The 288,358-nt window shown below is 36.6% G+C and overlaps 7 protein-coding genes across 29 annotated transcripts; 2 read left to right on the top strand and 5 right to left on the bottom strand.

Annotated features, from left to right (window-relative positions):
• Positions 1-48,129: 48,129 nt before the first annotated feature.
• On the bottom strand, positions 48,130-86,818 carry LOC106071477 (transcription factor GATA-4-like). 9 transcript variants are annotated; one of them, XM_056015807.1, is made up of 10 exons: positions 86,515-86,649; positions 85,965-86,114; positions 70,545-70,646; positions 66,910-67,794; positions 54,640-54,821; positions 53,771-53,899; positions 53,377-53,485; positions 52,794-52,991; positions 50,231-50,565; positions 48,130-48,971 (listed from the first exon to the last, which is right to left on the bottom strand). In XM_056015807.1, the coding sequence occupies exons 4-10, from the start codon at positions 67,436-67,438 to the stop codon at positions 48,840-48,842; spliced, it is 1,614 nt and encodes a 537-aa protein (XP_055871782.1). In that variant the 5' UTR covers positions 67,439-67,794; positions 70,545-70,646; positions 85,965-86,114; positions 86,515-86,649; the 3' UTR covers positions 48,130-48,839. The 9 variants fall into 9 exon arrangements, with proteins under 9 accessions (XP_055871782.1, XP_055871781.1, XP_055871783.1 ...); XM_056015806.1 differs by having other exon boundaries at positions 85,965-86,166; positions 86,515-86,638; XM_056015808.1 differs by having other exon boundaries at positions 86,436-86,626.
• Positions 86,819-116,810: 29,992 nt separating this feature from the next.
• On the bottom strand, positions 116,811-137,921 carry LOC106071476 (replication factor C subunit 1-like). 3 transcript variants are annotated; one of them, XM_056015795.1, is made up of 24 exons: positions 137,830-137,921; positions 137,048-137,110; positions 136,115-136,774; positions 135,664-135,802; positions 135,423-135,509; positions 134,492-134,703; positions 134,271-134,375; positions 133,379-133,430; positions 133,063-133,142; positions 132,316-132,567; positions 131,628-131,717; positions 129,934-130,113; positions 129,702-129,815; positions 129,138-129,507; positions 127,837-127,937; positions 127,299-127,511; positions 126,016-126,249; positions 122,895-122,993; positions 122,451-122,605; positions 121,637-121,754; positions 120,798-120,943; positions 120,304-120,517; positions 118,806-119,012; positions 116,811-118,436 (listed from the first exon to the last, which is right to left on the bottom strand). In XM_056015795.1, exons 1-24 carry the CDS (start codon positions 137,830-137,832, stop codon positions 118,311-118,313), a joined length of 4,020 nt encoding a protein of 1,339 aa, XP_055871770.1. In that variant the 5' UTR covers positions 137,833-137,921; the 3' UTR covers positions 116,811-118,310. The 3 variants fall into 3 exon arrangements, with proteins under 3 accessions (XP_055871770.1, XP_055871771.1, XP_055871772.1); XM_056015796.1 differs by having other exon boundaries at positions 135,664-135,799; XM_056015797.1 differs by lacking the exon at positions 137,830-137,921 and adding an exon at positions 137,568-137,586.
• Positions 137,922-139,223: 1,302 nt separating this feature from the next.
• On the top strand, positions 139,224-142,956 carry LOC106071467 (involucrin-like). The gene is made up of 3 exons (XM_056016254.1): positions 139,224-139,238; positions 140,522-140,701; positions 142,360-142,956. The coding sequence occupies exons 1-3, from the start codon at positions 139,224-139,226 to the stop codon at positions 142,954-142,956; spliced, it is 792 nt and encodes a 263-aa protein (XP_055872229.1).
• Positions 142,957-144,554: 1,598 nt separating this feature from the next.
• Positions 144,555-203,897, bottom strand: LOC106071475 (atrial natriuretic peptide-converting enzyme-like). 6 transcript variants are annotated; one of them, XM_013231588.2, is made up of 17 exons: positions 203,773-203,897; positions 195,571-195,612; positions 172,405-172,693; positions 170,881-171,114; positions 168,631-168,741; positions 166,789-166,899; positions 165,669-165,779; positions 164,049-164,156; positions 163,417-163,536; positions 160,226-160,339; positions 159,477-159,594; positions 159,135-159,245; positions 157,759-157,808; positions 151,264-151,438; positions 150,634-150,944; positions 148,883-149,031; positions 144,555-148,261 (listed from the first exon to the last, which is right to left on the bottom strand). In XM_013231588.2, exons 3-17 carry the CDS (start codon positions 172,679-172,681, stop codon positions 148,082-148,084), a joined length of 2,280 nt encoding a protein of 759 aa, XP_013087042.2. In that variant the 5' UTR covers positions 172,682-172,693; positions 195,571-195,612; positions 203,773-203,897; the 3' UTR covers positions 144,555-148,081. The 6 variants fall into 6 exon arrangements, with proteins under 6 accessions (XP_013087042.2, XP_013087046.2, XP_013087043.2 ...); XM_013231592.2 differs by having other exon boundaries at positions 172,432-172,693; XM_013231589.2 differs by lacking the exon at positions 203,773-203,897 and adding an exon at positions 199,795-199,915.
• A 1-nt stretch (position 203,898) lies between these two features.
• On the top strand, positions 203,899-216,395 carry LOC106071466 (zinc finger protein 184-like). 2 transcript variants are annotated; one of them, XM_056015106.1, is made up of 6 exons: positions 203,899-204,030; positions 205,235-205,442; positions 206,289-206,600; positions 207,458-207,619; positions 208,375-208,462; positions 209,836-216,395. In XM_056015106.1, the coding sequence occupies exons 2-6, from the start codon at positions 205,272-205,274 to the stop codon at positions 211,791-211,793; spliced, it is 2,691 nt and encodes an 896-aa protein (XP_055871081.1). In that variant the 5' UTR covers positions 203,899-204,030; positions 205,235-205,271; the 3' UTR covers positions 211,794-216,395. The 2 variants fall into 2 exon arrangements, with proteins under 2 accessions (XP_055871081.1, XP_055871080.1); XM_056015105.1 differs by having other exon boundaries at positions 203,911-204,438.
• An 83-nt stretch (positions 216,396-216,478) lies between these two features.
• LOC129923762 (uncharacterized) lies at positions 216,479-262,264 on the bottom strand. 7 transcript variants are annotated; one of them, XM_056016294.1, is made up of 15 exons: positions 262,190-262,264; positions 261,325-261,422; positions 249,932-250,146; positions 248,209-248,283; positions 246,873-247,023; positions 246,518-246,653; positions 245,723-245,792; positions 244,030-244,107; positions 241,267-241,406; positions 236,142-236,270; positions 232,224-232,382; positions 225,828-225,969; positions 220,877-220,990; positions 218,627-219,441; positions 216,479-216,846 (listed from the first exon to the last, which is right to left on the bottom strand). In XM_056016294.1, coding segments are annotated over exons 1-15 (2,352 nt in total). In that variant the 5' UTR covers positions 262,192-262,264; the 3' UTR covers positions 216,479-216,818. The 7 variants fall into 7 exon arrangements, with proteins under 7 accessions (XP_055872269.1, XP_055872272.1, XP_055872273.1 ...); XM_056016297.1 differs by having other exon boundaries at positions 261,325-261,479; positions 262,196-262,236; XM_056016298.1 differs by having other exon boundaries at positions 262,196-262,236.
• Positions 262,265-273,886: 11,622 nt separating this feature from the next.
• Positions 273,887-284,322, bottom strand: LOC106071474 (adhesion G-protein coupled receptor G6-like). Its single transcript, XM_013231586.2, has 6 exons — positions 284,185-284,322; positions 280,345-280,511; positions 280,085-280,193; positions 278,528-278,661; positions 277,464-277,619; positions 273,887-277,197 (listed from the first exon to the last, which is right to left on the bottom strand). Exons 2-6 carry the CDS (start codon positions 280,406-280,408, stop codon positions 276,812-276,814), a joined length of 849 nt encoding a protein of 282 aa, XP_013087040.2. The 5' UTR covers positions 280,409-280,511; positions 284,185-284,322; the 3' UTR covers positions 273,887-276,811.
• Positions 284,323-288,358: the final 4,036 nt, after the last annotated feature.

Below are 288,358 nucleotides of genomic sequence, written 5' to 3'. Positions count from 1 at the left end.
ATATCATTGAACTCCTTGTCTTGCAAGAGAAGTCAGATACCTGTTAGAGTAGGCTGGACACTGGAATATCATTGAACTCCTTGTCTTGCAAGAGAAGTCAGATACCTGTTAGAGTAGGCTGGACACTGGAATATCATTGAACTCCTTGTCTTGCAAGAGAAGTCAGATACCTGTTAGAGTAGGCTGGACACTGGAATATCATTGAACTCCTTGTCTTGCAAGAGAAGTCAGATACCTGTTAGAGTAGGCTGGACACTGGAATATCATTGAACTCCTTGTCTTGCAAGAGAAGTCAGATACCTGTTAGAGTAGGCTGGACACTGGAATATCATTGAACTACTTGTCTTGCAAGAGAAGTCAGATACCTGTTAGAGTAGGCTGGACACTGGAATATCATTGAACTCCAAGTCAAATATTAGAATTCTCAAGCTACTATCTCCTCCGCCAAAACCTCTACAGCCAAGATTCGAGCCCGGAAAATCTTTTCAACAGTTTTATTCTAGACCCTGCTATTCCAAATTAAAAACGAAATAGAAGGATGCGGACATTACGCCAGTAGCGACATTTATTTCAAGTTGTACATTTTTTATGACCAGAATTGTTTGTTCAGTTAAAACTGTTTCGCAATTTGGTCAGCCTCTATGTTGGCACCCCCCCCCCTTTTTTTACACACACACATCACACGCACGCAAACACTACTGGTCTAAGCCAGCACTAATGGGTTAATGAGAAAGCAAAATGGTTGGGGGGAGGGGGAGGGGGAGGACTTGGCCTGTGTTTACGCGCGTTCATGAAAACAAGAAGTTTATCTCGGCCCGGCCCATGATAAGTCTTAGCTTGGTCCACAAGGCTGAAATGATAAAGAGATTTGCTAAGCCGTAACATATTTGTTACACAAAAAAATGTGTTGAGTACCTAGGGGGAGGGGGGATGCATGTGGTCATGTGAATACTGGAGGTTAAGGCAGGAGGGGGGAGTGATATACATATATATCTATATGTCGCGGCGCAAAGTAACGGACAGGCTGTGACTAGATGTGTGACATTGACCCTGTATAAAAACATACTGTAAAATAACATCTCTAAGTTAATGAAGATTTACGATTTACACAAATTTAGATCTCCATTAAAAAAAAATTGGCTTATGGATATTGCACATTTAGTGTTTGCGTAATTCAGTGGCGTAGCTAGGATGGGGGAATTAGAAAATTCCTCCCGGGCCCCCACTTGAGGGTCCCCCAAATGAGTGTCCGAAATTTGTTTTTACATTAAATATCACGCCATTATCTCATGTCATGCTGTCGAATGTCAAAATGCAGGGGCCACTAAGAGGTCAAGCTCCGCCCCCCCCCACCACACTCTTTAGCTACGCCACTGGCGTCATTGACTAAAAATGATGGCAAAAAAAAAAAGGCTTCGCCAAAACGGCTTAGGCGGAACGTCCTGCTTCGATGAAGTCAACGCAAGGTGTGTAACGGACTATTTCAGCACTGAATTCCTGTTCGAAGCATAAACAATGGGAGTTGGGATACAGGAAAGTCAATAATAATATTAATGTAAGTGTTTTAATATTTCATTTAGATTGTAGGTCCTGCAAACAGTTTCTTGAGTCTAGTGCCTGTAAAGGTCGAGACAAAACTTTTTTAAAAAAATTAAAATACATCAAAAGTCAGAGCCAAGTTAAAAATTAAATGAAATTTTAAAAAAATCTAAATACATTGTTTTCTTTAATGTAAACAATATTATAATAAGAAGTTGTTTAATGAAATGTGGAAAAAAATATGTATACAAAATTTTCATAACAAAAAGTGACCCATACACAATTTAATAAAATAACAAAAACTATATTTAAAAACATTTGATTTTTAATATATAATTAAAACTTTTAACATTTAATAGTAATGCACCTGCATATGAAATTTATGTATGTCAAGAATTATCTTCACCCACACTAAACATACACTATAGATCGCTGTTAACGAATTTTCTTATCCTATTACTTCATTTGGTTTAACAGAAAACATCAGATAAACAGTAGTCATATTTCAGAAGTCAACCAATAAAATGTACTCAACCAAAAATGTTTCACAAAAATAAACCGTATAGAGTAGTATAGACCATAAATCATGGCGTAGGATTGATAAATACCATAATACCACAGGAGAGAACTTCTATGTTTCTAGTATAATCTAGAAGCTCAATCGGTCGAACGTGCATTCTAAGACAACTGCATGATGGATTCATCCCCAGCCTAATTTTTAACAATTAATTCATTACACAAGTTGAAAAAAATAGACTAATTATTTCGACCAAATACAAGACTTATACGTAGCCTAGTGGGATTAAAAGTATCTAGAATACAGGACGTGTGCATAGTCCAGTGGGCGTTAAAATATCTACAATACAGGTCATGCGTATGGTCCAGTAAACTTAAAAGTATCTGTAATGCAGGACTTTTGTATGTTCTAGTGGACTTGATATTATCTACAAATGGCAACTGGCAAGTTATTTAACCTTACCATTTTTTGCTCAAGCATTTTTTCATTTGACCTAGCGCCATGTTCTCTTACATAGCTAATTCACAAAATACGGTGATGAAGGGTTAACCTTATTTGTAAAACACGTTTTGTTCTACAATAGAGATAAATTTAGGTATTTTTAAAAAAAATTATTCTTGAGACCTTCTTGATGAGGGAGAGACACTTAACACACACAGCGGTATCCGCCGATTTAAGGAACATTTTAGCAAATTTTTATCAAGATTGGACAAATGGTTTGGATTTCTATTCGGGACATTTCTATATACATACATACATACATACTCCCTACATAGATAGATAGATGGAGAGAGAGAGACAGAGAGAGAGAGAGAGATTAGGGTTAGGGTTAGGACTAAATACACATATATTATAGACAGGTACACAGGTGTTATGCAATATTAACCTTTACCAACACTCTCTTCCTACCTGAAAAAAAGTTTTAAAAAAAGTACTGAGAATTTCATGAATAAATATTGCGAACTATGATAGGTCACGAGAGAGAGAGAAAGAAAGAAAAAGAGAGAGAGAGAAAGAAAGAGAGAGAGAGAGAGAGAGAGACAGCCATATAAAAAAAATATCCGAAAAAAAAGAAAAAAAATAGATTTAGAATAAACAAGAAATGGATCAGCTCTCTACCAAAGTTCAAGACAAACGATGCCGGACATATCAGAATGAAGCAACACATCCTCTGGAAGATATAAATAGGTACTAGTGAGGTTTGTTCTTGTAGACCATCACCGGACCATGTCTCTCACAGCTGCTTACTCGGCCCGAACCAGGCACGGGCCCCAAATCTCTCTATAGAACAAAAAACTAAATGGAGAGAGCTGCCAGATCTGGAAATCCAGGAAACCATTGTGCTGTTCAGCTCAGATATAAGACTACTTGTTTGAACCATCCAACATAAAAATGAGAACAAAGAAGAAGAACAACATATTTTTACAATTCCTCTATTCAAGTCACTCCTTCATGGAGGGTGGGTGGACAGCTGATTTTCCAAGAAATTTAACAGTTGATGTATATTGCTGAAAAAAGAATTAATAGCTCGTTGGCCACACGGTGAAAACTCTCTAATTTGACCGATATCTTTTTTCAAGTAAAAAATGAAATAAATTTAAATTTGGCTGGAGAGCTAGATGTAGGTCTACATGCAACATCAGTTTCGAAAGGGCTATCACTTTCAATTTCTAAATGTAAGGCTTTATTGATTTAATAAATTAATGTTCGGGAAACATTTTACGCACTGTCTGCTAAGTCTAAATCAAAATGCTTAACGTTGGAATACTAATAGGTGTACTACATATGTACATTCGCTTAGTCAGGATTCTTTCTCGTGGGGAATCTTACGCTCATTAAATATTCTAAAGAGAAAAACAATCACTCAACGAGTTATATGAAGGAGGTATTTTAGTAAGGAGCGCTCGCGAAAAGACACTGAGAGAAAGAGAGGGAGAGAGAGAAAGAGAGAGTTAAGAGAGACAGAGAAAGGAGAGAGTGAGCGTGAGTGAGAGAGAGAGAGAGAGAGAGAGAGAGAGAGAAATTATATTTGTAGATCAGTTAGAGAAAATCATAAAAGAAAAACAAAACATCTTCCAGTTCCTCTACACCCCTTCCATACCGCTTTAAATAAAAATAAAAGACATGCTTAACCCTAACCCTAACCCTAACTAGACAATGTCAGACAACAGTTGCTCAACATGTTACTTCTTAGCGCCACCACCAACAGACACCATCCCAAGCTGACTTCAACATGTACGGCCACCAAAGATTTCTTCGTTTTTGGTCGCCATCTCTGGAGATCTGAGTGTCAGGTCTTTTAATCTGAGCCTGTCTGACACACATGCGACACACGAAGATGGCGGTCATCGCGCGCAGGTAGGCGCTTAGTGCGGAGATAAGTAATTTTTACAAATGGCCTGATCTCATCATTTTAATCGCAGGATGGATGCTTGTCACATGTGATGAAGAACTGGAGGGCTTAGAGTTTTGAGTCGGGGGGGGGGGGAGGAAATGATGAAGAAACAGAGGATTTCCACTCTGACACTCAGTGTGAACACGTGAATGAATAAATAATGACGTGCCCCTGAGGCTTTTATGTATGTGTTTAGTCATTGGTTAGTAGTATAGTCTTTCATTTCTGGTCCAAGATGAGTATTTTTACAGCCATCATTACTGTTTTGATACTATATTATTGTGTGTGAGTGTGTGTGTGTGTGTATACAACATATAAGTATAAGGTTCCCCTTTCAGACCTTGCGATCTATAGGGCAGATGATGTAAAGGTCATCTGTTTCTGTGGCCCACGGTTAACGAGGGTGTCATGTGGGCAGCACTACAGCCTTTACTTTCCCCAACTAATGTCAGGATTCAGAGGCACCTAAAGCTACAGAGATTAAAATCACAGTCTTTACCAGGATTCGAACCCGAAACCTCGGTTCGAAAGCCAAGCACCTTACCGTTCAGCCAACGATCCTCCTATACGATATATACACATTGTATAGTAAATATCCTTTGTCTAAATGAAAATATGGATGGCTTAAGAAAAGTGCATGTCAACATTACGTAAAGAGCTATGCTAACCTTCTCTGTACTAATCCAGTCTGAGCATTGGTGATGCCATTATAAGGGATTACAAAGGAAACATTTGCCATATAAGAATTAGACAAAAATTTCGTATCTTTAGAAGAGCTGTAAAGATTTTTCAGCTAAAACCAATAAATAAATAAACTGTGTTACGTCTTTATTCAGCCTCCATGTTTAAATATCTAGGAATTGCTGCTTTGGTGTTTATATTAGATTCAACCATAAAACAACTGTAAGTTGAATAGTTCACTATAGACTACTATAGAGTATAGACCCTTTGCAGTGCTGAATTTACCCATAGAGAACACAGACTTTAGCTTTGGGCTCTCCACTATTTTCACCCATCATTTTTTCAACGAAAAGGCAAAAGAAATTACTTGATGGTGTTATCGACATGTGCGTATCCAGTACGGGGGCTGGATTTATAAGAGGCGCCGTATCTCAAATAGCTAAGTCCAGTCCTTGTTCTTTATGTTGATAAGACGTTTTGTTATTGTTATCATTGTTGTTTAAATTCTTCACTTGTCTTCAATAAAACCTCTTTGTGTATGCGCTTATTGTAGGTTTATCTTTCAAAGGTTTTATTAGACAGTGCACGCTGTTTATTTATGCTTATCTCTCCACCTCTTGTTTATTAATCCGATTTGATTCAATATAAAAAATATAAGCTTGTCAAGATTAATTTTTCGTTTAATCAAAAGTTGAACGAAGAAGACAAATGGCAACACAAAGAACAGAAGTTTGCACCCTCTGTGTATGACCGTGGCACTTGTTGGACCTCAAAGAAAACATCTTTAAACACAAAGTGCAGAGAAGACAACAGCAGATGATACTGTCTCACTAGGTGCTCATTGAGGCCCCACACAAAATGGGCCCCCGTTCACATCTCACCGGAATAGGATGGTGCATTGAAGTCTATCTCTATCTCTCTCTTTGTGTCGCAGCGATGTTCCCGAGATGTGACTTGCGCAAGAGGCTAGCCCCTAACAGTGCCTCCATTGAGGCACAAACAAGAAAAACAAGATCACTGGCAGTGGCGAGCTCTTCCTGGTGAGAGGTTAGTTTTGGCACTGAGCAAGACGTAAGACATATATAAACATCTCGACATGAGATAGCCGGTTTACAAATGAAGACAATTGGTGCGCATGGTGCCACAGAGCAGACATTGATGCCTTGACGCTAGGTGCTAGAGTTCACGTCCGTGCATCTTGATAATCTGTTCGAGGGATCAACAAGATGGCGCTGGCTTCAGCGCGAGAGCAAGATGGCGGTATCGTTCTAAGTGATGATTGGCTGGCTGACGAATAATGGAAGGCAGTGCTAAGACCAGAAGGTTTTAAAGCATTTGTCCGTGTGTGTGTGTATGAGTGCATTTTTGTGTTTGATTGAGATTGTATAAATAATCTAAATATTACATAGATAGATAGATAGATAGATAGATAGATAGATAGATAGATAGATAGATAGATAGATAGATAGATAGATAGATAGATAGATAGATAGATAGATAGATAGGCAGGTAGGTAGTTAAAAATAGGAATAAACCAATAACTTTTGCAGTGTCTGTAATTTTTTGTATGAAAATTTTTTTAACTCTCTCTCTCAAGAACATAGGTGATCTCAAAAAATCTTTCAATAAAGGCTTAACTTGGTTCGCTCAGCGTTTATTTTGGTCCATAATACAAATCTGAAACATTCCAGGCATCACGTACAAGGGAGGCATTACAAACGTGGACATTTGAAAGAGGATCACAATGGCGATTTGGCATCATGATGGCATTCTAACCGCTGTCAAAATAAATACAAATTAAGATTGTGCGACCATAAAATGAGTTCCTCATGGCTTACAAAGACCGTTCTTAAGGGAGCAGTACCAGTGTAACCAGGGGCAGGGAGACAAAGAAGTGATGGAAGGACAGCGTCAAGGAATGGACAGGCCTCGCCAGAGCCGGCCCTAACAATTGGCTCTGCTCTATGCGAAACGGATTGCGCGGGGCCCAGTCTGGTTAGGGATTAGCATTATGTCAAAATGTATTAGAAAATACGTTCGTCTTTGCAATAAATTTTTATTAAATGAAACTGGCAATGCCGTTATCTATCGCGCTTCGGATTTTCACCCCAAATTGACAATAATTTTGTTGAGTTTTAAAGACATTTTAATAATTTTAGGAGATTTCCAGGAATTGTTTCGTATATTTTGTAATTACAGGAGTTATCCTGGAGGCTCTGGAAAATCAGGAGACCTCGGAAACCCTGTTTATTATATAAAAGTTATGATGGTTTAATTTAATAGTTTACACCTAGAATTAGCGATGAGCCTATGAAAGTACAGGGTCCACTGCGACCGCATAGGTTACAGTAGCCTATGGCCGGCCCTGAGCCTGGCTATGGAAGAGACTTTAATCCTGGAAAAAGACACATTGATGGAAGGTCGACGGTGTGCAGTGTCCCCCCAACTGTCTAATAGACCTTGGGCTTTGAGGAGTGGTGACCTGGCAGGTGAAATGCTCACGTGACGTTTTTTTCTTTACATTTCAGTATAAATAGACACGTTGAATTTCAACATAATTTGCCAACACTCTGAAGGAAGAAGTACTCAGTAGTATTTGCTGCATTTAAAAACAAAACGAATGTTTGACATGTTTCGGATTTCCCTTCAAAGTTGAGGATAATCTACTTCCTAGTCCAAATCTCCAGCTTGACGACAGGGGATGGCGGCGAACAGGGTATGAACCAGGGACCATCGAGAAGTCCGAACGTTAGTCCAGCGCGCATACCGTAAAACCAGGCAGAATGGATTCGTGTCCTGTCTAAACACAAAATGAAGCCTGACTGGCGGTACGCGTGACTAAAATTTATACTCGTCTGCTATAAAAATATATATCCAAGATCCTGGAGTTATCTCCCTTTGCAAGCGAGACCTGCTTAAACCAAATTGAATTATACATTTATTTCAACGTATCAGTATACACACAAACACGCGCTCTTTTCTCCTTCTTTCCCCCCTTTTTAACAATATATTAGCCCTCACTTAATGCCAGAAAGTGGTTTATTTTTAACTCTGATTGTAGTGTCAGATACCAGAATAGGAAAGACCCAAAAGAAATGGGGGGGGGGGGGGAGGGGAGACCACTCAGTTAAAAAAAAAGCGATAAACAGTTATCGTAGTGATCTGTATTAAGTTCAAATAAGAGTCGTCTGCCCTTGGAACATCCCTGCTGCCAACGCCCCCATCGCCATCTTTATTTCACAGAGTGCTTGTATTTCTATGTATTTTTTCTTTTGGTCTAGCTATTGTTATTAAGATCAGTATGTTTATTGTGGAGAGTGAAAGAGGAGTAGAGCGAGAGATAGATCGAGAGAGAGGGGGGGGATAGAGAGAAGGAGATAAAGAGGGAGGAAGAGGGCGAACAAGGAAGAGCGAAGGAAAGAGAGGGAAGGAGAAGGAGAAAGAGATAGAGAGAGGTCGAAAGTGAGGGATAAAGAGAAGGAAAGAGAATGCGAAAGAGAGGGAGAGAGAGATATATAGAGCGGGTGAGATAAAGAGAGAGAGAGAGAGAAGAAGAGAGACCAAAAAAAAAGAAAAAAGACATACATAGGAATGAGACAAGAAATGGCCGTGGAACTCAGAGCTAATGTAAACAAGAAAGATACTCGCCCTAAATGTACACTTAGCGTACGTGTGCTGGCGTGAGTACCAACTGGCGTAGAAACAGTTTACATGTGAGCGATTAGAGAGATAGGTTTCACGAGAAGTCTTTGGAACGGGGGGGGGGCAGACAAGAAGGAAGAGAAAAAAACAAAACAACAAAAGATAAGCCTCACATCACTTTAAAACCAAACACGCATGCTTTCTAAGAATACACACATGTACACACACATAGACACATAAAAATTATCACACACACGTTTACACTAAACGTACACACACACACACACACACGCACACACACACACACACACGCACATACGATTCCAAGCGAAACCTCACTTTGGAAAGAAAACGGGTACACCCTCAAACTAAAGACCAAACGAACATAAAGAAACGACTTTCGACTTTCGCTATTCCGTTAGAGATCTAGAGATTCGGAGTTTTGTTTAAAGATAAGTCTAGATGTCAGACGTCGTTGGGACGTTACTGGCACTCAGGTTCGCGTAGATGACATGTCCTTGGTAGATGCGCATCGCGTCATTGTCATGTTTGTTTATAATCCAACCATCGTAATGTCACGTCATGTCATCCATGTCAAAATATCTTCTACTTTAGTTTTTTTGTCCCCTTTTGTGTCCAAATAAAGACATTATTAGAACCATACGATTGCTATATAAACTGCTGTAAAGTTGATGTAAATTTAATGTAAAGTTGATGTGAATATGATGTAAAATTAGCTGTTAAAGTTATATAAATTTATTGTAAAAGTTGATGCAAATTTGTTATAAAGTTGATGCAGTTTGCTTTACAGTTGATTCCAAGTCGGCGTAAAGTTGAAATAAAAGGTTGATGGAAAGCTCGTGTAAAGTTGATATGTTTATTAGCTTTTGTAACTGTTGATGTAAATTTATTGTAAATTGATGTACAGCGATGCAAAATTGATATAAAGTCCATGTAAAGATTATATTCCAATGTCTGAGTTGGGTTTTGCTTGTATTAGCTCCGAGTCTTCCTTAAGTTTCGATGGGGGTTTTACTTTTGAACCTCAAACTCTAGAGGCTACCAGTGTTTCCAAAACTTTGTACTTAACGGAGCACTTCGCACATTCTGAGTATTTAACGGAACACTAGGGCAGTGATTCTCACTCTATACAGTTTTGTTTTTCTATAAGGGTGTTTTGGGGCTTGTTTATTGTTTATGGGTATACGGCTTTAGAGGACATTATCCGCAATCTCTGTTGACACTCCACAAGGATATGTTTCGATAGTCCCAATAGTCAGCTTCCGAAGCATGCGGCTGTCTCTGTCTGCTGTTCTGTTTGGAGAAATAAAACGTACCGGGTAGTCATTGATCCTATCGGAACGGCTTGTAACATAGTCCCAATTGTCAGCTTCCGAAGCATGCGGCTGTCTCTGTCTGATGTTCTGTTTGGAGAAATAAAACGTACCGGGTAGTCATTGATCCTATCGGAACGGCTTGTAACATAGTCCCAATTGTCAGCTTCCGAAGCATGCGGCTGTCTCTGTCTGCTGTTCTGTTTGGAGAAATAAAACGTACCGGGTAGTCATTGATCCTATCGGAACGGCTTGTAACATAGTCCCAATTGTCAGCTTCCGAAGCATGCGGCTGTCTCTGTCTGCTGTTCTGTTTGGAGAAATAAAACGTACCGGGTAGTCATTGATCCTATCGGAACGGCTTGTAACATAGTCCCAATTGTCAGCTTCCGAAGCATGCGGCTGTCTCTGTCTGATGTTCTGTTTGGAGAAATAAAACGTACCGGGTAGTCATTGATCCTATCGGAACGGCTTGTAACATAGTCCCAATTGTCAGCTTCCGAAGCATGCGGCTGTCTCTGTCTGCTGTTCTGTTTGGAGAAATAAAACGTACCGGGTAGTCATTGATCCTATCGGAACGGCTTGTAACATAGTCCCAATTGTCAGCTTCCGAAGCATGCGGCTGTCTCTGTCTGATGTTCTGTTTGGAGAAATAAAACGTACCGGGTAGTCATTGATCCTATCGGAACGGCTTGTAACATAGTCCCAATTGTCAGCTTCCGAAGCATGCGGCTGTCTCTGTCTGCTGTTCTGTTTGGAGAAATAAAACGTACCGGGTAGTCATTGATCCTATCGGAACGGCTTGTAACATAGTCCCAATTGTCAGCTTCCGAAGCATGCGGCTGTCTCTGTCTGATGTTCTGTTTGGAGAAATAAAACGTACCGGGTAGTCATTGATCCTATCGGAACGGCTTCTAACATAGTCCCAATTGTCAGCTTCCGAAGCATGCGGCTGTCTCTGTCTGCTGTTCTGTTTGGAGAAATAAAACGTACCGGGTAGTCATTGATCCTATCGGAACGGCTTGTAACATAGTCCCAATTGTCAGCTTCCGAAGCATGCGGCTGTCTCTGTCTGATGTTCTGTTTGGAGAAATATAACGTACCGGGTAGTCATTGATCCTATCGGAACGGCTTGTAACATAGTCCCAATTGTCAGCTTCCGAAGCATGCGGCTGTCTCTGTCTGCTGTTCTGTTTGGAGAAATAAAACGTACCGGGTAGTCATTGATCCTATCGGAACGGCTTGTAACATGCGAGCACACTTTAGATTTTGTTGTTTCTGTAGCGTTACTTGCAGTATATGACTACTATGTACTGGTCACAGAAACACAAAGAGATGAAACTAATTGATCCGCAAAGTTTTTATAAATATTTTTTTATTATCATAGAAATTTAGAGATGGTGTCTTCCACGTAAGGCTTTCTTTAATCATGTCTTTAAAAAAAAAGGATGTTGTGTTAGACACCTTATTTATATAGGTTAGTTATTTAGCGACGCACCATAGATGACGCATATTGAACGGGACTAGTGACGTTTGGGATATGTTGGGTTAGAGACTGAAAAATCAGTTAGCGATAGAACACTCCAGGGTAACGACGTGTTTAGTGACAGAGACTTCTACTGTGGCCTTTTATCAGAATAAATCCATGTACAATTGTTCATCAGAGTCGACTACATCTCTTCACTAGTTAAAACAGGTGTTGTTTTATTTTGTCTGACTTGTTGGTCAACTGCACGTAATACACCCGAACAATTACACCCAAACGATTGCAGAGTAATTGGTTGACTTCAAGACAGCCTGAATAAGCAACATCACAGTTGCTAGATCATCTTGGCATTTCTGAGCATAGCGCCATTAATTAATGTGTGTTGGAATAAATGTTTATTAATTTAGCATTATTTATAAACTATTCTGGTCATTACAAAATAACTGTATTGGTTTCTTTATAATAAACTAAACGCTAGTATGTTAGCTTAAAAAAACAAAACCTTTAAAACAAATCAGGTATGGGTCAATAATTCACACTCACAAACAACACACACACACAGACCAAAGCTCATAACTGCAGGGTCTAGTTATCGCAACTGTAAACGCTCCTTAATGAGTAAAACTGATTCCCTTGCAATGGCCAGACTGGGGTCGGTGCCACTTTCCAGACCTGGCCATTCTGGTCAGGTGAGAACACGCCGGACAGTATTGACAAACAGCAGACACCTCATTGTCCGTCCCCAGGGAACAGGTGGCGATCTCCTATTCATTGACCAACGGTTTGCTGAGTCTCGGTGTGCTGTGCTAGGTGCGAGACATGTCCGTGTTTTATTTCCCCCACGCTCTGTCATCACTCGGAGGTCTCAGGATATTAATTGAACTGCAGACGCAATTACTTTAGCTCAGCGTGTGTGAGTGGTTGCGGGAGGATGTGTGTGTGTGTGTGTGTGTGTGCGATGTGTGAGAGTATGTTTAAGTGTAGTGTTATCTGAGTTGAAGACACTGACATATATTTTAAGCAAAAAATTATAATAAATTGTTTTAAAACAAAAGACTTTGTAGTGTTAAGTGAACCAAGACCAATCGCTATCGACGGCCTGAACACGGACCTTCAACGTCACAACCTGTGGGCAGTTTAGACCAATAGCTCGTTGCCATGTCGTAAGGACATGTAGAGAATTTGTATTGTTGTAGTGAAATCAATGCCCCTTCTTTTGCATTCTCTTTCGAATAATAAACTTTGACAAAACAAACTAAAACGCATGATTTTTTTAAATTAATTAAATTAATTAATTTGTATTATTATAATTTTTATTATGCCTTAGTTTTGCAAACCAATGAACTGTAAAACATTTCAATAAAGACCACACACACACACACACACACACACTAATCCTAGCACACCAAGAAGTTTGCAAATTTTGATCAAAGCTTAGGGCCTTAGGCTCGTTACCAGTAATGGGAGATTTTCAAACATGGCGGGAAAAAAATACTATTAATAGCTAGCAGACTGGTGTATCCGGTGTACAAGATAAAGAAAGCGCTGATAGGCTCGTTTTTAAAAAAGAAATATGACATTTAGTGTGCACTTTGTAGCAGACTCCAAACACTGTCTATGGATTTTATTCTTATTTATAAACAGAGTAGCATCATCAGCTTCTCTAGTTTAGATAAAATTGGTACAATACATATTTTTTTTTTAAATTCAAACATATTGATTGATAATACTGATAGCAAAGAATACAACGAGGAGGTATTATTAATAACGTCTTTTGCAAGTCACAAGTCGGTTTTACGAAAAAAAACAAAAAAAACACAATATACCAATGACTCCAGGCAGCATCTGGCGTCAACGCCAACTGCACGAACCATGTCATCACCGGATCATTCCTGACGAATCTTTCTAGATCAAGCACATTGGACATAGTCCGTCATCAGCTTGCTATTAGCTGTTAGCCCCGTCAACGAGACTGACTTTCCGGAAATTCCCAACGGTGAGTCCTGGGATCTGTTCCATTCTGTCAGACCATTTTCCTCAGTTCTGTTAATTAGACAGCAGACGTAAAGAGATGTCGATGAATTCACGTAGATGCGAGTAGATGTAAACAGAATAATTTATAAGAACAGATTTTCAGAAATTCTAAATTCGGAAAAATTATTTAGAAATAAAATACTTTGAACAAAAAATCTATATCTTGTCTCTTAATACCCCTTTCAGACCTTGCGATACATAAGGCAAAAGAGGTAAAGGTCATCTGTATGGTCGACGGTTAACTAGGGTGTCATGTGGCCAGCACAACGACCAACCAACGCCTTTACTTTCCCCAACTAATGTCAGGTACCCACTAGGTACCCAACAGAGTTTGGTGGAATCAGGGGAGACCTAAAGATCCCGAAAATTAAAATTCCAGTTTTCACTGAGATTCAAACCGAGGATCCCAGTTCGGAAGCCAGACGCTTTACCAATTAAATCAAAAAATAAAAAATATAAGAGAGGTTAGTGACCTAGCCCTTGTGGAGCATCATTAGAGAATGCCGATCATGTCCTTTAAAGCTGATTACTCTATTGAGAGTCTCAAACAAGACACTGTCACCACAACTCCCTCATAGAACAAAAACTTAATAGAGAGCTGCGTGATCTGGAAATCACTGCGCGTTTCATTTCAGATATAGGACTACCTGTCTGAACCATCCAACATAGAAATGAGAACTAAGAAGAATATTTAAGTTACTTAAACCTGCGTTGCCCATCGGCCTGGGACCGTAGGTCAATTAACTTAAAGCTTATATTATTATCATTTGTATTAAGAATTATTGTTATGTTAGAAATGAACGAGTAGTCATTCTCTGGCGCTGCCAGGGTCGAGTTTCGCTAAAGAGAAACAAAATTCATCGTAGTCCCTTTAACAGTTTCCACTGAGGAATTTTCTGGTGATGTGGCAGGTCTGCAGCAGTACCGCCTTCTGACAGGCAACGAAGATGTTCCTAGGAATGTTAAGGGCCTTGAAGGTGTCTGTGAGGTCAGTTGTTATTATCCCCTCGGTTGATATAACAATGGGGTATATTGTTATTTTGGACAATTTCCATAGACGCTTAATCTCCAAGCCTAGGTTCCCATATTTTCTTTGTTTTTCTATCTCAGTTTTTCTTAAATTATGAGACAGTGGTACGGCGATATCGATAATGGTAGCGGTTTTTTCTTTTTTATTGTTATTATTATGTTAGAAAGAAACTTATATTCATTTTCTGGTACTGCCAGGGTCGAGCGTCCTTAGACAAACTAAATTCAATTTAGTTCCTTTATCAGTGTCCACTGAGAAATTTGTCTGGTGATGTGTGGTCTTCAGCAGTACAACCCTCTGACAGGCAACGAGAATCTTCTAAGGGATGTTAAAGGCCTTAAAGGTATCTGCGAGGTCAGTTGTCATTATCCCCTAAGTTAATATAACAACAGAATGTATTGTTATTTAGACAACTTCCATAACCGCGTTATCTCCAAGCTTAGGTTCCCATATTTTCTTTGTTTTTCATTTCGGTTTTATTATGAGACAGTGGTACGGCGATGTCAATGATTGTAGTGTTGTTGTTGTTTTTTTGTTTTTTCAATAAACAGCAGATCAGAGCGATTAAAATCTACCGTTTTCTCAGTCAAAATAGGCCTATCCCAAAATAAAAAGTGATCAGTTGACTCGAGAATTTCTCGTGGCGAGTATTTGTAAAAAAGGAAAAGTATCATTACTATCATCATCATCATCATCATCATCATCATCATCATCATCATCATCATTATTATTATTATTGTTGTTGTTGTTGTTCAATGTTGTTATTATCAGCATTTAGGAATAGGCACAACACCCACGATGATCCATGTAAACCTGAAACCACTCTATGCTCCCCCCCCCCCCCATTAAAATAATGTTTGTTTGGTTCTTTGAGTTTGATGGATGCTTTGACAAGATATTATACTTACTGTTAACAAAAACCATGATAAGATTTTGTTTGTCAGAAATAAAAGGCTAGTGGGAGAGAAGGAAAACATAGTTGCTGGTCAAGCTTCAAAGAAACATTTATCTGATGAAATCATTTCACCACGGAATTATTCCAACTAACAAAAGGAAACACGATTCTAAGAGGCAATTCCCCAGAGCTCTGGCTGCTACTTCTGCTGACCAATGGGCGGTCCCGATGACCATGTCCACCGCCGACGGCGTTCAAAGGGACTCCCGAAACACAATCCGCTGACCCGCGGTTGCTGACTCTCAGGCTGCTTTTTTCAATTCTCTTGGGGAGATGGTGGTCGTGAGCTTGAGGTGTATCGCAGAGTGATGTCCCTCAGCATGAGTTCATTATGGTAGCTAAGAGTGTTGTCATGGAAACAAAAGGGAAGTGATGAGAGAGTACATCACTGCAAGAAAAGGGGCCATAATTTGATGTGTTTGTTCACCCCCTTCTTTAATGACAAACAAAAAAAAACAATCTTCTTTTCCAGTCCGCCAGTCACGAGCTTCAACTTTACGTTGATCTTTACTTCTGCTTAGCTCTGATCTCTGGATAGCTGCAACACCTAAACAGCAGCGAGATTAAAACATTGACCAGTGGGTTAGACGCCACTTGTCCGCAGACTTCTTCCGGACCGTAAATTATTATGTCCAGCCCCTTGTCATTGAGACATTTCAATTAAATAATATTAAAGGAGAAGTAATAAACTAATTCGAATATAACTGTACTTTTTGTAACATTTTTCCTACATCTAAGAATTGACGCCATGTTTAACTAGTTACGGCCGGTTTTAGGCAAAATGACGCCCTCTGCATTTTTTTTCGGCTCGAAACAGTTAATGGTTGCAAAAAGTGCGGTAAAGTGTGTACACTGTGTACGACCAGGGAAATTATCTTATCCTTTGTTATTTTTATATAATCTTATCTTATCTTATTCCATATATATTTTTTTTTTTATGTTTCTGTATTTTATTGATAGACTGGACATAAACTAAAAAGAAAACTAAACAATGTGGAGGTTACTGTTAAAATCTACTGTGGAAATCTCAAAATCATTTTTGACCATGAAACTACCGCATATATTTATTTAATGGATCGCTTCTTTAGTGTTCCTAGTCGTCTGATGCACATGTTGATGACGCCCAGTCCTCCTCGCCAGTGTTCCTAGTCGTCTGATGCACATGTTGATGACGCCCAGTCCTCCTCGCCAGTGTTCCTAGTCGTCTGATGCACATGTTGATGACGCCCAGTCCTCCTCGCCAGTGTTCCTAGTCGTCTGATGCACATGTTGATGACGCCCAGTCCTCCTCGCCAGTGTTCCTAGTCGTCTGATGCACATGTTGATGACGCCCAGTCCTCCTCGCCAGTGTTCCTAGTCGTCTGATGCACATGTTGATGACGCCCAGTCCTCCTCGCCAGTGTTCCTAGTCGTCTGATGCACATGTTGATGACGCCCAGTCCTCCTCGCCAGTGTTCCTAGTCGTCTGATGCACATGTTGATGACGCCTCGTCCTCCTCGCCAGTGTTCGTACTCAATACGACAACGATACACTCTGTGTGGGTGCCATACATTTTGTAGTTGGCACTAAATCTGTGACCGCCTGGCAATTAATGTTTAGGAATGAACGTGCGAGCAGGGGGCGGGGGGGGGGACTTGGTTTAACAAAGTGAGGGGAGGGGGGGAGGTTGCAGAAGGCGATGGGGAGGGACACAACGAGCTAGACAATTAATGCCCAACACAGGGGGGGGGGATAACACTAGGGCTACATTCGTGAGCGCCAAAAAATACAACAACACAAGGTACAGACCACCGGGGCTGAGGCCATCAAACCCATGTGGAGCAGGGGAGGTTTTATGTCAGAAGGAATTTACAGGACAGAGAGTTCTTAGAGTTGTTCCCCGTGTTCTTCATGTGTCATTTAAAAAAAAACAACAACATAAAAAAAAACACAATCTTTTACATTTTTTTTTGTAAATATATGTTTACGTTTTTTTTGTGTGTTTTTTTTTATTTGTTCATTAGTTTGAAATTTAATAGCAATGCAGTTAGAAGAGTGTTACAGTTTCGAGTTTCCTATTTTAATTTTTTAAGTTTAACTAAAATAAGTATTATTTTATGATTATCAATATTATAAGAATCGTTATTAAAATTTGGAAAGTGTTGTCCAAGTTGACTGGACACATAGAAAGACCACAGGACCAATTTGTCGGACGGAATAATGAGAGACTTCCGTGGTCACAACTCCAGCACTTTTAAAATCAAAGATACAGATGAAAGGTTTGCACTCAGATATAGACTCATTACTTTGATCTAGTGCTAGATTTAGCTGATATCCCTGCTTCAATACGTTTAGCATTCTTCAACAAACTATATTTACCCCCCCCCCCCCCAAACCAATAAAAACAATTAACTTTTTTTTTTCTTTTGCATTTTCTAATGGGACGGCCAGAATTATAACGCACATCCTTCTATGATAATACAGGTGCTGTGGATTCTAGTACCCCTAAAGGATCAAGCACGAATTTTAACCGGAAGGGGGGGGGGGAGATTAAATTTGAAGATGCAAAAAAAAAAAAAAAAGGTTGGAAGGGTCATTGAGTTATAACATCTGAGAAATTGAAAAATGCACACACACACACAAAATGTTCTGGAAAAATTAGTCATCATAGCGAGATAATGTGGTGGCTGAGGGATAAAGCATTCCAAACCGAAAGGTCTCTGGTTCCAATCTCGGTCAAGACTGGTATTTTGAAATTTCGTGATTTTAGGACGCCCCACAGCCCACCCAACTCTAATGGTACTAGACATTAGTTGTGCTGGACACATGACACCGTCGTTAACTGTTGGCCATAAAAACAAATGACCGTTACACCATCCGCCAGACGTATCGCAATTAGAATTTTAAAGCCTTTTACAAAAGTAACTATGCATGTTTTTTTGTTTAAATTTAGTTGGCAACTTTGAACTTCAAACTAGCGTCCTTGACATTGTTTAGTTTATCGTCCTTGACATTGTTTAGTTTATCGTCCTTGACATTGTTTAGTTTAGCGTCCTTGACATTGTTTAATTTATCGTCCTTGACATTGTTTAGTTTATCATCTTTGAGAATTATTTAGTTTAGCGTCCTTGACATTGTTTAGTTTATCGTCCTTGAGAATTATTTAGTTTAACGTCCTTGACATTGTTTGGTTTATCGTCCTTGACATTGTTTAGTTTATCGTCCTTGAGAATTATTTAGTTTAACGTCCTTGACATTGTTTGGTTAATCGTCCTTGACATTATTTAGTTTATCGTCCTTGACATTGTTTAATTTATCATCCTTGACATTGTTTAGTTTATCGTCCTTGAGAATTATTTAGTTTAGCGTCCTTGACATTGTTTAGTTTATCGTCCTTGACATTGTTTAATTTATCGTCCTTGACATTGTTTAGTTTATCATCTTTGAGAATTATTTAGTTTAGCGTCCTTGACATTGTTTAGTTTATCGTCCTTGAGAATTATTTAGTTTAGCGTCCTTGACATTGTTTAGTTTATCGTCCTTGAGAATTATTTAGTTTAACGTCCTTGACATTGTTTGGTTTATCGTCCTTGACATTGTTTAGTTTATCGTCCTTGACATTGTTTAATTTATCGTCTTTGACATTGTTTAGTTTATCGTCCTTGAGAATTATTTAGTTTAGCGTCCTTGACATTGTTTAGTTTATCGTCCTTGACATTGTTTAGTTTATCGTCCTTGACATTGTTTAGTTTATCGTCCTTGACATTGTTTAGTTTATCGTCCTTGACATTGCTTAGTTTATCGTCCTTGACATTGTTTAGTTTAGCGTCCTTGACATTGTTTAATTTATCGTAGTTGACATTGTTTAGTTTATCGTCCTTGAGAATTATTTAGTTTAGCGTCCTTGACATTGTTTAGTTTATCGTCCTTGACATTGTTTAGTTTATCGTCCTTGACATTGTTTAATTTATCGTCTTTGACATTGTTTAATTTATCGTCCTTGACATTGTTTAGTTTATCGTCCTTGAGAATTATTTAGTTTAGCGTCCTTGACATTGTTTAGTTTATCGTGAGAATCTGCAATAGAAGGTTCTAAAAAATCCATTTCCTTTCATAATATTAAGTGTTTTTTTTTTCAACCATGTCTTGAAATGAAGAGGAAGTAAATGAGAACCAGATTTGACCTATTTATAAAAAAGGGGTCAAATTAAAAATTAGGATTTAAAAAGTTGACCCTTTGTGGTAGTTACTTTTATAATATGTTTGGTAATTGTAAGTTAATTGTAAGAATTAAATTAATCTTATTTCACATTTTAGAGTTCCTCTAAGTAGGAGAATTAATAATTGGTGAGTGATTGTTACATAAGTATATGTAAAAAATAAAACATTTCTGAATGCAAATTTTAATTCATTTTTCATGCACTACAGCTTAAATTGTATTTTAAGAGACATAATGCACTATAAACATAGGAAAAGATATTATTTTTTTTAAATAAATCATTTTAAGTTTTAAACATCATTTAATGATTATTTTTTTTATATTTACAAAATAAATAAATAATAATAATAATAATAAAAACTATTTAGCTATTACTTTTGAAGGTACGCTAAAATAAGTTACCTTATGTCAAAGAATGCTGAAATATTTTTTTTTTTTTTTTTTTTTTTTTTTTTTTTTTTTTTTTTTTTTTTTCAGAATTCTTTGGAATTTTTCACAATATCGAATTATAAATAATGGATTTATTACACAGTTCTGTCATTTAGGGCTGTTTCTTTTTAAATCAGTATTTATCTTTTACAATACAGACGTTATTTTAAAATAGTAGATGATAACGTCCTAAGTGTGAACCTAAGTCAATTCATGCCTGTGAAATTCGGTAACCTGTGCTAGATTCGGATTGTTGTTGAAGGTCGATCGTATGTCGTATGGAGTTCATTGTGTATTGTTGTGCTAGGATTACACATGCTAGTATATTTTTTTTATCTTTCTTTGTATGACATAATGGATTATAACAACAAAAGCAGATCTGTATTTGTGTATTTAAAAAAAAAGGATGGTAGCAACACATTCTGTATTATTCGTGGTCTATAGGGCAGATGATGTAAAGGTCATCTGTTTCTGTGGCCTACGGTTAACGAGCAAGGTGTCATGTGGCCAGCACAACGACCAACCGCCAACTAATGTCATGTACCCATTAGAGCTGGGTGGACACAGAAGCGACCAAAGATCCCGAAATTGAAAATCCCAGTCTTCACCAGGATTCGAACCCAGGACCCCGTTCGGAAGCCAAGCGCTTTGCCGCTCATCCACAGCACCTCTTGTATTATTCGTAGAGAAATGTAAAGATTTGTCCTCAATGTCCATTGAGCTAGTTCGTTCGTTTGTTAGTAAGTAAGGTTTTCTGATGATATACTTTGGAAAATTAACATTTAAAAGTTTCACAAATTTGAAAAAAAAAAATTGTATGACCATGATGACTATTTTCTAAATTTGTCAATTTCCATGGACATGACTTAATTTCGTTTAATTCAAAGACCAGAAGAACTTTTGACAATTTTTTTTTTTTGAATATTGGCTGATTTAAAAAGAAAAAAAAAGATCACAGCTTCCCCCCCCCCTTATTTTTACACTTACTTCCTTCTCTGTCGGGCTCTTCAACAGGAAAAAAAAAAGTCTTTTGAAATGTTGATGAACATGTCTGGTTACTTATGTGAACAAAATCATGAGTGAAACACTGCACTGGGCCATAAGTTTAGGACTTGAAGACAATGCATTATTATATGTGTGATCGTAGGTTGTTTTTATGACTATTTGCTCTGTTTTTATTACTATTAGCTACAGCTGTTGCAAAAAAAAAAACAAAAAACTTTTATACAAAAGTGAATGATACATTTAGACGTTTATAACTGTATATCTTATCTTTTAAGATTCAGACGTTACTTCAAAAAAAAAAAAAAAAGAAAGAAAAAAAAAAGAAGATGATTACGTCCTACGCGTGTTACTAGGTCAATCAAGTCATGCATGTTAATTAATGACTTAAATTCTGCCAAGTTATTGTTTTTACTGGTTGACTCAGTCAACCCATTCCCTGCTTTAATAGCACTAGGATCGTTTGTACAACTTTGTCCTAGCAAATGGAACGAGGAATGTGCCTTATCTTTGTGTCCTTCTGAGTATTTTATTAGGTTTTGTTTTTGTATTTGAAGATTTGGTTCAGTGTTTTATATATAAATGCTACTTTACTTGCAAGTCTTCTATCACAAAGGGTTTCTAAATTTAGGGATTTTACTAAAAGTGTTACTCTAATCAAATGTTAATAGTCAGTGACGTAACTAGGGTTGGCCTGAATTCGAGAGTCCCCTAGGAACCCCACTTGATGGGGGCAACCAAACGAGAGTCCGAATTTTTTTCTGTGAGGTGTACGCGACATATTAAATATTACGCCACTGCCATGTCATCTTGCTCTTCATGTTGTTATATAAGTTAGTGACCCTTTGCATATATTCCACACAGATTGACTATTTCCGGCCGGGTTACTCTAAGGAAGTAAACTGAATTATATATTATTAAGTTATATATTTATTACGTGCATTATCTTACATTGTGTTGTCTAATGTCAATATAGAGGTCAAGCCCCAGGGCCCCAAAATCCCAAGCTACGCCACTGTGAATATTCGTTTCTTATGAATCTCACTGCTCTATTTTGTGTCTGTTCCAGTTTCTAAATGACTACTTGAATTAAAGAGTCCCAAACAGAGGATGCATATTTCTATTATTTGCCAAACCAACGTTAAATAACATTTCAGTTTTATATTCTTATTTGAATTGTAGACATTACTTTTGATGCATAGTTATGCTATATATGGTATGTAAGGATATTGCACACGTTATTTTTCGTTTACAAAAGTATGTTTTTACAAATAGAAAGTACATAGGTAATTAAAAGAGGGGTGCGAGATGGGCAGGGGGCTCTCTGGTTCCTCACGGCTCTGCTCCATCCCACACCCTGCCCACCCGCCCTTCGTATCCTGCCTGACATGAAACGACCTCTGGCTGGTCTTTGGCCTTGCGCGACTTATCAGCTAAGTGTCAGCACTGTAGGGACGCCCTTAAATTACGCCCCACTGTGTTTGCTGACCGGCGCCCCGAGCAGCACTCACTTCCATCAACATGAGAGCTCGGTCTCCAAGAACTGGACATTGTACGGGGAGAAGATGTAAACAGTGGAAGGGTTTCTACGTTTAAGTTTTTTTCCCTTAGAATCTAGTAGAATGTCAGGACTGTATGTCCTCTCAGCAAGAGCTCAACAAAGAACAGGTAACCTTTTTGTTCTGGTAACTGGGGAGTTTCATACATGGCGAAAAGAAAAATACAAACAGCTCGTTTTTTTTTGGTATATCCGGTATATAAAAAAAAAAAAAGGAAATAAGCTTTGTGTAGTTGTTTTGTTGTGTACATAAGCTTTGTGGAGTTTGTTTTTTTTTTTTTTTTAGAATTTTATTTTATTTATTTATCGTAATTTTTAAGCACTGCTGAAGCAGCAGCCAGAGAATATACAAGCAGACTTCAGCTATCAAATTCACAGTGTGAGGCAGATGGGGTGGTGGGAGGGTGTAAAGTGAGATTCGACCCCCGCACCCACCTTCCAGATCGATCTGCTTCTCTACCAGTGGCTGGGCTCCATAAATAAAGTAAATTTACGAGAATTCAACCAACTGCCTGATCAAAATTAAAGCAAACTATAGTCACCCAATTCCATAAACAGGCCAGCTTTAAGGTTCAACCTTCCCAAAATAAAATATGTTGTACATTGATCTGTTTTTATACCAGTCGTGAACGACCCCCCCCCTTTCCATTAAGTGCCGTTAAAAGCAGATTTGATCTGACCTGCAATTTACAAAGCTAATATCAAGTCACTCTGATTGCCAGGTAAAATGTTTGAACACCTTAATTCTCTCACACCCAAACTCGGACCAAGCTGATATTTCGCACAATTATAACTTTTCCCTGACAAAACAAGAATCAATAAAAAAAAATCAACCAATTAATTAATTAATTTGTGGTAATTAATTAAATTTGTATTATGTTAAAATCTTGCAGTATTGTATTATATATATATATATATATATATATATATATATATATATATATATATATATATATATATATATATATATATATATATATATAGCGGTAAATGTGCGGTTCTATTCCTTATATAAGCTTTTCAAATAAATTTTTTTGTTTGTGGAGTGCTCAAAGTTAATACGGAAACCTCCCAGATACACCCTGCTCCACATAGTCACACACAAAACAAAAGATTGGTCCAGGAGCCTGTAAGATGCGTTATAAATAGTAACACAATGTTAATAATAATGACATTATTCAAGTAATTTGTTTTTCGTACAGTACACTGAATAATGATTGAATCAACAAACATCTTCTGGACTTTTTGAAATATAGAAATGTGAAGCAATGTCTTTCTTTGTGTGTACAAGAGTGAAACTCTTGATTCAAGTATTCAAATGTCGCTTTTGCCTTTCCTAATGAGCAGTTAGCTGAAGACATAGACCACTTCTAATAATTGGTGCTAAGATAAAAGGCTTTCAAAAATGTCAGCAGTTCGTTTATTTTCAATTAACTATTTTGACTTTGCTACACTTTTGGCTAAATTTACAGGCCGACAATCCTTTTGAAGAACTCCGAGATTTAGCATTGAGTTCACTCCCCTTGAGTCATCTATTTCTCACAGTTCCGCCCGGCGAGATAGAGAACTCCTTAGGAGGCCACGGGGACATGAATTCCAAGCGCGCGTAACATTCCTCCCTCGTTAGGGTGTTCGCGCCCCTTCTTTATTTTCCTCCGCTTCCAGCATTCTTGGAGTATTATAAATGCATGTGTTATCCGCGGTCATCAGGAGTGATCTCAATCTAAGATAACTTGCTGGGAGGGGGAGAGAAGAATACGCTCTCTCGCTACAATGCTCGTTCAGGGCCACCACTTAAAGCATGGGATACCCTAGGGAGTGGAAATAATTTTTTTTTTCAGGAGATTAATTTCGCCAGTTGTGAAGCCGCGTCTGACATGGTCAATTCTGGAGCGATGGCCACTCGCTGCAGACACCAAGTTTGAAATTGGGACGTATAATCTCGGCTCGTCTGCTTTGATGCTGGCTGGGAACATCATGTTAAATTAGGCTCTTGCAAAATGGAGAACAACAGACGTGTAGCGTTGTTGTATTTTGAAATAGTCGTATTCCAGCAGACGACGGCGGGTCCAGAAGCAGGCGATGGCGCGCTGAGGGTCAGACGAAAGCGAAGTGTAGCAGACGATGCCTGAGGATAGCGTATCTTTGAGTCAATTGACGCCAAGTCTTTTTTCCAACAGTGCTAACAAGAATGACAACAACTGGTGGAAAATTTAAGAAAAAAAGTTTTACAATGATACAAACTATTACTCCGAGTCTAAGTGTATCACTTAAATCAAGTTATCAAATCTCCCTACGAGGGAGCCGAACCCGTGAATGTCACGAGGGTGGTATCGCGTTGTGACTTGGGACGTTATCTTTACCAACATGACAGCTGACTTGTGTCATTTACACCGCTAGATGACATGTGTCATTGATGGCGACACGATGAACTCATGTTTAAAAAAAACAGAACTGGAAATAGAAACGAAAGCTTAACATGCAGAAAGCAAACCGTTTTAGTGAATAGTGACTCTTGTCACATTGATCTCCGCCAACAACTTTGACTAACAGAGTGAATAGTGACTCTTGTCACATTGTTCTCCGCCAAAAACTTTGACTAACAGAGTGAATAGTGACTCTTGTCACATTGTTCTCCGCCAACAACTTTGACTAACAGAGTGAATAGTGACTCTTTTCACATTGTTCTCCGCCAACAACTTTGACTAACAGAGTGAATAGTGACTCTTGTCACATTGTTCTCCGCCAACAACTTTGACTAACAGAGTGAATAGTGACTCTTGTCACATTGTTCTCCGCCAACAACTTTGACTAACAGAGTGAATAGTGACTCTTGTCACATTGTTCTCCGCCAAAAACTTTGACTAACAGAGTGAATAGTGACTCTTGTCACATTGTTCTCCGCCAACAACTTTGACTAACAGAGTGAATAGTGACTCTTTTCACATTGTTCTCCGCCAACAACTTTGACTAACAGAGTGAATAGTGACTCTTTTCACATTGTTCTCCGCCAACAACTTTGACTAACAGAGTGAATAGTGACTCTTTTCACATTGTTCTCCGCCAACAACTTTGACTAACAGAGTGAATAGTGACTCTTGTCACATTGTTCTCCGCCAACAACTTTGACTAACAGAGTGAATAGTGACTCTTTTCACATTGTTCTCCGCCAACAACTTTGACTAACAGAGTGAATAGTGACTCTTTTCACATTGTTCTCCGCCAACAACTTTGACTAACAGAGTGAATAGTGACTCTTGTCACATTGTTCTCCGCCAACAACTTTGACTAACAGAGTGAATAGTGACTCTTTTCACATTGTTCTCCGCCAACAACTTTGACTAACAGAGTGAATAGTGACTCTTGTCACATTGTTCTCCGCCGAGAACTTTGACTAACAGAGTGAATAGTGACTCTTTTCACATTGTTCCCCGCCAACAACTTTGACTAACAGAGTGAATAGTGACTCTTGTCACATTGTTCTCCGCCGACAACTTTGACTAACAGAGTGAATAGTGACTCTTTTCACATTGTTCTCCGCCAACAACTTTGACTAACAGAGTGAATAGTGACTCTTGTCACATTGTTCCCCGCCAAAAACTTTGACTAACAGAGTGAATAGTGACTCTTGTCACATTGTTCCCCGCCAAAAACTTTGACTAACAGAGTGAATAGTGACTCTTTTCACATTGTTCTCCGCCAACAACTTTGACTAACAGAGTGAATAGTGACTCTTATCACATTGTTCCCCGCCAACAACTTTGACTAACAGAGTGAATAGTGACTCTTGTCACATTGTTCCCCGCCAACAACATTAACTTATTGCTATCAATGGGCACCAGGTTCTCCTTAGACAATAAAATAACATTTAAAAAAATTGCATATTTTATGTAGCGCTACTTTCAGGCTTATAGCATGCTCTTAGCGCTACGTTCCAATCTCATTTGTGGACCAGTGGGGGGAGGGGATATCTGGGAGAAGGTTTTCCGTGCTGCCTTTAAGCGCTCAGTAAACACAACTCTGCTGGAGTCGGCTGTCGAACCTCAAGCCCCTTTATAGGTAGCCAAGCCAAGTTCACGCTTCCCACGATGACCAATTCACAGAGATAGAAATATATGGATCGGCCAATGAGTCGATTTTTATTCGCTCATTTGATTATGTTATCTAGATGAATGAGGTCAATAGGTAAGAACACAATATTCGTTGTGAATTCTGGGAATTTGATCTTTAACGAAAAACAAAAGTGTACTCTTTCACTTTTAAGAATCTAAACACATTTCCCATTTTCCCAAATTCGCATATCAAAAAGAATGGGCTGTAACTTATTTGCAATCATTCTATGTTTGTTGTTAATTTCCCGGAAAGTCATAAAACAATATGGCTGACACATGGCTTCTAATGGCTTGATGTAGATTTTATTTGAAATATTATAGAAAGATCATCGGCTTTCTCGTGGAGAGAGTCAAACACATAAAAGATCAAGGTCTTTCAAGGAATACCTTATTTATGTTATTTTAGCGGCCCCCGAAAGGGGAAAAGACGCTATTAGTTTTGTGTGGTTTGTCTGTCCGTCCGTCCGTCCCGTTTAGATCTAAGAAACTAGAAGAGAAAATAAAAAACGGATATCATGATAATTTAGATCATTCAAAGTTCTGATGCAATGGCTACTTTTTTCTTTTCCGAAAGTGAACCATTTTAAAATTATTTATGCAAATAGACTAAATGAGAAATATAGCGAGCGCGTCATCCATGTTCCTTTAACATGCCTAATGCGCTCTGGGTCAACCTATTTAGTGGACATGGAGGTAAAGGAACAGTGGGGGAGAAGGTTTCCGTGCTGCCATTTGGTGCTTACCGAACTCAAATCAATTCTCGAATATTCCATGCTAAGGCGGAATAGGAACTAAATCTCCCTCTGCTAGTTAGCAAAGCGTTGTTGTTGTTTTTTTCAGCACCCAGTCATACATCCTAGAATTAAGCAGAATGAGCCAAGCGAAAGTTGTAGACAGTCTGAAGATTCTCACGACTACGAGGCTGTATTCCCACTTACAGTAATTACCTTTGACCTTAAAATTAATCCTGACCTCTTCTCCCCTCTCACACCCCCTTCCCCCATCAACACCCCTGTAAAATTAGAATTAAAAAAATGTATTTATATCTTATCTAGGACCTTCGCTTTGATTTCCCCTTTAGACTCAGTGCGTCTCCTCCTCAAACGTCGTCGACTTCATTCGTGCTTGTTAAAAAAAGCTGTACATTCGTCAAGTGTACAGACTGTACATAACTATAGTGTGACCCCCCCCACACACACACACCCCTTTTCACTAGCGTCACAACTCACTGTCTCTCTCACCCTTGTGACCTCATGTACTCACTCCAGTAAAGCGTTGCCTCAGATCCGATTTCGTCTGAAGTGTCCGACAATTTCATCCTTGTTGCTTCCCCTCCCTCCCCTTTCTTTTCACCCTCCCCCCCCCCCATTTCACACACCTTTCTCCTTCTCGGCACCAACCAAAACCGCTCCTTCTCACCCAACCCTAAGCCCCTTCCAACCCACCAACAACCTGTTCTCTTCTTAGTCCCGTCAGGCTCTTGAAGACAATTACTGTCGCGGTGTGTTGATGTGACGCGCATGAGTGTCTCTGTGTTGGAGTGTGTGTGTGTGTGTGTTCGTAAAGACACGTTTAGGGTGGAATACGGCCCTGCGGGACGATCATCCCGGGACGGCACTCACGATCCAAAGCATGCACCCCCTGCGGGGCGCAGCCACTTTCACACCCCTCATTAAAAAGTGCACGGCAGTAAGGCGACAGGTGTTTTCAGGGAAGCGCGAATCCCGGGGCGCTGGGGAGGGGAGGTGGAGGGGTGGGAGAAGTAAGGGAGCGATCAAAAACATCGTGGGAGAGACGTAACGACATCGCAGAAACGACATCTCTTCCCCCCCCCCCCACCATCACCAATATTCCCTTACACCACCATTTTCTTTCCCTACTTCGACAGTTTCCCAAACTTATTATATCATGTACGGCAGTGTTTCCCAAACTGTGTTCCTTGGAGCCCTACTGTTCCGCCAGGCCTGAATAGGTGTTCCACGAACTACTGGAATAATCAACTACGTGAATTAATCTCTTTAGAAAAAAATAAGCAAAGTGTTCCGCTAAATACTCCGAATGTTCGAAGTGTTCCCACAAGGAACCAGTTTGGGAAACACTGACGTAAGGGAATCAACTTAGCGAGGAAGACAAAGAAAGATCATCATTGTAAGAGCTCAGTTATCTTTGTTGACCTCTCGAAGCTGCTAATTGCGTTAGATGGCGACGTGAAACTCAGTGAATCTAGATCTACCAACGTCGCGTACTAACTTGTCACTTTGTGAGGGGAAAAATGAACTAATTATCTTATCTTATCTTATATAATACAGACGTTACTTCAAAAAAGAAGATGATTACGTCCTACGCGTCATGCATTTAGTCATGCATATTAACCAATGACTTAAATTCTGCCAAGTCACTGGTTTTCCTGGCTAGCTCAGGCAACCCATTCCATGCTCTAATAGCACTAGGGAAGAAGGAGTATTTGTACAAATTTGTCCTAGCATATGGGATGAGGAATGTGCCTTTATCTTTGTGTCTTTCAGAGTATTTTATTAAATTTTGTTTTTGTATTTGAAGATTATGGTTCAGTGTTTTATGTATGATTGCTACTTTACTTTTGAGCTTTGAATTAGAATATGCTTGATTGGTCGTGAGTACTGGATAGTCACTTGACTATATTCAACTATGTATGTAAACTATGTAAACCATATTTGGAACAAAAATGTATTTATATATATATAACAGCTCACTCATCGTTTCGGCACTCTCCACAGGCTGATTGATCTTGAATCAACAAAATGTATTAAATATGTTTGAAAAGTTACATCATAAAATGGTTGGATGTCAAAATTCAAATTATTTCTCCGTCTAATGAAAAACCAGAAGTAGTATACCATACTGTACTAGACAGCCAATACAAAAGTCACAAAGTGTTGGTCTGCGTAGATTGTAGACTGCGCCTACGGGAAATACTTGGGTGAGCTTCACGTGACCCTTTGATGGTCAAGGCAAAGTGACGCCATGGAGTGAAAAACCTTTATTTCTGGACAACTCAATGCCAGAAGGTTTGAATTGAGAGACAAAGGTGGACATTGTATAGTTGTTGTTTTTTTCTGACGAGCTCGCTGAATTCATACTGAATTCTGCGGTCGACGATGTTGATATGAATGTAGCCAGCGCTCATTGCTTTTATTAAAAACGAACTGTCTAGCGTTATTGTGAGGCGTATACTGAAGGTATACTGAAGTGCACGAGAAGACTTAAACATGTCCCACTTCTGTTAAAAGTAAAAAAAAACAACAACAACAAAAAGCAGATATTGTGGAACATTTAATTATGACGACTGTGCCCTCAGAAGTCCTTAACACTTTATTTTGTTGTCCTTTGACTGTATTCGGTAACTGTTATGTCCTAGAAGAGCACTATGATTCAAGATCTGTCAGGTCCACTTTGGGTTTTCGTCTGCTAGCTTTCAACCAGATAATAAGGACCCACCCCTTGTCTAATATGTCCACAAAAAAGCTTGACCAAAGCGCACAGTGAATACTATTGGAATATGAAAGACGAGCTATAATAATATATTTTTAAAAATATCTAAATGAAATCTCTCTCACTTTCTCTCTCTTTCTCTTTCTCTTTCTCTCTTTCTCTCTTTCTCTTTCTCTCTCTTTCTGTCTCTCTTTCTCTCTCTTTCTCTCTCTTTCTCTCTCTTTCTCTTTCTCTTTCTCTCTCTTTCTCTCTCTCTCACTTTTCGTTTGTTTATTTATCTATCAATATATATATTTACATTAATTGCCATACGGAACAGATTCTGTTTATGACAAGGTCAATAAAGAAAGCTCACTTTGTTAGCTTCTAGTTCCATTTCTATGCTATCTTCTGATAAAAGATATACGATAGCTTCTAATTCTTTGTTTATGCTTCCACTTCAATTTCTATGATAGCTTCCAATTCAAATTCTTTGCTTGGTTCTAATTCAAGTTCTATTCTGGCTCCTGATTCACGAGCTGTGAACTAGTGTGAAGTGACATCTTCTTTAATTCCCAGATACAGTTCTCAAAGAGTCAAAGTAACTCAAGTTTTTAACGAATGGTAAATTTTGTTGTCAGATATACACATTGCAGTCATGTTTCAAATATTCCGTAATTTACATGAAGAAATGTCCAGGTTACAGTACGTTCACCCCAGCGATGAAATATTCGCATAGCTTTATCTTCATTTCTTTTCATTACATAAGATTCTAACTTATGACTACTTTCCAATTTCCTAGATTGCACTTGAACGCTAAAACTGGCAAATTAAATACGGATTCTGACTTAAAGAAACAGAAAAAATAAAGATTCTAGATCAAAATAGAGATGTCACACACACAGAGAAGTGACACAATTTATTTCGTCGACAAAAAAAAAAAAAGGTACGTTAAAGCATTTCATAAATTAACAGGCCAATAAATAATATAGCTATTTCGAGCGTGGGATAGTGGATAGAGGGTTAGCCACGGAGACGGCCTAGTGGAGACCCCTGGGTTATCGTTCCGGGTGATAACACTTGATATAAGTATTTATCATCTTCTTGTGTGCTGGCACCGCTGCAGACTGAGAAGGGAGGAGGGGGGGGAGTATAAAATAAGGAGGGAGGGGACGTTTTCATCGTCGACAAACAAACTGAGGACTAGCCTTTTCTATTGTTTCTCAACTAGAAAGGGAGATAAGCTAACAAAGTGTGGACATTGCCGGAGTACTGAGTGCACCTCGGACAGTCTGGGAAGAAAGATGCTTAAGAATTATGGAAGTGTTCGCAAAGTTTTACTTCCTGTATTAATCACGTGGGGGAAGGTTTATCAAATGAAATGTTTCTTTGTTTCAACTATTTTTTTTTTACTTTGAAAGGAAATACTTTCAAAACGTATTTCGACATGTGTGTGTGTGTGTGTGTGTGTGTGTGTGTGTGTGTGTCGCGTTCTTAAAGGCATTCAATGTATATACAAAAAGTTACTACTCATTATAACCTTCATTAAGGTTTTGTTGTATTTTACAGGGGTTTTTTTTTTTAGAGAGAGAGAAAAAGAGAGAGGAGGAGAGAGACACAGAGAGTGATAGAGAAGAGTGAGAGAGAAAAGAGAAAAGAGAAAAAAGAAAGAGAGAGAAGAGAGAAAAAAAGAGAAGAGATAGAGAGAGAGAAGAGAGAAAAAAGAGAAGAGAGAGAGAGAAAGAAATTGAAACAAAAAGCGAGAAGGAAAAAAAAAAGAAAAAAAAAGATTAAAAAGTGAAAGACAGTGAAAAGAAAACGAGAAAAAAACAAGGTTACAAAGACAGTTTGTGTGGAAACACAAACTCAAAACTGGCCCCCGAAGTGGTCCACCCAGGCAGGTAAAAAAGCGAGATTCAATATTTTCAGAAGAATATCATAATTAAATTCTATCAGAAGTGGTTCACCCAGGCAGGTAAAAAGGCAGGTTTCAATATTTTCAGAAAGAATATCAGAATGAAATTCTATCAAAGGAAAATGAAGAAGAGGCAGACAGAGAAAGCGATGGGAGGACAATAAAAAAAATGGACTGCCATTAAAAGAGGTTCTAACTAAGGCAAAAGACAGAAGAATGGAGAAAGAAGGTTGACAGATCCTGTGTGGTGCCCCAGACCAAGGGATAGGTGAAAGTGAATGTGAAGTTAGATGTGAACCTGGCCTAACTGATTTCTTATAATGAGTATCCAATTGATATAATTGTTTTGTAAGTGGTCAATCTCTTATTCAAGGCCTCACCAATGATATCCTGCCAAAAATATTTCCTATGTGAAAAACTACTTATTTATTAATTGTTACATTAAATTATGTTGCACTTAAATGCATAGTAAATAGATTTTTTCTCTTTAAAAAAAAGTAAGCATTTTTTTTTGTAAATATAGTAGTTAGTACGACAGAACTTACATAACTTAGAAATACAATTGTAAAAAAAATAATAATTTTTGACCAAAAATCTAATACTATTTGCATAAATGTGTTAAAAAATGGCATATACATTTCTCCCTTACTTAAAACGCCTCCCGTGTTTGTTACTATTAATAGTGAATAGTTGTAAAAAATGGTATAATTTTATGAAAATACTGCTTGCATAATTGATTTTAAAAATTAGTTTTTTTGCTTTCAGAAAAGATTAAAATTAGCCGTTGCATCCGATGTTAGATTTTCACTGCCTTTTCTAGTTTACAAGATCTAAATGGGACGGTCGGACGGACAGACATTCCACAAAAACTAATAGCGTCTTTTCCCCTTTCGGGGGCCGCTAAAAAGAGAGAAAGTGAAAAAGAGGATAGAGCAAGAAAGATAGTGAGAATAATTAATAAAAAGAAAATGAAGCAGAAGAAACTACAAAACGAAACGAGTTTTAAACGTACGTGCAAGAGTTAAACAAAATAAGATAAGATAAGACAAGCTTCAACTTGTTGATTGATTCTTATGTTGCGTTAGAGCTTGTAATGGTGGGAAATAAACGATGCCCAAAAATAGATTATGTAGACTCGATGTAAAGTGAATAAATAATATTCACTAGTATTATGTCACTGGTGGTTCACACAACGAACTATGACTTGAATATTGTGAACAGGTTGAAGCAAGGCAGACACGAACGTTTTAAATGATGAAAAAATTTGAAGTTATCTGAGCTAATCTCTGCCAATCTCAATTTTTAAACTTTGCCGTTCTTGATAATCACTAAACACGAGAAAAAAAAATGTGTTAGTTTTTTTTTTTTGGTGAATTCAAACAGTTGTTGCCATGAATTAAATCTTATTAGTATGCTATCACTATAGTAAAATGTTTTGTTTGTAAAATGTTTTACATGTTTCGGATGTTCCTTCAGAGTTGAAGATAATTACTTCCTAGTCCAAACCTCCCGCAGGACGACGGGGGATGGGAGCGGGCAGGGTTTGAACCCGGGACCATCGATAAATCTGAACGACAGTCCAGCGCACAAACCGCACGACCAGGCAACTATCCATTGTCACGTGTTGTACGCGTCAAGGTCCCAAAAAAAAGTATAAACAGGAGGCCTATTTGTACATGGGGTGCCTAGAAGTTTCGAGTTTCTACGTAAAAGATTAAATATGTAAGATTTGTTGTGGAACCTTCGATTTCTAAACTGATAAACTATAAATAGGCGAGACGAGCATTACGTTTTAAGCTTCATGTTAAGTCTACATACATTTAATGTGTATTAACAAAATAATTTGAACCAAATGGAATAGATAGCCATAGACCCTCCCCTCCCCCAACTGCACGTTTTATAGCGAGTTACAGGGAAAAAAACCAACAATAGTTCGATGATAAAGAAATCTTGGACAAAGTATTATGTCAAAAACGCAGTGAACAAAAAAAAAAATGAGTGTGAGGCTACGAAAGAGTTGAGGCTGGCACTGCTGGAACATTTTATTTTTTCTTACCGTGGGAGAAATCTGTACTTTAATGTGTTGAAGCCGGTAATGCGAGACCGTTATCTCCCTTGTAGATAGTGTCTGTAATAAGTGTCTTTTTGTAGTCATTTAACACTAGTTATGGTCCTTGCTCATTTAACGCTAGTTATGGTCCTTGCTCATTTTTTTTTACCCACGCTCTTTCTTGTATGAACGAATTCAATAGCACAGTCCCGTAAGAGTTGTGGTTCTTGTCAAATCTGTAGGAGTCGAAGTATGTTATGTTATGTTTGTTATATTATGTTATGTAAGTATGTATGTTGGTATGAATGTATGTATGTATGTATAGGTGTATGTATGTATGTATGTAGTTATTTATGTATTTATGTTATGTATTTATGTGCGTGTGTGTATGTACGTAGGCCTATTTATGTATGTATATGTGTGTGTGTCTATAAAATGGTAATAGAATAAATGTGTATATGTGTACTTACTGTTTAAAGGCTGCAGGACACGCATTAGAGGACCCAAGAAAAGCACTTGCCGAATAAGGCTCAGAAGATGAAAAAAAAAACTAAATAGGTCCTCGAAGGACAACGACTTTATCTACATTAGACGTGGCAAATTATGCCGGTCGCAATTGGGTTTGCGTAGTCATGTGAATCACTGTACTCTTGAATCTTTAGCATCGAAGACATTGCCATTTATTGTATACATATGTGTTTGTATGTAGGAAACACAGTACCGATACTATACTTGGTATGCTATATATGTGTAAATTTAAAACACACACACACACACACAAAGATGTGCTTAGATGACCTTTTAGTAGTGTGTGTGTGTGTGTGTGAATGTGGATAAAGAGAGGGGAAACTTTGAGTACATTGAAAACGTATGATTTCTCTCCACCTTTCAAAATATAGTCAGTTGTTTTTATATATATATTTTTTTTTGCGGCCTTCAAAAAGCAGCTATTAGTTTCTCATGTGTCTGTCTGTCAGTCCGTCACGTTGGGATATCTAGAAAAAGAGATTGAACATCTCATTACATTTTATTTTGTAGCTTGCTATGTTTAGGTTACTTGCTAACATTTCTGCATACAGATTCGTTATTTGCTAAAATAAAATTCTAAATATAAGTTATGTATGCTGCTTTATTTGTTAGTTTGTTTTTATTTCAGATGTACAATTATTAATAATTTAACGATTACGTTTCTTTTATTTTTTTAAAAAAAAGCATATAGTTGCACATTATGTCCTGCAGGTGCCCGGATAATTTATACGACCGCCAAAGTCTAGGAATGAAGTATTTTCACCAGGGCCGGATTTACTTATAAGCAACATATGTTGTAGCTTAGGGCCACCAAGTAGTAGGCTATTTAGCACTGACACATAATATATGCCTTTTTAAATGGTTTAGGGCCTTTTCAAGCTTAAATACGGCACTTATTTTCGCTTTTGAAGGTTTATACACAATGCTAGGGCTCTTTATTTAACATTTTTTATTTGATTTTTTAAGGCTTTAAAAAGTGCCAGCCAAAAATATTATATGATTTTTTAAAATGCATAGTTCCATATTTTGTACGCTAAATACACCAAAAAAGCTTATAGATTTGCCTCCAGTTTTCTGAAAATTGTCCAATAATTTTGGATTAATATACATTTAAAATTTGATATTAGCCTTTTTATCATTCCTCTATTCAGCTTGCAAATTCTTCATTGATCATTGGAAGAGGAAACAAAAACCTTGGTGGACGGAATAACGATTTCCTTAGAAATTTGTAAGTTTATGTATATTTTTGGGAAGAGAGTCACAAGTTGATTGGCCACAGAGCACAAGGAAACATTTGGTTTGACGTTATAATCATTTCGAAGCAGAATAATCTAATAACTAAATTTGCTCTGGATGTCTCGACAATCTTTTATCTTAAACACACATAATAAGACTTGTCTTCGAGTCCGAAGATCAGTGAGGAATGAAGTATTTCCGGTGGCTGCGCAGCCCCAACTGTGACCTATATATTTTGCTACAAACATACGTCAACATGTATTCCCGCAGGTTTTCCTTTTAGAGGGGAATAAATAAATAGACGTCCAGAAACGTCATTGGACTTTCGTTGGGGGCGCTGGAGGGGGGGAATAGGGACGGGGTAAATATTGCATTTTTTTTTTTTTTGGTTTTATTTAAATCTCCCATTCATTACTAGGATTAGTTACTAAGAGCCATTCAATACCTGTTACAAAAGTTGGTCAGCTGTATAAAGGAAGAAATGTCTTTAAAAAAACAGCCATGTTACTTGTTATTTGCGACTCTCCTTTATCTCATCTTATACATTTTAACGTAATGTGATCTGTAAAGTCTTTAATGTAGCTTTTGTAGCAAGGATGTAAGTGTATGTGAGTCTGTGTGTAATGTGATCTGTAAAGTCTTTAATGTAGCTTTTGTAGCAAGGATGTAAGTGTATGTGAGTCTGTGTGTAATGTAATCTGTAAAGTCTTTAACGTAGCTTTTGTAGCAAGGATGTAAGTGTATGTGAGTCTGTGTGTAATGTAATCTGTATAGTCTTTAATGTAGCTTTTGTAGCAAGGATGTAAGTGTATGTGAGTCTGTGTGTAATGTAATCTGTATAGTCTTTAATGTAGCTTTTGTAGCAAGGATGTAAGTGTATGTGAGTCTGTGTGTAATGTGATCTGTAAAGTCTTTAATGTAGCTTTTGTAGCAAGGATGTAAGTGTATGTGAGTCTGTGTGTAATGTGATCTGTAAAGTCTTTAATGTAGCTTTTGTAGCAAGGATGTAAGTGTATGTGAGTCTGTGTGTAATGTGATCTGTAAAGTCTTTAATGTAGCTTTTGTAGCAAGGATGTAAGTGTATGTGAGTCTGTGTGTAATGTGATCTGTAAAGTCTTTAATGTAGCTTTTGTAGCAAGGATGTAAGTGTATGTGAGTCTGTGTGTAATGTGATCTGTAAAGTCTTTAATGTAGCTTTTGTAGCAAGGATGTAAGTGTATGTGAGTCTGTGTGTAATGTGATCTGTAAAGTCTTTAATGTAGCTTTTGTAGCAAGGATGTAAGTGTATGTGAGTCTGTGTGTAATGTGATCTGTGTAGCACTTATATAATCTCTGTAGCAGGGGCGGACTGGGTATCAAAATCGGCCCGGGCATTACCAGATAAACCGGCCCACAAATGGCATGTCATTTATTTTCTGTGTGTGGGGAGGATTTTTACCCCACTCCGCAATATATATATATATATATATATATATATATATATATATATATATATATATATATATATATATATATATAAATATATATATATATATTAGTGTGTGTATATGTAATTAATCTTCATTACATTCTGATCTTTCATTCTTTCAAACGTTTTTTCTAGCCTAGAATACTCTCTTCCTATAATTAGTGGAAAGACAGTACACACCGCCAAAGTGCACATAGGAAGTCCGGGGGAGCGCTGCGAGATCCCCCCAGTGGGGTCGGGGAACCAAGCATTATTTCCGTTATTTTAAGCTTTAAAAAATGCATATTCTAAGATATCCACAGTGCAATTAGGCTGCTACTCTTCCGCTAAAAAAGTTCTAAAACCAAATCTGCTATGGAGTCCAGCGACTGGTAGAAAATGGTAAAATGCTTTAGTTTTTGTATTGGAGGGGAAGGAAAACCACAAAACCTCTCTTGGCTACACTCATGAAATTTGTTGACTGTCGTTTGCTTAAGTTGGCTGCACTGGGGCAGTAAGTAAAGTTTCCCTTTCAGACAATGAGGCAAGTGATGGTTTGAAGACCCTTCCCTCCCGGCTACGCCCATGTGTTATATTATAGGTGTAATCCTAATTCTCTACAAAATATATAAAGTTTGATAACGCATCGAAAACTGGATGTACGCATTCGTAGGATTACATAATGTATTCTATTTATACATGTATGTAGTCTGAAAAATAAACAATACAATAGCAGCCTAATGAGTTTGAAGCTTTTTGGTATTACTTATAGATTACAGACGTTTCTTCAAAAAATGAGATTGTTGCGTCTTACGCATTTCATGTGTCAATCTAGTCATGCATGTTTATCTATGACTTAAAATATGCTAAATCAGGGGTGGGCAAATTACGACCCGCGGGTCACATGCGGCCCGCCGGAGTGTTTTATGCGGCCCTCGAACACCTACAGAAATCAGGAGTGCTCACAGATATTACTTTTTTAAAAAAAATAAATAATTTAAAAAATCTATTGAAACTTCTGACTCTTCCACTTATGATGAAGAAGCTAAAGAAACATTGTCTATGCATGCAATTCTAAAAAGTTTAAAGTAAGCGAAGAATATTCTTATTTGCAATATTTCGAAACATTCAGTCAAAAACACAAACTCAGGCCAGTAGTTATTCTATACTAAGATGAACTGTGTTGAATGTGTTGGGTTCGCTTGAAACAAGACCGTATTAGATCAGCGATCCAATGTATCAGACCTAGGAGTCTTAACCACAGGCAGTTCCAAGAAGTACATTGGGTAACAAAGCATACCGATATTCGGTAACACAGTAGTGTCCGCTGGCTTAGCATGGGCAAGGTATTGAGAAGAATATGGGATCTTAATGAAGAAATTATGTTTATTGAAGGACAGTATAACCTTGTTACTAATATTTTTTAATGAAGAGTGAAAGACTTCATGTTTTTTTATCGACAGTAATTGCAATTGGTTGTTTGCATTTGAATGTATGCGCATAATAACTCTCTTCAAAGTTACCCCATTACTCTAGCAAGCAAGTGAAAACAGGTTTTGTCATTTTCCTTTGCTGAAAGATGAAACTATTTCTAGTGAAATGGTTGAAAAGTACAAGACTTATTTGGATTACTAGATTGTAGACTTTGAAGGCAACTTTTAAGACGTCAGTTTTAATACCCTCAGCTCACCATTAATGCATTAGTGCAGAAGCTAATTCAGCTCCAGAGGACACAACTTGTCGTTCCGGGGATCTTTATGGGTGCCAAAAGCTCTATTTCCACACTTAAAAAAAAAATTAGCTGCTAAACTTTCACATTATTTGGGTTTAAATACATCTGTGCATAAGTAGTCTATGTATTTTATTGAAAATAAACAAGTGTAAGAACAGGTCGATGCTGACTGACTGTAATTTGACAGCTGACACAAGGATAAGTATTAGTATGCTATTTCAACAGTTCCGGGACATTATGAACGAGTGTATATAGTTAAATACTCCACATTAAGAACAACTGTACACTTGCTGTGAAATGGTGTGATGTGAAGTCGTGATGACAAAAAAAAAAAAAAAAAACCAATAAAACCAATAGTAAAATTGTTATTCCTCAAGTGTTAATGTAAAAAAAAATGAAATGTAAATGTATAACACTGTATAAATGTGAATGAAAACATTATACACAGTTTCCCATATATATATATATGCCGCCCCCCATCCGCTAATTTGTTTTAATGCGGCCCACGATATAAAAGGTTGCCCACCCCTGTGCTAAATCATTGGTTTTCCTGGCTGACTCAGGCAACCCATTCCATTAAAAAATAAGAGAAAGCAGAACGGTTAGAGACACTTACTTAATGTGAAAAGCTCTTGCTTCCTCCATGTACATTCTCAAAAACGCGATTTGTATATGAATATACCATGACCCATTATTTTAAATATAAATCTCCTTTCATTAAATATCGGATGTGACAACGCTATATAAATTATTTTAATTATTGTAATAATTTTCATCATTAATGACTTCATACTAAGCATAAGTGTACCATTAATTATAATAGTATAAAAATTGATTTAGATCTAGATTTATTTTTTAATTAAATTTTTTTTTTGTAAGCCTTAAGTGTAGTATTTTTAGATATATGTTATTAAAAATAAACAAAAAGAAATATACTTTTTCTTTTCAAATCGCAGAAAATAGAGCTTTATACCAATATTGAGCTGTGAATAAGTTGGGTGGTTTGCAAGCGGCTGTGTGTATGTGTTAAAGTTAATTTCTATTAAGCATTGTTAAAGAGCTAATTGTCGCGCCTATTTTTAAATTATTTTTTTTGCTGCGTTATAACAATGTTTTCTAACTTAACCTCTCTCATCCCTCTTTTTGGTTAAATTTCATTGGAACCATTAAAAGACGGGGGAGTGAAGGAGCAAAAATAAAATGAGAGTGCCATCAAAGGCCCATGCCGACCAGCAAAATGATTAGGCCAAACACAATCTCGAAGACATCATAGCAGTCCATGCCGCTCGTGTGGCACTTCAGTACGGTCAAACGTTTTGCAAATGATAATACGTACAGTGTATTGTGTATTTTTTTTTTATATATATTCTTGTTGAATTTCAAACAAAATTAATTGTAATAAGGATTAAAAAAAAAAACAAAAAAAAAAAAACCTGTTCGGGCCTTTGTGTCTTGCTGCTGTCACTTTTCTTTTTAAGTTGTCTGCATTTAATTTTTTTTTCTTTGGTCGCGACCAGACCGGCCCATTTGGTACCGGCCCACCGGGCATTTGCCCGTTTGCCCATATAGCCAGTCCGCCCCTGCTCTGTAGTGTTTTCGGTGTAGCATTAATTTTATGTGGATCTGTGTAGCACTGATGTAATGTGGATCTGTGTAGCACTGATGTAATGTGGATCTGTATAGCACTGATGCAATGTGGATCTGTGTAACAATGATGTAAAGTGGATTTGTGTAACACTGATGTAATGTGGTTCTGTGTAGCTTTGATGTAATGTTGATCTGTTTAGCACTGATTAGTGTGGATCTTTGTAGCATGGATGTAATGTTTGTAGTGTTTTCTGTGTAGCACTGATGTAATGTGTGTAGTGTTTTATATGTAGCACTGATGTAATGTGGATCTGTGTAGCACTGATGTAATGTTGATCTGTGTAGCACTGATGTAGTGTGGATCTGTGTAGCATGGATGTAATGTTTGTAGTGTTTTCTGTGTAGCCCTGAGGTAATGTGTGTAGTGTTTTCTGTGTAGCCCTGAGGTAATGTGTGTAGTGTTTTCTGTGTAGCACTGAGGTAATGTTTACTGTGGCAATGACACTATGAAGAAAAAAAATACTGTGTATCAAATAATAGAATCTCCACTGGGCATAAATCTAACACCGGGTGGTAGATTGCGCATGCGTACCCATATGGCACGCGCACTGATTCGTAGACATTCAAAGGCTGATAAGCGACGAGATATGCGCGAGATAGACATTGAGCAGAAACCAAAATGGCGTCTCTCACTCCACGAAATAAGCTATAAGAAAATTGGAAGGAAAAAAAAACAATAGCTATCCATTGATAAATACCAATGCCTCACCCTCTCAACTGTCATTAAATATTTAGACAAAGAAAAAACTTACTCTATGCTGGTGTTAGCAAGCGGAAATACAAGCATTTATTTTTAGAAATACTAATATCACTATGAGTGTACTGACAGTTCCTCACAGCACAGTAAAATTAATTTTTTCATTGTGCGGTATGGAGTGTGGTAGATATATACTTATATAGCTTGCGTTTTTCAACTTTTATTTAAAAATGTTTTAAAAATGTTTTACATGTTTCGGATGTTCCTTCAGAGTTGAAGATAATTACTTCCTGGTCCAAACCTCCCGCAGGACGACGGGGGATGGGAGCGGGCAGGGTTTGAACCCGGGACCATCGATAAATCTGAACGACAGTCCAGCGCGCAAATCGCATTACCAGGTACAGTAAGTTCTCATACTATTGATAGACAAACACAAATCCACTTGCACCTCCTGGATTCTGAGTATCCAAATTCTAGCCATTTTTTTTTCACCATCAGATCAAATAAAACCTAAGTAGCAATAATAATAATAATAATTTTAAAAAAATAAAGCAGTGTTAACAAACAAAATGTAGGCTCAAGGTGCTGTAATAACATTACAAACACAAACACGAGAGACAACATGACAAACTTTAAAAAAAAGTTTTCAACAGGTAGGTCTTAATGTTCTTCTGGAAAGTTGAGTAGCATGTTGTCTGTGTGAGATCAACGGGGAGTGAGTTCCAAACCTTTGGTCCGTAAACTGAAAAAGCCCGCAGACCGTAGCTTTTGAGGGAGAAACTGAACAAGTAGTGCTTGTTGTAATAGAAAAGCCTAGGCTTATAAGGAATTGATGGCTGACCATGAAGGTGCACCACTCTGAATTATGAGTAGACAAATTTTATTTACACCTTCAAGTCAATTAACTTCTGCCAGGAAGCAACGGAACGTGTAGTGTTTCCACTGAAATAAAGTTATCAAGGATAAGCTATTATTGTAATAAACTAGAATAGGCTCATCTGTACTTCATGTCCGACCATGTGCACTTTAATATAGGCTTGAAACAGTGAACTTAATAGGGAGCACCAGTTCTTTTCTTTAATATTCTTTGTAATAAAAAAAGTTGAAGCTACGACTTTGAGCCATAGGTGGCAACTTGCACCCTCCTGCAAAAAAAAATCTGCAGGCGCCCATGGTGATGGATTGCCTAACTTTTAACTACTAATTAATTAGTAAAAAGAAAAGTAATACTTTTTTCCCCACATTGAAAAAGGTGCCGGTACGCCGTACCGGTGCGTACCGTCACAAAAAAGCACTAGATAGATAGATAGATAGATAGATAGATAGATATAGATATAGATATAAATATTAATATAGATATATAGATATAGTTATAGATATAGTTATAGATATAGATATAGATATAGATATAAATATAGATATGGATATAGATATAGATATAGAGATATATAGAGTTCGTCCATCGTGGTTCGATGATGACCACTTTATCATCCAGGGGGCTGAGGGCTTTGCACTGGGGTTTTATGCCTCCTCATGTGGCTGGTGAGACCTATGTGAGCCCGGAATGTTCGGCCACACACTGGGCAGGTTATTCCAGCTGGAGCTAGTGTCGTTTGCTTTGCTTTTCTTCTCTGGCGTTTTTCTTCTGCCAGCATTGTTCTTTTTTCCTCAGCAACCTGTGCGCCAGTTTTCACAGCGCGACGCCATGAGGCTCTGTCATGTGCCTCTGTCTCCCAGGTGCCTGGGTCTATGCTGAACGCCTTAAGAGAAGCTTTGAGGGTGTCCCTGAAGCACTTTGTTTGACCACCTTGCGAGCGCTTTCCTTCGCTTAGTTGGCCATACAAGAGTCGTTTAGGGATGCGGTGGTCTTCAATTCTGCAGACGTGACCTGCCCATCGCAGGTGGGACTGTATCAGGATTGTGTGGATGCTTTGCAGACACGGTCTTCGAAGGACTTCAGTATCTGGTATTTGGTCTTGCCATTTGACATTCAGTATTTTTCTCAGACATGTCATGTGGGAGTGGTTTAGTTTCTTTGCATGTTTTATGTACACTGTCCATGTTTCTGAGGCATAGAGCAATGTGAGGAGGATGACGGCTCTATAGACCCCTAGCTTTCAAGGCTTTAGGGCGAGAGAGTAAGGTCGACGTGTTGCGCGAATCCTCCGCACTTTAATCCAAATTCCAGCGCAAGTCACTTGTCATCCCCCCCCCAAAAAAAAAAACACAACCAAAGTCCTGTGGCGACAGGCAAGCAGGGAAGCGGTAGGTGGGGGACACTGGAAGCCGTAGTTGCAACCCTGCACACAGGCGGCTCAGGCCATATGGTCGTTCACCACTGACACAGAGCAGCAGTGGAGTCCGGCAGTGGAGTGGCTGAGCAGCCCTATTTAGGAGTGCAATGCTCACATCCATAGCATGAGGACAGGGCTAGAAAAGGTGCCCCAAAAATTGCCTGCTCAAAACTACCCTAGCCAGCCTACCGCAGTTGGCGGGAACCCTACACAAGCGGTCGAAATTCAAAGAAAAAGACGAGGATAGTTCCTCTTACCATAGGTGCATGGAATGTGCGCACACTACTTGACAACGACACATCTGATAGACCTCAAAGACGAACTGCACTAGTAGCCAGGGAGCTCCACAGATACAACATAGACAGAGCAGATATATAGATATAGATATAAATCACGTAGACCTGTCTTGTGAGTTCAAGGCATGGTTTTATGTTTGCATTTAAACATTTAAATATTCCGTTTTAAGCTTTATGCGAACGTCGTACTAGACATATGAACAACAATCTTTCTGAATTATGAACATTCTGTAGTAACGTCATTTTGGATATCCAACATGAACCCTATATTTTTTAATGTTATTTTTTCAGCAATGCTCTAAAACCGCCGGTCTTTAAACTTGACATTTCAGTGGAACTTCTAGGCATCGCTGTAGGATACGTCTCGTCCGGCTGTGAAATCTAGGCTATAGATGTCATAAATTGTAATGAATTATGTTCTAGAAAGATTTAGATTGAGCAGTTAAGATAAACTTAAGCATTTACGAGTTGGCAGTTTCAGGAGCAGACGTAAAGTTTGCAAAGCCTGGAATGGCAATGAGAGTATTTAGGAATGATCTAAAAATAGAACAGGATTACTCACAAAGTCAAGAACTCTGATAATTTTTTTTTCATATGTGATTTTTAGTTTTTAATATTCTTTTTTTTAAATACTTCTTAATTTTTTATAGAACGTCTGTAGAACGCCATACGCCATTTATTTTGGTTTATAAGTACCTATTTTTTTTAATAGCGCGTCTTTCATGTTCTAACTGCCTTTAGTAGCTCAGCAAACACAGCCCTTGATTAATGCCTCTCAGCCAGCCCAAAGATTCATAAATCAAGTATTGATATTTCTTAATTCAATGTTTTTAAGACTTTGTCTTTTATAACAAGTGTACAACAGTACAAAATATATATTTATATATATATATATATATATATATATATATATATATATATATATATATATATATATATATAAATATATATATATATATATATATATATGTAAGTGAATATTCAAATGTGAATACATTAGCATAATGTAATGGTCAGGTGTATACCTTCCCCATTTCCTTCTACATTGTACTTGTAATGAGAAAGTTTCGCCTTTTAAGACCTCATGTATGTTGTTATTGTTATTGTTATTGTTGGGATCGATTAATAAAATTAACATTTTATGTATATTCTATTGACCTATTTATAAACATACATTATTTTGATTTAATCCATTGAACTACTGTTTGTCTGCAGGTAATATAGACGAAACAGCAAACATATTTCATCTCATAGGTTTCATTTTTATGAATGATGACGCTGGTTAATGTGTATTTGAATTCAAAGTAAATCTTAACATTAATATACGATGACTTTTATTTATTTGTATCACAGGTCGGGACAGTGTACGCGCGCAGCCTCATCTTAAGCCTTGTTACAATAAATATTGCAGGCTAGAATGATGTAATTCTAAAGAGCTTTCTAAAATTGTCGAGAAGGGGAAAAAATAGCTTTCAATGTCATGTATTTACGCATCCTTTCCATAACCAATGGGGCGCGGGGGCCGAGTGGCCAAGCACTTGGCTTCAGAACCCTGGGCCTGGGTTTGTATCTTCGTGGAGACCGAAATTATGGATTTCGGGATTTTTAAGGGCGCCCCTGAGTCCACCCAACCACCATGGCTTTAGGTGATTGGTTGTACTAGCTGCATGACACCCTGGCAAAGAAAGAGATGACTCTAGAGATCGCAAGGTCTGAAAGGGAACCATCACTGACAAGTACAGTTTCAATTAGAAACTGTAGCTCGTCACAATGCTCTCTTTAGACATCCAGGACATTTGAGGAACGCGACTCACTCGATTCGATTAATTAACTCTTTCTCTCCGTAATTATTTACCACATTCTGATGGAATAAACGTTGGTATCGTCAGTTAGGAGAGAAAGAGGTAATATTACGAGTTTGTGTGATCGCAAATGTTGTGAGAGAGAATTAAACGTAGTGAGAGAGAGAGAGAGAGAGATTGGAGTTGGGGGGGGGAGTTAGAAGAGAGGGAGAGAGAAATAATAAAGATCACATTTTCATTTTATTTCCATTTTTAATTCATTTCTTCACTCATTGAATTTATTCTTTGTTGTGCTCGACTAAAACCAAACATTCAGACATTTCAGTTCCCGTTACATTTACATAGCACACAGAAATCATTTTATAAAAATACATACAGCAGTCAAGAAAACGGACAATAAAATATGAAAGTATTACAGTAATGAAATGCATTAGTCTTGCAGATATGTACAATGTCGAGTCCAATCTACTCAATGCTAAGTCACGGGTATAAATACCGACCTTGCCTCATGTAAAGGTCTATGTGGCAGAACATATATATCTACGTTATATAATTTTACAGACACACACACACACGCACGCACGCAACAACAGTTCAGACTTTTAGCTTGCATTTTTTTTTATAGTTGTAATTTAAAATAAAAAAAAATTGATGCAAAAAAAATTAAAATAATTTTGAAAATGATCTACAAGACAATGCTTTCACTTACACTCTTAACATTTAAAGCACATACACTCACACACTTAGACACTGATACACACGATTCGATTCTAGGGTGTACCGATATTGTAACAATGATAATTACACAATGATTTGCATATATTTTTTTTTAACAGTAAAACTTCCTTAAAAACTAACTATTCTATGGAGATCAAGATGAGTTTTTTTTCCTCGGATAAGCGTATTGTGTCTAAAGCTTCGTAACGAGGAAGTGGAACCAATCCCTTATGAGATCATATAGACAATAAGTCCCCGATAATCCAGGCCATAAGAATAGGTCTTGTATATATTTTTTAAAAAACCACTTTAATGAATGCTATGCTGTATATTGGAGAGTACTCCATCATTCTCAACGCGTGATCAAAGTAGTATAGTGTTTGTTCGTTTTGCTTTTGGTTTTGAGAGTAGGAATAAAAAGGAATATCCTATATTTAGTAAGGAAAACGCACATTTTCTTTAAGTTTCGTTTCTTTCCCAATTTCCGCTTCTAGTCCGTGACTGACTCTTTCATTTACACCTTGTAATCAGTGGCGTAGCTAGGAAATTGGGGGCTGGAGGGCTTGACGTCTTATAGGGGCCCCTGCATTTTTGACATTCTACATCATGACATGAAATAATAGCTTAATATTTAATGTAAAAAAACTAATTTGGGGCACTCATTTGGGGGACCTCTCAAGTGAGTGCCCGGAGTGATTTTCAAATTTGGACCCCCCCCACCTCCCCAACCCTAGTTGCGCCACTGCATGTTACATTCAGTTTCTCGCAAGTAAAACGTTCCTGTTAAAAAGTTAAGGCGAAGATGGATACTCATCCAGGAGCCCAGGCTATTCACTGGCAGCTTTTAACCCTTACGCTCCCACAGGCCGTATAATGAGTTTAGATGTAGATGTTTCATTGAAATGCTACGTAATTTAAGGGTCAAGATGTGTTATGTACATTAAGATGCCAACAAAAGATGGCGACATCTATGCTTATAGATAGAGTTTAAAGAGTTTAATAGCCTACTATTAAAATAAGATAACATGTTATTCCCCTTCTCTTATCTTAAATGTTTTCAGGCTAATGTTTTTGTTTTGCCAGGTCGTGAATGAAATAAGAAATAATTATTAGTTAAAACAAATATATTCTTATAAGGTACTACAAAATCTGCCCTCAATAATAGACACACTATTGTTTGTTTGTTCGTAGGAGACATACAGGGATAGAGTGTTTTTGTTGGACACAGACAGACACCAATGTTTTCATCAATGTGTCAGTCTCAGACATAGATAGACACCAAAAAGACAAGTTATATTTTCATCACAAGCTCGGCACACACAGAGACACAGTTCACTTTCCCCAAAAGAACTTGTTTCTCTATTGCAGTGTTTCCCAAACACGAAACACAGTTTATGAAACACTGCTCTATTGTGTCAGACACAAGGGCAAGCCCCACAAAGACACACTGTTCATTTTCACCTAAAGAACTTGTTTCTCTCTTGTATCAGACACAAGGGCAAGCCCCACAAAGACACACAGTTCATTTTCCCCAAAAGAACTTGTGTTTCTCTATTGTATCAGAGACGTGTATCATATCATGTGTGTCGCTCCTGTACAGTATTTAAGTTCTCATACTGTGTCCGACATCTTTACATCTTAGACGTTCTCCAGTACTTCCAGAGAACATATTCAGCTTAGTGTCTATCATTTCCGCCAACTTTGTATTAAACACTTATCCGCAATCCGCTAGCTCGCCACACTTATCAAGTGACACTTATCCAGTGACTTATCCATTGACACTTATCCAGGGCACTTATCCAGGGAAACGCGTTTCCTTATTTCTTGCATTATCACAGGCTCATAACAAACGTCGACCTGCTTATGTAAACTTCAGGGTAGACAATACCTATTCTGAATCTCCAATTTATTGCATTCGATTCACACAGTTTTCATTTGTAAACAATAAAAAGAACAAAGTATGTGACAATAAATAAATAACACCGCCTGAATCTACTCCAGAAAAAATAAAGCTGACAATGTGAACACTTCACCCATTGGTGGATCTACCTACTATGAAGACACTGAAGGCACGCCGCAAAGGAAGAAAGATAACTCTAGTCACGTGAAGATATTTCAGCTATGATTTCTGGAGTCCGAAGAGCTTATCCTCTGGAGCTGACCCATCTCGTCTAGCATTGGTTTGGTGTCCATCTCCAGGTGTTCCTGGGACTGACTCATCAGACTGTGGTTAGTAGACGAATGCTGCTGCGATGAAGCAAAAAAAAAAGGGAAAAATTATTTAGCCTGAAAAATTTTAAAATACATTGAGTGTTAATAACTACTGGAAAATTGGAACTATCGACATGAAAAGGTACAATTGTCTGACAGACATGGGTAGGACCAGTCACCCTGCCAGAAATATTTGGGCCCCAGACCACAAAGTACGTGGTAGGAGACTCCGACATCCCCCAAGAGCCTTCCAACACAAAAATAAGATGATCGAAATGTCACGTTTTGGCGCCCCGGAGTTCTGTTGGTGTCTCCCTGGGGGGCGAGTCTGGTAGGAGGATTCAATTGTTTCCCATTATTTCACCTTTTGTTCCGACTGACTTTCTGCTTTTCGCAAGCATACAAATTAGTATGTTGTTGTTCTTCTAAGGCCTGTACAGGTCAGTGCGAGTGAGTATACCTAGAATGTGCTGTAAAAAACAATAGACTCAAAGCTTTTTTTCTTATTTTTTGGGGACTTCCTAAAAATGTGTTAATGTATTATGTATCTGTTAGAGCCAGTTCAATGATATATCCAGTATTGGCTTGGATAGACTTAATTATTTCTTGACCGGTAATGTAGCCAATAGCAACTCTTTATAAGATTCTTGACCATAATACTGGCCAGAAAAATACAAGTATTCATACCAGTAAGAAAAAAAAAAAAATACAAAAACATTAGAAACATTACATTTTTTAACATATGGTATTTTCACCATGAATTTAAACTCAGCTCTCTCTTCTTGATTTACATTTGAACTTTTAGGATCCGGTTTACAATCTAATGACATTCTCTTTAAGCAAATGAAAGTAAGAGATTGAAAAAAAAAATAAGAAGAGAAAGGGATATTAAGAAATGTCGGGGAGATAACAAAAAAAAAAACTGAAAGAAAAACATGAAAATTGAAACGGAAGGGAAAAAATGAGATTTTGAACTGAATAAACAAAATGTCAAGGTCACTAGATTGTAAAAATAAGCTAAATTCAATATTGTTTATTCAATAATTTACATTACTTTTTGCTACAAGTGGAATAGCTTAGGAATGTGATTCTCCAATGCTAAGATGAACACACACATTATTATATGTAATTTAAAACATAGCTATTCAATACCGCCTACTGGATACACCAGAAAGCCAACTATGTAAAGATTCGCCTCCATTTGTGACAATACTCCAATTTGAATCATACACCCTTGATCGACCCCTTTTTTTTCCTTCTGCTTATGAAATAAAATAAAAAAAGAGAATATTTACCTGTTGAGGACCAGGGGAGTGTGTCGATGGTAGTTGTCCATACAGGTGAGAGGGCGCCATCAGCCCCAAGTTGGATGCCCTACTTCCAGGCCCCAGCGACATCCCAGAGTACGGGTCGTTCAGGCTGGAGATGTGGTTGCTGGTGAGGAAGTTGTGTTGATGCTGCGGAAGCTGGTGCTGCTGATGTTGCTGTTGCAGGTGGTGGTGATGGTGGCTGAGCAGGACGCTGTCCGCGAGTCCAGAGTTATGCCCGCTGTTGGTGCTGCCATGGTTGATGCTGTTGCCGCTGTGGTGCTGATGCGGCGAATGAGACTGGTTCAGAGGTTTACGATCTTCTGGGATAAAAAGAAACAAAAAAAACAATAATGCTTCCGTGATATTGAGCATTCTATATTTTCATTTTCTTTTCATTCAATGTCAGGATGTTTAATTATTATTTAGATGGAAAAAATGGAGAATTAGACAAAGAAACTTTGGGATAGTTGAAGCTAGACATTTTAAAAGTATGTCGATCATTCAAATGGCTATGAGAGAATACACCAATACATTAACGGTAGAGAGACGTACTAGGAGACTTTGAAGTGAACTAAAATCAAAAGCATTAAAAGAAATTAAAACCCCTTATCAGAATAGAGCATCACATCACGCTTTTCAGCAGATTGTCTGCTTTACCTCCCCGCGACACATTGTCAACAAAAGTAATAAGTGTAAAAGTAAGTAAAAAAAAAAAAAAAAAAAAGGAAAAACAAAATTCTGTAAATGTCTGAATATATCTATGACCAAATGTATTGAGAAATATGAGTTTTTGAATTCTTACTATTAGCTTCTATTCACTTCATTGGTGGAAGAATGAGATAGGAAGAAAAAGGAGGAATGCACTGGCAATTCTCAATACCAACACTTTTTGTAAGCCTAAAAACATTGGGCCGCCAATCTATATTTTAAAAATTCTAATTATATTAGACAATAATAGTATTTAAAATTACCATTTATTGCACATTTAATAGGAGAACTTGGTTATGCAAACCTTATCAGAAAGACTCATGGCAATCATTGAAGCAGTACAAGATATGAAATGGATGGACTCAACAGCGGCCTAAAAATCCCGATTTTCAAAATCCCAGTCATCATCAAGATTCGAACCCAAGAATCCTCGATTCGGAAGCCAAGTACTTTACCACTCAGCCACCAGGCCCCATACCAGAAATGAATACACTAAGAAATCAGATACACAATATGCTTTATAACATAGGAATCGATTATAAAAAAAAAACAACTTGTTTATACTAAGCAGATTTTCCCCTTATTGCTTTAATTTATTAAAAGAAGTAAACTAATTTATTATTTCCTAAGACCAGAGAGCGAACTAAGGAATTCGGTTTTGCTCAGTGAATCTGGTAGATAGAGTTAATAGAATGTTTGTTACGGTATCACATTTAATGAGCGCATCACAAACGAAGAGTTTAGAGAAAGGGTTACTGCAGCCATTGGACCCCATGAAGACTTGCTAACTATTGTAAAATAACAGAAAAATAAAACTCTATGGTCTTCAGGGCTCACAAAGACATTCCTTCAGGGAACAGTACCAGAAAAAAAGAAGATGAGGCAGACAGAGAAAGCGATGGAAAGACAACATAGAAGAATGGACGGGGCTGTCTTTGAAAGAGGTACTATCCAAGGCAAAAGACAGGAATGGAGAAAGACGGTTGACAAACCTTGTGTGATGCCCCAACGGTCCAACAGACTAAAGGTGAAGTCAGGTGAGGTAAGTGTGTCTTTTCAAGGTACCAAAGAGGAAAGGAAGCGTTTGTATTTGGTGGTGTAGGCTGATGAAACCAAAGGCTGGTCTGTCATAATGGATGTTAATAGAAGTCATGTGTGTGTGTGAGAGAGAGAGAGAGAGAGAGAGAGTTGAAGGGGAGACCACGCAGAGAAGGGACGTGTGTTTGTACTGAGTTATATTTCTTGTTTCTACACCCATCTACTTTCAAGTTGTACATTTGTTTAAAAGAAGTGACACTAAGTTTTATTTAATCAACAAGTTTGTTCAAGTTTTACATCAAGAATTTTATACGCCAACATCAGTTTAGTTTTACTAGCTGTTTTGGAGCTACAAACCAACAACCGACCAACATAAATTTTGTTGTTTGTTTTTTAAGCCAAGCGTACATAACCCAAGATACCAACTGAAACATACAGTGCAACATTATTTAAACCCATATAAATAAAAAATGAAGTAAAAAGAGATCAGGCGACAGACAGGCGACAGACAAGCGAGACATTTAATAAATAATAGTCTTTAGAACGAAAACGAGTAAAGAGAATATCAAGTGAAAAGATCAAGAACTAAATGCTTGGCGTAATGTGTTTTGTCATTATCTAGCCACACCTCTGTAGATTATTTTAATGGAATGGAGCCTTACTTAGAACTACCACATTAGGATTGAAACACTATGGCATCACCGCCCCTGAAGAAATCATGGTGGGGAAAAAAGAACAAGCCCCCCCCCAAGATAAGCTATCTCTGCTAGACAATGAGTGAGTGGGAAATAAAGTCACTTACCGGTGAGAAAATTGTGAGACATGGGCGGAGGCGGCGCCGATTGCATTTGCATCTGGTGCAAATGGTGATGGCTCAATGGGGTCTCCCCCAGACCGCCACCCCCGCCGCCGCCCACCAGTCCGCCTCCGCCGACGACGCTCAGGCGTGATATTTCTGGCGAATGTGGCGTTAGAATTGGCTTCCGGTCTTCATTTGTCCCTACAAAAAAACAAAACAAATTCTATAAAATGGCGGTATTTTTATTATGAATCCTAATCAAAATTGGTATACAAAAAAAAAAAAGTTTCCTTTCAGACCTTGTGGTTAACGAGGATTTCATGTGGCCAGCACAATGACTGACCGCCTTTACTTGTTCCAAGTAATATCGTGTACCCACGAGTTGGATAGACTCGAGTACGTCCAAGTGGATCCCGAAGTTCAAGACCCCTGTCTTCATCGGGATTCAAACTAGTGATTCCTCTGGTCCAAAGTCAGGCGTTTCACCACTCAGCCATCGCCACCCTCTATATCGGGGCACCGTCTGATTCTGGGCGATACTATGACAAGCTGACATGGTATTAAGGACTGGCTAACTCTGACTTACCTGAAGTGTCAAATGATTTGCTGGAACTTTTCTTCCCGCTAGATGACCCTTTGGGTTTTCTTTTCCTGGTTTGAATTCCATCTTTTCTCATCGACAACGGTCTGTTGACCTACACAAGTAAAATAGTAGTTAATTGTTGGCCTATATAAATCCTGCAGTTATTGATTTGTATATAACTCATGTGAATGTTGGTTGAATATACAAAAAAAAATAATGAAAATTAAATTTAAATTTGTATTGTGTCACCAATTTTGATGAGATGTTGGTCTGAATCGTTGTGGAATATGGTTTAACTACGTTTTTACATCAGCATTGTATTGGCTTTTGTAATAAAATAAGCACGGGCAACGCCGGGTATTTCTGCTAGTATGAACATATATTAGCTTACACTCACCCCGTGCAGTTTATAGTACAACCCGCAGGCGTTGCACACGGGTTCCCCCTCACTGTTCCGCCTCCACAGCGTTGTGGTTGATGTCCTGCAGTTGGCGCACACCATCCCGACCCTTCGGGATGAAGAAACCTGGCAAGAAAAGAGAAGATGATGTTGAGGCTAATTAGTTGACCCTCAGCGACGTCTGTAAACTGCTATGTGGCTAAGGACATATATGACAAAGCTAGGTTCGAATCTCTTTTTGAGTTCCCTACAAGGAAATGTAAAATATTGATACGTTAATGAAACCAATTCTTAAAATATTAACAACAATTCACTCATATTGTCAATATGCCAGAATGGCCGAAAGCCCGCCCTGTTCTATGGAATAGTGGTGGAAACACAATGACCAAGAGTATTCCCTGATGTTAATGTCATGATTGAAGCTCTTAGATCGAGAACTACTTTAAACAGGGATCTTATTAAAGGGACTAATGTTCAAACCCGAATCCTTCTATTCGCTTCAGAGAGATCTAACGCATAGCAACCGTATACCTTTTGCCTAGTTTGTGATTAGTTTTCTAGGAAATAAATCAATACACTTTTTAACTTAGTCGCCGTAAATGTCATTTCAGACTTGGAAAAAAGGAGAGTTAGAAACTTAGATAACTAATCATTTACATATACACACACCACACACCTCCACACACATATGAACATACACACAATAGCAACTGCAAGTGATAACACACACATGCAGCTGTTTATAGCAGTCGCGTAACGTTTATGAAAAGAAAAAAAATTCGCCTCCACCCCCAAAACACCACTTTCAATAATATTCCTTAACCACAATCACCCACGTGACCCACCCCACCGCCTCCCTTACGTACCCCTATCATCCCTCGCCTATGGGGCTTTACCAGTGGTCTGTTTAGTCCGTTCATCTTGTGGTACAGTCCGCAGGCGTTGCAAAGGTAGTGACCAGTGCCGTCCCTGCGCCATAGGGGGGTGGCCACCGCCCCGCAGTTAACACACTCTCGACCTTCAGGGTCCACCCAACATTCTTGGCCGTCTGTGAACAAAAGATGAAAAAACTGCTTCAGTTTATAGTGAATATATAACATGTTTCTATTCAATACCCTTAGACAAGATGCCAACAACAGAGATAGACAGGCCCTCAGCAGGCCCTAGATTGGAACCCCAAGGACACAGGACGCATAGGAAGAAGACCAGAAGAAAAATAAACAACAAGGCGACGCAGAGTAGCCTAAGAGATGAAGACAGTAAAAGAGTTGGCAAGCAATTAAAGTCTTGCCAAAGATCAAGAAGAGCGTCGTGTTTTTTACTGAGGCCCTCCATTCCATGGGGAACACAAATGTTGACGAGGCCCTCCATTCCATGGGGAACACAAATGTTGACGAGGCCCTCCATTCCATGGGGAACACAAATGTTGACGAGGCCTTCCATTCCATGGGGAACACAACTGAGAAATGAATTATCATGGTGATCATTTACATTCAATACTTTGTGTGTGTGTATATTTTACAGCTAATCACTCTATACAAGTGAAACAAAAGCTGAACAAAAGATCATATGTAAAGATGGTAACAGACGCTAACAGTCTTACAGCCGTTACTTAGTTGTTACAGCATTATATTGTATAGAGAGTAATATGTAGTATATGCAGTGCTTTTTCTTTCGACAGTACGCACCGGTACGGCGCACTGGCACCTTTTTCAATGTGGGGAAATATTTTTACTTTTCTTGTATTTTAACGTTTATTATTAATTTATCAGTAGTTAAAAGTTAGGCGATACATCAATATTTTTTTACAAAAAAAAAAAAAAAAAGCACTGAGTATATGTATCTAGTCTTATAAAATAGGTTAGTCCAATAAAAAAATAAACAACTTTGAGATCAGTGACACAAAAAGGTTTAGTTCAAAACTAAATCGAAACAAAAAATGAAATGTTAATTCAGTTTATTTTGTTATTATAAGTAATAACAATTGTTATTGGTTTGTGCTATCGTTTTGAAATTACAGAGCAAGAAGAGTCATCTACTTATATGAAATAATGTCTGTCTTAGTAACAACTAACTTCATACGATACTAGCACAAATACCCGGCGTTTTCTGTGTTTGATTCTAAAAGTAATATTGTATTGTAATTGTATTATCTTCTTTAATTGCAATATCATCTTTAATTGTAGTACCATCTTTCATTGTAGTATCATCTTTAATTGGAGTATCATGTTTAATTGTAGTATTATCTGACACAATATTTATTTTGAATATATAACAAACAAAACAATATGTTCGACATTCATCATTCCTACAATATTATCAGTGACAATACATCACAACTTATGATCATACAGTAGTTATAGTCCTCTCTCGCACACTCTCACGCACACACATACTTGCACGCACACAAACACTAGATACAATGTTTCACTTATTCGAGCGATAAACATTTTGATCAGCAAACTATTTTAAGAAACAACGAATCTTGGCCACGTGTGGTCAGGGTAAATCGCATACGCTAAATAAAATAAACATATTGCTCAAGACACAGCACACGGCGCCCTTGTGGGGCGGCCAATGTCTCATCCTCTGTTTGACTTGCAGACAGAAATTCTGCACGTGAAATTTGGCATTCCATAAAGGAAGCAGGGAACGACGTCAAGTGTCGCGTGATCTAATTAGATAAACTGTTGCATCAAAACCCTTGGGTAGGTCTCACTTGAGGGCAAGACGTGGGGACCGCTGAGAGCAAGAGAAGATAACCGATGAATGCAAGGGAAGATAAGAACCAAAAAAATGTTATATTTATTATTACTTTTTTTTTTACGCTGTCTTTATCTTCAACTTAAGGAAGTGATTTTTTTTAGCGAAGCTTCAAGTAGTGCCCCCTTTAGATGACGTCACACAGATGGCAATAGAAAAATTTTAATGATTTTAAAAAATTGACACCACATCAATTTCTTATATAGGCGACAAGAAAAAAAAAAATGAATAGTTTCAAAGGCCTACAGTTAGGTCCAGATCTGTATACCCCTACAATGTACCCCCGTAAAGTATGAAAGACCTACAGTTAGGTCCAGATCTGTATACCCCTACAATGTACCCCCGTAAAGTATGAAAACCTCTTCTGAAGAGTGGGAACTAAATGTAGTCATTTTCTATAACATGACTTTTTAACGTTGAATGTAATATATGAAGGATGTCATGAAAACAAAAAACCAACCCATAATAACAAATTTCTAAAAATGAGAAAAAACTTTATTGGTGATTAAATATCAAAATCTATGAAATAAGTATTTGTACTAAATTACCAAAAACAAAATTTGTCAATAATCAACTATTTGTAGTAAGGAAATATTAATTCGAAATTCATTTTAAAACAATGATAAAATTATTAGGTAGATCTCGCATTTTCTGAAGTCTGATCATACCCGTTACATATTATCATAGGACTGTCTGACATATAACTATGGAGTTATCTCGGATAGGAACTGCCTAAACATTTAATAAATATGCATGCTCTATACTTATCTCGAATATGTAGATCCATATCTATATCTTTATATCTATATCTATATCTATATATATATAATAAATATATATTGGCGGATGCCAAGTCGAGAGTACATGGCTCAGGTCCTTGAGGAGAGACATTTTTCATGGGACAGAAGGTCTGGACTTAAGTCTCTAAGTTGAGCGGATGCTTTACTTTGTTGTCATGGTCACACAAATCTCTTATTGACATGGTGAATTTAATGTTACCTCTGATATAAGGAAAAGAACTGCACATTTACAGACATATCTCTCAATTACCACTATTTCATTAACTAATTGGTAAACTTACGGAGTGAGTTGATATAAGCAAGTTATGTGAGAATATGAACTACACATATATTATTCGTATATATATATATATATATATATATATATATATATATATATATTACCCTCGAGAACATGGGCGTAGCCGGGGGGGGGGGGGTGTTCCCGAAAAAAATCCTGGCTACGCCCATGCCAAGACCATAGCCCTGTATCTATTTAGATCCATCATTCCAATATATGCATTATGCACATTCTTAGTTCAAGCTTAGATATTGAGATTAAAGTACAAAAGGGGCGTAACTCACACAAAACAATAACAGTAAACATTCAGCACATTAACATCAACACTGTGTGAATAGTGGGAGTTATCATTCTTATAAACACTCACACACACACACACACACACACAAAAAGTGACATCCATTAATGCCTGAGCTTACAGGCGATGCCTTATCAAGCCCAGACGCTATACTATTACTTGACATGATCGGACAGAAATTGACAGACGTAATCATAAGCGACGCCCTGAGGCGCACTTCCATTGATTTTAGTTTTCCTTTGTTTTAAGTTTACAACAAAACGTATCCCCCCTTTCCCACACCACCCCTACCCTATTCTTTGAAATTTATCCTCTCCCGGGGCCCTTCGCCAGGCTCGGCTCTTAAGATAACTTATTGCGACCATGGCAGGCTAAAGCGAGACCTCATTATTGTTATCAACTAAAAGGGAGATAAGAAATGAACCGTTTAAGGGTATATTGTGTACATATGTACACATCACGCATTATTTCCCCTTGTTTCTTGTTTGGTTCAGGAGGTCTACCATTGGATGCTCTATTGGCAGTGTTCGCGTGTCAGCCATGGTGTCTTATTTTAAATACTTGAATATTTATTTATTGGAACTTTGGAACAGTGCCGGACTTAAGCACATGGAAGCCCTAAGAAGGGTTATTGTGGAAGCCTCTTTCTGTTGAAGACTTCAATAATAAGGCTTACTCAATGCTAGCAATGCTGACGTCTTAAGCGAACTAGGCAGCAACCTAAGCTAGGGTCTCCAATCGGTGGGAGCCTCGTACAGGACTATAAAAAATGTAGAGAAAAAATTGTGAAACTTGGATGAAGTCTCAAACATGACTCCATGTTTGCGTATCTAACTCTGTCTCGACTACGAAAATTACAATACATTTCAGCAGCTTGTCAATTTCGATATAGTCACTGGCAGGTTTTTTAATAAATTGCCCAATTTTATTTTTTTCGCTGTTTCTTTTTAATTTTTTAGTTCATTTAGGACCACCAAATTTCACTTCGCCTAGGGCCTCCAATTATCTAAGGCCGGCCCTAGTTTCATATTTCTTATTTTTATTTTTTTCTTATTTAGAGGTATATTTTTCTTTTAGTTTGTGTAGGAACCCTTTTGAGTATGAGGCCCTTAGCGACTTCACTGTCTGTGGTATATTAAAATTATCTGTATTTGAACAAAATTAACGTCATTAGCTTAAAGACATTTGTAGACATTGGAATCAACAAGACTAAATTTATGTATTAGCGACGGATCGATATTCTAGACGTGTCGCTATTCAGGCGGAAGTATTTTGGTGTAGATAGCCTAAAGAAAAGCTTATTAGCTCTAACTTATTCATGTCCTTTAGGCTTATAGGAGTTACAGCTACTATCTATGACTAATTTTTTAAAATTTCTCTGCTCTGTGGAGGTACTATAAAATACAATTACGAGATTCAGACTTTTGGCTGCCTTTCCGTGTAGCAGGGCCGGAGTTACGACAGTACACGTTTTTGTCTCACTACTTTCAAAATTATAAAGTTTTTAACAAAATATGTATGATAAATATTTAAAAAAACTGGATTTAATTAATAAGAACTCTTCCTCTTTATATGAGACATTCTTTTAGATATATTACGAATAAGTGTATTGATATTGTAACTTGCAATGGCTAGGAGCCTCCATATAAATCTTGTTCTGAACCTTCACTTACAAAACTCAGGCACTACCTGACTACCATATGGTATGGGCTTTGGACAGTTGTCACAATGGTTCTGAATTCGAAACACTCGCCCCCTCCCCTGTCGTCCCCTGACGTCTTACATGACGTTTTGGGTAGGACGTATTAATCTTCATGTCTTAAAAAAAACGTCCGAAATTTGCAAGAAAAAGTTTTTCAAGCAGCCAAAATTTTTTTTAAAAGTGTATTTTTTTTTTTAATATTGTTATTTTTGCAAAGCCATACAAGTTTTATGTTGGCACTAGGCAATATGCCACACAGACACTAGGCAATGTGCCGTGTGCCGCCCAGTGCTCGTCACGGTAAATAACGTTAATTAATGACTGACGTTGAGGTGGTCGTAGGACGCTGAGATTAAAAACGTGTTGATCAGGCTGAGAAATCAATTAGTAAACACGATGGCATTCCCTGGCTGTCACAAGCGTACACATAAAGCCTTATACTAACACACACAAACATAAACACAGGCTCAAAACACACATACACACAAGCGCACAGACACACGCACACGTATACTCAGAAGTTAGAAACCAATGGATCGTGTGGGTACAAGAGAGTAAAAAAAAATAAAAACTAAGATCAGTAAGTCCTAAAATAAACATAAAACATTTAAACGAAGAGTAATAGGTAAAATAAAAACAATCAAAATGTAATAATTAATAAATACTACCGTTACACACCGGCTACGTCCGTTGATTTGTTCCCAGGCTATATATTGTTTATTTTATCATAGACGGCTCCTAATTTTTTTCTAACTTATAACAAACAATATAATGATGTAAAGTTAAACGTTTCCCTTTACATTTGTCTGGCCAGCGAATTAGAGTAGCTAGTACTTTGAATAGGATAGGCTGTAAATTCAATGGTCACTTGTATCGCCCAACAGCAATCTCTCCACCTTAACAAACAGTCTTATTGACACTAACTTATACCTCTGCTTTTCAGCTCTAATTCGAAATATTTAAAAAGCTTTAAAGAAAAAAAAATGCTCTTGTTTCAACAACTCCCCTGTATTCTGGTATATGTTATGTGCAATTGGATTGTCCCACTTTAAAACGCCCTCCCAAACACAATCTATTCCGGCCTGTGAAGTCTACAGCAATTTCTCTCCCTCACCTAAATTAGATCATTAGTAATATTAAACAGAAATTTATCAATCGAAAGATGTGCTTCACAAGGCACTTGAGGACCACCATTTAATTTAGCATTAGTCAAAATGTGACCGAGGCTCGTTTATGCTCTGAGTATATTGACACAAAATTAAATTTTTCCTTAATGGGTCCCATAGAATGAGGGGAGTGGTAATCTTTGTGCTGCCTATAGGTAAATCCTGTCCAGACAATCTTCCAAAAGGAACAGAAGGACAGATGAGGATGATATTTATTTGCTTATATTTTTAACGGACAGACACTCAAAGTTACGTTTACTAGACCTCCTCCCCCCCCCCTTTTTTTTTCTCTACTCTTGTTAAAGTTTAAGGACCAAGACACAGCGAATATTTGTAACTGTTCGATCTCCAATAATGTCCATCGATCTTGAACCTAAACGATATCTCTATAGATCGAACAGAATTAAGATAATTGCATTAGACCCTAAATGCATTTATCAGGACTAAGGCATTGATAACTTATCTGTAGGCCTAGCAGAACTGATACAATAGTTCTGAAGGACCGGCGTGCTAATATTTATTTCTTTTGGTTGCTGTTTAATTAAGTTATACTAGTTTGTAAATAATGGGAAGCAACATGTATTAATTGTTGAATGATTATCTACCTTTAGAAGCGATGGACTTTCATGGTGTATAAACTATTACTGAATTACTTGATCACAAGAGTATACATTTATGAGATTGAGAGTAGAATATTTGTTACATATATACACATAGACAAATTAATTTAAATTTAAATCGAAATTGTTAGAGAATAACATAACAAAATTGTTATTTCAAATTCGAAGGAAAAAATGTTTCTTTAGGAACATCAGCAAAGTTAATTATTTTAAATCCAATTAAATCCAAACTAACAGTAATAGAAAAAATATTATTACAAAATTAACCTTTCTGCTATTCAGTAGATTAGAGTTACGTTGAAAAAAAACAAATTAGTTGAAAAAACAACAACTCGAAAACGGAATAAAGTTACCCATAATGAGGAAGATGTGCTGTGGGAATGTTGGTAGAACTTGCTGAGAAAGTCTGGAAACTCGGAACTCTTGGTAACCCTCTGCAAGATTTCGTGGAGGAAAGTTTTTTGCAATCTTCAGGTCATGGTTGAATGCTGAATTTGTCCTTTCAATCTTGTCCAGTTCGGCACGCAACAATAAGTTGGGAGCAATGGCTTTCTTTTCGGGCGTATTCAAATGTAGTCTTTGGGAAGTTTGCAAACCTTTTCTGCCATCTTTTGAGATGGGTGTTGAGTGAGCTAGAGGCGCCCAGTTGGTTATGGCAGAAGAGGAGACTTTTATATCATTGTCAGAGTCATTGCTAGACAGGGTTGACTTTTTCTGGACATACTCAGAGTCATCTTTAGACTGTGTTGATTTTCTCTGGACATAATCAGAGTTATCGTTAGACAGTGTTGACTTTCTCTGGACATAGTCGCTCAAAGAGTCTTTCTTCAAGTTCACAGATCCAATGGAACTATTCTGGCTGTGCACTTTTAGGTTTAGTCCAGAATCTCTGTAATTGGTGGATTGGGGACTGAAGAGCCTTGTATGTGTCAAGTCTGGCGTGCAGCACATTGAACGCGATAGATTCGTAAATCCTGAATCTGGTATATCAAATAATTAGAGAGAGAGAGTGCTAAAAGTTTCTAGGAAATCAATCGATTGAAAAATATTGTAGATGAGATATATTGTACAATAAATGCAATATAAAAAAAAAGTAAACAAAACCCATTCTTGGAGCAGGAAGTTCACTATCATTTTTGCAGACTTATGTTTGAACATTCCTGATATATCTCACGAAAACTAGATAGCTTTGTGATGGGATCACTTGATTAGTTGGATAATATAGCTAAATACTATTTCCCTTCCAAGTGAACAGATTTTTCGACAGTACCCTGGATAGAAGATTTACACTTTACAGAACTCATCGATTTTGGAATCTCCGGACGTCTACATTCTAAATTATAAAACTATAAAAGTTTCAATGTCTTCATTGCTACACACACACACAACAATTAAAAAACAAGCCAATATGAAAAATACTTTTTTAAACAACAAAAAAAAGAACAAGAAACTCACTATTACTGACATCTCTCGATACTGCACGATTTATCTCCCTTTTTCTATATAAAACAAAATTAATTAATTACAACTAATTAATTAATTTACTGCTGAATGTTTCGATTTGGTCATGTATTGTGTTCGACAATGAATAATTGTGCAAAGTTTCAACTTAATCCGTGGACGGGAAATGGGAGAACTAAAGTGTACAGGATCATCAAGATGTGTACCCCGACAGACAGAAATAGTGAGATGATGTAAGCTTTGGAACAAATGAGAGTTGGATACATGAGAGCGTAGGTGTTTTTATTACAAGTCCTGAATTGAAAATTCAAAACAACTTTTTCTAAACCTACAGACTAGAGAGCGAACAGTGCTTCAGAATACTTTTAGTTTCTGGCTTCAGCTTTTAAGTTTCAACTTTTCCAACTGAGTGCTGGTGCTGCCTTAATGTATCCGAGATGAAAACAAAGTTTCTTTTTAGCGACAGCTGTTAAAGGTTTGCTTTATATGTAATACTTTGGTGATTAGTGAGATCTAGGAACTACTTAGAATATGGGTGTGGCTACTGACATACAAGTAGACCTACTGCTGTCTCTAGCATAGAATAAAATTAGTCTATATCAATAAGATTCTCTATTTTTAAAGCTGGCTGTGTATGTAATGTGCATATATAGATTTTTTCCTACTTTGATGACTAGGATATGTAGGCATGGTGGCCGAGCGGTAAAGCGATTGTCATCCCGAACAGAGGGATAAAGAGTTCAAATCCCGTTGAAGACTGTGATTTTGAACTTCGAGATTCTTAGGACGCTCTGAGGTCCACCCAACTCTACTGGTTCACTGGCATACTTAGGGGAAGTAAAGGTGGTGGGTCATTGTACTGGACACATGACACCCTCGTTAACCGTCGACCATAGAAACAGATATTGATATCATCCTCTCCCGTAGATCATAAGTTCTGAAAGGTGTAACATTCAACATAGTCGATTATCTACGCGGCACCTAATAGCATGTCCTTTGAACACAACACAAGATAAAAATATACTTTTACAATATTGTTACTGGTTTACTTTTCTTATTCGGATTATGTTATGCTCAGATTTTCCCACCAGAGTCTCTGTTGAATTGTGTTCACATTTTAAAAAGTCATTAGAGGATGGGCGGGGAAAGGAGTACCATGAAGCTTCCCTTTTCCAGCTCTATTTAGGTTTGGATCTCATTTCCCCCTAGTTTGCCAGCACGGCGTTGTCGAATGCGTGGTGACTTCTCCGAGATGTTTGAATATAAATGTTGAGATATTAATGACGATTAAATCCTCTTCTAACTGTCAAGGGGTTGGGAAAGGAAACAGATGATCACAACCAACATCCCGGGACTCACACACACACAAAAATAGACTATCAATTTCCCCTTGACAACCAGACGGAACACGCCCTGGAACTTTATACCATTGCGGAGTTAGACGAGTAATGGTAATTAGTTGTATGGCGCCGGGACACGCGGTGCAGGCGGACTGATACAGGAGATCCCTGCTATCTCCTACATGGCGGAATGCGAGAAAGAAGCCATTTGGCAAATGTCGAATGGAACCAAGGAGTAAAAGGTGTTGCCTCCCCTGAACTTTAAGGAATTAAACCTTTAGCCCTTTAAACGTGGGCATAGAGCGGGCGACGTGCCGATGAAATGAGTAAGGAACTTTGATAATTGTATTAAACAGGATGGCGTAGGGATACACGATCCAAATTGCGTTTTGGTTTTTTATTTTCACCTTTACGGTCATCTAGGGATTGGCATAACGGCATAACGTATTGTTTTGTTTTACTTATTTGTTTGTTATTGTTTCTTGGGCATGCAATATTAAAACGAGGAAAGTTAGAATATATAAGAAATGAGACAAAAGAAGAAAACAGGAAATTCCAATGTCTGAATGTGACCTACTTTGGGTAATAGCGCGATCACAGTGATGGCTAAAGTAGGCCTACGTCCAGCGAATCATTTCCGGCCAGACCCTTTGCTACCTGCTCTTTCTAAACTTCTGCTCAGGGTGCAAATTGATGCTGCAGAGAGCCAGTTCCATTGGACTCGACGCCATTGTTAACGTTGGTGTGTCACGTGACAAGCTTGTCGTAAATGTATATTACTAGTAATACTACATGGAGTCCAAGTCGGAAAAAAAAGGTTCGGCATCAGTGTATTAGCAGAGAAAGTTATTGCTGGCTTGGGACTTGATGAACGAAAGACGAGGTAGACCTGGACGAGAGTAGAGCGAGGGGGAGGACGGGGGTGGGGCGGTGTTTGACCTGTGTGTTACACTGACTTTTTTTTTATCGGACCTTGATAACTATCGTGGTCAGAGGTAAGGGGGTCATCTGCCTGGACCTCAACAAAAACAAACGCATAGGGCAACTCGAAAGGTTGCAGCCTTAATGTTATCAGGAGACATCGAGAGTTATTTGTGGGATGCCCTGCTCGGCTATTGTTTCTAATTGGCAGAGAAGTTTGTTTTCTTTCTGAACTATTTTTGCGTTTCTCGTCTCTAGACATGGCCATCCATTGCATGCCATAGACGTCACCAATGTTCAAACTTGTCAGTGATATAGGGAACGGCATCGCTTTATGTGTGGCAGTAGAGGACAAGAGGGAGTCTAGAGTACGGCACAGTACGTAAAATAATAACGGAGGAAGTTTTTTTACATCCTTCAATTTGTAACTTTGTGGAAGCTGAAAAAAACCTGGATAGGTTGTCACTAGCGATTTTTCTAGAAATTTAACAGTTGATGTATATCGCCGAGAAAAGAATTACTAGCTCGTTGGCCACATTGGGGAAACTCTAGTTTGACCGTTATAATTTTTTTAAAGTAAAAACAGAAATAAATTTAAATTTGGCTAGAGAACGAGAACATATTTATCTTGAACGGACTTGATGTCTTCGGGTATTTCCGCATTCCGTGAAGAGTTTAATAAGTTAATGCTCAGTAACATTGTGCGCATCGTCTTCTAAGTCTAGACCACAATATAATATATATATATAGGTCTGTGATCTAAGCCTAAAGGCCTATCATTGGAAAGTGTTGTAGATCAATACATTTACTTAACCAGGATTCTTTCTCGAGGGTGTGTGTGTGTGTGGGTGTGTCTGGGTGAAAGGATGTTTCATTGTTTTTTAATCTAACCTTCATTTGTTATTAAGAGAAAAACAATTACTCTACAAGTTGTATAACAGAGATATTGTCTTTTTTTTTTAAAGTATGTCAAATATTTTTCTTCTTTCTTATTTGTTTATGACTAGAACCTGTGTAGAAAATATTTCATTCATTAAATTAATTGTAATCGGTCACATTTAAAAAAAAATTGCCATTGTTTAACTGTGAGCATAAAGGGATTTTAATGTATTTTTAGTGTGTAGTGAAATATTTTAAAGTTTTTTGACGTGTGAACCAATATTCTTGTTCTAGAGCACAGAAGTGATGCAAGAGACACAGGACAATGAAAGGCTTTAATTTTATGATGTAGTATCATAGCTTCATTGGTATTATCAAATGTAATAGTACTACACACGGAAGTACTTTATTACTTTCTTAAGAAGCTAAAACAGTAATAATAATAATAATAAATTAACCATCTGGCTACAGGGCAAGTCAATCTGGGCTTTTGAATGCTTAAAATTTATGTATATCTTACGAGGTATATTTTCAGGGCCGGACTCCACAAAAGAGTTTTTAAAAGTCACCCATGATCTTACCCTGCACAAACTCATAAGTACGACAAATATACAATTATTATTTTTTTACGAAAATTGAATATGAAATATTTGTAACTTTTTTAAAGTAGCAAAATGAGATTAAATGAACAAGTACTCTCTTTTTTTCTTCTAAAATATGGCTTGTTATCATTATGTTTATTAATAAGTGTTAAAAAGTGGATTTTTGTAATAATGATTTCAAAAAAAGCCTCCTCATACTTAAAACCTGTAAATTGTGTGCCACGTTTCAAGGGTATGCCATTGTCCGGTGTAATGGAAGGGGCAGATGTTGGAATCTACAAAGACTATGGGGGGTCCTACTTACCGTGATCAACTGTTTGTTTAAAGCCTTGCAGAGCCATATTGCTGAAGCTGCTCCAGGCGTTGAAGTCGGCTCTCATGTAAGGGGAGTAAGGGTTCAAGGCCGTGGGCGTCCTTGGAAGCGACGTCCCTGCATAAGCTGCTGCTGCCACTGCAGAGCTGTCGGAGCTCATGATCTGCCCGGACTGAGGCGGGGAGAATCCGAAACGCGTAGGCGTGGTCTGCGCAGAGTAGGCCATGCCCAAGTTGTCAGTCTGCCACATGGAGGATCCGGTGGGCGTGCCTGAAAGAGAAGATGGGTTCTGTTGGGTACCGCCGTTGCCCACGCCGTAAGCTGACATGTGGGAGGAGTGTAACGATGGGCGGTTCGTTGGCACGTAGACGGGGGTGGATCCGCTGTGCATAAACGACGAGGCCAGGCTCTCGTGAGAGTAGGGGGAGGTGCTAGTTGAAGTGGGCGGAACCATGTTCAACGTGCTGTGCGCTGACGTCAATGAACTTAAGGACGGGTGACCGCTGCCATTCTGGTACATTCTCTCAAATGCCAAAAAAATGAGACAGTCCGAAAATAAAACTCCAGGAAGATCCTCCTTATTCAAGCCGCCTCAAACACATGAACTCAGTAAACTCAGGTGAAATTCCTAATCCAGTAACGAATAGAACAACTGTTATGACTTGTCTGTCTTCACTTCCTGTTTCGTGACTCCGCCCAGTCTGTCAATCTTTCATGGAGGCTGGAAAGGTCATGCCAAGAAATACACTCCACTTAATGGTTGATTCTCTGAAGTCCTGCCAAACGATGCAGACGGTGTCACAGAAGAATGTGAAACACTTTGGCAGTACACAATGATGCAGTTATCAGGCTTGTCAGAACATAGCTCTCAAAAACCTGCAAAACAAATTAAAGCAAAGAAATAATTGTGTGTGCTATTCAGACCAAATCAATTATTTGGAACTGTACAAAAGCCAAGAAAACCAATGGCAGAATTTAAGTCATTTGTTAACATACATGACTAGATGCATGACACGTAGGACGTAATCATCTTCTTCTTTTTTTTTATTTTTTTTTTAAGTAACGTCTGTATGTTATAAGATAATTAAGATGTTGGAAGCTGTTAAAAACAAAGAGATCTATGAGAGAAAAATATTATTTGATAAAAATACAGATTTTCTATCATATTCTTTTTATTATGATTGATTTCTTTTTAATTTGATTTTGAACTAACTTATATAACTTAGCAATACAAATGTAAAAAAAAAAAAATAATGTTTTTGACAAAAAATGTAAAACCATTTGCATAAGTGTGTTTAAATATGGTAAATAGTATCCTCCGCTACTGAAGAGCCTCCCGTGTTTGTTGCATAAGTGATTTAGAAATTAGTTTTTTTCGCTTTCAGATAAGAAAAAGTAGCCGTTGCATCAAAGCTTTGAATGGTCTAAAATATTATGATGTCGGATTTTTCACTATCTTTTCTAGTTTGAGACATTCCACATAAATCTAATAGCGTCTTTTCGCCTTTCGGGGGCCACTAAAAAAGATAATGATTTAGAACAAAAAAAAAAGGTAAAGAGCGGTTTAGGGCTTTCCGCGCTTGTTCCTTAGATGGTCAACCAACGTAGCAAACCGTGTGTTCGTTACACGCGAGGATGTTCAGTATAGAAAGGAAAATGCATAAAAACGGAAATAGAACCATGTACTTTTCAATAAGTCGGCTTTAAAAAAAACATGAAGTGGTCGAAACTGCGAATAAAAAAAAATGTTTTTTGGCAAATTTTACCGCTGTCGTTTCGATCATGGAAATATCTTAGATGTCGTAGACCAAAGGGAAGTGATAGCAGGTTAAAGTTTCGTCAACGGCTCAACCTAATTTGACCTGCGGGCCATTTTAATTTCCGACACTCGTGTCGCAAGCCATATCAATGAAAAGCTACAAAAAAAACGAAATGAAATTGATTTGAAAATATTTGTATTACAAACCCGTGGATCTAGTACTTACAATCTTACATTAATGAATGGGATATTTAAGGTTAATCTCTTTCTTCTTTTGCGTCTTGGAGAATGGCTTCCTTTCTCTACTTAAATATGTGGAACCACAAACTCATTTTCTTGTCTTTTTCTTGTAAATATTCTCAAAAATCCTCCAATCGTCTAGGCGCAGTTTAACGATCTTTATTCGAGGCTCAAATTAAGAATGCCGCCATATTTGTTTTATAATGCCTTTTATATTTTGCCTTTTTTTTTAACAGCCACACTTTCTTAACAAATCAAATATGTTGGCTTATTATTATCATATTCCACAGAAAAGTAAAGATCCGTTCTTTTCTTCCATTTCATAAGCGCACAAATGTTAAAGGTCATTGTACCAATCCATCAGAGAAAAAGTGAGGGCCCTAACGTAGATAAAGATAGATTTTTCAACATTTTTTTGAAGGGGTATTTACCATACTTTGTACCAACTTTTCGGGGGGCGGATGGAACTACGCTGAGGACCGGATTTTGGGCATCACTGGTCTGTGGCAAGTGGTGGAATAAGTGATAAGTGACAATTTTTAAAAATATATAAAGATATATTTACTTTTAAATACAAAACATAGTCACCTTTTCTATAACCTAAATCTGTTTATTAAATATTAGAATAACATATCATCTTTATCTCGCGGACAAAATTACAATCAACCATTAATAAAATTACTAAATAAGAAAATAAAAGCAAAACAAAAAAAATTGTTATATTGTAGTAATTATAATGATTCTTTAAATACAATATGTGGAGGAGTTTCCTACATTTTGATTATAACTGAAACGACACGAAGGGATATGGAAATATTCAATAGATAAAATGTTGTGCAATGTGTAGATTTATGCCCATAATGGACCTTATTCACCAATCGTAAACAAACAACATTTAGTCACGTGATCTTATTGATAAAACAACGGAAAAAAATGTCACGTGACAACCAACATGAATTAAACATGAGATCGTAAATTATATAGAAGAGATAGAGCACCACGTGGCTAAATGTTGTTTGTTTACGATTGGTGAATGAGGTCCATTAAGGGAGAGATGGTATTGAGAAAAAAAAAGGGTTGGAATTAAAAATTGTGAAAACGATTAGAGTTACTGTGCAGAAACCAACAACCTCAACAATCCCTCCTTTTAAAGAAATTTTATTTAATTAAGAGGGCAGACAATAGCAACTGTGTGTGTTTCTAGGAGTCAGCGCCTTTCAAAGAGTGTCGCCACAAAATATTATTATGAAGTAAAAAGTAAGTAAAGTTCGCCTTTCAGGGCAGATGAAGTAAAGGTCATCTTATTCTGTGGCCTACGGTTAACGAGGTTGTCATGTGGCCAGCACAACGACCAACCGCCTTTACTTTTCCCCACCTAATCTCAGGTACCCATTAGAGCTGTGTGGACTCAGAGGCGCCCCAAATACCAAAATTCAGTCTTCACCAGGATTTCAGCCCGGGACCCCCGGTTTGGAAGCCAAACGCCTTGCCGCTCAGCCACCGCGCCCCCATTTTTATTAAGCCATGCTGTGTTAACGACATGACATGCTGGAGTTTTTTAGGGTAAGTACTGAACACAAGTTTGCTCAGAGGCTAACTAGATTACGAAGACATTCTTTAGGCTTACCTTGTTCCTAGCGTTGAACGGGAAGTCAGGTCACGGGAGTAAAGAAGAGTTCCACTATACAGAGAGAACTCCAAACTCCCTTAGTTTGGTCTTGAGGAGATACTGAAATAGAGTGAAAGAAGAAGAAAAAAAAACTTAACAGTAGTTAGTGATAGAACAATAAGTACTTTTCACATTCATTGCAGTTCATAAAAATGGTCCAAATCAGAGGCGTCGCAATTGGTTGGTGTCACCCGATGCTATTTGCTTATGGTACCCCACCCCCATAAATCAACCCTTTTCAAAATAAACTTTCCCAATCAAATTGTGGTAGAGTTATTAATTAATTTTTATTTTAATTGAAACATAAAAGAACATCAAATAATTACTTACACTTTATTGATTTGTTCATAATTAATGTAAAGTAAACTTCGTATGTAAAATTGTACGCACCCTTAGCACCACCCTAGTTACGCCACTGATCCAGATACACAAGGGATTGTGGACGACATTTAAATTTTGATGCCGCTCTTTGTTATATATAAGACGAATATTTTGGCGGATATCGTATTTTCGTATTGTATCAGGAATTCTTATATTGAACATGTTTTAAATTTGTGGTCCGTTCCTTGTAATTAAAATTTTTCTTTATTTGCATAAAAATGGGTCACATGTGTAATTGAGAAGTCGATTTCTTTAGGGAACCAATTCTTGACATTTTATAATTTTTCAAATCTCATTTTTTTTAATGAGAAATTTTATATATTTATATGATCCCCTTAATGTCCTGGTAGCCGAACAAATGTCTTTACGGACTTACTGGAGACTTTTATCTATGGCGAAAATTAAAACAAAATTAATAAATAGCTTTTTGGTGTTTCCGGTGTATAGAATCAAGGAAACCAAATGTTTCCCCAAAATGTTTCCGGTGTATAGAATCAAGGAAACCAAATGTTTCCCCAAAATGTTTCCGGTGTATAGAATCAAGGAAACCAAATGTTTCCCCAAAATGTTTCCGGTGTATAGAATCAAGGAAACCAAATGTTTCCCCAAAATGTTTCCGGTGTATAGAATCAAGGAAACCAAATGTTTCCCCAAAATGTTTCCGGTGTATAGAATCAAGGAAACCAAATGTTTCCCCAAAATGTTTCCGGTGTATAGAATCAAGGAAACCAAATGTTTCCCCAAAATGTTTCCGGTGTATAGAATCAAGGAAACCAAATGTTTCCCCAAAATGTTTCCGGTGTATAGAATCAAGGAAACCAAATGTTTCTCCAAAATGTTTCCGGTGTATAGAATCAAGGAAACCAAATGTTTCCCCAAAATGTTTCCGGTGTATAGAATCAAGGAAACCAAATGTTTCCCCAAAATGTTTCCGGTGTATAGAATCAAGGAAACCAAATGTTTCCCCAAAATGTTTCCGGTGTATAGAATCAAGGAAACCAAATGTTTCCCCAAAATGTTTCCGGTGTATAGAATCAAGGAAACCAAATGTTTCCCCAAAATGTTTCCGGTGTATAGAATCAAGGAAACCAAATGTTTCCCCAAAATGTTTCCGGTGTATAGAATCAAGGAAACCAAATGTTTCCCCAAAATGTTTCCGGTGTATAGAATCAAGGAAACCAAATGTTTCCCCAAAATGTTTCCGGTGTATAGAATCAAGGAAACCAAATGTTTCCCCAAAATGTTTCCGGTGTATAGAATCAAGGAAACCAAATGTTTCCCCAAAATGTTTCCGGTGTATAGAATCAAGGAAACCAAATGTTTCCCCAAAATGTTTCCGGTGTATAGAATCAAGGAAACCAAATGTTTCCCCAAAATGTTTCCGGTGTATAGAATCAAGGAAACCAAATGTTTCCCCAAAATGTTTCCGGTGTATAGAATCAAGGAAACCAAATGTTTCCCCAAAATGTTTCCGGTGTATAGAATCAAGGAAACCAAATGTTTCCCCAAAATGTTTCCGGTGTATAGAATCAAGGAAACCAAATGTTTCCCCAAAATGTTTCCGGTGTATAGAATCAAGGAAACCAAATGTTTCCCCAAAATGTTTCCGGTGTAGAGAATCAAGGAAACCAAATGTTTCCCCAAAATGTTTCCGGTGTAGAGAATCAAGGAAACCAAATGTTTCCCCAAAATACAAGTATTGGGACCTAAAACTTCATTAAAAACTCTTAAATTTTTTAATTCTGTTCAGTTTTGAAACATTTTGTTTATAAATTTCTACGCATAAATTATGCAAATTAGCTTAGCTAATTGTAATAACTGTTTAGTAGGATTTTGTGTGACTCTAATGGCTCATCAATTTCTCCGAAATGGTATATATATAATTTTGTGTTTGTAAAGTTATTAGTTTATTTGTTATGATTTTTTTTTGTAACAGAAGTGTTGAGTTTGTAAAAAGTGTCGTTCCATTTTCTAGGCACCAGATGTGCCAAAAGTCACCGTCTCAAAAGAGTTAAAAACAAAAACAAGCAAGGTATAAAAATACTTCGAAAACAAAAAGCAAAGCTTAAACTGAGTGAAGGGATAGCACCGTCCATATATCTCAACATGCAATGTTTATCTCCTCTCTTTCCATAAAAATAACTATTAATTACCACTAATAGATTAAGGAATTATTTAATTTTTAAATTGTATTATGTGTTGTCATCGGACATCGAATGATTGTGCAAAATTTCCACTTGATCTGAGAATGGGAAGTGGGAGAAAGAACAAGTGTGAAAGAATCCACCGAGATGGACAGACGGAGTGAGTTAAAATAAGCTTTTTGTCAAAACGTTGGCAATGCCATATAATAAATACGAAAGTACTTTATAACTAAAGGGGACTTCATAGTAGAGACTTCCATATCTTCATCAATGGACACACCTCGTTTCAACGACATAGAATTGGTGTGCTTTATATTGCATAGTATTATTAATGCAACTATTATAAACAGAATTTTTACAATTTCAGTGACTTCTTCTATAGGAAATCCAAACTCTACTAAGACTCAGGGAAATGACAATCAGCAAACAAATGTCATATTGTATTGGGATATCTACTTCAAATTTCTACCACCTCCACCCCCTCTCGCACAGTTGTTATTTAGTGGGAGGGTTTTTCTTAATGTGTAATGTGTAAAAAATTATTAAATAATATTTACAAAAAAAAATGGTTTAAAATAAACGAAAGTACTGCATCAATGCAACTACAGGCTTGACACAAATTTGTCTTTAATCCAAGTAAAATTATATTACATTTGATTTCAGCATGAAAAAAAAATTACTTAGAATTTACCACGGACTATTAAACAGTTTAGTGATCGCGGTGGATGAGTGGTTAAGCGCTTGGATTCCAAACCTGGGGTCGAGGGTTCGAAATATCGGTGAAGACTGGGATTTTGAATTTCGGAATTTTAGGGCACCCCTGAGTTCAGCCAGCTCTAATGGTGTACCTGACTTAAGTTGGGGAAAGTAAAGGTGGTTGGTCGTTGTGTTGGCCACATGACACCCTGCTCTAATGGTGTACCTGACTTAAGTTGGGGAAAGTAAAGGTGGTTGGTCGTTGTGTTGGCCACATGACACCCTGCTCTAATGGTGTACCTGACTTAAGTTGGGGAAAGTAAAGGCGGTTGGTCGTTGTGTTGGCCACATGACACCCTGCTCTAATGGTGTACCTGACTTAAGTTGGGGAAAGTAAAGGTGGTTGGTCGTTGTGCTGGCCACATGACACCCTGCTCGTTAACCGTTAGCCAAAGAAACAGAACACCTTACCATCATCTGCCCTATAGATCACAAGGTCTGAAAGAGGAAATTTTACTTTCTTTACTCTATACAATAGTCTATGGAATTTACGAACTATTTGTTTGCAAGATCCATCACTTACAGACTTCAAAGACAATAGCAACAAATTTTTTTAAGAAATAAAATTTTAAGATATTCAATAGGACTAGTAAAAATCTAAACAGACATATCGATAATTAGATCAGTACTAAAAAGTGCTAGTAAATCTATTATCGTAAAGTTTATTGACTGTTGACTATTCTATAGGCTGGCGTAAACAAAGCGATTAAAGAAGAAACCGACGAAACACTTACATGTTATGGTCTACACGTCCAGAGGAAGATATGGCAGACATGTAACACCACTGATTGGTTATCAATCTATCGATATCTAGTCTGATAAAAGCTACACACACTATCGGCAGTAAATTTATGCACATATACGTAGAAAGTGACGATGATGCTAGGAAGATGTGTCCGTAATCCAAATTTTTTTTTTTTGAGAAAATTTTCCTCACTTTTCGTTGTTTTTTTTTTTATCCCACAAAGACCTAGATCTAGGTAGAAACAAAATCGAGTAATTCACTTGGTTGTAGATCTAGATTCTGTCAATTAACTTGTTGTGGTCCATGCTGAGGGGATAGAAAGAGAGGGGGGGGGGGGCGGGGACTTTGTTGACAAATAAACGTCACGCATTGGTGACCTCATGAAAGTGACGTCATAAGCCACCCTGCTGAAGATCGCAGCTCCCCCCCCCCGTGCCCTCCACCTCCCATACCGCTCATCAAGCACCTGAAACTGACCAGCGGTCTTGTTGACATTAGATATCAAAGTTTGCACCTCAAATGGCCTGGGAGGGGATTTGGTCTTTGCCCCCTCTTTCCGAAAATCTCAGCCCAAACCATTGAATCCCTTCCAGTCATTACCTAGCTACTGTGTGCAGGTCATGTGACAATGGACAGCTGACTAGCTATAACTTTCTTCATTAAAGAGTTGTCTGGAAAACTGAATAAAACAATTATCATGTGTTGATACTGTTGCCTTATATGTAATTGTATTGAATGGCACAGTGCCCTTCTTTCTGTGAGTCGATTGTTTAATAACAATATTGAAAAAAAAAATTGATGTTTAATAAACATAATGAGGAAAAAAAGTTGACGAAGATCTTTAGATCAATGTATCTCTAGATTCTAGATCAATGTATCTCTAGACTCTAGATCAATGTATCTCTAGATTCTAGATCAATGTATCTCTAGATCAATGTATTCTGGCTTCGGTCGCAAAGTGTCCTAAAATTCTCTAAGAATCTTTTAAGTATGTCGGGGTAATGAATGAATACAGCAGATGTATAGATTTTGTTATGTCAACTATACATATCCATTATGTATGAAAGTACATCTCGTACATCTTTAATTATGTATAGTGCAAATGTATAAGAACAATTCTTCAATTTGAATAAATAAATACAGATAGATAGATAGATAGATAGATAGATAGATAGATAGATAGATAGATAGATAGATAGATAGATAGATAGATAGATAGATAGATAGATAGATAGATAGATAGATAGATAGATAGATAGATAGATAGATAGATAGATAGATAGATAGATTCAGATACTAAGCCAACTGCCAATCACGTTTTCATCTCTCCACATGTGGCTGGCCACTGTAAGTGTTTTCCCTCTTTCTCAACCTATCAGTTCGGACCACTGTAATGTTTGACCACAACCAAGAGATAAAACGAAGTGCGAAAAGTGACCACAAGTAGCGTCCCCCTTCCCTCCCCGCCGCGCTCCATCTAGAGCCCCATTGTGTAAACATCGCGGCTCTAACGGATAATCTCATTAATCCACAATGTGACTACCTAGTGTCTCCCCCCCCCGCTCCACCTACCACTGCCACCCGGACCGTGAGTTCTTTATCTGCAAGCACCCCCCTCTCCCCCCTCCTGGTCAACATGAAACAGTAAACTAGCTCCATTTTCGTGGGCTACAAATATCACCCAGGACATCGCACAGTTTGGGCCAGCGGAGACAAGGTTGTTGTGTTCTACGAAAGTAGTTCTACTTAATGCTAGTTACCGTTGCTACTCTTTGTTCCATCCTAACAACAAGTAATATAAAAAGTTGTTTTTAAAAACAATTCCTACTTTATGAAACTGTTCATAAGGATCTATTTCCCCTTTGTGACTTTGAATTTTAAGGATCTTTTGGTCCACTCAACCCTAATAGGTACCTGACTTAAGTTGGATGCCGTTGGTGGTTGTGCTGACCACATGACACCCTGCTCGTTAAACGTTGGCCAAAGAAACAGAATATGTCAAAATCATCTTTCCTATAGATCACAAGGTCGGAAAGAGAAACTACTTTTTAAAAAATTCCTTGCAATGCTTCAATATTACCGGACATCTTCAGATCGAGTGAGCTGTGTTATGGAGTGTGTATTTTGTTTGCTCACTAAAGGAAGTTATTTGAATCTAGTAGCAGTATGGTGCTATAAGTCAACGACCGGTAATAACAAGCAAATATCAAAACTAAAACACAAAAATAATAATAATGATAATAATAATAACTACCCAAATAAAAAGACGGGATAAGAAAAGTCTTTATGATGTTCAAAAAAATTAATTTTAAAATTTTGAGTGGAAAATTCTTTCTTCCTTATATATTCTTTGCATTTTGAAAATCTATTTTAAAATTGAAAACTCGACATTAAGCTGTACATCCCGATGTAACTGACTGAGAAAAAAAGTGTGTGCAAAAATACGAAAAGTTTGGGATCAAAATCGATTCATGTCATAATTCAGGCAGACTTGAAACACGGCAGATGGAAACAGTACATTAGCAGTAATTAATCTATCAGGTATTTCACCCCAGATGTATGTATTTTTGTTTAGGCTATGAACTTGCAGTAGTTTATGTATCCGATTTTACCGGGACATAGTTGCATTAATAAAGGTAGGATTATAAATAAGTAAAATTAACCCTTTGAATCTAGTTTAATGAAAAAATTTACAATTATAATATCCTATTTAAAACAAAACAATCATGAAATTTCAGAGGTCTACAACTAGATCAGTATTTTGATAGTCCACACAGACTAGGCAAACCCGCTAGCGGAATAGTGGGCACTTTTAAAAAATGAGTTTTATTTCAGATAAAAACTTGATTCTTTCTCAATTATTTTTCTGCTTTCAGCGATTTACCGCCCGGTTCTGGTTTAATCACAAACCTATAAAAATATATATATATGCTGTCTCTATCGCTAGAGCTAGACTAGTGGAGTTGAAATCTTTGAAATATATTTTCTCTGAGTTCTTCAATGAATACAAATATAAAAATAATGAATTTGGGTTTATTGGCTTCAAAAAGAATACAGTTTTAATGACAGTCTGTGACAGAATTAAATTTACTTCAGTCTCTTCGCGGATATTGATAAACTCATACATAGAAATACGTATATTGCAGATTTTCCTACATGGCGAAAAACCTATAAAAACCGAGCTTTCTGCAGCATCCGGTGTACCCATTAAACGTAAGAAACTTACTTAAGGAAGTGTCGATAAGCTTTTTTTTTCTAAAAGAAATAGAGTTACGCATTGTCAGCTGTACACATTGAAAATTTTTTTTTTGGAATATGTGTGTTTCCTGTTTGTAATTTTTTTTTTTTTTTTAAGTGGCAATTTTAAAGTTTAATTCTGGGTATAGGTATGTGTGCATAATTTTCTTTCGTAACTTTTATTTTAGAAATTAAATTGAAATTGCGACTATGACATTTATATTTTTTTAATCCAGCCACAATATGCTTACATCTATGCACATATGCTTACGTCTATGCACATATGCTTACACCTATACACCAATCTTATACAAACTCAAAGAGTTTTAGCTCTAGTTCTAAATGTCTACCGAATCTCGTACTACTCCCTCTTAAGCTCTAATGCTTAAAAAAAAAGCATTAAAATTGTAGTGCAACAATGGTGGGGGGAGGGGGGGGGGGCTCATCCAACGTTAGCATCTCTCCAACAGCCTATCAGTCGTGTACCATCGAACAATGAACTCGCAAGCTCTGCCTTGAATCAAACTACATCCTTTGTGGCTGTTGGAGTATTACATTTTATAGGACTTAACATTTTATAACTTCTTCAACACACTATAATTTCCGCGAGAGAAGCGGCAACTCGAACAGTGATATCCTAGAATCTAGAACACAGTTTTTCGTTCGACTCAACAAAGCTCGAATTTATAAATAGACACGAGACGCAGTTTACTTACTAATTTAATATTTGACTACAGTAATAGTTGTATCTTTTTTTGACTATATTAATAATTGTATCTTATTCGACTACAGTAGTAGGTGTATCTTATTCGACAGTAGTAATAATTGTATTTTATTCGACTACAGTAATAACAGTTGTATGTTTCTACTACACTAAACGTCAGTAATAGATGATCTTATTCGACCTCAGTAATGTTTGTAATTTATTAGAGTTTAAATGGTAAAGGTATCCCTTTTGGACCTTACGATCTATGGTAGAGGGGATAGGCAAAGGATGTAAAACTCATCTGTTTCTATGGCCGACGGTTAACATGGGTGTCATGTGGCCAGCACAACGACCAACCGCATTTACTTCCCAACATGTGTTAGGTACCCATATAAGCTGGGTAAGCTCAGGGGCGGCCCCTTAAAAAATCTTCAACAGTACTTGAACTCGGATCCCTCTTATTACATACCACTGTAAAATGTGTTTTATTAAATTGAAGTAATATTTGTATCTTATCTTATTTGACTAAAGTATATTTTTAGCTTATTTGACTATAGTAACATTTTATCATATTACATTTATCCATTTTATCACAATGTTATATATAAAATTCACGTCATTCACATTTTTTTATTGAAAAAAACAAAAAAAAAACAAAACAAAACATTCACATTAAACTTTTCATGTAGGTCGAGCCGAAATCTGAAAGAGGTCCTGATAGTTACAGAAAAGTTTAATTTGTTTCCACGCTTACCATATCTCGAGGTGACGACCACCCTCCCCCCCCCCCCCATTTTAGTGCTCCCCTTTGGTGCACTCTGCTGATAAGGTTAGCCCACCCACCCACACCACCACGGCAGGCTCTCCTTGACACAGATTCGAGTGATAACTGCAGGTGTGGACAGTGGTCGGATTGATTAGCCCGAGTGGTGGACTGTACACCACATTCCTCCCACTGACCACGATCACCCGGGAGAGGTTGCCTTGAATGAATAGAGTTCTTAACGTGTTTGTTTAGTTATTACATATTATTAAAGCAACTATAGTAGCTTAGGGAAAAAAAAAACGCCTTTTTTAAACTTCATTTAGCTTAAAGAGGTGTCATGTGGCCAGCACAACGCCCAACCGCTTTTACTTTTTCCAAACTAATGTCAGATACCCATTAAAGCTGTGTGGGCTCCGAGGCTCCACAAAGATCCCAAAATACAAAAATATCAGTCTTCGCCTGGATTCGAACCCATCGGTTTCGGAAACCCAGCGCTCTATCACCGCGTCTCTTTAGTGTCTAACATTTGTAAAAACATTTTTTTTTTTAGAAGAATGAAAAAAAAAGTTATGGGATGAAAAAAATAATAAAAAGCTAAGTCTATGTACACTACATTCAATCTCTCTCAAACATTCCTTAGATTCCTTTCAACTCCCCATCATTTCTCATCGAAAGTCGACTTTCTTAGTTTCTTTTGTTGACAAGAGAAAAGAAAGAAGCTCTCGAATTTATGAGTTCTATACATAACATAACACACACTCGTATTGAAATCATAGTCTTCATTAACACTGCGTTGTGATATACTGCAATTACGGTAAATAACCCTAACTACCTTTGAAAATCTTTTTAAAAAGGTTTATACTTTTTAGCATACAAAATGATTATTTTTTATTTAAATCGAAAGACAATAAGTAAAAGATGTACATGACATTTATACATGTTTAATATGTTAAAAGATGAAAGCAATACAAGAACAATCACTTATTTATTAATTGTGTACATTTAATTACGTCACCTTATTTAAACTACATTTTTTTATCCTCGTTTTAAATATGGTGTTAGTAATGCGCATAAAATAGGCATGATTCGTTTAATAAAAATAAATATGTAAATACCATTTTAAATTCTTTGAGACACAATGAACGTAATTGGACTACTACATAAAGCAACGTACACGTATGTATGTATTTTTTGTTTAGAAGAGATCGTAAAGTAAGTCAAGTTTCAATTTCAGACATTGCGATCAATAAGCCAGACGATGTAAAGGAAAGGTCATCTGTGAAGACACCCAAGGAAAGTTAAATTGTTTGTGCATATTTGCATGTAATACGCATAATTATTTTTATACCTAGAGACATAAGCTTTAAAACGATCAAAATCAGCCACTGCGCCTTAGATAGATAGATAGATAGATAGATAGATAGATAGATAGATAGATAGATAGATAGATAGATAGATAGATAGATAGATAGATAGATAGACATCTAGGTCAACCCCCCTTTGTTGCAAACATCTCTGACGTGACTCGTTACCACACACGTCAATATAAACGGCCACTACCGGTCGGGTCAGTAATTGCCCGGTAATGATCGACTTACAGCGCCGACTAATGGCTAATTGCAGGTACCAAAACAAATTTAGGGGGGCTACGGACTTTGCTCCAAACACGGCTAGGCTACACGGTCTTAGGAATAAGGAGATTACGTCTACAGACTAAGCAAACAAAGCACAGATAACTCGCTCTACGTGCCTCGTATTTGAAGACGGAAGCGTTCAAAAGTTGTCTGCGCTTAAGACGCCAGAGTCATATAAAAATAAATTAGCTCTTTTAGTGGACCGTAATTTGGGTCTTAGAGTTCCGACATCTCTGTGGAGAGGTCTAGGCGTGATCTTGAACAGAAATAAATAATTGACTTTTTAATTGTTTATCTCCCGAGACACAAGAGTGAGAATTTAAAAAAAAAATGGCGTGACCGTGGAACAGCAAGGATGTATGAGACTTGCACAAGGACGACAAATTTTTTTTTTTTTTATTTATGAAAGAAAATGTATTGGTAATGTGGCAAAGACAATAATGTGGTTAAATGTGGTACCTACCAAGAACAAAACACATCGATTTAGATCTACGTTTTCTCATTTGAGACCTTGCTATCTATACAGCAGACGATATACCGCTCATTTTTCTTTGGCCGATGGTTAACGAGTATATCGTATGACCAGCACAACGGCCAACCGACTTAAGACTTGAGAAAGAGTTCAATGGACTCAGCGGAGTCCTAAAAATTACATTTAAAATCTCGGTCTTCACTAGGAATTGGACTCAACTCGAAACCTTGATGAGTGGTTAAGCGTTTTACTACTCTGCCACCATACCCAACAGATCTACGTTTCAATAGAATAAAAAAAAAAGGTTCATTGTCATGTTTTGTATTGCAAATACAGGTGGGGCTCGTGCCACCAAGCCAAACTTTCATTCACCCCCCAAGGATTCGAACCCGAAAACCAACTCGGTACCCAAATATTACAACATACGACCGCCAAAAAGTGTGGCTAGCAATATTACTGCCACTTTCTTATATTCACAGTGCAGCAACATCCTAAAGTACATTTAATAGTTAGTGCTAATTAATGAACTTCTCGATCGAACTAAATAAAATTATTTTACACACAAATTCTATGTGCATGCTTATAATACATACAGTATCAACTATCCAGCCTCGGGTTCTGTGATGGGTATCCATTATAACAGAATTTTGCACTCTTTAAAAACTTGTTTTATGTACAAACTAAAACACACAAATAACAGCGCTTGCATTTAAATAAAACCGTTAGCGTCGCCATGTTAAAATGACCGGAAGTGGAAAACAACAACAAACATGTACACACTAACTGGACACAGTCCAACTGAGCATTTCTCTACGTACTACGTCAGCTATATGAAATGAGACGTTCCAGGGCTGTGTTGATGTGTTCATGATGTGTTGATGTGTTTATGATGTGTTGATGTGTTTATGATGTGTAGAAGTTGAATGGAGGGGTAGTGTGAATCTGTTTTTTATACGATGTCCGCAATAATTATTTTTTTAAAATGTATACTTTGTTTTCTTTATGGTATGTTTTCTTTATGCTTGTTTTCTATATATTTTGTTTTCCATATACTTTGCTTTCGATTTCCTTTGTTTTCCATTTATTTTTCTATATTCTTTGTTCTCTATATCTTGTGTTATTTATATACTTTGTTATCTATATACTTTGTTTTTATACACTTTGTTTTCTATATACTTTGTTCTCTATAAACTTTTTTTCTATATGCTTTTTTCTCTATATACTTTGTTTTCCATATACTTTGTTCTCTATATACTTTGTTTTTTATATAATTCGTGTGTTCTCTATATACTTTGGTTGTTTTTTTTTTATATGCTTTTTTCTCTATATATTTTTTTTCCTTCAATCCAACCTCAACTATAAAAATAAAAGTATAAAGACATGCGTATTAAACCTAGTCAAATGTATTTCTAATAAGCCTCATGAATAGCTGCCCTAACTTACATACACAGGACTCTCTATAAGCATTCTACACCTTAAGCCTTGCTTAGGTATTAGCTTCTGAGAGTAATTCTCTATCACTCAAGCCACGCTTCAAAAAACATAAAACAAATTAATAGATCTATATAAATAAATGGACCCTCTAGATGTTTCGCCCTACATTTATTTTCCCAACACCCGCTTTAAAAAAAAAAAAGAATTTCCCGCCTATCTCCGGCCTGGCCGCTACATCAAGATCTGCCAAAGACAAAGTGCCAGAAGTGACAGGAGACGACAACTCTGGGAGGAGTATCTGCCAAAAGAGCATGAGAAATAATGGAGGTCGCCGAGGACACGATTGTCTAACTTTTTTTTTTTTGCTTTTGTAAAGCCGCTTTTTTAAAAATGTACCTTTCTTTTAAGCTCTTCAGGAACTTTTTTACACCCACATTCTGGAACTTTCATGACTTTATGTATTGACTAACATACACTAAATAATGTACAGCTCAAATGAACTATCTAGCCTCTATCACTAGGCTGCAGGTGTCACAGTAAACACCCGGGACCGTGGTGTCACATTGCAATAATCCTTAAGAATATTAATATATGAAAAAATAAGAAAAATGGACATTGCACGAAAAATTATTTAAGCCTTAAATATTTTATTAAGTACATATAAATAATTTAGAACCTATATGTTGAAATGTATAGCAGCACTGAACAAAAATTTACAAATACTAAAAAAAAAACAACATTGCCTGTTAAAATGTTCAGAAAAATAGAGAAATGAAGGTACTTTCTTTATTGTAAACACTAGGATGCATTCTCATAAATGATACTTTCTCTCCTTTGTGACATTTGAGGTTGGAATGGGTTAATAGTCAGGATGTATATCCAATGACTAGGTTAACACATGGGTAAGTTAATAAAGTCTTTTTTATGAAATTAAGACAGTCGCGAAATGGAGTCACAATAGCTACATCGTCTGAAAAATGTCTGTAGTCCCTGAACACCTGGAGTGTTGATTGTGAATTGAAAATATTATTTTTGTTCTAAAAAAAAATTGGTTCATCTCTGAATTAAACTGCATTGCCGTTCTTGACTTTTTATTTCATATGGTAAATAGAGCTCAACAAATTTCAGTGATCCCCCTTGCTAAAAAAAATCAGTTAATAAAACCTACCACCCAAACCTACATGATAGTGACATGGGATAAAAGTAGGTTAGAGGATTCAAAGAACCGTGTCATTATGTCGACACATAAAGTGCAAACACAATTCACAAGCCAGATGTATGCATGCTAAGATGTTTTTATTTCTCGATCAAGTTTGTAATAAATCAGACATAGTACTGAATCCTCTGAATCATTAGAAGACAATACCGGATGTTACACGCCTCTAGGGCCGGAATTACATCCATGCTTCAAGTGCAGCCGCCTAGGGTTTCAAAGTCAAAAGAGACGCAAACTACTACATTGAAAGACCTTTGCTTAGAATTAATAAGAAATTCATATGAGATCAAATGTACAAGTACTGCAGTTGGTCATTACTTAGTACTTAGTACTACTAAAATGTATTTGCATTCATAACATCAGAAGAGAATAGGAACCTCCATAAAAATCCTGACCCACATATCCGAACCCAGCTCTAACACGCACACACATACATCATTTAAAAAAAAAAAGTCCTTACATTTTCAATGCCGAATTCAGGGTAGTTAAAACCTAAGAATAAATATCTCGCTCTGGCTTTCATTTGCGATCATCAGAGTTGGTGGAGAGACAAAAACAATTCTCTTTCAACAAAATGTAGTCACAAAGCTTAGAACAAGTAAAACCTGTGAGATGAACTCATTGTGGTACAGTTATCATACTTTCTATCTTTCTGCATCTTGTAGTAACGTGTCAAAAAATTAATAAACTTGTGTGTGTGTGCGTGTCTGTATGTGTGAGTGTGTGTGTATGCGTGTCTGTATGTGTGTGTGTGTGCGCGCGCGCAGATTTACCACTTTTTTAATTCACTGTTTCTTTGTTAATAGTAATTAATGTGAAAGTTACTCCTTACAAATCCAGCACAAGACTCGTTAATATCCCGCCCCTCTAAACTTCTATCAGTATTGCATTACGAGGCAGCCAAAGTTTGGTTCCACTGGACAAGAGTCAATATACCATTTTTGTGTTTAAAGTTATAGAGCTCACGACACGCGTTTGGGAACTAGGATGTGAGCTCCGGCACGATTTCAATTGGACATCACTGGGTAGATAAGTAAAACCAAAATAATAGTAAAGTGTTCAGACCTTGTGATCTATAGGGCGTGGATGTTAGGGTCATCTGTTGTTGTTTGTTGTTGTTGTTGTTTTTTTGCCATTGGCAGTCCAATAGTGTTCGTAGCCAGCACGACGACCAACCGTCTCTAATTTCCCCAACTAATTTCAGGTACCCCTTAGAGTTGGATGGACTTTAAAAATCGCAATTTAAAAAATCTATTTATTTTTTAACGGGTAGGAATTCATGGTTAATGATAATAATAACAATGAATTTTGTTTCTCTTTAACGAAACTCGACCCTAGCAGCACCAGAGAATGAATACTCTTTAATTTCTAACATAATAATAATAGTAATTATGGGCCCCAATCATAGGCTAATAATAGTTTTACGGTGAACATTCCTAAGGGAGACTATAGTGAATTTTATTTCATTTTAAATAATCTCGATTCTGAACCAGAGAACTGAAAACACGTTTTATAATAATAATAATAATAATAGTAATAATAATAATAATAATAATAATAATAAAATTTTGTAATTAGAAAGTCGAAGGGGATACCATGAATTTTGTTTCTCTCTAACTAAACTTGACACTGGCAGTACCAGAGAATGAACATTACTCCATTTTCCACATAATAATAATATTAAATTGGTATCATTGTCGCAATTATAAAGTTCCATATCCTTCTTCTTCTTCTTCTTCTTCTTGTTATTATTATTATTATTATTATTATTATTAAACAACGTTAATGAGGCCATAATATCTGTCTACACTTTACTATTTTATTCATACCCGGATAGCACGGATTGAGACACTGATGTCACTTTTGCTAGGAAACTCAATCACTTACCTTGGAATAAAACATCCATTGGTTTAGAAAGTTTTGCCATCAATCTTCCTTTATAGATTGTTTTAAAATCAATACAATTAGGAAATCCAAATTTATGCTGATTGATCTAGGCTATTTCTCAATATATCCAAGCACGAAAACTTAAAACACCTTAAAAGATAAAAGAGACTTAAAACTTTGGTCTTTCCTTATTGTTTTAACCCTAAATCGTTGAAAAAAAATATTTATATGCCCTAATTAACTCTAATTATTTGCTAAGAATAATTAGCAGTGGTTGAAATAATCTGACAATTAATATTTATCTTTTAAATGGTAAAGTGTTTTTTTTTTAAATATTAATGACACATTTTAAAATTAAATTTTTCATTTATCATGAGTAGGTCAATTGTTTTGATGCGAAATGAAATTTAAAAGTTTGAAAAGTATAATAGGTTCATAATAAAAATAAATTAAAGTCAACTATCGCATTACTAGAAACTGAGGATAGTATGATACACTCTACGTTTATCAAAGGTCAAAGGTCAGTGATGAAATAAAGAATGAACCTAACTCTGAAATGTCTCAATAGTCCCAAACGGAATCAAAAACAATCAACAATCAACAAAAGTAAAAAATCAAGTGAAATTAAAAACGTATGAAAGGTTTAAGAGAAAACAAAAAGTGTATAATCAAGAATTTGTGTGGACCATCAACTTACGAAGTGGTTAGAAAGACGGCGTTAGATTCTTATAGTCTTGTGTATTGGCTAGTATCTCGTTCTCCTTGCTGTTTGCCTTGCTTTATCACACGCAAGATTTGATAAGGCCCTCTATATGGAAAATGAAATAACCCGAGGCCCACTCCGAGACGCCCCGAGCAGTTTTTTTTTCTTCCTTCGGCGCTCTTCAAGCGAGGAGGTTAAAAGCCGAACGGTCCGCCATGGCGGATAACAGCAGCGCCACCACCCTCTTTTTTAAAACCTTACCCTGTTCCCCTCCCCCCCCCCCCCAAAAAAAAACACACACACGACACTACTTGCGATTTTGTGCATATTACTAGGCACAGTCTCACGAATCTTAATCAAGCCATGGGCGGATACGGAGGATAACTAAATGGGGGTAATGATATCGTTGATAAACTGACAGAGCTGATGTGATTTTATTTTGTCTTTAAGTAGATTGTGACCTAATCTTTCACTACATTAAATTTTGTCTGGAACTTAACACTTGCAACGATGATAATAATGAATTAATATTTTCTAGTTAGTTGTATTTGTCTGTCCATTAAACCAGATAAAGGGGGTCACAGCTTTGCGAAACGAGCTATTTGTCTGTTGGGGGCGTGATGATCGAGGGGTTAAACGTTGGACTTCCGAACTGGTCGTTCACGCGTTCAAATTACGTTGACGACTGATATTTTTTTTTAATCTCGTGATTTTTGGGACATAATAGTTTTGGTTAGAGAAAGGAAAGTCGGTCGTTGTGCTAATCATATGACTCCATTGTTAATAGTGTGCCAAAGAAACATGAACTCTACATTAAATTGCTAGTGGATAGCAAAGGGTACTATCCACCTACGGGTACTACCAATACAGGAGACATGCTATATTTGTCATTTGTTTGCAAGATTTTTGTTTTATTATGGGTGTGCATATTTGTAATATTTGTTTGGCATGTTTTGGACGTCCCTTCAGAACAGAATATTAGTACATCATGGTCCAAACTTTTTACAGGGCGTCGGACAGGTTCTGGCTCTTACCCAACGAGAGCGCTTATTACACGACCAGCCATCACGGGGTTATATACACACTTATATTAAACAAGACGTAACATTTGAAATCTCCCCACTCCGTTTCATCAGCGTAACCCAGGCTTGTGTTTCAAAACGAGGTTGAGATGAAATTTCAACGCATTGTTTAGCACTCAGGTGTGCGCCCCTCGCTTATATGCAGTTCAAAAGTAATAAGTAAATAACATTGGAAAGATTTTTGTTGACACTCGTTAGTTAACATTGTAGCACTAGCTGAAGTAAAAGTAAAGGGTGACCCTTTCATACCTTGCAAACTGTGAAGGCAGTCGATGTAAAGGTAATCTCTCTCGATGACCGACGATGGTGTCGTGTGGCCAGCACAACGACCAGCCCCTTAACTTACACCAGGCACCCGAACTTCCAAATCCTAATTATCAACGGCATTCGAACTAGAGAACTCGAGGTTTCGGAAGTCACGAACTTTACCACTCAGCCACCATGCAAAAATTGAGACTGATCTAATTTATCCAAGAAAAAATATTAACGCACTCCTCAATCTGGAATATTCGGGAAAAGTAGGCTGAAATCAAAGAGGTTCGAAAATGTATATAATACGAGAGAGACAGACAGACACATTGAGACAGAGAAAGACAAGCAGACAGGAAGACTGGCAATCACAGAGAGAAAAAGAGAGATAGACAAAGAGAGAGAGAGAGAGACAGTCGGGTCAAAGAGAAGAAAGAGAGAGATTTTGAGAGTGATGGAGAGAAAGATGGTCAGGTCGAGATGAGAAATGTAGTGACAGAAAGAGAGAGAGAGACAGACAAACAGACAGACAGAGAGAATACAATGCAGTTTTAAGTACTTCCATTACCTCTCCCAGTTTTTCAACCTTTTTCACGACATTAAGTGAAGTATACGAGGGAGTCATGTGGCCAGCACAACGACCAACCGCCTTTACTTTTCCCTAAATAATGTCAGGTACCTATTTGAGCTGGGTGAACTCAGAGCCACCCTAAAGATTCCGAAATACATAATCTAAGCCATCATCAGGATTCGAACCCAGGACCCTCCGGTTCGGAAACCAAGCGCTTTACCACTCAGCCACCGCCTCTCTTTTCGCGCCACTATCACCATTTTACTAATATTTCCTCACATTACATCGGCGTCTCCGCCTATGCCGCCTGTCCCTCTTAGAACCCTCTCGAGTCACTGATTTCACCAGTTATCTTTTTTTTTTTAAGATAACATTTCAAATAACACCAACCCCTTCCCTCTTTTACCCGCCTCGCCTTTTAAATCCCCGAATGCACGTCTACCCTTCTAGAGCTCTAACACATTCATCCACTTTTTAAAGAGTCCCCCCACAACTCCCCTCTTCCAGCGCCCCCTTGAGCACCACCAAAGACCCCTATCATGCAACATCACAAGAGATAGACACCGAGGTGATCTGTTTGAATATAAGGAGAATGTAACTCCATACATTTCTGAAAGCAAAACGATGCAGAAAAAAAAAGAAAAAGTTACACGAGATTGTCGACCATGTAGAAATTTACCGTATCAGCCTCTTGTCTTATAGTTTTCGAGTTTTTTTTTTGTTTTTTTTTTTTAAAGTTACGTTTTTTTTTAAATTCTTTATTCCTTAGCTCAGAACGTTATAAAGAAAAAAGCGAATAAAAGGCTCCATTCATTTTGGCTTAAAATAACATATGTAGGTTGTTCATAGCAGGGGATTGTTTACATGACAGACTGTTAGGCTAAGGTTGCTTCCCTTAAAGTCTAAGGAGTTTCATCTTCACTATAGATGGCGCTAGTAAGGAGTTGCCTTTTTTTTTTTCAGCAATTAGTATAGCCTATATGCAATTACCTCATTTCATTTGATAATTGTTGATAATTTATTGCGCGTGTATGTGATAATGATACGAGTTGTACTCCAATTATTGGATGATGTTAATGAATTACGGTTGTTGTTGTTGTTGTTGTTGTTTTTATCTAGGAGGATAAGTACTTGTATGTACTTGTTCTAGCAACGTAAAAACTGAATTTCTTTGCAAAGTTGAAGTGATCACTTTAATGCGTGCCATAGTCACCAATCCCTTATTGTAACAAACTGTCTGGAGTGTGGACAGGATTCTTATTCAGAACAAGGCTTGCCAATACCTTTCTGTTGCCTTGCCCTCACTTCTTTTGCCTGTCTCTGTTTCTGTCTGATCTGTGCCCTGTAAGATGATCCGTGTCGATTCTGACGGCGTAGTTTAAAGCATTTGTATAGATGCGCTACATTTGATTTAGATTGACTATCGCGTTCGGGAATTTCCGAATGTGTGGCCCTATTGATTCAAGAGTTTAATAAATTAATGTTCAGGAAAACTTTGCGCATGTCTTCTAAGTGTAGATCTAAATGCGTATCATCGGAATACTAAAAGGTGTACTAAATATGTACATTCGATTAACCAAGATTTTTGTCTTGGAAGAAGTGGGATGGGGCGGTTTAAAACAAGAGAAAAACAGTCGCTCAATAAGTTATTAATAATTTACCGATTACGTTACTTTTTCTTTAACAAAAGAAAGAATGCACTTTGTAATTTTGTATACATATTAACATAGTATATATTAAGATTATATTATTGAACGTATTTAGTGTTTAGTGTTATAACCACCATTTGTCTGCGCTGGATGTGTAGGTCGCAGCTGGGGGCTGCGTATCCGAGTCAAATGCTGCACTCCTCATTAATCTTCGGACTTGAATACACGCCTTATATATGCTAGATTCAGGAACTTTGAACATTTTAAACACTATACAAAAAGAAGGACTTCTTCCTAAGGCCATGAATGATAAATTGGGCAATCACCAACCCTCTCGTAGCTAGGGTGGGGGGGGGGAGGAGGGGGAGAATTTGAAAATCCCCCGGCCCCCACTTGAGGGGGGCCCCCAAATGAGTGTTTTCTACATTAAATATTAAATATTACGCAAAACGAAAAAAATGCCCCCGCCCCCAAAGAGGTCAAGCCCCCAGGGCCCCCAAATGATGCAAACTTCCTAGTTACGCCCCTGCTGGTTAAACAGTACAATCACATCGGTAACATTTTCAATCTGCACACAATTTGTATAGAGCGAGGGAGGATAAGGGTTATTAACAATTTGTAGTTCAGGGTGCTGAAAATATTGAAACTGGCCTTTTTACCTACACTAGTCAACCGGCGGCGTAGCATACGCCGCTATTTTGCAGGGCCGGCCTAAGACCACTCAACCTATGCGACCGCAGTGGGCACCGCACTTTCATAGGATCTGCACTTTCATTGGACCCGCGCTAATTCAAGGTGTATAAATTATTAAATTAAATCATTGTATAACTTATAACAGATTTCCCGCGACCTACTGTCGATTTACTAGGAGCTCCTGGAAATCTCCTGAAATTATTAAAATCTTTTGAAAACTCATACAAATCTCCTGAAATATATAGACAAAAATTGTCATTTTGGGGTGTCATTCAATATAGATATCGCCAATCCTACGTGCGAAAAACAAACAAAAAAACGGAATTATTTAATACCAATAATTGTGGAATCTAGTGAAAGAAGCTTCTCGCACCTTAGACTAATGAAGAATTACTTGAAGTCAACAATTCTCGTAGACAGATTGAAACATTTGGTAATTCTTGCTATTGAGCGTGATCTATGTAGGAAACAGAATTATTATGATATACTGTATGACTGAACGTAGTAAAGAATGAATAAAATGCATACACGAATTTATTTTCTAATACAAACTCTTAATTTTCAATTATTATCTGTATCCCTACCCAAATTGGGCCCCGCGAAATCCGTTTCGCATTGGACCCCACAATGGCTAAGTCCGGCCCTGCTATTTAGTGACAGGTGAATACTACTTGTTCTCCCCCCCCCCTCTTTTTTTTTCGCCTCTAAAATTACGTGGGCTAACTCTAGTCCAATTGCAATTGCGGGGCCCTATGCGAAACGGATTGGGTGGGGGCCTAGTCTGGGTAGGGATAAGCATAATGTCAAAATTAAGATTATTTTAGTTAGAAAATACTTTCGTCTTTGCAATAAATTTTTATTAATTGAAAGCTCACAATGCTGTTTTTATTTATTGGCACCCCAAAAATGACAATATTGTCCATTTTTCATGAGATTTTAATAATTTCAGGAGATTTTTAGGAATTTGTTCGTACATTTTGCCATTTTAGGATATTTCCTTAAAACAGGAGGCCGTGGAAACCCTGTTATTATATATAAGTTATAATGGTTTAATTTAATAATTTACACTTACAATTAGCGCGGGGCCTATGAAGGCGCGGGGCCCACTGCGACCGCATAGGTTGCAGTGGCTAAAGACCGGCCCTGCTCTAGTCCGTCCGACTTCCAGAAATTAAAGAGTGATCTTTCCATTACTTGGTGTCCAAACTCTTTAGCCATGAAGAGAATTATATATAGAGATAGATTGCTTAAAGAACAGTTGGGTGGACCCTTCGGGGCCACATCTAAAGTTGTTGGTTTTTTTTTTACACAAACTCCTTTTGTAATCTTCTTATGCTTAAAAACATTTAGCTTAAATTATCAACTTCCACTAGTTTGGTGGTTCTCAACCTTTTTATTTTTGCGACCCCCTTTTACAATTGGCTCTCTAAGCGGAGACCCCCCGACCGTAAAGTCATTTGTTTTTTGCTAATAAAAGTATAATATTCAATAACTTGATGGCGTAATAATAATTATAAGCAGATGCAGGAACGGTCTTAGGCCACTGCAACCTATGTGGTTGCATTGGGCCTTGCGCTTTCATAGGCCCCGTGCTAATTCTAGGTGTAATTATTAAATTGCAAAATATATACGAAAAATTCCTGGAAATCTGAATTTATTTAAATCTCCTGAAAAATAGACAAAATAGTCATTTGTGGGTGTCATTTATTACGGAAAACGCCAATCGTACGCGCGATAAAAGAAAAAAGGCTCTGTCAGCTTTTATGCAACAAAATGAAATAATTTTTCACCTTAATTAGAAGTTCCAATGCTTTATTTACTTTTATAGTCACTGGCATATAAATATACCATAGGTTGCAAGGTTAGTAAAGTAAAGTTAATTTTGTACTTAGTAAAGAATGAATAAAATTCAAAAAAGATTTTTTTTTTCTAATACAAAATCTTAATTTTGAATTAATATCCTTATTCTCACCCAAACTAGGCCCCGCGCAATCGGTTTCGCACAGGGTCTCGCAATTGTTAGGACCGGCCCTGAGCTGATGTTTTTTTTAATGACGTGGGTAAATCTTCACCATAGAAACAATATCTATGATTCTGCAATTACCTGCAGTAACCTTGCAATTCGCCACGCCTTTTGATGGACAGTAATTTAAACTGTTACAAATATTTATGCTGCGACTATTATAATGTTTGAAATGATACTGATTCAGCTGCTTATAATATTTATTCTCGAATGATAATTTTGGTTTTTAAAAAAAGTAACTACCAATGGAAAATAATTTTACAGTGTCAATTGTTTTTTTAGATGAAACATATTTTTTTATCTTGGGAAAGGGGTCGCGACCCATAAATTATGAGTTCTGACACTAGTCACAAATGACCGCTTTACTTTGACCCAGATTTGGATTTATTTTATTCATATTGAATTCCTGTTATATCTTTGCATTTTCTTATTGAATGTTTGATTAAACATTTAAACAAGAAAATCGTTACGGTTGTAGCTTTTAAAGACAATACCTCCTTTCTACAATTTGTACAGCGTTTGTTGTTCTCTTAATAACTAATGAATGTTAGATTAAAAAACAATGGAACATTTTTTTTGCTTTTTTAGCCCCCCCCCCCCCCCCCCCCTAGATTTCAAGAAAGAATCTTAGTTAAGCGAATTATAGACTTTATATTATTCCAATGATAGGCCTTTAGATCTAGACTTAAAAGATTATTCACAAAATTTTCCTGAACATCAACTCATTAAACTCTTGAATCAATGAATCGGAAGTTCCCGAAAGCGACAGTCCCTTCAAGGACGCGACAGCCCTTTCAAAAAAAAAATGTTAGATCTAGATCTAGATCAAGTTCTCTTGCCAAATTACATTAATTTTTTTTTTACTTTGAAAAATGATAACGTCAAACTAGAGTTTTCCCCATGTGGCCAACGAGATAGTAATTGTTTCCTCAGCTATATGCATCAACTGTTAAATTTATAGGAGAATCGTTAGAGCCGTTTTTGAGATCAGCGTCCACACTCCACCTTCCATGAAGTTCTGACCTGGATAGAGGTATTGAAAAAAAAAGATACTCAGAGAGAGAGAGAGAGAGAGAGAGAGAGAGAAATTGTGTTTAGGAGGTATATAGGCGAAGAGAAATTAACATGCTTTGTATTCAGACTTCAAAGTTTCTTTCGTAAGAAATCATGAAATCGAAGTTTTGAAAAGAAAAACAAAAACGAGCAGAAAGGAAACAGAAGAAAACAGGCACAGAACACAACTGGGGGCTGTTATCTGGTCAAAGAGATAGGACTCTGTTGTTACTCTATCTTGGCTTTAAGAACACTTCTTTCACTTAATTGGACCACTGATAACATCAAGAGGGAAGAGAGATGGAACGGTCCTGGTGGTGTTTAGGATCAGGAGGAGGGGGTTGGATGGAGGCAACGCAAGCGAGTTGATACACAAATGTTCAATCCCGAAGTTGTTTAAGTTGTTTCTCTTAGGGTTTTTTTTTGTTTTTTGTCTTTTTTTTTTAAACAATTTACTCCATAGGAAGTTTTTTTTTTTTTTTGCCTTTGGTTTTTCAGTGATATTGAGGGTAGGAGCGAGATGGAGAGATTTTATCTTTGGAGATATGTCGAGATGGTTTTCCTACAATATTTGGGTGTATAGCACATTGATACTGCCCTAGTTAAGATTGTAACGAGCTGTAACGATTTAAAACAAGCATCGTGTTGTAGAGCATTGTTAAACATTGTTAAACAGTGTTCTGTGTTTTTTTTTTCTTGGTTTAAGTTTGGTTAAAGAGACATCAAAGCAATGAATAATGAGATTTTTTGTTTGTTTTAAGACTTGTATATTTACAGACACATAGATATATGGATGGATAGATAGGTAGATAGATAGATAAATAGATAGATAGATAGATAGATAGATAGATAGATAGATAGATAGATAGATAGATAGATAGATAGATAGATAGATAGATAGATAGATAGATAGATAGGTATGTAGGTAGGTAGGTAGGTAGGTAGGTAGGTAGGTAGGTAGGTAGGTAGGTAGGTAGGTAGGTAGGTAGGTAGACAGAGAGACAGACAGATAGACAGACAGACAGACAGACAGACAGATAGACAGACAGACAGACAGATAGATAGATAGATAGATAGATAGATAGAGAGAGAGAGAGAGAGAGAGAGAGAGAGAGAGAGAGAGAGAGTGAATGAATTTTGAACAGGGTTATTTTTAGGACACCCCTGAGTCCACCCAGAAAGAGAGATAGATAGAGATCTGGAGTATTTATTTGATAAATGGGTTTGATTTAATATTTTAATTTTGAAAAATTATATATCATATCAAACACGCAACTGTTTGAGATGGCTGGAAAGAGAAACATAGAGGTGCAGATCTTAGAGAGAAAGTGGAGATGGATTGAATCACACCCTTAGAAAAGATACCAACAACAGAGCGAGGCAGGCCTTAGAGTGAAACTTACTGTGAAACCCCCAGGCCACAAGACGCAGAGGAAGACCAAAAAAGAACGTGGCGACGCAGGAGAGCTGGAATCCAGGAGCAAGACACCGAATGACGCCATCCGAATGTTTCCATAATGTCGCAGAAACTGTAAGCACTGTCAAAGGGAAAAAACCCATTTCAATGTTTCTTTCTCTCCAGAAAATGAAGACACATGCCATTTTAAATATATTGCAATTAAACAATGAATAAAGTCTGCTTAGGATTAGCTTTGACTTCAAAGTGAAAGAGATTCCTTTAGAAATGAAGACATCATATAAACTGGAAATGACAGCCGGTAGGTTTGGGGCGCTAGACCACACGGACCGGAGGCTATCAATCTATGGTCCATAGAAAAGTAACACCAAGTTAGTATCAAGTTTTATTAGACCACGTGATGTAGCGATTTTTATAAACCATGTTTGAGAAAAAGTTGATATAGATAAAAGTGTTTCACTCTATCATACACTTTGAGTTGACACTAGTAAAGCGTGCATGGCAGTGACCTATCTAGTAAAGCGTGCATGGCAGTGACCTATGTCTAACTCGCGATGTTTGTTTGTTGTCTTTTTTACTCACTCGGGTGGCTTTTGAAGCGGGGAGCGGAGAGCCTCGGTTTCGCGTTCGTCAGACAAGGAGAGCCTCGGTTTCGCGTTCGTCAGACTCAGAGCACTCCCACATGCTAAGGGCTCAATGATAATGACAATGATTCCTTTTTTTATCCATTTTATCCAGACATTTTATAGTAAATATGACCAGCTTTAGATCGAAGGATTTAGCTAGTGTACATTTTTCTTTAAATTCGATCTAATCGAATATCCGAGTCTATCGAAGTATTAGAAATTATCAATTGCTCGATTAAACCAGGTTTTCATGCAGAGGCGGACTGGTTAGATGGGCATTCGGGCCAATGCCCGGTGGGCCGGTACCCAAAATGGGCCGGTAGGACCACAGTTATCATCGTCTTTTTTAAAAATCAAGTCTGTATTTTATAAGATAAGGGCCGCATGGATGTCACTTAGGCACGTATTAAATTGTTAAAGGTTTTCTAGTATTCTCTTACAAAAGAGGCCCTCTGGGCGACGTGTTTATAGTCACTGTATGCATGTGTATAGCTATCGATACATTATCAAACTGAACAGAATGACTTTGAGAATTAGATGTTCCTCATATAATATACAATGAAATAGAAATGCCCGGGCCGATTTTGACACCCAGTCCGCTCCTGTTTTCATGCATTAATGAGGGATAACTATAAATAGCTAGCTTGTTGGTGTATCCGGTGTGCAGAAGAAAGTGTTGATAACTTGTGTATTTGTATTTCAAAAAGTATAAAGATAATTTTTTCTGCACTTCTTAGCACAGTAAAATCTCGTAAACAGTTTTTCTTGTAGCACAAAGTAATTACAAAGCTTATATCAATTCTCTCTGTCTGTCTGGCTGTCTGGTAAAAAGTTTCTACACATTAGTTCTCCCACACCTAATATCGAACTAAGCTGAAATTTTACAAAATTATTTCTTTTACCTGACAACACAAGAATAAAAAAAAAACAAAAAAAAAACAATTAGTTAATTAACTATTGGTAATTAGTTATTTTTGTTTGGTATATTGAACAAGGGAAAGAAATCGTACATGAGAGATGTGGTGATATGAGTTGAATTAGTCCCCTTGAGGACTTAATAATCGAAAAACTAAACAAAGTTTAGTTTAACATTTATAGTGAAAAACCCACTATAAGAAATATTCCGTTGCTTAAATAAACCTAGGTTAGCTGAACAAAAGTAAAATGTTTGTTCATAATAAAGAAACTGTCGAAGCTAAGCGGAACTTTATTAATTATTTAGTTCAAACAACATTTGGATTTCTTTTGGTCTTTCTAAAAACAACACACACACACAAAAAACAACCTAATTTTGTAGCACTTTTATCCCCAGATAGCACAAACTGTCTAAACAGAATTTGTGGCACTTTCAGTCAAACATGTGCGGGGCCGTCCACTTGACATTCCGTATGCTCCCTTTTTTTTCTATTTGTGTCTTTATTTTTTAACACATACTTTTTAAAAATTTGGTTGGCATTGAAGTTGATGGAAGATGGTAAGGGGGTAAAAAAAAAAAGGTAAAAATAAAAAAAAGGCAAATAACATTAAGAACCAATACCACTCTATGGCGCTTATTAAATGTCATCTTTGCTTTTTTGGCTGTACCCGCTTCCCCGAAGACCCTCCTGCAGGGTGGCCATAGATAACGGCTCGAAAATAAAACGATTTGGAACCACGCGTTTTAATGTACACTCATGGTCGCAATGACTCGGGGAGCGTCCTTATCAACGGAAGTGACGTCGTGCGCGCAGCACGTGGAGTACCTGATAAGATAACCAATGAGAAGGCTGCGTTATTAGAGCTCTCCTCTTGGGGGGAGAAAGATGATGATCGCTCTTAGATGGGCAGGGAAGATTAAATGTTGTTTTTTTCCTCTCCCCCCAAAAAGATATCATGCTTGGGCAGAAAATAAAATTTTTGTTTAAAAGAGGGCGTAAACAGTCTAATCGCCATCTTTCTTATCTTAAAAGATGGGATGCCAAGTTTATATATGTTTGCAGTTGCTAGGTCCGCTGGGGGGAGTTTATAGGTTTGTGTGAATTTAGGGAGGGGGAACAACTCCAAGGAAACTGGCAGACGGATACTTACTTAGAGGTACAGACACTGTGCCCATGCAAGGTACAAGTGTTGAAGTAGCTTCACATGGATGTAATGAATCTCAGAGAACCATAGCGATAACACTTCTGGGCATCCACTGAATGGGTTCTAAGCACGAAGATATTTAGCAGTTGAGGTCCAATGAAGGCAGCAATACAGAAATTAAAGTCATATCTTGGCATATAGAATCTCACAGCAAAGAGAGGTGTCTTGAGCTTAACTAAACTCTTTTTTTTTTTTTTGTGTGTTGAATTAAAGGAATTTATAGGTAACATACAAATATTTTATTATTATTATGAAATCAATTCCTGCTATTTATTTATTTTTTTTGTACTGCTTCGTTATAACAAGGATTCTTTCCAGGGAGATTTGCATAATTAGGTTCTAATTAACAATCAAGATAATGATTTCTACGGGCGTTGTGGCTGAGTGGTAGAGCGCTTGGCTTCCAAAACGGGAGGTCCCGGGGTTCGAATCTCGGTTAAGACTGTTATTTTGAATTTCGGGATTTTTGTTTTAGTCCACCCTGACTTAAGCTGGGGAGAGTAAAGACGTTAGGTCGTTGTCCTGGCCACATGACATACTCGTTAACCGACGTCCATAGAAACCTTTACATCAACTGCCCTGTAAATCGCAAGGTTTGAAAAAGGTACATAACTTTTTACTTTTAATAATTTCTACATAAGGCGGTGCGCAAATTGTTCATGTATGTCTATTTATTCATTGAACTCTTTACTGAATACAAAGAAACCTTTGAGTTGAGACTGGGAATTCCCGCTGAAAACGTCATTGAAAGTGTTCAAGATAATAAGCCGTAAGACAAATTCAATTCAATTTTAATAATATTACATTTTGAATAGTTGTTTTGTTTGTTTGTTTTTTTAGAAAGATATACAAAAACTGTCAAATTTCTCAGAAAATTGTTAGAGAAGTCTTGAAATACCCATACAGTGATGCCTAAGAAGAGCTTGCAAACTGATAGGAGGAATTGTAAAATAATATTTTTTATGTAAACAAACACCTACCTAATTGAAAGTATGACTATATTTAGTTCTAATGTGAAACGGCATTATAAAACCAACGAATCTTTTTTTTTATTTCTTTGTGCATTCTTTATTAGTTCATTAGGATTTGGGAATCTGGTTCATCCTTAGTTTCCTTGAGAATTAGAAGATAGACTTGTTGTTTATCTAAGGTATCCTAGAGAAAACAAAAAGAGTTAAAGATACTGTTCAATGATAGTCTCTACTTCATTACAAACAGAAGTCTCCCATTATTTACGAAATTCTATTTCTATTCTATATTTATATATAGGAAAAGATTTTAGTATAAATAATGAATTTTTTACTCTAAGCCATTTAGTTACGATTTCCTAAGTTACTAGCTAGTTTCCACTTTAATCAGAATGAATTTATAACATACATACATATGCATAACCACAGGAACCAATCACCTAGATTATAAATAACATAATTAATCAGCATTTCCTATAGTCTCTATTCAGTACTACGGATTCATCGAAAATCTAGAAATTTATTTGTATTCACCATCGATGAAAATCTCTATTTGACAGATGTGCATGTTTTACAAGGACTTTTGTTTTACAAACCTCTATTTCAGTCACACCTTCGTGGAACCTGGATCTAGGAACCTGGACAACTAATCTCAAAAAAACGACTCAAACAATTTCCCAAGAAATTGAACAGTTGACGTATAGCGCTGAGAACAGAATGACTAGCTCGTTGGCCCCACGGGGAAAACTCTGGTTTGACCGTTATCATTTTTCAAGTAAAAAAATCAAGTTAAAAAAAAATAATTTGGCTAGAGAGCTGTATCTAGGATTCTAGGTCTAGATCCAACATCGGTTTTGAAAGGATTATCACGTTCTTTAAAGGACTATCGCGTTCGGGAATTTCCGAATGTAAGGCTTTATTGATTCAAGAGTTTAATAAATGAATGATCAGGAAAAGTTTGAGTCCAGACTACTCTTAGAGCTAAATACTTATCATTGGAATATTATAAAGTGTACTAGATCTATACATTCACTTAACCAGGACTCTTTCTCGGCGAGAAGTGGGAAGAGGGGGGGGTACGAAAATATTCCATTGTTGTTGTTTTTTTTAAATCTAACATTCATTAATTTTAATGAGAAAAAAAAAAACAATATCTCAATGAGTTGCATTAAGGAGGTATTGTCTTTTTAAAAAGGTATTCAAAAAATTTTCTTGTTGTGTGCAGTGTTTGCGAGCCATTGTGTCAGAATGTTTGAATACACTTGAGCAAAGTTTCTGTACTTCTGTGCTAGCTCCCAACTGGGCTGGTTGAATGGAAGTGTCGCACTGCCGCAAGGGAATGCACCCAAGACGGCGGTTTTAAGGCAGAAATAAAAATGTCCGGCCTGGTGTTTCCTTAACTGCTTGAACCAGGTGTACGTGCAGCACGCCCCCTCGCACCCCAGCCCCCACACCCTACTACTCCCGCGCAGAGAGCGCCATCACAGCTCCGACTCCCCAAGACAAAACACATTTATATCCCCTAGTTTTATAGCACGGCTGCTGATACCAAGATTCCTATTTGATAACACCTTTAAAAAAAAAAAAAAACTCTTTTGCGCTCAATTTACTTCAGAGTTACCGCCCGTGTTGACCTTTAAAGGCATGTAACTTCTCCCCCCTTTCCCTCAAAAGAGTATAGCCAAAGCATTGCAGTTCAAACGTTTTGGAGTAATTCCTATACTACAAACAAATCACTTATTAAAGAGAGAAACAGGAGAGATAAGAAGCTTCTCATGTTTAGGGTTTCATGAAACTGAGATGTGCACTATGTTAAAAACAACAAACAACATAAAAACAAATCATTGAAGTTTTATCATTCGTAAACTACAAGTTCAGCATTCCAAATGTTTGTTTTTCTCTTGTTTGTGTTTGTTGTTTTCCCTTGAGAGTTTGTTTGTTTGTTTGTTTTTGGTTATTATGTTGCATCTCTCGTGAAAATGAAGAAATCAGCAATTGTATTTAGATCTACATATCTTCAAGTAACTCCGCTATATGCCGGTCCCAAGCCCGGGTGAGAAAGGAGGAGGGTTTGGCGTGGGGCTAGCGACCCCACCCTGTAAAACCACTATTGCTACAGAAACGGCAAACTCGACACATAATGAAAACTATACATGCGGCGAGGGCGGCCAAACCCTGATGACGGTGTTGGATCAAAGCCAACTGGAAGTCCAATACCCGATACATGGCAAGCCTTTCAACGCAAGGAAACCGACTCTTATAGGCACGTGGAATGTAAGAACCCTGAATCAATGCGGTAAACTGGCCCAACTTTTAAGAGAGTTTGACTCATATCGGCTGGACATCCTTGGGATCTGCGAGATGCGGTGGACGTCAAGTGGAAAAATAATCAATGATGGCAAGACAATAATATATTCAGGACATGACAAGGAGCACATTGGTGGTGTAGGAATCATCATGTCTAAAATAGCAGCTTCAGCGCTAATTGCTTGGAAGCCGATCAGTGACCGCATCATTACAGCTCGACTCCAAACAAAGCAAATTAAAGTCACTACCATCCAAGCTTATGCCCCTACAGAGGATGCAGAAGATACCATCAAAGATCAGTTCTATAATCAACTACAAACCACTCTTGATGAAACACCTACTCACGACCTAATTCTACTGATGGGAGATTTTAACGCCAAAATCAATCCCAACCGAACTGGCTTTGAATATGTAATGGGACCATATGGCTCTGCAGAAAACATCAGTGATAATGGCGAGCGTTTGATTTCTCTCTGCGCATCCAACAGCCTTTCAATTGGAAACACATATTTTAAGCACAAACAAATACACAAAAAAACATGGCGATCACCAAATGGAGAAACCTTCAACGAGATAGATTACATTTGCATCTCCAAACGATGGAGGTCATCTCTGTTAGACGTGCGGACCCGCAGAGGAGCTGATATCGGCTCAGACCACTACCTTGTCAGTGGCAAATGTAAGCTCCGATTGAAACGCCAACCAAAACGAGCCACACGACCCCGCCCATTTAATGTAGAGAACCTTAAAGACGGCAATACTGCAGCACAGTTCCAATTGAAACTAACGAACCGCTTTGAGGCTCTTGCAGATATATTGACCCTTGAAGAAGAGTGGGCCAACTTCAAATATACCACTATTGGGTGCGCAGAAGAAGTTATCGGAAGGAGGCGAGGTTCATACAAGGAACGGTGGATACAAGACAGAACATGGAAATTGATAGATGAGAGGAAAGAGGCCAAACGTAGACGAGATCAGAAAAATGAAACACAGGATCGCAGCCTAGCGGAAGAAGCCTATAGGGAAGCAGATCTGAAAGTAAAGAGAAGCTGTCGGCAAGATAAACGGGACTGGATTGAGCAGAAGGGACAAGAGGCACAAGCAGCTGCAAGCAGAAATGACACAAAAACCCTCCATCGTATTGTCCGAGATCTCACTGGAGCAAAGAGTGGACATGGGGCACCAATAAAAGACAAGCAAGGCAAAACTTTGTTAACGAAAGAAGAACAGGATGCAAGATGGGTAGAGCACTTTAAAGAGACCCTTAACCAACTGTCGCCAGACCTAACTTACATATTCAAGGACCCCTCTCCAGACAATGATCTCAAGGTCAAGACAGACCCAATAACTGCTGAGGAGGTTACCATGGCCATTGCAGTGCTAAAGAATAACAAAGCACCAGGACTAGACATGATATCAGCAGAAATGCTAAAATATGGGGGACAGTGCATTGTTAACAGAATGACTGATCTCTTAAATCTCTGTTGGCGAACTTCAAAAGTCCCAGAGGACTGGCAAAAGGGAGTGATTGTAAAGCTTCCAAAAAAGGGCAACTTGGCAGACTGTAACAACTGGAGGGGCATTACTCTCCTCTCTGTCCCAGGCAAAGTTTTCAGCACTGTTTTGTTGAGACGGCTTCAACAGTCTGTAGATGAAAGGCTCAGAGAAGAACAAGCAGGTTTCCGAAGAGGCAGATCATGTACAGAGCAGATTTTCGTTTTACGAAATATCATAGAACAAAGTCTTGAGTACCAACAACGGCTAACGATCAGTTTCGTGGACTTCAAAAAAGCGTTTGATAGTGTCCACCGAGAATCACTATGGAAAATAGTTAGAGAATACGGTATACCAGAAAAATTCGTCCAGATCCTACGACACCTTTACAGTCAGTCTAGTTGCTGCATTAAAACAGAAGAGGGAACAACAGAGTTTTTTACAATCGAGACAGGTGTGAGACAGGGGTGCATCTTATCTCCCTTCCTTTTCCTCCTAGCCATCTACTACATAATGAGGAGAGCAATGAACCAGACTGCCTTTGGTATTCCATGGCATGAACAACTCCAATTGACGGACTTGGACTTTGCTGATGATGTTGCACTACTCGGGGCTACAAATAAATGCATTCAAGAAATGACGGAGAGCCTAGACAGAGAGGCACCCAAAATTGGCCTCCGCATAAACTTGGATAAGACTAAAATTATGCGAGTGGGATATAAGGCAAAGGGTGTCCCCGTCAGACTTGGCGAGTCAAAGCTTGAAGAGCTGGACAAGTTCACGTACCTTGGCAGCATCATAACAAATGATGGAGATGCTTACCATGATGTAGCGTGCCGAATAGGAAAGGCAGGGAGCATTTTCCAAAGGCTGCAGCCTATTTGGACTAGCCAAGCCATTGGATTCGAGACAAAAATACACCTTCTCAACACAATCGTCATTCCAACTGCTACATATGCATGTGAGACATGGAAGTCATCTGTCAAAATTGAGAAAAGACTAAATCTGGCTCAACAGAGATGGCTGAGACGGAATTTGGGAGTCAGTTACACAGACCGGATCTCAAACAAGGAAATCCTTTGCCGAACTGAGAGTCGAACACTTAGTGAGGTTGTGACTGAGCGTCGCATGAGGTTTGCGGGACATGTTCTACGTCAAAATGAATTACGCACACCAAGAGTTGCGATAACATGGAAGCCAAAACAAGGAAAGCGCAAACAGGGACGTCCTCGTATTACCTGGCGACACACCTTCATGGAGGACCTCAGAACAGTGGACACCAGATGGGAAGAGGCTTCAGACATTGCCAGTGACAGATCATTATGGAGACAGCTTGCCCCCCAATGCGCCGAACGGCGCGGGAGGACCTAAGTACTAAGTAATCTTCAAGTAGTGTTGCCAGACGTCCGGCAAAAGTAGGACACGCCCTCCTATACCTGGTCTTCTCCTCCGTCCGGCGGGCATGGGACTACAAATGGAAATAACCGTCCTTCAAATCTAGGACAAGTCAATCAAAATTTGAGTTGCATTCTTGGGGGAATGATATACATTGAAAGGAAATTTAAAATCTATTTTCTATTTGACTTTTTTTTATCTTTGTAACTGTCCTGAGAGTTGAATCTTGACCCTGAATTGGAGACACATCCGAATATTTATTCTGTCTTGAGAGGGATTCAAGCAGTTGGTAATCCCTATTACTTAGGGTTTGTACCCAAGTCGCTCGGTTAAGAGGCGAGGCCGAAAGCCTAGTCTTTTTTTTTTTGGTGAGCTTAAAGGTGGTCAACGTAACAGAGGTGCCCCACGGAAACGCTTAAGAGATCAGCTTAGACGCCAACTTGCCTTAGCTGACCTAGAAGAGAGCACCTGGTTGCATGCGGCCTCAGAATGAGACAGCTGGAGGTCACTCACAAAAGCCGCGGATGTGGCAAAATATGTAGGTCACAACTTGAGCTGCGTAGCCACGGGAAATACTGCATTCCTCATTAATCTTCGGACTCGAAGCAAGTCTTCTTCTTATTTTTATACAATACCAGTCGTGCGAGTGTCAGACATTACACTACATCTTGAGGAACGGCGTGTTTTTTAGGCTCTTTTCCATCCCCGCCACTGCAATGGAATCGATCCCCAACGGGGTATCTGTTTTGCTTCCCTATTGGCCTAATCGTCTTCTCTAACGACCGTCTCCACCCGGGCGCCATGTTGAGGTTGAGAAGCATGGCCAGGATTTGTTACTTGACATGATTGTCAGGCAGCCAAATAGAAATAAAAGTTCAAGGAATAGAACTGTTTTTAATTTGCTTTCGGTCTTCCCCAAAACACTGAGTCTTTCTTAATTAAGACCATACACGTCAATGTACTTCATTAGAAAAAAAAAACGTAGATCTAGCAGCATTCACGTCTGTACAAGTCACATGTTTAGGTCAAGGGTCACCTATGAAAGCTTTGTTTCTGCCTTAACGAGAATTAGCGATACGCCGCGTGTTTTACGATCTTTGTTTTGACGCATACATGTGTATGGTTTGTATCACAACCAAGATACAAATATGGGGAGTTTGGTGGCAAAGGGGAGCACAGATGGGCGTACTTGGAAGCTGGTGGGTCAAACATGAGACTGATTTTCTTAAATTAACAAATAGAGCTTAAGGTTTTATATAAAATGATTTTTTTAATGATACTATATCAATTTTTTTAGCGTCCCCCGAAAGGGGAAAAGATGCTATTAGTATTGTGTGAAATGTCTGTCCGTCCGTCCGTCAGTCAGTCAGTCCGTCCATCCATGCCGTTTAAATCTCGTAAACTAGAAAAGATAGTGAAAATCCGACATCATAATATTTTAGACCATTCAAATTTCCGAAGCAACGGCTACTTTTTTCTTTTCTGAAAGCGAAAAATCTATTTTTAAATCACTTTTGCAAACAGTTTTTTCATAAAAATACACCATTTATACACCTATTCACTATCAATAGTAACAAACACCGGAGGCTCTAGTAGGGGAGATAGAAATGTACCATATTTTTAACACATTTATGCAAATGGTTTTATATTTTTTGTCAAAAAAATATTTTTTTTTACATTTGTATTGCTAAGTTAAGTTCTGTGTTCTGTCATACTAACTACACATTTACACAAAAAAAATTTACTTATCTATATAAAATCTACATTTTATGCATATAAGTTAGACATAATTTAAAACAACAATTAATAAGAAATATTTTTATATTATCGCATGAACTGCAGCGTCGCACTGTTTTCATAGGAAGGCAAAATAATTTTTTTTTACGGAAATGTTTTTTTCTTGAGGGTTGGAAAAAGAGATTGGTTGACCCTTTACAAAACAATTAGATCAATTAGATATTCATTATAAGACATCAGTTAGGCCAGGTTGACATTTAACTTCACATTCACTTTTACCTAACTCTTGGTCTCCTGGACCGCTGGGGCACCACACAAGATCTGTCAATCTTTCTCCATTCTTCACTGTCATTTGTCTTTGATAGAATTTCATTCTGACTGTCTTTGTAACCTTCTTAAATAATAAGAATATGAAATAACCTTATACTTTTGTTTTATAGGGGTTTAATTTTTTCTAATAAGGGTAATACGTAAGTAAGTAAGTTCAGATGACTAGTAAAATATTTGAGATGAACTGCGCAGTGGTTTCCATATAAGGCATCTGGCCATACAGTTTTGCTTATATGGCGGTGTTTTGGGGCCAGTGTTTTGTTCATTCTTCGCGACAGAGTATGCAGCTTCGGAGGACATAGTTGACATTCTCTGGTGACACGCCTCAATGGCAAGTTTCACTCATCCTAAATTTAAGCTTCCTTAGCGAATGACCATGAAAAGGTGTTCTGCTATATTTATAGTGGGTTGTTTGTTTCATATAATGAATAGGGGGTCTACGTTGAGTGGGAGTATACTTAGTAACACTAACACATCACGTAGGATTAATCCTTTTGACTGTTCTGGGCGATTCCCCATGAGTAGGGTCCATGTCAATCCTGTAATACTTGCTTCTTGGTCTACTGATCTCTTCCATGTTTTAGTTGGTCTTCCAGCCTTTCTCTTTCCCGTGGGTTCCGGTTTAGAGCCTGTCTTGCAATGTTGTCTGCTGTTCCTCGCACTGTTTTTCCAACCATCCCCATTGGCGTAATTTATTTTCTTGCGCTACTGTTTCCCACAGGCTGTAGTTTGGGATTTGGTTAAGGTACACAAGATGATGAAGCAGCGTTGAGGGTTAAGTAAGAATTTTTTAAAGGATAAGTCGTCTTCTGTCAGTAGATTGATGTTACCAGATTTGAAGTCTTTTGGCCATTTTCTTGTAACAAAATAATGCCAAAATAAGTCTGGAATGTTATTGAAAAACAATGGGCCAATCATTTCAGTTGGTTTAGCTGTTTATAGAATTACCAAAAAAAAAACAAAACAACAAAAAAACAAAAAACAAAACAGTTAATTAAAAAAAAAAAACTTTCATGCTAAAATTATTTTGATTCTTGGTCCAAAGTTCTTCACTGAATCCTACTGTGGACTTGAATGTCTGTAAATAAATCTTGCGACCGTGAAGTCCACTTGAGGTCCCCTTCTCGCCATGCTGTTATCTTGGTATGTTCAGTTATAGTCTAGATAAGCCAATGTTGAATAGACCAACATAGAAAACTGACTGAAATGAAGAGTCCTCTACTTGAGAAGTTTTTAATTATTTCATAGGTCAGAGTGTTTTCTTTATCAGCATTGCCTACCTTGATAAAAACAGTTTTCGAATCCAATGAGTTTTGTTCAAATATAAAACCTAGATTTTTTTAATTCACTAGGCTTGAAGTAGATCTTTCTGATATCATGAGAAGTCGATCTTTCTGATTTTTTATTTCAAGTACATTTTTCGTATTTTATTTCATGCCTAATTAGATGCATCTGATTACGTTTCAAGTAGACCTAGATCCTGATTTCAGTATAAAATGGATCCAATTTCATTTTAAAGTAGATCTTTCTGATTTCATTTTAAAGTAGATATTTCTGATTTCATTTTGCAGTAGATCATTTGGTTTTCTTTTGATGTAGATCTTTTAAATTTGCAATTGACTGTTCTTTTTTCGTTTTGAAGTAAATCTTTCTGATTTCATTTTTGAAGTAAATCTTTCTGATTTCTGTCTGAAATGGATCCAGTTCATTTTGAAGTACATCTTTCTCATTTCGGAGGGGGGGGGGAGTCGATCTTTCTAGTTTCATTTTGAAGTAGATCTTTTTCATCTTATTTAGAGGTAGATCGTTCTCATGTCCTTTTGGAGTAGATCTATTTGTTTCAATTTTAAAGTATCATAGTTTATCCACAAAAAAAAAAGGTTTTACGGTACTAAAATTTAAACCTAGACTTATGTTGTTGTTTTTAAATAAGGATATCTGCTTTGAAAAGTGTGCATGTCATATTTATAATTTGTATCTTCAGTTTCACTGTTACAGTCTGAGTTGTAATGATGAATGGGCCAACAAGAGAAGACTACCTCGTCTAAAAAATGTGATTCGTATGGGCGTTGGGTTTCGGTTTTCTGATTTTTTCTCTATCTTGAGGGTGGCAGCTTGATAAGATAAGATAAGATAAGATAAGTTATATTCCCCTGAAAGAACATCTAACTTTCTCTTTAAAGTGATTTATACGTAAGAAAATGTGACTCTCTCATGGTCAGCAGTTGTCAGTCAGTCATGACCATGTGACTGGGAAGTCCAAGAAGGTAACGTAGCCAGAATGCTCTCACTGCAAACACCCGTCTGTCAACACTGTGATTGCGCCAGTGACTTTGTTCAGTCCTAGGTCAACACTAAAGGCAGATAGCGGGCATAGTTTAGCGACATTGAATTATTTATGGTGAAAAGGGCAGTAACTGTATAATTAAGTATAATAAAGTAATCAAAGGGAGACAAAACAAGAATTAGCGGTGAAACTTTTACAACATTGTTAGTTGCCTAACATTTCTGCCAGCCTCTACCATCTATGATATATATATACAGGGATTTTTTTGTGACGGTACGCACCGGTACGGCGTACCAGCACCTTTTTCAGTGTGGGGAAAAAAATATTCCTTTTCTTGTATTTTAACGTTTATTATTAATATGTTAGTAGTTAAAAGTTAGGCAATTCATCACTGAGTACCGGCACTTATTTTTTTACAAAAAAAAAAAAAAAGGTACCGTATACATATATTATATAAAGAGAGAAGTATTCAGTTTCTTTTTTTTTTTTTTTTTTTTTTTTTTTTTAAAGGTGCAGGTACGCGTTACCGGTGCGTACCGTCACAAAAAAGCACTATATATATATAAATTATGTAAGGGATTTTTTAAAGTATGTAAATGACACTAATCTTCTCTTTGTTCACAAATAGTATCTAGTGAAATTCCATGGCGATACAATAGTAGACCTGCATGTGTCTAGAGCATAAAGAGAGGGAGATTGAGAGAGATTTGCATTCAAGTCATAAACAATAAAAAGAGAAATGCAGTATTAAGATATATCAAGGGGACCAAATGATAAACAGAGTTTCATACACTACCAGCTGAAGATTTTAGAAATTAGAATCTATATACTCAAAATGGCAAAGGGCCTACTATTGAAGTAGAAAGGCACTGAACTAGATAGTTAATACAAACTTCTATAAGGCACTGAACTAGATAGTTAATACAAACTTCTATAAGGCACTGAACTAAATAGTCAATATAGACTTCTATAAGGCACTGAACTAGATAGTCAATATGGACTTCTATAAGGCACTGAACTAGATAGTCAATACAAACTTCTATAAGGCACTGAACTAGATAGTCAATATAGACTTCTATAAGGCACTGAACTAGATAGTTAATACAAACTTCTATAAGGCACTGAACTAGATAGTCAATATGGACTTCTATAAGGCACTGAACTAGATAGTCAATATGGACTTCTATAAGGCACTGAACTAGATAGTCAATATGGACTTCTATAAGCACTGAACTAGATAGTCAATATAGACTTCTATAAGGCACTGAACTAGATAGATAATACAAACTTCTATAAGGCACTGAACTAGATAGTCAATATAGACTTCTATAAGCACTGAACTAGATAGTCAATATGGACTTCTATAAGGTACTGAACTAGATAGTCAATATGGACTTCTATAAGGCACTGAACTAGATAGTCAATACAAACTTCTATAAGGCACTGAACTAGATAGTCAATATAGACTTCTATAAGGCACTGAACTAGATAGTCAATATAGACTTCTATAAGGCACTGAACTAGATAGTTAATACAAACTTCTATAAGGCACTGAACTAGATAGTCAATATGGACTTCTATAAGCACTGAACTAGATAGTCAATATAGACTTCTATAAGGCACTGAACTAGATAGTTAATACAAACTTCTATAAGGCACTGAACTAGATAGTCAATATAGACTTCTATAAGCACTGAACTAGATAGTCAATATGGACTTCTATAAGGTACTGAACTAGATAGTCAATATGGACTTCTATAAGGCACTGAACTAGATAGTTAATACAAACTTCTATAAGGCACTGAACTAGATAGTCAATATAGACTTCTATAAGGCACTGAACTAGATAGTCAATATAGACTTCTATAAGCACTGAACTAGATAGTCAATATAGACTTCTATAAGGCACTGAACTAGATAGTTAATACAAACTTCTATAAGGCACTGAACTAGAAAGTCAATATAAAATTCTATAAGCACTGAACTAGATAGTCAATATAGACTTGTATAGCAGCTAATCCAGCCCGGCGTGAATTCGCAAAGATCAAACGAGGGCGGGTGTAATTAGCGGGCCCAATGAACACAGCAAGCCAGCGAGATAAGCGGTAGACAACATTGGTTCACCCGCAATTAGTTTCTTCCATCGGGTCAGTAGGATGCTGTTTAAGGCGAACTAAACATCACACGAGATTGTATCTATCTTACGTATTCATTAAATCGAGTCTGAGATAAAACCAGCAAGAGAAAAAAAACCTTCACGCAAGAGATAAATAAAAAATGAGTTCCCGTTTGATAGTTTGTGAGCAGAGAGTACGAGGGAAGAGAGAAATGTGAGAGGGAGATGAAGAGAGGGAACTGGAAGAGGAAAGAAAACGAGAGAAAAGGGGGTGAAAGAGGAGAAAGAGAGAGAAAGGAGACAAAAAAATAGAACTGGGAGAAGAGAAATATAAAGAGGAATGGAAATGTATAAGAGAAAGGGCGGAATAGAGAAAGAGAATGGTAAGCGAGAGAGACGGAGAGAGGTAAGTGAGAGAGACGGAGAGAGGTAAGCGAGAGAGACAGAGAGAGGTAAGTGAGAGAGACGGAGAGAGGTAAGTGAGAGAGACGGAGAGAGGTAAGTGAGAGAGACGGAGAGAGGTAAGTGAGAGAGACGGAGAGAGGTAAGTGAGAGAGATGGAGAGGTAAGTGAGAGAGACGGAGAGAGGTAAGTGAGAGAGATGGAGAGAGGTAAGTGAGAGAGACGGAGAGAGGTAAGTGAGAGAGATGGAGAGAGGTAAGTGAGAGAGACAGAGAGAGGTTAGTGAGATTGACGGAGAGAGGTAAGTGAGAGAGACGGAGAGAGGTAAGTGAGAGAGACGCAGAGAGGTAAGCGAGAGAGACGGAGAGAGGTAAGTGAGAGAGATGGAGAGAGGTAAGTGAGAGAGATGGAGAGAGGTAAGCGAGAGAGACGGAGAGAGGTAAGTGAGAGAGATGGAGAGAGGTAAGCGAGAGAGACGGAGAAAGGTAAGTGAGAGAGACGGAGAGAGGTAAGCGAGAGAGACAGAGAGAGATAAGAGAGAGATGGAGATATGTAAGCGAGAGAGACAGAGAGAGATGGAGAGAGGTAAGTGAGAGAGACGCAGAGAGGTAAGCGAGAGAGACTGAGAGAGGTAAGTGAGAGAGATGGAGAGAGGTAAGTGAAAGAGACGGAGAGAGGTAAGCGAGAGAGACGGAGAGAGGTAAGCGAGAGAGAGACAGAGAGAAGTAAGTGAGAGAGACAGAGAGAGATAAGAGAGAGATGGAGAGAGGTAAGCGAGAGAGACAGAGAGAGATGGAGAGAGGTAAGCGAGAGAGATGGAGAGAGGTAAGTGAGAGAGACGGAGAGAGGTAAGTGAGAGAGACGCAGAGAGGTAAGCGAGAGAGACGGAGAGAGGTAAGTGAGAGAGATGGAGAGAGGTAAGTGAGAGAGACGGAGAGAGGTAAGTGAGAGAGACGGAGAGAGATGGAGAGAGGTAAGTGAGAGAGACGCAGAGAGGTGAGCGAGATAGATGGAGAGAGGTAAGTGAGAGAGACGGAGAGAGGTAAGTGAGAGAGACGCAGAGAGGTAAGCGAGAGAGACGGAGAGAGGTAAGTGAGAGAGATGGAGAGAGGTAAGTGAGAGAGACGGAGAGAGGTAAGCGAGAGAGACGGAGAGAGGTAAATGAGAGAGACGCAGAGAGGTAAGCGAGAGAGACGGAGAGAGGTAAGTGAGAGAGATGGAGAGAGGTAAGTGAGAGAGACGGAGAGAGGTAAGTGAGAGAGACGCAGAGAGGTAAGCGAGAGAGACGGAGAGAGGTAAGCGAGAGAGAGAAAGAGAGAAGTAAGTGAGAGAGACAGAGAGAGATAAGAGAGAGATGGAGAGAGGTAAGCGAGAGAGACAGAGAGAGATGGAGAGAGGTAAGCGAGAGAGACAGAGAGAGATGGAGAGAGGTAAGTGAGAGAGATGGAGAGAGGTAAGTGAGAGAGACGGAGAGAGGTAAGTGAGAGAGACGCAGAGAGGTAAGTGAGAGAGACGGAGAGAGGTAAGTGAGAGAGACGGAGAGAGGTAAGTGAGAGAGATGGAGAGAGGTAAGTGAGAGAGATGGAGAGAGGTAAGTGAGAGAGACGGAGAGAGGTAAGTGAGAGAGATGGAGAGAGGTAAGTGGGAGAGACGGAGAGAGGTAAGTGAGAGAGACGGAGAGAGGTAAGCGAGAGAGAGACGGAGAGAGGTAAGCGAGAGAGACGGAGAGAGGTTAGTGAGAGAGACGGAGAGAGGTAAGTGAGAGAGACGGAGAGAGGTAAGTGAGAGAGACGGAGAGAGGTAAGTGAGAGAGACAGAGAGAGGTAAGCGAGAGAGAGAGAGACAGAGAGCGGTAAGAAGAGACAGGATACATGATGGGAATACATAAAAAGTCAGAGTAAGAAACTTTTCTAGGGAAAAATAATTTCTTTTAATTCTGTGAAAATTAATTACGAGTTGATCTATCAATTTAATGTTACACACATACACACAAATTCTCACTTTCATTCACACAGTCTTACTCTCCCTTTCTGTCTCTCTCTATCTCTCTCTCTCCTTCTCTTCCCCCCTTTCTCATCCTAACCTACCATTTCTCTCCATAAGTCTCTCTCTCCCCCCACCTTCTCTTTCACTTTCGTTCTCTCATTTTCCCACTCTCTGTTTTTCTCACTCAAACACACACATACACATTCACGTTTCTCTCAAAATTAAAACAGGTGTAAAGTACGAACATTTACTCCCCTAAAATCCTCCCTTACCCTAATTGCTCCCTTTACGCCATTGGCGCCCTGCTCTCTCTCATGATACCTTTAATATTCTCAGAACTTTAATTGTTTTTTTTTTCTTATTCCATCACGAGCCTTTTTTTTAATATAAGTTTTGCTTATCTTCGGCCTCGGACGTATCTACTCTCTATCTCTCTCTCTCTCTCTTTCTCTCTCTCTCTTGCTTTCTCTCTCTTTCTCTCTCTGTCTAGAACTTCTTGACCTTATTTTATAGCTCGACCTGGACCAATAGGAGGACTGGTATAGAGAAGCTGTGACTTTACTTGAAAATTAATGAGATTTTATATTATTCATTACTTTCTCCTCCCCCCTCCCCCCCCCCCTCCCTTCTTTTTCCTGCTTTCACTCATTTTTTTTTTAAACTGGTAACTTTGTCATTGCAGTTCAAAGCTCATCGGGAAATTAACTAAACTTAGACTGGCCTAGTAAAGTTAGTAGTGTAAATGGTTAAAGCTAGGGTCTAGAGGGTTAATATTAAATGATTATTAACCATCTCCGATATCAGCACTAATTACAACAAAATAAGGTTCTATGACATTTTCTAAGTAGACCCTACACAACAATTTACTGATTTCTACATCTGCAGCGGCTTGTTGCACATTTCGAGGTACAAAAGCACTAGATTGGCAGCCTCTTTATGTGGACAAATGTAGAAGTTTATAGCGATAGTTTGTAATACAAAGCATATATATCAACTCACTCTGTCTCGTACACATCTTGTACACGTTATTTCTCCCACTTCCCATTCTCGGATCAAGTTGAAACTTATCAAAATAATTCATTGTTGATGACAACACACGGATCAATCAAAAAATTATTATCCAATTAGTTGTTTTTTTTTTCATATAGTAAAGGAAGATAAATCTTGCAATATTGAAAATATAGTAGTAACATTTCGGTTCTTTGTTGTTGTTTTTTGAAGTATTTTTGAAATATTTTGCTTGTACATAGATGCAAGTTGCAACGCATTTCTAGTTCATAATGAAAAATATAAATTGGAAAACTTCACGCCTGCAACAGGTGTGTTCCGAATACCAGACACTCTTATATTAGCAATATTGGGACTCCAATGGACCTTTAGACAAACCAAACATTATAAATGATGTTTCCGTTCGAGAAGATGACTTTTTCCGGCTTTCGCGGAACAATATTTTTTTTAACATCAAGAACAATAATGTAGGCTACGTGGAGTCTGATATTTACAATGGAAGTAGAATGAGTCTATTTCTTCTTGCTTTGCAATAGCTCTGTAATTCTGTATCTTGTTATCTGGCTATTGATTATATCCAGTAACATATATCTCCCTGCCGAGAGGATCGTAATAGTTCTGCAGGCAATAAAAGGACGATATCACAACCTACGGAGTGCCCTCCATTTCATAGCGTCTCATTGAATAGATTTTTCTGGAAATAGACATTTGGACAAACAGGGCCGGATTCACGACATTGCAAGAGTCTGCAGCCTTCGTGGACGTCACTTGGCATTTCAAATTTATATATAGGCCTACATTCATAATTTTAAGAAATAGGGAGATATATTTAAATATTCACGAAGATTCATTCTTCACAAATAGGACATGATTTTTAGATCTATCCATATTAGTATTGTGCATTTATATTGCACAATAGAAGAGGGCCTCCACTTACTAAAATCCGGCACTACAAGATGTCCATCTGAAGTTGAGACATTGGCGTAACTTGTAATGAATATTAGATAAGGTTCACTTAGTCAACTTAAAAGATGCAAATGGGGCTTGGATTGGACAAAGAATGCAAAGAAGGGCAGAATTATTGGCAAAGATTTGGGCTGGATCTCACGAGGGAAGAGAGAGAGGCCGGGGGATCAAACAAACATGGAGGATATCAGTAGAACAAGAAGCGAAGATGACAGGATGGACATAGACCCAGCTGAGGGGAATATCCCAGAACAGAGTCCGATGGTGAAGTAGGCCTACTGTTGCAGCCCTCTGCTCCACTCGAAGACAAGGGCATTATGTCAACCAGTAAACTTAATAATCAGTGTTAACATGTTTACTTGACAGAGCGCCAAACGATACTGAAATATGTGGCAACAATCGTCATGAGATTTAAGTTTTAGATATCATTGGTTATACCCAGTTTATACCCAGGTCGGACTACCTTAATGAAGATAAAACTACTATCCTATCTATTGGTAGGATTCAGGAACAATTAGTTGATGGTTATCAAACATTACTTTTGCACAGATTTTTTTTATTGGTCAAGAAAAAAAAGCCATGTGAAGGGAAATGGAAGGCTTCATGGCTCTCTGATATCAGGTCGAGATAATGGCGCCAAAGAAAAAAAAATCTCCGTTATTTTCTTTTTTTCTTTTTGTTGTTTCTGGGAGATGATAATGCCAAATCGGCAGAGTACTTCGGCATCAGCCCGCACCGCCCCCAAAACTAAGGGAGGTTAATGCTTTAGGAAGGTCTATTTAGTGTAGCGCTGTATGGAAGAGTTATCTTAAGCGCTGTGGAGTGATGACAGCTAGCCCCCGTGTGACACTGACAGAAATAGTAAGCCGTTAGACCAAGTGAAAAATTGACACACCTTGTACCCACGACTCTCTTATGTCTGAAATTAAAAACACATTTGTCAAATTAAACCCAACCCCCAACCCACTCCACCAGGGTTTCTACCAGCAAAATGAAGCGCTACCTTTTTTTTTTTTTTTCGGAACATTTAATACACTTTCGAGAAACATGGCAAGGAGTGCATGATCTTGGGAGTTGTGGATAATCGAGATCAGGGGTGTTAGAATTGTCTGAACAGCAGATCCTTTTGAATGGATCGCACTTGCCCACGGACACCTAAATAGATTTACTATATAAATTAGGAACATGTTTTTGTTTAGGTTCCTTGTTTATGCATATTTTATTAAGTATAGATATATTTGTGATTGGGACTAAGTTTGTCCACGCACAAAGGGGTTCAAGGTCCAGTTGAGAATATCCACGTGAAGAATTTTTTTCAAATCTTTGGTTTAGGCCGTCATAGAATACTACGTAACAGACCAATGAAACAGAAGTGCACGACCAGCTGATTATTACTCAATCTATCCTATCGGATAAACTGGCTTTTAGCCAAGTCATTTTAATAGTATTCAACTTTCATCTTTCTGCGGACCCCTTCGGTCGTCTCGCGGACTGTTCTGAATCCTAGTAAGTTATTGAAGAGCAATGTGACGATGGTATTTGCAGAATTATAACCCGAATTCCAACTCCTTGCCGATGATATGCCTACTTATTTATGTGCAGAAATAACGGAAATAAGTTTAATGAACAAGTTGAAACATTGAAAAGATAGAAAAAACCGCTATGAACACACAATAAAACTTTATTTCAATAGGAGATTCACAATTATAGACTTGATACATAGGATGAAACTATTTTGACCGACCGATCGACCCCGCTTTTTATACTCCCCTTGTATATACATCTTGACTCAAATTAGCTTCTCCAATAAATAAAAAAAATATTTTAAAAATATTTATAACTTTCCTGGCTACTTTTAGTACTATGGGCAATGTATCTTCTCGAGACAAACGTGCAAGTAAACATATTGTTTACACATCTCGTGAGACTTTGGCGCCGTATGACAAGCACAAACAGCAGTTTTAATTTTGTTTGAAGAATGATTTCTCAATTTCTAGACACACAATGCACAGACCCATACACACCAAACGTTAAATGCCAAACTGTTTCAGAAAACAAAAAAAAAACAACAAAAAAAAAAACAACAAAAAAAAAACAAGCAAAATATAAAAATACTTATTAGAAAAAAAAAAGAGCTTATCTGATGGGAAGAACTCCACCACATTTACAACTATATCTTTTTCGATATCAATCAAAATAATTACTTGACAACTGTGTTGTATCGCATGAATGGACCTCATTCACCAATCGTAAACAAACATTTAGCCACATGATTCTCTATCTTTTCTATACAAATCACGATCTAATTTTTTATTTTCACAATGGCTATCACGTGACAGTTCTTTCGTTGTTTTATCAATATTATCACGTGACAAAATGTTGTTTGTTTACAATTGGTGAATGAATTCCATTCTGTTGAGTACAATAAATAATTGTGTTAAGTTTCAACTTGATCCAAGAATGGGGGGGGGGGGGGGGAGAGAGAGAGAGAGAGAGAGAGAGAGAGAGAAAGAAAGAAGGTGCACAACTGAGGGGACATAACTCCACACATTTAGCCATAGTTCTTAACACTGAAGAATTCATTTCCCTTTTGGTATCAAACAAAACAATTAATTACCAATAATAATTGTCTAATTTGTACATTCTTTTTATTGATTCATGTTTTGTTAGGTAAATTTGCGAGTGCTGGGCTGCCCACACCTCAACACTTGCCATTCTGGCCAGATCCAAAGTGAAGGAACACAATCACATTCAGAAGTCGCTGGAGGATAGCTACAATACAAATATTCTACATTCTCACCATTGTATTCTCTAGACTGCTCTGCCAAGAACTCAAATCAACAATAATTGTGGTTTGGTGTTAAAACATTTTTAGGACATAAAAGAATAAATTTCAATGATTTGTTTTCAATTACTCCTGTACATCTACAAATCAGTCAAAAACAAAAGTTGTTATAAAAGTTTAATGGATAACAAATGTTACATTCAGTAGGTCAGTTAATATATTCAACAAATTCCTTCAGCAAAGAAAAATGCTTAATGTCTCTGGAACACTTCCCATAATCCATTAGAACAATACAGGGGATGTTTAAATGATTTGTTAGCCAGAGACTAACCACACACTGCAAGTCTTTCATGAACACAATGGAATAATGGAACTTCCTTATTTGTTTTTTTTCCCAGCCTTGCCTTTATTCCCACCTTTTCCGGCTGATGCTCCTTTTTTAGGCTGACCAGAACTAGAGGTGGATGACTTTTTAGCAGATCTAGAGGTGGATGGCTTTTTAGCCTGGGGGAAAAAGAGAAAATTATAACTTATAAGGAAACACAATTGAAATGTCTAAGTTCACTTTACAAGTTTTATCAATTACGTAATATATTTAATTTATATTTCATAAAAAGACCAAAGTAGAATAAAAATATTAATAACTATCAAGTTTTTTACTAGATCATTATAACTAAATAGGCTTAAAGACTTAAAAATAATAAAACAATGTGAAACACTGTACACATAATTCTGGCTGTTTTGTTTGATGGCGCAATATACCAAAATTATTTGCGTTGTGTAAAAAAAAATAATTATGAATAACTATTGTAGAGCAAATCTGAACGAGTTATTGATTAGATCCTTATTTCTTTAGATCCTTAAACAGCTTACTTTAATCATAGTATCAGCTTCCAGACTTTCTTCTTCATTCTCCTCCTCGCTGTCCACTCCGCCAACCTCTCCCTCCCCCTCTTCCTCAAGCTCAAACTCCTCCTCAACATTGGTTCCACGCCCTCCCTTCTTCTTGCTGATTGTACCAGTGGCATAGGGAGTGAGAGGAGCCTCCTTGTTATACTGTCTGGTAAAAGCTGATTTGGTCTAGAAATGAAATCAAAAAAATGGAGTTGTTAATAAATCCCTGATTTGGATATAAAAAGCAAATGGCCGGAGTTTTTCTTATTTACAAGCGTCTCTCACAAGAGTTTGTACAATGAGGGTTTTAAAATGTCTAAAAACACTTCATAACTTAAATCTAAAAATGTCAGAAAAAGGATTAATGAAAACTGGGACAAAGTCATAGACTGATGTACATAACAATGCAATTAGACTCTTTCTGTGCAACGTCACACTCAGGAAATAACTTGGCATATAATATTTATTTCACTAACTTTCTAATGTTAAACTTTTTATTTCACTCTTTTTTAATTTTATTTTCTGGATGTGACAGTTTTTTTGTTTGGTTGTACATTGTTTGCAAAACCAACACGTTTCTAAAAAAAAAAAAGACATTAAGCTAGTAGTTTCTCATTTTTAGTAAATAATAGAATTTCTTAGTGCATTTGTTCTTTTTTTATGAAATTTATAAGTGATAAAATGTGTTTAGTTTTTTTACTTTTCAGTATTTATGGATTAAATGTATAAAAGTTAAATCTTTCAGAATATTAATTTTTAATAAAAAAAATATGTTTTTTGAATAACATATTTTATTACAATTTTGTAGCCAATTCATTTTCCTTTAAAATAAAATCAAATCTGTTAGTTTATATAATAAAATGAAAAAGTGACATCAGTTTAGTAACTCTACTACACCCCTGCAGATTTTTGTTTGCCCCAGAAAACTCCATTATTTCTATTAAAATAATAACACACTAAAGGAATTAAAAATCAGGAACCAGGGAGGTAATAAAACTGGAGCATGTTCAAGAAGTACAGGACATAACATATTAGGTCAAGAGTAATTCAAGAGTCATCAAATATTTCAGGCTTATTTTGTTTTTTAAGAAAACTTTAAGACAAGCCAAAAAAAAATAAATTAGTGAAAGATTGTATACTCTGTTCTAATTTCTCTGTCATGAACTCAACTCATTTGGAAATTTCATGGGATAGCAAGATGACTATTTAAAATTATGGAACTGCATGGACAGTATTACAAACAGAAAAATTAAAAGGTAAAATTATAATAAGATTAAAATCAAAATGGCAGGATATGTAGTAACAAACACAAACAGATGCTGCAAAGCCAATAACAATGGCCTGTCAAAGTGTCGAAAATTAAATTCAGTTTTAAGACATTATATGTTTCAACAAAATCAATCTTTTTGAAGATTAAAACTCACACAACATGCAAATCATTCATCATTTGCTGATCTATTGAAAATTTAAGTCTTACCTTAGAATCTATCTTGGACATAACATCTAAACTGTTGGGCCACTTGGTGACTTCTAATATGTTGTCAAAATCATCTTTAATAATGTCATAATCATTCATCAGCTTGATGACCTCCTCCACTCCGTCAGATCCCTTCTGTACCAAAGGAGATGTCAGACATGCCCTGAGAGCAGGGAGGTAATCCAAGTTGAGGCTTCGTTTGTCACAGGATGTTCTGTAAATATCAATAAGTATGCATTTATTCACTTATTTGGGAAAAAAAAAAAGCAATATTATGAGTAAATAGAAAGAAACATTTTGAAGACTTAAGTTCTCCTTTTGCTTTGTTCAATATAAATAATACATGATGTGCGTATTGCTAGAATCAGTTAAATTGGAAAAATTCTAAATTCTAATGGAATGTGTCAAACAGTAGCTGTATCAAAATTAGATTATAACAGTCTAAACACAATGCCACTCTCATAGCCCACATTGAGAGATACACATATACTCACACTAATCTCATGTGTGATGCCAACTCTTGTAATATCCTATTGGTTTTGTTGGTGCTGGAAAATTTACCCAGCCACTGAGGGAAGGCAGGCATCTGAGGAAAACTACCTCTCATTACCTCCCCTGGAATGACACTGGAAAACACAGCCTGGAAAATAATATTTACATGGATTGCTTGATGACTGAGAAATATAGAAACAAAAGAAAAACATTCATTCAATTCTTTATTTTTCTTATTTACAAATGGTTTACTTTTTTTGTATATCCATTAATCAATCAGACAAGATTGCTAAAGGCAACAGATTGTGGAACAGCTGAATAAACTGTTTAATTAATTTATAGAAAACTAGAAGGAGCAAAGGGGGCATGGTGGTTGAGTGGTGAAGCGCTTGGCTTCCGAACTAGGGGTCACAGGTTTGAATACTGGTAAAGACTGGGATTTTTAATGTTGGGATCTTTGGAAGCCTGAGTCCACCCAGCTCTAATGGATACTTGACATTAGATGGGGAAAAGTATAAGAATTAGCGCATGCACCGCAATTCAATAAATGTAACTTCCTGTCTTTGTTTAAATTGGACTTATTATTAAATTTTAGTTGTTCAAAAACCAAAAAATCTAAAAATAACAAAATTTAGTCCAATATCCGCAATCAGTCGGATTGGCATTTACCGCCAACTTATTTTTTTTAGATGTAATTTTGCCTACATGCCATTTATAGCCAGCAATCTTGCATCCATCATAATGTAAATACATTTAAAAGTTTACCCAGCACCAAGGAAAAGAAAAAACAGTCGGTTATCAGACCTCAACCTGCGAAATGATATAGAACAGGGTATCTCACCTGTGTGGGTAATAAGTTCCAATTAGAATCCTTCCTGACCAACTTGTCCACCAAATCACCATCACATATACTGTCTATAGTTTTAGAAAGACAAGACAAATGCTTGCCATTGTGATTTCTAATATAAACCAAAAAAAAAAATCATTTTAATGAAGCTCTACCCTGGCAGTGCCAGAAAGTGAAAATTAATTCATAATATTAAAACAGTAATAATAAAGGTAAACTTAGGAGTTTTAAAGTTTCTGCATAGTGGTAAAGTACAAATGTTTATCCTGGATGTCCTGTTCAAATGATATAAACTGAGAGAAAACAAGTCTAAGACAAGGACAGATGTCCCTAAGCTCTAGCCTCTTATCAAAGTATTTGCACCTATTCTAAGAATGTCCATCCAGAGGAGTAATGTTGAGATGACTACACAAATGGCCGCACTAGTTAATTATATCAGAAAATGAATAATTTTACTCCATGTGCCTATAGGGACAGACATATAAGGAAAAACAAAACATGCTCACATCTGGCCAGGCTTTCAATTATAAAGCCAAACATTTCTAGCTTGATCAAAGTGAATGGGAGGATTTCTGATTCTGATAGAAGGTACTCTCCTTTGAAACTGTATTCACAGGTTATTGCACAGGTTATTGCACGTTGAGGAGGTTTCCATTGGAAGAATGTACCAAAGTAAAGAAAGAAATTCTAGTTTCTAGATTCTAGCACATCAACAGAAAACATTTTTTTCAGCTTATATACATTTTAAGAAAAAAAAAAAAACAACTTTTGCTCATGACTTTTACACATTCAATTTATAGGTATTTACCCTGCAGACATTGGAATGATATTTGGATAGTTTTCATGGACAAAAAGTGGCCCAAAGCTGTAATCATGAAAGAACAAATCAGATTTGTCATTGAAGGTCATTTTTCTTGTTTCCTCATCACTAACAAACACCTTGCGGCAGACATCAAATGGACCCTGAAAAAAAAAACAGTAATAATAATTCCAATGTTTTATTCTAAGAGTCTTGGATGGTAAACTCAATAACTTACACTATTAGCTGTTATAGTTCACTTTTTCAAACAGGAGAAAATCTATTACAAGTTCTTTTTTTTTTCATTGTACTATTTATCTATCTTGTAAGCAGCTGTAGGAGTATTTTTAGCTTTAATAATGGTAAACAACAATTTACATATTAATAATTGATCAATGCATTCAATGAATGTAATGAAATTTATTTAAACAAAGCTCTTATAATATTACTTACAAGTCGGACATCCTTGTGTGCTTTGGCTGCATCCAATTTGACTTGCTCATAGCTCAATGTCTTATCACTGGCACTCCACATTGACATGTTGTGAATAATCTAAATAGAAAGGGGGGTGACTAAGTTATAATGTTTGGAATTGGGCAGTGAACAAAAACTAGATCAGTGTGTTGCCAAGACAAAGACTTTCACATAATCAAAGTTTTTTACTTTAAAACAAGGAAAGAAATTTGGTGATATATTACTTCAACTGAAAGCCCAGCCCAGTGGTTAAGCCCGTGGCTTCAAAACCAAAGGATCTAAGATTCAATTCTGGTTCAAGACTGAGATTTTTAATTTGGGACTTTTAGGGCGCCCATCAAACTTGAATGTGTACCTAACATTTGTTGGGGATAAGCAAAGGTGGTTGGTTGATATGCTGGCCACATAACATCCCCATTAACTGTGGGCCAAAGAAACAGATCTTTTACATCTGTGACAGGTGGGGAAATGTGACGTGTGTTTGGCGCGTTTAATGTCTAGGGGATGATTATTTTTAAAGCTATCACACCCCCACTTATCAGCATATGAATCGGGAGCAGACACGCAACGAGACAAAGCAATGAAAGATAGATACAAAAGTTAAAATAAAGGATATTTATTTACATAAATATACATATAATAATAAAAAGGGGGAGGGTTTGCATCTATCTCTAGTATGTTCTATGTTTAATCATCACTCTTGCACATAATAAGAGAGTATGTCACTTTGTCCTCTGACTTAGCTGGTTGTCCTGTTGATGTCGCAGCTGGCTGGGTCCTGGCTTGAGGTTCTGCAGCTGGAGGTGGCGCTCTAGCGGATAGAGGGACGCCGGCGATATAGCTCTTGTGGAGTCTCAGTCCCAAGTTCTAGTATCTGTAGTGGGCACAGTATGGCGGGTGGCCGGATACCGTGGGCACAAGGTTACTGCGGGCAGAGCTGATCTGCCGTGGGCAGTGTGAGTAACAGGATATGTCCAGTGAGTTGCAGAGGGTTGGCGTAGCTATGACGTCTCGCACAGATCTGACTCTATAGGGACGTCGCGCCTAATAGCTTGACAGGTGGGCTGTCGAATAGGCGGGCAATGCCGATAGCGCCAAGTAGTAGAGTTGGGTAGATCTCAGTAGGCAAATGCAGCGCTGAATAGCACTAAGCACAACTGCAGGTAAATGGATCGTTGATCCAGTAACTAGGCAATAGGTGATTCTTGAAAGCAACTAGGCAAGTGCAGCGCTGATTAGCACTAAGCACATAGATAGGCCAGTAGGCAAATAGGTGATTCTTGATAGCAACTAGGCAAGTGCAGCGCTGATTAGCACTAAGCACATAGATAGGCCAGTAGGCAAATAGGCAGACACCTGAGGGAGGCTGCGGATAAATAAAGACAAGTTAGGACATGTCTCTCATACATCTTATCGATGCCCTCGACTGAGGTGCATTCGTCAGATTGGTGAAATTGCTTTAGAGCACAATGAGGAGATGATGACAAATGGGATTTGGAAAATAGATGGCAGATAGTAGCATTATATAAATGTACATAAAAGGGGAAATACTAATATAAAAATGTACATAGAAGGGGAAATAATAATCTCAAATAAACAACACAGGTGGATAGAGAAAGAAAAGGGGGGGGGTTGAATTGGGCGGTGGTCAGCGACCCAGATGATTGTTTACATATGACCGTGGGTCGAGAACAATGGAGCGCGCTTGAATGGTGTGTCCGTTCAAGCGGCGCAACTCTCATTAGGGTAAAATGAGTAAAGGGGAGATAATTCAATACGGGGGAGATAACTCATATCTCCTTTCTAAGCGCAGTATTAGTGCGATAGTAAAATCATCAAGGCGATCAACCGAGATAAAGGAAATAAAATAAGGTGTACAAATATATACACGGTTGCATCAACGATCAATTGAGCAACGTAGCATTAATAGATTAATGCAATACTAAAATATATACATAGCACATGTTTATGTTTTCTACTTACGCCAGTGAGAAATACACAATGCACTAATTAAATATAAATGAACTAAGCAAAATACACATGATGATATCCAATGGAAATAGCACAAAAGTAATTAAGATGGAACTTGTGATTAAGTTCGGCTTACCACCAGGTATTCCTCTAGGAGGGAGAATAAATGATATAGTCCAGACTCGATGGCTCAGCTCGAATGAGAAGGAGAGGGTCCGACTTGATTTAATTTACCTTATATACAAAGGCCTGGAAAATGTGGGCGGACACAGGAAATGTCCTAGGCTTAGAATTATCTTACACGTGGGTGAATTAGACTTAAGATGGGAGCGTCGAGAGGCACTTTGACTCGAGTAATCTCCTAGATCAAAGAGAGACGTAGGAGAAAGGGGGGGGGAGGAGTGACTTGCATTCCACACAAGGTGGTGTCCACTGCGGCTGTCAGACATCCTGCCGATGAGATCAAAGAGTCTGTACGTATCTTTGCCCCGGTCAAGGGAAGATAAATCGAAAGACGCGCCTTAATATCTCCAAGGTGGTCAACTAAGTCTAGCCTGGAGGGGAAAAGGTGGCGCAGGTGGAGAATTTAGGGGTAGGATGGGGAATTAATTAAAATAAAATAAATAAATAATGAAAAATAATAATTAATGCTGTGATAAATTTGAGTGACTCTGACAGCGAGTTTTTGACTTGTGACAACATCATCTGCAAGGTCTGAAAGGTAAAAGGTCATCTGTTTCTGTGGCCAAAGGTTAATGAGGGTGTCATGTGGCCAGTATAATGACCAACCATCTTTACTTTTCCCCAACTAATGTAAGATACCCATTAAAGCTGGGTGGACTCAGAGGTGCCCCAAAATAAAAAATCCGTCTTTACCAGAATTCAAACACTGGACCCTCAAGTTCAGAAGTCAAGCGCTTTACTACTCAGCCACCATGCCTCTATTTGACTGTTACAGCAGTCAAAAATTTCTTTAATATATTTAAACATAAAAATACACTTAAAAAATACCAGATGAAATATTTTTTTTTTAAATAAAATTTTAAAAAGAAAATTCTACTCAAATGGCACTACATATTATCCAACCTTTCAAAATAATGACAGAAACCAAGAAATCAAATGCAGTTACCTGTCTGATATCATGATTTGAGGCTGCTATAATCTCATTAAGTGCAGCCGGCGGAATCTTCAGGCCCTCTTTATAAGCCAGGGTCATCATAGCCCCTTTGATCTGCTCTACTCTAGGCCTCTGGAACCTCAAATCTAGGCAGTAATTGGACAGAGTCCTCATTTTCATAGAGTTGCGGTCATTGCAGATGCAGATGATGGGAATCTTGGTGTTCTTGATGAGCTGTACGAGTTCCTAGATTACAGATAGAAGAAACAGCTACATTATAACATTTGTAGGAAGAAAATACAGATATATTTTAAACAGCAGATAGAAGAAACAGCTGCATTATAACATTAGTAGAAATAAAATACAGATATATTTTAAACAGCAGATAGAAGACAGCTACATTATATCATTAGTAGAAAGAAGAAACATAAATTAAAACAGCAGATAGAAGAAACAGCTACATTATAACATTTATAGAAAGAAGAAACAGCTACATTACTAACAACTGTTTTAAAATGCATCATATAAGAACTTTAAAGTGATTTTAAACAGTTTTTGTCTCTTTACCCTAATTGACCTGTATAAAGATTTTGAACTAAGGACTTGTAAGACTACAGCCCTGAGAGTAAGGTGACTGTCAAAGAACTTAAGTAGAACAAATAACTTTAAAAAAAAATCTAATTGCTTTGTGACATCATGAGAAACAAAATACTTAACTCAGGTAGATCCATTAAGACAGCTATAGTAAATCCTTACAACTGGAATATAATCAATTAAAATGGCCAACTTCAACGCTCTGATTCAACTCTACAACTTGACACTGACATATTCTTCTAATGCCAATGTCATCAATTCCATACTGAGGATGAGTGCAGTGTTTCATATGAGTCCAGTAGTAATTATATTTTTCCCCATCGGATGCAAACAAAGCTGTTGTCTACTGGTCCTTACATCTTCTGCATCTGTCTTTTACAAGGACTTTTCTTAGGGCTTTCAATATGGTCTTTGTGAGAACTCTCCAGCTGTCTGTTTCAGAGGCCATCTGCTGCCAGCTACTTTACTCTATGCCAGTAAGGGCAAAATGGCACCTAAGTTGATCATATTCTTCAAATACAATGGGTGTTGACAAAGTGGTTGGCTGACAACCTAAGTCTCAGGATTGTATCCTTGATACATAATGGCTAAGTTGTGACTGCCAGTGTTAATATATATATATATATATGAAATATTCACTATCGTCTTATATTCCATTGTTTTCATTATAGTCCGACAGAAAATATAGAAACACTTCTTACCTGGAGTCCTCCCCTGTCTTCATTGCCAGCCATACCATCTACCTCATCCATGATGATGCAGTGTGATTGCCCAGAGGGCAGGGTTGATCCTTTGCGATCCCCCATGTAGTCCACAAGGGTCTGGTTGTTCAGAGACTCCGCCACAACTTCCTTCAAGTTTCTTTTGCTGCGGCAATCTGAAGCATTGAGCTCAACATATGAAAATTTAGCTTCCTGTGAAATAACACACAAAAAAAAATATTTTTTTTTCACATTTTCTTTTAAGTTATGTTATGTTGCTTTTAAAACATTGAAGAATTAAGTTTTAAACAATTTATTTCAATTAATACACAGTTAGACATTCTGTTTTTTCCATATCTGTTGCAGAGTACTTATATGGTGCTGGCTTGACTCAGAGCAGTTTAGCCATCAGCAAAGGAGTAGAATTTCCTAATTTACCTTTATGATTTTAACTATTTTTAATATTTGACTAGCCTTTCTTTTAAAAATTCAGTTGAGCTTTGGGCTTCAAACTTCTAAGGGAGATAATCAAAATTACCTGACAAACAAGAGTTGCTGTGGTTGTCTTTCCAATGCCAGGTGGGCCCGATAACAAAGCTGCCCTATTCCCAGCACCATCTCCTTTGTTGAAAAAACTTCCTGTGTAGAAAATAGCAGACTATCAAACTTTTGCCACTTTAAAGATAAAAAGGCAGGTGAGTTAACAAACATTAGGGCTGGTGAGTTTCCCCAGTAGGGGCAGGCAAGTTGAAAATTCTTCATTTAATAAGTCCCTGGAAAAAAAAAGCAAGTGGCTCTGAAAATCAAAATGAGAATTGTGCACATTATGAAATTCACTGGATCATTTTTTAATTGGGATTAAAATCATTTTAACAAACAGCCAGAACAGATCAGTGTATCAATAGGCATTGTTTTTGGTTCAATGAAAAAAGTACTTCATGAAGCTAAGCAAACCAAGCAGTGACATACATATTTGGTGTGTAATGTTATCAGGATTTTTGTTTGTTTTGTTTTTAAGTTAAGGAACTACTTGACAACTATCATGTAAATAAAATGCATCAAAATCATTAAGACAATAACAAATTGTTGTAAAAACTATGCAGTAATGATCAAGTTTTATTTCTGGAATCTACTTGAAGACAGAGGGTATAAATAGGAAACTGAGAATTCTGGATCCATCAGTTATTTGGCTTCACATTTATTCTACTTCTGTGATTTTTTTTTTCCAGAGTAATTTATATCGTTTGGAATATAGTGTACGGTTTATTATAGCATGACTCCAATTTCTGACATTAAACGTATTCAAATTCATACAATGGATTTCTGTTCATATACAACTCAAGATGCTTGTTATTGCATCACTTTATGTCTGGAAACCCAGATGTGTATTATCCCCCATACCAACATAACGAGAACTATCTTTTAAGAATTAAATGTTAAAAAAAAATGACTTAAATAATATTTTATTATTCTTAAATATTTGTAAAAATCCATTTCTTGTAAAAATCAATTTCTAAATAAGTTTAAGAACAAAACTGCCTCAGAAAAAGAGTGTTTTCTATTGACTGGAAAATTGAGATTATTACTCATTACTGTAGAATATGGCTGCCTGGTATCTCGTAATGTGGTATGCATTCTGAACAGTTGCCTTCATAGTCACGGGTTCAAACCATGTTTGCCCCCATCCCTCGACATCCTGCTGCGGGTTTGGGTTCAGACGTAATAATCTAATATTCTGAAGGAACATCCCAGACAAATAAAACAAACAAAAAAAATTTTTTTAATCAAATATAATTGTTAAAAAGTCAAGAGGTTATACCAGAAGACAATATAGCTTACCTGATGACTTGATACCTTTTACGATGATGTTCTCATGCCAGTGCTTCAACCAGTGTAAAAGTTTTTTGGCATTGCTTTTCTCCCCTTGCTGACCAATAATGTTCTTCAAAGTGGTCGGCTTGTGCTTGTCTACCCATAACAAAACTTCCGACTGGGTGGCTGGGGCAGGGGAGGAAGGAGAAGGCTGGGACTGACTTAGTAACTTCGATGAAGCAGGAGACCCAGAGCCCACAGAGCTGACTCCCACTGCATTTTTTATTTGGGTAAATGAGGATGGCTCTACTGAGCTTTTTTGTTTTTCAACTTTAGGAGATCTGAAAGATTCCAGTTTTTTAGAATTTTTGTTCTGCAAATCTTTGATAGCAGCTTCCTGTATTTAAAATTAAAATATAAAAAAGTAAAATTACAAACAAAAAAGTGTATGACATTTATCACAGGCATGAAAGCACATCAGCAGTTAGTTGTAATGTCCTTCACTATAATTTAACTTGAAGCCTAACAGCTTAATTGATAAAACATGCGGAAAACAAATGAGCAGATAGAGTGAGACATAGCTCTAATTACTTTTTTCAGCTGCTCTTTGGCCTGAAGTTCATATTTGGAAACTCTTCCTGGCAATGTTCTGATAAGATCCAATAGTCCATCTTCATCTATTTGTTTCACTTTGAGCTTGGAGGCCTGGTGTAGGATGAAATAGCATTAATATTATACTTCATAGGATTTCTTTGAAGACATACCCTAAATCATTTCTCAAACTAGACAACAAAAGTTGAACATTTAAAGATGTGTCCTTTACCTTGGAAATTTTACTTTCACCTGGCTCACGCCCTACTACCAGGTAACTTGTTTTACCGCTCACGCTGGCTGTGACTTTACCTCCATACTTCTCCACCACAGACTTTGCATCATCTCTCTCGATAGAATCCAAAACTCCAGTGATAACAAATGTCAGACCTTCCAGACAATTGTCAGCACCCTGCAAATTCAAAGAAATATAACTATAATAATAATAATGTGGCTTAATGAACACAATAACCTTTGTGTAAGGTCAATGTAAAAATATGCACCCTCAATTTGGGACCCCTCAACTCAAGAAAACATAAAGAAACTAGAACAGACACAAAATAGAGCCTAGAGATGTTTAACCGACATATTAATTTGATTAGAGTAACACCATTAATAAAATAACTAAATTTAGAGACCCTTCAAGACAGAAGACAAGCAATAATACTTAAAATAAAGAACTATAATTTACAAGTTCAAAAACTTAACCTAATAAAATACTCAGAAAGACACAAAGATAAAGGCACATTTCTTTTAATATGCAAGGAAAAACTTGTACAAGTGCTCCTTCTTCCCTAGTCTTAATAGAGCCCTGAAATGGGTTGCCAGAATCACCATGGAAAACAAACTGACAGCAGATTTTAAGTCACTGATTAGCATGCATGACTAGATCGAATTAGGGATAAGCGTAGGATGTAATTATCTTCTCTTCGTTAGTAACTTCTGTAATTTAATAAGATAAATCCTTTATGCAGTCATTAAATTAAAGAAGATTTATACCCAAAATAATGTTTAATATTTCATTTATATGACTAGGTGGTGCCTTTGGATGATTGGTTGGGATTTTTAGAATGACCCCCAAGTCCACCCCCACTCTAATGTGTACCTGACAATAGTTTAGGAAAGTAAAGGTGGTTGTGCTGGCCACATCACACCCTGTTTAACATCAGCCATAAAAAAAAACAAATGATATTTACAACATTTATAGATCATAAGTTATTAAAGGGGTACTTCACTTTTTTTTTTTAAATATAAAAACAAAAAACTTAATTTAAATTTAAAAAATTATTAGCCTCTTAAGATAATGTTGAAAAAAAAAAAAGACCTTTCAAGTTCTTTATGCATAGTCTATACTGATTAAAATGCTTGTAAGCTGTGAAGTTTTTCATTTCAATCATGAAAGAATATTAATTAAGATAGTAACATTAGCAATTACATTACATTCTAAATCGGGTAAACTTTTTGATATAATTGACAGTATGTTGAGAATGGCTGTTCTAAGTAACCTCTTGTCAATAATGACCATCTTCAACAAGTTGATTCATACGAATTTGTTTTAAAACACCTTTATGCTTCAAATGTTCTGTATAATGAGGGATGTGGGGCTGAGAGGGTGCTTGGCCACCAAGGGGGGCTCAGGTTCGAATCCTGTCTCTGCTAAGCACCTAAAAGTAGCACAAAAACTTTCTCCCGATACATACCCCCTCACTGGTCCACAAAAGAGACTAGAGCGCACACTGAGCATCAATAAGCATGAAAGATGTGCTATATACAAGCAATACTAAAAAAAAAAAATAATAATGTAGAAATGTGTATAGCATAACTTAAGTACTTTGAACTAATCATGTCTTCAATACAAGCCAACTTGAGGTTTGGTTTTGGGGAAACAGGTTCTATTTTTCTTTTGGTTTACGGAAGTTTATTTACCTCAGGAATTTCTTTGGAACCTAGATGTTGTGGTCCAGTTCTTTGTTTATAAGCCTGGAATCCAGCCAACTTCCTAGCACTTGACCCATCCTGTGAAAGATAGTTGCTACTGTATTATAGGAGCTGTTGTATGTATTTTACAAACTACACAAAAAGAAAAGTTACTAAATGACTTTACCAATAAAATAAATTTGTAATTTAGAGACAGATTTGCATTGTACTTTTACCCAGAATAACTAGTTTCATATAAATGGAGAAAACAGACATTTAAAAAAAAATGTTTACTTTTAATTTGTTGCAATACTGTTGGCAAAACCAGATGGGATCATGGAAAAAAATAGGATGCAAGTTGGTGACAGACCAAGTTAATGTGATTTTATGGTTAACAAATAATTATGGAATTAAATAAGTCACCGAACAGGCTAAGCATAGCTTGTCAGCATCAAGAAAGCTACCCACAAGGAACCAAGCCACATTTCAGAATGAACATTTTACAGCCTATTGGTTCTCAAATTGATCAATTCTACCTTCTGACAAACACTTTCCCCACTAAAAGCAAAATAATCAAGCAAAAGTAGCTAATGAATGCAGTGAAAGTTTTAGAAATGATATATATCTGAACAGGACACTTTTTTTTTAGTAAAATGCAGATAAAATAAACAAGAAAGACATTAGAAAATGAACAAACATTGTCTGAAGGTGTTCGCTTGTTGGCAGAGATGGGAGTTCTGGTTGTCTGTTTGAAAGGAGACATTTTCTGAGGTGTCTGTTTCAGGGGAGATGTTTTCAATGGTGACTGCTTCTGAGGTGATGTGTTCTGGACTGTCTGTTTCAGGGGTGATTGCTTCAAGGGCGAGGTTTTCTGTGGTATCTGCTTCAGGGGTGTTTCCAGTTTCACATTCTTGTGTGTTTCCTTCAGTTCAAGTAGTTCACAGGTTACCTGAAATTAACAAGGATAAACTGTCCATTCAAGAAATTAACAAGGGTAAAATGTCCATTCAAGAAATTAACAAGGGTAAACTGTCCATTCAAGAATTTTTGCCCTATGTTCAAAAAAAAAATAATTTTAAATCATTTAAAAAAAAAACAACTATGCAAAGGTTATATGGATTCTGTTATAACAAGGCTGGACTGAAGTAGTTGAAGGACAGAGGAAGGCAGTGGTGAATAATGCTTAAAATTAGAAAAAAAAGTACATGTGTGTGTATACACAGGTGAAAGTCTGTCTCAGCCAAATAAATGTGTGGGATGTAAAGAAAAAAAAGTTTACATAAGGGTCATAGGATTAAAACAATTAGAAAATGCTGAATTAGATTACACTATTTCAAAATCAACTAGTTAAAATGTGGTCACTTGAAATATTATGTGCAGATATTCCATAGGATGATCTCACAGGAATGCTTTCAAGAAATGTAGCAACTTAAATAACACACACCTCATGTTCATCGCCTGAATTTCTCTCAGCTTTCAAGTTTTCTTGCTTGACTTTAGCACTCAATTTACTAGCCAGACTGACTGAAATACAAAGTGGTGCAAGAATTAGCAATAGAAATATAGCTTTAAAATTGTACACAAATATTAGTAACAGAGGTTTTACCTATAAAATAGTACACAGAGCAATGAAACAATAACCTATATTAAAATGATGCAGTTTTAATGAAGCTTTAAAAGAAAATCATGTAAGGCCTGCATAGAGACAGTTGAACTTGTATAAAGAAAATAAGAATATGTAGGAGAAGTGAAACTTTTACCAGGTTTAACCTCTTTAGTGGTTTCCCTGACCTCAGCTTCACACTGTTTAACCTGAAAAAGATTTTCTGATAATTAGCTATCTATGGCAAATGTTTTTAAAAAAGTGCTTGCTTCAACAATGAGTAAGAATAACAATAGCTAAAATTCAAGTTATGGTTGCTTGGGGAAAGGGGAGTAAAAAAAACAAACAATTATCCTGAATTTGAATTCAGGTTAAAATCCAGCTTTTTACACAACAAATTCGTCAGATTCAAGGGTATTATGCAATTTTATCAGATAACAGTTAAGTGTGTTAATATATTTGGTCATTGTACTAGCCACATAATACTACAGTTTACATATCACACTGAGTACGAAAAAAGAAGTGCAAAAATAGAGATTAAATAAAACAACAATGAACTATTAAAACTGTTATACTTTGCAAACTTGTTTATGGCATAGGATCTGAGGCAAAATCACAAATATAAAAAAATTTCTGTATCATGTCTGCATTTATTGTAACACTGTAGGACCTTGCCTGGAATAAAATATAGCTACAACTCTATGCGGGTAAAACAATATAACTAACTCAAGAACTTAAAAACTTTAATGGGTAAGAAATAAATAATCAAACACTAACAATTCGCATGACGAAATGTCTGACTGAAATCGCTGTGCTAAACTTGTACTGGAATCTCTGTCTTGTCTTGAACTGACTGTACTCCTGTATCAGACTGACTTGACTCTGACACACTCCTTTTCTATTCCATTTCATGGGTGATTTACACAGGAAGTCTCTACATGAGTCTGTTCACAGTACATTAGCATGTATAACCTGTGTCAGCTGATCACACACATGGCTACCAGAGTCACTTGTTCATTTATAACAATATAGTATTTAAAAGCACTAACTTTTTTAACATTAGGTCCATCAAGCTGGTCAAGGGTCTTCATAAAGTCCTCATCATCATGCAGCTCTTCGTCAAACACTATGTCAACATCAACCACCTCGCAAGACTGTCAAAAAAGTTATTACTGTAAACTTGTTATAGAAAGTAGCCAATAAATACAGCAAGAAAATCAACAATAGTTGATAGGTAAATAGAATAATATATTGTACATTTTTTTTTTACCTTTTCCATTTCTTCATGTTTTCTTTTGGTCACTGCCATTGACCGATTACTTCTAGTGACCGCTGCAGTACCAAAGAAATCTGCCGCATTCACATTCACAAGTTTCAACTGAGACTTTTCTTTCTCTGTTTTAGTTTCTTGCCCAAGTCCAGAGTCTGTTTTAGTTTTGTGAATAACAAACTTGTCTAGAGCTGTCACTTTCTTTTCATTATCTGCAGAAAGAGATTTACACACTATAATTTCTTATTAACTTATGAACAAGCTTATCGCTTCAGAATGAATAAGATTGAAAAAAATGTGTGCTCGCCCCGATATATTGTTATAATCCTGCCTTGCACACTGCCAATCAGGTAATGCAGAAGGTGCGCTCTAGCTTGTGCACTACTAGAAGCTAGACTTTGAAGGCATGTTGACATTAGAGAGACAACAGAGTTCAGCCCAAGTCTAGGGGTTGAAAGAAGAAGCTATGCCGAAGGCAGATCTTTTTATGTGTTTCTGATGTCCTGTGAATAAATATCTGTCCCCGTTGAGTTGACTTCTTTAGATTATTACAATATGACACATAAAAATCTTATTGCTATGAGAAAGTCTATATAATTACTAGCTATGATGATGATGATTTTAACCTAGCTTTTGCTGTTGTTATTTTTTTTGGTTATACATAAAAAGCATCTATGCCACTTTAATAATTAATTTTAAAAATCTACAAAATGCTTGCAAATCAAATCAAATTTTGTTTCTAACTAAATAATGTTTACTTCAACATTCTCCAAGTTGGGTTTAAATGTAAAAATAACCGCCATGTCTTATTGTGTATTTTGCATTATATGCCACATCACCCCTACTATCTAAAAGCAGAATCACAGAACCATCTTATTTTCTCTAAATGACAAATAAAGTCAAGTAGAAACCAGCCCACTAAAAATCTCACCTGAATCATCTACATACACTTTGGATTCTTTCTTTTTTCTTTTGGCTTTAGGCTTCTCCTCCATTACTGGATTCTCATCATCTGAATCTACAGGGAAAGAATCAGGGAAAGAATCAATTTTAATCTAAAACCTAACAGCCACTGACTAATTTAAAACAGCTTAAAAAACAAACATTATAACAAAAACAAAACAAAAATTATAAAAGAAAACATGGTGGAGTTATTCAAATTGTTTGCAGACCTGAGTCAAGGATTCTCGAAGACTTTATTACAGTTTTACTTCTTGATCTGGACTTTTGCCTACCCCTTAGTGGCTCATCTTCGTCGTCAGAGGAATCATTTTTGACAATTAGAATCTCTTCTTCATCACTAGAAATCTGCTAATACAATAAATTTGTATCCTGCATTGAACAATCTTACAGAAACTCAGCCAGTAAATAAAAAAATAGAGTTTTCTAGTTTCTGAGCTAAAAATTATTCTGTGGTCTACCCAATGGCAAGTAGCATATTCTTACAATGTAAATTCTGTTTTAGAACTAGCCATAAGGGGAACCTATAAATATATAGTGATTCCCATTTCTGATCTTAACCAGAAGTCCATTCAAGGCAAACAAAAAAATATTTTTTGTAAAGACTTATTACATTAATGATAAATATTACACATCAGTTTAAAAAATATACTATACTGTTACCTGTTTTCTTTTCTTTGCCCTCTTACTATCTGTTGTGGAAGGTGACTTTCTAGGACTCTGCCTGGTTGTCTTTTCTTCTTTCTGAATTTCTTTAACCAGTGGTTCACTTGACTTGCCTTTCTTAGTTTTATCATTTGTCTTATTCGATTTTGACCTTGTAGCAGTTTTGGAACTACTAGAACCTGATGAATGGACACTTTCAATGTCCACAATTTCTTCTGACTTTTTAGCATTAGCTGAACTTTTAGTGTCATTTTGCTTTTTAGTTTTACTAGTAAGTGTTTCTTTTTTTCCTGACCCTTTGTTTTTACTGGCAGTGTTTGTATAAAAACCATTTACTTTCTTGTAAGTATCACTTAAATCCTGGGAATCATTGACAACATCATTGTCAGAATCATCATCAATTAAAACTGGCTCTTCTATGTCCACACTGAGGCTAGCTTTCTTTCTGGGGGAAGATCTTGTTGGAACAGATGGCTCACTTTTTTTTGGTGACTTGCCAATACTTTTGGGTTTTATCTGGGTCTTACTAGGTGGGCTTTTAAGTTTTTCACCTTTTGCCCTAACCATACTTTTTTTATTGACAGTAATACTTGTTTCCTTTCCAGGTACTGTATTATTTTTATTTGCTGCTGATGACCCAAAATATTTTCTGATGTCCTATACAAAAAGGAATAAATATATACGAAAAAAAAACATAATAGACTGAGATGAAAGCATGCTAAATATAATATATAAGAACATATTATTGATAATTATTTGGATAAATTATACCACTGATCTCAAACTCATAGAATAATGATACATGACCCAATAAAAAGCCCCATTATTTTCTTAATGAATTTGCTCTTGACAAAGGTAATTAACTATAAATGATAAATGTTGCTATTCATCGCCAACTATTTAAATTTAGTTTAATTTAATATATGGTACCTTGTTAGGAGGTGTAGTTGAGCTTTTGGATGCTGAACTTGGATTGAAAAAGTTCCTGATATCCTACAGGCCAAATTAAAACAATTTGAATTAGTCTCAGAGATTGTAAACTCTAGATTTCTAGTAACAGTAGTCTCCTTTACTAAAAAATAAAGTAACTAGATCTAATAATTGTAATAGTAATATTACCCTGACCATAATCTTTAAATCCACAGTATAATACTCTTAATTTAGATCTAGAACATGATATCATATGTTACGTAGTACACACACATACTCCCATACTAGTCTAGCTAGATACTAACTAAATCTAGTGACAATCTAGTCACCAAGTCCTCTGCTCTAGAGTCTAAAGTAGTCGAGTCAAAACATAGACTTTTAAACAAAAATCAAAACTAATCAAAGTCATTGCATTCACTTTCTTAGTTCTAAGTGTAAAAGTAACAAAGTGACAGTCCTTTCAAAAGTAAAATTAAATAGATCTATAATAAATTAACTGTTAGCTACAATTGTCACTCACTAGATCATACTAGAGTAGATGTAGATCTAGTAGTATAGTAGATGATCATGATGATGTCATTGGTAATAATTTTATTTATTTTTATGATTTATGACATTTATTTGATTTATTATTATTATTTATTATTTTTATGATGATAGAAAATCTAAATGATATAGATCTAGATCTTGTTGATGTCTAATCAATTTTTAAATAAGATTTTAAGTAACACTTTAATTGGCATAAATCTAAATTTCTGTAGCTCTAGATTAGATCTATTTACCATTGTCCAAAAGCAGCTCTAAATTTAGGCATTAAAGTAATATTTATAGACAACGATAACTACGCGCCATATTGTGTATTCTTATAAAGTTCATTTCCGGTTAAAATAACTTTCGAAATACCATTTTTTCATTACTTTTCAATAATAATTCAAAGTTTTTAATTAACAAGGAGACAGTTTGTGTGGAAAACTCAAAATCGGCCCCCGAAGTGGTCCACCCAGGCGGGTAAAAAGGCAGGTTTCAATATTTTCAGAAAGATTATCAGAATGAAATTTCATCAAAGGCAAATGACAGAGAAAAATGGAGAAAGAAGGTAGACAGATCTTGTGTGGTGCCGCAACTGTTCAGCAGACCAAGGGATATATAAGATAAGATAATTTTTATTGATCCAATCAAATGGAAATTCAGTTTGACTACAATTGACAACCTAGGCGTAACTATTGTAGGCCTACAATAACAATACCGGTATAGATGAAAATACGAACATTCACACACGAAACACATACACACTCACAACCAGCGCTTTATGAATTAGAATTCTATGTATTTCTCGATGACGACAGATGATCTTGTAACACTCTGACCGAAAGTGGGATGAAGGAGTTTTTAAATCTTTCTGTTTTAGTCCTAATGGAAAGGAGACGACCACTTCGTTCAGTTCTTATGTAACAGTGGTTTAATGGGTGCATATTGTCTTTAAGAATCGTGATCAAGTGTTTTGGAAAGGCATCTTTCATGAAAAAGCTTTTCAAGAGATGGTAGCTGTGTTCGAGTGATATAGGCCTACGATGCTTTTTTAATTAGTCTATTTAGTCTAAGTCGTTGTGCTAGTGAAGTATTACCATACCAGCAGGTGATTGCAAAGTTAATTAGGAGACAGTTTGTGTGGAAAACTCAAAATCGGCCCCTGAAGTGGTCCATTCAGGCGCTAAAAAGCATGTTTCAATATTTAAAAAAAAATTATCAGAATGAAATTCTATTAAAGGCAAATGACAGAAGAATGCAGAGTTGGATATGAACATGACCTAGCTGATGTATTATAATGATTATCTAATTGTTTTGTAAAGGGCCAATCTATTATTCAAAGCCTCAAGAAAAAAACAATTCGTAAAAAAAATAATTTTAAAAAATCCTTTAGTTACGTGTGTCATAACTGTAGTAGGCTCATAGCGTTGCAGTTCACGCGATAATATGAAAAACTACTAATTAATTGTTGTTTTAAATTATGTTCCACTTATATGCATACTAAATAGATTTTTTTTCTCTTTACAAAAAAAAAATAAACATTTCTTTCTTGTAAATGTAGTAGTTAGTATGACAGAACTTACTTAATTTAGCAATAAAATTGTAAAAAAAAATGTTTTGGACAAAAAATCTAAAAACGTTTGCATAAATGTGCTTGGATATGGTAAATAGTGGTAGTCTCCATTGTTTATTTCTATTAATAGTGAATAGTTGTAAATATGGTGTATTTTTATGAAGAAAAAAAAATGCTTACATAATTGATTTTAAAAATTAGATATTTCGCTTTCAGAAAAGAAAAAAGTAGCCATTGCAACTGAACTTTGAATGGTCTAAAATATTATGATATCGTATTTTCAATATCTTTTCTTAATTGCGAGATCTAAACGGGATGGATGGACAAACGGACGGACGGACAGTCAGACCACACAAAACTAATATCGTCTTTCCCCTTTTGGGGGCCGCTAATAATAATAATAATTCATAGAATCAACTCAAGAAAAAAAAACTATTGAGAGTATGTATGGACAATTGAAGGATAAGCCTTAATGGGGATAAATTTAGGTTCTGTCCAGATAAGAAGGGTGACTATCTCCGCTCTGGTTTGCCTAGCAATTAACCAACTATCTAAATTACTCCATAGCACTACAGACGGTTTTAGGGTTGACTCTAAATGTACAAATAGTGTGTCTCGCCTATTATACATGGATGATTTAAAGCTATATACAGAAACCGAGCAAAAATTACAAACCTAAACTAAAACAATAAAACGCTTCCGTGACGATGTCTTTTGGCTTGGATAAGTAGGCCCTGCCCTATGGCATCATAAGCATTAAAAAGTGCAAGTCAGCCAATACTAAAATTGCATTTGATGGCTTCGAGGAATTGAACTCTGCTACTCTTCAAAATATTTTGGAATTAAACCAGAATGTCACGATAAACCATAAACAAAAATAAAAGAAGACTTTTTTTTGTAAATATAAGCAACGAGTAAATTATAAAAATCCTCAACACTAAAGAGACTGGCAGTAACCTCAGCACTGCAATAAATAGCTAGGCCGTTCCAATGCTCCTTTACATAACAGTTTGTCACTCCATTTTATGGCACCGATCTAAATGATATTGACAGACTCATGAGAAAACTACTAACCGAATTTCGATGTTTACATACCAAGTCCTCCCATAAAGGCAGGAAGTCATGTATTGAAGAACATCTACACATTGTGTAAGATGCAAGTTTAAAAAAAATACGATCAAAACTGCAGGCCTCCAACAATGAACTAGTTTTCTTCCTAACCAAATAGGACTCCAAAGCAACCCCTCTCAGCCTAATCAATGCTGCTGTTTAATGTTGGTTGGGACGACGCAGGGCATGAGCTTCACCAATGAGAAAGAAAAACACTGCACGGAAAATTAACGGCCCTATTACATGGTGACAACATTGACTAGGCTGCTTCCTTAACATGGCTCAAAGCTGGTCATCTCTATCCTGAAACAGAAGGCTTTGTTACAGCAATACAGGGCAGAGCAATAAGAACAACAAATGACGAGAAGCATGTCCTAAAAATCAATGTTGTTGACAAATGCCGACAATGTGGAAATGTGGGTGAGTCAAATGAACACATTATGGTAGGATGTTCAGCCTTATCAGGATCTGCCTACCTGGGTCGCCATAACCCAGCTGCAAAATTAATACACCAACACTTGGCTTTGACACACAATTTGATCAATAAGGATACTCCTCCCTATTACAAATAGTCACCACAAGAAGTTCTCAAGTCTACTGATCACTTAGGCCTATTTTACTGGGATAGGCCTATTTTGACTGACAAAGCGTAGATTTTAATCGCCTTGATCAGCTGTTTATTGTTTAAAAAAAAAAAGCTACCACTATTGACATCGCCGTACCTTTGTTAGGCACTGTCTCATAATATAAGAAAAACTGAAATAGAAAAAACAAAGAAAATATGGGAACCTAGGCTGGAGATTAAGCGTTTATGGAAGTTATGTAAAAATAATAATATACCCCATTGTTATATCAAACGAGGGTATAATGACAACTGACCTCAGAGATACCTTCAAGGCCCTTAACATTCCTAAGAAGGTTCTCATTGCCTGTCAGGGGGTGGAACTGCTACAGGCCTGTCACATCACCAGAAAATTCCCCAGTGGGCACCGATAAAGGGATTACAATGAATTTTGTTTCTCTTTAACGAAACTCGACCCTGGCAGTGCCAGGGGATGAATAGGCCTACTCGTTAGTTTCTAACATATTAATAAATAATAATCTTAAGTTTTATTTTTCCCCTTTTTGCAGGGCCGGATTTAGACTTCACAATTTGAGATCGTGTGGGCCCTTTGTGTCATAGAGGCTATCAGTACTAAATATGAATTTCGGATAATAGGAGGGTTTCACAATTACGAAGTATATAGATTGTGAAATGATTCACCTTTACAAGAAATGGTTTATTTTTAAAAGAATTCTTTAAAAAGTGTACTGGAGTCAATCGCTGCACTACCACCAAGATTTAGAGGATGACCAGCACAAGGAATTTACTGTATCTAGTATCTTTCTTAATCTTCATTATTATTTCCTAGCTGACTTGGTGACCTCTGCAGCATACGTTTTGTAAATCAATGCCGAAAAAACAACACACACACATTATTACCAACAGCAAATATTGTTTTAAAGTAGACATTAGTATAGGACACGAAAAACTGGTAGGCTCCTATCAGAAGTTTTAAATATCTCGAAGCTATTGTTTCAGGCAGAGGATTGTCACAGTCTCGGTTGACATTGCCTGTTATATGTTCACCTTAGGTCATGACACGTGAAACTCCTGACATAGAAACAGGAAGTAAGAATGACCAAACTGAAATTTATGCAGTAGTATCCTTTTGGTCAGCAGTTAGGTAGTATCTTTTGGTCCGGTCTGGACGGTAGCAACTTTGAGAGTCGGGTAGTAACTTTGAGTTGAATAGAGTCGAGGCCAGTGGTCACTTGAGACAGGACATATATTTCTAGTAGTTAGTTTTCTGTACTAAGGAGTCGTTATTGTTACCCGCTGTGATGCGGACGTGATTTAATAAGTAAAGTTATATGTGCATCTATTCCTGAGGAAGTCTGTTGGAGATGTTAGATACCGCTGTGATGCGGACGTGATTTAATAAGTAAAGTTATATGTATATCTATTCCTGAGGAAGTCTGTTGGAGATGTTAGATACCGCTGTGATGCGGATGTTCGTTTTGTCTCCAACGTTTCTTACCCTGTCATCCACTTGAACAGAAGGAAGAGCCAAGCCAAGGAATACTGTATGCTGGAATTGAACAGAAGGAAGAGCCAAGTGAAGGAATACTGTATGCTGGAATTGAACAGAAGGAAGAGCCAAGTGAAGGAATACTGTATGCTGGAATTGAACAGAAGGAAGAGCCAAGCCAAAGAATACTATATGCTGGAATTGAACAGAAGGAAGAGCCAAGCCAAAGATTACTGTATGCTGGAATTGAACAGAAGGAAGAGCCAAGCCAAAGATTACTGTATGCTGGAATTGAACAGAAGGAAGAGCCAAGCCAAAGAATACTGTATGCTGGAATTGAACAGAAGCAAGAGCCAAGCCAAAGAATACTGTATGCTGGAATTGAACAGAAGGAAGAGCCAAGCCAAAGAATACTGTATGCTGGAATTGAACAGAAGGAAGAGCCAAGCCAAAGATTACTGTATGCTGGAATTGAACAGAAGGAAGAGCCAAGCCAAAGAATACTGTATGCTGGAATTGAACAGAAGGAAGAGCCAAGCCAAGGAATACTGTATGCTGGAATTGAACAGAAGGAAGAGCCAAGTGAAGGAATACTGTATGCTGGAATTGATTCACAGAATCAGTGAGAAACATGCGGAACGACAACACGCCACAAGTCGCCAGAAAACGCGCTGACCTCAGTTTTTGAGTAGTACGCAGGATGCCACAAAGTAAAAGCATTACTCATGGCTCTAACACAGGAGCTTGCTAAGCAGCGAACATGAAATAAGGATCAAGAAAAAAAAAACGCCATAAGGCGGTACTTTTAAGTTATTAGTTAAAAGATTACAAAAGATTGTAAAATAAAAGACGTGACATTGATCGACTTAAAATAAAAGCGAGACACTGGCCGTCCCGCCCGACTTTTTAAGAAAAGCGTGACAGGCGGTTCATAGAGGGACTGTCAAGTAAAGCTGGGACGTTTGGTCACTTTACTATAATCCTCGACACAAAAAAAAAATCAGACAGCTGCGGTCAATGGTCATGGTCTAGCCATTGTAAAAAAAAATACAAGCTAAGTAGCATGGCCAAATTACGAGATTCTCGGGGAAAACAAAAACTTGGTCTGCTGGGAACAGTACCAAAGAAAATAGAGTTCGACAAAAGAATCGATGGGAAGACAACTTCAGGAAATGGATAGGTCAAATTATGACAAATACTCTAATCCTTAAAAAAAAAAAAAAAAAAAGACAGAGGAATGGACAGACAGAGACGGTCCACATCATGTGTGGTTCTGTGAACGGTTCAACAGGCAGAGAGACAATTGGAATTACGAAGTAATACTAGATGAGAATTTAATATGCTATTTTATATTTAATCACAGTATTAGACCAGCGGTTCCTTCACAAGACCAAGTAGAGTCTAAATATATCATGGCTCTTCTTGTAGAATAGAGGAATTATATAAGGTACCTTCGGTCTCGCATGACAAAGGTTGCGCTCCACTGGTTTTAGTTTCTTCTTGAACCGGGGCAGAATGTTGTGACTAATCAAGCCGATTCTGGAGCAGCAAAGTTTGCCACAGTTCTAGCATGTGTATGTATTTGTCTTAGGGCTAGCTCATAGGGCACCTTTCTTTCTCATTCTCTTGTCTAAGGCTGCTTCGTTTCTTTTGCTCTCGGCGAGCTTATACCAGCATTCACAGTCTTGTCTCTATGTTGCTATTTCATCCCAAACCACTATAATAGATAACTGAAATTTTCATGTCTCGCTTACAGACATCTCTGTAGGTTAGTTTTGGGTGGCCCTTAGGTCTGATTCCCTCCTTCCATCTGGAATGCAGGTGACATGTCCTAGACAACGCAGTCTTCTAAGTGTCAAAGTAGCATAGTTACTGTGCCTATTGGCCAATTTCAAAACGTCCTGATTGGAGACACAATCCCCTAAGGAGATGCACATCATGTGTTTCATACACCGCAAAGTGAAAACTATTTAATCTATCTAAGCTCTTGATGTTGTCCAAGAGAAGAGTTTTATAATGACACAGCTCTTCTTGTGGAGTAGAGGAATTAAGACATCCTCATAATGTGAACTTTTTGCCTGGTCAGTTAGATGATTACCAGTTTTTATTTTCCCATTTGTGGTAAGTCATTTCTGATTTCCCCAAGGGAGTTAAGTTTACTATGGGACTAAAGATTTTAATGTTTGTGTTTTGTCAATAAAGCAAAGCACATAATACAGAAGAATAAAGTTTTGACAACATATTTTTTTATTGACATCATAATGTCAATTTTAAGAGGGAAAAAAAGCATCAATAATTAAAAGAATACAGACAACATTTTTTAATTTCTCCAGCAATTAAATTATTAATAAAAAAATTGTTACCTTCTGTGTAAAGAATTTTGAAAGTTTTGATTTTGAATGTACATTTTATTTATATGTATTTGTCTATTGAAAAAGTCATTCTATTTTATGAGTATTGTTGAATCCTTATGGAAAACATAACAATCTTATTATTAGTAGTAGTTTTAAACATTTAGTGTTTAATACATTCAAGTCATGTCCAAAAATAACTGATTATGTAAGAGTGTATCATATCGGTTATAAGTCTATTGTTGACAATTCTTCTCTGTTGCACACTGAATTGAATGGCCAAAGAATATCATTCAGCACACAGAGACAAAAATACTATGAAGTAATTCCTTTTTATTTTCCTTTTTTTTAAATCACTGTCTATTTCTTTTCTTTCCTTGGTGGATAAAGCTGATCTACTTAGTTTATCAAATTGAGAACTACGAGTAAAAAAGGTTTCACTTTATCAAGGCATTAAAGACTTCACTTGTACATTTGTGACTTTCCTTCACGTAAATGAAGATTATTTTGCGCAAACCTCCTGTGGGATGGCTGCGGACAGAGTTCAAACCTGGGACTATCTATATTGACAGTCTGGAGCACATTCCATATGACAAGGCAGCCATCCTTTGACCTTTTGATTTCTCACATAAAAGTTAATAGTTATTAACAGCCAATTAGATAAGTACATTATGGAATGATGCAATGTTAGCTGTATCATTCTTTACAACCATTTCAAAGACCCATTGCTACCAATATCTATGTTGAACTTTAAAAAAAAAACAATTAAACCTCACAGGACAGAGCTAAATATAAAACATCTTCAATGATAGTATGTGACTATTAAAAGATAGATCTAGTAGTTCTGAAATTTGAAAGCTGAAACAATATTGCATTGAAAAAAAAAAAGTTAACACAATAAAAGGTATATCTATGTACACAAAAATGTACATTTGTATCTACCAAAAGTAAATGTAAATTCTATAACAGTATAACAAGATATGTTAAAAAAAATGTAAGTACTATTGATATGGTTAAAAATACACTGTAATGCTTAATATATAATACTCATAAATATAAATCATGATATATTCACAACCATTGAATTAAGAATGAACACATTAGTAAAACTCTGTTAAAACAGGAAAGAGCCTCAATCAGCAGTTGTACAGAAAATGAACAAAAGTTTACATTTAATAAAAATTTGGTTAAAAAAAATACAAGAAAAGGGAGAGAAAAATATATTACTAGGGTAATTATAAACATATACCAGATTTGATTTATATACAAATATTTTGAAATGATTGTATTTAAAAAAAATAAAGGTAAGAAACCTAATTACTATAATTGGCATTTTCAGGGAGCAAATAGATCAGATGTATAGAAAGAGGGAAAGGAAATATTCCATTGTTAAAAATGCCAGCTTTAATGTTCTTGTAGTAGCAGACATTCTGCAATTACTGGTTAAAGAAACACAAAAAGAAGGTGTATTGACATTGAAAGGGTATGATATTTTTTCACTAATGCAAGTTATACACTCAGAAACAAAGAAAATTCTTTATCTTAGTAATATATAGAATACATATAAAGTACAATTGTAAAAGTTACCCCTTTAAGACCTCTCGATCTATGGGGGCAGATGATATTTGACAGTCAACGAGGGTGTCATGTGGCCAGCTTTAACATCCCCAACATGTCAGGTACCCATTAGAGTTGAGTACCTGAAATTCTTCAATGAGATTCAATCTCAAAACTCCTCAAAGAGGAACCCAAGCACTTTTCCACTCGGCCATCATGCTCAGCAATATACATTTAGTCTGTGCTTAAATTTTACACACAAAAAAAGTAAAACTATTGACTATAAGAATAAAATGTAAAAATATGATTACAAAAAATAAATTATATCTTAAAGCAGCACAATAAATTAAAGATAATTCTGTCAAATTTTTTTGCCTTGTGAAAACTCATGCAAAGTACAGAACAAAAGCCATAAAGCAATCTATAACAAATAAAAGCTGTATTAGCCACCAAACACAAATGAAGTGTACATAGAGTCATACATTCTCAAAAATACTTTTTTTAAAATACATATTTTGCTATAACTGCTGATAAAAACACAGAGAAAGACTTTGGTCTAAGAGTCAATAAAATGTAGACTTCTGAAACAACATAAGGCAAGTTCAGCATTCAATTTGATATGTAAGTAAATATTGAAAAAAGAAAATAGATATAAATTTGTAAAATAAAAACAATTTTTTTTTTTGGATACAAAAGGGCAAATGAAAACTGACGATTAAACTTGGAACACAAAATCGAATTGATGAACAACCATGTGACTTTTTGAGAACTTTCACAAACACAGAAAAATACCAAAGAAATTGGTTCAAATTTACAAAGAGTTTTAATTAAGACCCAGTGCTACAAGACAGAGTTTAAAAAAGCATTTACTATAATCATATCTTTATTTTATGTTTATGCAAAGAAGGCCATGCACTTCAATCTTTGCCTTTAAAAGATAGTTACATTTTGCACTGAATAAGTTGTGGGCCTGATTCAACTTGGATGCAATCATTTTGATTTTTTTATTTAGCTTGTCTTTTTAGCTCAATGATGCCACAAACTTGTTAATAAGCTGGTTATGAAGCTCTAGATCTCAGCTATGAAAATTAGCCTTAATAAATGATTTTAACTTGAAGCATAAATTTGAAAATTGTAAATATTTTCAAAGTGAGAATCTTATAAACAAATATTTTAGCAGGCACATTGAATATAAAATAAATTACTGAGATTCAGAAAAAAATTTCATTGAATACAAAAAAAAGCACTAAATTTTCACAATCATTAAACATGTAATAAACATTTGTTAATTTTTAAAAATCCACTTTTTGAATAGCAAAAATGTTACAAAGATTATACATTAAAAAAAATGAATTTTTGATTTAGATTTTCTTTGAAAGCAAACGAACAATAAAAAATGTTTTGACTAAAATAAGTAAAAATGGAACATTTTTTAGTAGGCCTTGACTCTGTTATATAATACAGACGTTACTTCAAAAAAGATAATTACTCTCAAAAGATAGGACTGAGTGTAATTGCAATTATAAAAGAAACTCCAAATGATGTAAACATAAAAAGGAGCTTGTATATATATATATAAACACATATTTAATTGACAACAATGTACTTTAATAAATTAAATTGTTTGATAAAAAAATTTGATGTGTAAAAGTTTTTTGTCTATATATCTTTTGTATCAAAGAAATTGCCATTATTATTACAATAAGGGCGTAAAGAAGATAAATGGCTTTTGATTTTTGGTTGCATTGAAAAGCAACATTATTAGAATCTATATAAATACAATTTTCTCATTTATTTCATAAAAAGATGCTATTGACACATATTTTCATTCTCTATAATGTTGTCATGGTGATCTTTTTCCCATTATGTTCTTTATCCACTGAACCGATGTTGAAACACGAGCAAACCTGTTGCTTAATGACCTCCCTTGACCACAAACAGAAGCACCTCTACTCATTATTCCGGCCAATGTATAAAGTCCAGAAGCTGGATCCAAGCACATCAATGGTCCTCCACTGTCTCCCTGCAAAGAAGATCCTTAAGTTAAAACATTAAATATAGACCACAATGCTGTTTGTGATCATTTACTGAATTAAAGAATACTTAAAAAAAACTTGAAAATATTACATTGCTTATCTATTTATATTTAAAACATTTTATTTATTCGAATGCTACAGTTTTAAAATTTCATTTCTGAATGTTGGAATTTTTAATATTATTTCTACATATTAGATTTTTAGAAATTTCATTTTTGAAATTTTGGATTTTCATTTCTTAAAGTTTTGAGTTTTTAATTAATTTCTTGATGTGTCGATTTTCTTACTCTTTTTTCTTGAGTTTTTTGATTTGCTTTACAAATATGTAAAATGTACTTTTTTTGGTATTCATTATTTTCCTGAGCAGGTATAAAAAAATTATCAAAATACACAAGACCAATTTAATTTGTTCCAGATGTATATACTTGGTATAACTTTTTAGTATAAGCTTCATTTATTTATACAACAGAATAAAATGAAGGCTTTAGAAAGACTTAAAATTAGCTGAGGCTGTATAACAAATGCGTTTAGTTAATGAAGCACTGAGAGTCTTTTTGAAATAAATAAGTAAAGACATAGGTAATAAACTGATGTACGTAGTGACTTACAGTGCATCCGCTGGGCACACCACTTCTGTAGCCAGTACATATTGTGGAGTTAATATTAACAATGGTCTCTCCTAGAACTTTGTTCTTGCTGCACCTGTTTTCAGTCCATACTTGTAGCCTGGCATCTCTCAGTGTCTGAGGTCTCATGTCTGCAATAATAATAGTGTCAAGGCTTTGTAACACTGGTACTCAATAGAAGTAAGAGATTATACATGAGAATGTTCTTATAAATGTGACCTCTGTCCGAGTAGTTCTAGTCTCTCAACATTGTAATCCTAATTTGAATATAAAGCTGACAATGTCACTCCAAAAATGGTTAAAGTCTAATAGAATTCTACAGTCCTACTATGTTTTATAGTTACAACATTCAAGAGAGAATCGGACACTGTGGAGAACATAATAATAACTAGTAATTGTTGTGCTATAAAGGATTGTGTACAATATAATCAAACAAAAGTTAACCAGTATCATAACATGAATTATGTTTACAAAGTAAGCTTTGTTATTTCCTTGTAAATAAGGCAACTACGATGGTTAACTCTTTCTCTCCGTAATTATTTTTCAAGTTCTGATGGAATTTTTCATTTTGATCATTGTGTGTGTTTTAACTTCAATAACATTTTTGTACATAATCAGGCAATGCTATATAAGGTATATAATTATAGAAGCATGCATGCTCTTTATATATAACACAAATTAAACTTTATAAAACCAAAATTTATTTAATGGGGTAGAATCAATGTTGGTATCGTCAGTTAGGAGAGAAAGAGTTAAATTGAACAAGATTGTTTTGGCTTACTGTTCTTATTGCCATTAGACAGTCTCTTATGTATTTGTTTTTATTAAAAAAATATAATTTAAGAAACTTGTAATTAATTAATTGTTTTTAAAGCAGTTGTGCATAAACATCAGGAGCAGATGACCCTTAAGCAGTTTGCAGCAGAGAGTGCTACACCCTGGCAGATGTTAGCTTTGCAACTGAAGAAGACCATAGTATAGTAGGTCTAACTAAGAATAAAATGATTTGACAAAAGTCAAGTCATTAACAGTTGTCAGCCATTTACCTAGCATGGGAAAAGTCAAGAAAGTCTCATGCTTTATATTATATTTTTAATGGATTCAACCTCTGATACATCTTCTTGTGGCGTATCCCTATTTAGTAAAGGAAAGATAGACTCTAAAAAAAAAATTGAGCATTTGGAAGCCTAGAATGATTTCAAATTTTCTCTCCCCTTATTGTTTCACTTTTTCTGAAAATTAACGTAGCAGGTAGTGTAAGCGCTCTTCAATGTATTACTTTAATGTGTCAAGTATTGTATGGGTAGCATGAATCAGCCATGACAACTAATGACTTAGCAGCAGAGTTAAAGTCTCTTTTAAAATGCATGACTAGATTTACACATGGATACCCATAGGATGTAATTATCTTCTCTTTTGAAGTAATGTTGTAATTTATAAGATAATATAAGTATTGAGCCGCACTAATTATTACATTAATTTCGTATGAAATCACAACCTTCTATTTATAATGTTTAAAAAAATATGACTTAGAAAAAAAAAAAAATTTTTTCATTTTTTATGTTCTAATTTTACACAGAGATATTAGTTTTACTTTAAATTACCTTTTTGTGTATATGTCTTAAGAAAAGATTTATCCATGAGCTCAATAGATAATGATCAAATACTTCCTCAAATTATAAACAAAATCATAAATACTAAATATATACATTCTGTCAAATTTGTGCACTTACACTGTTTGGAATTGAAATGACCCCATCCAGCTAAATAGCAGTAAGCCCTGGGCAAGAAAACATAGTCCTCAGGAGGGAGACACAATGGTTGAACTGCTTCAGTATAGGTCACCTCCTTCTCTAGTTTCAGTAATGCCAGATCCCATTCATATGGATGGTTGATTATCTCTGCAACACGAACAGTCTGCCTATATAAGTCATTGGCAGAGAGTTTAGTCTTGGGATCATTAATTTTCAGTATGCTTCCAGCAGTGATTGTGAAGTAGAAGGGTGTCTTCGTAAAGTCTAAGTCAATCCTGTCTGGAACTGGCCTGATTTAAATGGAGAAAAAAAAAAGAGAACTAAAGGGGAGTAATAACTAATCAAAAAGTAATGAATAATGAATAACAGTGAGTGTAGGAAGGACTAAAAGATGAACAAAGAGAAGGAAAAGATAATTAAAGAATATTCTTGTAATGGCTACATATTATTTTATGTGTAAGGTTTATGTTGAATATAATTTTAAGTAAAAACACATAATTTAAGAAAATTTAAAAACTAACACTTCTAAGGCATGCAACTACTGCACATTCGTCTGAAAAAACATAGTTCCCTTAGTAACACCTTCATTAAAATGATACCTGTACTCACATGGAAAGACAGTGTGCAGCAGTCAAGACCCAACGTCTTGCAATTAAAGCTCCTCCGCATATTAAAGTGTCAAGGAATGAAAGGGACACCACCCAAGGCCACTTGCCAAGTGGAGGCAGCCCTCCACCGGCCACATAGCTCTCCAGAAACTCTACTTTTCTAAGCCCACACAGACCTGCAACAGGGAAATCAGTCAAAGTGTTAAAAATGTAATGATTAATTCCGAAACCAATAGGGTTTGGCTAGGATGTAATAATCTTACAAATCTGTAAGATCATCCAAAAACATGTCAGACAAACAATTCATAAAGTGAGGCAGTGGGGGGAGGAAGTTTAGACCTACAGGTATTCAGTCTAGGAGGGAGGATACATCTTTTATTCTTATTTTATACATTACAGACATTACTTCAAAAAAGAAGATAATTACGTCTTATGCATTTCATGTGTCAATCTAGTCAAGCTAAGTCGTTGGTTTTCCTGGTTGATTCAGGCAACCCATTCCATTCTCTAATGGCACTAGGGAAGAAGTAGCACTTGTAAGAATTTGTTCTAGAGTATGGAATTAGAAATGAGCCTCTATCCTTGTGCCTTTCTGAGTATTTTATTAGGTTTTGTTTTTCTATTTGTAAGTTATGGTTTTGTGTTTTATGTATTATAGCTACTTTACTTTTTATTCTTCTGTCCAGAAGTGTCTCTAAGTTTAGGGATTTTACTATTTTGTATTTGTTCTAGTTTCTAACTAAAGTAAAATTACATTTAAATTTAATGTTTTGCTTGATTTTTAAAATAATTTTATCACTATGGGGATTCCATAACTTTTCATTTCTTATTACACCTAGATATTTTGAGTTGTTAGTCTGTGTGACTGGTTTACCATGAATAAAGTAAGTATTTTTTATTTACTTTAGTTTTTTTCGTTAATAAATGGCTTTTTCTGAACCTGAATGGCAATTGTTTTCTTTTCATTAACAGTCATTTCAATGTGTTGGAATCCTTATTGTCCATGTTAGAAGACATTCATATGTCATTGAAGCATCAGAGAAAACAGATATGTGAAAAGCAATGCATTCAATGATGACCTTTTCTTGAAGGGAAGGTGTGGGGACATAAAGTAAATGCTAATGATGGAAAAGTTGAACTATGTTTCAGGGGTGACAGCATATGGGGACATAAAGTAAATGCTAATGATGGAAAAGTTGAACTATGTTTCAGGGGTGACAGCATATGGGGACATAAAGTAAATGCTAATGATGGAAAAGTTGAACTATGTTTCAGGGGTGACAGCATATGGGGACATAAAGTAAATGCTAATGATGGAAAAGTTGAACTATGTTTCAGGGGTGACAGCATATGGGGACATAAAGTAAATGCTAATGATGGAAAAGTTGAACTATGTTTCAGGGGTGACAGCATATGGGGACATAAAGTAAATGCTAATGATGGAAAAGTTGAACTATGTTTCAGGGGTGACAGCATATGGGGACATAAAGTAAATGCTAATGATGGAAAAGTTGAACTATGTTTCAGGGGTGACAGCATATGGGGACATAAAGTAAATGCTAATGATGGAAAAGTTGAACTATGTTTCAGGGGTGACAGCATATGGGGACATAAAGTAAATGCTAATGATGGAAAAGTTGAACTATGTTTCAGGGGTGACAGCATATGGGGACATAAAGTAAATGCTAATGATGGAAAAGTTGAACTATGTTTCAGGGGTGACAGCATATGGGGACATAAAGTAAATGCTAATGATGGAAAAGTTGAACTATGTTTCAGGGGTGACAGCATATGGGGACATAAAGTAAATGCTAATGATGGAAAAGTTGAACTATGTTTCAGGGGTGACAGCATATGGGGACATAAAGTAAATGCTAATGATGGAAAAGTTGAACTATGTTTCAGGGGTGACAGCATATGGGGACATAAAGTAAATGCTAATGATGGAAAAGTTGAACTATGTTTCAGGGGTGACAGCATATGGGGACATAAAGTAAATGCTAATGATGGAAAAGTTGAACTATGTTTCAGGGGTGACAGCATATGGGGACATAAAGTAAATGCTAATGATGGAAAAGTTGAACTATGTTTCAGGGGTGACAGCATATGGGGACATAAAGTAAATGCTAATGATGGAAAAGTTGAACTATGTTTCAGGGGTGACAGCATATGGGGACATAAAGTAAATGCTAATGATGGAAAAGTTGAACTATGTTTCAGGGGTGACAGCATATGGGGACATAAAGTAAATGCTAATGATGGAAAAGTTGAACTATGTTTCAGGGGTGACAGCATATGGGGACATAAAGTAAATGCTAATGATGGAAAAGTTGAACTATGTTTCAGGGGTGACAGCATATGGGGACATAAAGTAAATGCTAATGATGGAAAAGTTGAACTATGTTTCAGGGGTGACAGCATATGGGGACATAAAGTAAATGCTAATGATGGAAAAGTTGAACTATGTTTCAGGGGTGACAGCATATGGGGACATAAAGTAAATGCTAATGATGGAAAAGTTGAACTATGTTTCAGGGGTGACAGCATATGGGGACATAAAGTAAATGCTAATGATGGAAAAGTTGAACTATGTTTCAGGGGTGACAGCATATGGGGACATAAAGTAAATGCTAATGATGGAAAAGTTGAACTATGTTTCAGGGGTGACAGCATATGGGGACATAAAGTAAATGCTAATGATGGAAAAGTTGAACTATGTTTCAGGGGTGACAGCATATGGGGACATAAAGTAAATGCTAATGATGGAAAAGTTGAACTATGTTTCAGGGGTGACAGCATATGGGGACATAAAGTAAATGCTAATGATGGAAAAGTTGAACTATGTTTCAGGGGTGACAGCATATGGGGACATAAAGTAAATGCTAATGATGGAAAAGTTGAACTATGTTTCAGGGGTGACAGCATATGGGGACATAAAGTAAATGCTAATGATGGAAAAGTTGAACTATGTTTCAGGGGTGACAGCATATGGGGACATAAAGTAAATGCTAATGATGGAAAAGTTGAACTATGTTTCAGGGGTGACAGCATATGGGGACATAAAGTAAATGCTAATGATGGAAAAGTTGAACTATGTTTCAGGGGTGACAGCATGTGGGGACATAAAGTAAATGCTAATGATGGAAAAGTTGAACTATGTTTCAGGGGTGATGTGACGAAACGCGTCCCTTCTCAATACAGAACTGACCAGTGCGGAGCTACCCCCCCCCCCTCTTAACCACTAGTTTGCATTGTATAGCCCCTTTTACACTAAACTGACCAGGGTAGAACACGAACAATCTATTACACCAAGGTTAGATCTAACCCCCAAATTATAGGCCATAAACACACATCCCAAGTTACACCCAGACGTCGAAACAAACGTACGCAGCCGTTCAGTTCAAAACATTAAAATTGAAAGTTACGCCCCAAACGCCGAAACAAAAGCACGCAACCGTAGAGTCCAGGGACATTAAATTTTGGTGTCCACGTACATCCCTTTGAGTCGACACTCCTAACGCCCAGGGCTATTCAAATCGTTTCCGTCCGCTGTACCATCGAGCGATGGTGCAGCCTGATAATTATGGTATGGTTCCGCTTTCATCCTCCTTTGCCCCCCCCCCCCCCCCCGGGTCGCGGGTTAAAGAAGTCAGGTGAATGAGCCCCAAATGAAAAGATTGGTCCAATTTAACAATTCTAAACTCAAAAGACTCGCTGGCCATTGGATCATCACTACTCTTAACATACCGTTCGGGAACCTATAAAAGCCAGAGACGAAAGTTTCAGGTTAATGCCATTCTAGATCAGAATCACTGAGAAGTCAGAAGACTCTCAAGTCAACGATTCGTTTGGGAACTTGTGTAAGGCAAAGCGGGTGAGTTGGAAAAACTTTATCATTATTATTTAGTGTGTCTTCGCCTGTAACATTTACGTTCATGTATCATTACCATGTTAATACTTGTTTGCTTCCAAATATTACATTTGTAAATATCTTTGAATATGTGTTCCTCGTTTACTCGTCAATGTTGACTGTAGTCCCAACGGTGGACATCCACCTTGCGATTCAGTTAACCCTAATGTCTATTTATGCATTTGTTATTCATTCATATCCATATCCATCTGGACCTATTCGCGTCTAGATCATTTTCTTACCTGTGCATATGTACCTGTATATGTGCACATATATATATACATTATGATTGTGCTTGTTTTGGTTATGCACATACTGTGCTGTTACCATGCAACCTTAGGCCCGGGAATCAGTCTCGCATGTCTACCCCACTATTTTCAGCTTGTCGACCTGCATAGTTATGTGCCCTTTTGCACCCCCCCCCTCCCTTCTTCTTGTCACGGTCCTCTGGTCACGAGTGACCGCGGACTTGTTTACCTGTGGGTCAATGAGGTCACAGGGGCTACAACCCTGTAATATGGTCCCCCTGTTTCCCTCCTCATTTATGCCCCTGCCTTGTACATTTATATTTGTATTTGTATTATTATTATTGTATTATTTGTACAGCAATTATTACTAGACCTAGTAAAATGTTGTTGACAAGTATCTTAGTTAGCCTGAGGGAGACGCTCCTATCAAGGATGCGCCCCTCGCCAACCAGCCCGTATGGTTTAATAATTCAGGCTCCTCTCATGTCTCATTTCATAGCCTCCTACACCAGGGCTGGCGTGTTTTGTTGCCTGAAGGCAGACCTCAGCAGCTCTCCACACATTCCCGTTGAGGGTGAGTCACTCATCACCCTCGAACCGAACCGAAGGCATTCCAGGCTGACGTCCCAGGACCGGTCTGCAACTACTGCAGGAGTAAGCCCACCGCGTGGCATCCTCATATTCATCGCACTAGCGCCTGCCTACCTGCAGGGCACCAACAATTGGCTACAGCACAACAGAGCTTCAACTTACCCCACCCCGAAGGAGAACCTTGCATAACAGATAAGTGAGAGACAGCCGAATAAGCAAACCATACACGAATCTTTATGAGCAACATCCCAGTGATGATATTATCTTAAACGTTATCATAAAATCCTAAATCTTCCTGTACATCCTTCCCCTCACTCACTGACTGTATTTCTTCTCAATTTATCTTTATTAAATACTTGTTCTTCCACAAACCCAATAAGCTTTGCGTTTTGCTTGTGCCTGTCTATGTGCCTATATAACATCAACCCAATATTTACCACGTTGTGGCTCTAAGACTTTACCCCTAGGAGTCGCAGGCCATCGTCCCCCCACCACAGGTGACAGCATATGGGGACATAAAGTTAATGCTAATGATGGAAAAGTTGAACTATGTTTCAGGGGTGACAGCTTATGGGGACATAAAGTAAATGCTAATGATGGAAAAGTTGAACTATGTTTCAGGGGTGACAGCATATGGGGACATAAAGTAAATGCTAATGATGGAAAAGTTGAACTATGTTTCAGGGGTGACAGCATGTGGGGACATAAAGTAAATGCTAATGATGGAAAAGTTGAACTATGTTTCAGGGGTGACAATTTTAGTGCAAGAAGGAAGTAGAAATGTCAAAATACAAAAAAAAATGGTTGTGAAGAAAAGTCTAAATTATTGTGGAAGCTTCTGGGAATGTAAACATTGCTATTTATCAACTAATTGGGGGGGGGGGGGGGGGGGGGGGGTTCCCCAATTTAGAATACTTATGAAGGTTGTGATTTTTAATTTCTGGATTTTTAGGATGTCTCTAAGTCCCCTTGTAATAGGTACCTGACATCATAGTAATGAAAAATAAAGGCTGCAGGTCACTGTGCTGTCCACATGTCACCCTCGTAACCGTTAGCCCAAATTGACAGAAGTCCCCAACTTAGAGATGATCTGACATAGTTACTGTGAAGAGGATGCATATTGTCTTCTAAAAACGTTTTTCCGATTTTACATCAATAATAGAATTATTTTTTTTTGCATTTTACTGAGACATCAATAATAAAGGCAGTCGACCCAAAGGCAGACCCAGAATGCGATGGATGGATGATGTGAAAGCAGATCTGCAACAGCTTGGGGTTAGGGCCTGGAGACGATAGGCCCAGGAGAGATCTGAATGGAAGGATGTGTTGAAGCAGGCCAGAGCCCTCCATGTGCTGTAACACCACTGGGATGGATGGATGGATGAATAATAAGCCCTATAGAAACATTGATGAATTTTCTTTTTTTTGTTTCTTTGTGTGTGCATTTAACCAATTTATTCTATGATCACATTTTTTTTCATAAACTTTATCATTAAATGTGGGTCTACAGAAACTTTAAGATTTTTTGAACCATTTTGAACTAATCAATCAGACATATTGTATGAGTCATAAAAAAAAGCCATAATGCTTTCAGTATATGCTTCCCTAAGTTTGTATCAATGCCTATGGGAAAATAATTAAGAATGTAAAAAAAAAGTCAACAATATGCTGATTACAATAATTTTTCATTCATTCCATCCTAAAAATTATACTGTTCTATTTTTTGGGTGATATGAGCAGCACTGACCTTGATCTTGACATTTTATGTTTACAATTTCTCCAGACGGACATGCTTCACTGGATCAGACAAATGTGTGCAGAAGACAGCCAAGTTGGAAATGGAGTCATACAAGTTATGGAGCAGGAAGAAAATAGCAAGACTAATAATATTTGTGGCAGTGATGAAAGCTGCTTGCAGTGATTTAATAATAAACAAATATTTATATAGGCAAGAAAGAAAAATATAAGCGAAATTAATGGTAGGAAGAAGAACATTATAGTTTTTTTTTTTTTTTTCAATGTTAACATTTGCTTTTTTTTTTTTACAACTAATAATAAATAAATATTGAGAAACATAAATGTAGATAGTTATGAAAGAATTGAAATGTTTAATTAACATTTAGATTTTATCAACCAAAAATTTTAAAGGTAGTTTTTTCCCAAGCAAAATGAAAAAAAAAAAAAAAATAATCAGAGCATGGCAAAATGTGATGAAGTATTTCAATGGATGAAACATTTTTAAAGTGATAGCTTAAAAAACACTTAAGATAGAATATTGCACTAATTTACTATAGTTTGGATAAAATTATGTATTTGTGTAGAGTTTGTATAAATCTATACCAAGAAATATGTAACCCGCTTTAAAAACAAATTATAAAAATGAATTGCATTTATTTATTTCTATGACTTAAAAACACAAAAACAGAAAACATTAAAAAGTATATTCAGTAAAATAAATGAGAAAATTAATGACACTTATCACTCAGGACCAGAAACAAATACAACTCAAAAATGTCACAGCAAATTGAAAAAAGGAAAAAAAAATTTAATTAAAGATGGCAAAACAAAGAGGAAGTGATAAAAAAAATTCTGTTAAAAAGGTTTGTAGATAACAAGCAAAAAAAAAAAAACAAACAAAAAAGAAGAGAGAAATCATTTCAAACATTATATGCTCTTGGAAATGGTTAGACAAAGGGGAGCCAGGTGTAAGCTCTGATCATTTTAGAGGGATTAAATTTAAACTACAATAAGAATTAAAATACAAATCTCCAATATGCATCCTGGTTATGAACCATATCAATGCAGATGCAACTACACAGATGAAACAGGTCAAGTTGTTCACTATAGAACTTTGAGATAGCAGAAATAAAATGTTCACTGGTTATGATTGACAGCTTTAACAGCCCCATAAGAAGACAAGACAAGAGTTTAATAAATTTTGATGGCATGCACAACCAAATGGAAGAAATAAGAAAGCTAACCATTTCTCACATTCCACATGCATCTTCCTAAACACTAATTGCAGCAGTTGACATGTTGTTAGCCAGGTTGTTGCTCCTGCTAGTTGTGAAGGAGAGAGAAATTCCTACTCTCCAGATACCACCTAAAAAGAGATAGAATTACCTGAAGGAGAAGGTCTGATTGGTTGGATCAGCAATATTCCAAGATTGGTTCTTGAGAACAGCAAACCTTGAGGCAGGTGACAACTTTTTTGTAGGCCAACTTGAGACTAGCCTGTTGAGAATTATTAGACTATATTCATGCTAGCATTGATTGTCCCAGATTTTTCTATAACTACTGCTGGTTGATGGCACAGCAAATTTAAATTATAATGGAAGAGTTTTATTATAAAATGTTAAGAAGTAAGAAGAAATAATAATTTTTATATACAATACAAAATTATAATTAAATACAAAATTCTTCAACTTTTAATGAATATTATCTATAACTTGAAATTTAAAAAACCTTCTTTGTTGACTAGAGCAGACATAGGCGCTGTGGTCATTGGACCAAAAGTCCCAGCATACTGGCAACATTACTCCTCCAAAAGTTATAGTTAGCTCATTGTCTGTGTCTACCTTAACTGGAAAAAAATGTAGGCAAAAATGTTTTAGATTTTCCTTAGTCAACAGATATTACATTATATATTCTGAAACCAAAATCAATTTAGTTAAAGCTTTATTCCAAAAAGAAATAACTTAATTCCAAAAAAAAACTTTATCATTTTAAGATTATTCAAAACAATTTTTTTTTAATTTGTGAACATGATTATATCAAAAAGTTTGAATGTTTATCTTTTATTGGCTTTTAATTTAAAAAAAAAAAGATTATATTTTATTATTAGGGAGAGAAAATGTAAAAAAAAAATGTTATAAAACTAAAATAGAAAAACAGTTTATAAAATAATATTTAATCAAAAAATATTTATAGTCAAAAAGATAAATTTAAAAAGAACATGTAAATAAAAATTAGAATTAAAAGAATATCATTGGTAATTAAACAGACTTGAAAAAACATATTTTAATCCACACAGAGTAAATGTTTTGAAAAATATATGAACTATACATACAGAAATTCAAAATGAAATAATTAATTGCACATAAAAAATCTTGTCTAATAAAGAGAAAATGTATTCTATAGGTTTCTTTTAAAACAAAAAAAAATTTGAGTAATTTTTTTGTTTAAAGTTGGCATCGCAAAGAGTTTGTACCTACCACAATTGTCTTCATCCCCTCCTACAGTTGCACAATCAACTTTCCCATCACAATGCATGCTATGGGGTATACAGGAGTAGTCTTTGCATTGAAACTGATCTGCAGAACAATTGGCTGTAGAGATAAAGAACTTTTTCAGTGATAACAACCAAGAGAGAAGTAAATCGAATTATTTGTAGATATATATTTAACTCTTTCTCTCCGTAATTATTTTTCTCGTTCCAATAGTAGGCTATTATTCATTTCAATCATTTGTATTTCACTATAATGTTATGATTAAACTTCAATAACTATTTTGTTAGTTATCAGAAAATGTTATATTTGGTATTCAATTATAGGAGAATGCATGCTCTTTTTACACAAAAAAAATTAAAGTTTATAAGCCCAAAACAATTTATGGGAGTCAAATCAACGTTGGCATCGTCAATTAGGAGAGAAAGAGTTAAAGGGAAAAAACAACTTCATAATGAATTTTTTAAAAGTATTAAAACAAAAAGTAACTTTGAAACACAAAGAATTTTTTTAAAAGCGCAAATAAATATTTTGATGGCAGATCTTCTTATCTTATATAATACAGACGTTACTTCAAAAAAGAAGATGATTACGTCCTACGCGTCATGCATTTAGTCATGCATATTAACCAATGACTTAAATTCTGCCAAGTCACTGGTTTTCCTGGCTAGCTCAGGCAACCCATTCCATGCTCTAATAGCACTAGGGAAGAAGGAGTATTTGTACAAATTTGTCCTAGCATATGGGACGAGGAATGTGCCTTTATCTTTGTGTCTTTCAGAGTATTTTATTAAATTTTGTTTTTGTATTTGAAGATTATGGTTCAGTGTTTTATGTATTATTGCTACTTTACTTTTGAGCCTTCTGTCCTGAAGGCTTTCTAAATTTAGTGATTTTACTAAAGGTGTTACTCTAGTCAAATGTGAATATTCGTTTGTTATGAATCGCACTGCTCTATTTTGTGACTGTTCTAGTTTCTTAATGTTTTCTTGAGTTGAGGGGTCCCAAACAGAGGATGCATATTCTATTATTGGCCTAACCAAGGTTAAATAACATTTTAGTTTTATGTTCTTATTTGATTTATAGAAATTTCTTTTAATAAATCCTAATGCTTTGTTTGATTTTTTTGTAGTTTCATCAATATGTGGATTCCATGACAGTTTTTCATTTATTATAACACCTAGGTATTTTGCGTTTTTAGTCTGTGTTACTGGTTTGCCATGAATAAGATAAGTGGAATTAATTTGTTTTAGTTTTTTTGTTACTCTTAACAACTGACATTTTTCTGGGTGGAAAGACATGCTCCAATTTGATTCCCATTTCTGTAATTCATCTAATTCTCTTTGTAAAATATCTGTGTCTTGTGTTGTTTTTATTGTTCTATATATTATGCAATCGTCTGCAAATAATCTGACTTTTGTTCCTGAAGTAATGCAATTTGGTAAATCATTTATGTAAATTAAAAATAGTAGTGGACCCAAGACTGTTCCTTGAGGTACACCTGAGTTTACTGTTATCGGTGTTGATTTAGAGCCATTTATTATTACAGTTTGTTCTCTCCCTATCAGAAAGTCTTTAATCCACTGATGCAGTGGACCATTAATGCCGAAATATTTTAATTTTTTAAGCAAACTATGGTGGTGAACTTTGTCAAAAGCCTTAGAAAAATCTAGTAAGATAGCATCTATTTGTTCACTATTATCTAAACCTTTTGAAAAATCATCAATTAGTCCTATTAGTTGTGTTTCACATGATCTATATTTCCTAAAGCCATGTTGGTATGGTGTGAGGACATTATGTTTGTCTAAGTGGTTTTTGATGTTGCTACATATTATGTGTTCTAGGATTTTACATGTGATGCTGGTAAGTGATACTGGTCTGTAGTTTCCTGGGTCAGATTTTTCTCCTTTTTTAAATAGGGGGGTGACATTAGCTTCTTTCCAGTCCTTTGGTACTCTGCCCTGGTTAAGTGAAGCCTGAAAGAGTATTTTGAACACTGGGGCTAGCTCATTACTTAGTTCTTTGAGTAATCTAGCTGGAATACCATCAGGTCCAGAAGCTTTATTTGGTTTGGTGTTGGCTAATAGTTTTTGAATTCCATTTTCTTGTACTACTATATCTTCTATGTTGTCTACTTGGTTCAAATTCAGTAATATGTCTTTGTTTCCTGGGGCTGAGAATGCTGATGCAAAGTATTTGTTTAGAATGTTTGCTTTAGTTTCATTATCATTATGTATTATGTTATGTTCATCTTTTAATGGTGCTACGCCTGTTGTTTCCATTTTCTTAGACTTAATGTATGACTATAGGTTTTTGTTGTTGTCTTTAGATATTACATTGTTTATATATTCACTCTGCAGCTGTCTGCTTACTTTTTGGGTTAAGTGTTTAATTTTTATATACTTTTTGTAAACTCTTTCTGCATTAGTTTCTTTAAATTTTCTATATAGGTTTTCCTTCTGTTTACAAAGCTTCTTTAGTCTATTATTAAACCAGCATTTATTTATTTTGTTTGATGTGTAATTAGTTGGTATTTGATTTTCTATAATGCTTTTAAGATGGTTTTTAATGAAATTCCAGAGGTCATCGACTGGTTGGTTAATGTCTTTTTCTAATTGGATGATACAGACATCAATAAAGCTGATTGATTTTCAGCTATGACAAATTATGACAAAGAAAGCACTGTAACGTTATTTATATTTAGTATTTCATAGAGTTATATCATGCCTATTGTTTGATACAAAAATCTTGTACATTTCCCAAGACCTGTTGGAAGTTGCTTTGATATATTTTTAATGATTCACAGCATGTTAATTTTTTATTGCAAAGATTTTTGAAGAGATGCAGAATTTAAAGTACAATTAAATTAAGACACTCAGTGTTTCATGATCTGTCGAACCAAGTGTAGGCCTAATGCTTTTTGCTTAACAATCCAAATTATTAATTATCCAGATTTTGTATGGAATTACTATATCAAGAGGCCCGAACAAGACTGTGGCCCCAAAACCCTCCTTAGAACAAAAACGATACTGCCTGATCTGGAAACCACTGTACGGTTCATCTCAGATATAGGATTACTGATCTGAACCTTCTGACATGTAAAATGAGAAAGAAGAAGAAGTATGGAATGTCCTAAAAGACTTAAAAAAAAAATTAAATTGAACTGAACAATGACTCACTACATGAACTTTCATCAGCCCCAGTCTCACAGTCAGAGATGCCATCACATACCCATTGTCTGGGGATACACTGCCCTTGTGGTTTTGAGGTGCAAGCAAATTTCTGAAGCTTTTCACACACTGGGGAATGCAATAAAGTTGAGTTGATCCATTTCAAATTTATTTTAAGTTAGTGACTAGTTTCTTATAGTAATGCTAATTAGTGAAAAAGTTAACTTTTTTTTACATATGATAATAAATATAACTACATGAGAATGTAAGACTAAGTAGCAGATCTGACAGGCAATTTTAACTTAATACTAGATAACGAATAAGCCTCATGGGACATCATATCAGAACATGGTCAGCCGATGGTACAGAAGGCTAAATGGGAATAAAGTTACTAAGCAAAGAAAGGTACTTGGGTATTAAGCTGGTGAAAGTGACAATAAAACTTAAATAGCAAGAAATTAGGCAAGGTATTTATCTGTTGTATTTAACAATAATTTATGTTAAAAACAGATTACTAAAAAATTTAAAAACAAAAATTAAGAGGGAAAGACTAAAAGACATCTGCTGCTTTCCTTTTTCTATGTGATGTCACAAGTTGGACAGTATTAACATAAGTAGAAAATAAAAATAAGGTCAATTACCACAGTTCTCTTCATCAGTATTGTCCCCACAGTCATCAACTCCATCACACCAAAGCAAACTCCTGACCTCAACACCATTCTTACATCGGCTGTGACCGTATCCTAGATCTATATCACAAACAAGCAACAAGACATTTATTTAGTTGAAAAAAATGTCAGAACAAAATGTAGAAAACAAATCATTAGTTACTAGGGCCAGACCTAGGAAAGTACAAATATAGAAGAACCATTATTTACCAGGGTCAGACATAGGTGAGTACAAACATATAAGAGCCAACAATCTGGTACTCAAAACTTGACACTAGTGAGAATAAATGTAAAAGCAATTCTCTAACTTAAATATCTAGACTTTTATGAAATTAGCCTTGCTACTCTACTGCATCTTGACTGTTTGTATACTTTTGGTTCTAGAAGGCAAAGTTCTTTTCTAAAAGAATAATTGTCATTATTTAGATTTTTTTTTTATTTTCATAACAATTGTAGTTCACTCTTAATAGTTAGAAAGATACAGGACCAGGTGTTAGGGGGAGGGGTGTTGGATTACAAAAAATGTTAGATTATCAAAAGTTAGGTGTACTTCAAAGAATTTAAAAGTTTAACTGTGTATGTCAAGGACATTCTGATTATGGCGTAATAAGATATTCTCAGATATTTCAATGCTAAAATATGAACAATTTACAAGAAAGAAAGAGCTTTCTCAAATTGCTCAACAAAAAATTCCCTTTCAGATCTTGCAACATGCAGGGCAGATGATGTAAAGGTCATTTGTTAATGAGGGTGTCATGTGACCAACATAGCAACCAACCTTTGCATTAACTCAAGTCAGGTATTTTGCTCCAGTTAGAATTTTTCTCTTGGTGTTGTCTTCAATCTATTTTCCTAAAATTTCTTTTTTCTCCAATTTTATAATATCATAAAAAGAAGTACACCCAATGCCATTAAGTGAAGAAATAGCAGTGGGTTTAACATGCTGATTACTGAGTGCATCCTATTAAAAAGACCAATTGTTACAGAGCTATTGGTTTAAACTGCCCACAGGTTGTGACATTGCAGGTCAGTGTTGAGGCCTTCTATAATGAATGGTCTCGCCACAACACACATACGTCTTGATTTTTTTCTCACATCCCTCAGTCAACAAGCAGCACTACTACAGTAGTAGTAAAGTTCCCCTTTCAGACCTTGCAATCTTTTGGTCATCTGTTTCTATGGCCCACAGTTAGCAAGGGTGTCATGTGGCCAACACAATGACCCATGGCCTTTACCTTTATCCAACTTATGTCAGGTACCCATAAGAGCTGGGTGGACTCAGAGGATCCTGGAATTAAAAATCCCAGTCTTCAACAGGATTCAAACCCGGGACCCCAGGTTTGATAAGCTAAGTGCTTTACCACTCAACCACCGTGTCTCCATCATCTGACAGAGTAAGGTATTCTATATTATTGGACAGAAGTCACCCACTTAGAGACAATGTGGCATATTTGTGGTGGACTGGGTGGCAGTTGTCTTTACGGAATCTGAAGATCTCTGTACAAGACCGTCTATTCATCCATTTACTTCTTTAAATTTTGTGTCAGTTTAATAATGGAATGGTATACAAAAGCTTTGCTTTGTTTGACTTACTGCAATTGATTTCATCACTGAAATCATCACAATCATAGACAGCATCACAACGTTTTTCATTGCTATCCCACAAACACACATTGTTAGACTTACATCTGAAACCAGCACAATCTGGAGAAAAAGAAAAAGTATTTATTTCCAAATGTAAGTAAAAAAAAAAAAGTAAAGTACTCTTCTCAGACCATACAATCTGTGGGGCAGATGGTGTAAAGGTCATCTGTTTCTGTGGTCCTTGGTTAACAAGGGTGTCATGTGGCCAGCTAAATGACTTTTTTCCAAATGTAGATGAAATATTATTACTTTAAAATATTTACTTAGATAATTACACTTGATAAAATTTAAAAAGTAAACTAACTATTACATAAGGAAATGCAAATTTATAAGGTCCTATTTTGACTTAAATTCTATTTCTGGGGACTTCAGCATTTTTTATTTATAAATTGGTTGGTTATGTACCAGTACACTATGTATGCTTGTCCCAAAGTTTCAAGCATGATATTAAATTTATTAGAAATTGAATTATATTGGGTATTGAAACTTTGAATTTTCTGTGTGCTCATTAAATCTATTAATTCAATTCTTTCAGAACATTTCTGTTGGTTTTTCTCCAATTCATTTTTGGATTGTGACCTTCATTGCAAATGTTTTCTACAGCATTGCTCATATCTATTACTGAAGTCAAGGCAATGAGGAAGCCTGTGATGTATTGCAAAAAAATAACCTCCACTAAAGTATAATAATATTAAAAGTATATTTTTAGGAAAAAAATTGCATGCATATTTAATTTACAAACAAAACAGTTCACTTTCAGAAGATAAAAGTAACCATAGCACCAGAACTTTTTAAGATCTTAAATATCATGATATTGGATTTTTTATATCTTTTCTAGATTTTCCAATCTAAGTAGGACGGAACAGACCACAGAAAATTAATAAATGTATTTCCCCTTTCAAAGGTTTTTATTAAATAAATAAATCTGAAAAAAAAAACAACACAACAACTAAAGATAAGATATAGATATATAGCAATTTTGACCTAGGCAAGATAACATGGCAGAGCAGAGCTAGTACAGAGTGACAAAAAAAATCAGGCAACAAAAATTTAGGCCTGCAAAACATACCTGGACAGTTGGCTTCGTCCTCATAAGTCAAACAATCAAAATATTTGTCACAAACAGAGGATTTTGGGATACACTGTCCATTGGAACACCTGAACTGCTCAGCAGTGCAATCTGAAAGTGTGAAATTAAAAAAGGGATAAAATGATTCCTCAGTTGGTGCTAAAATACTAAAACAGGGGAAACTAATTTTTGTATAATTAAGATTGTGCATAATCATATCAATTTAAAAAAAAAAAAGCCTTTCCATTGAACTTAGGATTAGTTGGGTTTTTTTTATTTCAATGTTTCTTAGAAAAATTGAAATGTTATAGAAACAAAACAACTCAATTTTAAAGTAATTTCTAGGATTTTTTTTTAGACATAAAAATAATATTATAATTTGTATTTCATTAAGAACAAAAAAGCCACTAACCACACTACTACTTTGAAAGATCACTTTTGTTATTTTTTTTTTTAGATTATTTATATTAAATTAAGGCACATATTTAGAGATTTTTTTGTAGGCAATAAAAAGGACAGACTCTAATTTAAATGGGATGCTTTAAATTCCTAATCACATTTCAAATTAAATAAAAAAAAAACAAAACAAAAGTGTAAAATCAACCACCTAATTTTTTTATATAGTATTTCAAAGAACTAGAACACATTGAGGAATACTGTAAAGATAATTTTTTATTATTAAATGTAAAAAAAACCAAAGAAATGATAATCGATTTTCGTAGGGACAAGAAGGGAAATGATATTGCTTCTGTAGCTGGAGAGACTATTGAAATTGTGCAAACCTTTAAATACCTTGGTACTATCCTAGACAATAAACTAAATTTTACTGCAAATACTGATTATATCAGCAAAAAAGGGCAGCAAAGATTACGACTACTAAGAAAACTGTCCTCGTTTAATGTTAGCGAAAAGGCCTTGGCTATGTTTTATCACGCTCACATCTGCAATATTTTAAGTTTCAATATCACTGCCTGGTATGGCAATCTGAGCATTAAAAATAAAAATAAACTTAATAGAATCCTAAATGCTGCTGGCAAAATCATTGGCAAAAAACAAACCCCATTTGGGCTGTTGTTTGAGACAAACATCTATAAAAAAGCTAACAAGATCCTCGAAATAAAGAATCACCCTTTGTGTCAGGACTTTGTGATTTTACCATCACAAAAGAGATACAAGACACCGATAGCAAAGATAAACAGACACAAACACTCTTTTGTTCCCCTGGCAATCAAATCATTAAATAAGAACAATCTGGTATAAACTTTGTCACATGTAAATTATGAGTGAGTCTGGTGTGAATGTACACTTTGGTTTCTTATAGTTATAATGTTTTTTGTTTGGTGTAATGCACAAATTGTAAGACAAATTTCCTTACGGATAATAAAGATTATTATTATTATTTACCGCCTATTCCTAGTATTTTAACATTTTGTCACAACATATGTTGAATTCAATCATTTCTTTTTATAATTCTATCATCTTATTTATAAAATTTATATTTTATTTCATTAATAGTAAAATACTTTATAAAAAAAACGAAACAAGATCAATATCAAAAATACTTATATAAGGAAACAAAAAACTTCACAATTACTTCCATATCTCTCAAAATTGCAAGATGTATCTTCTTTTTCTATTTAAAAACAATATTAGCACTAATTAATTTATTATTTGGTTAATTTTTTTATTAATTCACAAATTGTCTTTGACAATAAATAATTGAGCAAAGTTTCAACTTGATAATAGGAAGTGGTAGAAATAATGTGTACAAGATTTGCACCAGACAAACAGACAGAGTGAGCTGATATAAGCTTTGTAAAAAAAATAAGGGATGTGGCTTACTACAAAATAAACTTTCATCTGTTCCATCCTCACAATCTGGGTAGCCGTCACATAGTTTGGAATGATCAACACACTGGTAGTTGGCACATTGATATTCTCCAGACTTACAAGCTGAAATAACAGTGGTAACACAGTGTGTGTTTCAGTATGTTTCCCAGTGGATTTACATCCAGGCAAAACTAAATTGTTAACTATCATTTATATTATCTTACATATTACAGACGTTACTTCAAAAAAGAAGATAATTACATTCTACGCATTTCATGTGTCAATCTAGTCGAGCATGTTAATCAATGACTTAAGCTCTGCAAAGTCCTTGGTTTTCCTGGCTGATTTAGGCAACTCATTCCATTCTCTAATGGCACTAGGAAAGAAGGTGTACTTGTACAACTAAGAAATGTGCCTCTATCTTTGTGTCTTTCTAAGTATTTCATTAGGTTTTGTTTTGTTTTGGTTTAGTGTTTTATGTATTATAGCTACTTTACTTTTTATTCTTCTGTCCTGAAGTGTCTCTAAGTTTAGTGATTTTACTAATGGTGTTACTCTAATCAAATTGGAATATTCATTTGTTAGGAATCTCACTGCTCTATTTGGTATTTGTTCTAGTTGCATATACCATTATTGGCCAAACTAAAGCATTTTAGTTTTACATTCTTGTTTAATTTGTTAAAAATTCTTTTAATAAACCCTAAAGTTTTGCTTGATTTTTTAAAGAATTTCAACAATATGGGGATTCCATATTAACTTTAATTTATTATTACACCTAGATATTTTGAGTTTTTTTGTCTGTATGAATGGTTTACCATGAATAAAGTAAGTAGTTTTTATTTGTTTTAGTTTTTCTGTTACTCTTAATAACTGGCATTTTTCTGGGTGATAAGACATACTCCAATTTGATTCTCATTTCTGTAATTCTTCTAATTCTTTTTGTAAAATTTCTTATCTTATATATTTTTTTATTGTTCTATATAATGCAATCATCTGCAAATAATTTGACTTTTGTTCCTGAACTAATGCAATTTGGTAGATCATTTATGTCAATAGATCTAGGTCCTGGGTTTAACTCTACATCTCCTGCTATTAATATTAAGAGTGATAAGTATTTATTTTGACTGTCTTAATTGCAAACTCCCCTTTGTGATGGGTAATCTTCTTTAATGTTATGGACAAGCATGTACAATTATTTTTAAGGTTGTATAGATCTATAGTGTGATGATTGGTAATGACTGTTTCATTTTTAGGTTTAGAGTTGACTGAGATAGATCTGTGTTCATTTAGTGTAGCATTACATAAATAAAGGTTCAATAGACAATTATGTTATTTGTCTTTTTTTATTTTTTACAAGCTCAAGAGAAGGGCTTTTTGTGACAACTTAACTTGACCCAAAGGAAAACTTGTATATATTTTCCTTTATTCTAATAAACAAAACAATAGTCAGTTTTTCAGCTTTGAGATAAGATTGTGAATGGCACTAAAGCAAAACTCATCAGGGGTTTAGCTTTCAATAGCTCCAAGTGGAAGCACTATTATCAGGTCTCTTAAAACATCTATAATTTATACCACTATAATGTCACCCTTCTAGAGATTGGTGGATTAAGACATACAGCCAATCATGATTTTTATTAGGGAACTAACCTGGGATTCTAAGCAAGCTATTACTAAGTGGAATTAGTCTACAATATATCCTTATAAAATTAGTATTGCTCTGCCTAAATAAAAAAAAAAAAGAAAAGTTCCCGTTTCAGACCTTGTGATCTATAGGGAAGATGATGTTAAGTTCACCTGTTTCTTTGTTAACAAGCAGGGTGTCATATGGCCAGCACAATAATCAACTGCTTTTATTTTCTCCAACTAAAGTCAGGTACCCATTAGAGTTGGGGGGACTCAGGGGTGCCCTACAAATTTAGAAATTCAAAATCCCAGTCCTTACAGAGATTCGAATCTAGAACCCCAGGTTTGGAAGCCAAGGGCTTAACCACTCAGCCACCAGGCATCCTCTGCCCAAATATATTCCCCATTATTTCCACCTTTCAACAGCCATTAAGTAATGCTGCCATTGTTCAGAATTTCTTGTCTGCTTGCTCCATAATAGATTGCAAGTTTATATCTTTCTTAAAGTTCAAGAAACAGATGACCTTAACATCACCTGCCCTACAGATCGCAAGGTCAGAAAGGGGAACAAAGAAAGTTAAAGGAGGAGTTTAATCCCAATTTGTGTTGCAATACCAAAATCTAGCTACATCTACTTACGAGGACGATAAGATGTTGTAGTGGTGGTGGTGGTGGTTGCTGTGGAAGATGATGTTGTGCTTGTTGTTGAAGTTGTTACTGTAGTTGTGGTCAACTTTGTTGATGCTGTAGTTCTGGATGTTGTCGAGGAGGATGAGGAGGACAAAATGAAAGGAGTAGTAGTAGAAGATAAAGGAGACTCTGTTCTCTCCGAAGCGTTGACAAATGATGGTTCACTGGCTTCTGATGTCATGTCTAAATGCAATGATAAGAACTTGTGACATTTACATAGAGATAAAATTTTAGTCAAACTCTTGAGTGGATAAATATTTATATTTAGGAAATTTTATATAGTTCTTTCTGCCAACAATTTAATGAAATTTCTGAGTTAATATATATCAGACCTACATGTACTTGAAATGTAAACTACTGTCAACATTTCAATGGTGCCATAATGACATCTTTACACTAAGATAAACTGATGTATATAATGTAAGTACAATATAAAGCTCTTCAAGACTGACAACAATAACTGTAATAAAAAATGTCTCAAATACTTAGTAAAATCACAAAAAGACTTCAAACAAAAGATTTAAACCAGAGATCTATGACTCTGCAGTCAAGCACTGTGCTCTACAGAAATCTCTAATTTTGTTTCTTTTCTTACACTGAATCGGAAGTAATATAAATAAGGCAACATGTGTGTATTATCACTGTTTGTTTGTATCTTTTTTTGGTGCAATGAACATTGCATAGCTTAAACAGAAGTCCAGGTAAGAATTTTAAATGAAAGCACCAGGTCTAAAGGTGTGTGGGACCATGCTTTAGAACTCACCAGCCAATTACATGGACATGTGATGTGGCCATTACAAAGACCAATCACCTTTAGTCTTTTGTATGTCTGGTACTATTTAGATAGCTGGGTGGACATTGATATTTGAGAAAAACCTCCACAGACTCAATCTGGAGACTTATTGACCTAGTCTAGTTAAAAAGTGATCCAACCTGATCTAGGAATCTAATAACATACACTAAACTTGTATCCCTTTGTAAGGTAAGGTGACCCAAAAGACATCTCTACTCTTTCCTGTCCCTATATTGTCCTCTTTCCTGTCCCTATATTGTCTGCTTTTTCACATTTGCATTATGCTAGACCCTATTTCATCATCCTCACTGAATAGCCACCAACCAATCACTAACTTCTTACCGTCACCTTGGAAACACACACACACACTCCATAACAGATCAGTAGGCCTACATTCGGAAAAAAGAACCAGATTTTAAAATAAGTGATCTGTAATCAATAATGAAGAATGGACTGGCCTTCAAAAGAAAGAGAACTAGACAGAAATAGCTGACAGAAAATATGTCCAACAGACCAAGAGACAGAACAGAGACATTTTCTTAATGTCAAAACAAATTAAAATTAGAAATATATTGCACAAAAATGTCTCAGTTCAGCAACAAAGTCTTTTATCCCTTTGCCAGATAATTCTCCTTATATTGTAAATAAAGTTATTTTTAGTTTGTACACTATACACACACCTGGCACAGGAAACATCGTGTACTCACTAGTTATAATTAGTACAGCTGCCAGGATGGCCACGGCGATGATGATGAGCGAGATGAAGATGATGATCAGGAAGGTTTTCAGGGTGATGTAGGGGCTGATCAGCTTGGTGGCGGTCACCATGTCCTTGGCGGCGCTACTCAGCCCGGCACCGCCCCTGGGGCTGTTAGTCCCCATCTCGGACATGGGCAGGGGGGTGAACTTCCCATGATGCGCTGTGTCATGCCTTTGATGCCGTGAGGTGGAGAACATGATCGTCCATCACTGTTGTGAAAAAAAATGTTAAAAGTTTCCGTGTGTGCTTTCCAAAGCGTCAACAACTCGAGAAAACACAAGCAAAATATAATAATACTTTGAAAAACAAACAAACAAACCTTATCTAAGGGGAAGAACCCCACATATACAACCATGTCTCTAAATAATGTAGAAGCTATTTTTTAATATAAATGTTATATTATTAATAATTAATTGACTAATTGGTTAATTTTTAAATCGATTAATGTTTTTTTTTAGATAAAATCAATAATTTTTTAAAGTTTCAACTTGATCAGAGAATGGGTGTGGGAGAAATAACGTGTACACTTATCTAATGGGACAAAACCCTACATATTTAATCATATCTATAAATGCTGAAAAATTAATTTCCCTTGTTTGTATCAAATAATAATTAATTAGCAGTAATTACGCGTTCAAAATATTTACCAGATAGACAGTGATATAAACTTTGTTATAAAGAAACTAGAACAGACACAAAATAGAGCAATGAAACTTAAAACAAACGAATATTCCCTTTAACGAGAGTAGCACCATCCGTAAAATCACTAAATAGAGAGACAATTCAGGAAAGCTAATAAGTAAAGTACCGGTAGCAATAATACATTTTAAAAACCGGAACCTTAAAATATGACTACAAAAACCTAACCGAATAAAATGATCAGAAAGACAAATTTGTACAAGTGTCGGGAACACGATAAATTGTTCACAGACAGATAAGTCACGTTACTATCTAGTGAACGATTTGTCGGTGAAAAGATTGAACACAGACTATTAAATAATAATACATACACTTTATAGTTCTAATTCAATAATAAATTCACAAAAGTGACTTAACATAAAGCTTCAAACATAGAGTTTTTCAAACCGAAAGTACCAGTGGCGGAACTACTTTTTGTTTTATGTCTATTTCCTTTACATTATTTACTCTTCTGTGTCTAAACTCGAAGCTACTAGAAGCTAATGTGTAACAGCACATTTCTGATGCGTACACCACGAGACAGTTACCCTACAAGTTATACAATTTGTTGACTATGGTCATATACGATTGTTTAAAAGTCTCAAACTGTAAAATGCACATATGTCAAACTCTGGTCTTCATACGTTGTTAATATCCATATTGATCTGTAAATAGATCTAGTAGTATTCTACATAGCTAACAAATACATGGTATTATAGTAAAGTCGGTATCTGGTCAATTGTTCGCTTGGTCACTTCATCCCCGGTCATTTCATCCCCAGTCACTTCATCCCCGGTCATTTCATCCCCTGTCACTTCATTCCCGGTCACTTCATCCCCAGGTCATTTCATTCCCGGTCACTTCATCCCCGGTCACTTCATCCCCGGTCATTTCATCCCCTGTCACTTCATTCCCGGTCATTTCATCCCCTGTCACTTCATCCCCGGTCATTTCATCCCCTGGTCATTTCATCCCCTGTCAGTTCATCCCCGGTCATTTCATCCCCTGTCACTTCATTCCCGGTCATTTCATCCCCCGGTCACTTCATCCCCAATTAAATATTTTATATATAAATATGATTATGTAGAATGATCAAAGGCCAAAAGTTGTTCCAGGTCTTTTTTTATCAATTATATACCATTCATTTCTGTTATGCTCAGAGTGTTAATCCTGCAGCTGTGTATTGTTTATTGATAAACTTGACAGTTGATACATATGCAAAGATGTTGTGACAGCTGGCTCTTCTCATTCCAACAGCTGCACCTAGAACCATTTTAGTTGACGTTGAAAGAGCAGCGATGAACGCATTTCAGTTGGCATATCCAAATGCGGAAGTATCAGGTTGTTATTTTCATGTGTGCCAGAGTGTTCAACGAAAAGTTAATGATGTTAGACTAAAGGTAATGTATGAAAGTAACAGTGTCGAATGCCTTTGTTAAGTCGACATATATTGAGAACAGGTCAGCATTTTGTTCTTGGCATTTTTTCTGGAGCTGCCTTGCTGCGAAGATCATGTCAATGGTTCCACGCTCTTTTCTGAAGCCGCACTGGCTTTCTGGTAGTAGACCATGTTCTATGTGTTGCATGAGACGATTTAGTAGGATGCGTGCAAGGATTTTCCCAGCAATAGAGAGAAGAGATATTCCTCTGTGGTTGTCGCAGATTTGGCGGTTTCCTTTTCGCTTGTATGAATGAACAATTGTAGCATCTTTAAAGTTGACTCTTTTTCCCACATAACCTGCCCAGTGTGCGGCCGAACATTCCGGGCTCACATAGGTCTCACCAGCCACACGAGGAGGCATAAAACCCCAGTGCAAAGCCCTCCCCCCCCCCGATGACAAAGTGGTCATCATCGAACTACGATGGACGAACTATATATATATATATATATATATATATATATATATATATATATATATATATATATATATATATATGTGAAAGTAATGATGAGATCAGAACCTTTATACGTTGCTTGTCAGCACTGGCCTATGTGCCACCTGAACATGTGATTGAAGCATTTGATATACCGGCAGAGAGTAAACCAGAAACACATGATGAAACAAGTTCAAACATAGATGAGTTATTGACCTATTTTGAACACACGTAAGTTAGAGGTAGGCGTGTAAGAGGCCGCGCTGATCATTATGCCCCACCGTTATTTGCTATTGAAATATGGACTAAACCTGCAGCCGGTAGTAGTGGTATAGCTCGAATTACAAACATTATAGAAGGATTTCGTTATAGATTACAGTCTCTCTTTCAATGCCGTCATCCTAACATTTGGATTTTTAGGAAAGTCTGATATCCAGAAGCAGAAAGCAAAGTTCCTGTTAGGCGTTACAGGTAGCACGGATCCAATCAACCGTCGCTATCAACGCTTGAATGAACGTGTCCGACAAGCCGTAGAAGGATTTGGACGTGCTGAAAAGCTTGGTAGACTTGCGTGAGTTGGCTCATCTGTCATAGTCGTAGCAAGGATAGACAATTATTGTGAGGAGTGTTTACTTTACTGTTATGATTGATATTCATTCTGATGTTAATTAAAATATTGGCCTATATATAGTATCTTACATTGTGATTTTATGTTTATGTTTATGTTTAAGTTTGTTTATTATTCTGAATTAGTGATCTTTCATTGATTTAAAGTATGAGGCAATTGGCAAACGAACAATTAGCACGCGAACAATTGACGCGCGAACTATTGACGCGCGAACAATTGACGCGCGAACCATTGACATGGAACCAGTAAAGTCACCATTGTGTCTAATTTGGCCTTTTTGTCCAAAACATGAAGCTGCTTGAGAATGGATAGGAACCTTGGAGAGCATCCGAGATAAGACATAATCCTCTATAAACCATCGCTACTCATTGAGTCAAATACTTTGGTGAGATCGATGAAGGCAGCGTAGGTCGAGGCTCTGTTTCCTGCATTCCTCCAGCATTGGACGTAAGATGAATATCACGTCAGATGTACTTCTACCAGCCAGTAAACCACACTATCAGAGAGCACATAGCCTACTATGGCGTATAGCCGGGCTGTTTGCTGTCTTCATTGGCGCACTGCTGAATCAGTTGAGATAGAGACTGCACGAAGTCATCTACGTCAGGTTTCGCTCAGACCGCAATGAGTCACACAGTTTCTCTATGCTAATGATTGCGTCTTACTTGCTCACACTGAACACGAGTTCGCGAATTCGCAACTTCTTTAGGTTTAAAAATAAACATTGGAAAATTAGAAGCCATGTTTCACAAGTCAGCCAATACTCAGCCCCAAGGACCACCGTAAATGAACAAACCCTCAACGTGGTAGACCATTTTACATATCTGGGAAGCACAGTATCCAATGGCGCATCGGTTCCAAGAGAAATTGATAACCATAAGGCAAGTAGTGAATTAGGACGCCTCATTATTATAGTAAAGTAAAGCACCCCTTTCAGAGCTTGCGATCTATAGGGTAGATGATATAAGGACCCTTCGGTTCGGATACTTTCAGGAGTCTATGTAGCCTACCTTTATGATGGAAGGATATCAAATGTTGACAATATAAATCTATCTCTATTTCCGATATATTAAAGATGCGAACAAGAAACCTTATATTCAACAATCATAAGCAACAGAACTATAGTTTGAAAAGTTGTTATTAATCACCAAAATAATTTGCATTTTATGTTATTTAATTTCAATTAGTAAATATTCCAATACACATTTCGTTTTATATATTTTCCTCAAAAGTCAGAATCAGAATACGCAAAATTGTATTGTATTTTTTTTATTGTAGCAAGTTACTTACATAGTTATATTTTCTATTCTGTATTGTAGCTTTATTAATAATGATATTCATGTTCATATATCTCACAGAGTTGTGTAACGTTGTTAAAGTCTGCAGGAACACTTTTTAAAAAATACCTTTTTTAAACCAACAAAATTTTGTTATATTAATGTATAATTACTGCAAAGTTGAGACATTCACACTTATGTACAGATATGTATTAAAGAACAAAACAGTTAGATTTACTTCCCTTTCTATTACTTCCCTTGATCACAATATAGTGTTATATGTAAGACAAGACCCAAATGTTGACTTTGCAACTACTTTGATGACTTCCCCTTTGTATTTCGCCCTCTTCATCACAATATAGTTTTATAACCATGAAAGACAAGACCTAAAGTTGTTTCATTGCAACTATTTAAAGCGCCATACATCATGCTATGGCAAAATCGGATTTTGAATAGTGCTTTAAGCTTTTGAGGTCTAAACGAGACAGACATACGGACGAACAGACGGACAGCATAAAAGCAATGGCCGCTGTCAGGTTCGAAGCGCAGCATGGTGTGAAAGAAAGCGGTGCGAATGCATGTATTGAGTGCGCATGATGGCCGAGAGAGAATAGGATATTCTTGGAATAAATATGAACATAAATTGTTAATATTGTAGTAACATGTTTTTATAACAAGATTAAGTGTTTATAAAATAGAATCTCACAGTGTTGAGAGTATCTTGTCATAATAGCTGCTATTGATAATGGTCGCTATCGCCACTGTAACTTAAATTACAAAATAGAAATCCTTAGCCTCTTACTCTTGATTGGGCAGGCAGTAAACATTATTTCAGAACCACTACCCAGAGTTATTGCCCTTCAAATTTATGACTTCCCCCCCAGTCGCTCTGTGGGGAGTTTGATTATTAATAGGAAATAAAATGTCTGACTTTTGGGTGAATGTTAAAGCATAAACTGTTATGTTTTGTAAAGAATGTACAGTGTTCTACCCCCCCCCCCAATAATGATCGATTTAGTCACATTATTCATTTCATAGTCATTTCATTTGTACCCTATTCAGCTTGTAAATTCATGGGCAAATACATTAATGCAAACCTCGAAAACGGCTCTAACAGAAATGGCAGTTGATGTATATCTTTGGGAAAAGAATTACTGGCTAATAGGCCACACTGAGAAAACTCTAGTTTGAACGTTACCATTTTTTTCAAAGTCTAATACAAAAATGCTTTAAATTTGGCTAGAGGTCTGGACAGTCTTTTTCTTGAACAAAAACGTCTTCTGGTATTTCCGCATGTAGGCTCCATTCATTAAAGAGTTTACTAAATTCATAGAAGTTCGCCGGGATTCGAACCCGAGACTTCTGATTCGGAAGCCTCCACTAACACACTACCCGGTACGTTTACTAAAAACTCGCAGGCGGTCCTTGTTGGTCCGTCGTTACGTTACACAAAGAGGATTTGGTAGCATATTATATATAATAAATTATAAGTTCTATAAAAACAATGTTAATTATAAATAACCTTTAGAAAGCCCCCCTCCACCTTTTCCCCAAACCTATCACAACAATGTAATCGCCAATATATCAATTTTTAAGACACTTCATTAAAAAACATTTTTAAACTCTGTATAACTTGGATACCTGTAACCAGAATCTAGATATAGATTTACACAATTCTTACATTGTCTACGACAAAAATATCCACCAGAGAATGAGACATTGGACTTGCACAGCGGCAGATAACCACCAAAATAAAAAAATCATTTACCCTCGAGTTCTGCTGCTTTATTATAGCCTTTGCCGCCGATAGAGCGACTATTTTTGGACGAGACATAATGTTCCAGACGGCGCGAGGAAGAGGCGGGAAGGAGGGGGGGTGAGAGGATGCTAGGCTGGGGGTGACATGCTGTGATGGTGGGTGAGGTGAGGTCACAGAAAGGTGAGGTCACAAAAAAGGTGAGGAGTGGATTTATTGGAGATATTGGACTCATGACACATACCGCCAGCCCATTTCTGGAATTAATCTAATAGTTCTTATTGGTTTACTAAAGGGAGGAGCGACCAGCACGAATAGAATATAGATCTTTTATAATTTTTTTGTTAAACTTTAAAACTATTGAGTCAACAAGTAATGTAATACACATAAATGTTGACAGGAGATAATTGGTACCTAATAACTTAGTGAATTGAATAGAAATAAACTAAAATATATATTTCAAAAGTTGTTGTTTTTTAAAGACAATATCTCCTTTATGAAGCTGACGACCTTTTGTAAGAGCGATTACTTTGCTCTTAATATGGTGATTTTTATAAACAGATACTAGTGTGGTGATAGGCCTATAAATCCAGATATGATCTAGAGTATTCTAGACTTAGGAAACGGTGCGCAAATGTTCCAAAACGTCTATTCATTTCACTCTTTAAATGACGACATGCGGGAATACCCGCCGACATAGGTGTGTTCAAGATAACCATTGTCTAGACCTCCATGCAACATTTAATTATTAGACTGTTATGCTTCAAAAAATTATAACGGTCAAAGTTTGAAAATCGTAACAGACGTTCTCGAAAACTAGACTAGGAATGTGCAAGCTGAGAAGAGGAATTGGTTTCATCAGGTTTCATAGCTAGCGACATATGTAGTTTTCCATACACATGAATGACACGATGAGACTAGTCTCTTAAAATTTTTACACTACGCTAACATAACTATTGTAAAAAAAAAAAAAAAAAACGCAAATTAAAACTCTATGGCCAAATTATAAGGTCTTCGGGGCTTGCAAAGACCTTCCTTCGGGGAACAGTACCAGGAAAAAGAAGAAGAGACAGACAGAGAAAGCCGATGGGAGGAGAACATAAAAGAATGAACGGGCCTGCCATTGAATGAGGTTCTATCCAGGGCAAACGACGGAGAGAAGATAGGTCGACAAATCGTGTAAAAGTAAGTGAAGTTCCCCTTTCAGACCTTGTGATTTATGGGGCACAAGATGTAAAGGTCAACTGTTTCCGTGGCCCACGGTTAACGAGGGTGTCATGTGGCCAGCACAAAGACCAACCGCCTTTACTTTTCCCTTAATATTGTGGAGTATCCATTAGAGCTGGGTGGACTCAGAGGCGTCATAAAGATCCCGAAAGTGAAAATCCCAGTCTACACGAGGATTCGAACCCGGGACTCTTTACCAGTCAGGCACTGAGCCTCTACAAACCTGGTCCAACAGACTAAGGGATAAGTGAAATATTGAGACATATTGCGGTAAATGTACGGTTCTTTCCATTATATAAGCTTTTGGTGTTTTGATTTTTTAAAGTTTTTTTTTAATAGTTTTTTTTTGTTTGGTTCCTTTCTTCCTTTATTTATCGCATTTCTTTCTTTCAATTCTACTATATTTCATTTGATTTACCCATTGCTGCTCCCAGCCCCACCCCTTCTCCTAAATCCAGTCTAGTCAACATTTTATGGGTACGCGATTACTACATGTATATCCGTCAAACAAAATGCCCCCCCCCCCCAACACACACAAAAAGATGATCTTTACTAAGTTCAAACTAAGACTTAGCGCCATCAAGTGCTCACCCCAAAGTTCCCACCCACCTTTCTCCCTTCATACCCTCACCCAGTTGTCAGCGATGGGCCAGGTAGGTAGGGTGGGAAACAAACAAACAATTACATCCATCATGACAGCAGAAGGTAGATCCGCCGATGAGTTGTTCCCCCCCCCCCTTTCCACCCTGCTACACCGGCACCTTCGACACGGCTACTCCCCCCCCCCAAAGCTGAAATTATGATTAATCACATCCTCCTTCTTTTCCACTCCCCCCGATTAGCAACAGGGGAGCTAACCCGTGGCCACCGCGAATCACATTAGCCTAAAGACTAATGACGCGTAGATAATTTTTGATCTACCCGAGAAACGACTTATCTACACTATTACCCGAATTACTTTGTAGCTCAAACCTTAGAGAGAAATCATATGGCTAGAGACAAGTGATTCATCGCTGGCTGATGGCGTGATTCAGTCGTGAACATAGACACCTTATACAGGAGGTATTTCCTTCCTAACTAAGACGTCATCTACTAAACATGCTGAGAATGTATGCCAATGACAACTTTAGACATATATTAGCATGCTACAAGAGCACAAACAGGAGGTAAAGAGACGTCTGGAATCTAGGTCTAAATTGAATTTATAGGTTATATTTTTAGGACTCGGACACTCTGACGTGTCACAAGACGGCCGAGACGAAATGGCACCCAAATTATAAAACAAAAAGCTTATCCAAGGAGAAGAACCGCAAAAATCATTGGTATATATCTCAATACTGCGTGAATAAGCTCCCTTTTGTTATATAAAACAAAATTAATTAATTACCACTAATTGATTAACTAGTTGGCTAATTTTTTGATTGATTCGTGTATTGATTTACTAGTTGGCATTTTTTTCGATTGATTCGTGTATTGTCATCGACGATAAATAATTATTCCAAACTTTGATCCGTGAATGCGAAAAATTTAGAAAAAACGTGTACAAAACGTAATAAGGGGAATTACATCTCTCAAAAAGTATCATTTATTTCCCTTGTTCGATACCAAACAAAATTATGAATTACCAATTATCAAATAACTAATAGATAATTTTTTTGGATTGATGCAATGTTTTGTTCGATGCTACAAATAATTGTGTAGAGTTTCAACTTGATCCGAGAATGGGTGTGACAGAAATAACGGGCAATGATATCTAACAGATTCAAAGAATTCTATCGTCTCGGGAATTCCCGTCCAGTAAGCATTGCGGAATGAGATTCCTACGGTACTTCAAAAAGATATACAAGTATTTCTCAGTTAGGTCTTCTCTTTCCAATGCTGGATTTAGACTTCATAAGGCCCTAAGCTATTAGAGATATGCCCCCCCCCCCCTTTTTGAAAGGCAATTTTTCCCTTTGCTCTTTCTTCAAAACGATTGAAAATATCCCTGAAAAACCATTTTTGGTGTGTGTGTGTGGGGGGGGAAGCAGGAAAAAAAAAGGGGGGGGGGGACCTAAGCTATAACTTATGTTGCCTACAGGTAAATCCCGCAATGGCTCTTTCTCTCCACTACTACGGTTTATAAGCCAAACTAAAGTGTTGCAAAACAGCAGTTTTCTCGAGTTATCTTAGAAAAGTGATGCTCAACCCTTTCCGGCAAGTGGGCCATACAACTTTTTGACACTTACTTCATGGGCCGCACTACCGCCAAAAATGTGTTCGCCAGCTTACGAGCTGTGAAAGGCCAGAGTTAGGCCCTGGGGGGAAGAGTTGCATGCACGTGGAACAGTTTACGTCACGTGTTGGTCACGTGCCATGTAGAGAAATACAAATAAAGGAACACGGAACGAACTATTGGCGTAGAAAAAAAAAAAAAGAAGAAAAAAAAATAATTTTTAAAAAAGCTTATCTAAAGGGGAAGAAATCCGCCCTTAAAACTATATATATATCAATAATGTACATGTTATTTCCCTTATTCGATATCAATTAAATTAATTGATTACCAATAATTAATTGACTAATTGTTTTTTGTTTTTTTTAAATTGATGTTAATTTTGATGAGTGCAATAAATACGTGTTTGAAGCATCCACTTGATCGGAGAACTGCGTGAGGGAGAAATAGCGCTAACAATTATTTACGGGGACTAAGCCCAACAAATTTAGCCATATCTGTGAATACTGTAGTATTAGTTTCCCTTGTTGATATAAAAAATAATTAATTGTAATTAATTGACTAATTGATTACTTTATTTTTATTGATTCGTGTCTTGTCTATGGCAATGAATAATTGTAGGAAGTTTCAACCTGATACACAAATGGGTGTGAGGGAAATATCGTGTAACCACTTTTTACCAGACAGACAGACAGAGAGAGTTGATACAAGCTTTGTAAAAACATAACACACTGGCAACACTAAACAAATGTTTAGTAGCAATATGTTCTGTACAGCTTTCTGGGCGCTTGCTTGGCTTTAAAAACAACGACAACGAAGACTGAAGTTGAAGATCGTTGTGGCTTAAATCCTAGTCTGATTTTGTTGGGTTTATTTACCCTAGTATTTACAGGAAAAAATTTAAAAATACTTTAAAAAGAAACTTAGACAAAGTGTAATTGTATCAACCAGTTTGGATCAGTCATGTAATTAAGCTTATAATAGATCTAGCTAGACCAACATAAATAAATCTGTGTGACCTATTGCCTCAAATTATTCGTTGACAGCACGAATGTATCACACGTGAAACCCATCTGATCCATGTTTTCTATGGACTGCCGGGAATGGGACTACCTTGTTTGTCAGCAGACCTCGAAAAGAAACAACTGTGGCTGCTAAACAGAACTAGAAGATGAATCTGGCACTGTCAAACATAACGGAGGGATCAATCTTTTAAGGTGGCTCAGTCTGATGAATGACTTTCAGCGTCGGCAACCTCACCCCCCCCCCCCAAAAAAAAAAAAAGAATTTTTGTCAAGTCAGTAGAAAATAAAAGTTGGAGAGATGGAGAGAGAGAAAAAGACAGAGAAAGAGAGACAGGGAAAGAGAGAGTGGGAAAAAAGGGGGGGGGATATGAGCTCAGTAGTCTTAAAATTATACATTAAAATTTATTTTAAAAAAATGGAGTAGGAACAACCACAGACATAAGTTTTGTGAGCCACATAGACACAAGGTTTTGCGAGACACATAGACACAAGATTTGTGACACACATAGACATAAGTTTTGTGAGCCACATAGACACAAGGTTTTGTGAGACACATAGACATAAGTTTTGTGACACACATAGACACAAGATTTGTGAGACACATAGACACAATATTTGTGAGACACATAGACACAAGATTTGTGAGACACATAGACACAAGATTTGTGAGACACATAGACACAAGTTTTGTGAGACACATAGACACAAGTTTTGTGAGACACATAGACACAAGATTTATGAGACACATAGACACAAGATTTGTGAGACACATAGACACAAGTTTTGTAAGACACATAGACACATGTTTTGTGAGACACATAGATAGACACAAGTTTTTTGAGACACATAGACATATGTTTTGTGAGCCACATAGACACATGTTTTGTGAGACACATAGACACATGTTTTGTGAGACACATAGACACAAGTATTGTGAGCCACATAGACACAAGTTTTGTGAGCCACATAGACACATGTTTTGTAAAACACACAGACACATGTTTTGTGAGACACATAGACACAAATTTTGTGAGACACATAGACACATGTTTTGTGAGACACATAGATAGACACAAGTTTTGTGAGACACATAGACACATGTTTTGTGAGACACATAGACACATGTTTTGTGAGACACATAGACACATGTTTTGTGAGACACATATACACATGTTTTGTGAGACACATAGACACAAGTTTTGTGAGATACATAGACACATGTTTTGTGAGACACATAGACACATGTTTTGTGAGACACATAGACACATGTTTTGTGAGACACATAGACACATGTTTTGTTAGACACATAGATAGACACATGTTTTGTGAGACACATAGATAGACACATGTTTTGTGAGACACATAGATAGACACATGTTTTGTGAGACACATAGATAGACACATGTTTTGTGAGACACATAGATAGACACATGTTTTGTGAGACACATAGACACACGTTTTGTAAAATATATAAAACTACAAGCTTCACGTGACACATGGACAGACGCTATGCAAGACACACTAGGGCACATGCTGTACGAGATATGGCCAAGTGTTGTGAGACACAATGAAATGTTGGCTTGCTTCTCGCTAGTAGTTCATTACAGTAATCCACTCTAATTGTTCACAATTTGATTTTTAAGACCCCACTTACATTCCTTAAGCAATACAAGTCATGAAGGGAGATAAAAAGAGGACAGCACTAGCAGTCTAGAAAGCAGAATGCCCATTTTCGGACTCTTGGTGGCATTGTGAAGCTTCTGCTGTATGCCTACCAAAGTCAAGACTTGTAGGGCGATATACTCATTTATTTCCTTCTTGGACACTAACCCTAACTTCAACAGATCACAGCATTCACCCTACAAATAACCCTAACTTCAACAAATCACAGCATTCACCCTACAAATAACCCTAACTTCAACAGATCACAGCATTCACCCAACAAATAACTCTATTCTCAGCTACAAAGTCGATGCCATTGGGATGCTGATGTTGCTCCAACACTTTTCCAAGAATGTGTTCATACTGAAGGATGCAAGACTGAGACAAGTTTGCAACCTTTGTTATGTTCGACTTTAAATGCCGAAATGTGTCGACTACCATTAAATAAACAATCGATTTTAGATTTTTACAAAACTTATTTTAACTCACTCCTTCCGTCTGTCTGGTATAAATTTTGTACACCTTTTTTTCTACCAGTTTTCATATTCAGATCAAGTTGAAATTTTGCAAAATCATTCATAGTGAATGACAATTCATGAAAGAATAAAAAAAACAACAATTAACCAATCAGTTAATTAATTAGTAGTAATTAATTAATTTTGTTTTATATAGAAAAATGGGAGATAAATCCTGGAGTACTGAGATATATGGCAATGATTTTGCGGTTCTTCATCTTAGATAAGCTTTCTTATAAAATAGTATTTTTTATATTTTGCTTATTTACTGGTGAAAGAAAAATGATTCAGTAATTGAAGGATTTACCCCTCCCCCCCCCGGGGTAAACATACTCACCAATAAACCAGTTGCACCTAAATGACTTCCTCCACGTCCACCTAAAGAGAATACCTCTTTGCTCCCACTCCTCTCTCACCACACATCCCAGGCTTACAATGAGTACACATTAGATATCAACCGACACATGTACACCAGTAACGCACTATTCTTTCAACTAGTGTAAAATAGTGTGCTAGTGAAATCTATAAAAAAAAACATGATAGAGAGTCTCATTGTGCCGTGGGTGCATTGAGATGGATCCTAGCCATTATGAAATGTTAAACCGTCTCTAGCAAGACTATTAAACTAAAGCATTTTTTTACAAGTCGCGGTATAATGGTCATCTTTTTATTGCAACAATTTGAAAAAAAAAAACTTAAAATAAACAACAAAAGCTTATATAGTAGAATAACCGCAAATTACTGCACAGATCATAATATTGTAGATTTAACTCCCTTTTCTAAAAATCTAATAAAATTAATTACCACTAATTAATGAATCAATGGGTTATTTTTTTAATTGATTCGTGTGTTATCGACAAGAAAAATTCTGCAAAGTTTCAACTTGATCCGAGAATGAAAAGTGGGAGAAATAACGTGCACTAGATTTGTACCAGACAGACAGACAACCAGACAGACAGACAAACAGACAGGCAGACAAACAGACAGAGTGAGTTGATATAAGCTTTGTTAAAAAGGAAATAGACCACGTGTGGGTAAATGTGTTGTAACCAAACCCAACGATAGTAGGGCGTCACATATGGAGGATCCGAGGATCTCACCACTGCGCAGCATGGGGGCGTCGTGGAAGGTCCGTATCCTCAAGTGATACTTAGGACATAGGACACATATGTACCATTATATGTCTTAACTCGTTTACACCAAAAGTGACCCCGGTATCTAGAGTAAGTGTGTGCATATGTGTTTGTGTGTGTGCTAACAGATACGGTGCTTGTCTCCCCCCTCCCCATTGTGACGTATACAGACCAAGTTTGTAACATTCAAGCCCTCGGAGGACTTATCTCAACAAGTATGAAAGATAACTCTTTTTTTTTGGTTGACTCCCTTGTCATTGTCCCAGGCTATAGATACTAGTATACAGCAGGAAAAAAAAAGTATTTTCTTTTTAATTTATTGGATTGTCTACGGTTAAAAATTTTAAAATGTAAATCTAAAGACATTTTTTTTTCATTTAGATCTAAAGGGTTATATTATTCGTAAATTAAACAAAGTTTATGTTTAGATGATGATTAAAAAATGTAGAGTGACATAATCAACACTTGCATATACATATTTTTCAAACATATAATCTTCTAACAAACAAAAAGTTCTAACATTTGAGACTAGTATATGTGAAATAATTCGCACCAAATTATAGCCATATTAACCCTATATTAAAATCACTTGTGATGTTCAAACTTCACAAAATTGAAGATATTCTAATTTTTAACAAAAATGCGACATTAACTTATGATTGAATTAAAATAAAACATAGAAACTACAGTCGTATCCCCCCTTCCCCACCACCATGATTGAATAAATATCTCATATACTTTTGCAAGGGTTATATTTCTGTTATAATAAGCATCGTATTTTTTAAAACAAGAACTAACAGATCTAGTTTTTGTCAGTCAGGGTCGAAATTTCGTCCAAAGAAAACAAAATGCTTTGATATCGTCTTTTTACGATAATTATTAAGGCTTCTTTTAATCGCATATTGCTATCCCCACACTACGGAACCAAATATAATTCTGATAGTTCTGAATTAACCTTTAACCATATATTGCTATCCCCACACTACGGATCCAAATATAATTCTGATACTTCTGAATTAACCTTCAATCATATATTGCTATCCCCACACTAGAAAGCAAATATATTTCTGATAACTTCTGAAATAACCTTTAATCATATATTGCTATCCCCACACTGCGCAACCAAATATATTTCTGTTAACTTCTGAATTAACCTTTAATCACATATCGCAATCCCCACACTATGAAACCAATAAGTAATTCTGATCACTTGTATTTGCGTTCACCTTTAACCACCGATTGCACGTATCCCCAACACAATGAAAATCCAAACATCTTTGATAATGGGGTGGGCGTGAACGATAACCCACTAAAAACGTTCAACCAGACGACTTGATTACAATGAAGATAAAATCATTTAGGACAGGCATATCTTACCAATCAGATATACAGTTTACATTTCAAAAAAGGCCTATTTCATTTTTTTATGCAAGCAAACACTTACCAATTTGATATCACAAACATTTTTTTTTAACCTAAGACCCTAATATGATAGGTTTTCTACATTCCAAACTATATTGATAAATAATAGCACACAGAAATGTCTAACGAATTTGGGATATTTTTAATTAAAGTAAGAATGAATCGTAGGTCAACACATTATAAAAAGGACTTGGATTTAAATGTAAAATAAAATGCCGCGTATTATTCTGATTTTGAATTTATTGGAAGACCTCGAGAAGTGAACCTACCCAACCCTTTGAAGCATAGCAATAAGGAGCACAAGACCGAGACAGAGACGGCGCGAGGTAGTGAAACTGTCGACCCATGAACGGGGTTGGTTAAGATAAAAGAAGTTCTTACTGTAAGCCAATATAAAGCAATGAGCAAACAATACACCCATAAATAAATTGCTTGAACTTTAGCCCCTGAACTCCCAAAGTTCAAGCTCATTGAGAACCCCCAAGTGATCAGCTTCCCAACAAAAGTCTCAGAAGTTATTTACACGACAGACTTCGGAACTCTTACAATACAATCAAAAGGTCGTTAAAAAGAATGTGATGCCAACTAAAGAAAAAAAAACTGAGGCTATGGGAAAAGTTCGGGTTCGAATCCTAGTAAAGACTGAGATTTTTAACTTCGGGATCCTTAGGGGGGCATCTGAGTCCACCAAGCTCTAATGGGTACCTGACATTAGTTGTGGAAAAGTAAATACGGCTGGTCGTTGTGCTGGCCACATGACACCCTCGTTATCAGTGGGCCAGAGAAACAAATGACCTTAACATCATCTTCCCGACAGATCGCAATGCCTGAAAGGTTTCTTGAGAACTCCTTACACTCTGGCATTCTGAAGTCGTCTGGCGTACTTAACACAGCTTCTGACAGATACGCTCATCTGGCATCATTCTACAAGACTAACATCAAATTAATGCTCTCTCTCTCTCTCTCTCTCTCTCTCTCTACAAATAACAATAAATACTCCCCTTTCCATATCACCTAGGAAACACACACACTCCATAACAATGACGCTATGGGAAAGATAAAAATTAAAAAAAAAATAATTCTTTTCTAGGACTCGAACACAAGAGAAAAAATACTACAGAAACCTCACACTCCAGTCAAAACACTTTGAGCTAATGATTGTCTGATGCTGCTGTAGCAGAAGGTGGGAAAAAAAGAAGAAAAAACGTCAAGGGTATAAGTGAGACCACAGGTTTGGTTCATGTACCACGCATGATTGGTCGCGACTATCGATTTGCTGGCTCTGTACATTCCATCATGGCGTTACGACTCAGACACCGACGTCTGGAATTAGATTCGACTTCTACGCAGTGGTGCAAGCCAGAGAAAACAGAGAAGAGATGGAGACAGAGAGCACGCGTGTGGTTGAAGGTTGAGAGAGAGAGAGAGAGAGAGAGACGATAGTTTATCATAACATTTAGAGGAACCGCAGAACTTTTGTATCCAAACAGACAAAAAAAGACAAGAGAAAAGGTTACATACATCCCAAGGCTATAGGCCCTTCTTTTAAGGCATATTAGTTGTAACACAGTGTTTCCCAAAGTGGGGTACGCGTACCCCCAGGGGTACGGGAAGACTTTCAAGGGGGTACGCGTTGCAAATCATCAACTATGCTGATCTTTTAGAATATGCTCTACCTTTTCTACTTTTCGCTACTATATAAATAAATGGAAAGTAGTCATACCCAGCTTGTTTTTTGTTGTTTTTTTCATACCGATGTGAAAATTCTAAATCGATTATACGAACTTTGACATGAGTTTCAATGTTTTCTTTATGATAGATTTGAGTTGAGAAATTGTTTGCAAGACAGTAGTTTCCTTTTCAGTCTTTGTAGACATTAAGTCAAATTAAAATTGGCAACCAGGAAACCTAATTAGGATGATCTGTCATCTCAGCAAAACAATTGTATGCTTCTCGTTAATCTAAATAAATGTTATTTTAATTTAGAATATAACATTTATTTATATCTCTTTTTATACTTATTTTTTTTCGTTTATTATTTTCGTCTATTATCCATTTCTTTTTTTTTGGGGGGGGGGGCGAAGGGGGACGAAGGGTACTGTGAGTTACGAATATTATTGAAGGGGTACGCATATGTCGAAAGTTTGGGAACCACTGGCGTAACAGAATGTCGTAAAATCTGAAGCATCTGCCCAGAAAACCGTAAGTTTATGTTATCGAACCAGGCACGCATTCCAAGAATGCCAAAATATAGTCTACTGTGGACATCAAGCAATGAAAATGTCGCAGCTGTAACTCGTTGAATGTCATGAAAACCATTTCGTTACATTCGTTTTAACGGAATTAAGTACCTGTATATAGGTATAGAAAATAGAATCTCTCAGATACTGATTTCCTGATACCATGAAAACAAAAGACCGCGTCAATTCAATTGTAACGTCCTAAAGACTCAGGGCAAAACGTTCAAATGAACAAGTATTGATACTGTCCCGTCGTCCCCCCCCCCCCCCCAAACTCTTGTTTTTTAATAAATGTTTTGAAAAGCGATCGCGGTAAAATTCACCCATCCTTTCTTCCTCCCACCTCCCTCCCATCATTCCCCATGTTCCCAACTGGTCCAGACAAGTGATAAGATCATAGCGTATTCAGAAAGCTAAAAGCTAAACAAAAACTATTGGTAAAAATATTTCTAATCGCAGAGATGTCTTGTTGTTGGTGTGCAATCACTACCAATTTTATTACATGACAGATTCAAACAAATTGATAGAACTACACTTCGTATAAGCTGTTTTTTTTTCTTTTAAAGTATTTTTTATGTTTTTCTTGCTCACATTTCTACCAGCCCCTGATACAGGACGCATCGCTGCCTTTCTTCTTGGCCAACAATACCCTTCTTGGCGCTGGAATTCTGTCCAGCATTGAGTATTCCCTTCACGTTGTGCCCACTACCTTCTCCTGCACCAATGGAGACCCTAAAATCTGCTAAGTGGTTACCATTCTTAGAGAAGAGACATTTGCAGCAATCTGCAATGAATGACGTAATCAAGAAATGCGGGGAAACGTGTGACTAGGGATTCAAAAAAATAAATAAAAAGCTACGGCTTAAAGTTACGATACAAAACATTATTCGTTAAGTTACTTTGATTTCAAGCATCGATTTGGTAGAGTTACACTTTGAGGTGAAAGTTGCATTGTCATGTAACCAGATTGCTCTAACACTGCAAACCCGGTACAAGTAGTTAAAAGCCACTTAGGTGTTTCTTGGAATTAACTTCAAACCTGCGCACTTCAGGAGAGAGCTTAAGCGCTTCTCCCACCACATCACTACATCCTACATCATGAGAACTACGGGAAATAACCCCAATAGGACTACATCTTCTTAAACCTCTAGGAAAACATCAAACATTCGGCACATATAATGCGATTGTGAATACTTTTAGTAGGCCCCTATCCCATGCTACACTAAAGCATCAAACTATAACTTACATATACAAACACTAACCAAAGAAGTTATCAGAAAGAAACAAAGGCACATTTCTTATTTCACAGGTTAGGACACATTCATATAAGTTTTCTTTCTTTCTTTTATTTTTGAATAGAGCATGAAATAAGTTGCCAGAATCGGCCAGGAAAACCACCGAGGTCTATCTTAAGACATCAAAACGCGTAGGACTAAGTTTTACAAGGACCTCTTGTCTAAAGGACAAAAGAGGTGCACCCAACATTTTTAGAGCACTGACTAGAGTGGGTGAGTCTTGACATAGTTTACACGCGTTCTCTATCTGATATATGGGCGCACACAAGGCTTAGTCCAGCCGTGATATTCATTTCGTTATTAAAACCACGGCTCAAAACTAATATCGTCTTGAAGTTTCTTATACACCAAAAATTTAAAAAGAAATTGGGGGGGGGGGCAGCGTCCTATGTAGAGAGTTAGAAAAAAACAAACCTTTAAAAAATCATGTTAAGGTGTCTAAAGTCACGTTCAGTAATTAGGTCATCTCTATAAATACGACACAAACAGTAAGACAAGAGATGTGGAGGCTGATGGGGAACGAGAAAAAAAAAGAGGGGGGGGGCACAAGAGTGTATGCTCAAGAATCAAAAAAAAAAAAAAAAAAAGATTTCAAGTTTTAAGAGGCGGCGACAATAAGATATGAAGAGTTTGGACACGTTCTGCCGTAGTGTGTGTGTGTGACATCACGTGACAGCACATTCGGTACGGGCAGCAACACGCCATTAGCCGTTAACCCATTAACACCTACCGTGCATTTGAGTATGCATGAAAATAAGGCAATAATATTTGGGCATACGACTTTTTTTTTTTAATAATGTAATTAGACTATCTCTACTCGATGGTAAGATATCCATCCATTTGAATCTAACATGAAGGTAGACTTAGTGAAGTAGGTGAAAAGAAAACAAAATAAGCTCATTGTAGACAATGGCTTTGTCTGAGTGGAGTATGGCAAAATAAGTAGATCGAAGATGGGTCTATATTTTCAGATGCGATTTTGCTATTTTTGAAGAGAGGATTTTTTCACAGACACTAGATGACGAAACCAGTCACATCATTGCTTTTTTTTTTTTTTAATATTTGTAATGGCACTCACACACCAGGACTTAACATACACAAATCTGTAAATAATAATTTTAAATTAGGGGTCTTTATTGGTATCACGTGGTTGTTATGACTTCACATACACAGGGCCGCCTTACAAATTGTGGGGGCCAATTTAATGGTTACTTGCGATGAACTTCATCTATTTTTTACAATAACAATTGGTACGATTCATTATATCAACATGTATTATACAACTTGCATAGGAAGCAACTCAATCGCAATAGGCGCCAGTGGCTTAATTAAAGTTACATCAACTGTAAGATACACTAAATATGTTAACCATTTAGGTAGTGTATTATTTAGAACTGTGATAACAGCCATGACTGATAGTAATATGCTAAATGTAAATTGCGGGGCCACTGCGGGCCCCAATTCTGGGGCAATCGGTCAAACCGGCCTAAGGCCGGCCCTGCACATAAATATAAGCCTTTATTTTCGGACTGGAAGACAAGCCTTAATCATATTCAAACACACACACACACGTACACTGAAGTGTCTCTGCCCAGAATGAAGAAGCCAACGAGAATGAGGATATCACACTAGGTGGGTAGGTGGACCTCCTTGTTGTATCCTCTTTAGTCCTCTTTCCCACTCTCCTCCCTCACTCCCTCCCTCCAAGTGTAATGCGACCGCACTGTGAAGAGTCAGGCGACATTCTCTATCCTCCAAGTGCTGCTCTGCGTGCGTGTGTGTGTGTGTGTTTGCATAGATAAACTCTAACTGTACGATGGAGACAGACACAAACAAACAAACAAAAAAACAAAAACAACTGCTGAGCGGGGAGGAGGGGCGTGAGACGGAGGAGGCACTAAATATTCCCAACGACCACAATTTAAGTGTTGACAGTTGCTGTACAGGACACGCATGTCAACACGACCTCGTACATATAAAGGGGAGGGTGGGATGAGGAGCTCATTTTAATACGCGTCTAAGAAGCTGACGGCATTTAGTAGGAATAAACCCAAAGAACTTTTTTTTTTCTATTTAGCTCCGCCCCTTCCGTTTCCGTTTCTTCAACCAAACTATGGATGATCATTAATTGACTATTGTTGATCGACATTCGACAGGGATAGCAGAGAAATAATACCGAGTCGATGTTGATCCCGAAACATAAGGGCATATTGAAACAATGTAAAAAAAATATAACAACTTTATTGGCGAGAGCAAAAGTTGAAAACACGATTGTCTTGCACTAATTACTATTTAAAGTCTGCAGTTAGTCGTGCTGGTAACGCTATGAGAGACATAAACCGAGATCAAATTAATGATAATGAAAATGAAATGTAATTTTTCTGAAGGTAAATAATGACCCTAGCTTTTTTAAAATCTAACAGTGACAAATTTAAAATAATCTAAATTGTGTAAATTCTCCATTCAAACAACGCAAGCCAATGATTCTCCACTTTATAAAACAAGAAAAACATTTTGAGAAAATACTTAAAAAAAAAAAGAAAAGCTTATACAATGTGTAATTGTATCAATTAGCTTGGATCAGTCATGTAATTAAATTTGTAATAGATCTAGACCAACAACAATACAATAAATCTGTGCGATTAGAAATATTTGTATCAATTGTTTTTGTTTAACGCTATTTCACGCCTTTAGCTTTCTCAATACGCTATGATCCTGTCACTTATCTGGACCATTTGGAAAAATGGAAGGAAAAAGGGGGGGGGGGAGAAAGAAAGGGACATCTGGGTAAATGTTACCGTAATCGGTTTTTAAAAGCATTTACAAAAAAAAAAAAAAAAAAAAAAAAAAAAAAAAAAACAAGGTTACAAAGACAAAGACGAAGTGGTCCACCCAGGCAGGTAAAAAGGCCGGTATCAATATTTTCAAAAAGAACATCAGAATCAAATTCTATCAAAGACAAATGACAGAGAAGAATGGAGAAAGAAGGTTGACAGGTCTTGTGTGGTGCCCCAGCGGTCCAGCAGACCAAAGGATAGGTGAAAGTGAATGTGAAATTAAATGCGAACCTGGCCTAACTGATGTCTTATAATGAATATCTAATTGATCTAATTGTTTTGTAAAGGGTCAGACTTCACTATCTTTTCTAGTTTAAGAGATCTAAACGGGACGAACGGACAGACATTTCACACAAAACTAATAGCGTCTTTTCCCCTTTTCGGGAGCCGCTAAAAAGGGGGTGGGGATGATCTGTTTTGGAACTCATGACTCAAGCCTCTTCAAGCCGATATACTTACTCACCACTCTGCTTGTCAGGTGCTTATGTCTATAGAAGATTGTAAAGTTATGTCTTGTTTGTTTCAAACTTACTTATAAAGAAGTCTAATTCAGCTTATACCCCCACTTTAGTCAACATATCAAACAAAGCAATTAATTACCAATAGTAAATTAACTAATTGGGTTTTTATTGTGTTATCAGGTAACAGAAATAATTGTATGAAATTTCAGCTTGATCCGAGATTGGGAGTCGGAGAAATAACGTGTACACACTTTTGCCAAGCAAAGTGAGTTGATATAAAGCTTTGCAAAAAAATATATATCTTTTGTCTCAACCCTACTAAAATAGATACTTCTCAATCACAAAGGTCTTCTAATGGGCGACTATAATGTTAGTCAAGAATATGCTATTGGCACAATATATTTGTATTACAGCTATGATAAGAAAAGTGTGACACACAATTTTTTTGTTTCGGCTTAATATTGATCTCCAGTCCAAAAATCTTCAAATATTATTTAAGAATGGTTTCCGAACCTTCAAATCCTTAACGTAACAGTTTGTCTGGAAAAGTTCTGACATATATATTTTTTTTTTCTTTCTGGCAAGCTTATCATTCACAGAGATTGCAAAGTAAGCAAATCCTCATCGCGAACTGATTGAGAGGGGAAATAACTCTAAATCCATTTCTTACCAGAAGGGAAACATTTTTAAATTACTCTAAAATAAATGACGCATTTTAAAAGATGTTAAAAATGTTCAATTAGAAAAACATTTGCAAAGAGAAACGTTTAATCCATAAGAGAACATGCAGAGATAAGAAAAAAGAAGTTAAGAAAGATCTAGATTTAAACCTATTCAACTTACGTGTGTCATAGAGGTCTCAGTTTGTATCCAGGAAAACCCAACCTGTAAATAAAGTAGATGCAATGTGTCAATCACGTTCTTTTTATACAGGTAAGTGATCCTCCCTCTTTAATAAGAAAACAAAAAAAAAACAAAACCTTCTAGTTACAGATTCACCGGAAGTTGATCGTGTCTGATAATTTCTGCTCCCTTCTTTCTTTGATGTGTGAGGGGTGCCGGAAGAAGTGGGAGTGGGCGATAGGTGGGTGAATAAATAGTAAATGTATGTTTCTACATGTTTATTCAATCTATTGTATAGATCTATGGATTTCAGTTTACATACATAATTTCTTTGCTGGAACAATGACAAGATATGTCTATTTCAAACATGACGCCTCATAAGGTTTCTAAGTACACTTTTAAAAAAAAAAGGGGGTTAGGGTTATGCCTCAGACCACAGATATAAAAAGAATAATTTCCAACGTAATCAATAAAGGAACTGTAATGAATCATAGATTTTATTTTAGATCGCAAGGTCTGAAAGGGGAATTTGAAAAGAAAATGAAACATCGATCTTGAAGGAAAATAATATTTAATGTCAAAATTATACTTTAGACAAAAGTGTACAGATCTAAACAGATCTATAATAGTTTAAATATGTGTGGGAACTAGAACTGCGCACAAAGAAACAAACAGTGTACAGTACAAACAGCCACCATAATCTGAGAGACAGTACTAAACGACTATAGATATCTTCTTGCAATTTTGGCAATAATGTCACATAGCAATTATTATTGTGACAAAATGAGACAGAGAGTCAAATAATGACAAGACATAAAGACTATACAGTACAAGTCACATTTGTTCAAAGCTTATATCATCTCACTCCGTCTGTCTGTCTGGTACAAAGTTTGTAAACGTTTTTTTTTTCTTCCAACTTCCCATTCTGGGATCAAGTTGAAACTTTTCATTGGGACCCAAACCAGATTTTTCAAAATGATTTTCACCCAGTGACTGATACACAACTGGAGAAGGAGTTTGTAACGTTACAATAGCAAAAAGAATGCAAAGATAAAACTGGAAATAAAACATCTTAGAGGGCCGCATGAGGGATACGACAACAGTGCCAAAATGAAAGGGAAAAAAAAGAGAAAAGTCTACAAAAATGGATTTAAATCAAAGGGCTCTTTTGGTACAGTGTCCAGCTCTATCGTAATACATTTTTTTTGCTAGACAAAAAAAGTAGGGGGCGGCATTTTTAAATTTCGCAAGCAGGCGGCAACAACCCTCGCGGCGTCCTGTTTATTACACTTATAATTATTAATTAAATATCTTGAACAATTACTTTTTATGAACTGTAAATCCTCTTTAATCACTTTTACATAATATGTTTTTTTTTTTAAATTGGGTTTACTTTCGAAGACATGACCCCTTAGAAACAAAAAAAAACAACAAAAAACTTACAGATTTGTTACACATTAACATTTCATTAACGCAGGAATATCAATAATTTTTTAAAAAATTCTGAATAAAAGTAGGTAAAAATAAATAAATAAATATCTAATGGCTAACATCTAATTGACCCATCTCAGACATTTTTCTTACAAATTATACGATGTAGATTTAATAAAAATCATTTTTCTATAACGACTCATGTGTTGCTATGGAGCATTTTCGCTCATTCTAGCAGACTACGCACACAGGCGCAATCGCTATTTTATGCGCCTTGCCTTGTTCGGTTGTCAACGCTTGTTTTTAAAATAAAATGTACACACTCATAAAGAAAAACGGACAGGCTTTTCAATGGTGACATTAACTAAACAAGTACTTGTCCTTATCGTGAAGAAATTCAATTTTGTTTTTGATTTTTTTAAATTTATTTATATAAAAACAAAGGTAATCAATTAGTTATTGGTACCATTGTATAGCTCGTTCATTTTTCTATAAAATACATGTTTTTTTAAAAAAAAAATCCTTTGTCTGACACACGCCTCATTTGACGAGAAAAAAAAAACACGGTTTAAAACGATTACAGCTGCTAGCACGATTATTCGATGCGGTGATGTTACACGTAAAGGATTATTACCCTTATTTTTTAACCTAAAGGAAAAATGTTATACATATTATTAAAGGGCTTAAAATAACCTTTCTAACGGTACCATTTTTACTGTAATCGGATATTTAATATTTATACTAAAAGATATGGTAGGGTGAAAAACGCCTAAAACTTTAAAAAATGTTACGCAATGTTTAAAAAAGCGCGATTTTTGCTTCGGTTTTGGGTCTCTACTTTTCACAATTATCGGAGTCAATAACAAAACATAAATCAGTCGAAAAAACAATTAACCATCTAATTAATTAAATAGTGGTAATAAATAATTAATTGTGGAAAATATAAAAAAAATGGTAATAAATATTATAGTATCGAGATGTAATTATTGTAAATGTGTAGTTCTTCCCCTTGGATAAGGTTGTTGTTTTTTTTTCTTTATTTTAATGTTAAAGTATTGCGTGAACATTTCAAGATGATGAAACCAGAGGAAGATCTCTGTGCAACGGCTACGATGGTGATGTGTAGCAAGCAGGTTACCGCCATTCAGTTGCGGCTTGGGAAGGTTTGAGAATTGAGATTTGAGACTTGTCCTTCATGGAAAGATTTGAAAATAGAGATTCATTAGCTGTAATAGAAGAACTTGATGGTGGAGAGACTCCCTGGAAAGACTCCTCGCAATCATGGAGCATCACATGAAATAAATAGAAAGAGAAAAAGTAGGCTGCTATCAGAGTCATAAAGGAGGGAATGGAATCTTCATTTTGTTTTTCTTTGTTTAAGAAGTATAGATGTGAAAGACGAGACAACGGGGAAGGGGGGGGGGGAGAGGATTGACTGTAAAAAAACTTGTCTAAGAAAGTTTGACAAAATTTTAATATCTTGTTTCTGGGCAAACCGGTTGGGCGTTCGGGTTTTCGGTTGTGAGTTTAGGTTTTCGATTTGGCGTTTAGGTTTTCGGTTAGGCAATCCAACCCAATGGAATGATGGTAATGGCGAATAAGACTTTCTGTAGCTAGGTGATAACAGAGGGCGAGGGTTCACTTAGAAAATGGAAAACGCCATCTAAGGATGTTATGGAGTGTGTGTTAGTGTGTAGAGATGTTTTGGCATGGTGTAATTATACAAACTGAGTGTATACTACCTTATTCCAAAGCTGATATTAATTCACTCTGCCTGTTTACTACCTTATTCCAAAGCTGATATTAATTCACTCTGCCTATTTACCACCTTATTCCAAAGCTGATATTAATTCACTCTGCCTGTTTACTACCTTATTCCAAAGCTGATATTAATTCACTCTGCCTGTTTACTACCTTATTCCAAAGCTGATATTAATTCACTCTGCCTGTTTACTTCCTTATTCCAAAGCTGATATTAATTCACTCTGCCTGTTTACTACCTTATTCCAAAGCTGATATTAATTCACTCTGCCTGTTTACTTATCTTATTCCAAAGCTGATATTACTTCACTCTGCCTGTTTACTTATCTTATTCCAAAGCTGATATTAATTCACTCTGCCTGTTTAATACCTTATTCCAAAGCTGATATTAATTCACTCTGCCTGTTTACTACCTTATTCCAAAGCTGATATTAATTCACTCTGCCTGTTTACTTATCTTATTCCAAAGCTGATATTACTTCACTCTGCCTGTTTACTTATCTTATTCCAAAGCTGATATTAATTCACTCTGCCTGTTTACTACCTTATTCCAAAGCTGATATTAATTCACTCTGCCTGTGTGTCCGTGTGGATTTCTTTTATACTCTTTTTTTTCCGTAATTCTCACTCTAGCATGAAGTCAAAATTCAGCTCAATTATTCATTGTACATTATAGAACACAAATCAATAAAAAGAAGGAAAAAAAAGTAGCCAAGTATTTAATAAATTAGTGGTAATTACTTAATTTTGTTTTATATAGAAAAATCGGAGATAAGTCTTGCAATATTGAGAGATGACAGCGATTGAACGGAGCTGCCCCTTAACTCAATATAATTTAATATAAGCTTTGTTGTTGTTTGATGTTTTTTTTTTTAAGTAACCATTATATTTTGCTGTTTTAAAAACTGATTTGCAATATATCTTAAAAAGGGATTCTAATTTTAAGCTAAATTTGCTTCTAGCTTGGCATTAAACATACGCCTACAGGTGAGATCAGATTAAGCTATTTGGAGTTACACAGCTTAGTCTTACCACTGAGCTTGGCTTCTTGATTTACAAAAAAAATATTTAAAAAAACGTTTTTAGAAACGCTGCTGTCAAGAACTGTAAGGTTTGTCCCAGACACCCCCAAACGACGTCTGCTGATCTAATGTTACAAAACATAAAGAACAGACGACCACGAGGATTAACACTCCCCCCCCCCCGTGTCAAAGCGTTGAATTATATTGTGTGGTGGATCTAGTGCTTACACAGTGTGTGAAACGGGGAGTGCGAGAGGACACAGGGAGGTATTTCCAAAAGATTGTTGACTAAATTCGAGCATTTGCGGCATGTGTCATTAAGAATTTCGTGATCGGAGGTTCCCAAAATGTATCTTTAAGTCGTTCCCAAAATGTATCTTTAAGACTTAATTTTCTTTTTGACTTCGTAATATTCTTTAAAGTGCTGGCATTGAGATACAATTAGTTTGATCTTATCTTATAAAATACAGACATTACTTCAAAAAAAAAAAAAACTGACTACGCCCTACGCGTGATTTAAACATATAAGCTTATGTTTAAATTAGAAATCAACACATTATGAAAATGAATTCGCGGTACCGGTACACTCAACCCAAAACCAATTATTAACCAATTATTGCTCCCCCCCCCCCGCCATTTTTTCCCAAAACGCTCAATTTTAGATTTGCTAAAATATCAGGCAATAAGGCCAATGAAAAACAAGCTGTGGAAACGGACCTGAAAAACGAATAGAATAATTTAATTTCAATAAGTAGAATAGTTAAAAAAAAAAAAACAACAAAAAAACGTTATTTTCTATTCTGCACAACATTTTGGTTTTCGCAGAAAGCAAGAGATGCTGACAATGTCACATTCTCTTTTATTTGGAGTTGAATAACCCAAAGGTCTAGGTCTAGATCAGGGGCGGGCTGGCTATATGGGCAAACGGGCAAATGCCCGGTGGGCCAGCACCAAAATGGGCCGGTCTGGTCGCAACCAAAAATATTTTTTTTTCAATGCAGACAACTTTAAAAAAAAAAAAAAGTAACATCAGCCAGACACAGATGCCCGAACACCGTTTTTTTTTAATTACAATTTATTTTATTTGAAATTCAACAAGAATATCAAAATATGTGCACCATACACTAAGTATTATCTATCATTTGCAAAACGTTAGACCGTACTTTTTGCTATGCTTTAGCTGCATGGACTTAAACGCTACTTAGATGTTTTCGAGGTTATGTTTGGCCTAATCATTTTGTTGGTCGGCATGGACGTTTGATGGCACTCCTATTTGTTTTTGTGGGCTGGTTAATATGGTAATGCCCGGGCCGATTTTGATACCCAGTCCGCCCCTGGTCTAGATCTAGTAGTTGGTCGCTCAAAAATTTAGATCATTGATGCCCAACCTTATTTGGTCTGCGGTCCATTCCAATTTCCAACACTCATGTCGCGAAAAGATACAAAATGAAATGAAATTGACCTGAAACTATTATCTATATAGATCTACTAGCTAGATCTACAGTCTAGGCCTATATCAAATAGAGTACTCTAGACCAAGGATGGGCAAAGTGTGCCCACAGATTATTGAAATAAAAAAATGCATATAGGCCTATATTAAAAATAAATTATTTTAAATATGTAGGCCTATCTATATTATAAACTATTGAAACTTATGATAAAGAGGCTAAAGAAACATTGACCATACATGTCATTCTAAAAAGTTTAAAGTAAACGAAGATTATTCAAATTGGCAATATTTCGAAACATTAAAAGACGAAAACTCACAAAGGTATTTATTCAATGCTATAAAGAACTGTGTGGAAAGTGTTGGGCTGGAAATGGAACAAGGTGGCGAGTGTAACACCTGATGAAGCCCGAGCTTTTACTGAGAATAACATAGGTTAGTTTATGAAATTAAAATCAATATCCCAAGCTTAAACTCTACACAGGAAAGTTTGTGCAAAGATGCAAGCAATGAATATCAAAAATGCACAGGTAAAGTTGCTCTCTCAGACCTTGCGAAATATGGGGCAGACTATGTAAAGGCCATCTGTATTTGTGTTGAAATGTTGTGATGTAAAAGTGACGATAAAATGTAAAAAACTAATAAAATTAGCTTCAGAACTCTTGTTGTAATACCTCAATTGAGAGTGTAAAAAGATTAATTTAATTGTAATTTATAATACAGTACATATGTAAATTAACAGACATGATACATAGTTAACTATTATATTGTTCTAAGTTGTAAAAGTACATATTTTATATTTATGGATATATACAGCCCCCACTCCCAATATTTTTCAAATGTGGCCCTCAATAGAAAATATTGCCTACCCATGCTCTAGACAGAGTGTTGATCTAGCTAGAATTTAGTTATCTAGATCTATATCATATTCTATTACTAAATCTATTACTTACTAGATCTAACTTACACATACGTAAACTAGGCAGCCGCCTAGGGCCTCCAATTGGCGGTGGCCTCACAGAGCCCACAAATTTTGTATTTCAAGTTGCGAAACTTGGATTAATTCTTAAACATAGCAGAGCTCAATGTCTATCTGTCAACTAGCCTTGGTCTAAGTCTCTACTTTTAAGTCTCTACTTTAAATTAAGGTTGATACACTTGTTATACTAGGGTATACATGCTAGAATACCCTTGTCGCCTGGGGCGTAGCTAGGAATTTGCCATCATTTGGGGGCCTGGTGGGCTTGACCTCTTTGAGGGTAATATTTAATATTTAATGTAAAAAATACTCATTTGGGGGCCCAGGGGGATTTTCAAACTCTTTCCCCCTCCTCCCCCACCCTACTCCCTAGCTATGCCACTGCTTGTTGCTACTAAATCTAGAATATAAATCTACTATAAAACAATAAATATACTCATATATTCATGTACCCCAGAGCCCAATAACGTATTAATAATTAATAGCATTAATAGTCTATAATTAGTCTATAACGACTCTATATAAGAAGTAAAGCATAATTATAATTAATAGGTCTATAGACCATTATTGACTATATTATTTATTTATTATATATTATTTATTTATTTATATTATTTTATAGATCTACGTAAGTAGTAGATCTAGATCTATGTCACTATGTTAATATGTGACTTGTGATTATTAGTAGTATTACTATTAGGGATTAGGTTATTAGATCTAATAATATTATTTAATATAAGAGACTCACTAATTTAGTAATTATACTATAACTAGTTACTAGTAGATCTATCACTAGATCTATTATCTAGTTAGTCTTGACAAACAGTGACAGTCTAGAGTAGTCTAGAGACAATAGATCTAGATTGACTAGAATAATAAGACTAAGAATACTAGAATCAGTAGAACATGACTAGCATCATATGACCAGTCATCAGTAGAACAGATTATCATTAATTATGACTCATTTATACTTATACTTACAGTTAGTCACTAGTGTAATATTAAATTAATAGTATAGAGTTAGAGTGTTAGAGTATAGATCAAATACTTGAAATAAAATATAGATGATCGATCTAGCTAGGTCTAGCTGCTAGCAGAATCTTCAATTTACTTATTTAGCTCTACTCTAGCCTCGCTCTACTCTCTGTCTCTAGCCACTCTTTTTCTAGGCTCTAGCGCTAGGCCTTAGGCTTAGGCGGCTTAGGGCAGTTAGTTGAGTTAGTCTCAGTTAGGGCTAGATATAGATCTATCATCTACTCTAGATTAGTCTAGATCTAGGACTAGTGTCACTACTACTACTACTAGATCTAGCACTAGTTCACTAGTCTAGGAATCGAACTAGAACCTAGAGGACTAGAGGCTAGATCAGTTATTCAGTAAGATCTAGTTACTAGCTAGAGTAGTAGATCATCTTTTCTATATAGAATTTATCTATCATAGATAATTTAAAAATAATCTAGCACCAGTCTAAGTCTAACTCTATAATCAGATGTAGTTTATGTCTAATTTTAAATTAATGTAAATCTAATGAATTGTTCAATTATTATAGAATTTTCATCTACCTGTTCATCCCCACCACTTCCGCCATTCGGCCATTGTTATTGTTTCGTTTTTACAAATTAAGCACAGTAGTTTCCCTTGCAAACAAAAAATGACGTTTTGCGCATCTTACAATTTTAACACCCTGTGTATAAATTGTTGTGCTGTTAAGTAGGGTCGCCATGGATAGATGCTTAGGGAGGGTCAAGGGGGATTCACCTCCCCGTTTTAGCCAATGTACACGCACTTAAGATAAGTGTCCTCTTATCGTCACTAATTAAGTAAGTATCAGCTGTCTTTTTTCCCAAGCGATCGACAAGATAGTAGTTCTGAACCTCCCCCCTCTTGACTGTTCCCCTATCTCATCCCACTTTCGTTTTGCCATGGCTTGATTCTGTTATCAGTTAAACTCTGTGTCTCCTATCTCGGGAGGTTGTGGGGACTCGTCAAGGCTAGCACGGGACACGAAAGACAAAAACTTCAGCCTAGACTGTCCCGCCTACCTAATCATTCGCAAAAAATAACAGCTGTCATATCCCCACAAGTTAAAAAGATTGGAGTTTTTTTTAGAAACATGAGTTGAAAACATAAAATAGTCTAAGTAGGTATTCAGATATACTAGTGTCTAGATCTTTTCTTGAAGTATTGTTGGCAGATCATCCTTTGTAAATATGTTCAGCAGTTGCACAGTAAGTAGGTCTATATTTTGTTTTAATGTCACTATTATTCAAACTCTACTATGACTCTATATCTATAACATAATTAGAATTAAAAGCTATTTACTATAGGCCTAAACTGTATTTCTATAAAGATAATTAATACATTAGATTTTTTTTTATAGATTTTAATTAAATTTTCATTTCTGTTACATTTTATTGTATAATATAAATATTTTAATGCTTTATTTCAACTGCTATTCAGTTACAGCATTAAAAATACATTTTGTAGTTAATTAAATATATTCAAAAAAAATTTTTAGCATCTTGATTATCTGTTACTTGTTTATGTGCCTGTGGGTAGATTTTGATGTAATGTTACCAGCACAATAAAATTCTAACTGCTATCTCAAATACTCTCAACTAATTAATTGGGTGAGATTGAATTAGCTAAGACTTTTAACAATTTTGAACACTTTTTTTTTTAAAGATGATATTAAGGCCTACTAAAATTCGAATCTAAAAATATTTAGTTGTTGTATTTATGGGTATGAGAAATTTTAGTTTTTATATCTAAAAACAACATCAACAAAAAAAAGACTTATTGTTTTGAAACTGACATTTTTTTGTATGAAATACATTTTTTTAAATGTAATTTTTTATGAATTATAATTGTAAATATTACTAACCCTTTATATACTTTAATATTTTTTTTACTTTTATAGTTGGAAATTTGTGATTTATTTTAAATTTCCTCCAACCCCCTACCAAAAAAATGTTTTTCATAAACGCCACTAATTATTTCCCCTCTTTAAATATTGCATTGCAGGATGAATTATAGGTAGCAGTAGAGTCATTAATTTACAATGGAATCCATTCTCCATTATACATCAGTCAGTCACTCCGACAATTTGATGAGTACCATCAATAAAATGAGACTCGACACAGATTTGTGTGATGTGACTATAGTGATTGGCAATTTTCGTATCATGGCCCATAAGCTAGTATTGTCTGCTTCAGCCCCATTTTTCTATGAGGTAAACTTCATTTGAATCATTAAAAAAAAAATAGTATATGAATATTATGCAACTGGCCTTATAAAAAAATAAAGTACATTGTGTAATGTAGCATACAAATTGTAGGATAAGACTTCTATGCCTGTATAACAAACATAGAATGGTCTGAACTGAGTAGCAGAGCTGGTGACAGAATCTAGTATAGTTTGTGAATTTTAATTTCACAGATGAGTTTATTATTTCCTCCTACACTTCACTCCATTTTTTTTTCTTTTTTTTTTTCATCAAAAACCTCCTGCCTCAAGTGGTTCTTCTAACTAAAGGCAAGGGGCATAAAGTACAATTTATTAATAAAATCTTAACTATAGATATCATTAGCTTTGGGATCACATTTATTTCTATGCATAGTGTAGAAGAAAACCAGAGGGCTACATTTTTAATAGTTTTGATATAGCTTTGATTTCATTAAAAATACAGCTTGAGTGACATGGGTCTGTTTACTGACCAGTGTCCTGTTTCATTTACAAATTTAAATTCACATCTTCTTAATCAATGTGAATGTGAAGTTCACTCTATATTACAACTGGTCAAAGTCTCATCTTAAAGCTTTGCTGGACACCCAGAAAGTCATTTGTTTAAACATCTTTTCTGACCTCCAGTTTAATGGACTGAATGTGCAGTGAAGCACAACAGTGTGACAGTGTTCAAGGAATCTACATTGTTAGTTTTATAAATATAATACATTACTTTGTTGTTTCATAAAAATAATATGTTACATTGTTAGTTTCATAAATATAATACATTTCACTGTGTATAATGAAAGATAAAAATGGACTCTAACCTAATATCTTTTCTATAATTCGACAGATGTTTAAACCTTGCGAGACAATGAAAACAAATTCTGAATATCATTTACAAGAGGTGGACGAGATTTCAGCCCTGAAGATAATTGAGTTCTGCTACACATCTGCAATTTCTTTGGATGAAGAGACTGCCTGGCCACTGTTATTAGCTGCCAGGAAGTTTGGGTGTTCAGAAATAACCAACTTGTGTTGTGAATTTATGACATCAGCCCTTAATCTATCCACCTGTATACAAACTCACTTGGAGGCCCACAGACATAGTTGTGTCAGCATGCTAAGCAGTACAAGCCAGTTTATAAATGACAATTACAAAAAGGTTAGTAAAGTTGCTTTCTTGAAATGATTAGTATAAGTATCGTGGCAGTTTTTATAAAATGTAAAAGTCTTGTACATAGAACAAAAGTGTCAAACCTACTAGGAAGAAAGTACACAAAGAAGCCTCTTAAGATTTTTCTCTCTATTTAGTAGAATAAGCTACTTTTGTATAAAATATTGTAGCTTTCAGAGTACTATTTATTTTCAAGTGTAGGCCTGCATCCTGTTAATTATTTCATCATCATCAAAAGAGGAAAAAAAAATTGCAAAGACATGTATGATCTTTATTCTTTTTAAAGGAAAATTAAGATGTTTTTTTGTTGAGATTTAAATTCTGTGCAAAAAAAGTTGTAATAGTAAATATTAAATCATTTTTTATTCAAATACTTAAAACATTTATATTTAATAAATTAGACATCAAATTGTCCAAATCACAGAACAAATAGGATTATGAGAGATTTTGTTTTATCATGCTGGTGACTACCTCATTCCCCTCAACAATTCTGAAGCAGATCTAGATCTAACTAATCATATGGCATCATTCTTACATGGGCTGCTAGAACTAGATTTATTCTAAACATGCATATTGTTTTTGTTTTGCTTTCATTATCAATGGATAGACATAGATGTCCATCTGGATCTAGACTTGAATTTCAACTAGATATAGATTCTATCTAGATATATTGATTGATTGTTTAATATAGTTTGATTTGGCTGTGTATTAAATAACCTGTATGTGGCTATAAAACTGGGAAACTGCTGAGTTCTTAGTTTTGCCTTTAGGTTTAAATATATTTTGATTAATAGTGTCACATGTGTGCATTTTATTTCAAATATAAACTAACTTTTGCCTAACAGTTGAAAAGTCATTGTTCAGTTCTGAGCTTGCCATCTAGTGATCTGATGGAACTGATGAGCACCTTGAAGAATGCTCCTTCAATACCAACAATGCTTCACTTGAAGTTTGCTGAGTCCTGGCTTCAGCACAATAGTAGAGTCCGACAGCTGACAGCAATGATGGTGAGTTATCACAAACCTTTTTTTTTAAGGACTCTAATGATACAGTCAACACATGCAGTCTCCATTTCTTTATCAAACATTTAATTTTATCAGATGTTTAGTATTATGAAAAGTACTAGACCATTATGTTACAGTCAGTGTTGTATAAAAAAAAATCTTACTTGGTTGGAGTGGAAGTTATTGTGGGGTATGTTTTGTTTATTTTTTTATAATTAGAAAACTCTTCTTACCAATTTGTTTAAAACTTTCATAAAACTTTTTAATATCAAATGAACAGATACACCTTTTATTTTATAACTATGAAGTTTCAATATATTGCTTTTTTACACCTTTTATTTTATAACATGAAGTTTCAATATATTGCTTTTTTACACCTTTTATTTTATGACTATGAAGTTTCAATTTATTGTTTACTTTTTCTTTTATAAAATATTTTTGATGCACATGATCTTGTATTAACTACAAATGTTTTTTAAACAATTATTGCAATTACACATTAATTTTCAAGCAGATATAACAAAATTCTTAAAGAAGGTTAACAAATGTAGAAGAATGAGTAAAAAAAAATAATATAAAAATGTTTTGTGGGAAAATTGAGAAAGCCAAAAACAATTAAAATAAAGAGATTCATTTGTTTTAAATGTTTTATTTTTAGAATTAAACACATTGGCTACCATTTTGTTTTTTAATGAAAGTCTTACTTTTTTAAAAATGTATTTTATTCTTATGTTTATTTATATTTTTTTTATTGACAGTTAATCCAAGAATTCCCAGAATTGTCAGATGATCTTTATCATTACCTCACAATAAATAAACAAGTTAGCAGTCAGCAAGAACTTCTTGGTACATCTTCTTCTTATTTCATTTCGGGGGAAATTTATAATCTTAAGATTATTCCTTTTTTTTTTATTACAAACATTTAAAAATGAAAGAAAGTAAAAAAAAAAGTTTTGCAGTTTATTCTTAGCATTGCTTCCATAAAAGTGCACTTTGAAAAATCATCACAAAAGTGAATCCATTGAAACACCAATAAAGCAATTTATGGCCTAGTCCCGATTTTCCTTCCCCAGACTATGTATATCTCACAGTATTTTAGTCTTTTTGGTCAAACCCTGCCAATGTCCTAAGTAATTCACTCTGAAAAGGGAGAGCATAACCATGCAAATGTTTTGTCATTATTTAAAAAAAAAAAAAGACTACCAAAAAGATCCACATTATTTCCCTGAGACTTATAATAGACATAAACAAAAAGACACACATTATTTCCCTGAGACTTATAATAGACATAAACAAAAAGACACACATTATTTCCCTGAGACTTATAATAGACATAAACAAAAAGACACACATTATTTCCCTGAGACTTATAATAGACATAAACAAAAAGACACACATTATTTACCAGAGACTTATAATAGACATAAACAAAAAGACACACATTATTTCCCTGAGACTTATAATAGACATAAACAAAAAGACACACATTATTTACCAGAGACTTCTAATAGACATAAACAAAAAGACACACATTATTTCCCAGAGACTTGTAATAGACAAACAAAAAGACACACATTATTTCCCTGAGACTTATATTGTTATTGAAAAGTTTGTTATGAGGTTGACAGAAACCATTAAGTTTATTCATTTCTGTGACATTTGTTTTCTTTTTAACTACTTGTATGGTCCTAAAAAATTATCATTAATTCAATGCGTATCAATTACTAATTATTACTAGGTAACCATACCAATATTTATAGTATATCTTTACCTGGTAAAAAAAAAGAACAGTGTCATTAGTAGCTTACAGGTTTCAAATGTAAGCCTTTTGGAGAGTTTATAAAAATTAAAATCATCAAATAAAAATATTCTTTTCACTATGAACTTTTTTTAGCTCCTGTCTTTTTGCAATATTTTTTTTTTCTTTTATGATGGATGTCTGCCTGGTCATGGGGTATATGCTCTGGACTGTAATTGGTTCAACCACTGCCATCAAACAAACATCACCACCACCCCACCCCCACACCAATCCTGCTGGAGGTTTGGGTTAGGATCCAATATCTTCATTTCTAAAGAACATCAGGAACTTATAAAACAAAACAAAATAATAATTCATGAGCTCTTAAAGAAACACTAAATTTTTATTTACACTGTATCTTTTTCATGAGATTTTTTTTTTCCCTATTGGTAAGTTATTATTTTTTGTTATTGGTTTACAGGCAATGAGCTATCTAGACAAAGTCCATCTATTGACCATACAAACTTGAATGACCAGAGTGTTCCCCTTCATATCTGCGTGTCATGTGGGGATGCCTTTGTTAGCCAGCAGCAACTGTCATCTCATGAAAAGGTATGTGATGAGTCAGTCAGACCTTCCTCCTCCAGCACGCAACACAGTCAAAAGTCTTTGATCTCCAACAGCGATGATACAGATTCTGAAAGAAAAAAAAACGTCAATCAGCCAGATTTAGAAAATAAGTCATCCACCTCTGTCGTACAGTTTGAAAGTTTATCTGCCGCCCCAAACCCTGCAGAACTTTGCAATGGTGGGAAGGATAATGTAAAAACAAATTCAGCACTGGAATATAAATCTGACAGTATGTGTGGCAGTCTTGATGCAAATGCTCCGGAGCCATGTGTATCAACTTTGAATGATACAAATAATAATGACATCTCTGTCGATGACACTGATGATATCAGTGAAGAAATCGACGTTGTTAATGACACTGATGAAAAGGAAGTCAGCGGTGATCAATGCTTTAAGATGAACTTTCTCTGTGACACTAACTTTGATTCCAACTTTACATTGAAATGTCAGATTTGCGAGCGGACGTTTACAGAGAGAAAGATGCTATCCAATCATTGGAAATGTATGCATGGCATAAAAGAGGAAATAAAAGAAAATAGCAACAGCCAAACCTCCGACAAAGATGACTCGGGTATAGCTGATGATAGTGATCATCTTCAGGACCAGCTAGCACAAAGCAAAAAGCCAAGGCTTGAAGAGGAGGAGACATTGAAAAAGCAAGATTTGTCAGACATTACTGGCTTCATGCAATCTGATTTACTTAAGCAGTATCTTCAGCAGTACAATGATTTTACTAGATGGTATATGGAGCAAGGACAGACATGTCAGATATGCTCGATGTATCATGCAAAGGGGTCAATCTGTCCTATAAACATACAGATGAACAATAAACAGGCTAGTGGTATGCAAAATGTGGAGGCAGGTAGCGAGGATAGTTTTGAGACATTGACACTGGAGTCCAAAAAATTTAAGCAGGACACCTGTAAGGTGGAGGAAGGTCCTCTAGATATGAGCAAGCATTCCTCAGAGTATCCCAATAACTCTAGTGTGAACTCATTGAATAAAGGTCAAAGTGGCAGTTCTAGCCATAGTCCTTATTTTCCTTCCCCTATGGATATCTCACAATACTATAGTAGCTTAGGTCAAATCATGGCCACTGCCCAAAGTCATTCATCTGAAAAGGGAGAGTATAGCTTCTTGCATCCTGGGGTCAAGCCCTATCTCAGTTATCCCCCTTCTTCCCCGTTTTCAATGAGCTTTGATCCCAACATTGAGGCTTCCGGCTATGGTTCTCAAAGTATTGACAGAAGTTCTCCTATGGAATCTTTAATGTCATTGCACCACAAGAAGAAGGTATCACCCAGACAGCGGCTTTTTCCATGTACAGTATGCAATAGGGTTTTCTCCTACCAAGCTGCCCTGTTCACTCACATGCGGACACATTCCCCGTCAGTTCAGACCTATCAGTGTTCACAGTGTCACCAAAGTTTCACCAATGCACAAGAGCTCAAGGTCCATTTGTGCCCTAATGGAATAGAAAAACCCTACACCTGCTCAAGCTGTGGTCAGACTTTTGCCAAAAACATTCACCTGAAGCGTCATCTTGCCACCCACTCTGGGCTCAAGCCCTATCCTTGTTGGGTTTGTGGGAAACGCTTTAGCCGCAGTGATCATCTCAAGAGACACACCCAGAGCATTCATGCGGGGTCACGCCCTCACGGGTGCCAGGTTTGCGGCAAGGAGTTTGTCAGGAAGTATGAGCTTAACAAACATCTTTTGAGTCATAACATTGACAGCACGAGTACCAACTCTGGTATGTTAGATTTAAGCCAGTCTGTCCATCAACAAACTCTTCCAAGTAAAGACTAGTAGTTAACTAGTTTTAGTAATTTAAGAAATATTTTTTCAAGTGTCAATTTCTTTAAAATATTAATTCTTAAATAAGACCAACTGTACCCATTTATTTCAAAATCCACAAGCATGGATGTAGAGTTTGCATAAATATAAAGCTTCAAATAGAATTTTTCAGATACTAACATGGAGTTGAAATTCTGTTAATTTATAATAAAATTGTTGATAAATGAAATTAGGAAAAACTTCTGAAGACACTTTGTTATAATGAAATGGTTCATTTATTAACAATGTGTTTGACAGTTTGTAGTAAATTTTATTTTTTTACAGAAATTGTTTTCATTTTACCTGTTTATATTTTCACATTATGGTTTGAATCAAATTGACAAAATTATCCACCTTTAAAGCCTTCATAGAAAGTGTTTTCCACAACGAAAATGTTATTTATTGCATTAATTGTTGTAACAGTTTTGTTGATATTTTGTCACCATTTGTGCTACTCATCTTTCCATTTTATGCTTTTGGAACACTAGTCATCGTCTTAATTAATGTTCTTAATGTATTCATGAGTATTTGCTCTGAACACGCAGTTTAAGTATTAGAGTCAGACATCATCATAGTTATAGTGTGCTCTCTTCTAGTCTCTACTGATTAAAGAATCAGATTGATGTCAATATAGATTTATCAATGTGTTTCTTTTATGTGCTTTAGACTTTACACATTGATGTAGAAAAATATGTACACACCTAGCAGATTATATTTTGTATTTGTAGCATGAAGTGATAAGTGATACTATTTTGTATGGAGATTAGGAACCTTTTTTTTAATTTCAAGGTATTAAATAATTAGAACAGCATCAAACAAAACAAATCATTACATTGAAATATCTGAAAGTCTCTGCAGCCTATGAAATAGTTACAATTATTTTAAAATTAATTTGTACACACCCTCCCAAGATCAAATCTAACATAAAGGCCTTCCCAGATTGGTACTTTATAACAACCTTCCCATCCAAATAAGCTTTCTCAGATCTAAGTTCCTTCCTCTGCAAGACAATAAGTGATTAGATGAAAATACTGAGCCTTATTGTTGATTTGATACATTTGTATTTTTGCTCCAACTTAGAACAGTTAATTTAAAGCTTGCCAAAATTAAAGGATGTAACTAACTCGTGCAGAGCTTTAATTAAATCATTTTCTTTACTTATTCATTTACCTGATGCATTTTTCTTTCTAAAATTTGGTCTATATAACAAAATGCTGACAGTAGCTTGACTAGATTGATTTAGCTCATAGATCTAGTAGCCTACTCACATACAATCTAATTTGTATTCTGTTTTCTGGTGCAATTGACTAAGATATGAAAAATCATGGCACTCTGGGCTATCTTGTGTTAAAAAGAATCTAAAATAGTTCAGTATAGAGGTGCAATAATATGTTAGTGTCTTTTGCTGACGAAGTCATTCTACATGCTTATTACCTCAATGTTTTTTTTGTTTTTTTTTTCAAATCTGATATACTTCATTCATCGCCAGTGCTTACCTCATATATAAATCCAAAGCTTTATGGCTTGTTCAGTTATGAAAATACTCTAGACAAGTGAATAAACTCAGTGCGCCAATGTGATATCACTTGTGTCCCATTGCCTCAAGTATTAAGTTATTTATGATGTTTATCAAGAATTGTGATAGAACTATATCTTGTGAACATTGCCAACTTGTCTAATATGCTTTCAAATGTATTTGCAGATTTGTTTTTTTTTCTCCATACGGTCATTGTTTTTCTGTGTTTAACCTTTGAACTTGTGATTAGCATACAGTACCTGTTAAGTACATGTTAATTTTTATAGTTTAATTGTGCAACCATTGAGCATTTTAAAATGCATAATAATCAAAAATATAATTTTTTTTAGACAATAGAAGTTTTACTTTATATATATTTCTCACTAGATTTTTTTTTATTGTTCAACCAAATAATCAGAAAAAAATGTTTATTTTTTCTAAGTATATTCTAAAATATTTGTGTTTCTTTTTTTGAATGTATATAATCTTATTGTTATTAATCTTCCTCTTCTTCTAGTCATAAAATTTTTTATTTTAAACTGTTATTTGGATTTAAAATTAAAATTATTAACTAATGCCATTCAAATATCAATTTTAATTCTTGTCATATTATTATGAATTTTAAAATATTCATTTCTTGTCATTCTGCTATTCAGGTTATGATTAATAATATTTTTTTTATGAAAAACAAAAGTTTTATGGGCAGAGTACATCTATGTCATATTTGGTTACTTATAATGCTTCCAAAGAAAATAGTTCTGCATTGTCCATTTTATTTGCATTCTATTTACTGTTTTAAGATGAATATATTATTGAGCTCTCTATTTTTTTTAAACTTCAAGCTTTGTTTGATTTGGCTTTGTTTTTTTTTTAAACATTTTAAAAATGTATTTCTACTCAATCTACATTTTTTGCTGAATTAGTTTAAATCAATTACTTAGTTTGAAAACTAGTTTATGATTAGTTTAAATCAATTAATTAGTTTGAAAACTAGTGCATGATTAGTTTAAAGCAATTATTTAGTTTGAAAACTAAGATGCATTGTTTTGCATTGGGATTCAGTTTCTGGCTAAGCCACCTTTCTCTCTGTGCCAAAATTATGTATTGTTGATTACTGGTTTTATTTTAGATTGAACATTAAATTATGATTTTTGTTTGCTAAATAGGGTCTCAGCCTTATATCCATTCAAATCCTTTGTTTTCCATGGAATTTCGATACCATTCTTAATAGGAGTGAAGTTGATGTGTTTGGTAGTTTGTTCTGTAATTAAACTGATACACACTTAATAGTAAAAACAATTCAAGCTCAAGAGACAATTCAAGTCTCTAGAATTATTTAAATGCAGACTCCTATAAAATGCTTGCCTCCAGTGACCAGATCAGTTTTACTTGCCAATATGTTGATGTCCGAATGGGGGCTTTATTTATAACTAATCAAAGGACTCTCAATTAATCCATTGTCTATTTCTTCAACCGCAGTTTGAATTTCATCATTATTTATTCATTTTACTTTCTACCTATGTATGATGCTTTGATTCTAATCGGTGCTGTTATAAGCACCAAAGCCCAATGATGGTGTGCTATTATAATGAGCAATGTAACTAGCTTATTTCACAACATTTTCCCCCTGATAATTCAAAATGAAATCTTTTGAAATTCCTTGATTAATTTTCAGTTTATATATATTATTGTGCATCATGAAGGCCAAATAAAAATTCCCTATACATTTTAGGCACAGGGAACTTTAATTTGGCAGTGGTATGATTCTGGCTTTGTTAACCAGTCAGTAGTAAAAAGCAGAGACTAATATCGTTTTTGTTTTCTTACTCTGTAAGATTTGCACACACCACCTACAAGTTTTTCACACTTTGAACTAAGTTGAACTCTTCACCTCACACCATGGAACTAGTGCTAACCTGTTTTGTGTCATTTCACAAATTAGAATGTCATCTTTTTTAAATGAATACAAAGAAAAGCAAATGGGCTTTAACTTCCTCTCTTCTTCTGAGTTTCTTTTGATGGAAGACATTCTAGGAGCAATTATTATTATAATTCATATGATAAGGTAGTAGCTTATGAGATCTATTATTTTACCATGAAACAACACAGCAGATATCTCCATTGTATTGTAGCTTAATATCAAAATGAATTTGAGAAGAATTGTCGTGAATGTTTTACATTTCTTGTTTATGTGGTTTCATTATTTTTTTTTTCAAGTATCATATCACTTATTAAAGTAAACACACCACATTGGGACTGCATTGCTTGTTGTCTGAATACAGAATATTTGTACAATGTGACACATTCTCTCAAATTTAAGAAGTGTTTATGTTCTGATGGATACAAATGGGTCTAGTTGACTGCCTCTTAGATACACTTTGGTCTAGTTGACTGCCTCTTAGATACACTTTGGTCTAGTTGACTGCCTCCTTCTGTAAAACCATACTGAATTTTCACATTGACACCCAATGGTCTAATGAATGTAATAATGTTTGAGAGAGTTAGATTTGACAAGCTCACCATCTCCCCCGCTCCCATTAAAAGACTGCCAACCAGTGGTGCATTAGTCTCCAGTACACATGTCCAGTATATGACTAACCAGATCCCCCCCCCTCCAACCCATTGTTTAGTATTTGATTGACATATTTGTCAAGGTTTGCATCATCCTCCATAAAAGTTGTGGTTTGCTCTCTGGAGTGTGGTCCCAGCTTCACTTCTGAAGGACGTCTGCAATTTACAAGTCTTGTCGACCTTGACCTACTGTTCAGGGCATGTTGGAAAGAGGCTTGTGTTCCCAGTTTAAAACTTGGCATGTTACTTTCTTGCTTGTGGTATTGTAATTTATTATGTAAATATGATTTGCTCAATCAGTATTGTTAAATCATTTATAGCCTTTTTATTAACGCTACATTCCTTTGTGTTGAACTTTGACCTTTGTTACCAAAGTAACATCTGTGTTCCTTGTTTGGTTTTGTTGCTATTTATTCAGTATTACTCAATGACTTCACCAATTCTTTTTCTTTACTGTTTTTTTAGGATTAAATCAAATATCTATCAAATTCTTGTTTGTTTTTATTTAATAATAATCTTAAGAATATAATAGTATCTATATTATTTTTGAAAAGAATTGTAATGCAATGTGTGCATAACACAAAACACATACTTTATTTAATTTACTTTTAAATTTTGTAATTATAAAAATGATAATGTAGGCTAGTTGCTAACAAATTCAAAGGAATATAATTATAAGCAAATCTGTAGATGAAATGAAACACAGCTAGAGTAGACGTGTACAATGTTTGTCACAAAAACAGACAAGGTTCCTCTAGTTTTAGTCTGGGTTATTTGTTCAGTTAGACTTGATTTTGTTATGCTAAAGAGAACCAGTATAAAGGATCACTAAGCTGTTCAAAGTATCTATCTATGGGTCGTCAAGGTGTCTGTCTAATAAATACTTTGTACATCCTGAATCTGTCATCTTCTTACGAATTCTCGTTTTGTTGGTAAGATCTGTAAAGAAAAAAATTCACATATAAAATTGACACACTTTTTTTTTTTTAGCATCAAAACTGCAATTAGCTGTATCACCATTTAGCACTTTATCAACTATTTAGCTCCATGAATTTAATTTTCTTTTGAAATGCACGATTAGTATCATCTAGGTATGAGAGACAGACAGACAGACATCCTTCACTTGCTGCTATTTGGTGCTATGTCTTATACGTTTTAGTCCTTCGAAAAAAAATGAAGATTAGTGCGTCCAAGCTAAAACCTGCAGGCAGCGAGCAGGGTTCAAACACGGGACAATGGTGGTGAAAGTCCGAAGAGCATCCCCCACGACCAGGCAGGTATTCATCGGAACACAAGTGCCACCAACATACCACTGAACCGACTTTAAAGGACTCTAGTGCCATTAGAGAATGGAATGGGTTGACTGAATCAGCCAGGAAAACCTACGACTTAGCAGAGTTTAAGTCACTGATTAACATGCATGATTAGATGGACACATAAAATGCGTGGGACGTAATTAGTTTCTCTTTTGATGTAACGTCTGTAACCTATAAGATAATACTTCAAAGACGATCAAGGCATTACAACGTAGATGCTCTGCTGCCTTGAACGTCTCTTACAATTCAGTATGGGCCCGTCCTCCCCCTTCTTAGATGAACTTTATTTTGATTTGCGCTCTTTTGAATAAGGAGATAGAGTACAATGTAGACGTCAGGAAACGGAATTCCCGGGTACGCTGTTCTGCCTCAACGTGGCACTCGGGTGGAAACGACCATTAGAGGAAGTGATTAGGCTAAATGAATAGCAAAACAAAACTCCTGTGGGAGTGTCCAAGGGAACACGAGAGTGGTCCCATTGCAAGGAGCGGAGTTGAAAGAGAGCTCCTCGGCCCTGTCGATAATCCATGCGCCGTTCCTCAAGGGACCGTTACACAAATGGCGAGTCCTCCACGGGTAGCTTGGTACAACATAGGAAAATGGCGGAGGTCCCCGGTGCATACGGCCTTCGGCCATGTCTAGCCCATGCGCCCGGGGGCCAGATGCATCGGAAATAGCAATGCTTTACATAGGCAGTGACTTGGGTCTCTTCCAGACAGAACGGTAGTTCACGCAGGCTTTTTTTTTACTGTTTGACGCTCAAACAGGTTTTTTTTCAAACTTAGAGCTCGAAGAGCCTTTGGCTCAGCTCTAAGACGATCAAACGGAAACGGAATTTCTGAAGCTCAGATTGCAGGAAAACGCTAAGGGACCGGGGCTCCTCTCCGTACTTTGCTTGGTGAGCTTACTGCACTGCTCCAGACACACAAACTAACAGAGGGGCAGTGAACGTATTTTTTTTTTGAAGAGAAGAGAGGAATAAGTAGTGACAGTTTTTCGGCTTTTACGTAAGACTTCGTCCACTATATATGTGCATACGGAATAATGTTTGTATTTCACTGAGTTCACTGTCTAAGAACGATGTTAATAATAGTTAAGATGGTAACCATCATTGCTGAGAGCTATTCTGGATCTATCTGGCGTGTAAGTTCTAGCCAATAAAATTTCACAACGCCTGCTCTATTATTTCTTCATAAATGAAACAAGTTATTCTGTGTCTCTTCGGCTCTACTATATTTATATTCTCGTGTGTAAGAGTTGCTTCCCCACTATTAGTCCAAGGTGTGTATCTGGACTTTGAAATCTAACACTAAAAGTACGCGTGAAAGAACTTCACATTTTTTATTGACTCCACTACGAAGCTCAAAAATAATTCTATAAAAAAAAAGATTTTGAACTCTTACCTAATACATTGATTCCAATCACTCCCTCCAGGCAGATATACGGAACAAGCTGCCATTATATGAGCTGGTGTAGTGGTGCCAGCTGTTAGCCTGGTTGTAGTTGAGGTTTTGGTTGTTGCTGAGATAGAAACAGGCTTAGCATTCATTACGGAGACCTTGGCAGTCGTTGGACCTGATGCTGCAGTGATATGAGTTTTTGATTTAGTGGCAGAAGCTTTTGTAGTGATATTCGCATTTGGTTTAGTGGTTGAAGCTGCTGTAGTGATAATTGTTTTTGGTTTATTGGTTGAAGCTACTGTAGAGATATTCGATTTTGGTTTATTGGTTGAAGCTACTGTAGAGATATTCGATTTTGGTTTATTGGTTGAAGCTACTGTAGAGATATTCGATTTTGGTTTATTGGTTGAAGCTACTGTAGAGATATTCGATTTTGGTTTATTGGTTGAAGCTACTGTAGAGATATTCGATTTTGGTTTATTGGTTGAAGCTACTGTAGAGATATTCGATTTTGGTTTATTGGTTGAAGCTACTGTAGAGATATTCGATTTTGGTTTATTGGTTGAAGCTACTGTAGAGATATTCGATTTTGGTTTATTGGTAGAAGCTGCTGTAGTGGTAGACGTTTTGGGTTTGACGGCAGAGTCTGTTGAAGTTGATGTCTCTTTTGCTTTAGTTGAAAGAACTTCTTGAGTGGCTGGACTATTTGTAGTGGCTGGACTATTAGTAGTGGCTGGACTTCTTGTAGTGGCTGGACTATTTGTAGTGACTGGGGTTGTTGAGCGGTTCATAGGAACACAAATACCTCCAACACACCACTGAAACGAAAAGAGACGACACCAAGTTCAAGTTGGTTGAATACCTAGGTCAGTGATGTTAAACTTTTTTTTTATTCGTGTTGGGCCATATACATTTCATATACGTGTGACGCGAAATGTCTTCAAAGAAAAAAGTTTAGCCGAAAAAAAAAAAGCGAAAGCATTTTAATGCTGCAACAGGCCCAATCTACCATAGTGTGTAACCGGCTTTTCAAAGCGAAGATAGGACTACTCAGCAATCTCCGAGTTCATAGAGATAAAATGGTGTTCATATTCGACAACGAAGCTCATTATAATTACTTTATAATCTCTCATCTCATTTTTTCCCTCGACTTAAGTCGTAGTGGTGCTGTGACAGTTCGTCGTAAGGGTGATGTGACAGTTCGTCGTAGCGGTGCTGTGACAGTTCGTCGTAGCGGTGCTGTGACAGTTCGTCGTAAGGGTGATGTGACAGTTGGTCGTAAGGGTGATGTGACAGTTTGTCGTAGCGGTGCTGTGACAGTTCGTCGTAGCGGTGCTGTGACAGTTCGTCGTAAGGGTGATGTGACAGTTCGTCGTAGCGGTGCTGTGACAGTTCGTGGTAGCGGTGCTGTGACTGTTTGCGTAATCATTTTTTTCCCAGTCAGCAGCTGTTCTTAGCAGAGTACCAAGATAGAAGCCTGTCCATTTTGTTATATTTGGACTCCCCTATGTGTGTGCTACCTCCAGTGCCGCCACTGTACCTTGAAGGATGACTTTTGTCTCTACTTCACGTTCTTGAGTGTTAACTAGAAAAAGTATGAACTCATTTGTCTTAGAGTTACATTATATCCAGAAAAGAAAAAAGTCAGCTTCAATAAAACCGATCCTCGGTGACTTCATTAATGCGCTATGAGCAGAAGTTCGAATGTGTCAGATAATACCACGTTATGGACCGAACATGTCCCGCGGGTCGTAGTTTGAGCACCTCTGATCTAGGTGTTTTAAAGCTAGAACGTGTTTTCGAGGGTGTTTTGGATTTCGAACTAATATCCGCTTGCCTACAGTTGATTTTTAAGACAACAAAATTAACGGATTCAAATCACCATAGAGCTGTATGTGCATATTACAAACCTTTTGAAAGTTAGCCAGACTTTTTAGATAAACGTTGCCCTTTCAGGCATTGCGATCTATGGGGTACGCAATGTTAAGGTCATCTGTTTCTATGGCCAACGGTTAACGAGCAGGGTGTCATGTGGCCAACGCAACGACCAACCGCCTTTACTTTCCCCAACTTAAGTCAGGTACTCATTAGAGTTGGGTGGGTTCAGAGGGCGCCCTAAAAATCCCATAATTCAATGTCCATTTTAGTCACGCATGTTTTACTATTTTTTTGACGTCAATTTTCTCAACATAGTTTGAGAAAATGGCGGCTCGGTCAAAGCAAATAGTGGAAGTATAGCGTATGAATCTTTACTTGGTTGGTTCCACAACTTGTGTACTCCAGAGGAAGCATATGTGTACACCAGTTTTCTGCTGGGTTGTAGCACCTTAGCCTGTAACACACACTTGCGTCATTATATTGTAGTTCCTGGGTGAGATGGAAAACAAAATGTATGAGGTCATTGATGTTGGGTGTAAAAAAAACACACACAAAAAAAAAACAGTAGTCAGAATTAGACGTCATAAAAAGGCTTTGTTTTTAGAGAAAGAAAGAGGGAGAGAGAAAAAGAGAGGAGTGAGAGAGAAAGAGAGAGAAGGAGGAAGAGAGAAAGAGAGAGAAGGAGGGAGAGAGAAAGAGAGAGAAGGAGGGAGAGAGAAGGAGGGAGAGAAAGAGCATGAAAGAGGGCGAGAGAAGGAGGGAGAGAGAAAGAGAGAGAGAATGAGAGAGAATGAGGGAGAGACAAAGAGAGAAGGAGGAAGAGACAAAGAGAGAGAAGAAGGAGAGATAAAGAAAGAGGAGGAGGGACAGAGAGAGAAAGAGAAGGAGGGAGAGAGAAAGAAAGAAAAGGAGGGAGAGAGAAAGAAAGAGAAGGAGGGAGAGAGAAAGAGAGAGAGAAGGAGGGACAGAGAAATAAATAAAAGGATGAGGAGAAAAAGAAAGAGAAGGAGGGAGAGAGAAAGATAGAGAGAAGGAGGGACAGAGAAAGAGAGAGAGGAGGGAGAGACAAAGAGAGAGAAGAAGGAGAGAGAAAGAAAGAGGAGGAGGGACAGAGAAAGAAAGAGAAGGAGGGAGAGAGAAAGAAAGAGAAGGAGAGAGAGAGAAAGAGAGAGAGAGAAGGAGGGACAGAGAAATAAATAAAAGGATGAAGAGAAAAAGAAAGAGAAGGAGGGAGAGAGAAAGATAGAGAGAAGGAGGGACAGAGAAAGAGAGAGAGGAGGGAGAGACAAAGAGAGAGAAGAAGGAGAGAGAAAGAAAGAGGAGGAGGGACAGAGAAAGAAAGAGAAGGAGGGAGAGAGAAAGAAAGAGAAGGAGGGAGAGAGAAAGAAAGAGAAGAAGGAGAGAGAAAGAAAGAGGAGGAGGGAGAGAGAAAGAAAGAGAAGGAGGGAGAGAGAAAGAAAGAGAAGGAGGGAGAGAGAAAGAAAGAGAAGAAGGAGAGAGAAAGAAAGAGAAGAAGGAGAGAGAAAGAAAAAGGAGGAGGGACAGAGAAAGAAAGAGAAGGAGGGAGAGAGAAAGAGAGAGAGAAGGAGGGAGAGAGAAAGAAAGAGGAAGGAGGGACAGAGAAAGAGGGAGAAGGAGGGAGAAAGAAAGAAAGAGAAGGATGGAGAGAGAAAGAAAGAGAAGGAGGGACAGAGAAAGAGAGAGAAGGAGGGTGCGGACTGCAACCCCGTAGTGACGCCACTGAGGAGGAATCCGTTAAACTGTGGAAAGTTTATTGGAAGTTCAAGTTTTTAAAAAAGGATGCCATCCTGCCATATATAGGAACACCACGTAGATACCAAACCCAGCAAAACAACTAGATGCAGTGGCGTAGCTAGAGTATTTGATGCCCGGTGCGTTAGGCTTTCATGATGCCCCCCCCCCCAAAAAAAAAGAATGAAACATTAAAACGTTGTTTTTTTCTCTAAAGAAATGTGTATGCAATGTTCAAGTATTGCTAATTCGGAAGAAAAAAATCAATTTTACAAAAAGATACTACAGATAAATCTCCGTGCTTCCTTACTAGCAATTTATCAATAATTTTATCAAAATCTTTTTTATACCAGCATGTAGCCACATTTACCACAATCGTCAGAAATATGCGAAATAAAGATGGTGATATTCGAAACTGATTATTTTAGCGAATATGTTTTTATAAAACTCAAGCGCTCAACGAATCCTTGTTTCATAAGTTGGAGGCTTCTGAAGAAACTGCGACAACCGTTGAAGTCTCTTTTTATCGAAAGGAAAATTGTCATTGTCAATATTGTTTTGGAACACCATCAAGATTTTATTCATCCAAAATCGCAATAAACTCGCTTTGTGTTTTTGGGGACATTTACGCATTTGGTGTGGAGCTCAGCTTGGTTCGAAGCACATTTTATGTCAGCAGTGGTTCTTAATTGGATATTAGTTTCACTAAATGCAAGAAATTGATTGTTTTTTTTTGTTGACCTTCTAATACTTCTTTAACTTGTTTGCAATGTCCACACACGGAGTGCCAGATTTTGCTTTGAGAGAAAACGAATGATGTTCAAGATTCTCTTTGGATAATCTCTTTACTCGTTCCCTATTCTTTAATTAAATCTTGCGCCTTGCTGTCAATACTGTTCCCTACAGACGAACTACAAATTCCCTGAATGTGAGCTATGTTGGTCTCATACTTCTCAATGTTCGTAGACAACCTCCATCACTCTTTGAATCTATTGTTGGATTTAAATGTAGATTTAGAACTTGATGTTGTTGAGAAGGGTATGCAGGGGAAGCAAGAATAAGTGTACAGAACAATTGAGTAAGAAATGTACCAACACAACCTTGTCCCTCTTATAAATACAGAGCACTGAACAATGAAGTAATACTGTTATTACTGTACCATGTATCTCTGAAGAGAGTGTAAAAGTGCGTTGCCTTGAGAGCTTTAAACAAATGTAATTAATTTGATTCAAGATAATCTACAGCTTACATTTAATGTAAGGAAGCATGTAGGAGAAAAACAAAGCAGCGAAAATACATTTGTTTCTTTTTCGTCATGTGTTAAACAAATGTATAGTTTTTACTGACAAAGTTTGTCCTTAGCTTGGTGCCCCTCGTTACTTGATGCCCCGTGCGGCCCGCACCACCCACACATGGCTAGCTACGCCACTGACTAGATGGAACTATAAAAAAGCTAACTGGGCAGCTTTTTCACAAGGAACAGACACAAGACTATCAAGCATAATGGTCATTGGTTAATATGCATGACTAAATGCATGACGCGTAGGACGTAATCATCTTCTTTTTTTGAAGTTACATCTGTATCATATAAGATAAGATAAGAAACACATCCCTAGAGGTCAAGTTAGGAAATACAAACCCTTTTGGACACCAGAATTAGATAAATTAGTAAAAGAAAGAAACATGGCCAGGAAGACTATAGAAAAAAAACTTACTAGAGAGAACAAGACAAAGTACAACAAATTGACAGGGATTACAAGCAACAAAATTAAACAGAAAAAAAACGAAAAAGTGGACCTCAACATGCGAACAACAAGATCTAAACAAAGATGGTCGAAGGGTAGAAAGCATTTGCCCACTCCACAATGCACAAGCTGGCTTCAGGAAAGCAAGTAGAACAGAAGACCACCTCTTTCGTTTTATGCAGGACACAGTAGAAGGGTTTCATGAAAACAATCACACTACAGCAGTATTTATAGATTTGCAACAAGCCTATGATAGAGTGTGGAGAAAAGGTCTATTTTTGAAGATGAAAAAAATGGGCATCCATGGAAGAATGTACAGCTGGATCAGGGCCTTCTTAAAAAACAGAACAATTCAAACCCAATTCTAGTTTTAAAAAAGTTTGGAAGAAGGACTACCACAAGGTTCAGCCCTTAGCTGCACTCTCTTTCTAATCTTCATGAATGACCTCACCGACCTCTTAATTTGGACTACAGAGAAATATCCATTGCTGACTAGATCCAAACTAAATAGAGCCCTCACAACTATCTCCACGCATTCAAAATTATGGAAAATGAAAATAAACAAAGAAAAGTCAGTTTATTCAATATTTAGCCACAGCAACAAAACAGCAAAAAGAAACTACATCCTAAAAATAGACTCAAACCAATAAATAAAGAAGAAAACCCAACATATCTTGGTGTAAAATTAGACCAAAGACAGTCTCTAAAACACTTCATGGCAGATTTAAAAGAAAAGGCATCACAAAGATTAAACATAATAAAATAACTGGCAGAAACATTCTAGGGAGCTGAAAAGAAAACCTTAAGACAGTTATACACTGGATACGTCAGATCTGTAATGGATAACTGTCTCTACATACAAGTAGCTGCCAACAAAACCTATCAAACATCATTAGACACAATCCAAAACCAAGCCTTGCGTCTAATCATTGGAGGTATGAGAACTACTCCCACAGCAGCCTGTGAAATAGATTTCAATATTGAACCTCTTAAGTTAAGGTCCTAGTCTTCCCTAAAAATAAAACACTTTGAAATAAGTGCACCCTGTGGCGATTACTGCTCAAACTTCCAAGCCCAAATTGAGGCAATTACCATAGCATTACCGACAGTGGAAAACCATCAGATATTGTTGTCTTTACAGACTCCCAATCTACTCTACAAGCACTTAACAGCAGCACCTCAAACAGCCCAAGAGAGTTGACAACTCTTACTGTGATAATCCATCAGATGATATCAAAACTAAATATCAATATCACACAACAGTGGATCCCTGGACACATTGGCATCATGGGGAATGAAAAGACAGATAAGCTATCAAAGGCAGGATCATCTATGGAACAACCAAATAGACCTTTTAACTACCTCACCATAAGGTCAATGTTAGTCAACAATCACAAAGAGGAATGGCTCAACCAATGGGCATCAGGAAACACAGGCAGAGACATGTACAAATAAATGACTATACCTAACAAACTGGACAGTATTAACTACCTCCCCCGCAGAGTACAATCTACACTTTTCCAACTAAGAACAGGACACACACCTCTATTAAATTAGCATCTGAACAAAATAAATTCCACACAACTCCCCCTTTATAGACACAACGCCCACCCTTATGAAACCGTAAACCATATCCTCTTTGAATGCCCCTTCCTAATCCATCTTAGGCAGACCCTACTACCACTACAGCCCAACACAACCAACACCATGTACGGCAGTGCTGAACAACTGAAGAAAACAGCACACTATTTTTCCTTGGCACAGTCTGCAAAAGAGCTCACAGCTCAGCAGCAATAAAGCTGGATAGAAGAAGAAGAGACACTGCCTACCTTACAGTAACGAGTGCCATGGCCATAGAAAAGTTCGCACTGTTTTTCTGGAGTCCACACCTGACCTGCTCTTCTGTTCCAGACATCTATTGCTGGAAGGACATCAAGGCCTCTGGTAAAATCGGGCAGTGTGCAAGTTTGTCTAAAACGATATGGGAGTTACGCCTCTTGACAATGTGTCGAAGCTGTGATAGAACACCCTTAAAAGCAAATGTTATAGTGCTATTATAAACATGAGGCGCGGAGGCTGGGTAGTAAAGCGCTTGGGTTTGAATCCTGGTAAGGCTGGGATTTTTATTTTCAGGATCTTTAGGGCGCCTCTGAGTCCACCCAGCTATAATGGGTACCTGACTAAAGTTGGGAAAAAGTAAAGGCGTTTGGTCGTTGTGCTGGCCACATAACACCTTCGATAACCGTGGGCCACAGATACAGATGACCTTAACATCATCTACCCCATAGATCACAAGATCTGAAAGGGGAACTTCACTTTTTTTATTATCATAAACATAACATTGCGTAAGGTTATCGTTGATGCTTTTATTTTTATTTTGTAAACTTTAATCCAAAATGGACTTGCAGATTTTATCATCTTCTTATCTTAAACAAGGTTACAAAGACAAACTCGAAATCGGCCCCCGAAGTGGTCCACCCAGGCAGGTAAAAAGGCAGCTTTCAATATATTCAGAAAGAATATCAGAATGAAACTCTGTCAAAGGCAAATGACAGAGAAGAATGGAGAAATAAGGTTGACAGATCCTGTGTGGTGCCCCTACTGTAGAATATTTGCATTACACAAATAACAAACTAGTGTTTAAGAGGGAAGACATATTAGGAACTCCATTTATTACGTAAACACAAGCGGTGTTGCACTGACGCGCTAGTGTGCAAATGTACATATATTACTATTATGTTACATCTCTCTTCTTTAATTTAGAAAATCTATTTATCAGAATAACTAACAAACTAGTCAACTAAAAAGTCTAATCAGTTCATCACAAATCAAGTCTCTTGGGTTTGTTAACTATTCTGCCTGAGCGTGTTACATAAGGTTGATTTGGTCTAGAGGTGTTAGAAGAAGCAGTGTGTAGTGGCGGCTCAAAATCTAGTGTAGTTTGTAATATTGGACTCTCTAGATCTAGTGGTTCTGGTTGTTCTGAGATGTCATCTGGAAAGTCATAATTGTTGTCAAATCTGTTTGCTTTCTCAGAAGACTTTCTGATGTGTATTCTGTTTCTTCTGTAGACCTTATTTCCACTTTTGACATTATACGATCTAGGCTTAGAATGCTTCGAAACTACTGTTCCTGGTTTCCACTCAGAATTAAGTTGCATTCTGACTGCCGTTCCGTTTTGTAGTGGATTATGACTCTTAACTCCTTTCCTCTTATCATAATAATGTTTCTCAGACTGTTTCTCGGAGTCAAAGTGTTTCTTCACCACCTTGAGATCTGGTGTCTTGGTAGGTATTAGCGGTTCTGACACATTTTGATTCTGATGTTCAGCACACCTGCTACAATCCCTAACTGTCACTTCAATGTCTGCATTCATGCCTGGCCAATACATGACTTCTCTGGCTCGCTGCTTACACTTGACTATTCCTAAGTGAGACTTGTGAATCAGATTTAGCATGTATTTACGTAAGCTTGGTGGCATGACTATTCTCAGACCTTTGTATATAATACCATCCGAAGTTGATAACTGGTCTCTTGAATCCCAATACGGCCTGACTTCAATTGGAGTCTCGCTTCTTGTGTCTGGCCAACCAGTCATAATTACTTCCAGAAGCATTGAAAGTTCCTTGCTTGTAAAGTCTTTAATTTCACTGTATTTCGAATCACTTACAGAGATCATATGCACTGAATCATCTGTAAATTCACATGTCTGTGTATCAGTATTTGGTAGATGTGCACGAGAAAGTGTATCGGAGATAAACATTTCCTTGCCTTTTCTGTAACAGACTTTCAGATCATACCACTGCAGTCTTATTAGCATCTTCTGTATTCTCATTGGTGCTGACAATAGAGGTTTCTTGAAGATTTGCTCCAGAGGTTTGTGATCATTATAAACTGTTACTTCTTTACCAAATATGTAGCAGTGAAATTTGCTTGTACTATACACAATTGAGAGCATTTCCTTCTCAATTTGAGCATATCTTGTTTCTGTATCTGTGAGAGCTCTTGATGCGTATGCAATTATACGACCTTCCTGGAGTAATACTGCTCCCAGTCCATCTTTACTTGCATCACATTCTATCTCTACATTCTTGTTGACATCATAATATGCTAAAACTGGAGGGTTTGTACAAAGATGTTTCAATTCTTTGAAACTCTTGTTTTGTTCATGATTCCATTGAAATTCTATATCATCTTTTAGAAGCTTTCGTATTGGAGCATCTGCTTGACTTAGATAAGGAATAAATTTTGCTAGGTACTGAATTAAACCTAGAAATCTTCTGATTCCATCTTTGTCTTGAGGAGCTGGCATGTCAATAATTGCCTTTATCTTTGCTGGATCTGGTTCTAAACCTTTCTCTGACAAGATATGGCCCATATAAGGTACTCTGTTTTGCCTTATCTTGCACTTGTCATAGTTCAGCTTTAGATTGTACTTCGTTGCTCTTTGCATGACTTGTTTCAAAATGTGATCATGATGCTCAACATCTCTACCAGCTACTAGAATGTCGTCTATGATGACATATGCTCCTTCAATTCCTTGAAGCATTTCATCCATAATTCTTTGGTAAATTTCTGGCGCTGATTTGATTCCAAAAGGTAATCGTAACCATCTATATCTTCCCAGAGGTGTGTTGAAAGTTGTGAGAAATGAAGATTCTCTTTCAAGCTTTATTTGCATAAACCCTGACTTGGCATCGAGAACTGAGAATATCTTCGAATCTGGAATATTAGTGATCACATCTTCAATAGTTTTCATCGGGTGATGTTCCCGTCTGATTGCTTTATTGAGATCTTTTGGATCAATACATATTCTCACTTTGTCATTCCTGAACGAAACAACCATGGAGCTAACCCATTCAGTAGGTTCATGTACTGGAGTAATAAATCCATCAGCTTGCATTTCTTTAAGTTTTTCTTCAACTTTATTGCGTAGCGATGCTGTTAAGCGACGTGGTGGATGGATAACTCCTTTAGCATTTTCCTGTAACTGAATCTTGTATTCTCCTGGCAGTGTTCCAGTTGTTTTCAGCATTTCAGGAAATTCTCTTTGTAACTCGTCTTCTGCCTTGGATGTCTATCCGTTGTAGTAGTCCCAAACATTCTGCTGTGTCACCACTCAAAATGTTCTCTTGGCTTATGTCTACTACCTCAAACCTTGCTTTCACCTCTTGGATATTATTGTTCAAAGGTAGCACCACTTCTCCTAAAGTCTTAATAACATGATTAGAGTAAGACTTGAGCGACTTTGCTGAATAAGCAAGTTTTACTTTGTCTTTGAGCTTTTCAAACTCTGACTTGACAAGAATGTTACATCTTGCACCAGTATCGATACGAAAAATTAATGTCTTGCCATGCACGACTAGTTTTACAGTCCACTTGTCTTCGACGACATTGATGTTCTCAATATTACCCTTTCTATACTGGCTACTTGCAGTGCTAACAGGTATAATATTTTCATCACTGTGACTGTCATCTTCTACTAGATTGACGTTGCGTCTTTTTCTGCACATTTGAAACCAGTGGTTTTTCTTCTTGCAGAAATTGCATGTGGTTCCTATTGCTGGACATTTTCCCTTTTCGTGGTTCTTGCCGCATTTACTACATAATTTATCTGAGTTGTCTTTAGACTTCTGCTTTAGTACATTGTGTGACTGTCTCTTGATTGCTAGAACTTCTTGGCGCCTAATCATTTTCACTTGGCTTTGTGACAATTCATATTGTTGCCCAATTTCAATAGCCTTGCTAAGGGTCAACTTCTGTCCCTGATCAAGTAGTCTTAATTGTACCTTTTCGTGTATGACTCCACTAATAATCAAATCAATGAGCATATCGTCTGGATTGTCATACTCACAGTCCATAATGAGAAGCTTTAGGTCTTTAACAAAGTTATCAAAACTTTCTCCTTCTACCTGCTTTCTCTGATGTGCTCTAAATCTAGACACTCTCTTATTTTGTCTTGGCCTTATGTAGTCTTCTATTTTCTTTAATAGCAATTGCGGATCTCCCTCTTCACTATCAGTAATATTTAGAGTTTTGTAAACTTCTCGGCCCTGTTGACCTATCCACATTCCCAGCCATCCGGCTTTTTGTTTACTATCGGCACCAGCTAACGGTCCTTTGAAACAAAAGCTCACCTGCTGTTGAAACCTTAAAAACTCTTGATACAGATCTTTAGCATTCCAATTCAAGATTGGTTGCTCAAAATAAAAAGAAGCCATTATTAGATTAATAAAAACCTTTGTCTGGACAGCTTTTTAAGTTTTATTCTGACACCATGTAGAATATTTGCATTACACAAATAACAAACTAGTGTTTAAGAGGGAAGACATATTAGGAACTCCATTTATTACGTAAACACAAGCGGTGTTGCACTGACGCGCTAGTGTGCAAATGTACATATATTACTATTATGTTACACCTACGGTCCAGCAGACCAAGGGATAGGTGAAAGTAAATGTAGGGTTAGATGTGAACCTGGCCTAACTGATGTCTTATAATGACTATATAACTGATCTAATTGTTTTGTAAAGGGTTAATCTCTTATTAAAGCCTCAAGAAAAAAAATTCCTTTAGTTTAGTGTTCCACGGTGGCATTATTATGCTGCGGTTCATGCGATAATATGAAAAACTACTTATTAATCGTTGTTTTAAATTATTTTCCACTTATATTTCTTTTTGTAAATCTAGTAGTTAGTATGACAGAACTTACATAACTTAGCAATGCAAATGTAGACGAAATGGCTTTTTTTTTGTTGTTTTTTTTACCAAATATCTAATTCCATTCGCATAAATGTGTTAAAAAGTGCAGAATGGTATACCCTTTAGTAAAGAGCCATCTGTGTTTGTTAATATTAATAGTGAATAGTTGTATAAATGGTGTATCTTTATTTAAAAACTGCTTGCATAATTGATTTAAAAAATTAGATTTTTCGCTTTCAGAAAAGAAAAAAGTAGCCGTTGCATCAGAACTTTGAATGGTCTAAAATATTATGATGTCGGATTTTCACTACCTTTTTTAGTTTACGAGATCTACACGGGACGGACGGACGAACGGACATATTGACATTCCGCACAAAACTGATAGCGTCTTTTCCCCTTTCGGGCGCCGCTAATAATACAGACGTTACTTAAAAAAAAAAATATATGTTTACGTCCTACGCGTCATGCATCTAGTCATGCGTGTTAACCAATGACTTAAATTCTGCCAAGTCACTGGTTTTCCTGTCTAGCTCAGGCAACCCATTTCATGCTCTAATTGGGAAGAAGGAGCTTTTGTACGAATTTGTCCTAGCATATGGAAAGAGGAATGTGCCTTTATCTTTTTGTCTTTCTGCGTATCTTATTCGATTTCGTTTTTGTATTTAAAGATTATGGTTCAGTGTTTTATGTATAATTGTTACTTTAATTTTGAGATTACTATCCTGAAGGTGTTCTAAATCTAATGATTTTACTAAAGGTGTTACTCTAGTCAAATGTGAATATTCATTTGTTATGAATCTCACTGCTCTATTTTGTGTCTGTTCCAGTTTCTTAATGTTTTCTTGAGTTGAGGGCTCCCAAACAGAGGATGCATATATTCTATTATTGTATACATTTAAATCACTGTTTTTTTAGTTTCCTACTTCTCCGCCATTCGATAGTTGGCTGCCATCTAGGTCCAGCCGCGGTAGATTTTTGCGTAGAATAGCCAGTCCCAGAGCTATGGTCGGAGCTATGTCGCCTGGTAGATGATGTGTTTAAAGGAAAGGCAGTTGTGCGAGATACAGTTTGGTATTAGAGGCGCCGCTGTCAAGTACTTATTTTTTCCTTGTTTGATACCAAACATAATAATTAATTACCAATAGTTAATTAATTAATTATTTTTTTTTATTCCTGCTTTGTCAGGTACAAGAAATAATTGTGAAAATTTTCAACTTGATTTGAGATTGTGTGTGTGAGAAATAGCGGGCACAAGCTTCTATCAGACAGAGATACAGACAGACAGAGATACAGACAAACAGAGTGAGTAGATATGAACTGTCTAATAAGAACCAACCCTGACAGTAATCGTAAGTCGAATCAGACTAATTGCTACACATAATTTTGGTCCTAATAACTGACTAGACCGACTAACCGAATTCGAATGTATAGTAGGAATGGTTTTTGCTACTTTTGGATTCGGTCCTATTAAGTTGCAGGTCTGATTAACAGGAGGCTAAATAATTCGATTTGACTGTACTTACTTGCCAAGGAAGTCTTTTATAGCAGCAATTGAACAATTTGAGAACATCCAATAACTCCCTTGACTGGGCTTAGAAGCTGTAAAAGCGTACGTCGTTGCCATGATATACTGGTCAAGGTCCGAGCAATCTTTAGTACTACCATCGTGGGCAGACGACAGACTGTCAAATATGTATTCGAAAAAATTTTTTTTTTTGTTTCAGAGGCTTTTAGCAGTAGAAGCAGAAGTTTATATAGTCTGCTAGTCTTCGTAACTACTTTCTTCCTTGATGACAATCTCTGCCCCAAACGTTCAGTGTAAGTATTTTAAAGACAATCTCTGCCCCAAACGTTCAGTGTAAGTATTTTAAAGACAATCTCTACGCCAAACGTTCAGTGTAAGTATTTTAAAGACAATCTCTGCCCCAAACGTTCAGTGTAAGTATTTTAAAGACAATCTCTGCCCCAAACGTTCAGTGTAAGTATTTTAAAGACAATCTCTACGCCAAACGTTCAGGGTAAGTATTTTAAAGACAATCTCTACGCCAAACGTTCAGGGCAAGTATTTTAAAGACAATCTCTACGCCAAACGTTAAGGGTAAGTATTTTAAAGACAATCTCTGCCCCAAACGTTCAGTGTAAGTATTTTAAAGACAATCTCTGCCCCAAACGTTCAGTGTAAGTATTTTAAAGACAATCTCTACGCCAAACGTTCAGGGTAAGTATTTTAAAGACAATCTCTACGCCAAACGTTCAGGGTAAGTATTTTAAAGACAATCTCTACGCCAAACGTTCATGGTAAGTATTTTAAAGACAATCTCTACGCCAAACGTTCAGGGTAAGTATTTTAAAGACAATCTCTACGCCAAACGTTCAGGGTAAGTATTTTAAAGACAATCTCTACGCCAAACGTTCAGTGTAAGTATTTTAAAGACAATCTCTACGCCAAACGTTAAGGGTAAGTATTTTAAAGACAATCTCTGCCCCAAACGTTCAGTGTAAGTATTTTAAAGACAATCTCTGCCCCAAACGTTCAGTGTAAGTATTTTAAAGACAATCTCTACGCCAAACGTTCAGGGTAAGTATTTTAAAGACAATCTCTACGCCAAACGTTCAGGGTAAGTATTTTAAAGACAATCTCTACGCCAAACGTTCAGGGTAAGTATTTTAAAGACAATCTCTACGCCAAACGTTCAGGGTAAGTATTTTAAAGACAATCTCTGCCCCAAACGTTCAGTGTAAGTATTTTAAAGACAATCTCTACGCCAAACGTTCAGGGTAAGTATTTTAAAGACAATCTCTACGCCAAACGTTCAGGGTAAGTATTTTAAAGACAATCTGTACGCCAAACGTTCAGGGTAAGTATTTTAAAGACAATCTCTGCCCCAAACGTTCAGTGTAAGTATTTTAAAGACAATCTCTGCCCCAAACGTTCAGTGTAAGTATTTTAAAGACAATCTCTACGCCAAACGTTCAGGGTAAGTATTTTAAAGACAATCTCTGCCCCAAACATTCAGTGTAAGTATTTTAAAGACAATCTCTGCCCCAAACGTTCAGTGTAAGTATTTTAAAGACAATCTCTACGCCAAACGTTCAGGGTAAGTATTTTAAAGACAATCTCTACGCCAAACGTTCAGGGTAAGTATTTTAAAGACAATCTCTGCCCCAAAAGTTCAGTGTAAGTATTTTAAAGACAATCTCTACGCCAAACGTTCAGGGTAACTCACAGACATTTTATCCAGACTGGAAAACGGAAACAAATTCTTATCCACTATTGATCAACTCACAGACCTTCATTCATAGATTGTTATGTAGGCTACGTAGCTCTTTTTAAAGCTGTAAAGGAAGTCGCCCCAAATCTAAGATAATTGATCTTTTCTGTCTTAGTAAAGTAGGTACATAGACATAAACAAATATAGACTGGCCGAAGGAAGTAACTTCATGTAACTTGAAAACATGTATATCTATTTTATTCGGATTTCCGAATTATGAAAAATTGCATGATCTTCATTCTTAGAGATTAAACAAAACTACACTGCCTCCTTATTTACAATAGGCCTACATATAGGTGTGTGGCTGAAATAGATATGAATACTTCACTTTTATACTGCTCATAAATGCTGTATAATAAAGTACACAAAATTGCAAGTCACAAATTTTCGGTTCATAAAACTCTTTAATCGGCCAGTCTATATGAGTAGGTAATGATCTTAACATTTCAAAGTTTAGAAATAATTTTCTCGGATTTTAATTAGAATGGGCTATATATCACAGAACTATATATTCACGCAAATAAATGAAATAAAGACATTTCTTGTTAGTTTCCAGTAAGATAATGTTTCGAAAATCCTAGATCAAATAATTCACGTCTGTTGATTTTAATCTCCTAAAATACATTAAAATAGATTGATTACCTAGATATTTTTAGATTATACATTTAATTACCTAGATCTTTTTAGATTATACATCTAAAAATTTCAAAATAATAATTATGAGACGAGAGTGACATGACCAAGCCAGCGTTGTCTTCTCTGTTGAAGGCGCATAGATGCTGTGCATGTTGGCCCGTTTCAAAACGTCCTGGTTGGTGACATGATCCAGGAGATGCACAGTATGCGTCGCAGGCAACATAGGTGGAAGCTATTTAATCTGTGTTCTTGACGCATGTAAGTTGCCCAGATCTCACTGCCCTAAAGAAGTGTGCTCAGAACGCAGGCATTGTAGACTAGGATTTTTGTTGCCGAAGTCAATTTGGCATTTTCCCACACGCGCTTGGTTGTTGGATATTATTGTTCCCAAATATGTGAATTCACATTCACATGTACTTCTTAAAACTACTTTACAAAGCAACGCCTTGTTTCAGCTTTTTTGAAGTTTTTTTTTTACATTTTTTTTTGTAGTGTTAAAAGATATCCATGTTCAGTCTAACTGTGCTAAAGACAATCTCTGCGCTAAACGTTAATTGTGATTATTCCAAAGACAATCTGTCTGTGTGTAGTCGCTGAATGAACTCTTTAGGTTGCGTCTGTTTTATTTATGTGAATGTTTCTGTTGTGTTGTTTTCATATGAGAAAAGAGTCCTTGTAATCACAACAAATTTCCATAAGAATCAATAAAGCAGTCTTAGTCTTAGTATTAACATAACAAGAAAATTCGAATTTTACAAAAAACTTATTTATTAATTATCCTTTTCTCAAATCACATTTTTCATCAAATTATCTATAGAAATGAGGGGGAAAGTCTAAACTTTTTTTTGGCGCTTCGATGACGTAATCGTTTGTTGTTGTTTTTTCACAAAACTGTACACAAACATCAGGCGCCCGCCTGAAGACCCGCGGTGTTAAAAAAAAAACAAACGCGGATTATTTTTTCCATTAATATTTTTTTGAAACCCGTGGTCTATTCCTTCAGCGAATCAAGAAACCACTGTGCCTGTTACTTTATTAGAATATTTTGTTGTAAAAAATTTCCCTTTGTATCAATTTGTAACAAATTTTTATACCCCCCTCCCTTTTGTTTTCTAATTGTTACGTAATACCCGGACGTTGCGTTCGTGCTGTTACAAAGATTGCCCCCCCCCCCCAATTTCTGATTTGGTGAAACAGAAACAAGCTCACTCTTCACCCCAACATAAGCTTACTGTTGTCAACAGTTTTGAAGCAATGTAGATTCTTGCTGCGCAGACGATTGTTCAGGCTTAACCATGCTTTTCAATTTGTCACATAAGTATGCAACGAAAATGTGGTAAAACTCGAAAAGTAAATAGCAAATCATAATAATGAGATCTAATTTATTTGTAATAATAAGTAGACAATCTTCTTTAATTACAAGAATCTTTTGATATGTTTAGATTCTAAGACTGAAAACACATAGTGAGTGCATACACTACCCAAAACCCCTTTTCCGCGTCACCGCTAGAGGTATAACAATATTTTACTGACCTGTGACCAATTTCATGGGCTACTGTTCCACTTGTAAATCCAGCATGCTCGCTCCGCACTAATGAGACACCCCGATAGCTACATGCCTTGGCTAAGTAGGTGATACCTACCTTATTCTGTAAGTGATACCTTTAGAGATGAAACACATAAACAATGGATTAACGCGGGAAGTTAACTCAGAATATTCAGTAGGTCTAACTGAACTGTAGGTTAAACTGAACTGTAGGTTAAACTGAACTGTAGGTCTAACTGAACCGAATGTCTAACTGAACCGAAGGTCTCAATGAACTGAAGGTCAAACTGAACTTAAGCCTGAATGTTTAGCTGAACTGAAGTTCTAACTGAACTGTTGGTCTAACTGAACTAAATGTCTAACTGAACTGAAGCATGAAGGTCTAACTAAAATGAAGGTCTAACTAAAATGAAGGTCTAACTAAAATGAAGGTCTAACTAAAATGAAGGTTTAACTGAACTGTAGGTCTAACTGAACTGAATATCTAACCGAACTGAAGGTCCAACTGAACGGAAGATCTAACTTAACTGTAGGTCTAATTGAACTGAGGCCCGAAGGTCTAACTGAACTAAAGTTCTAGCTAAACTGTTGGTGTAACTGAACTGATGCTAAAGGTCTAACTGAACTGAAGGTCTGAAGGTCTAACTGAACTGAAGGTCTTACTGAACTCAAGGTCTAATTGAAAAGAAAGTCTAACTGAACTGAAACCTGAAGGTCTAACTGGACTATGGCTCTAACTGAACTGAAGGTCTAACTAAACTGAAGCTCTAACTAAACTGAAGGTCTAATTGAACTGAAGGCTAAAGGTCTAACTGGACTAAAGGTCAAATTGAACTAAAGATCTAACTGGACTAAAGGTCAAAATGAACTAAAGGTCTAACTAAACTGAAAGTCTAACTAAACTGAAGGCTAAAGGTCTAACTGAACAGAAGGTCTAACTGAACTAAAGGTCTAACTGAACTGAAGGCTAAAGGTCTAACTGAACAGAAGGTCCAACTGAACTGAAGGTTTAACTGAACTAAAGGTCTAACTGAACTAAAGGTCTAACTGAACAAAAGGTCTAACTGAACTGAAGGTCAAACTGAACTGAAGGTCTAACTGAACAGAAAGTCTAACTGAACTAAAGGTCTAACTGAACTGAAGGCTAAAGGTTTAACTGAACTAAAGGTCTAACTGAACTGAAGGCTAAAGGTTTAACTGAACTAAAGGTCTAACTGAACTGAAGGTCTAACTGAACAGAAAGTCTAACTGAACTGAAGGCCTAACTGAACTGAAGGCTAAAGGTCTAACTGAACAGAAGGTTTAACTGAACTAATGGTATAACTGAACTGAATGTCTAACTGAACTAAAGGTCTAACTGAACAAAAGGTCTAACTGAACTGAAGGCTAAAGGTTTAACTGAACTAAAGGTCTAACTGAACTGAAGGTTTAACTGAACTGAAGGTCTAACTGAACTAAAGGTCTAACTGAACTAAAGGTCTGACTGAACTGAAGGCTAAAGGTCTAACTGAACAGAAGGTCTAACAGAAATAAAGGTCTAACTGAACTGAAGGCTAAAGGTCTAACTGAACAGAAGGTCTAACTGAACTAAAGATCTAACTGAACTGAAGGCTAAAGGTATAACTGAACAGAAGGTCTAACTGAACTGAAGTTTTAACTGAACTGAAGGTTTAACTGAACTAAAGGTCTAACTGAACTAAAGGTCTAACTGAACTGAAGGCTAAAGGTTTAACTGAACTAAAGGTCTAACTGAACTGAAGGTTTAACTGAACTAAAGGTCTAACTGAACTGAAGGTCTAACTGAACTAAAGGTCTGACTGAACTGAAGGCTAAAGGTCTAACTGAACAGAAGGTCTAACTGAACTAAAGGTCTAACTGAACTGAAGGCTAAAGGTCTAACTGAACAGAAGGTCTAACTGAACTAAAGGTCTAACTGAACTGAAGGCTAAAGGTATAACTGAACAGAAGGTCTAACTGAACTGAAGGTTTAACTGAACTGAAGGTTTAACTGAACTAAAGGTCTAACTGAACTAAAGGTCTTACTGAACTCAAGGTCTAATTGAAAAGAAGGTCTAACTGAACTGAAACCTGAAGGTCTAACTGGACTATGGCTCTAACTGAACTGAAGGTCTAACTAAACTGAAGCTCTAACTAAACTGAAGGTCTAACTGAACTGAAGGCTAAAGGTCTAACTGGACTAAAGGTCAAATTGAACTAAAGGTCTAACTGGACTAAAGCTCTAACTGAACTGAAGGCTAAAGGTTTAACTGAACTAAAGGTCTAACTGAACTGAAGGCTGAAGGTTTAACTGAACTAAAGGTCAAACTGAACTGAAGGTCTAAAGGTTTAACTGAACTAAAATTATAACTGAACTAAATGTCTAACTGAACTGAAGGTCTAACTGAACTGAAGGCTAAAGGTCTAACTGGACTAAAGGTCAAATTGAACTAAAGGTCTAACTGGACTAAAGCTCTAACTGAACTGAAGGCTAAAGGTTTAACTGAACTAAAGGTCTAACTGAACTGAAGGCTGAAGGTTTAACTGAACTAAAGGTCAAACTGAACTGAAGGTCTAAAGGTTTAACTGAACTAAAATTATAACTGAACTAAATGTCTAACTGAACTGAAGGTCTAACTGAACTAAAGGTCTGACTGAACTGAAGGCTAAAGGTCTAACTGAACAGGAGGTCTAACTGAACTAAAGGTCTAACTGAACTGAAGGCTAAAGGTCTAACTGAACAGAAGGTCTAACTGAACAGAAGGTCTAACTGAACTGAAGGTTTAACTGAACTGAAGGTTTAACTGAACTAAAGGTCTAACTGAACTAAAGGTCTTACTGAACTCAAGGTCTAATTGAAAAGAAGGTCTAACTGAACTGAAACCTGAAGGTCTAACTGGACTATGGCTCTATCTGAACTGAAGGTCTAACTAAACTGAAGCTCTAACTAAACTGAAGGTCTAACTGAACTGAAGGCTAAAGGTCTAACTGGACTAAAGGTCAAATTGAACTAAAGGTCTAACTGGACTAAAGCTCTAACTGAACTGAAGGCTAAAGGTTTAACTGAACTAAAGGTCTAACTGAACTGAAGGCTGAAGGTTTAACTGAACTAAAGGTCAAACTGAACTGAAGGTCTAAAGGTTTAACTGAACTAAAATTATAACTGAACTAAAGGTCAAACTGAACTGAAGGCTAAAGGTCTAACTGGACTGAAGGTCTAACTGAACTAAAGGTCTAACTGGACTAAAGCTCTAACTGAACTGAAGGTCTAACTGGACTAAAGGTCTAACTGAACTAAAGGTCAAACTGAACTGAAGGCTAAAGGTCTAACTGGACTAAAGGTCAAACTGAACTAAAAGTTTAATTAAGCTGAAGGTCTTACTCTCTAACTGAATTGAAGGTCTAATTGAACTGAATATAAATTTTATTTCGAAAACTATTCTAACGCTTGTGTTTAAAATTTCAAGATATGTGTATATTAATAAGAAATAACTTATCAACTCATTAGGTACATCGAGAAAACTCGAGGTAGATCTTTATATTGGTTTGAAAATGTTTCATTATCGAAAAATTAATTTTGGCTAGAATGTTTTATGAATGAAAAGTTTCCATAGGACGTCATAGGAAAACAAACTTGCCACCGCTTACATCACTAGGCTTACAGCAGTACACTGAAAAATTTATTTGCAAACAGGAACAAGTTTTAAGAATCAATTGGCCTAATTAAATATTTGCGGACCATCTTATTGTAGGCTCTATTAGCCTTGTCAACAAAGTAAAAGTTTCCATACACTCCTCCCCGCCATCTAAGTGTAGATAATTTATAGAGCACTTATAACAATAACTAATTTATTTCTTCCAAATATGCTAAACTTTATTGTGACCTGGTAAACTAATAGATGCCATCTATAAATCTAATTGGTCAAGTATTCTTTTCAAAGCAAATGACTAACTATTCCCAGTTGAAGCTAATTAACATATTTCTCTTTGCAGGGTAATATTTTATTTTCGCTAGTGAATCTTTACAATGTGCTCAAGCTTTGAAGCTACTGTCCCATACCAAAACAAAGGAAATGGTCATAACACAGCTCCTCTACAGCTCCTTTACAGCTCCTCTACAGCTCCTCTACAGCTTCTCTACGCCTTACTTGCTGACACTGAACATGAGCTCCAGCTTGCATTCAAAGACTTTTGCACACCATCATGGACATACAGTGGCAAGACTGCACTAGAAAACAATAATGCTCGTGCCAATGCCACACTGTACAGCCCCAGCGTATCCCGTGATGCCCCAATGGAAACGCTTCTTTAGAATACTAACGCAATGTGTTTAAGTCTCTTAGGGAAAAAATGCTCAATTTTACTTTGTTATAAAGCCATAATGAATATACTAATTGCCATATTAAATGTCTGAACGTAACCATTTGAGAAGTTACACTTCAAAGACTTTTTTCCAAGCCAATATAATAGGCTAAAAGTTTTATGCAAAAAGGGTAATATTTTATTTTCGTGAGCTGTTTTTCTAGACTGTTGAGGGACCTAAGAGATTTTCAATTCTAATCGCCACGTACAATTACAAGTAGAACTAACATAAGACACAAAAAAAAACAACCTCATGCTGGTAGTCTTAATCTAATCGTTCATTTTCGTAATTACAAAAATTTGTCCAAATTGATACTGGTATATCTTTATAAAATTATTCAACCGAGAGAGGCTTGGCCACCTGGTACTCCTCACTGTTTGCATACATGGGTTTTAAATAAAGAATTTAGACGAAGGAAAAGTTTTTTGAAGCCGATTTATTGTCAGATGAAGACTTAATTTTTTTTTAAAAGTAATTAAAAATAATTTTGAAACTAAGGATCATGGTGCTTCCCCTTTTTTTTTGTTTCGTCTAGCTAACTGGCAGACACACCAGCAACAAGAAACAAATATGTACCGACTTGTTTTCTATAGACACACCAGCAACACCTCAAGAAACAAATATGTACCGACTCGTTTAGGTTTTCTATAGACACAGTTTACAAACATGCACTCACGCAATAGACAGATGTTCACTAACTCAGTAAACATGTATAAATCCAATAAAGTCCTAAACAAAACATGTGTACTCACCCAGTAAAGAATACAAGTATATCATAACTTGCATTGTTCCATATATTTTTGTTCCACTCAGTTACTCTGCTCAGTCCTCCTTCAGCATCAAGGGAGCCATCAGTGACCAGATCCTTGAGAAACTCTACTTCACTATAAACCTAACGGAAACGTGTCACCAAGTGAATTTGAAAGAGGATGATGGAGTTGATGATGATGATGAGGGTGGTGATGATGATGATAATGATAATGAAGATGATAATGATGATGGCGGTTGTGATGATGATGATTACGATGATGAGACGGTGATGATGATGATGATGATAAAGATGATTATGATTATGACGGTTATGATGATGAAGTTGATGATGAAGGTGGTGATGAAGATGATGATGATGAAAATGATGATTAAGATGGTGATGAAGATGATAATGATGATGATGGTTATGATGATGAAGTTGATGATGATGAAGATGATGATGATAAAGATGATGACAGTGATGATGATGATGATGATGATGATGAAGGTGATGATGATGACGGTGATGATGATGAAGGTGATGATGGTGATGTCGAGCCAGACATAAATAATGTCGAATATTATAATTAGACAATCTTTAAAAAAATGATTAGAGCCCTAAATAGATATAGGTGAGTTTGTTAATCAGACGTGCAAGTCCCCTTTTCCTCTTTCTTTATGCCTTACACTCGAGATTATAAGATTTCAGCTTTGACTCTGTTGTTTATTGCCATTACGTCAATGGAATTCAATCTTTCATACAGTCTGGTTAAAATACACGAATTCACTCATACAAAGCAAAAAGAGGACACACTTTTGACTCCATATCTCTCGTACTGGTGTTTGTATATTTAAAATGTTGGGGGAAAATGTTTAATCAGATCATAGTAAGGCCTGTATTTTTTTTTTTTTTTTTTGCATTCCCTGGCATAATGCTAACTTTATAATAGAGTTATCGCTGATCAATGCACAGTGGACATACAATTATAATTAAACAAGGTTACAAAAGACAGTTTGTGTGGAAACACAAACTCAAAATCGGCCCCCGAAAAGGTCCATCCAGGCAGGCTTCAATATTTTCAGAAAGAACATGCAAATGAAATTATATCAAAGACAAATGAGATATAAGAATGGAGAAAGAAGGTTAACAGATCTTGTGTAGTGCCCCACGATCCCGCAGATCAAAGGATAGGTGAAAGTGAATGTAAAGTTAGATGTGAACCTGGCCTAACTAGATCCCCTTTTAGACCTTGTGGTCTATAGGGCAGATGATGTAAAGTTCATCTGTTTTTGTGGCCTACGGTTAGCGAGGGTGTCATGTAGCCAGCACAACGACCAACCGCCTATACTTTTCCCCAACTAATATTAGAGCTGAGTGGACTCAGAGGCGCCCAAAGATTCCAAAGTTGAAAATCACAGTCTTCACCAAGATTTGAACCCGGACCCCAGTTCGGAAGCCAAGCGCTTTACCGCTCAGCCACCGCGCCTCCCTTGGCCTAACTGATGTCTTATAATTGATCCAATTGTTTTGAACGTAAATAAAAAAAATGTTCATAAAAATGAAATTTATAAGATTACTATTCATTTTAAATTAGGTCTAACTTATAATGCATACTAATTAGCTTTTTCTCTTTAAAAAACTGCTTGCATAACTGATTTTAAAAATTAGATTTTTCGCTTTCAGAAAAAAAAAAAGTAGCCGTTGCATCAGAACTTTGAATGGTCTAAAATATTGTGATGTCGGATTTTCAATATCTTTTCTAGTTTACGAGATCTAAACGGGACGGACGGACTGACGGACAGACGGTCAGACGGACAGACAGACATTTCACACAAAACTAATAGCGTCTTTTCCCCTTTCGGGGGCCGCTAAAAAACAAACACTTCTTGGACTCGGGTGATAAACATTTTTCTCACAATTTGTGTGTGTTTGTGTGTTTTGTGGAAATAAAAATATCAGGCTTGATGGCTTGTTCAAAACAAAACCAAATACAAAAAATAAATGTTCCAGTTTTATTCTTTAACTATGTCAGTGTTCACATCTTTTTAATTAATTGGCAATTAATAATAAGCGTCACGGCCAATACTGTTTTAATTGTGTTTTAATGCTTGCCCAGCATGTTTCCATGTCGAGAAACAACAGTAGTTTTCCAATTGTACTAAAAATAGACATGAGAGTTAAAAATAAGTTTCTGTTTCCTTCCTACCTATTTGGTAAGCAATGTTTAGTCTGTGTATTTACACCAGACCTAAAGCAGGACCAGTCTTCAAGTTTTAAGCTTCATACTTATTCTACTTTTGTGAATTTATTATAAAAATGAAATTATAGTTTGCTTTTCATCTTTTCGTGTTTTTTTTTCACTTGAGGAACTAAACTATTTTATTTCGCTAAGAGGAATTATCGTTTTTTTTTCCCTTAACAGATATTCCCCGGTTTAATTTTTTAATTTACTCAGGTTATTTATAGTTCGGCATTTAAAGGGAAAACATAAACTCAAACTCGGCCCCCCGAAGTGTTCCACCCAAGCAGGTAAATAGGCAAGTTTCAAAAACATTATTTCTCATTGTTTGACTTGTGATAGTTCTGAATGATATATACAGCAAGTGTTATTTTAATTATATAAATAAATGACGAATGTTCACGTTTTGGTCGAGCTTCCAAGCACAACAGCAATAACAACCTTTAACCCACTGACAGTCGAATTTTAAAAAAAAATTAACACTAACAAAAAAGAAATTATTAAAAATAAGGTTATTCGACTTACTGTCAATACTCTGAAATGGACAACCCTTGTGCTAACTGAAAATGTTGGATCCTTAATTCTTTGATATCTGAAGTTAACCTGTGAACAATATACAGCAAAAAAACATTTTTAAAGTTTTCTGAATTTAATTACACACTATGAATAAAAATAACGGCCTATGATCCATCAGTATTTATTTCTTGTGGTGCTTCAATATTACTAGGAGTCTTTCCATTGAGCTTGCGCAATGTTTATATAAATAAATAAATTATGGCTTCTATATAGCGCTATTTTCATGCTTATAGCATGCTCAGAGCGCTTTGGTCCAATTTCATTGGTGGACCAGTGGGTGGAGGGGGTATCTTGGAGAGGGTTTTTCCGTGCTGCCTTTAGGCGCTCAGTAAACACAGCTCTGCTCGAGTCGGGTGTCGAACCTCGAGCCCATCTCATATATAAGAGGAGAGTAGGAAAATCTTTTTATTTAATCAGCTTTTTACTGAAGGCAAAGACACTTCAGGGTGGAGTGAGGGATAGCGTGTTCAAAATGGCCAAATTTAATTTTAAGATGATACTTTTTTTTTTTAATTTTTAACTGTGAAGCCAATTAACTATTTGCTGTTTTGTTTTTTTCAAGATATTCATGAACTGTCAGAATTCTAGGAAAATTGTTAAAGCCGTTTCCACCTTTTTGAGTCCTGAATCAATGACGAATCTGGAAGCTAATAAGAGGAATTCTAAAAAAAAAGTTTGATTATTAGAACTGAACTGCAGAGTCTCAAAAGGCAGGAAGAATAGAAAATGTAGCTTTTGACCTTCTTACATTCTATTAAACGCTATGGAACTTTGACAACAAAAGTCTAAACGTGAACCAACTAAAATTAGATCTAAAGTGTTCAACTAGAAAAAAAAAGACAACTTGGCATATCTAGGAAGCATGGTATCGAATGAAGCATCGCTTTCAAGAGAAGTTAATAACCGTCTGGCCAGGGCCAATAGTGGTTTGGACGCCTTTTGACGAGAGTTCCGCCTGCCTACAAAAATCAAAGTCTACCAAGCAGTGGTTCTCTCAACCGTTCTATATGGAGCTGAGACATGGGCATTATACAGAAAGCAACTAAGCCTACTTGAACGCTTTCGCCAAAGATGCTTGCTCTCCATCATGGACATAAGGTGGCAAGACCGCACTACAAACAGCGATGTCCTTGCAAACGTTGGTATGGACAGTATAGATGGACTTCTTGTATTCCGACAGTTACGCTGGGCAAGGCACGTATCTCGTATGGGGTACGAACGTCTTTTTTAGTGACCTAAAAGGTGGTCCACATATCAGAAGTGCCCCACGGAAACGCTTTAAAGACCAGCTTAGGCGCCAACTTGCCTAAGCTGACATAGAAGAGAGCACCTGAATGCAGGCGGCCTCAGAACGAGACAGCTGGAGGTCACTAAGAAAGGATACACATTTGAAACCAAAAGAAAATTCGTTGCCGAGGACAGACGCAGACGACGAAAAGAAAATCTTAATCGACCACCAGCACACAATGGTTATGCTTGCCCTGGATGTGGAAAAATATGTAGTTCACAGCTGGGGCTGCGCATCCACGGGAATTACTGCATTCCTTATTAATTTAGGGACTCGAAGACAAGACGTATTATATATATATATATATATATATATATATATATATATATATATGCAAACAATAAATTAACATACCGCTTCTGCTATGTATGTAAACCACAGTATAATTTGTTTCATGGCATCGTCATGATATTGCATCCTCCAGCTAGGAAACAAAAAAAGAACCGATTGTTAGTGACATTGGCATGCTATGGCAGAAGTTATTTAATTAATTATTGAATTTTGGTGTTTTTATTAGCAGCCCCCGAAAGGGAAATCGACGCTATTAGTTTTGTGTGATCTGTCTGTCCCCTCCGTTTAAATTTAATCATACCTATAGTATGATATGTTATTACATATCAAATTATGCCATTCTGTACAATGTTTAATTTTCCAAAAATGTTTGTTAATTTCGTAATTGCATTAGGGCAGATGATGTAATGATCATCTGTTTCTGTGGCCTATGGTTAAGGAAGGTGTCATGTGACCAGCACAACGACCAACCGCCTTTACTTTTCCCCAACTAATGTCAGGCACCCATGAGAGCTGGGTGAACTCAGAGCCATTGAAACAGTCGACTATTGAAACAGATGACCTTTACATCGAACCAGTGCTTTTTTTTTTTTTTTTTTTTTGTGATGGATTGCCTAAATTTTAACTACTAATAAATTAAGAATAAAGGTTAAAAAAAACAAGAAAACTAATAGTTTTTCCCCACATTGAAAAGTGTGCCGGGACGCACCACAGAAAAAAAAAAAGCACTGCATCGAACGGCCTGAAAGGGGTACTTACATTAATGCATGACGCGTAGGACGTAATCATCTTCTCTTTTGAAGTAAAGTCTGGATTATATAAGAAGAAAAGATTAAACGACCCGTCAGTTCCACTTACTTATTATACTCAGCAAAGTCAACAACAAAGCTAAGTTCCACGACATGATGAACCAAAGCACGCCTTCCTCTGGGGTGGGCCCCATCTCGTGCTGTACTCTCATGTCCCGTGGTTGGGTAACTCTTGCTTGAAGAGGCTTAAATATGAACAAAATAATACCTCTATCTCAAGACAAAGATTTTTTTTTAAAACAAAACTAAATTTTCTTTTTAAAATAAAAAAAAATCGTATCTATTTGAATTCTCAATTTAGATAGAAAACATTTATTGTAGCGTATAGGGAGGGACATACCTTGGGACGATATCACCACGTTTAGATAGAAAACATTTATTGTAGCGTACAGGGAGGGACATACCTTGGGACGATATCACCACGTCTCCATCAAAGAAGAGGTTCTCTTTGGCAACCTGCTTGAAAACTTTGTGAGTCTTGTCTTCAGCGCCACCTGCTCCTTCTGTCACTGGACGAATGTCCCACTCCGTGTCTGCATACGTAATGGATCCTTCCTGCAGTAACAATGTTAGAGTTAGAAGTTAGTTAGAACTCTAATTCGGGATTGTTTTGATCAAGTGTAGGTATAAGGAGCTAGGCTACATCGGATCGGTGCCTGGGTGGTAGAGCGTCTGCTGGTACTCCCGAAGCGTTGTGATTTTCTTGTAGATGTCGGCAGGGATAGGGACATTTTCAAATCCTCACATCGCTTATGACCACATTATTTAAGAGTGTCGGAAGGGGTTGCGGTATGCTATAAAGACAACTTTAAACTGCTTCTCATCTACAAAAGGTTAAAAGATGCTCATGACAACTCTTAATATAGCAACCAATTTTAAACGCGATAGTTTGTAAAATGTTTTACATGTTTCGGATGTTCTTTCAGAGATGAAGATAATTACTTCCTAGTCCAAACCTCCCGCAGGACGACGAGGGATGGGAGCGGGCAGAGTTTGAATCCTGGACCATCGATAAGTCCAGCGCGCAAACCGCACGACCAGGCAGCCATCCAGTAGTTATCTTTTCTGTGTAGTGCCAGATTTGCCTCTTAACTTTAATGTCACTCCCTTAAACAGTGGCGTCATCAGTTTGTCAGTGGCGTATCTATGGTGGGGGATAGGGGGTGTAAGAATTTGAAAAACCCCGACGTGCCCACACTTGAGGGGGGCTCCAAATCAGTGTTCGAATTTTTTTACATTAATATTAAATATTACACCATTATCTCAGGTCATTATGTAGAATGTCAAAAAGCCCAAGCCCTCCCCCCCCCCCGGGCCGCCTAATCACTTTCTACGCCACTGGTTTCTGTCCTTTGCATAACTGTTTGGTTTATAGAATATCGCCATAGTTCATAGCGTAGATTTTCACGATAAACTAAACATTGTTAAGCGCGCTAAATGGAGCTTCAGAATCGCCCAACTTAATTAAAACTACAAACAGAAGAGAGTAAAACAAATTGAATCTGCAGAGCTCAAATGATCAAAATAATTATTCTGTAACATTTCCAAAACCTAGCTTATCAACACTTTAGTTTATACACCGGATGTACCAAAAAAGCATTCTATTTATAAGTTTTCCGCCATGTACGAAAATCTTCAACCTGCTGGTATCGGGCCCTTACAGAGGGACGTTATATATCAAGGGGGATAAATAGCATTGTACACCCTGACCAAGTGCTAAAAGAAAAGTGTTCTACATACCAGAGTGTAGCTATCACCGTGACGTCGCACAATCAGAACAGAACCTCGACTCTTGTCAGTATACACTCCAGCGTCCTAGAAGTTAATTGATATGTGTTATTATATATGCCATTATTATTCTGGTTCAAGAAAAACTGGTCGCCCCACCTCCGTTACGTGGATGTTATCAGACGAGACCTTAAAAACAGTATACATGATACTTACCACTGGGAAGACATAGCCTTAGACCGCACTAGATGGAAAGAGACAGTGACCAAGAAAGCTATGGACAACGAAAAAACAAAAACATGGGGCTCAGCTCTTGAAGAAAATCGTGCCATATGGAAAATGGCTGGCTCCTCTACCACCAAAGCGAAAGCCATCTTAACCTGCAATATTTGTGGACTGGAGTGTCTCTCCAAAAAAGGGCTCCACAGTGACATGACAAAGTGTTCTACGAGATGAACCATGACCGTTACGACTGAAGGAGGTCAACACTAATCTATTTCACCTCATAGTCTTTTTATTTTCTTAAGTCTTTCTTTAAGTGTCCTCAGATTACTTCCTCATTTCTCTATTGTTACGTATTTCTCTTCTTCTGACTAAATGTAGGCTACTAGTAGACACACAAATAAAAACACTGCAAAGAGCTTGACAACCAACTTTCAGCTTCATATAACTTAATTTTTACTTAATTGACTATAAACTCTAGCAATTCGTCACTGTAGCGTAAAAGACTGTACAATATGTGGTAGTTTACAGTTAGCTCTACTTCGTTGTAATCCCTCTCTTCTCAACTTGTATCGAGCCGTATTCCGCTCTACCCAGCTGTTCCCTAGCCGTACACGTCTTACATTGACTATAGTTCGCTGTATAGGCTTAAACGGCTGTAGTCCATTCCAGTTAGCTCTATCTTAGTTAACTTACATCGAGTCCTGCACATCTCTCTTCTACTGTCTCGCACAGTGGACAACAGTAACGACGGGTCTACCGACGACTGACTTTTCACATTAACTCTCTGGTTTATATAGAGTCCCGAATCGCTTCTCCAGTATTGCAAAAACACTACTAGTACCTTCTGGAACATCAAGTCTTTTTTTATACATGTAGATTCCAGAGAATACTCGCTGCTGTGTTATCTCGCCGGGGTCACACGTAGTGACCTCTACCTGTCACTGTTCATTTGTAACAATATATTGATTTCTCTTCTGTTTCTATGTTACTCTATTTCATTGCGTTAAGGATGTCAATCAAAACGCAGAGAAGTACATACATTCTTAATTCATGAAGCGCTAGTTGTGTGTGCGTTAGTGTGTTTGTGCGTTAGCGTGTGTGTGTGTGTGTTATACGTTGATTGTAGCTGCATCTGTATCATTACTGTTATAGCATTAACGCTTAGGTCGACAAATGTAGTCAAACAGAATTACACATTTAATTTGACCAATAAAATTATCGTGTCTTAGACATACACTATATGTGTATGTATAACCAAACAAAGACACAAAAATAAAGGCAAATGTCTTATCTTATATGATACAGATGATGACATATGTCTAATCCCATATGCTAGGACAAATATAAACAAGTTCTCCTTCTTCCCTAGTCACATCTAAGCATGGAAGGTGTTGCCTATATTAGCCAGGAAAACCAACGACTTAGCCGAGTGAAAGTCTCTAACATGCATGACTAGAATGACACATGGATAGGACGTAATGATCTTCTCTTTCGAAGTAACGCCACTTACTCTAAAATCGTGATTGTAGTTTCTGCTGCTGCTACCATTGCTTGTTGCCACCTGAAGCAGGTCTGCCCTGTCCAGCTCCAGCAGCACTGCATCGTACCCGCCACTCAGTGGCAAGCTAAGTGTCAGCTTCTCTGGCATCGTGTTGCCTGAAACATCTCTCCGCTGACGTCCTTCCTCTGGAGATTCAGACAGGACCTTCACGGAGACATGGAAGTCTAATTGAAAAGGAAACAGGCAAAATATTTTTTAAATCCTTTTTTTTTAAAAAAAAAGATTATCTAAAGGGGAAGAACTCCGTCCTTCAAACTGTATCTACCAATAATGTACAAGTTATTTCCCTTATTCGATATCACACAAATTAATTAATTACCAATAAGTAAATGACTAATTCAGTATTTTTGTTTTTTGATTCGTGTTTTGTTAGGTAAATAACTGTTTAAAGTATCAACTTGATCGGAGAATGCGTGAGGGAGAAATAGCTTTAACAATTATTTAATGGGACTAAACCCAACAAATTTAGTCATGTCTTGTTAATACTGAAGTATTTGTTTCTCTTATTTCTATTAACCAAAATAATGAATTACCAGTAATTAATTGTCCAATTGGTTCCTTTTTATTGAATTTATTATTTATCTTGTCTATGTCAATGAATAATTCTGCAAAGTTTCAACTTGATCCGGTAACGGGTGTGGGAGAGATAACGTGTCATGGGCGTAGCCAGGAATTTTTTTTTGGGGGGGGAGGATTTTTTTCTCCCCCCCCCCAAGCCCCCCCCCCCACGAACAAAAAAATATATTTATTTATGTGTGTGTGTACATCATCTTTATTACATTCTGACCCTTCATTCTTTCGGAAGACGTTTATTGTGCCCTAGAATAGGTTCTTCCTGGAGTTAGTGAAAAAATTGTAGATTCCCCGCCTTTGCCAGCAAGGGTGTCTGGGGGAGCGCTAGGAGCTTCCCAATCGCGGGGCGGAGCCCCGCCGCCAAACGCGATTTCTGGTATTGAAAGCCAACAAAATGCATATTCTGAGGTATCTACAGTGTATTTTCCTGCTTTTAAAAAAGTTTTGTTTCAAAAAACTAATTTGCTATTCTTACTGACTTAGACCCTCCCGCGCCGTTCGGCGCATTTGCCGTCAAGCTGTTTTCATAAAAATCTGTCACTGGTAATGTCTGAAGCCTCTTCCCACCTGCTCTGAGGACCTCCATGAATGTGTTGTACTAGGATTCATCGCAAATCTTCTTATGCGTAATTCATTTTGTCGGAGAACATGTCCCGCAAAACCTTATGCGACGCTCTATCACAATCTTACTAAGGGGTCGACTCCCAGTTCGGCATAGGATTTTCTTGATTTAGACCCGATCTCTATAACTGACTCCTAAAATCTGTCTTAGCCATCTTTGTTGAGCCACATTTAGTGTTTTTCAATTTCGGCAGATGACTATTCACTGCACTTTATTAATGGAGCCCCGCCACTGGTAGAAATGTGTAACTGTAGTTTGTTTTAGAATAATATTGAAGATAGAGGTTTTCCACCTCAAAACACTCTGTAGAGGAATTTTAAACTCAAAACCATCTGGAGGAGTTTTAAACTTTAAAAAAGGCCATATGTAGGAGAGGGGTTTAAACATAAAACCCCAATACGCTACGCTCAAATAATTTTAGTGTTTAATTTGCTTTTTTTTATATTGAAGAGGTATTTTTTTAGCATCAAACCCCTCAAAAGGGGGGGGGGTTAAACTCAAAACCTCTTTTGGCAACGCTCATAGCATTTTGAGTGCTTAATTTGCTTTTTTTTCTTACACTGAAGATGTATTTTTTAGCTTCAAACCCCGCTGGCGTGGGGTTTAAACTCAAAACCCCTTTGGCTACGCTCATAGATTTTAGAGTGCGTAATTTGCTTTTTTATATATAATGAAGAGGTATTTTTTAGCTTCAAACTCCACTAGAGGGGAGTTTAAACTCAAAACCTCTTTGACTACACTCATAACATTTTGAGTGTATAATTTGCTTTGTTTTTATTATTAAAGAGGTATTTTTTACCTTCAAACCCCGCTGAAGGGGGGTTTAAACTCAAAACTGATTCAAAACCCATTAAGCTACGCTCATAACATTTTGAGTGCGTAATTAGCTTTTTTTTTTTATATTGAAGAGGTATTTTTTTTAGCTTCAAACCCTGCTGAAGAGAGGTGGGGGGGGGGGGTAAACTCAAAACCCCTTTGGCTACGCTCATAGAATTTTGAGTGTGTAGTTTGCTTTTTTTTATATTGAAGAGGGGTTTTATCGTAAATTGTGCTTTTGGAATTTGGGGATTGTCGTTTGCATTTTTTATTGGTTTTGTTTTATAGAAGAGTGGGATTTAACTGCAAAAAACCCTGGTAGGGGGTTTTAAACTCAAACCCCCCTGGTAGGGGGTTTTAAACTCAAACCCCCCTGGTAGGTGGTTTTAAACTCATAATCCCCTTGGTTGTGCTGGGGCAAGTGATGGTTTAGTATTAAAATCTCACCTAAAATAAACAAAATCAAAGCAAAAAATCAGTCACTAAATTCCGATCCCCCCCCCGGGGCCAGGGGGGGGGATTTCATTTCGGGGGGGGGGGATTGAACCCCAAGAACCCCCCACCTGGCTACGCCCATGTAACGTGTACACATATTTTACAAGACTGACAGACAGACAGACAGAGTGAGTTGTAAAAAAAGGTATACTTTTATGTCTTAAGAATGTTGTGCGTTATCAGTCTTTGCATTTCAGAATCACGACCGTATATACCCAAGACTAAACATATAAGGCACTGCCTTAGATTCCGAAGAATAAGGATGAGTGCTGTATTTCAAGTGAGTACGCAGACCCAGTTGCGGCCTTCACATTTTGCCACAACTAATGCAAAGTCATTGTTTTCCTATCGTCGTCTGAGCCTGTCTTCGGCAACTGCCTTTCTTTTGGGAATCTCAAATGTGTGTCCCGCCACCTTCGCGAGAGCTTTCCAGCCGTCTCAGAGGCCAGATGTTTTTCTCTATGCCAGTGTGACAAGTCAAAAACTCGCTGTCAGAGTCACTCTAAATTATCACAGCATTAATTATTATTTTTCATTATTTATTTATTTTATTTTAATTATTTCCCCATCCAACCCCTAAATCATTCACCCGCCACACCTTTTCCGCTCCAGGCTAGACTTAGTCTACCACATTGGAGATAGCTAAGGCGCGTCCTTTCATTTATCTGCCCTTGATCGGGGGAAGGTAAACACACAATCTCTTTTGTCTTACCCGCCGGATGTCTGAAGGACGGTCGCGGTTTACACCACCTTGGTTTGAATGCAAGCTAATCCTTCTCTCCCCCCCCCCTTCTCTCACGTCTCTCTTTGATCTAAGAGATTACCCTGGTCAACACACCGCGTGATATTCCAAGGTGCGGCTCCCACCTCGAGTCAAATCCACCCACGTGTAAGATAAAACTTAGCCTAGGGCATTTCCTGTGTCCGCCCGCACTTTCCAGGCTTATATAAAGTAAACCAACTCAAATCAAACTCTCTTTCATTCTCATGCGAGCTGAGCTATTGAGTCTGGACTACTTCATACATTCTTTCTCCTAGAGGAATACCTGGTGGTAAGCCGAACTTAATCACAAGTTCCATCTTAATTACTTTTGTGCTATTTCCACTGGATATTATCATGGGTATTTTGCTAGTTCATTTATATTTAATTAGTGCATTGTGTAATTCTCACTGGCGTAAGTAGAAAACATAAACATGTGCTATGTATATATTTTAGTATTGCATTAATCTATTTATGCTACGTTGCTCAATTGATCATTGATGCAACCATGTATATATTTGTAAACCTTATTTTATTTCCTTTATCTCGGTTGATCGCCTTGATGATTTTACTATCGCACTAATACTGCGCTTAGAAAGGAGATATGAGTTATCTCCCCTGTATTGAATTATCTCCCCTTTACTCATTTTACCCTAATGAGAGTTGCGCCGCTTGAACGGACACACCATTCAAGCGCGCTCCATTGTTCTCGACCCACGGTCATATGTAAACAAACATCAGGGTCGCTTACCACCGCCCATCCCCCCCCCCTTCTTTCTCTATCCACCTGTGTTGTTTATTTGAGATTATTATTTCCCCTTCTATGTACAATTTTTATATTGTTATTTCCCCTTTTATGTACATTTCTATATTACTACTATCTGACATCTATTTTCCCAAATCCCATTTGTCATCATCTCCTCATTGTGCTCTAAAGCAATTTCACCAATCTGACGAATGCACCTCAGTCGAGGGCATCGATAAGATGCATGAGAGACATGTCCTAACTTGTCTTTATTTATCCGCAGCCTCCCTCAGGTGTCTGCCTATTTACCTGCCTATTGCCTAGTTATTGGATCAACGATCTATTTACCTGCAGTTGTGCTTAGTGCTATTCAGCGCTGCACTTGCCTATTTATTTATTGGATCAACGATCTATTTATCTGCATTTGTGCTTAGTGCTATTCAGCACTACACTTGCCTACTGAGATCTACTCAACTCTACCACTTGGCGCTATCGGCATTGCCCGCCTACTCGACAGCCCACCTGTCAAGCTATTAGGTGCGACGTCCCTATAGATTCAGATCTGTGTGAGACGTCATAGCTACGCCAACCCTCTGCAACTCACTGGACTTATCCTGTCAACTACGCTGCCCACGGCAGATCAGCTCTGCCCGCAGTAACCTTGTGCCAACGGTAGCCGGCCACCCGCCCTACTGTGCCCACTACAGATATTAGATTTTGGGGATTGAGACTCCACAAGAACTATATCACCGGCGTCCCTCTATCCGCTAGAGCGCCACCTCCAGCTGCAGAACCTCAAGCCAGGACACAGCCAGCTGCGACATCAACGGGAATACCAGCTATGTCAGAGGACAAAGTGACATACTCTTATTAGGTGCAAGAGTGATGATTAAACATAGAATATACTAGAGATAGATGCAAACCCTCCCCCTTTTTATCCTTATATGTATATTTATGTAAATAAATATTCTTTATTTTAACTTTTGTATCTATCTTTCATTGCTTTGTCTCGTTGCGTGTCTGCTCCCGATTTATATGCTGATAGGTTGGTGTGTGATAGCTTTAAAAATAATCATCCCCTAGACATAAAACGCGCCAAACACACATCACATTTCCCCACCTGTCACATTTTGGCGAGCCCGTCCGTGGATTTAACCCATTAGTACAGCAGGCACGAACAGGCAGCAATAACTAAATTCCATATCAATATTTTTTTCCTTAAAATATTTATAAATATCATCACTTCGCATTATCGAGAGTGTCACTTCTGTCATATTTTATTTATTACTATTGTTGCATTTCATGTGTAATATTTCATTGCAGGAATTTGTGATTAACGTAGGCAGACACCACATTCCCTTCTTACAATCAGCGACTTACTTTCACTTACCCACTTTCTTCAATCTTATCATCCATTCTAGCTGCCCCTCTACCATCCTAGTACCCCTCATTACCCACCCCTCATCCTTATGGCCAGCGGCACACGCTCGAAAGCGGACTCTGACAGGGATCAGAAGATAGATGAATTTGAATACATCGCGGCCCTCCTATATGATGATGATGCAGAGCGGAGAGAATATGTGAGGAAACGGCTTGAGGCCTTTGATAGAAACGAAAAGGAAGCCAAGAGAAAGGAAGCCGAAAGGGAAGAAAAAAGAAAGGAAGACGAAAAGGAAGAAAGAAGATTAGCCAGGGAGCATGAACTAGCAATGAAGGCGCTTGACCAGAAAATACGAGAGATAAGTGAGCGCTATAGTCCGCAGAGTTTGGAGCTGAACATCCCACCGGCAAGACAAGACCAGGAAACAGAGGAGAGCGAAACCACAACTCATGTCCAAATTGAGTACACTGCCCAAACGGACTCAGAAGTTGCTGCTAAGGATGAAACTTTCATACCTGATATCCCTCCTCTCGACGATTCCACATTGTCTACCCAGCCAAACCCTCCTGCCCAATAGTACTGCAAACTGCGATGCCCCAATCCAGCCCATGCCCTCAAGCAAACCCCATCCTAGAAAGGCACCAATCGAACAACCAGCCTTGCACAAAAACTGCAACTACCCAGCACGTAAGCCTCGTCATAAGCAGAACAACCAATCCCACCGTGACTGCAACAACCGCATGCGTAGCCACAAACCCAACCGCCATAAGCAGCAGGCCTCACAGACCATTTCAGTAATGACCGCGGTCCCCAAACCCACTGAGTCTAATCAGCAAACACGGACTGATAGAACAGCGGGCAACCCATACGTCATATCAACACTGACTGTGGCCCCTGAACACACTGCTCTTGGTCCAACGAAAACGGAAGTCCTACCGACACTTCCTCACCCTGTCTCATCTTCCCCCGGGATAGAGACCATTCTGGTTAACGGGCGGTACGTCCGGTCCCTATTTGACACAGGCTGTGCGGTAAGCTCAGTTATCTGCAAAGCACTGGTTGACCCGGCTGATCTCACAGATAGAACTGTGACGATTCAGTCCCTTGACCGTGAGATCCCTCCAAAGGTTCTTCCTATTGCTAGGGTCCACGTAGAATGCAAGTACGTACATGGCACCATTGACGCAGCCGTCATGGACACGCCAGTGTATGACTTCATTCTAGGCTCAAAATATGTTCCTCTTGGAGTAGTCAACAAACCTTACTTTTCTCTGCCCGTTGGTAGATTGACGAAGCAGAAACGTGGCAGCAACCAGCAGGTTGGAAGCCCTGGTCGCCACACTAATACGCCTAGTCCCGACTCATCAGCAAAGCTCAGACCACTCCACCCTGGCATTGACGTTGCTAGGAAGTCACGAGTTAAGTCGTTTACCCGCGCTCGTGAGGGTCTACTTGACACAGGCTACTCAGCCAAAATCATGCAACATTCCTCTGACATTGACAGTGTCAGAATGCCCCGAGGTAAGATTAACCCTTGCTCTCGTGGACTCACTCCTCTCCGTGACTCATCAGCCACTACTCCGAATCAACCTCTCCCTGGCATTGATAGTGTCAGGAAGTCACGAGATAAGCCGAACCCTCGCGCCCGTGAAAACACTTCTCCCTATGGCTCCTCAGCCACCATTCCAAATCAACCTCCCCCTGGCATTGATAGTGTCAGGAAGTCACGAGATAAGCCGAACCCTCGCGCTCGTGAAAACACTTCTCACCATGGCTCCTCAGCCACCATTCAATATCGACCTTCCCCTGGCATTGACCATGTCAGGAAGCCACGATGTAAGCCACATTATTGCACTCTTGGGGACGTTCTCCGGCAGAACTCCACATTCTTTATCAGGCCACTCTTCCCTGACCTTGATCGTGTCAGACGATACCGAGGTAAGCTGACTACTTACTCTCGTAAAGAAGCGCCTCACAGCGGCTTCGGAGGTAAGCCCCAACGAGCACACGTGCCTTGGGCACCCCGCCTAAGCCCCAATCACCCTCCCCAATCCGCCCCAGGAAGGAATTATTACTCACCCAATCGCCCAATCTACACTCCCGAGCAACCCCAAATGTTTCACCCAGGTGACTACATACTCAGGGACGGAAAGTAGACCACGGACAGACTTGGACAGACTCTCCTCCTGGCATGGATACCCCTTTATTTTCCAGATTTTTTTTTCTAATGCTGTGATAACAACTGATCTTAAAGTTAGAATGACATCAGTCTGCTCGCACTTTATGGATCTTTCTGCGATAGATCCATCTTGGCGGCGGCGTATGTGACAAGTCAAAAACTCGCTGTCAGAGTCACTCTAAATTATCACAGCATTAATTATTATTTTTCATTATTTATTTATTTTATTTTAATTATTTCCCCATCCAACCCCTAAATCATTCACCCGCCACACCTTTTCCGCTCCAGGCTAGACTTAGTCTACCACATTGGAGATAGCTAAGGCGCGTCCTTTCATTTATCTGCCCTTGATCGGGGGAAGGTAAACACACAATCTCTTTTGTCTTACCCGCCGGATGTCTGAAGGACGGTCGCGGTTTACACCACCTTGGTTTGAATGCAAGCTAATCCTTCTCTCCCCCCCCCCTTCTCTCACGTCTCTCTTTGATCTAAGAGATTACCCTGGTCAACACACCGCGTGATATTCCAAGGTGCGGCTCCCACCTCGAGTCAAATCCACCCACGTGTAAGATAAAACTTAGCCTAGGGCATTTCCTGTGTCCGCCCGCACTTTCCAGGCTTATATAAAGTAAACCAACTCAAATCAAACTCTCTTTCATTCTCATGCGAGCTGAGCTATTGAGTCTGGACTACTTCATACATTCTTTCTCCTAGAGGAATACCTGGTGGTAAGCCGAACTTAATCACAAGTTCCATCTTAATTACTTTTGTGCTATTTCCACTGGATATTATCATGGGTATTTTGCTAGTTCATTTATATTTAATTAGTGCATTGTGTAATTCTCACTGGCGTAAGTAGAAAACATAAACATGTGCTATGTATATATTTTAGTATTGCATTAATCTATTTATGCTACGTTGCTCAATTGATCATTGATGCAACCATGTATATATTTGTAAACCTTATTTTATTTCCTTTATCTCGGTTGATCGCCTTGATGATTTTACTATCGCACTAATACTGCGCTTAGAAAGGAGATATGAGTTATCTCCCCTGTATTGAATTATCTCCCCTTTACTCATTTTACCCTAATGAGAGTTGCGCCGCTTGAACGGACACACCATTCAAGCGCGCTCCATTGTTCTCGACCCACGGTCATATGTAAACAAACATCTGGGTCGCTGACCACCGCCCATCCCCCCCTTCTTTCTCTATCCACCTGTGTTGTTTATTTGAGATTATTATTTCCCCTTCTATGTACAATTTTTATATTGTTATTTCCCCTTTTATGTACATTTCTATATTACTACTATCTGACATCTATTTTCCCAAATCCCATTTGTCATCATCTCCTCATTGTGCTCTAAAGCAATTTCACCAATCTGACGAATGCACCTCAGTCGAGGGCATCGATAAGATGCATGAGAGACATGTCCTAACTTGTCTTTATTTATCCGCAGCCTCCCTCAGGTGTCTGCCTATTTACCTGCCTATTGCCTAGTTATTGGATCAACGATCTATTTACCTGCAGTTGTGCTTAGTGCTATTCAGCGCTGCACTTGCCTATTTATTTATTGGATCAACGATCTATTTATCTGCATTTGTGCTTAGTGCTATTCAGCACTACACTTGCCTACTGAGATCTACTCAACTCTACCACTTGGCGCTATCGGCATTGCCCGCCTACTCGACAGCCCACCTGTCAAGCTATTAGGTGCGACGTCCCTATAGATTCAGATCTGTGTGAGACGTCATAGCTACGCCAACCCTCTGCAACTCACTGGACTTATCCTGTCAACTACGCTGCCCACGGCAGATCAGCTCTGCCCGCAGTAACCTTGTGCCAACGGTAGCCGGCCACCCGCCCTACTGTGCCCACTACAGATATTAGATTTTGGGGATTGAGACTCCACAAGAACTATATCACCGGCGTCCCTCTATCCGCTAGAGCGCCACCTCCAGCTGCAGAACCTCAAGCCAGGACACAGCCAGCTGCGACATCAACGGGAATACCAGCTAAGTCAGAGTGACATACTCTTATTAGGTGCAAGAGTGATGATTAAACATAGAATATACTAGAGATAGATGCAAACCCTCCCCCTTTTTATCCTTATATGTATATTTATGTAAATAAATATTCTTTATTTTAACTTTTGTATCTATCTTTCATTGCTTTGTCTCGTTGCGTGTCTGCTCCCGATTTATATGCTGATAGGTTGGTGTGTGATAGCTTTAAAAATAATCATTCCCTAGACATAAAACGCGCCAAACACACATCACATTTCCCCACCTGTCACAGCCAGTTAGGACAAAAAGGCGGCTCTTTCGGGGGACACCTCGGTAACGCCGTCCTCCTTTAAGATTGCTAAAAAAAAACAAGATTACAAAGACAGTTTGTGTGGAAACACAAACTCAAAATCGGCCCCCGAAGTGGTCCACCCAGTCAGGCTTCAATATTTTCATAAAGAACATCCAAATGAAATTATATCAAAGACAAATGAGAGATAGGAATGGAGAAAGAAGGTTGACAGATCTTGTGTAGTGCCCCAACGGTACAGCGGATCAAAGGATAGGTGCAAGTGAATGCAAAGTTAGATGTGAACCTGGCCTAACTAGTTTCCCTTTTAGACCTTGTGGTCTATAGGGCAGATGAAGTAAAGTTCATCTGTTTTTTGTGGCCTACGGTTAACGAGGGTGTCATGTAGACAGCACAACGACCAACCGCCTTTACTTTTCCCCAACTAATATCAGGTACCCATTGGAGCTGGGTGGACTCAGAGGCGCCTAAGGATTCCGAAGTTGAAAATCCCAGTCTTCACCAGGATTCGAACCCGGGGACGCCGGTTCAGAAGCCAAGCGCTTTACCGCTCAGCTACCGCGCCTCTCCTGGCCTAACTGAAGTCTTATATTGATGTAATTGTTTTGAAAAGGCACAATCTCTTATTAAGATGCTTAAATAAAAAAAAAGTTTACGAAAATGACATTTACAAGATTACTATTTGTTTTAATTTAGGTTTAACTTATAATGCATACTAATTAGCTTTTTCTCTTTAAAAAACTGCTTGCATAATTGATTTTAAAAATTAGATTTTTCGCTTTCAGAAAATAAAAAGGAGCCGTTGCATCAGAACTTTGAATAGTCTAAAATATTGTGATGTCGGATTTTCAATATCTTTTCTAGTTTACGAGATCTAAACGGGACGGACGGTCAGACGGACAGACGGACAGACGGACAGACATTTCGCACAAAACTAATAGCGTCTTTTCCCCTTTCGGGGGCCGCTAAAAAGAAGGAATGATGCATTCTCCTTAAAGAATTTAATAGACTGTTTAAGAGACATGACATGTCATGGGTCTAATTCACAGTCTTAGTCTCGTTCCTTTTTACAAAGCATATATCATCTCTCTCTCCGTTGTGTGTCTGGAACAACATTCTGTACTTTTCACAGTCTGTGACCAAGTTGAAGCTGTGCACAATTATTCATTGTCCCTAACGAGACATGAATAAATACAAAAATAATTAATTAATTTGTGTAATTATTTATTTGTTGCTTTTTATTGAGAAAAAAGGAAATAAATCGTACAGTATTGAGATATCTGGCTGTAAATGTACTGTTATTTCCCTAGCATTTAAAAAAAATTTTTACTTGTTAAATGCAAATATTGCTGTTTGTTGTAAATTATGTTAAGTGCTCTGTGTATAAAGTATTCAGAAACAACAACTAAGCTTAAAAACATTATTATAAGTATAATAGAAGTAAACCATTTACCATCAAGCTGTACCGGTAAAGCTGTTGTAGAACTAGTCCAGTAGAGCAAAATTAATGTTGTTATTGTTATTAGGATCATCTTGTTATTGAAACCTCTCCTTTCAATAGAATACAAACAAATTGCATTGAATCCAGTCCACCTTTCTGATGTAGACCTAATCGTCACATGTAATGTACGGGGGGAAACTGGTGTGAACATATATTTCATTTGATATATCGTTATAATGTTTTCTTAAGTGTAATGCACACATTATAAGACTATTTTGCGCAAGGATAATGAAGATATATAATAATAACAATAATTATTATTATTAATTTTGATTTGAAACGAAGGTAATAATTTTAGGAATCATGTCTAGGACTGTTTATGGCAGTGAAAAGATTACTTTTAATTTTCAGAGTCGTTCAGATACGTACAAGTTTGTTCATTTATTTTGGAAACGTACAAGTTTGTTCATTTATTTTGGTTTTAAATTATAATTTATATCATTTCCTTTCAATTTAGGTTGAATCTTTCTAACAAAATAAAATTTAAAAAAAACAATTAATGATGATTGATGTCCTATTCCAATAAAAAATGTAAAAAGAAACTTATGTTTATAAAGTTTGTAACAAGATTGTTTTTTTAATTCATAAAATGTATTTAGACTTCACAATTGTCTGTTCATATTTCCAACACGAATTAAAACAATAAATATCGCCGGTTGGCGTCAAATAACATAAAGGTATGGGGCCGGAAAAAACGAAAAAAAAAAGGTATGAAGCCTCAAAATGAGGCGAAAGCCTCCTCCCCCCCCCCCCACACACACACCTAAAAAATAATAGGCATAAGCCAACAAAAAAAAAAAGCATTTAAAAAAAGTACATGTACACTGTGTGTCCAAAGTTTGGAAATCAAAGTCAGCACCAAATGAAGATTCAATGAACAGGAAGATTGGCTGTGTTTGGTTTATATAGGCTAGGCCCTCTTGAACTTTTTAACTGTTGAAGTGTGACAGTAGTCAGACTTAAATGAAAGTATGTCATTCAGTTGGGTTTTTTTTTAAATAAGGCTGGGTGGGGGAGGGCTGGGGATAAGAAACTGAACCGTGACATTTGGAGGTGTCGCTCAATGAAATGAGAACTAATAATTGTGGCTGAGGAAAGGTCAGGGTTCGAACCTTCGAAAAAAAATTGGGAATTTCAATTTCGGGAGTTCACCCAAGTCTAATCGAATCCTGACTTTAGTTGGGAAAAAATCAAAGGCTGTTTGGTCGTTGTGCTGGCCACGTGACACCCCGTTAACCGCCGGCCATAAAAACAGATGACCAGTACATCATCTGCCCTATAGATCGCAAGGTCTGGAAGGGAATTTTTTCAAGAGTCGACTATGCTTTAAAGTAAGATCTAGTCTAGTCCTTACACCTTTCTTCTATCTCAAAATCGTTAAGTTCATCATTTGTTCATTAAATCATTCAACAAGCTAAATGAAAGATTTTGCCTCTGTTCTGTTTAACCATCATGTGTTGTTTTTCAATGCATGTAAGATTCCTATTTCTTGAAGAAATGACTCTTAGAAATAAATTATCTTTGAAAAGTCATAACTTATTTAAAAGGGGGTATAGTTTTAGCATCTGAATAACTTTAATCTTTGCCAACTCGCTTTTTTTTTCAAAGATTTAATCTAGATTCTAGATGGTAGATATACTGGATATATATGCTTTTCATCTAATATTTCTCTGATCTTAGTATTTTTACCGTCAAACCAGTCCTGATGCTTTCTCTCCATAGGTCCGAGTATTCTTATAGCTGTCCTATGGATAGCTTCATTGAAAAATTTAAAGCTTTTGTCTACATTGGATTCAACTAAAAGGGTGGACAAAAGAATAGTTTATGTGTCTCACAGTTAAAATAGGACTTGCTTTTTGAAAGACCGTTCCAGCTTTCCAATCCAACATATAAAACTCTGATATGCAACTCCATTGCTTGTGATAACACTGCCTAAATAGGTTAACATTTCTATTTGTTCAAGATCTGTATTACCAATGTTGATAAAGGTACTGGGAAACCTGCACGCCTGCACCCAATTTGCACAACTTTGAGGGCGTCTTTATTCGTCCTATCCTGTATACATTTAATTGTATTTCAAAGTAATGCTATGTCGTCTGCAAAATCCCACTCGATTTGGTTTAAGCCATGGGAACCCGAGTGCAGCCTGTTTAATGTATTTCTATGACATCGTCGATGTCAGCAAGAAATGAGGATAGATAAACCCTATCTCATATTCATCTCGATGTGGAAGAATTCCAACGTCAGTTGTGACACACCAGCTTGATTTGTTTTAGGTATGTCGCTGAATCTGGACAAATTGTTGCTAGATGCCTTATTCTCTTACTATTTTCCAAAATGACTCCGATAGACGCTATCAAACATTTTTTAATCTACAAAACTGATCAACATCTTTTGTTGTTTTGCAGGACGTAAACCTGTATTGTGTTTGATTTGTCTTTTCGGAAAAAGCTGAGAAACACTGGTATAACTTAAAACCTATTCCGAAAGGAGCTCTTACAAAGTCTTTGGGACGGATGTTCAACTCAATGTTTCTCAAATCATTTATTGTACATTTTAAAAGTATGTAATCACTTTTGATAAAATGTAAAAAAATAATAATAATAATTTTAAAATAGAATCGAAAACCATTTTCGGGTGTAACCAATCAATTCATTAGCTTACAGTTTTAGTGTTCAACATAAAGAAAAAAATAGATGTTTGTTTTTTAAAGGGAGGGGGGTGACACCCTGAGCTTACCACACAGGGTGACACCAACCCTAGTAAACGCCACTGTACACATCTATAGACACATCTCCACCAGCCAACTATACAGACACGCAGGGCCAGACTTAGGCCACTGCAACCTATGCGGCCGCAGTGGACCCCGCACTTATTCTAGGTGTAAAATATTAAATTAAACCATTATAACTGAAATTATTAAAATCTCCTGAAAATAGACGAAATTGTCATCTTTAAGGCATCTTCTTCCAAATACCGCCAAAACCCGGGTAGAAATTTTAGCTTATCTGTCCACTAATGAAAGATAAACTGCTTTCCTAAACTACTTTGCTGCACTTTGCTGAATATTTTTAACAATACCCGCAACTGTGGCATCTGGTGAAAGAAGCTTCTCGCGCCTTAAACTAATCAAGAATTACTTGAGGTCAACAATTACCGAAGATAGATTGAACAGTTCTCAATTCTTGCTACTGAACCTGATCTAAGAAGAAATCAGAATTTTTGATGATATAATGTATGATACACCCAAGGCTCGTTAAGTAAAGTAAATTTGACCGGGATTGTATACTTAGTAAAGATTAAAGAATTAATAAAATGTAATGAAAAATGTATCTTCTAATACAAAGTCTTAATTTTCACTTATTATCCTTATCCCTACCTAGTCTGGGCCCCGCGCAATTCGTTTCGCATAGGGCCCCACGATTGTTAGTGCCGGGCCTGCAGACACGAATACTGACACATCTTCAGATATGTATACAGACACATCAATAAACACATCTAAAGACACGAATAGAGACACATCTATGTCTACAGACATATCTTAACACATACTACAGACACATCTACATCTGCAGACTCATCTACATAAACATCTACATCTACAGACACATCTACATAAACATCTACATCTACAGACACATCTACATAAACATCTACATCTACAGACACATCTACATAAACATCTACATCTACAGACATATCTACATAAACATCTACATCTACAGACACATCTAAATAAACATCTACATCTACAGACATATCAAAAGACACACGTTCAGAAAAATCTACAAACACATATACATCTACAAACATATCGAAAGACAGACACATATACATCTACAAACGCATCTACAGACACATCTACAGACACACCTACAGACACATCTACAGACATGGTTGGTGTTTTTGTTTTTCTGTTCACCTTATGAACTTATTTTCATGACCATTCGTTCATGTCAGTTTATTGTGCTGTTCAAGTTTTTATTTTTGAACGTAATCACACCGTGGAAGCTTGCACGCGTAGATATCAAGCTTAATTGATCCCTGGTTGTCTTCATTCGTGGAAACTAGAAATCTACTTGTTTTGATGTGATGCGAATATTTGTTATGTCTAGGGCTGTCATCTAGTGCCCCCATTTCTGTAAAAAATGAAAGTTCATTGCTCGGGCATTGACCTCGTTTTTCTATCCTTTGAAGATTTTTGTGAAATATATAAAAACTGTTTAAATTAATACAAACATTAACAAGCAAGTGACCTAGTTCTTAAGCTATATCAGATGGTATATAGGCCTACGTGTTGTCCTATGTGCATTTAAAGGTTGTCAGGGCCAGGATAAGATGCTAGTGTCAGCCTAAGATGTCAACGGCAGGGTCAGAGTCATGTCTCGCGTGAGAGCGTCAGGTCTCGCGTGAGAGCGTCGGGTCCCGCGTGATATTGAAAAAAATGCCGTTATTCAAACTATGCTTTATATATTCACTGGTTTACGCATTCTAAGTTTAGATTTTAGATGTAAATATGTAAATGGCTACCTGGTCATGTGGTACGCGCTTTGGACTGTCATCGCGATGGTCCCGAGTTCGAATCATGTCCGCTGTCTTCCCCTGCCGTACTGCAGGACGAAAATTTATTCCATTTTGAAATATTGTCCGAAACTCAGAAGACAAATAGTATCCGTTGCCTTCGTTTCGACCTGCCCATTTTTCAAGAAAGTATATTCAAAGTATTACTTAATATTTGGTTAACTAATGGAGATTGCAAGCCCTTAGTGTATATCTGGGAGGCGCGGTAGCTGAGTCGTAAAGTGCCTGCCTTCCGAACCAATGGGTCCCAGGTTCGCATCCAGGTGAAGACTATGATTTTTAATTTCGGGTTCTTTAGGGCGCCTCTGAGACCACCCAGCCTTAATTGGTACCTGAACTGAGTTGAGGAAAAGTAATGGTCGTTGTGCTGGCCACCTGAAACCCTCGTTAATCGTGGGCCATAGAAACAGATGACCTTTACATTATCTGCCCTAGATCACAAGGTCTGAAAGGGGAACTTAACTTTTTACTCTTGTTATGTATATACGAATCGATTAAATAAAATGTTATTCTTTGTGCGTTAAATTATTCTACATATTCATTTCTTGTGAAAGTTATATCGCTATATTACCGCCACATGATACGGCTGCATTCTTTTCATCTTCAGTACTAAAAATGCACTAGATGACTTGGTTTGACTACATACCAGAAATACCTTACGTCCCAGACGGACAGTCTCCAGGGAACAGGAATTAGTTCCAAACTACCATGGGCTTCTCATGTAGTCCCTGTGTTGACTCTTTTGTGGACAGCTTTACGTGGAAGACGTAATGGAAGGGGTAAACACCAGAGATTTCAAGATATTCTCAAGAGCTTTCTCGAGGAATAACTGGGAAGAACTAGCTCATGATCGTGGCGTGGAGCTGTAGTATGTATCGGGAGTTTGGAGATAAGAATGGATGGCTGCCTGGTCGTGCGGTTTGCGCGCTGGACTGTCGTTTGAATTTATCGATGGTCCAGGGTTCAAACCTTGCCCGCTCCCATCCCCCGTCGTCCTGCGGGAGGTTTGGACTAGGAAGTAAACTATCTTCAACTCTGAAGGAACATCCGAAACATGTAAAACATTTATTAACAAACAAACAAAAAGAAAATAAAAAAGGTTTACTGACAGCAAAACAAAAAGAAAATAAAAAAGGTTTACTGACAGCAAAACAAAAAGAAAATAAAAAAGGTTTACTGACAGCAAAACAAAAAGAAAATAAAAAAGGTTTACTGACAGCAAAACAAAAAGAAAATAAAAAAGGTTTACTGACAGCAAAACAAAAAGAAAATAAAAAAGGTTTACTGACAGCAAAACAAAAAGAAAATAAAAAAGGTTTACTGACAGCAAAACAAAAAGAAAATAAAAAAGGTTTACTGACAGCAAAACAAAAAGACAAGGCAAAAAAAAAAAAAAAGAGCAAAAGCACACAACACTGAAGTGGGCCCGTCCCTTGTGTAATCGAGACCAAGCGTTAGAGAAGGCCTCAACACTGACCTGCAATGTCGCAACCTGTGGGCAGTGGAGAAACCAATAGCTCGTTGTCACGTCGTACAGTCCTGTGAAGATCGAGACTTCATCATCGAGTTGGTAAGTAAAGAAATTTTGACCCAAGGGAGGAGCTTTCAGTTTGTAGAGATTATTTAGGATAACACGATCTGATCTTCTGAGAGAACTACATTTTATATTTGTTTTCAGTTTGTCGAGTGGAATAGATTCAATAGAATGTAATAAAAATATATTCCCCACCTCTGTTCTGAGGCATTGTCGTCTGTGTGAAATAGGCCGGAAAGTTAAAGTGCCTTGACCTCTTTTTCACCCTAGAGACTGGCAGATGTTGTTTTTTTTTTTTTTTAAAGATGTTTCTTGAAAAACTTTAGTTTGATGTTGGTGTTGATGTTAAGTACCGTGACTGTGGCGTGACTTCACGGCCTCTGGGTGTGTATTGACACGAGGAAGGACAAAGAAGAATGTTCGCTTTTGTATTAAAGTAGTCTACCACAATTAGAACACCTATTCTTTGTAATTACCTTCGTCTCCATTTTGTTTTCTTTGATACATTTGAACTTTCAATGACCTACATTGTGACGTTTCTGAAACTATGGGGTGCGCTTCCCTGGGCACGGGTGTACGTGCAGTTAAAATGGCTGAATGGGGGGTGAAAAAAAGTTGGAACTGTTTTGTGGAAATAAATCTATATTGTAAAAACGACATTAATTCTAATGATAAATAAGGACGTAATCATCTTCTTTTTTGAAGTAACGTCTGTATTATATAAGATAAGATAAGATAAGCTAAATAATTACAATTAAGTGAAGTAGTTTCATCTTCCATGTAGAACCCTTAAAACTATTGTGAGCTTGCGCTCCCAGAGCTAGTTTTATATGCAATTTTAGCTATTTTTAGCGGCCCCGAAAGGGGAAAAGACGCTATTAGTTTTGTGCGAAATGTCTGTCCGTCTGTGCGTCTGACCGTCTGTCCGTCTGTCCGTCCGTCCCGTTTAGATCTCGTAAACTAGAAAAGATATTGAAAATCCGACATCACAATATTTTAGACCATTCAAAGTTCTGATGCAACGGCTACTTTTTTTTTCTGAAAGCGAAAAATCTAATTTTTAAAATTAGTTATGCAAGCAGTTTTTTAAAGAGAAAAAGCTAATTAGTATGCATTATAAGTTAGACCTAAATTAAAACGAATAGTAATCTTGTAAACTTCATTTTCCTGAACTTTGTCTTCATTGCGTTATGTTTTTTTTTTTTTTTTTTTTTTTTTTTTTTGTGAGCATTTGAATAAGAGATTGGACCTTTTCAAAACAATTACATCAATTATAAGACTTCAGTTATGCCAGGAGAGGCGCGGTGGCTGAGCGGTAAAGCGCTTGGCTTCTGAACCGGCGTCCCCGGGTTCGAATCCTGGTGAAGACTGGGATTTTCAACTTCGGAATCCTTAGGAGCCTCTGAGTCCACCCAGCTCCAATGGATACCTGATATTAGTTGGGGAAAAGTAAAGGCGGTTGGTCGTTGTGCTGGCTACATGACACCCTCATTAACCGTAGGCCACAAAAACAGATGAACTTTACTTCATCTGTCTTATAGACCACAAGGTCTGAAAGGGGAACTAGTTAGGCCAGGTTCACATCTAACTTTGCATTCACTTGCACCTATCCTTTGATCTGCTGTACCGTTGGGGCACTACACAAGATCTGTCAACCTTCTTTCTCCATTCTTATCTCTCATTTGTCTATGATATAATTTCATCTGGATGTTCTTTCTGAAAATATTGATGCCTGCCTGGGTGGACCACTTCGGGGGCCGATTTTGAGTTTGTGTTTCCACACAAACTGTCTTTGTAATCTTGTTTAAATGTATTTTTTTTGTTGTATAGGTTAGAGCTATTTTTATATATTTTATTTTTATATGTTAGTGTCAGATTTTATAATTGTACTCCCGCGTATTTTTATATAGGTTAGTGCGGGATAGTATAAAAAGTGATGTACTACATGCTGTCTTAAAACAGTTCAGTGTACAGTTGACCAGTGGTCAGTATAGTATGTCTGTGTGACAGCTGAAGATCTTTGAGGTCTGTCGTCTAATTATATTTTTATTCCTGTACCTGGGACGGCCTGTAAGTGTAAAAATATTTTATATTTTCTTTTCCTAGATCTATGTCACACTGTGTAAATATGCTAGATATATATATGTTAATTTAGTTTTTTGGAATATTTTTTTAAAAGAGTTGACAGCTGTTCGCAACATGCTGTATTGAAGATGGCGGCGTCCATCAGTCCTAATAGAATATAATATAGTTTTGCATTTATGTATTGCAGGCTATTGTTACTGCTTTTAGCTGCTGCAATTACACTGCTGCTTTTAGCTGCTGCAATTACTCTGCTGAAATAGCTGCTGCTTATAACTGCTGTTGTAGATCTATTCTAATTCTAGGGAATCTAGTGTTATGTTGTTTCTGCTATTGATAGTTTTGTTATTGTTTCTGTAGATCTATTCTAGATCTAATCTAGGGAAGCTAGTGTTATTTTGTTTCTGTAGTGTTGCCTTATTAGTGGTTTAGTTATAAGTTATAGTCTGTTTCTGTTCTTAGTGAATACTAATAGTAAGCGTACTAAGGCTAAGATGTTCTTGTTTTAGTTTTAGTGTTATGGGTTGATTATAGTAGTAGAATATTGTAGATCTAGACTAGTTTATTGTACTTGTTTGTCGATCTAGGTCTAGGGTAGTAGTTGTAGTGATTTAGTTAGATAGTTGGTTTGGTTAGTTTGTTAGTGTTAGTAGTTGTGTAGATTTAGAGGGTTTTAGTTTGTTGATGGGTTCAGTAGTAGTGATTAGTCAAGTTAGTGTATATATTATATTTTATTATTGATTTATTTTTGTATGTAAATAAAGTTTCTTTTTGTTTTATTTATCGTAAACTAAAGTTTGTTATCTTGTTTTCATTTAGTTAAGTTAGTATAGTTAGTTGTCTGGTTACTTAGGTGACTCTAGCCCCTTGGTCACCATACCGAGGTGCACAGATTGAACCCACCCAGTAGCGCAAACATCTGCCTACTGTTGGTAAATTTTAATGTTGAGCAGAGAATAGGTCCTCTCCCACTCGCGCCTGCCTGACCTGCTCACACTATTTTCGTGAGAGGCGTCTACAAGATCAAATCAGAACGTAGCCATGTCATTCTACAATCTGTTCGTTATTCTTAGGGCAGAGCGGTCAAACTTCTCCCGAGTCACGTACTGTCGTTCTGTTGTCGTCTTTTGTCCGCTACAAATGTCTTGCTTAACATGAGGATAATCTTCGTACAATCATTACTAGCATGCATGCGCCAACTTCACCTATCCCTTAGTCTGTTAGACCAATTGGAGCACCACACAAGATCTGTCAACCGTCTTTCTCCTCTCCTCTCTGTCATTCGCCTTGGATAGAACCACTTTCAATAACAGGCCCTTCCATTCTTTAATGTTGTCTTCCCATTGCTTTTTCTGTCTCTCTCTTATTCTTTTTCCTGGTACTGTTCCCTGTAGGAAGGTCTTTATAAGCCCTTGAAGACTTTGTAATATGTCCATAGAGTTTTAGTTTCCTTTTATTTATTTTTTTTACAATATTTAGCAGGTCATCATGAGGTCCAATCGCTCTAGTTACTCTTGTCTCTAATTTCTTCGTTTGTGATGCGGTCTTTAAATGTCATACCTAGGTTCCTTCTGTAGCATCTCAATTCCACTGCTAGGATCCTCCTCTCTAGCTCTGCAGTCCGCCTCCAAGACTCGCTAGCATTTAAGAATGACCAGAGAGCGCTTCAGTCTGTGCCTCAAAGGTTTCTTACAGTATCGATTTGTTCTGCTCCTTGTTAATTTACCATATACCTACACTCTTATTATCAGGAGAAATAGTGCGTTGTAGATGCCAGGAGAATGAGTTACTGAAGCTCAACGCAAGAAAACGCTTAAAGCAGGGGATCCTCCATGAGTGATGTCGACGCGAAAATAAATTTGTTTATCTTGGGGGTGCTGATATAAAATTTGAGAGACACTGCTCTAATGGCATAAAGATAGTAAACAGATGTATTTAAATTGCTGATATTTGAATTTCTGTTCTTGTTGTTTATCTCCTATTTTTTTTTTATTGAGGTCTGACCTATATAGGATCTCGAGGGTATGTAATATGTTCAAAAGAAGTTGTTTCAATTTTCTGCTGTTTGATATGTATTGGAGCGTGTGAGCTTACCGCTGACTAAAAAGTATAGAAAACCGTAGGTCTTGGTGTGTACAGCTCATCTGTTTCAACAACAATCTTCTACTTTGAAGGTAGTTTTAATTTTTTTTAGAGACTACAACAATGTAGCTAAATATATATGCTGGAGTAGGGGAGATGATGCAAGTATTGAAGTGACAGTGTTACCAATGGCCGAACTACGTCTTAAGGACCATATTCGACCCATAACACAGTACTATCGGCAGGGCCGGATTTAAATAAGTGGAGGCCCCTACCCTTTAGTAAAAATCCACTTATTAATTTAAAAAAAAGGGATTAATGTCTAAAAAAATGCCATATTCTAATACTTGTAAATCAATTTTTAAATTAATTTTCCTTTCTTAAAAACAACTATTTAATATGCATATTTTTCATACCAGAAGTATAATTTTTTTTTTAGGATTATGCAATGTGGTCAATCCGAAGTGTATTATGATCCCAATTACATTACCGAAGGAAATAAATTTTATAACGACAGTGTTCTAAACTGAAAGGTTTACAGTATTTTCGTAAAAAATGTTTATAAAAAAGATATATTTTCTGACCCGTCGAAATATGGATTTTTTTTTTCTCTTTTGTGGAGACTCCTTTTTGTGGAGTCTCCTGGGCAGTAGTTCCGCCTGTCCTCCGTTATATCCGGCCCTGACTATCCAGCCCTTAACATAGTACTATTCGGTCCGTAACACGGTACTATAAGCCCGCGATGCAGTACTATTCGGCCTCTTGAAATTATTTCTTTCCACAGTGCATAATGGAGCCGCGAGCCTCGGTACCATTGGAGTCGTCAATTGTTAATTTGGGACAAGAGAGCAAGGTTTAGAACTAGGTCAGGGGTGGGCAAACTTTTTCTATTGAGGGCCAAATTTTTAAAAAATATTGGGAATGGGCGGGCGCACATATATGATTCTTTTTAAAATACCCATTTAGTTTAGAAATTAAAAAAATAGAAAGTTATAAGCTTTAAATCCATTTTATTATTTATTTCAAGTTTTTACAAATTCAAATAAGGTGCTATTTTATAATTTTAGACGAATTTCTATAAAGATCAGGAAATGGATAGGGATGTTAAAGCTTCCGACGTTTTCAATGTAAAAACTATGTTTCCATTTTTTTTAGAATGTATTTGATGTGTCTCTGAAGCATACACAAAATAAACTCACTAATTAAATACTTCATTGTGATAGAGTAATCATTTTGTGTATGTAGGCCTACAAAAAAAAATTTGTTATTAATATAAATCCTTTTTTTGGGGGGTAGGGGGTCGACGGGTACTCAGCGTTACAAAAATTCTAGAAGGGGTAAGCATAGGTCAAAAGTTTGGGAAACGCTGCTCTAAAAGAGGGAGGGGGAGGTGTTAAAAAGATCTTGCGAATTATCCGTGACATTTTACCGGTAGAAGCAGAAGGATAAACCAGTAGAAATAAGTTTTTAAAAATTATCTCCCGCCACTAAATAATAAGTTGTTTCCCCTGTCTTCATGCGGACATTGAAATGTTACTTCCCTTAATAATCGTGCCATTAAACTAGAGAATGACAAAGTAGAGGTGCTATCTGATAAAACGCTGCATTCCAATGGTGACAGTCATCTAAGATCACTGTGTCTATCCTAACAACTCCCTCCTCCCTTTTCTACAGAAAAAACAATTATTTCCCGTCCAAGTCACCGCCCATTACAATTGCAAAAGCGGCTTTTTACACATCAACAACAATATATGGGAACACTTGTCCACATCAAGGCAGCTTCATGGTTTATCTTCAAGATGGTCAAAGAGTGGACTTCAACGTTTAACAAGGCTCAATTCACGTGACACTTTTCTTCATCATGGCATTGATTCATTCAGTTCATGGCTGCCTGGTCGTGCGGTTTGCGCGCTGGACTGTCGTTCAGATTTATCGATGATCCCGGGTTCAAACACTGCCCGTTCCCATCCCCTGTCGTCCTGCGGGAGGTTTGGACTAGGAAGTAATTATCTTTAACTCTGAAGGAACATCCGAAACATGTAAAACATTTTACAAACACAGTTTATCAAGTATCAAAGTCTTTAGTTACACTATAGTTCATCTTGCAATATGATTCATACCGTATCTGCTTAGTAAGTTTTGACAGAAGGTAGAGGGGAGGGAGGGCGTCATGTTATGGAAAGTAAAAGCTTATGAAAGTAGCCACATGTGGAAGAATAGTAATAATCCAGTCAGTATTTGTGTGTGTTCACTTTTATTTGTTGCAATTCCTATAGTTACATATTTACATGAATGTTAGGAACATTTTTTTTACATTTATTCTTTACATTTTTGTACACACACTAAAAGAATATAAATACTTTTGAGATATTTTCTTCTTACATACTCTATACATTAGTGGCTTATAATAAACAATGTTTACAAAAAGTGATCAGTATATATAGTCAACTAAAAATGCTCTATAAAACTTAGAACCAATGCTAGAGAAAAACTTAGAACAATGCTAGAAGATGCCACTTGAAAGAAAACAGAACAAGACTAGAACTAAGTTACAAAAATAAATGAGGTTTATCACTAAGTAACATTTTAAGTTAATAACAGACCTTATAATTTATAAACATTTCAGAACTTATAATTGATATAAAGTAGTTCCAATAATTATCCACAAATTACTTCTCATGTAACCTACAAATAAAGAACAATAACCTATTAAAACACTCAGAAAAAGAGAAGGATAAATACACAGCCTTTTTTTTGCACACTCATCAACTTTCACAAGTCGAGTTCAAAACATTATTAAATATATGTTTTTAAATGGCAGCTCATGTGAACTCAAATGTTACCAAGTCAGACTTTTTTTTTACTTGCTCACACAGTTGATTCACAGGGCTGACTCACACAGCTGACTCTATTAAGTAAATTCACCAAAAAAGAAAGATAAAAGAAAAAAAAGGAAAGTACCCTCTTACAGACATTCATATCTATGGGACAGATGAAAAATAGGTCATCCGATTCTGCTGTCAACAGTTAACTAGCGAGAGTGTCATGTGGTCAGCAAAACAACCAACTGCCTTTACTTTCCTTAACTAATGTCAGGTACCCATTAGAGATAGGTAAAACTCAGGGGTGTCCGAAAATTCTGAAATTCAAAATACACTGAGCTTTGAACCCGAGAACCCTTGGTTCATAAGAAGAGCAGTTTTCCACTCAGTCACCATGACCCAAGAAAAAAAGAGTGGGCCTCTTTTAGTTCTAACAAAGTTTTTAAAAAGATGTTTTGTTAAAGTCAGATGTATAATTTCAATGTAAATGTAATATGATATAATTGAATTAGTAATTATGCTCTAGGTGTTACACTAGACTTTCACACACATACATTAATACATGAACAGATACATGTAGGTAGCACTATTATTATCAATGACAGTGTTTACTTGCACAGAAAAACAAAATGGAATGTCTTCATCAATAACAATTATAAAAAAAGGTTTAAAATAAAATATTTCCACAAGAATGTTAGTACTTGTAAAATATATAACAGACACAACCGAACTGTGGCACTTACAGTTTCAGAGGAGAAAATTTGACTCTACAAGATGACAATCAATGTTTGTAAAATTTGAATGTAGATGTGAAACATAATTTTAAAAAAAAAAAAAAAATGTTATCATTCATAAAAAAAATTATTAAAAAATACAAATTAAATAATAATTTTATTTTCAAAAAACTCCCATAAAAATGTTTTGAAAACTTAAAAATTACAAGTTACACAACAAATTTTTAACAGTTGCACTAGCTTTAAAGTACAAATGCTACTAAGTAAAGGTTTTAAAAAAAAAACAACTAAATAATTTTCTTATTGCATCAAGTAGAAAAGTTATAGTTAATGGCACATTGGTTGAATCTATACTAATTATATCATATATACAAATATTAAAACATGTTAGATAAAAAAAATATTTTACATGTGTTAAAACTGACAAGAATAGATTTTTACACAAATCCATCGAGATGCAGTCAAAACTAAAAAGAAAACTTGGGAAACTTTTAGAAATAGTGGATGAATCAAAGAATACAGCTGAGTTTGTAAACAAAACTTCTTAGAAGCAAAGAACTGAAAAGTGTCAGGATCAAATTTGAGATTTTGGGTGTTAGTAAGCATCCTTTTTTTTTTAGTGTTATTAACCAAATTAGTCCGATTAGCAACAAAATCCTCAGATAAGCTGCTTGATAACCTCTTGCACAAGTCAAAGTTGCTACTGTTTTGGGAGAAAATCTTTGTTATTAATTTTAATGTCAAGTAAAACAGTAGCTCCCTTTTTTCACAAATTGGTCCATATTCTTCCTTTTGTAATAACAAAGCAAGACAATCAGTAGTTCATTCACCATACATCATAGCTGATAGAGGAAAATTGGTTTGAGTGCTGGGGGAAATCTCAACAGCCTTCAGAATCAGAAAGAATATGATTGGCTTTTGACTGGGCCTCTCTAAACGCTGTTATAGCCCATTTCAGGATGGGCTATTGTCCCATTGGTATCTTATTTGCATAGTTCAGGGTTTGATGCAAAGTACTCTCGCTGGAGGGAGGATATGAAATCAAAATAGAAGAGATCAAAAGATTGGAGATACAGAAAAGAAGTAAGACACAAGAAGAAAACCAATAACTTGAGAATTAAAAAAAATAATAATAATTTGTCAATAAAAAAAAAAGTCACAAAACAATTTTCCAAAGACGAGTTACCCTATATTTTCCTTAGCCCAAAGGGCTCTCAGAACTGCAATGGTATGTGTGTACAATGAACACACATACAGGAATGAATTATATACTGGCATATGATATGTTTTAGATCTTTGTATAATAACATGTGTAAAAAAGGAATAAATCCTAAATTCAATCATGTCTATATATGTATATATATATCATCTATATATATACAATTACAAATGAAATATGCACAAATCTGAAGCATTTTAACATATGAAAAGACATCTGTATGCCTTGAAAGACAACAAGTTTAACACCACCACTCTAACTGAAACATGCTTCAAAATTTCTAATAAGAAGATTAAACTTTGTAAAAGTATATAACATATTTGGTTTCAAAATTATCACTCACATTGCCTGCCATACTTCTATCCAAGAATCATACATACTGACATCATGTGTTGCTTTCATCCCTTCTGTCTTCTGAAACCATTTCCTTGATGACCTGCTCATAGGGTGGGGGCTGTGGCGGCAGGTTGCTATACTCAAGAGAGTCATAGGCTGGTGGGGGAAAATTATGCTGTATACCATATGACGTTTCACCTGGCGAGACGAGCCCTAGCTGAGCATGATGAAAACTGTAGTCAGAGTAAGCCCTGTTGTCATTTTGGGTAAGCTGTACCCCTTGGCCTTGATTGGGATCAGTATTTCTGGTGTGTTTTTGTCTATAGAGTTTAAACATTTTCCAAGAGAAAGGGATTGTTAATACTATGAGCAATACACCAACAGGTATACAGATGGCTAATATGATGGTGGTACTTGAGTCCAACTCATCACCTCCTGCAATAGATAAATTACTTTTGTTACTTCCAATGATAATTAATCATTTAAGCACTAAACATAATTCCTCACATTTGTTCAATCAATTTATTAATAAGCCAAAGACTAGGTTTATTATTATCCTAAATAATGTTTTATGCAATGCTTAAAGTAGATCTATTTTTTCAATTATTAACTTTAAGAAAATAAAAATTTTAACAATTACTACATATTGTATGAAAAAAAAAAAAAAGAAAGAAACCCAGAGAACACATAAAGTTGCATACGTTCTTCAACTGCTTGGTAGGAAGCTGAAAACCCACTGAACTCAGCTGCAACATTAGATGTAAATTGTACTGTCATCTTTTGTCCTGTGCTTTCATAGATCTGACCACTTTGTGAACCACAAAAACGCCCAATGAAATCACGATCTCCATATTTCCCTGAAATAGAAGTATTAAATTTATAATGTATAACCAAAATGTGAACATTTATCAAATGTAAAATTCAAGATTATATTTTTTGCACTGAAAAGAAAATAGATATTTTAAAACTAACATTTAGAATGTTACATTAAATAAAAAAAAAAAAGGCCTTACATGAAATTAAATGTAATTATATGAAATGGCTGTGTTTGCACAAGATGCTGGAAAATATGCAGGACGCTAATGAACTCATCCTTATCTTCAGAATCGAAGACATTGACATTTTATATATATTTATAGCTTTTATATAGCACTACTTTCATGCTTATAGCATGCTCAGAGCGCTTTGGTCAATCTCATTTGTGGACCAGTGGGGGGGGGGTATCTAGGATTAGGTTTTCCGTGCTGCCTTTAGGTGCTCAGTAAACACAACCCTGCCTGAGTCGGGTGTCGAACCTCGAGCCCCCTTCTAGGTAGCCAAGCCAAGCCAAGTTCAAGCTCACTTAGCCTCTCGACCACGCTTATTATGAAATTAGGAAATATCCACAAATAATAGCAGCTTTACCCTTTCAAAGGGCTGCTAAAAATACATATATTGATTCACACCATATCAAAACTATCTATTGCTAAAAGATTTTAGCATCTATGGATGTGGAAGTCTCCAGTGATTGCTAAAAAGAAAAAAATAAACAGAGGAAAAGGCACAGAGCAAAGAATAATTGCTGAAAAATACGTTTTTAAAAAAAATTTATAAAAAATAAATAGCTGTAATAACAAGTATATTTTGAGAAAGTAATTTTTGTAAATGTAAGAAAAAAAAAAGTTCATCTCTGGCATTTGTATTGTACAGGCTAAAAACATTAAACAAGTTGAAAAAATAAACCGATTAAAATTCCACATTAAGTTAATTAATGATGAAAACTTACAGTCAAAGATGTCAACATAGTCCATGCTACATTCCCCTCTAATATCAATATCCTGTAGATTGGATGATGTGATTTTTAACTTTACCACAGAGCCTGAAATACCAGTTTCAATGTCCCATTCACAGTTCTGATTTCTGCAATTTGTAAAATTTATAACAGTGAAAAACATCCTGGATACAAAATGTACATTTACTGAAACACACAAGTCATAACATCCTAATTATAAAAAAATAAGTTTTTTTTAAATGAAACCCTGCAGTCAACCAAATTAAAATTCTAAATTATTCATCAATGGCTGTGAAATTTTCAGCCATCTTCCTGAATTTTGCTAGTGTTTCTGTGTGTCAAAATCATTCTTTGAAAAAGTGTGCTCTATTCAGCCAATCTTGCTTTCCTTCCAGCTATTGATCTACATGTGAAATTTCATGAGGGCATATTTGTCTGTGTAATTTAATTTTGTAGAAATTTTAGTGAACAATCCAGCTAAGGTACTTTTTACTGATTAATGAAATTGTAACAAATGTAACAATGTTATAAGTGCTTAAAGGAGGTGTGGTAGCAGAGTGGTAAAGCACTTGGGTTCCAGGTTCAGGTGAAAACTAAAGGGCACATCATGAGTTCACTCAGCTTTAATCAGTTCAGGAAAAGTTTGGTCATCATGCTGGCCACATGACACCCTGATTAACAGTGAAAAATAGAAACAAATGACTTTTGCATCTTCTGTCCTATAGACCTCATGGTCTGGATGGGGAACTTTACTTTTTACTTTACATTTTTTAATAAGTGCTTAATAGCAATTCTTTGTAAGAAAAAAAAAAAGCATTTGGTAGGGAATAAGAAAATGTACTGTGTGGACCGCGGTGACACACATCCATACTTGTTATACCTGACTTAACCAACTATTAGTAATAAAAATTACTTTAATCTAATATAGAATCAATCACATTAAGATTAAATGGATATTTTACAGAATGTTTCTTTTAAAGAATAAAAATTATGAACATATAGTTCTGATTACAATTAGAAGTAACTGGCTTTTTATTATAATGTCTGTACAATATAAGTCTGTTACATTTTAAAGTTACATTAAATACAATGTTTCAATATTGCTAAATCTGTTATATATGTGCCTAATTCAGCACCTGCTATGATAGATTGAACAAAAGGAATTTTTAATTAGATTAATAATGAAAGCAAAAACTTAGTTGAACAACTAAACAGTCCAAAGAGTGATATTTCTTCTTGTTTTTTTTATGTACCAAGACTTCTCAAACATATAAATTTTCTACATAAACTATTCATCAATAATTTGGGTTCCATGACAAGTGGGTCATAGAAAATTGATATAAATATATATTTTTTGTCATCAGTAGTAACTGAAAATAGAAACCAAACAGGATTTAGCAACATTCTACTAGTCTGTGAACCTATTATAGTCAAACCACTTGTTGGTGTACAATGAACAGGTTGTCTGTAAAACATTTGTTTAGGCCTATGGTCAGAACAAATTGTCACAACTGTCAGTGAAAAAAATTGATCCAAACAAATGGTACTTACGGTGGATATTTATTTCCAGCCAATGGATATACGATGGTACCAAGCCTTGTTCCATCTGTCATTAAAGTTTTAGGGCTCAAAAAGTCTTTACAGGTAAACTGACCCAATACTGTCAGATAAAATGATACAGTTATTTTTCTAGTTATTAATATCAACAGAGAACAAATGTACAGGTTTGATGCATTATTTAGTAGTAATTATAAAAATAATGATGGTTATGTGTTGACTAGAATATTGATAACCAAGCTTCAACTACTAACCACTTGTGCTGACAAATGTGGTTATAAAAATGGCAGTCCAAAGATATTGATGTCTGCTCAGCATTTTCTTATGTTCAAAACAGGTGTGAAACAAAACTTTCTTCTCTGCCAAAGATAGAAATGGCTACTAGTCACTGCTGCATCTCTGTTCATTTAGACGAACACACCTAGATGAAAGCAAAAAGTTTTAAATAAAGCATATATATTTGTATGTTAAATAGGTATTAAATATTTACTTATAGTTCTAAATAATTAAATTATTAATAATATATTCATTTTGTGTTTTCTTAAAATTTGACAATTTTATAGAATACATCAAATCAACAATATTAAGACTTTGTCAAGCCTAATTTATTCCAGCTCTTGAAGCTGTGATCAAAATTTCGTCAGCTAGAGTGGGGGTTTACCAGTGGTCTACATAGAAGGAATGCTAACAAATTCCCAGTAGTGTGCGGTCTTTAGCAGCTTAGACCTACAAGCAAAAATGACTGGAAGTTGACACCATGAAATATGGTGTGCTCCAAGCCAGTAATGGTCCCAGACATTGAGGAATCTTCTGACAGGGATGAAGACCTCCTGGTCCACACCTTTCCACTGAGAGAACTCTTTTCTCAGTAGTCAGAAAATGCAGTTACACCAAACCAACAACTGAACTAATTCAACTAGATTTAGATCTGTGGAAGAGCCTATGATGATTAAATCTACAAGATCTATGAGTAGAAATGTATGACTCATGAGTTGTACTAGTTTAGTGAAAACCTTCCAAAATAGAACCATCCCACCAGACTTTTAACCAGGATTAGGGACATGGAACATCAGAGCCCTTTCATCTTTAAAGTGGGCAACTTGGAGGAGATATGCACTGATGATACTCAGTTAACCTGGAACTTCAATCTGGTACTTGATATGGACATTAGGGCTAGAAAAATGTGTAGGGGGTGGGGGCAGAGGCGTAGCTAGCACTGTGTGGGTGGTGCTGGCCACATGAGGGATCCAGTTGAGGACAAACTTTCTCAGTAAAAACTACACATTGTACTTCCATGAACAAAACAAACTTTTTTTTTATTTTGCAACTTTATTTATCTCCTAAGTTAAATTAAATGTAAGCTGTAGACCAGTTTAAATCAAATTTACTAGATGTGTTTAAATATCTGAAGGCAACGCACTTTTACACTTTCTTCTGAGGCCCATGGTACATATTGTTACTTTATTGTTCAATGCACTAGTTTTATATGAGGAGCAGAGTTATGATGTTGGGTTTTTTTTTTCATTACTAATTAGTTAATTGTAATACTGGAATGTAAACTAAGAATCAGTATATGGAAAGGTGAACAAGCTTTCAAATGTTTGTTTCTTAAGGCAAATGTCAAACTGCGACAAAGTTCTGAATTTTTATTTGGCTTCCTCTGCATACTCTTCTCCACAAGATCAATTACTTCATCAACATTTGAATTCAACAATGGATTCAATGAAAGGTGAAGGCTATCATTGAAAATTGAAACAATGAGACCATAAAGGCTTGGAAGGAACTTAAAGTTTGTCTGCGAGAAGGGAACAGTATTGACAGTTAGGCTCAGGATTGAATTGAACAAGATCGAAAAATAGGGAGATTATCTGAAGAGTGTCTTGGCTATCATTCGTTTGCTTTCAAAGCAGAATCTGCCTCTAGGTTGACAAAGCAAAAGAGTTAAAGAAGAAATGAAAAGAGAAAATCAAGGTAATATCGTAAAGCATCATCATCATCATCATCAAACTCCATTTGAGTGAGGGCTTGAGAGGGTCAAATCCGCTCTTGCAAAAGCCCTGGACAGAAACCATGCTGTCTTAAATAGTGTATGCATGTCACCATACAGGTAAAAAATTTTTGGTTTCCAAGACCTGTCAAGATGGAGATTAGCAGGTCTGGGCAGTCAAAAAAAAATTTGAGACACGGTTTCCTCTTCTTCCCTGCAGTGGGGGCACCGTGAATCAAAATTTGGCCAAAGCCGTGAGAAATATGAGCCAACAGGACAGTGACCTGCCCTGCACTAATAGCTTGCTCAGGTTTGGACAGCCTCCACCACTGGGAAGTGCGGTCAGGGCGCCTCATGAGCTCCCAGACTCCACTGGCTTTTTGGGACTTGTTCAAGCACTCAAACCACTTAAAGCATAATTACTATCCAAGTACTATTTACTCCTGAGTGAACATGTGCTTTGTACCAAGCTTAGTTCAAGACCAAATACGTAAATGTGCACACAAATACAAAACGAATTTATTGTAATACTGGATGATCATGAAAATAAACCATATTATAGCAAGTTAAACAATCAAACATTTCTTTATTATTTTCACCACACACCTGACATCTCAAAGCATGATGAAACTTTCAAATTTTAGTGTTCATTGTCATGAATATGGATTTGGTACAGGTTCACAAATCTTTCATCGACATTAAGGACAAGAATGCCACTGGAATCGCTTCAAAGATTTTTGGAAAAACTACGTCCAGATGTTTTAGAGATAATGGACTTTAGAGGTCAAGGCCATTATAATGCTGCGGTCATGAAAAGTCAACACTATGGTGTCCAGAAGCGTCACCTAAAAGTCAATCCTAAAGCCTGCCTGCTTAAACTATTCTCTTGGCAAAAATTAACCTTCAAATCAGTATAATTTTTCTGTAAATCGGACCGTTTTCTTTCCCTTTCTCAACTTCAACACACCTCTTGGATTTTTTTTTTGGTCCTGTATGAGGCTCCCACCAATCTTATCTTATCTTATATAACACAGACGTTATTTCAAAAACAAAGATGATTACGTCCTTTGTGTCATGCATCTAGTCATGCATGTTAACTAGTGAAGGCCCTAGACAGCTGCCTAGTTTACATAGGCCTACCTAAGTAGTAAGCCTTAGGCCAGACCAGTGTATATCTATACTCTATAATAGACACTTCTACTTCTATACTCTATAATAGACTATAGAATTAGAATAAGTAGCATAGTTGTAATAGTAGTATGAATTATAAATAGACTTTATCAATTAGATCAATTCAAATCAAGTGATAATTTTAGTATTTAAAGATCTAGTCTAAGTCTAGATTAGAAACTATATAACTTAGGACTTAGTACAAGTATTGTAACTTGATCTTATCTTATATAATACAGACGTTACTTCAAAAAAGAAGATGATTACGTCCTATGCATCATGCATTTAGTCATACATATTAACCAATGACCTAAATTTTGCAAAGTCTCTGGTTTCCTGGCTAGCTCAGGCAACCCATTCCATGGGTAGCGCTAGGGAAGAAGGAGCATTTGTACACATTTGTCCTAAACCTAGCATATATATCATTATCTGGAACAAGGAATACAATGTGCCTTTATCTTTGAGTCTTTCTGAGTATTTTATTAAATTTTGTTTCTGTATTTGAAGATTAATCATTATGGTTCAGTGGTTTATGTATAATTGCTACTTTACTTTTAATTAGTCATAGGCCTATCTATATATATATTTATTTATTTATAATATATATATAATTATATATAGTTATTATAATCTACTATTACTATAGTGAGTAAAGTAACTATAGACTATATTATAGAAAATAATCTAATCACTCTAGATGTATTGACTAGATCAGTATACGTATATTACATATATGACGTCTGAGATGTCCTAGGCTATGTCTATACTCTAGTCTATACTGTATCATAAGTATGACTAACTCACTGTTAACTGTTTACAGTAAGTTACTAGTCTAGTAGTGTAGTAGTATAATAACTAGATCTAGATCTAAGTTCCATGTAAAGTAAAAGTTCAGTAAGATAGAGTCTAATATGTACTATTATAGTATTATAATTACCACATCGAGTCTTCTAGATCTAAGACTAAGTCAATACATAGACTCTAGTACATAGATCTAGAAATAATCTAGATCTGGATGATCTTGATTCTAAATCTACGCTTTCTCCTGTATAGTCTACCTCAGAGTACCTGACCTAGATCTATAGATAAAGTTACATTTTAAAAAGTTCAGTTTCCGTCTCACTGTGTCACGACCACAGACACACACACAAGATCTTTATTAAACACCAAGAGTCTATTATGTAGTCACGTAAACAAATACCCTATATAGAATCTAGATCTAGATATGTAGATATAATGTATCTTTGTGAACCAAGTGAAAAATAATTACATTTTCTTTCCAACTGTGTAAAGTTTGCCTCAAACCAATTTTTGCGTTCTTAAACTTAAGGCCCAAGTTACAATCGCCTTAACAAACGACTCCTAAACGAGGAGTTGTGTGCAGGAAAACGCTCCCAAGGAGGTCAATACAAGCGCTATAAAGACACTCACAAAAACTTCTTCAAGGAGTGCGATGTCGACATTCACGGCTGGGAAGCACTAGCTCTCGATCGCTCCTCATGGCGTGAAGCTGTGAGTCTCGGCCTCTCGATATTTGAAGCAAGAAGAGTGGCCAGGGTGAAAGAGCGCCGAACCAACAAAAAGCTGAGAGAAGAAGCGGGCCTATCTGCAACTGACCAAACCTACCCACGCCACGACTCCATAGGATATGAGAAATATGCTCATCTTCGATCACGAAGGCTAAGTGTTTTTGAAACAGTAAAGTAGGCCTACCCGTACCTCTTGCAATCCTACTTTAATTCAGACCATGCCTATTAGTCTAGATCTATAGTGGTAGGCCTACAAACTTCAGGTCATGCCTAGTGGTAGGGCTACTTGCATGATCTTCTATTTTCCACAAATGGATGTCTCGATTTTCACATTTTTCTTCTAAATCTTTTCCATCCAAGTTTATCTCTAGATGATAGTGCACCCTCTAGAAAGGGAAGTATAACTAAAAAAAAACTTAATAAAATAAAATAAAACTATCTTATCTTCTTATCTTATATAATACAGACGTTACTTCAAAAAAGAAGATGATAACGTCCTACGCGTCATGCATTTAGTCATGCATATTAACCAATGACTTAAATTCTGCCAAGTCACTGGTTTTCCTGGCTAGCTCAGGCAACCCATGCCATGCTCTAATAGCACTAGGGAAGAAGGAGTATTTGTACAAATTTGTCCTAGCATATGGGACGAGGAATGTGCCTTTATCTTTGTGTCTTTCAGAGTATTTTATTAAGTTTTGTTTTTGTATTTGAAGATTATGGTTCAGTGTTTTATGTATTATTGCTACTTTACTTTTGAGCCTTCTGTCCTGAAGGCTTTCTAAATTTAGTGATTTTACTAAAGGTGTTACTCTAGTCAAATGTGAATATTCGTTTGTTATGAATCGCACTGCTCTATTTTGTGTCTGTTCTAGTTTCTTAATGTTTTCTTGAGTTGAGGGGTCCCAAACAAAGGATGCATATTCTATTATTGGCCTAACCAAGGTTAAATAACATTTTAGTTTTATGTTCTTATTTGATTTATAGAAATTTCTTTTAATAAATCCTAATGCTTTGTTTGATTTTTTTGTAGTTTCATCAATATGTGGATTCCATGACAGTTTTTCATTTATTATAACACCTAGGTATTTTGCGTTTTTAGTCTGTGTTACTGGTTTGCCATGAATAAGATAAGTGGAATTAATTTGTTTTAGTTTTTTTGTTACTCTTAACAACTGACATTTTTCTGGGTGGAAAGACATGCTCCAATTTGATTCCCATTTCTGTAATTCATCTAATTCTCTTTGTAAAATATCTGTGTCTTGTGTTGTTTTTATTGTTCTATATATTATGCAATCGTCTGCAAATAATCTGAATTTTGTTCCTGAAGTAATGCAATTTGGTAAATCATTTATGTAAATTGAAAATAGTAGTGGACCCAAGACTGTTCCTTGAGGTACACCTGAGTTTACTGTTATCGGTGTTGATTTAGAGCCGTTTATTATTACAGTTTGTTCTCTCCCTATCAGAAAGTCTTTAATCCACTGATGCAGTGGACCATTAATGCCGAAATATTTTAATTTTTTAAGCAAACTATGGTGGTGAACTTTGTCAAAAGCCTTAGAAAAATCTAGTAAGATAGCATCTATTTGTTCACTATTATCTAAACCTTTTGAAAAATCATCAATTAGTCCTATTAGTTGTGTTTCACATGATCTATATTTCCTAAAGCCATGTTGGTATGGTGTGAGGACATTATGTTTGTCTAAGTGGTTTATGATGTTGCTACATATTATGTGTTCTAGGATTTTACATGTGATGCTGGTAAGTGATACTGGTCTGTAGTTTCCTGGGTCAGATTTTTCTCCTTTTTTAAATAGGGGGGTGACATTAGCTTCTTTCCAGTCCTTTGGTACTCTGCCCTGGTTAAGTGAAGCCTGAAAGAGTATTTTGAACACTGGGGCTAGCTCATTACTTAGTTCTTTGAGTAATCTAGCTGGAATACCATCAGGTCCAGAAGCTTTATTTGGTTTGGTGTTGGCTAATAGTTTTTGAATTCCATTTTCTTGTACTACTATATCTTCTATCTTCTATCAGCCATAGCTAGAGTCACAACACACAAATAAACAAATGAAATACCAGTCGCTTGCCAGCAAAGGCGGCCTAAGAGAGTGGCGAGCACGGCTTTGCGCTTCTCTTACCGTCACCTCAGCCTCATTGTACAAATATTCGTGCCCCCCTGATGTGACACTCGCCAAGCGCCCCGCTGCCTCTGCTGCCAGCTTCTCGGCATTCATTTCTTCAGTCCGATCATTGGTTTGTCTCAAGGACGGCGGTGCGTTTCCTGTCTGTGTGCAGTTGTAACCGTTTTACCGAGTATAGTCCATTCAAGATGGACCTTCAAAAATGTCCAGTCCAGATTGAAATACTTTTATCCATCGAACAGACGTGGAGCTCTTAGCCCCAAGTCCTGTCTGAGGGCTCCCAGCAGTACGCCCATGGACTGAGTAAGGGAACCATGGGCGGACTGGCTATAGCCTTTATGGGCAACTGGGCAAATGCCCGGTGGGCTGGTGCCTAAATTGGCCGGTGTGGGCTGCCGAATGGATCACTTCAAATGTCAGTGAACATAGTCGTGTGAATCCAAAACGGGACCCTGAAATAAAAAAATTAGGAAGTATTTCTTGATGTTGCGATGTAGCTATGTTTGTATATATTAGTTATGTCTGTAAATCTACTGTTACCAAAATTAACTCATGGATGGATTGTCCTGTCCGATGTGAATTATTTAGTTGGTAAAGAAAAATAAAAAAAGAGAGATGAGAAGCAAAAATTGCTGGAATCCTGTGCCAAAAGATGCAATACAATGACTGATTTCCTCGCCAGTTTGGCACTAAAATTTCAGGAACGTACTGTTGACTCTCATGCTAACTTTCATCGAGATCATGCCACGTAGAAACACCAACTTATATCCACAAAGTTCTCCTTTCTATAGGGCAGATGATGTAAAGGTCATCTGATTCTGTGGCCTACGGTTAACGAGGGTTTCGTATGGCCATGCACAACGACCAACCGCGGCTCAACCGCCTTTACTTTTCACCAACTAATGTCAGGTAGGCCCCTACCCATTAGAGAATGTTAGGTAGGCCCCTACCCATTAGAGCTGGGTGGACTCAGAGGCACCCATGGATCCCGAAATAAAAATCCCAGTCTTCGCCAGGATTCGAACCCGGGACCCCGGTTCAGAAGCCAAGCGCTTTACCGCTCAGCCATCGCGCCTCCATAACGATGCAGTCTTAAGTGTTCTAATTCCTAGAAGTAGGCCTGCATGTACGCCTTCAACTTCTTATGTCTTTTAATTATTTAGTGTCTCTTTGAGATCACAAAACAGCCGAGTAGTGTCTTGAAACAATAATCTTATTTGACCTTGACTTACCGTACTCAAGTAAGCATTAACTATTGACGTAACGAATTGAGGAATAGAACTATGACATTTGGATTATAAGGAAGATGGCTACTGTCTAGATGGTGTTATGGAGATGATAGCAAAGAGTGCTGTCTTGTAATAACCATCCCAAAAGTTATTAATAAATTAAGTGTAGGACTACACATTTATTAGAGGATGGTATTATGAAATCATCA

The sequence above is a fragment of the Biomphalaria glabrata genome, chromosome 17 (genome assembly GCF_947242115.1).
Source record: "Biomphalaria glabrata chromosome 17, xgBioGlab47.1, whole genome shotgun sequence".
NCBI lineage: Eukaryota > Metazoa > Mollusca > Gastropoda > Planorbidae > Biomphalaria > Biomphalaria glabrata.
This window is presented reverse-complemented; position numbering and strand designations above follow the sequence as displayed.

Excerpts from the sequence above, each read along its gene's own strand:
- LOC106071477 (XM_056015805.1), bottom strand. The coding sequence starts at position 67,438 with ATGTACCAGAATGGCAGCGGTCACCCGTCCTTAAGTTCATTGACGTCA. Across the intron at positions 53,486-53,770 it reads TGTACTATAAACTGCACGGG|GTCAACAGACCGTTGTCGAT; the intron begins GTGAGTGTAAGC and ends TTACTTGTGTAG. Across the intron at positions 50,566-52,793 it reads GTCTCACAATTTTCTCACCG|AAGATCGTAAACCTCTGAAC; the intron begins GTAAGTGACTTT and ends TTTTTATCCCAG.
- LOC106071476 (XM_056015795.1), bottom strand. Across the intron at positions 135,510-135,663 it reads TTCGAGAATCCTTGACTCAG|ATTCAGATGATGAGAATCCA; the intron begins GTCTGCAAACAA and ends CTTTCCCTGTAG. Across the intron at positions 132,568-133,062 it reads ATTCAGGCGATGAACATGAG|GTAACCTGTGAACTACTTGA; the intron begins GTGTGTGTTATT and ends TGTTAATTTCAG.
- LOC106071467 (XM_056016254.1), top strand. Across the intron at positions 140,702-142,359 it reads AGTCAAATGAACACATTATG|AAGGAAGAGCCAAGCCAAGG; the intron begins GTAGGATGTTCA and ends CCACTTGAACAG.
- LOC106071475 (XM_013231588.2), bottom strand. The coding sequence starts at position 172,681 with ATGTTCTCCACCTCACGGCATCAAAGGCATGACACAGCGCATCATGGG. Across the intron at positions 168,742-170,880 it reads TACAACATCTTATCGTCCTC|CTTGTAAGTCTGGAGAATAT; the intron begins GTAAGTAGATGT and ends CTGTTATTTCAG. Across the intron at positions 159,246-159,476 it reads TGCTCTAGTCAACAAAGAAG|GCTAGTCTCAAGTTGGCCTA; the intron begins GTTTTTTAAATT and ends AATTCTCAACAG.
- LOC106071466 (XM_056015106.1), top strand. The coding sequence starts at position 205,272 with ATGGAATCCATTCTCCATTATACATCAGTCAGTCACTCCGACAATTTG. Across the intron at positions 206,601-207,457 it reads TAAATGACAATTACAAAAAG|TTGAAAAGTCATTGTTCAGT; the intron begins GTTAGTAAAGTT and ends TTTGCCTAACAG. Across the intron at positions 207,620-208,374 it reads GACAGCTGACAGCAATGATG|TTAATCCAAGAATTCCCAGA; the intron begins GTGAGTTATCAC and ends TTTTATTGACAG.
- LOC129923762 (XM_056016292.1), bottom strand. The coding sequence starts at position 261,532 with ATGAAATATATGTTCACACCAGTTTCCCCCCGTACATTACATGTGACG. Across the intron at positions 241,407-244,029 it reads TCCATTTCAGAGTATTGACA|GTTTATAGTGAAGTAGAGTT; the intron begins GTAAGTCGAATA and ends CGTTTCCGTTAG. Across the intron at positions 216,847-218,626 it reads GATTGGAATCAATGTATTAG|ATCTTACCAACAAAACGAGA; the intron begins GTAAGAGTTCAA and ends TTTTCTTTACAG.
- LOC106071474 (XM_013231586.2), bottom strand. The coding sequence starts at position 280,408 with ATGCTGAGCAGACATCAATATCTTTGGACTGCCATTTTTATAACCACA. Across the intron at positions 278,662-280,084 it reads GCTGGAAATAAATATCCACC|AAATCAGAACTGTGAATGGG; the intron begins GTAAGTACCATT and ends TACAAATTGCAG. Across the intron at positions 277,198-277,463 it reads CTACCAAGCAGTTGAAGAAC|GAGGTGATGAGTTGGACTCA; the intron begins GTATGCAACTTT and ends TATCTATTGCAG.